At 43.4% G+C, this 288,358-nt stretch overlaps 2 protein-coding genes across 5 annotated transcripts; one reads left to right on the top strand and one right to left on the bottom strand.

Annotated features, from left to right (window-relative positions):
- Positions 1 to 152,137: 152,137 nt before the first annotated feature.
- Positions 152,138 to 231,291, bottom strand: LOC141131278 (protein FAM169B-like). 3 transcript variants are annotated; one of them, XM_073618394.1, is made up of 9 exons: positions 231,210 to 231,291; positions 223,017 to 223,076; positions 199,117 to 199,253; positions 187,730 to 187,829; positions 181,860 to 181,945; positions 177,174 to 177,351; positions 168,859 to 169,038; positions 165,675 to 165,799; positions 152,138 to 157,259 (listed from the first exon to the last, which is right to left on the bottom strand). In XM_073618394.1, exons 2-9 carry the CDS (start codon positions 223,027 to 223,029, stop codon positions 156,981 to 156,983), a joined length of 1,098 nt encoding a protein of 365 aa, XP_073474495.1. In that variant the 5' UTR covers positions 223,030 to 223,076; positions 231,210 to 231,291; the 3' UTR covers positions 152,138 to 156,980. The 3 variants fall into 3 exon arrangements, with proteins under 3 accessions (XP_073474495.1, XP_073474493.1, XP_073474494.1); XM_073618392.1 differs by having other exon boundaries at positions 152,139 to 157,262; XM_073618393.1 differs by having other exon boundaries at positions 152,139 to 157,262; positions 231,220 to 231,285.
- On the top strand, positions 215,795 to 271,151 carry PGPEP1L (pyroglutamyl-peptidase I like). 2 transcript variants are annotated; one of them, XM_073618396.1, is made up of 6 exons: positions 215,795 to 215,966; positions 235,664 to 235,722; positions 238,860 to 238,912; positions 247,933 to 248,049; positions 265,004 to 265,230; positions 270,916 to 271,151. In XM_073618396.1, exons 2-6 carry the CDS (start codon positions 235,689 to 235,691, stop codon positions 271,082 to 271,084), a joined length of 600 nt encoding a protein of 199 aa, XP_073474497.1. In that variant the 5' UTR covers positions 215,795 to 215,966; positions 235,664 to 235,688; the 3' UTR covers positions 271,085 to 271,151. The 2 variants fall into 2 exon arrangements, with proteins under 2 accessions (XP_073474497.1, XP_073474496.1); XM_073618395.1 differs by lacking the exon at positions 215,795 to 215,966 and adding an exon at positions 231,395 to 231,497.
- Positions 271,152 to 288,358: the final 17,207 nt, after the last annotated feature.

Here is a 288,358-nt window from a genome sequence, read left to right as displayed (position 1 = left end):
ATTTTTTTTTTAGTTCCTCATGGTTCAGTTTTAATGGGTTAGTCCACAATGTAGTGATATTTGAGTTAGTGGATGAGCTTGGTGGGCTGAGTTAGTCCCTGACTTCTTATGTGTCTGAGATACTACAGCTGCAAGATCTCCCTGGTGTAGTTTTTTACTCTGTTCTTGTCCACCTGAGAGTTTTATGATCCTGCTCACCACAAGCGTCGTTAGGGGGTGGCTATTGGGGCTACATCCCCGAGTCTGGGGCCAATAGCCCCGGGTCTCTTGTCCCGGTCCAGAATGCCGGGGACAGGGGGGGGACTGAGCTGTGGTAATGCTGGCTCCAGCTCCGCCCCCGCCTGACTCTACTCTTGGTCACTTGTTGCTATAGCCGCCTAGCGGCTAGCAACCAGTGACATCACTGCCCACTGTGCCCACACTGCCCAACATTCAAAGTGGAGGAGGATTGCACTTCCTCCTCCTCTGCGCTAGTGCTCGTGGGGCCTGGCCTGCGACTTCTTGACTGGAGCATCCTGCCGCTGGTCTGGTGGCACCATGGAGTGCAGAGCTGCAGGTAGGGGGATACCTGGGCAGCCGGGAAGAGCCCAGGAGGGAGAGAGAGAAAAGACACCGCCACCCTGAGCAGCACCCCCAGCGTCTCCCAGAGCCTGCACTCCTCCAATCTCAGTCCTCTCCTAGCTCGCTGTGACTGGAACAGGAAGAAGGCTCCAGAAGGCGGGAATTACAATGTGGCTGCCATGCCACATCGATCTCCGCTCGGCGCTCGGGCGGCTCTCCTCCTCTCCTCTGGCTGCCTCGCACACCAACACCACGGCTGAGCTTCTGCTGCAGGACCTGGACACATGAAGTCTGTCTCCTCCTGGTCAGGTAGGTCAGTCAGTGTGTGTAGGTCAGGTACCTGGTCAGTGTATGTATGTCAGGTAGGTCAGTGTAGGTCAGTGTATATCAGGTAGGTCAGTCTATGTAGGTCAGGTAGGTCAGTGTGTGTCAGGTGGGTCAGTGTGTGTGGGTCAGGTAGGTCAGTGTATGTCAGGTAGGTCAGTGTATGTAGGTCAGTGTGGGTCAGGTAGGCAGTGAGTGTCAGGTAGGTCAGTGTAGGTCAGGTAGGTCAGTGTGTGTCGGGTAGGTCAGTGTGTGTCAGGTAGGTCAGTGTAGGTCAGTGTGTGTCAGGTAGGTCAGTGTGTGTCATGTAGGTTAGTGTAGGTCAGTGTGTGTCAGGAAGGTCAGTGTATGTCAGGTAGGTCAGTGTAGGTCAGTGTGGGTCAGATAGGTCAGTGTATGTATGTCAGGTAGGTCAGTGTGTGTCAGGAAGGTCGGTGTGTGTCAGGTAGGTCAGTGTATGTAGGTCAGTGTAGGTCAGTGTGTGTCAGGTAGGTCAGTGTGTGTCAGGTAGGTCAGTGTATGTAGGTCAGTGTGGGTCAGGTAGGTCAGTGTGGGTCAGGTTGGTCAGTGTGTGTCAGGTAGGTCAGTGTATGTCAGGTAGGTCAGTGTATGTATGTCAGGTAGGTCAGTGTATGTCAGGTAGGTCAGTGTGTGTCAGGTAGGTCAGTGTATGTATGTCAGGTAGGTCAGTGTGTGTCAGGTAGGCCAGCGTATGTATGTCAGGTAGGTCCGTGTATGTCAGGTAGGTCAGTGTGTGTAGGTCAGTGTGTGTCAGGTAGGTCAGTGTGTGTCAGTGTATGTAGGTCAGGTAGGTCAGTATATGTAGGTCAGGTAAGTCAGTGTGTGTCAGGTAGGTCAGTGTATGTAGGTCAGTGTAGGTCGGTGTGTGTTAGGTAAGTCAGTGTGTGTCGGGTAGGCCAGTGTATGTATGTCAGGTATGTCAGGTAGGTCAGTGTATGTATGTCAGGTATGTCAGGTAGGTCAGTGTATGTATGTCAGGTAGGTCAGTGTGTGTCAGGTAGCTCAGTGTATGTCAGGAAGGTCAGTGTATGTTAGGTAGGTAGGTCAGTGTGTGTATGTCAGGTAAGTAGGTCAGTTTAGTGGTCAGCATTGATGGGCACTAGTAAGCCAGTCAGCAACCAGCAAGTGAGCGTACCCTCCGCCACACAACCCCACCGCCCAGCCAAAAATCCCAGCACCACTAGAGCCCCCCGTACCGACCTTGGACTTCGGGCTGAAGCCCCTGGTCTTTTTGCCACCTAGCAACGCCCCTGCTGCTCACCGTTGTGTGTTCAAGCATCTCTTATATTCTGCTTAATAAAAATGCTTAACCACTTCAGCCCCGGAAGGATTTACCCCCTTCCTGACCAGAGCACTTTTTACAATTTGGCACTGCGTCGCTTTAACTGCTAATTGCGCGGTCATGCAATGCTGTACCCAAACAAAATTTGCGTCCTTTTCTTCCCACAAATAGAGCTTTCTTTTGATGGTATTTGATCACCTCTGCCGTTTTTATTTTTTGCGCTATACACGAAAAAATTTTGAAAAAAATTATATTTTCTACTTTTTGTTCTAAAAAAAATCCAATAAACTCAATTTTAGTCATACATTTAGGCCAAAATGCATTCGGCCACATGTCTTTGGTAAAAAAAATGTCAATAAGTGTATATTTATTGGTTTGCGCAAAAGTTATAGCGCCTACAAACTAGGGTACATTTTCTGGAATTTACACAGCCTTTAATTTATGACTGCCTATGTCATTTCTTGAGGTGCTAAAATGGCAGGGCAGTACAAAACCCCCCCAAATGACCCCATTTTGGAAAGTAGACACCCCAAGGAAATTGCTGAGAGGCATGTTGAGCCCATTGAATATTCATTTTTTTTGTCCCAAGTGATTGAATAATAACAAAAAAAAAAAAAAAAATTACAAAAAGTTAAAAAAAAGGTGTCACTAAATGATATATTGCTCACACAGGCCATGGGAATATGTGGAATTGCACCCCAAAATACATTCAGCTACTTCTCCTGAGTATGGGGATACCACATGTGTGGGACTTTTTGGGAGCCTAGCCACGTACGGGACCCCGAAAACCAATCACTGCCTTCTGGATTTCTAAGGGCGTACATTTTTGATTTTACTCCTCACTACCTATCACAGTTTTGAAGGCCATAAAATGCCCAGATGGCATAAAAACCCCCCAAATGACCCCATTTTGGAAAGTAGACACCCCAAGCTATTTGCTTTGAGGCATGTTGAGTCCATGGAATGTTTTATATTTTGACACAAGTTGCGGGAAAGTGACAAATTTTTTTTTTTTTTTGCACAAAGTTGTCACTAAATGATATATTGCTCACACAGGCCATGGGCATATGTGGAATTGCACCCCAAAATACATATAGCTACTTCTCCTGAGTACGGGGATACCACATGTGTGGGACTTTTTGGGAGCCTAGCCGCGTACGGGGCCCCGAAAACCAATCACCGCCTTCAGGATTTCTAAGGGTGTAAATTTTTGATTTCACTCTTCACTGCCTATCACAGTTTCGGAGGCCATGGAATGCCCAGGGGGCAACAAACCCCCCCAAATGACCCCATTTTGGAAAGTAGACACCCCAAGCTATTTGCTGAGAGGTATAGTGAGGAGAAGCAACAGAATGTATTTTGGGGTGTAATTTCACATATTCCCATGGCATGTGTGAGCAATATATCATTTAGTGACAACTTTGTGCAAAAAAAAAAAAAAAATTGTCTCTTTCCCGCAACTTGTGTCACAATATAAAATATTCCATGGACTCGACATGCCTCTCAGCAAATAGCTTGGGGTGTCTACTTTCCAAAATGGGGTCATTTGGGGGGGTTTTGAACTGTCCTGGCATTTTATGCACAACATGTAGAAGCTTATGTCACACATCACCCACTCTTCTAACCACTTGAAGACAAAGCCCTTTCTGCCACTTTTTGATTACATGAAAAAATTATTATTATTATTATTATTATTACAGTATTTGCGCAGCGATTTTTCAAACGCATTTTTTGGGGAAAAAACACACTTTTTTAAATTTTAATGCACTAAAACACACTATATTGCCCAAATGTTTGATGGAATAAAAAAGATGATCTTAGGCCGAGTACATGGATACCAAACATGACATGCTTTAAAATTGCGCACAAATGCGCAGTGGCGACAAACTAAATACATTTTTAAAAGCCTTTAAAAGCCTTTACAGGTTACCACTTTAGATTTACAGAGGAGGTCTACTGCTAAAATTACTGCCCTCGATCTGACCTTCGCGGTGATACCTCACATGCATGGTGCAATTGCTGTTTACATTTGACGCCAGACCGACGCTTGCGTTCACCTTAGCGCGAGAGGAGGGGGGACAGGGGTGCTTTTTTTTTTTTTTTTTTTTTTTTTCTTTATTATTTTTTTGCTTTTTTATCTTATTTTTAAACTGTTCCTTTCATTTTTTTTTTAAATCATTTTTATTGTTATCTCAGGGAATGTAAATATCCCCTATCATAGCAATAGGTAGTGACAGGTACTCTTTTTTGAAAAATTTGGGGTCTATTAGACCCTAGATTTCTCCTCTGCCCTCAAAGCATCTGACCACACCAAGATCGGTGTGATAAAATGCTTTCCCAATTTCCCAATGGCTCTGTTTACATCCGGCAAAAGCTAAGTCATAAAATGCTCGTAGCTTCCGGTTTCTTAGGCCATAGAGATGATTGGAGCCACTCTGGTCTCTGATCAGCTCTATGGTCAGCTGGCTGAATCACCGGCTGCATTCTCAGGTTCCCTGTCGAGACAGGAGAGCCAGAGAAAAACACGTAAGACGATGGGGGGGGGTCATTCCCTCCCACTGCTTGTAAAAGCAGTCTAGAGGCTAATTAGCCGCTAGGATTGCTTTTACATGAAAGCCGACCGCTGGCTGAAAAGAATGATACCAAGATGATACCTAAACCTGCAGGCATCATTCTGGTATAACCACTCAAAGTCGTGAATGCTGTACCTGAAGACAAAAAAATGGTTAACAATAAAGCACAGTAAACGGTAGAGTATAAAAAATTGCATACCTGAAAAGCAAACATGATAAAACATAATAACAATAAAACATTGCAGAATAGAATACAGTAAAAAAGAGCAGAACAATAGAGAGAGAATAGAGAGAGAGAGAGAACAATAAAACGACAACTATTTTTTTTTATTTTATATTTTTGTATGTGTTTTTTTTTTTTTTTTTTACACTTTTTTTTGTAACTGTAACTTTTATAACTGTAACCGGTTCCAGGTTCGGGTCTCTCAAAATGCGATGGCATCTTGGGAGACCCTGTGAAAGTGTGCCTAGTCTGTGCAATGCTGTACCCTACGCTAATACTCAACTAGTGAATGGTAGCGTTCAAAACATTCACCAATGCAAAGACCAGGTTTGTCAGGACAGGAGGGACAATAATAGCGGGTGTCACGCCTATATCCGCACTTGCTGCAGACACGACATCTTTTTTGGGGGGGTTCGTTGGGTAGGGGTACTCGGGAGGACATAAAGAAAATGCCTCTCATGCAGCCGACTGCATTTAGTTGGGGATGTGAATGGGGGAAGTACGGGCGCTGCAGAAGCGGTGGGTTCCCAATTAGGATTGGCAGATGCAGCAGGAAGGGCATTATGGGCACGACGGGCCTGTGTTTGTCTTTTTGGTGGCAGCCGGACACTACTTGTGCTTGCCACCTCACCAGCTTGAACTGCACTTATGGGACTCGCCACGTCACCAAGTGTTACTGCAGTGCTGGTTTGACTACGACCGGGGTGTACTAGGCCGCTGGTGCTTGCCAGTTCACCAAAACGCTACCAAAAAACTGTTAGCGATCGCAGGGATCAGGCCTGACTCTGCGAACGCTGCAGTTATGCGTTTAGTGTTTTGTAAGTGACAGTGATCGATCGATACTGCACTTGGGTGGGCTGGGCCGGGCCGGTCGGAGGGGCAAAACGCAGGTGATAGCAAGTATCTGGGCTGATCCCGCTAACACTGCGTTTTTGGGAACCCTAAACTGCTGGGGACGCTAGTATAGATCTGATCGGATCAGATATTGATCCGATCAGATACTATACCACTAAGGGAGGTGTACGGTGCGTGCGTGGGTGTTAGCGGTACTGGCGCTAACCTGACGCTGCCTGGGGCTGGTGCTTGCCAGTTCACCAAAACGCTACCAAAAAAACTGTTAGCGATCGCAGGGATCAGGCCTGACTCTGCGAACGCTGCAGTTATGCGTTTAGTGTTTTGTAAGTGACAGTGATCGATCGATACTGCACTTGGGTGGGCTGGGCCGGGCCGGGCGGAGAGGCAAAACGCAGGTGCTAGCAGGTATCTGGGCTGATCCCGCTAACACTGCGTTTTTGGGAACCCTAAACTGCTGGGGACGCCAGTATAGATCTGATCGGATCAGATATTGATCCGTTCAGATACTATACCACTAAGGGAGGCGTATGCTGCGTGCGTGGGTGTTAGCGGTACTGGCGCTAATCTGACGCTGCCTGGGGCGACGCATATCACTGCCAGGCGATCAGGGGGCTAAACCTTTATTCGGTAATAAACGGCGGGTGCCCTGACTCTATAAAAAATAAACGAACTAACCAGCATCAACCGTAACAGTTATACGGTGATCAGTGGTGAAAGGGTTAACTAGGGGGCAATCAAGGGGTTAAAACATTTATTAGGTAGTATATGGGGGTCCCTGACGCTATAAAACGCTGACGGCGATCCTAAATATTTACGTCCCTAACTAGCGTCACCAGCGACACTAGTACAGCGATCAGAAAAATGATCGCTTAGTGACACTGGCGACAGGGGGCGATTAAGGGGTTAAAACTTTATTAGGGGGGGTTAGGGGGGTATCCTAGACCTACAGGGGGCTAACACTCACCGCCCTACCACTTCTAACTGTCACAAACTGACACCATGCAGTAATCAGAAAAAAAAAAAAAAAACTGCTTGGTGTCAGTGTGACAGGGAGGGGGGAGGGGTGATTGGGGGGGGATCGGGGGGCGATCGGGGGGGATCAGGGGTGTAATGTATGCCTGGCATGTTCTACTGAAGGTGTATGTGTTGTGTAACTCACAGTGAAGTCTTCTCTCCTCGGCGCCGGAACGGAAACTGCCGAGCCGAGGAGAGATGACATCACATCCTCTGCCTGTGTGTACTACACACAGGCAGGGGAGGATTCCCATTGGCTGGGAGCAATCGCGAGGGGGGGGCCACGATCGGATGGCTTCCCCCTCGCCTCTCAACGCTCCCAGACAAATGCCGACCGCCGCTGGCACCGGGGGGGGTCCGATCGGACCCCCCGCCCGCGGGAGGCAGATCACGTATGGGTACGTGATTCTGCCTGCCCGTGCCATTCTGCCGACGTATATCGTCGTTAGGCGGTCGGCAAGTGGTTAAAAATCCATCAGAAATTATAAAAAGTTTGCTCCCCTATTGACCCCTAGCCTCACCAAGATGTTCAACCACATCTTATCAGGCGGTCATTTTCCAGAAGACATGCTGCTGGCTAATTTATCCTTAATACCCAAACCCCAAAAGGACCACACCCTACCACAAAACTTCCGTCCCATCTCGGTCCTTAGCAATGACCTCACATTGTTTGGCAGACTGTTGGCAAATAGACTGGCCACAGTTATCACTTCCCTGATCCACACAGACCAAACGGGTTTTATCCCAGGCAGACAAATAGTCGATAATATTAGATCACAAACATTGTCCAAGATGCTAACCTTCACTCTCGTCCCCTATACTTACTTAGCCTTGACATTCAAAAGGCCTTTGATAGTGTCAATTGGTCCTACCTGAATCACTTATTACCCAAATTTGGCATCTCAGAAAAATGTATACACAGCTTTAATGCTCTATACCACCTCCCCCAAACCAGAATTAGAATCCCAGGTAGTAACTCAGATTTCTTCCCCTTGAGTAGAGGCACCAGACAAGGCTGCCCACTCTCCCCCCTCCTCTTTGCTTTAGCCATACAACCCCTAGCAATTGCCATTAGAAAAAATTCTAACATCAAAGGATACCACAAGGACCCATATCACTTTAAACTTAGCCTATTTGCCGACGATGCTCTATTATTTTTAACAGACCCACTGATTTCAATCCCTAATCTCCTCTCAGAACTCCATTCATTCCACAAATTATTCGGTGTATACATCAATACAAACAAATGTTCTATCTTGCCAATTAACTGCCCTTCAAGCTTATTATCCCTCTTGGAAAAAAACTTTAACTTCTTATGGTCCCCACACTCATTCAAATATCTAGATGTATACATTACAGCCTCCCATCACATGCTATACAAAACCAATTATCCACCCCTTTTCTCCCACATAAGCTCATTGATAAAAACTTCTTATCACATTTCCTTTCTCGGAAGGATATGTGCCTTTAAGATGACCATCCTCCCTAAATTACTTTATTATTTTAGGACTCTTCCTATTAATGTTCCCAAATCAAGATTGGAATCCCTTCAGCGTGAAATCAATAGATTCATATGGAACAATAAAAAACCCAGATGCAGTTATTCTCTTATGCACAGAACTCAACATAGTGGTGAACTGGGACTTCCTACTTCCTAACCTCTGGCTCTGTTTTTTAGCGGCCAGACTAGTACAGCTGGCCCAATGGTTCTCTTCTGACACAAATATTTCCTGGTTGGTGTTTGAGTCCACCTCTATTCTTCCTCTAAACCTTAAAGGCATCCTATGGTCTAATTTGAAATCACATCATACCCTAAATAAACGTAACACAATAATTGCCCACTTTATTCAATTATGGAATAGAATCAAAGATAACTTCAAACTTTCATCAGAAACCCCTCCATTAGCCTCATATCCATTAGCCTCATATCTAGGTGATCCTAGATTCCCCTCAGCGTTTTTAGATCATTCTCTTTTTAATAACCGGACTGAAAAAATCTCACCACATTAAAATCACTCACACTCAATATGAAATTCTCTTCTTTCACTTCTATACAATCTAGGTTTAAGTTCCCCCCTTCAGAACTCTACCAATATACGGTAATTTAATCCGAGACTTTTTCTCAACATACTACTCTCTATCCATCAATCCCCCAAGTACATTATTTGAACACATTTGCATTTCCACCTCTAGAGATAAAAGATTGATCTCTCAATTATATAACTACCTCAATAAACTTTACCAACCCGAGAAATCTAGCCCTATGATTCGATGGGAAACAGAAATAGGTAGTTCATTCCCCATAGAATCATGGACTAAAATGATAAAAAAAACCTTTGCAAAAGCAACTGTGCTGCTGCATTCAGAGAATCCCCATTGAATCTTTTTATTAGATGATATATGACCCCGGCTAAAATTCATTCTTTCTATCCCATGGCTTCCCCTGACTGTTTCAGGGGTTGCCCTGAGGAAGGCAGTTACATCCACATTTTCTGGAGCTGTAAACACCTGGAACCAATATGGAACGCAGTAATCAGTAGACTAGAAAAACCTCTTAAGAAGAAAATCTCTCTCTCACCACAAATATGCCTCCTATATGCCTTGGTTCCAGATGTTCCCCTTCCCTGTAATAGATTAATCCACTCTCTAATCAGCTCCATCCAATGGATGATAGCATTTAACTGGAAAACACATAACTTACCACGGCCCCAGGTTGAATCCAGAATGGAAACTCTCAGACTCTCAGAAAGGATCCACCATACTTTATCGGATAGCATGCATATCTTTAATGATAAATGGATATTTTGGGATATTTACCCGAAACTGCTCTTTAAATACCTCTTACTATGTCTTGGAAATTAGTCTCTTATTTTGCATATCTATCCCTCAGATACCTCCCCCCTATACCACAATAACGTACTGTATAACGCAATACTATAACCCAACTTTTTGTATCCCTTGTAACACTTCCCTCACCTGTACGAACCCTTTGATATACATGTAACTGTTTTATTTCTTGTCTTCCAAATAAACTTTTGTAAACAAAAAAAAATCCATCAGAAAGACTAGAATTCCTTTGAAATTGCTCCAGCTCATGGGCAGACTCTGGAATGCAGGCACAGAAATCCCACCAACAATGGCCTTGAGAGATGAAAGGAACAGTTAGGGCCCTGGAATGGAGGCATAAAGATCCCACCAAACCTACAAATTCAAAACTTCTACATGCCAATCCTTAGAACGGGATCATTGCTGACCCAGATGACCCAATTTGAACGTATATGCAAGAGTGACCCACATATTAGAGAACTCATATTGATTCTCTACCAACAGTTAAATATCAATTCAGACAGTTCACTACCGTCGTATGTCAATAAATGGGCACAGGATTTGGAGCGCACATTTGAGATCGCAGATTGGTCTAGTATTTGAACGGTCACTAAATCCTCCTCAATTGTTGTCTTAGCAATAGAAACTACCGTATTTATCGGCGTATAACACGCACAGGGGTATAACACGCACTTTCATTTTAAGAGGGAAGTTTCAGGAAAAAATCTTACATTTTAAATAAGGAACTTTGAAGCAAAATAAGGGTTAGTGCCCATCTGCAGCCTCACCAGTGCCATCAATGCAGCCTGATCAATGCCCATGGGCAGCCTCACCATTGCCATCAATGCAGCCTCATCAATGCCCATCTGCAGCCTCACTATTGCCTTCAATGCAGTAGCCTCACCATTGCCATCAATGCAGCAGCCTCACCAATGCCTTCAATGCAGCAGCCTCACCATTGCCATCAGTGGTGCCTGATCGATGCCCATCTACAGCCTAGAGGGGACAGGGAGGGGGGTGGGACAAGCGCTGACAGATTACATACAGTGAGAATCTCCTATGATAGACAGAACAGTGGTCCAATGACGGCCCAGGAGACGGGACTTCCTATTACAGAGGTCGCCAAGTAAACAGGAGATTCTCACTGTATGTAATCTGACGGTGCTCATCCTGCCCCCCTCCATGTCCCCTCCAAGGCAGCTAAAATTGAAGTATTGGCGTATAACACGCACACGCCATTTGCACCCAATTTTTTATGGTGAAAAAGTGATTGTTATACGCCAATAAATACAGTAACTATAAGGTCCTCGCACATTGGTACCTTGTTTCAGCTAGGGTAGCAAAATATTTCCCATCATACTCGGGGAAGTGTTTTCGAGGCTGCTCAGCTCAAGGCACACACCTACACATATGGTGGTGGCACTGTCCTGTCGCCCAAGAATTCTGGAAGAAAATCTTTGCAAAGGCCTCTAAGGCGCTAGAAACCAATGCCCACCCCGATTCTGCAACGGCTCTTTTAAACCTAAAGCTAGCGAAGCCGACTCATAACCAGTTCCAATTACTCCTACAACTTACGACAGTGGCCAAGCAAACTATTGCCAAGGCATGGAAATCTCAGACTTTTGTTGTGGCTGAAGCTAGACATAGAATAAATAGGACCCTTATCTATGCTAAACAGCCATTGAAAACGACAAGATACGAAAATTTAGAAAATATAGTAACCCTGGGTTAAGCATTGCTTACCCCCTGATTTGGACAAGACCTTAATATTGCCTTGGTAATTGTACCTCTCTTTTATTCAACACCATCATCTCCTGAACTAGAGCCGCGCTACCACCCCGGGAAACTTTTCCCCTCTTGAACCTTTTCTTACTCTTTCCTCTAATGGACCATCTGGGAGTGAACGCTCTATAGAGATCCTTTTCTGATCACTCAACCTCACTTTATCACAATACTCCCTCACACCCTTACTCCCTCTTTTCACCCTCCATTCTTTCTACATCTCCTCCCTACCCATGACATAAATATGGGGCACCTTCTTTTTCCTAGACATAGTCTGGTAACATGTTTAATCACTATCAACCATATCAGCAATTGTAGAATGTTTCTATAGTGTAATTAAACGTATGTGTTAATAGGCAATCTTATTTATGGCTTCCCCTTGTAAACTCATGGTTATACCCATTTGTAGTACTGATAAGATTGTTAATACGCTTATTATCATATTTGATGGTTTCCTCTATACTCATGTACCTTCCAACTTTTGTTACATTAATAAAAATAATTGATCAGAAAGATCCAACCAATGTCCTTGAGGAATATAAGGAACTGCCAGGTGGTATAATTCTCCAGCAAACATATATATAAAACAGAGTCGCGCTAGTAATAAAAGTACATTTGAATTTTAAATATAAATATGCAAATAAAGTCTGACATATAAGGAGAATTCCCAATAAGTGATACAAAAAAGTTGTCAGTTGAGCTCGCAGAAACGAAATCACACCTGTATCCCAATCAGAGTGACACACAGTCAAGGTATAGTCCCATGTGCAGCTGACCACCAAAGATACCGCCATATTCATTGATAAAAATGCCTGCTTACCAGCAGTACTGGACCTCTTTTTTACAAAAGGCCAGTGAAGCTTTTGGCTGATTACCCTGCCAGGGCCTTTAAACGGTGTTCCTGCAGACTCTCAGAGGGCCATAGAAGGAGTCATCCCGCTGGGGTGTTCGTGATGTTAGGCTCAGAGACAAAGAATGCTCCACCTAGTGTAAAATCCAATGCAATTTATTAAAAATAATAAAGAGTTACACTCACATTATCGTAGATAAAAACACACATAGAATTCGCCGGCCGGCATATACACAAAACACCCGCACTTCCAGGACTCATGGGATGCGATGATGTCAGCACGTCCGTGGCAATCTTTCTTGGGACACCCCCCCTCCACCCTGGTTATTTTTATCGGCAATTGGTTCATCTTCGTAAGTATAATCTCCTGAGCTTTTACGTTGATACTCAGCACGATCAGAGGTGTATGGACTATTAAGCATTCTCTTGTCTTGTTGAAATTATCATTGATCTAATTACCGTATTTATCGGCGTATAACACGCACTTTTTTCCCCTTAAAATCAGGGGAAAATCGTGGGTGCGTGTTATACGCCGATCCCCGCTATTTTTCTCTCGATTGCAAACACCCCCACAGCATGATGCTGCCACCACCATGCTTCACTGTTGGGACTGTATTGGACAGATGATGAGCAGTGCCTGGTTTTCTCTGCACATACCGCTTAGAATTAAGGCCAAAAAGTTCTATCTTGGTCTCACCAGACCAGAGAATCTTATTTCCCACCATCTTGGAGTCCTTCAGGTGCTTTTTAGCAAACTCCATGCGGGCTTTCATGTGTCTTGCACTGAGGAGAGGCTTCCGTCGGGCCACTCTGCCATAGAGCCCCGACTGGTGGAGGGCTGCAGTGATGGTTGACTTTCTACAACTTTCTCCCATCTCCCGACTGCATCTCTGGAGCTCAGCCACAGTGATCTTTGGGTTCTTCTTTACCTCTCTCACCAAGGCTCTTCTCCCCCGATAGCTCAGTTTGGCCGGACGGCCAGCTCTAGGAAGGGTTCTGGTCATCCCAAACGTCTTCCATTTAAGGATTATGGAGGCCACTGTGCTCTTGGGAAACTTAAGTGCAGCAGAAATGTTTTTGTAACCTTGGCCAGATCTGTGCCTTTTCCACAATTCTGTCTCTGTGCTCTTCATGCAGTTACTTTGACCTCATGATTCTCATTTGCTCTGACATGCACTGTGAGCTGTAAGGTCTTATATAGATAGGTGTGTGGCTTTCCTAATCGAGCCCAATTAGTATAATCAAACCCAGCTGGACTCAAATGAAGGTGTAGAACCATCTCAAGGATGATCAGAAGAAATGGACAGCACCTGAGTTAAATATATGAGTGTCACAGCAAAGGGTCTGAATACTTAGGACCATGTGATATTTCAGTTTTTCTTTTTTAATAAATCTGCAAAAATGTCAACAATTCTGTGTTTTTCTGTCAATATGGGGTGCTGTGTGTACATTAATGAGAAAAAAAATGAACTTAAATGATTTTAGCAAATGGCTGCAATATAACAAAAAGTGAAAAATTTAAGGGGGGTCTGAATACTTTCAGTCCCCACTGTATATCTTTTTATTTGTTCTCATTTTTACATATAATTCATACTGGCTACAGGTTTTAGTATGGATGATAATTCAGATCATTATATATCATATACTGTAGATATGTATGTATATATTCTTCCCATACAGCACAAATGGGTTTAGCCTATGGGTTTTGAGTATTATACAAATTTTTCATATACTGTACAATTATTTTTTTGGATGCTACTTTTCCATTTCTACATATTTATATATATTGCTTACATATCTGTCTCATTGTACCCTTTTACTTTTTGAACAGCCCTGAGGAAGGGTTAGTTCTTGTCCTCCCCCAAAACGGGTTGGCTTTATTTTATTGTTGTTGCGCTAAATAAAACGTCTTTCCAAACTCGCCAAAACTCACATCTATTGCACATCAGGCACTACTTTACATCCCCTTTTCTTGAACACATGCAAAATCGACCAGTAGACCAAACCCTGAGGGAGCACCCCAGGCCCCAAAGGTGGGCCCTAATGTCTGGAAGAAAATTCTTCCTACCCACCCACACGTATATCTATGTAAAAGCAGTGACTGATCGAGTCAGTCTAGCACAATCTCAACCGCCAAAGAGCAACTTTGCAGGGCCTGGCATACAGCGAGAGTCGGCAAAGAAGTAGATGAGGTGAGGGCGAAGCGGGAGCTGCCAAAGTTAATTTTTTCTATTAACAAGCTGGTGATTGGTTGCTCCGACCGCCTAGCAACCAATCACCAGCTTGTTGACAGGTAAAGTTAACTTTTGGCAGCTTCCGCTCCCCTGTCCAGTGCTGTGCTCTGTTGTAAGTCTCTGTCACGTACCTGGTTGGTGAGCCTAACGTGTAGAGGAAGGCCTCTCGTACAGCTCCAGCTCGAGAGGCCTTCCTCTACACGTCAGGCTAGACTGGAGCATGGCGGGGTGAGAGTGCCTAGGATCAGTCCAGAAGTCTGTGAAAGGTAGTAGCCAGGAACTCACAGGCAGGAAGCCGGACCTGGCTGGTAGCAGGCAGATGAGGCAGCAGACAGGCTGGCGGACTTGGCTGATGACAGACTGCGGATGCACAACAGGAAGCAGGAACCTGGAGGTGCTGAGCCGGACTGAAGGAGCTGTAGCAGGCTGGAGGAGCTGGCAGCAAGGTCAAGCGGGCCGGGTCGGTTACAGACAGGCAGATCAGACATAAACGGCAGGCAGAAGCGTAGTCAGGTCACAGGCAGGGTTGGCAACAGATGCAGGGTAAACAGGAGCAGCAGGCAGAGAAAGAGTCCATAGTTAAGCCAGGGGTCGGAGCAGGAAGCAGACAGGGGTAGTCGGGAGCAAGCCGGATCAGTATCAGAAGTCAAACACAGGAATTGGGATTTACATAAACGCTGTAGACCAAGCAGCAATTAGAAAGTGCTGAAGCTCCGTTTAAAAAGGCTATTTGGCGCCAGTCCTGGTGATAGGCGTGCGCACACGAATGTGCGGCTGCGTTCGCGCATGCGCATTCGCATACGTGCCCATGGTTGTTCTGCTCGTTCCTTGTTGGTGCCTGCGCACATGTATGTGTCTGGGAATGGCAGCTGTACAGTGCAGACGTCTTTCCTGACAGTCTCTCTGCATCCTAAATCAGTGAAAGTGTCATTCATTGGTTTTCATTTTTTTAATGCCATATTTAATATAGCATTACAATATTTACTTAACAGGGCAGTAATGATGTGTACAGTGCCTAGTCCTGAGATTTACACAGGTCTGTCACACATTTTTGTAACTTAAACCTGCATAAAACATTTAATGTCCCGTACACACGGTCGGATTTTCCGACGGAAAATGTGTGATAGGACCTTGTTGTCGGAAATTCCGACCGTGTGTAGGCTCCATCACACATTTTCCATCGGATTTTCCGACACACAAAGTTTGAGATCAGGCTAAAAAAATTTCTGACAACAAAATCCGTTGTCGGAATTTCCGATCGTGTGTACACAAATCCGAAGCACAAAGTGCCACGCATACCAAGACATTTTGGACAATAAGGCTTCTTCCATCTATGTATACACTATATTACCAAAAGTATTGGTACGCCTGCCTTTACACGCACATAAACCTTAATGATATCCCAGTCTTATGCCCTGTACACACGGTCGGATTTTCCGATGGAAAATGTCCGATCGGAGCGTGTTGTCGGAAATTCCGACCGTGTGTGGGCTCCATCGGACATTTTCCATCGGATTTTCCGACACACAAAGTTGGAGAGCAGGAGATAAAATTTTCCGACAACAAAATCCATTGTCGGAAATTCCGATCGTGTGTACACAAATCCGACGGACAAAGTGCCACGCATGCTCAGAATAAATAAAGAGATGAAAGCTATTGGCCACTGCCCCGTTTATAGTCCCGACGTACGTGTTTTACGTCACCGCGTTCAGAACGATCGGATTTTCCGACAACTTTGCGTGACCGTGTGTATGCAAGACAAGTTTGAGCCAACGTCCGTTGGAAAAAAATCCTAGAATTTTGTTGTCAGAATGTCCGATCAATGTCCGACCGTGTGTACGGGGCATAACAGTGTCATTTCATGAGATAATTTACGAGGGTGTGTTTAGGGGCATAATTAGGGGCAGGGCAGGGTATTAGGGTGTTCGGGCGGGGCAACTGGTGGCCAGTAACTCTTAAGGCCTGGCTAGTAGCTCAGGACTTGAAATTTTGAGCCCTGCCAAAAGCATTAGTCAGATAAAGTTGACTCCCAGAAACTTTTTACATTTTATGACAGCTGTAATGTTTTTTTGGACAATAACAATGCCTTTTTACTTTTTTCTTAGTGTTAACCTTTTATTTCCACCAAGTAACATACTCTTGTTACAAAATTTCCACCAAGTAGCATATAGCCAAGTAGCAAATAATACGATAACCAATTTTATTTGTCTAATGATTTTTTGGTTATTGTCAAAACCATGAATTCTACGTATTATGTACAAAGTATTTTTTCCAATTTAATTAGATAGGGAATAGACAATTAGAAGTAACATGAATTAAACTAAATAACTGAGCAAACCAAATTGCAGGCCAGCCAATCTGGAATGGAGGAGGTTACTCAGCTCAGATTAAATTGGAGTCAGATAACCTTTTCAAAATTTGGGAAAAATAAATAAGGTTAATTGGAGCTAAAAATGTCAAAGCAGCGCTGTCATAGCCTGTGGCAAACACCCTAATGTGTGTGAGACGGAGAGAAAATGAAACAGACAAGTGAGTGAAAAACAAAAATGGAAACCACTCCAACCAATTTATAACATACAGTATATATCCAATATATTCATGGAAGGGCTTTTCATAGCACAGTTACACTACAAAAATGTATCAGCACACTTACCAACTAGCCAGCAAATATATACAGTATATGTGTGTGTGTGTGTGTGTGTATATATATATATATATATATATATATATATATATATATATATATATACGTATACTGTATATATATATATATAAAATCTGCATTAAAATAGAGGTTTTAGCTGCACAACATTTGTGTATTTATGGAAGACACACTGCTTTCTCGAGGCCGGTCTGTGTATTGTGATTCCTGACTTTAATCTATTAAGCCTGCATGTTGAAGCATATAAAATAAGTGAGGGCAGGTTTGCCTGGAGGTAGCCCATTCCTCCTTAAAGGCGAAAGGACACACCAGAAGTCCAGCACAGCATAGTGGCAGCTGAAGACCAATAGTTAAATATGGGGGTGTTCCACGCAGATGGTTGTATAAATGATGATAGCTGCTGCCTCCACTGAGACACCTATATATAGGGTCCAATTTAAAAAAACAGACCAAACGGGAAGTGACACAATGACGCTGAAGCTCCGACCTACACGTTTCGTCAGAATGACATCATCAGGATCGGCCGCTTCACTTCTGATTTTGAATGTTGGTTTACATCATTTCAACATACGAAAGGACTGATTATTATTATTAGGACTTGTTTATTCATACACTGATTCGAATCACTGGGATTTCACCGGTTACCAATTGACTGATTGATTTTAGTTCATCCATTTATTTATTATTGATTGTTTATGTGTCATTTTTCACATTAACCAGCACTTCTCACTTTGTTTGAAGAATTTACTTGAATGTCATATATTTGCAGCACTTGTTACATTTACACTATATGCTTATTTTTGGTATATGATGTTAGCCACAGCATATTAATAAGGTACACCAGTGTTAGCACATTACAGGCATGTACTGGCCATCGGGACTACAGGGAGTTTCCCGGTGGGCCGATGGCTCAGTGGGCCGGTTTCAGTGACAGCCTGTCAAAGTAATGGCTGCGCGGCTCGCCCTCAATTCCACGCAGTGATGTGAGAAGGATGAGAAAAATACAAAGGAGAATACATGAAATAATAAAAGAGGTTAGTGAGGACTCCCTATGTTGTGCTACTTTTTTTTTTTTTTTTGCACAATTGCGTATAGTTTATATACTGTTTTTGTGCTTGTTTGCAAAATTAAAGTGGGCCGGTCTGGATGAAGTCCAGGGCCAAATTTTTGACCCGGTCCAGCCCTGGCACATTATAAACACACAAATCTATAGAGCAGCGCCAAACCCACTGTATTCTTTCCTGAAGACCCCTAGCATCCCTATGTCAAATCCAGCAAGCTTGTCAGTGGGTGCAGCGTGGTGCGGCGGCAGTATCCACACAGAGTCCAGATGCGATAATCAGAACTCGTATTAAAGTTCAACCATTCCCAACAAGCTCAGCGGGGAGCCAACCCAGCTGGGAACACTCACAGGTTGAACAGCAGCGTGTAGCAGAGCAAGTATCAGATGAATTGACAGCATTTGTCTTGAGGGCCGGAATGTGGCCTGGCCAGTCCATGCCCAAGTTGGGAAGTATCCAGGATAAATGATGTGTCCCTATTCTTTGCCTACTCGTCTGGAACCTCTCCCTGCCACTATTACTGTCCCTGACAGACGGGTGACCTGTCTCTACACTTCCCATACGTCAAGCCCAGGAGCCGGGGTCCTAAATACACTCTGCCTGACCCAAGATAGCTGCCAGAGTCCCTTGGGTTACCAGCATTCAACTGGATCACTGCCCCAGTAAACCATAAAGGAAGATGCTGTTCTCAGCATGAAACACTTAAAAGTACCAACATGAGAATTACAACAAACAAAATTTAGGCAGAACAGGTCAAACATCGTAATCAGATTACTGTGCAGGGAGCTGCCTGCGGTTAGACTGCATAGGGTGGCGGGTTACAGTGTCCTCTGTGTAGTCATGTTGCATGTAATCAGCTACTGGTCGGGGCTGCAGGATGGTGAGTATCATCTGCATCCTCCATACCCTCTTCACCCTGTCCCAGAACTGACTCCTCGGACAGATCTGGACAGTCTACAGTGCTTTCCAGGGTGGTTGCACTGTCTGCAGCCCCTGTACTGAGGCTTCTTGCTACTTGGATGTCAGGAGCCGGACAAGCAAGACAAGGGGCCGGTACCATTCATCAAGCACCTCCACACAGGTGGAACATCCACAAGACCAAGTGCTTCTCTGTCTCCAGCTGGTCTGATAAAGCAGTCGCCACTCAGCACGCAGGGTCTCAGCAGGTTATGTTGGAGATGTCTCTTTATGGGATTAGGCCCTTCTGGGACTACATCATACACTGGAGTTAGAGGGAAGGGTTGCTTTGACCCCCTGAGAGGGGGTATGCTCCCATTTAGGTTCCAGTTTGCTGCCCCTTTGGTCCTTGGTATTTTTCACCAACACCTGGTCTAAGTGTTGGACATGTAGCTCTGGTAGATTTGCAATCTACCATCTGATAGGTAAATTTAGTAAATTGCTCATTAAGGGAAGTTAGATTTGCCTCTGTTCCAGCTTGGCTGACGTTGCATGTGTTTCCATACTGTGCCGGTGGGTGTCGTTGTTGCTATTGGCTAGTGTTGGAAAGGCAACGTGTCAAAGCGTATGGATGCTCTTCTGTCCAGGAGACAACTCGGTGGTCCTCCGAGTGGGATTCTGGGAGAGGGTATTTATGGGACAGACGCCATGTTTTAGGGTCGTTTTACAGCCACCTGCTGGCCCTCCTGGGCGACAGGTATGCGTTAGAGTGCTACCTCGTGGTCCTCCCTTCCAGAGGCCCGCGTCGCTGCTGCGCATGGTTGGACGAAATTTTCATTATTCGGAAATTCGTATGCATCTGATTTACAAAAGTAACGAATTTTAACGAATTCGAAAAAATGATCGAATTCGAAAACAAATTAGAATCGAATTAAAAAAAAATAGAAAACTGTTTTCTAAAAAATACAATAAAATAGAATATAAAATAATAAAGCAATACAAAATATATATATATAGATCTATATAGATCTATATATATATAGATCTATATAGATCTATATATATAGGATATATATATCTATTTAGATATATATCTATCTATATATATAGATATATATATAGATAGATATATATATCTCTATATATATAGATATATATATAGAGATATATATGTAGATATCTATCTACTATCTATATAGATAGATATATATCTATCTATATAGATATAGATAGATATAGATAGACAGATAGACAGATATACAGATATATATATATATATATATATATATATATATATATATATATATAATATTTTTGTATTATTCTGTTCTATTGTTTTTCTATGCTTTTCTTTCCTATTATTTTCTATTCTATAAGTCTTTTCTATTCAAATTCAAATTCATTCTATACAAAATTCGAATTTCGGGACATGGCTTCTGAAGTTCGAATTTCGTATAGAATGAATTTGAATTTGAATAGAAAAGATTAGAATAGAAAATAATAGAAAAGAATACACTAGAAAAACAATAGAACAGGACAGAATATAATATAATATATAATATATATATTTTATTATATTCTGTACTATTGTTTTTCTAGTCTATTCTTTTCTATACTGTTCTAATGTTTTCTATTCAAATTCAAATTCATTTTATACGAAATTCGAATTTCGGAAGATGTATATATATATGTATATATATATATATATATATATATATATATATATATATATATATATATAATTATATTTTTCTGTTCTATTGTTTTTCTAGTCTATTCTAATCTTTTCTATTTGAATTAAAATTCATTCTGTACCCAATTCCAATTTTGGAAGATGATATAATGTAATGTAATATATATGTTTTCTATGCTGGTCTATTGTTTTTCTATGCTATTATTCTCTATTATTTTCTATTTTATTCTAATCTTTTCTATTTGAATGCAAATTCATTCTATACGAAATTCGAATTTCGGAAAAAGGTTATATAGAAATAGAATGAAATTGAATTCTAATAGAAAAGACTAGAATAGAAAAAACAATAGAACAGAAAAAATATAATATATATATATATATATATATATATATATATATATATATATATATATATATATATATATATTGGAATATACAGTATATATATATATAAAACCATCTTCAGAAATTGAAATTTGGTACAGAATGAATTTGAATAGAAAAGATTAGAATAGAATAGAAAATAATAGACAAGAATAGCATAGAAAAACAATAGAACAGAATAGAAAAAAATATAATTTATTCTATTCTAATCTTTTCTATTCGAATTCGAATTCATTCTGTACCCAATTCCAATTTCGGAAGATGGTTTTATATATATATATATATATATATATATATATATATATATATATATATATATATATAACATTTTCTATTCTGTTCTATGCTATTCTTTTCTATTCTATTCTAAACTTTTCTATTCGAATTTGAATTAATTCTATACAAAATTCGAGTTTCGGAAGTTGGTTACATAAATATATATTATTTTTTTCTGTTCTATTGTTCTATTGTTTTTCTATCCTATTCAAATCTTTTCTATTTGAATTCAAATTCATTCTATATGAAATTCAAATTTTGGAAGATGTTTTATATATATATAGAGTTCTATTTCATTCTATGCCATATATAACCATATTCCGAAATTCGAATTTCGTATAAAATGAATTCCAATTTGAATAGAATAGAAAAGATTAGAATAGAGTAGAAAAGAATAGACTAGAAAAACAATAGAACAGAATAGAATAAAATATAATATATATATTATATTTTATTCTGTTCTATTATTTTTCTAGTCTATGCTATTCTATTATTTTCTATTGTAATCTTTTCTATTCAAATTTGAATTCATTCTATACAAAATTTGAATTTCAGAAGCCGTATTCCGAAATTCGAATTTCGTAAAGAATGAATTCAAATTTGAGTAGAAAAGTTTAGAATAGGATAGAAAAGAAATGAAAAGAATAGCATAGAAAAACAATAGAACAGAATAGAATAAAAAATAATATATATATTATATTTTATTCAATTTTTCTATTTTTATTTTATTCTATTCTTTTCTATTGTTTTTCCAGTCTATTCTTTTCTATTGTTTTCTAATCTTTTCTATTCAAATTCAAATTCATTCTATACGAAATTCGAATTTCAGAAGCCATCTTCTGAAATTCGAATTTCATATAGAATGAATTCAAATTTGAGGAGAAATGTTTAGAATAGAATAGAAAAGAATAGCATAGAAAAACAATGGAACAGAATAGAAAAAAATATAATATATATATACTATATTTTATTATATTCTGTTCTATTGTCTTTCTAGTCTATTCTTTTCTATTATTTTCTATTCTAATCTTTTCTATTCAAAACAGAAAAAAATATTATATTATATTATATTATAATATATATATATATATATATATATATATATATATATATATATATATATATAATGTTTTTTTCTATTCTGTTTTGAATAGAAAAGATTAGAATAGAAAATAATAGAAAAGAATAGACTAGAAAAACAATAGAACAGAATAGAATAAAATATAATATATATATATTATATTTTATTCTATTCTATTGTTTTTCCTTGCTATTCTGTCCTATTATTTTCTATTATATATATTATTATTATATTATTATATATTATATTATTGTAATATTATTATATATTATATATTATTTTCTATTATATTCCAATCTTTTCTATTCAAATTTGATTTCAGTCTACAAATTATGTAAATTCGAATTTCGGAAGATGTCTTATATATATATATATATATATATTATAATTTGTCTATTCTTGTCAGGGGCATATCAGTGGCCGTCGGGCAAATATGCGTGCACGCAGGTGCACAAGAAGCTCTTCCAGGACAATTCCGCTTAATTCCCCACCAGGGGGCGCCGGAGCGCTCCCACGTGTGCCCGTACGCCCGTTCGCGCTAGCGCTGTTTTGGCGCCAAGGGCCCTTTAAAAGAATGACAGGTGCTTCTGTCAGGTGCTGTTTGTCTGCAGCTCTGTACCTGAGTTCCTGTTTTCCGCCTGTTGTTGTATTTGCTAGTGACCCGGCTACGTCTGACCATTCTCCAGTCTCCAATCCGACCCGGCTTGTCTGACCTCGTTTATCTTGATTACCTGTTGCCGAACCCCTGCCTGCCTGACTATTCCTGGATCATCCCTTTGTTCATATCTGCCTGATCTCCTGCTGAACGGACTGTCTGACTTTGCTTTGCCTGTGTCCTGTGACGCTGCTTCCAGCCTGCTTGTCAAGCATCCTGCTGCTGCCTTCTCAGCTACCTGCCTGCCTACCGGCCTGCATCTGCCTACCTACATCCGCAGCTCAGCCATCCCTGAGGGGCATCCTTCCAGACCATCATCTGCTTCTGCCGGAACCGCATCAGGCCCTCCTACCCACTGTGCTCAAGAGACCACTGTTCCCACTTCCAGTGGCTCCTGAACCAGCGCTTAAGAGAGGTCTCCTTCCACCAGTCAGGCTCAACTACCAGGTACCTTACAGTACAAACAGCCATGACTGAGCCTGCAGGAGAGACCTCTCCCATCAAGGAGATCTGCACGCACCTAGCAGCACTTACCCAGGCAGTGCAGACCTTACAAGACAGTTACAACAGACTGGAGGGTCAAGTATTAAACCTCAGTGGACCCGGTAGTGTGGTCCCTACTTCTGCAGCCGCTCCAGTACAGGCTGCTGCACCGCCCTCTGTGGTTATGCTTCCACCTGAGCCAAGAGTGCCTACCCCCGAAAAGTTTTCTGGTGACCGAACAAAATTTTTGGCCTTCCGCAGCGCTTGCCAACTCTACTTTGCTCTACAACCACGGACTTTTTCCTTGGAGGCTACCAAGGTGGGATTTGTTATATCCCTTCTTCAGGGGGAACCTCAGACCTGGGCCCACCGCCTGCTTGAAACCAACGCTACACAGGTCCAGTCCTTGCCCGCCTTCTTTGAAGCCATGGCCCAGCTTTATGAGGACCCTCAACGGACTGCCACCGCTGAGGCAGCTTTGTTCGCGCTCCAGCAAGGCCGTAGGCCGGCCGAGGACTATGTAATGGACTTTCGACGCTGGAGTGCGGAAACTCAATGGAACAACGCAGCCTTACGTCACCAGTTCCGCATGGGGCTATCCGAAGGTCTTAAGGATGAGCTTGCTCGGGTAGGGATGCCTGATACTCTTGAGGAACTCATCGCCATTACCATCCAGATTGACCGACGCCTTCGTGAGCGCAGGTCTGAACGCTCTTCACAACAAACACGCCCTATGTGGATGACTGCAAGAGCTCCGGTTCCTGCCTCCCGATACCTACCTTCTGCTTACCCGAGTCCAGTCACCAAACAACCGATGCCCCCGAACCTATGCAACTGGGACTTATGCGTGCCACCCTGACCCCAGAGGAACGGGCGCGCAGACGCCAGTTAAACCTCTGTCTCTACTGTGGTGGGACGGGCCACTATGTGAGCAACTGTCCAGTAAAGACTCGTAAGTGCTTTTCTTCTACTCCGACTAGTTTATCCGCTTTAACCGCCAATACAACTCAACTTGTCCTCCCTCTCTCATTACAGCTCCAGGGAAGAACAATCCAGGTCAACGCCATTGTTGATTCTGGGGCATGTAGCTGCTTTGTGGACTCTGCTTTTGCCACCCAACAGAATCTGCCTTTAAAGAACAAGACACACAGACTCTCAGTTTTCTTGGCCGATGGGTCCCACATAAGATCTGGACAGGTCTCTCAAGAAACCCTTCCTCTGTCTGCCACCTGCTCATCTCAGCACCAAGAGATCCTAACCCTGGATGTTATTTCATCTCCACTATTTCCAATCATTTTGGGCATGCCCTGGCTCCAGGCCCACAACCCTCTTGTTAACTGGGTCACGGGCGAGATCAAGTTCCAGTCACCCTATTGCCAAAGACATTGCCTCCCAGAATCCTCTAAACCTGCTGCTACTTTACTTTGTATGGACATTGATCCAGACCTGCTCCAAGATGTACCAGAAGTCTATCGGGAATTTGCGGATGTGTTCAGCAAGAAGGGGGCAGACACCCTGCCTCCCCATCGTCCCTATGATTGCCCAATTGAGCTGCTTCCTGGGGCTGAGATTCCTTTTGGACGCATTTTTCCGCTGTCCGAAAAGGAACAAGAGGCACTTAAGGTTTACATAAATGAAAACCTTGAAAAAGGCTTCATCCGACCTTCTACTTCAGCAGCTGGTGCCGGAATATTTTTTGTTTCTAAGAAGGATCAGTCTCTTCGCCCCTGTGTGGACTATCGGGAGTTAGACAACATTACAGTCAAAAACCGTTACCCGCTGCCACTGATACCTGAACTGTTCCAGAAGCTGAGGTCGGCTACTATCTTTACCAAGCTGGATCTGAGAGGGGCTTACAATCTAGTCCGCATTCGGGCCGGGGATGAGTGGAAGACGGCTTTCCGGACCCGTTTCGGACACTATGAATATCTTGTCATGCCCTTTGGTCTATGCAATGCTCCCGCCACGTTTCAGCATCTGGTCAATGATGTGTTTAGGGATTTCCTGGACATCTTTTTAATTGTCTATCTGGATGACATTCTAATCTTCTCCAGTTCACTTGAGCAACATAGGGAACATGTCCGAAAAGTCTTGACCCGACTCCGTTTGCACAGACTGTATGCTAAGGCGGAGAAGTGCGAATTTGAACAGAAGGAGATTCAGTTCCTGGGGTTAGTGATCTCCCCAACCGGCATCAAAATGGACCCTCAGAAGGTATCTGCTGTGTTAGAGTGGCCAGCTCCCATGGACAAAAAGGGGCGTACAACGCTTCATTGGGTTTGCAAACTTTTATAGGAAGTTCATTAGGGGGTTTTCTGCTATCATCTCCCCATCACGCAGCTAACCAAGCAGAACTCTCGCTTCCATTGGAACCCGGAAGCCCAGGGGGCCTTTGAAGAATTAAAAATACGTTTTACATCAGCCCCGATCCTTAGCCATCCGGATCCTTCCTTACCTTTTATCCTGGAGGTTGATGCGTCCGAAGTAGCCGTGGGTGCTGTTATTTCCCAACGACAAGGCAACAAGGACTTGATGCATCCCGTAGGTTTCTTTTCTCGGAAACTTTCACCGGCTGAGCGGAACTATGATGTGGGGGATCGAGAGCTACTCGCTATCAAGACAGCTTTGGAGGAATGGAGGTACTTGCTAGAAGGCACAGTCCATCCAGTACTGATTTATACAGACCACAAGAATCTCGAATATTTAAGATCTGCCAAGAGGTTAAAACCCAGACAAGCCCGTTGGGCTCTATTTTTCACACGGTTCTGTTTCCACATTACCTACCGGCCTGGATCCAAAAACGTAAAACCAGACGCGCTGTCGCGCATGTTTGATAACCCTAAAGACTTTTCTGTACCTGACACTATTTTGCCGGCAAATAGCTTCCTTCTTCTTCAAACAGATCTTCTGTCCATGATCAGAGAAGCATCTCCAGAACCTTCAAGTCTTCAGGGATCCTCTTTAACACCTCGTGATGGACTATTGTGGAGAGGAAGTAAAATTTTTGTACCAGAGAGCGCCCGAGTCAAGGTACTGGCACTTCTGCATGACCACCCACTTGCAGGACATTTTGGGGTCCGTAAGACCCTTGAGCTGGTGCAGCGCACCTTTTGGTGGCCTAACCTAAAGGAATTCTGCAAGAAATATGTCAACTCATGTTCTGTCTGCATCCAGAATAAGACTCCCAGGAACAGAGCTTGGGGACTACTGAGACCATTGCCTATACCAGATAGGCCCTGGAAGATGATAGCAATGGACTTTATAGTTGAACTGCCTTGCTCTGAAGGATGTTCGGCGATCTTTGTGGTTGTCGACCGGCTGTCCAAAATGGCCCACTTTGTGCCCCTAAAAGGAACACCCTCTGCTGTGGAGACGGCCCGTGTGTTCATTAAGGAGATTGTCAGGCTACATGGAATCCCTGCAAATATAGTGTCCGATAGGGGGGTGCAGTTTACTTCACGTTTTTGGAGAGCCCTTTGTGAAATTCTGAAAATTTAATTAGCCCTGTCCTCAGCATACCATCCCCAAACAAATGGGCAAACTGAAAGGACAAATCAGACACTGGAGCAGTACATAAGGTGTTTTACATCTTTTGTGCAGGATGATTGGGTATCTCTGCTGCCCCTTGCGGAATTCGCCTATAACAATGCCAGCCACTCTGCTACCGGTCAATCCCCTTTCTTTTCCAACTATGGTTTTCATGCATCTTTTTTACCAGATTTTCTTTCAGAGACCTCAGTTCCAGCGGTCCAGGACACAGTGCAGTTCCTCAGTCATAATAACCGAATCTTACGGGAAGCGTTATCCAAGGCACAAGCGGACAATTCGTTATGATCGCGATTCGTAAATTCAGTCATTCGTAAAATTCGTAAATGCGTTCATTTGTACATTCGTAAATTCGAACATTCGTTCATTCGTACATTCGTACATTTTTACATTTGTAAATTCGTACATTCGTAAATTCGTAAGATCGTACATTTGTAAATTAGAAAATTCAGAAATTTGTAAATTTGAAGTTTGAAAATCCAAAAACCCGAAAATTCAAAAATCTGAAATAGTAACTAACTATTAAATTATAAGTATTGTAATTTCCTTTCAAATTTGACTGTCAGTGAACGTAACAAATACGAATTTATCCGAAGTTACGAATTATCCAAAACAAATGCCGCATCTACACAAATGGAACGGAACAAATTAATAATAAATAATAATAATAAAAACGTTGTTATTATTATTATTGTTATTTATTATTATTAATTCATTACGTTCCATTCCGTTTTATTCGGATCATTCATAACTTTGGATAAATTTATATGTGTTACGTTCACTAACAGCCCATTTGGAAAGGAAATTACAATACCTATAATTTAAAAGTTACTAGTAATAATTACTAATAGTTAAGTTATTATTAGTTAACTATTATTTCAGATTTCCGAATTTTCGAATTTACAAATTTACAAATTCACTAATTTACTAATGTACGAATTTATGAATGTACGAATGTACATTCGTAAATTGCGAATGTACGAATGTATGAATGCCCGAATTTACGAATGTCCAATCTTATCGAATTTACGAATATTCTGAAAAAATTCGTTAAACGGGTTTTCGTTAATTCGGATATTCCCGAATTAACGAATTCGTCGAAATTCGTTAAAAAACGAATTCGGAACAAAACGAATTGCACATGCCTACTGATCCCCCTTTTCTGGTAATGACCTGAAAGAGATGTATAAAACATTACTTCCAGGTCCTGTTGTCACTTTGTCAAGCCAGTATGGCAGGGGAAGAAGCTAATGGAGCGCAATCTGTGCTCCATTAGTTGCACTTGAGGACAGGTGAGACATCAGGTTTTTTTTAGAAAGACAATGCCAGTTGTGCTACACATGTTGCATACACCAACGTGAGATCAATAATTCTAGGCTCATTATTCATAGTTAACTCTAAACTGATGACCTGTAGGGTCTTTTAATGCGTCGCCTATGAAAAATATTATTATTACTGAAGTGTCACCATTTTATGGGTGTATGCAATTTTTAAGTCTTGACATGTTGGGTATCTATTTACTTGGTGCATCTTTTATCATTTTAAAATAAAAGAAAATAGTAATTAATTGTGTTTGTGCGCCCTTAAAATGAATATTAGTGTATTTTGAACAAAAATTTTGCTTTTCATAAATCATTATGCTAATAACCTGTGACATAAAAAATAGGAACTACCACTCTTTCATTCTAGGGTGTCTGCTTTGAAAAAATGTAGAACGTAGTCTTCAGGTCTATAATTATGTTTTAAACATGTGCGCAAAAAAGCCAAAAATGGCTCTGGCAGTAAAAGTGACAAACGAGACATCCTCCCAGGTTTACTAAATAGTCACCACCACAGGCCAAGTAGTTGCAATAATTAAAATGTATGTCATTTTTTTTTCCTGCCATATTACAGTCATTTTTTCAGCTTTCCATCTATTGAAACTTCTGACCTTGTTGTTTTAAAGCAGAGTTCCACCCAAAAGTGGAAAGTGGAACCTCCTCTTTAAGTCTTTAAGTACTGGTGACCCCCTGACATGCCACATTTGGCATGTCATTTTTTTTTGGGGGGGGGGTGGGTACCTAGTTTTCACAGGTACCCAGCTCCCACTTCCTCTCCTGGTGCCGCGGCGCAGAGCGAAAGTTCACCTCTCCCCCCCTCCCTCCCTGCAATCTTCTGGGACACATCACAGGTCCCAGAAGATTGCCCGGCCATTCACAACGCGCAGAGTGGCACGTGCATGCACAGTGCGTGCACGGCTGTGAAGCCACAGCCGGGCGCCCACACTTGCAATGCCGGCGCCACAGAGAGAAGGGGGAGAGAAGCGAGGGTTCGAGCGGCCGCATCGCTGGACCGTGGGACAGGTGAGTGTCTGTTTATTAAAAGTCAGCAGCTACTCTTTTTGTAGCTGCTGACTTTTAAATTGCTGGAGCTCAGCTTTAACTTTGGATAGTAAAACATTTTTTTTTCTGCCAGTAATTACCTTATACAGCCCACTTCCTGTTTCTTGTCTGGTCATTAGCCTAGGCTTATGACATCATGCACAGCTCTCCCTCTCACTCTTGTGAGAGTTTGCCAGGATGGGAGGGGGGATGAGTCATAAGAGGGCCAATGAGGGCTGCCGGGACTGCAGAGCTGGAGGTGTGCCTCTGTGTGTCTGTGTCAATTCAGGAAATGAACAGGCAGCAGCTTCAGCTGCCCACAGTTAAAATGGATGCAGACAGACTCAGTGGAGGGAGATTTTAGCAGCATATTTGGCAAGCACAGAATCACAGTATTTATAAAATATTATGCAAAGTGGTTGGAGGAAAGCTTCAGAATGTCAAAGATGTTTTCATTACAAATTACTTGAGCAGACTGCAGTTCCTCTCTTAAGTCTAAAGTAAGTCTACAGGCCGCCATAGCGCCTCTCCCCTGCCCGCTTGTCTCACAGGTCAGGAGCCAGCGGACCTCAGCGGTGCCTGAAGTGCAGCCACGTTAACATATGTGGCTGGTGGCTCCAGTGATGAGAGGGGTCCTCCAGCAGTGAGGGACAAGGACCAGAGAGGCGGCAGACGATCGGGAAAGGCTGGCCAGGGCCCAACTCAAGTGAGCACGCGCATCGGTGGGCGGATCCAGTGCTAGTGGGCGGGGCCAACAAAGGCAAGGATCCACGGAATCCAGGCCCTCCTTGCCTGGGATGCTGCAGATGCAGATCAACAGGCTCTTGAAGTACAGTCGGAAGGCGAGCTGTCATGCTCGGAGGAGGAGGAGTCGCAGAGTCGCAGCTGTTGGGGGCATTCCTAGTCCAGCCTGGTAAGTCCTCTGCTTTACCTAACACTTCATTGAATGCTGCACTGTGTAGGTTGTTGGGTTTAGTTGTGCTGCAGTGGCTGCTAGAGCCACGCCACAGTCATCTGTGACCACGGCGGCTGGCCCACAGGTGGCGGGCACTCCGCCTGCCAATTCTGGGACAGAGGCGCAGCTGCAAGACTTGCTGGGGGGTCTGCGGGATTTGGTGCAGGAATTTGCAGGTGGAAAATGTGGCCAGCTCCCCGCAGGTGTCACCGTGGGTCCAATCAGTTGGTGTGGCTAGTGCAGACGCCGGGGGACTGGGTCGAACGCTTACTGTAACGCCTCTGACCGCGGTGTCAGTGAGTACGAAGGCTGGGGAAAGAGCAGGAGCGTTGCAGGAGGTCATGGGCAGGACAGATGTGGTTAGGATTGCTGATGCAGCAAAATGTGAGTTGTTTGTGTGCTTTGAAGGGCCGTTGGGGGCACATTTGAAATAGGAAGTGCGGGAAAAAATTTGCAAGGGTGAGTATGTGGAGATCTTCTCCTTACTGCCCTAGAAAATTTTACTTGGATAGGTCCAAGCCCGACGACTCCAAGAAGGAGGATGAGGAGAAGCGGAGGTACGGATTGATTCCACGGACGTTCGCTAACTGGTTGCAGGCGTTTGCCATCATAGTGAACATTATAGGGGGGAAGAGCCCGGAATTTTGTTCAGCTCTGTTTTGTTACATGGACGCCATCAGAAAGGCTCACCGGGTCTATGGGGGATTGGCCTGGTTAAGGTACGACGAGCAGTTCCGTCAGTGCAGGGCCATCCCTCTGTCCGTCTCTTCGCTGGGATCACAAAGACATTAGCCTCTGGATGCACCTGATGTCCTTGGTTCGGGCCCTGAGTCAGTTTTTTTCAGGAGGGGGGCGGGGATGCACCTTCCCCAGGACAACCGGCCGGAAAGAAATGGGGTCTATGCTGTCAGTACAACGAGCGATCATGTAAGTTTGGGGGGTCCTGCCATTTTAAGCACCAGTGCTCCGGATGTGGAGGTTCACATCCCCTGTCTCGCTGTTTCGAAAAAGGTAAGGGGGGCCATGCCGCAGAGTTTGCTAACTAGAAGGATGACACCAGTGAAGGGGGAAAGGATGCAACCTTTTCTAAATAGATACCCAGAACGGGAGGTGGCGAAGCTCTTGGCCGTGGGATTCTTGGAGGGTTTTAGGATCCCATGTTCTCTAACTGCTGTCCCGCCTGTGGCACAGAATTTGCGGTCTGCACTGCAGCATCCTGGGGTAGTTTCGGAGAAGTTGGCAAAGGAAGTGGTACTGGGCGCATGGGTGGGCCGTTTTCGGTTAAGCCTTTGCAGGATTTAGTTGTTTCGCCTCTGGGGGTGGTGCCTAAGAAGGAACCGCACAAGTTTCGCCTTATTCACCATCCGTCTTTCCCCAAGGGAGGTTCGGTCAACAATTCTATAGATCCCGAAGCTTGTACGGTGTCATATACTTCCTTTGACGCAGCTGTTGGGTGGGTTCGTCGATATGGACAGGGGGCGCTGATGGCAAAATCCGACATTGAATCCGCTTTCCGCTTGCTTCCAGTACATCCGGACAGTTTTCGGCTGCTGGGGTGCTGCTGGCAAGAGGAATCTTATGTGGATCGATGCCTACCCATGGGCTGCTCCATTTCCTGCGCCATGTTTGAGACGTTTGGCTCTTTTGTTGAATGGGTGGTTAGAGACGTGTTAGGTCTGCATTCCATCATCCATTACTTGGATGATTTCCTCTGCGTGGGGCCGCCTTCCTCTAATGTGTGTGCGAATTTTTCTGTCCACGTTGCAGCACATTGCGGGTAGATTAGGTATTCCTTTGGCTGTGGATAAGACGGAAGGCCCGACTACCGTGATCAGTTTCTTGGGCATAGTTTTAGACTCTGGTGCCATGGAGTGCCGCTTACCGGAGGATAAATTGGTGGCACTCAAGATGGAGATTCTGGGGACTTTGGGACAATGCAAGGTTCAGCTTCGAAAGCTACAATCATTGCTGGGTAAATTTAATTTTGCATGTCGTATTATTCCTATGGGTAGGGTTTTTTGCCGACGGCTGTCGGCAGTTACAGCAGGGGTTAAGGCCCGACCCATTTTATCCGTCTCAATAAGGAACAACAAGAGCACTTGAAATCTTTTAAGACGGTCGATTGGTCTGGATGTCCGGCCTAGTGAGTAACTTAGCGTCATCTTAGCGTCATCACAACCAGTAATACGGCTGCTGCACCACATGGTGCTACGTTGCTTGCAGTTAAACATTTTTCTATATGCCGTCCACCGTCCGGGCGTCGACAATACTTTGGCTGACTCCTTATCTCGGTTTCAGTGGGACAGGTTAAGAGAACTCCGGCGGCAGAGAAGGAAGGGGTTCCTTGTCCCGGATGGCTATGGGAGATTGCCTTGAAGTCACCGCTGGATGGATCCGACGGTCGGTGAGCGAGTCCACGTGGGCGGCCTATGCCAAGGTATGGCAGGAATGGTTGGTTCTTGGCAGTTCGCCCAGTCAGGGAGGGGCCGTTCTTGTTACATGTGGATGGGTCTCCTTTACCTAAATTTCAGTTTGTGTCAGTTTCCCCAAAAAAGTCTTAGGGCAGCAGGTTTGGATCACACACAATACGCCTCGCACTCCTTCCACATCGGTGCGGCCGCGGAAGCCGCCGGAGCGGGTTGGATGAGGCGGCTGTAAAACAGATAGGTAGATGGGAATCCAAGAGATTCCGTACCTAAATTCGCCCGCAGGTGTTGGTGGATTAGCTCTTGAAGGAGAGGGAGGGATAGTAACGGGGTGTATGTCATTATGTGTTTTTCTTTTCATTTGTGGTGAGTGTTCAGTGTTTTGTATTGGTGCTATCCCGTGCTGTTTGTTTGTTCTTTTCTTTCAGATGGAGTGCACATACGCTTCTTCTGGATTATGGGCCATTCATATGTTTTTTGGGGGGCCAGGATATATTTATGGCATTTTTATTATTATTTTTTTTTTTTTACTAGCAATGGCAGTGATCTGCGATTTTTTTTTTTTTTGCAGGACGGCAACATTGTGATGGACAAATCGGATACTTTTGACACTTTTTTGGGACCATTGACATTTATACAGCGATCAGAGCTAAAAATAGCCACTGATTACTGTATAAATGTCACTGGCAGGGAAGGGGTTAACACTAGGGGGTGATCAAGGGGTTAAGTGTGTTCCCTGGGAGGTGTTGCTAACTGTATGGGGGCTGGGCTGACTGGAGGAGGAGAGAGATCGCTGTTCCTAATCACTAGGAACAGATGATTTCTCTCTCCTCCCCTGGCAGAACGGGGATCTGTTTGTTTACACTGACAGATCCCCGTTCTGCCTGTCTCTGGAGCGATCGCGGGTGGCCGGCGGACATTGGGTCTGCCGGACCCGCTGGTTGGCTACCCCCGCTTGTGAATGGGCTCGCGCGTGTAAATCGCCATCTGCGCGCCCGATGTACAATGGCAGGGGAGCCAACTTGCTGCAGTACAACTGCAGAGGGCAGTCCATAACTAGTTAAAGAGAAGGGTTTTCAGGGATCGTCTAAAGATGGATAGATTAGGAGATAGTTGGACAGATTGGGGTAGGGGGGTCCAAAGGATGGGAGAGGCTCAGGAGAAATCCTGGAGGCTAGCATGGGAGGAGTTGACAAGGGAGCTAGAGAGCAGGAGGTCTTGGGAGGACCAAAGAGAGCGGCTTGGTTGATATTTCGAGACTAGGTTAGTGATGTAGCTAGGGGCAGAGTTGTGGATGGCTTTGGAAATTATTGTTAGTACTTTGAATTTTATTTGTTGGGTGAGCAGAAGCCAGGGGAGGGATTGGCAGAGATAGGTGGAGGACACTAAACGGTTGACAAGGTGGATGAGTCTTGCAGCAGCATTCATGATGGACTGAAGGGGGGATAGTCTATGTAAAGGTAAGCCAGTGAGGAGGGGGTTGCTGTAGTCAAGGCGAGAGATAACCAGCGAGTGAATTGGAAGTTTAGCGGTGTCAGCGGTTTAAAATGGGGCGTATTCTGGAGAGGTTGCAGAGGCTAAGGCGACATGATTTGGACATGGATTGGATGTGGGTCTGAAAGGACAGTTCAGGGTCCAGGGTTACCCCTAGCAGATAAAGTCAGATCAAAGTCGCACTGAAAATTCTCAGGGCAAGTACCACGGCTTTTCGTCTCACAAGTTTAAAAGGAATAAGAAATGAATCTTTGGATTGGTAATGCAGAGGAAATATGTATATACCTTCTGTTTTGAGAAATGCAATATAACCAATATTCATAAAGAATTAACATAATACAAGAAGTAGGGCGTCTTTGCAAACAACCCGATAAGGTGCCTACAGAAGACAGCGGTGTACTCTGCCGCCTTACAGCTCCAACAATAATTGGTATTTTCTATAATGTGTTGTCAGAGTAATGAGACGCAAAACGATTCTTGAACCCTGGGTGACTTTTAGCTACAATAAACACAATTTGTCAGTGATGTCTGTGGGATTTAAACTGTTTGATGCAGATAAAAATAGCTGCAGAAATATAACACGGAAAAGGCTTTTGGCAAAGGGCTGTCCGGTTTAATTCATACATTAAGTATTTGCTAGTTAGGGTCAAAAGCGGAGTGCTTAAGATACTGTGCCCTCTGAATGAACCTGGTTGGAGCAGACAGACTTCTGCTGAAACTAGCAGCTTACTGAGATCAAGCCCAACATCAAAGGCTCCTTTCGTTCCAATCATTGAATTGGTTTAGCTCACACAGAAGGACAGATGCATCATCGTAGATAATTAGTGCCCGGATTAATTTACCTACTCTCCCATCTTGAGTCATGGTGGAAACATTAAGGGGATTGGGAGGGAGGAAGATGACTCGGAGTCGGAATGGAAAGGGAGATAATAATAGGAAACCTTTGGGGCTCGTTCGCACCAGCCCACCGTATAATGTGTGATGTGAAGAGCGATGCAACGCGTTGTTACAATGCATTGCATTGTTTACTTTTTTCTTCTTTTTTATCTTTATTGATATGTCACAAAATATATTTTTTAACCACTTTCCGTCTGTAGCAAAATGACGGCGGTGGTTTAATTGTTCTGACTCAGTGCAATGACTATCAGTGCAGCTCCATCAGTGATGCCTGCCAGTGCTGCCAATCATTGCCCATCAGTGATGCCTGTCAGTGCCTCCCCATCAGTGCCCATCAGTGCCGCCTATCAGTGCCCATTAGTGCCATCTATCAGTGCCACTTATCAGTGCCGTTCATCAGTGGCCATCAGTGCTGCCTATCAGTGCCCATCATTGCTGCCTATCAGTGCCCATCAGTGCGGCCTATCAGCGTCCAGCAGTGCTGCATATCAGTGCCGCCTATTAGCATCCAGCAGTGCTGCATATCAGTGCCGCCTATCAGCATCCATCAGTGCGGCCTATCAGTGCCCATCATTGCTGCCTATCAGTGCCCATCAGTGCGGCCTATCAGCATCCAGCAGTGATGCATATCAGTGGCACCTATCAGCATCCAGTAGTGCTGCATATCAGTGCCACCTATCAGTGCCCATCATTGCTGCAAATCAGTGCCCAGCAGTGCTATATATCAGTGCCGCCTATCAGTGCCCAGCAGTGCTGAATGTTAGTGCCTCCTCATCAGTGCAGCCTATCAGTGCCTGTCAGTTGTGATTGTGAATGTAAGGGTTATTATTTTTTTTTTTTAAATAACAAACATGTCATACTTACCTCCACTGTGCACTTCGTTTTGCACAGAGTGGCCCCGAACCTGCTCTTCTGGGGTCCCCCGGCAGCTCTTCCCCACATCAGATAACCCCCTAGGGGAAGCGCTCTCCTGGGGGGGTTACCTTGCGGGCGCACTCCAGAGACACACTCCTAAACCTTGTGGACAGCCTTCCCAGAAGAGTTGAAGCTGTTATAGCTGGAAAGGGTGGGCCAACTCAATATTGAACCCTACGGACTAAGACTGGGATGCCATTAAAGTTCATGTGTGTGTAAAGGCAGGTGTCCCAATACTTTTGGTAATATAATGTATGTCTTTTTGCTGATGACATAAAGGTGTGTAATAGGGTTGATATCCCTGGAGGTGTCTGTAACATGGAACATGATTTAGCATTGCTGGAAGATTGGTCAAAGCAGTGGAGACTGCAGTTCAATGTTTCTAAATGTAAAATAATGCACCTAGGGAAAAAGAATCCCCTGAAAGAGTACAACATTGGGGGTACAGTGTTGGTCAGCACTACAGAGGAAATGGGGGTGCTTATTTCAGATGATTGCTAAATGAGCAAATAGTGTGAACAGGCAGTGGGAAAAGTGAATTTAAAGCGGAGTTCCACCCAAAGTGGAACATTTGTTTCATCTCCCCCTCCAGTGCCACAAATGGCACCTTTCAGGGGGTATCCTGTTCCCACTTCTGGGAGTCCGCACTGCGGCCCATGACATCACTGCGGGGCTCCCTCCCTCCTCCTCCCCCTGCTGCCGGGCCAGTAGGAGAGAGAAGCGGGGCCTCGCGCATGCGCAGCAGGGTTTCCGACATGAAGCCGTAAGGCTACACTGCCGGGTACCCTTCCCCGTAATGGCGGCGGCAGCACCCGACATCTGATGGAAACATCAGCTGCGGTGCCGACATCGCTGGACTCCAGGACAGGTAAGTGTCCTATTGTTAAAAACCAGCAGCTGCAGTACGTGTAGCTGCTGGCTTTTCTTTTTTTTTTTTTTTTTTGGGCGGACCTTCTGCTTTAATTCTAGGATGCATCACTAGAGGGATCAGCAGCGGGAGGAAGGAGGCCCTGATTCCCCTATATATAAATTTTTAGTGAGACCTCATTTAGAATACTGTGTCCAGTTCTGGAGACCTCACTTACAAAAAGAACAAAATATTTGATCGATCAATTATCTACTTGTTGTGCCACATCCTAAATTCGAGTTTAGAGCAAAAGAAGTTCCCCTAGCGGACTTTAAAGGCACATTTTTTAAGAAAATATTTTAAAAAAGGTATGTAAAGTAGATAACAGTTTATTAGTTACAAAAAATAATCAAGTGAATCACATAGTTACAAAGTTAAAAACAAGGAATGCATTTCCATAAATATAGAAGTTGATACCAATACATGTGCACCCGACGCGTTTCGGAGTTACTTATGCCTCCTTCTTCAGGGGTGATTGTAGGGTTTGCAACAAGAATTTTCTATATGGGAAATAATATGTATAACATAGACATGATGAGTGCACAATAAAGGAACGTAAATACAAAATCTATAGTTGTATGAGTCTGTATACATACACATTCATTTCTCTGTTTACACTTACATTGGTATCTACGGATATAGGTTGTGCATTCCAGGACGAATTAAAAGAAACATAGATATGTTGACGTACTGCCCATCGGACACGCTCCCTGGTCGTGGTGTGTATAACTTTAGTGAAGTATAGCAGGAGTATTCACATAGCCACTGTCAAGGTGGAAGTAGAGACGTATAAATATATAGGGTGGTTTTATTCTTCCTTCCAGTAGGAAGAAAGGCCCAAGGTTAGCGGGCATATGACAGTTTAGATCTGAGGTCACACTGGGGCCAAATGTGTATCCTGTAAATCATGAAAATATATATATATGTAAGGATGTGCATACATATGGATAATTAAAGTAGTACATGGAGAATCCAAAAGCTGTATCCTACCTGGTCCGCCTACAATAATGGGGGGCAGTAACTGGTGGTAAATATGGAGGGAGGGGGGGAGGGGGGGGGGGGAAGAGAAAAGGGGGGGGGGGGGCAGGGGAGGGGGGGAGGGGAAGGGGGGGGGGGGAAGAGAAAAGGGGGGGGGGGGCTGGGGAGGGGGGGGGAGGGGAAGGGAGGGGGGGAGGGGAAGGGGGGGGGGAAAGAGAAAAAGGGGGGGGGGAAGGAAAAGAGGGGGAGGAAAAAAAAAAAAAAAAAGGGGGGGGGGGAAGAGGAGGGGGAGGGGGAGGAAGAGAAAGGAAAGGAAAAGGAAGGAAGGCAAGGAACAGAAAGTAGAAGAGGGGGAGGGGGGGGGGGGGCAGTTCGGAAAGGAGGGGGAGGGGAAAGAAGAAAGAGGGGGGAGGAAAGCAAGAGGAGGGAGGGGAAAGGGAAAAAGAGAGAGAGAAAATATAGTGGGTGAGAAAGCAGAAAAGAAAGATGTATGACATCTAGATAGCATAAATGACTAGTGATTTCAATGAGGAAGGATGGATCACCAAGCATATCATAAGAGAAGGGAAAGCCCCAGAACATAGTAGATAGCGGGTGAAGCAAATATAGTATGATAGGCAACAGGCAGGGTTTACAACCAGTGACTTCAACATAGGGATCCATGTCAATAGGTAGGGGATAAGTTACTAACCAAGTGTCACAGCACCTCGCATCAAGAGCGTCCTGTCTGCAGCAGATGACGCCTGGTGTGGGCTGGAGCCGAATATATAAAGCCCTCCCCACCTATCAGCTGTTGATGGAGGAGATACAACAGCTGATTGTGGTGAGGGAGGGACGGATACACTAGGACTGGCCCCCCGGGTGGAGCGCGCGCCGCCAGGCATCCACAGCGCATGCGGACGCAGACGTCGTGAGGCGTGGCCACGCCCACTGCACCCGCCGGCACGTCTGGCTTCCCCAACGGACTGCGCATGTCCGTTGGGGTCGCAAGATGGAGGACAGATGATTCTGTACCTCACACAGCGCCACCATGAGTCCAAACTTCGCTCAGGCGGCTCTTTTCGTGCCGGGCGGATCACAGATCATAATGTGAAGCTAATAAGTAATAAGTCAAAGCATAAATTAATGCAACTGAACAGGGGAAAAATAGTATCACATCTTTTGCTATCACAGGGAAGCAGGGCCGATAGGCAGTGCGATACGGGTTAGGAGTGAAACCCGATGGAGGAAAACATTTCAAACATGACAAAGTAGTAATTATGTACAGATATTAAAAGTACAATTCGAGGGCAAGTTATACAGATAGAGTGATATCAGGTTATATGCATATAGTCCAAAAATCAATAACCTAGAGTATCATACAATATACATAATAGAAAACAACATTACAATACATGACCTAGAGTGGCATACTGTATAATATAGAGACTGTATGTCCCATAGTATAATTAGGATTGCCCCTATATGCGGGTCAAGGGGGGGGCCCCAATATGTAATAGTCGGGCTCGATTACTGTAACGAATGTTGGGTATGGGGTCTTTTTTCTTTTTTTCTTTTTTTCTATTAGTGGGTATGGAAAGCAGATATATGGGGGGGTATCTCAAAACATATGGGGGGGCCCCATAGCCAATAATAGAGTCCCCTATGTTTGAGGGCAGTGATAGATGGAATAGATGTAGTCGGCTGGTCTCTAAAGTCACCCCAAGCATATAGTTGTCTGTGGGGTGGTCCTCCCTATTGTTCTCTGCCGCCGGAGGAAAAGCCTTCGAGGAAGGGTTTAAACCAAATGGTTTCGTTTAGGCCTGGGGGTTCAGTAGCCCTTAGGTTATATATCCATCGAGACTCTAATTGCAGCAATGTCTTGTTCCAGTCCCCTCCCCTTGACTCTGGATGTACCCGATCCAAGATGAGAAATTTGATTTTTGGGCCTATGCCATTATGTACTGTTAGGGTGTGTCTCCCCAGTGGGAGGTCCGGATCCCCAGTTTCCATGCTTACTAGATGTCTATATGCCCTCTTCCAAAATTCTGTCTTGGTTTTTCCTACATAAAAGCAGGTACATTCACACAGGAGTAAGTAGACAACCCCAAAAGTCCTGCAATTGGCAAAATGTTTGGGGTGGAAAGATTGACCATTTGGAAGGGTCGGGTTTCTAGTTGTAAGCATGTATTTACAGTATCTACATTTGCCACACATAAATGTCCCCTTATATTTACAGTGTATCTTATTATTCTCTGCCTTGAATTCACTGGCTGTGATTTTGTCTCCCAGGGAGGTGGTTCTTTTAAATGTAAAGAGGGGTCTCTGTGGGACCAGTGGTCCTAAGGTTGGATCGCATTGTAGCATGTGCCAATACTTTGTCACAATGTTCCTCACCTGTCTGTGTTGATTATTGAATTTGGTAATGATTCTAAGAGTACCAATATCATTCTTGTCAGACTTGTTGGCTTTTTGAGAATATAGTAATTCCTCTCTTGGCTGCAGGAGGGCTTTTTTGAAAGAGCGTTTCAAAGACGCATGGGAATACCCCCTTAGTAATAGCCTATCGCGTAGCCTATTCGCCTCCAGTTTGAAGGTGTCACTATCTGAGCAGTTTCGTTTTGCTCTCAGGTACTGGCTGTATGGAATAGAGTTAAGGAGGGGTTTAGGGTGGAAACTGCTTGCATGTAATATGGCATTGCTTGCGGTTGATTTCCTATACAGTTTGCTAATGACACTACCTTCCTCACCTCTGCAGACCTCTACATCAAGAAACGTGATACACTGTTTATCAAATGACATAGTGAAGTTTAGGTTGAAATCATTGCGGTTCATCCTCAATAGACACTCCCTGAGGAGGTCGATCGACCCGTCCCAGACGATGAAGAGGTCGTCGATGTACCGGTACCAACATAATATGTGGTCCGTGTACATCGACAAGCCCTCATCACCTAGGAACATGGCCTCCCACTCCCCCAGGTACAGGTTGGCATACGATGGGGCACAACATGTCCCCATCGCAACCCCCTGCACCTGGAGGTAGTGGGAGCCGTTGAAGGTGAATACATTATGGCTGAGGATATGTTCCAAAAGTGAAGTAATAAATTCACTATATGTAGGGTCCAGATCTTGTGTTGTGCGTAGAACATGTTTTATGGCTGCTACGCCCTTCTCATGGGGGATAGAGCTATAGAGAGATTCAACGTCAATTGTGACAAACATGGCATGTTCGGGGATTTTTAGTTGGTCAATAATTTGTAGAAAGTGTACTGTGTCCTTTACAAAAGAGGGGAGAGCATGAACAAATGGTTTAAGTACTTCATCTATCAGCCTGCTCGCATTTTCACTAATGGCCCCTATGCCGGAGATGATCGGTCTGCCGGGGGGATTTTTAATGTCTTTATGGACTTTGGGCAGTGCATAGAATACTGGTGTACGTGGGAAGTCATTTCTGATAAACTGCCATAAGGATTTGTTGATAGTAGAATTAGAGTATGCCATATCTATCAGTGTGTAGAAATCTTTATTATATTTCTTAACCAGACTCGCTGGTATGGGACGGTACCACTCTCGATTATCCAGTATTCTATTGCACATTTTGATGTAATCCTTATTGTCAAATACTACAATGTTCCCACCCTTATCTGCATTTTTAATCGTAATAATAATCGTAATATTGTCATTTTTTGACAATGATTTGAGCGCTGCCTTCTCCTCAGGGAGTGTCTATTGAGGATGAACCGCAATGATTTCAACCTAAACTTCACTATGTCATTTGATAAACAGTGTATCACGTTTCTTGATGTAGAGGTCTGCAGAGGTGAGGAAGGTAGTGTCATTAGCAAACTGTATAGGAAATCAACCGCAAGCAATGCCATATTACATGCAAGCAGTTTCCACCCTAAACCCCTCCTTAACTCTATTCCATACAGCCAGTACCTGAGAGCAAAACGAAACTGCTCAGATAGTGACACCTTCAAACTGGAGGCGAATAGGCTACGCGATAGGCTATTACTAAGGGGGTATTCCCATGCGTCTTTGAAACGCTCTTTCAAAAAAGCCCTCCTGCAGCCAAGAGAGGAATTACTATATTCTCAAAAAGCCAACAAGTCTGACAAGAATGATATTGGTACTCTTAGAATCATTACCAAATTCAATAATCAACACAGACAGGTGAGGAACATTGTGACAAAGTATTGGCACATGCTACAATGCGATCCAACCTTAGGACCACTGGTCCCACAGAGACCCCTCTTTACATTTAAAAGAACCACCTCCCTGGGAGACAAAATCACAGCCAGTGAATTCAAGGCAGAGAATAATAAGATACACTGTAAATATAAGGGGACATTTATGTGTGGCAAATGTAGATACTGTAAATACATGCTTACAACTAGAAACCCGACCCTTCCAAATGGTCAATCTTTCCACCCCAAACATTTTGCCAATTGCAGGACTTTTGGGGTTGTCTACTTACTCCTGTGTGAATGTACCTGCTTTTATGTAGGAAAAACCAAGACAGAATTTTGGAAGAGGGCATATAGACATCTAGTAAGCATGGAAACTGGGGATCCGGACCTCCCACTGGGGAGACACACCCTAACAGTACATAATGGCATATGCCCAAAAATCAAATTTCTCATCTTGGATCGGGTACATCCAGAGTCAAGGGGAGGGGACTGGAACAAGACATTGCTGCAATTAGAGTCTCGATGGATATATAACCTAAGGGCTACTGAACCCCCAGGCCTAAACGAAACCATTTGGTTTAAACCCTTCCTCGAAGGCTTTTCCTCCGGCGGCAGAGAACAATAGGGAGGACCACCCCACAGACAACTATATGCTTGGGGTGACTTTAGAGACCAGCCGACTACATCTATTCCATCTATCACTGCCCTCAAACATAGGGGACTCTATTATTGGCTATGGGGCCCCCCCATATGTTTTGAGATACCCCCCCATATATCTGCTTTCCATACCCACTAATAGAAAAAAAGAAAAAAGAAAAAAGACCCCATACCCAACATTCGTTACAGTAATCGAGCCCGACTATTACATATTGGGGCCCCCCCCTTGACCCGCATATAGGGGCAATCCTAATTATACTATGGGACATACAGTCTCTATATTATACAGTATGCCACTCTAGGTCATGTATTGTAATGTTGTTTTCTATTATGTATATTGTATGATACTCTAGGTTATTGATTTTTGGACTATATGCATATAACCTGATATCACTCTATCTGTATAACTTGCCCTCGAATTGTACTTTTAATATCTGTACATAATTACTACTTTGTCATGTTTGAAATGTTTTCCTCCATCGGGTTTCACTCCTAACCCGTATCGCACTGCCTATCGGCCCTGCTTCCCTGTGATAGCAAAAGATGTGATACTATTTTTCCCCTGTTCAGTTGCATTAATTTATGCTTTGACTTATTACTTATTAGCTTCACATTATGATCTGTGATCCGCCCGGCACGAAAAGAGCCGCCTGAGCGAAGTTTGGACTCATGGTGGCGCTGTGTGAGGTACAGAATCATCTGTCCTCCATCTTGCGACCCCAACGGACATGCGCAGTCCGTTGGGGAAGCCAGACGTGCCGGCGGGTGCAGTGGGCGTGGCCACGCCTCACGACGTCTGCGTCCGCATGCGCTGTGGATGCCTGGCGGCGCGCGCTCCACCCGGGGGGCCAGTCCTAGTGTATCCGTCCCTCCCTCACCACAATCAGCTGTTGTATCTCCTCCATCAACAGCTGATAGGTGGGGAGGGCTTTATATATTCGGCTCCAGCCCACACCAGGCGTCATCTGCTGCAGACAGGACGCTCTTGATGCGAGGTGCTGTGACACTTGGTTAGTAACTTATCCCCTACCTATTGACATGGATCCCTATGTTGAAGTCACTGGTTGTAAACCCTGCCTGTTGCCTATCATACTATATTTGCTTCACCCGCTATCTACTATGTTCTGGGGCTTTCCCTTCTCTTATGATATGCTTGGTGATCCATCCTTCCTCATTGAAATCACTAGTCATTTATGCTATCTAGATGTCATACATCTTTCTTTTCTGCTTTCTCACCCACTATATTTTCTCTCTCTCTTTTTCCCTTTCCCCTCCCTCCTCTTGCTTTCCTCCCCCCTCTTTCTTCTTTCCCCTCCCCCTCCTTTCCGAACTGCCCCCCCCCCCCCCTCCCCCTCTTCTACTTTCTGTTCCTTGCCTTCCTTCCTTTTCCTTTCCTTTCTCTTCCTCCCCCTCCCCCTCCTCTTCCCCCCCCCCTTTTTTTTTTTTTTTTTTTTTTTTTTTTTTTTTCCTCCCCCTCTTTTCCTTCCCCCCCCCCCCCTTTTTCTCTTTCCCCCCCCCTTCCCCCCTCCCTTCCCCTCCCCCCCCCCTCCCCAGCCCCCCCCCCCTTTTCTCTTTCCCCCCCCCCCTTCCCCTCCCCCCCTCCCCTGCCCCCCCCCCCTTTTCTCTCCCCCCCCCCCCCCTCCCCCCCTCCCTCTCACCAACCAGGGTTTTAATATACTTCCCATTTCTATGTTGATTCTCCAGCTTTCTGAACCACATCTGATCCATATTTACCACCAGTTACTGCCCCCCATTATTGTAGGCGGACCAGGTAGGATACAGCTTTTGGATTCTCCATGTACTACTTTAATTATCCATATGTATGCACATCCTTACATATATATATATTTTCATGATTTACAGGATACACATTTGGCCCCAGTGTGACCTCAGATCTAAACTGTCATATGCCCGCTAACCTTGGGCCTTTCTTCCTACTGGAAGGAAGAATAAAACCACCCTATATATTTATACGTCTCTACTTCCACCTTGACAGTGGCTATGTGAATACTCCTGCTATACTTCACTAAAGTTATACACACCACGACCAGGGAGCGTGTCCGATGGGCAGTACGTCAACATATCTATGTTTCTTTTAATTCGTCCTGGAATGCACAACCTATATCCGTAGATACCAATGTAAGTGTAAACAGAGAAATGAATGTGTATGTATACAGACTCATACAACTATAGATTTTGTATTTACGTTCCTTTATTGTGCACTCATCATGTCTATGTTATACATATTATTTCCCATATAGAAAATTCTTGTTGCAAACCCTACAATCACCCCTGAAGAAGGAGGCATAAGTAACTCCGAAACGCGTCGGGTGCACATGTATTGGTATCAACTTCTATATTTATGGAAATGCATTCCTTGTTTTTAACTTTGTAACTATGTGATTCACTTGATTATTTTTTGTAACTAATAAACTGTTATCTACTTTACATACCTTTTTTAAAATATTTTCTTAAAAAATGTGCCTTTAAAGTCCGCTAGGGGAACTTCTTTTGCTCTAAACTCGAATTTAGGATGTGGCACAACAAGTAGATAATTGATCGATCAAATATTTTGTTCCTAGTTTACTGGTAGTAGATACCGCTCCCCGCATCAGATCGACAATTATCTTCATATGGCCGTCCAGAACTCTGGCTGAGTATTCTGGACCGCCAATAATCTACTCTTTTTGCTCCCACTCTTTATCTTTTTTAACTTAGTAATAAAAATAATATCAAACACTTTTTCTTAAATATTGGGTTATTTACGAAGAGACAAAAATGACTAGCTTTACGGGTGACGGATGGGAAACATTGATGGAGGGCTACTTAAAAGATTTTGGAGATAAGGAATCTGTTGACTCCGAAATATCTTCCCTCTTCTCCAGACTATCCAAAACTCTGGAGAAAAAATCTCTTTTCTACTGGCATGTCAAATCATTTCAGGACTACATTAAAGAGGACATCAACCCTGCAGGACTGCGAGTCCAGATCTTCCCGACATTAGAAGGTCTGGACTCGGAGTTCAAAAGCAAATGGGAACATGCACTGCGGGCATGCTCGCAAAGGCTAATGGAAATTCTTATCGAGGAATATAAAAAGAGATCTAATATCCTAGACTCAGACATTGTAATCCTCTGCAACAAGTTACAGCAATTAAAAACGCAGAGACCACTTACTAACAAAGAAGATAGACTGAAAACGCACCTAGAAACATTCAATAAAGATGTACTCATTAAAAAAAGACAGAAACTCATCCGTGATAGGAATGCGTTTAAAGATGGAAGGGCCTATAGATGGACTCAAAATAGGACTAATCAGAATAGAAACTATCAATACCAGGGATACCAAACCAATCCTTCACAAACCACCCCTAATCCACCCCAAACTCACACCCAAACACTCCAGAAACCCAACACGGGACACAGCACCAAACGCACATTTCGGGGCGACCCCAATGAGGGGCAACAAGCGAAGAAACCAACTCTTGATATCCCTAAAAAAACGCATCCCCCCACAGCAACACAGGAACCAACCTCTAAAACATACGCACAGAGCAATACACACACTCCAATAAGGGATATGAATTCCCAATCAAACCCCTCGACAGTCACAACATTGGACACAATCTCAAATGATCCATCTTTTTTAGAGAAAATCCTGATGGGCGTACAACCCACGCAATCCAACCCCAATACGTACACTCAAATAGCACTTTAACTATCCCTGATATTGATCAAGAATCGAGACTCAACAGTCTCAATGTTATTAATCTCTCATCGCACATACTTTCCCATGATGAAACTAATGTCCTGCAAAAAGGCCTAAATTTTTGTCCTAACCAAAATCTGGACAAGTTCGAGATCTATAAGGACCTCCAACTGTTTATACGCAAACTTATATTAAAAAAACTTTATCACAAACAGGAAGGACCCACCAACTTGACGCCACAGGAACACCAAGCACTAGAGCACTTAGTATCCCTTCTGGATGATAATAACCCAACTGATCTTATAGATGAAATTAATTTATCTCAAATTCTAGAGTCCATCGAAAAATCAAATGAACCCCCGAGGGGAAATATCCCCACACTCAAAAAGAAGTCTGACTTCTGCCCCGCGCCAAGCACTCATCCAAACGCAGCAGCCTTTTTAAGGCTAGTTGGCAAAGAACTAGACAAAATGAGAATTTACAACAAATTCCCTGAAAATCTTACTAAAAATGAGAAGGCAGCGCTCAAATCATTGTCAAAAAATGACAATATTACGATTAAAAATGCAGATAAGGGTGGGAACATTGTAGTATTTGACAATAAGGATTACATCAAAATGTGCAATAGAATACTGGATAATCGAGAGTGGTACCGTCCCATACCAGCGAGTCTGGTTAAGAAATATAATAAAGATTTCTACACACTGATAGATATGGCATACTCTAATTCTACTATCAACAAATCCTTATGGCAGTTTATCAGAAATGACTTCCCACGTACACCAGTATTCTATGCACTGCCCAAAGTCCATAAAGACATTAAAAATCCCCCCGGCAGACCGATCATCTCCGGCATAGGGGCCATTAGTGAAAATGCGAGCAGGCTGATAGATGAAGTACTTAAACCATTTGTTCATGCTCTCCCCTCTTTTGTAAAGGACACAGTACACTTTCTACAAATTATTGACCAACTAAAAATCCCCGAACATGCCATGTTTGTCACAATTGACGTTGAATCTCTCTATAGCTCTATCCCCCATGAGAAGGGCGTAGCAGCCATAAAACATGTTCTACGCACAACACAAGATCTGGACCCTACATATAGTGAATTTATTACTTCACTTTTGGAACATATCCTCAGCCATAATGTATTCACCTTCAACGGCTCCCACTACCTCCAGGTGCAGGGGGTTGCGATGGGGACATGTTGTGCCCCATCGTATGCCAACCTGTACCTGGGGGAGTGGGAGGCCATGTTCCTAGGTGATGAGGGCTTGTCGATGTACATGGACCACATATTATGTTGGTACCGGTACATCGACGACCTCTTCATCGTCTGGGACGGGTCGATCGACCTCCTCAGGGAGTGTCTATTGAGGATGAACCGCAATGATTTCAACCTAAACTTCACTATGTCATTTGATAAACAGTGTATTACGTTTCTTGATGTAGAGGTCTGCAGAGGTGAGGAAGGTAGTGTCATTAGCAAACTGTATAGGAAATCAACCGCAAGCAATGCCATATTACATGCAAGCAGTTTCCACCCTAAACCCCTCCTTAACTCTATTCCATACAGCCAGTACCTGAGAGCAAAACGAAACTGCTCAGATAGTGACACCTTCAAACTGGAGGCGAATAGGCTACGCGATAGGCTATTACTAAGGGGGTATTCCCATGCGTCTTTGAAACGCTCTTTCAAAAAAGCCCTCCTGCAGCCAAGAGAGGAATTACTATATTCTCAAAAAGCCAACAAGTCTGACAAGAATGATATTGGTACTCTTAGAATCATTACCAAATTCAATAATCAACACAGACAGGTGAGGAACATTGTGACAAAGTATTGGCACATGCTACAATGCGATCCAACCTTAGGACCACTGGTCCCACAGAGACCCCTCTTTACATTTAAAAGAACCACCTCCCTGGGAGACAAAATCACAGCCAGTGAATTCAAGGCAGAGAATAATAAGATACACTGTAAATATAAGGGGACATTTATGTGTGGCAAATGTAGATACTGTAAATACATGCTTACAACTAGAAACCCGACCCTTCCAAATGGTCAATCTTTCCACCCCAAACATTTTGCCAATTGCAGGACTTTTGGGGTTGTCTACTTACTCCTGTGTGAATGTACCTGCTTTTATGTAGGAAAAACCAAGACAGAATTTTGGAAGAGGGCATATAGACATCTAGTAAGCATGGAAACTGGGGATCCGGACCTCCCACTGGGGAGACACACCCTAACAGTACATAATGGCATATGCCCAAAAATCAAATTTCTCATCTTGGATCGGGTACATCCAGAGTCAAGGGGAGGGGACTGGAACAAGACATTGCTGCAATTAGAGTCTCGATGGATATATAACCTAAGGGCTACTGAACCCCCAGGCCTAAACGAAACCATTTGGTTTAAACCCTTCCTCGAAGGCTTTTCCTCCGGCGGCAGAGAACAATAGGGAGGACCACCCCACAGACAACTATATGCTTGGGGTGACTTTAGAGACCAGCCGACTACATCTATTCCATCTATCACTGCCCTCAAACATAGGGGACTCTATTATTGGCTATGGGGCCCCCCCATATGTTTTGAGATACCCCCCCATATATTTGCTTTCCATACCCACTAATAGAAAAAAAGAAAAAAAGAAAAAAGACCCCATACCCAACATTCGTTACAGTAATCGAGCCCGACTATTACATATTGGGGCCCCCCCCTTGACCCGCATATAGGGGCAATCCTAATTATACTATGGGACATACAGTCTCTATATTATACAGTATGCCACTCTAGGTCATGTATTGTAATGTTGTTTTCTATTATGTATATTGTATGATACTCTAGGTTATTGATTTTTGGACTATATGCATATAACCTGATATCACTCTATCTGTATAACTTGCCCTCGAATTGTACTTTTAATATCTGTACATAATTACTACTTTGTCATGTTTGAAATGTTTTCCTCCATCGGGTTTCACTCCTAACCCGTATCGCACTGCCTATCGGCCCTGCTTCCCTGTGATAGCAAAAGATGTGATACTATTTTTCCCCTGTTCAGTTGCATTAATTTATGCTTTGACTTATTACTTATTAGCTTCACATTATGATCTGTGATCCGCCCGGCACGAAAAGAGCCGCCTGAGCGAAGTTTGGACTCATGGTGGCGCTGTGTGAGGTACAGAATCATCTGTCCTCCATCTTGCGACCCCAACGGACATGCGCAGTCCGTTGGGGAAGCCAGACGTGCCGGCGGGTGCAGTGGGCGTGGCCACGCCTCACGACGTCTGCGTCCGCATGCGCTGTGGATGCCTGGCGGCGCGCGCTCCACCCGGGGGGCCAGTCCTAGTGTATCCGTCCCTCCCTCACCACAATCAGCTGTTGTATCTCCTCCATCAACAGCTGATAGGTGGGGAGGGCTTTATATATTCGGCTCCAGCCCACACCAGGCGTCATCTGCTGCAGACAGGACGCTCTTGATGCGAGGTGCTGTGACACTTGGTTAGTAACTTATCCCCTACCTATTGACATGGATCCCTATGTTGAAGTCACTGGTTGTAAACCCTGCCTGTTGCCTATCATACTATATTTGCTTCACCCGCTATCTACTATGTTCTGGGGCTTTCCCTTCTCTTATGATATGCTTGGTGATCCATCCTTCCTCATTGAAATCACTAGTCATTTATGCTATCTAGATGTCATACATCTTTCTTTTCTGCTTTCTCACCCACTATATTTTCTCTCTCTCTTTTTCCCTTTCCCCTCCCTCCTCTTGCTTTCCTCCCCCCTCTTTCTTCTTTCCCCTCCCCCTCCTTTCCGAACTGCCCCCCCCCCCCCTCCCCCTCTTCTACTTTCTGTTCCTTGCCTTCCTTCCTTTTCCTTTCCTTTCTCTTCCTCCCCCTCCCCCTCCTCTTCCCCCCCCCCCTTTTTTTTTTTTTTCCTCCCCCTCTTTTCCTTCCCCCCCCCCCTTTTTCTCTTTCCCCCCCCCCCTTCCCCTCCCCCCCCCCCTTTTCTCTTCCCCCCCCCCCCTTCCCCTCCCCCCCTCCCCTGCCCCCCCCCCTTTTCTCTTCCCCCCCCCCCCCCCCCTCTCACCAACCAGGGTTTTAATATACTTCCCATTTCTATGTTGATTCTCCAGCTTTCTGAACCACATCTGATCCATATTTACCACCAGTTACTGCCCCCCATTATTGTAGGCGGACCAGGTAGGATACAGCTTTTGGATTCTCCATGTACTACTTTAATTATCCATATGTATGCACATCCTTACATATATATATATTTTCATGATTTACAGGATACACATTTGGCCCCAGTGTGACCTCAGATCTAAACTGTCATATGCCCGCTAACCTTGGGCCTTTCTTCCTACTGGAAGGAAGAATAAAACCACCCTATATATTTATACGTCTCTACTTCCACCTTGACAGTGGCTATGTGAATACTCCTGCTATACTTCACTAAAGTTATACACACCACGACCAGGGAGCGTGTCCGATGGGCAGTACGTCAACATATCTATGTTTCTTTTAATTCGTCCTGGAATGCACAACCTATATCCGTAGATACCAATGTAAGTGTAAACAGAGAAATGAATGTGTATGTATACAGACTCATACAACTATAGATTTTGTATTTACGTTCCTTTATTGTGCACTCATCATGTCTATGTTATACATATTATTTCCCATATAGAAAATTCTTGTTGCAAACCCTACAATCACCCCTGAAGAAGGAGGCATAAGTAACTCCGAAACGCGTCGGGTGCACATGTATTGGTATCAACTTCTATATTTATGGAAATGCATTCCTTGTTTTTAACTTTGTAACTATGTGATTCACTTGATTATTTTTTGTAACTAATAAACTGTTATCTACTTTACATACCTTTTTTAAAATATTTTCTTAAAAAATCTGCCTTTAAAGTCCGCTAGGGGAACTTCTTTTGCTCACTTACAAAAAGATATCGACAAAATAGAAGTCCAGAGAAGGGTAACAAAAATGGAGAAAGGTTTGGGGGATAAAACATATTGACTTCAGGAACTTAATATTTACAGTCTGGAGAAAAGAAGAGAAAGGGGAGACATGATCGAAACCTTTAAATACATCAAGGGGGTGAATAAGGTTCAGGAGGGCAGTTTTTTTTTTAAATGAAACCAAAATCAAGAACATGGGACATGATCTCTAAACAACTGGAGGAAAGTTCAAAACTAATCTTAGAAAGTATTATTTTACTGAAAGGGTAGTTGCATAGCTCCCAACTGTCCCTGATTTCGAGGGACTGTCCCTGATTTGGAACAATTTCCCTCTGTCCCTCATTCCTTCTCATTTGTCCCTCATTTTGGTCTGATCTGAATAGATGTATATAAAATGCACTTTTTATCTATCAAAAAGTGTTTTCCAGCACTAAACCTTTCATCTGATTTCTAAATTGCTGCATTTGTAAATTTGAAAGGCCAATATAAAGGAAGAGCAGTGGTAAATAAAGCACTTGTGGGTTCAACCAATCTTTTATTTTTTTGTACAATTCTCCTTTAAGGGGGCGTGGCAAGGGGTGTGTCCTATGCCTGCATACTTTTGCTGATAGGTGTCCCTCATTCCCATCTCAAATAGTTGGGAGGTTTGGTAGTTGATGCTTGGAATAAACTTCCAGCAGAGGTAGTGAGACAGTCAACAGTAAATGGCTTTAAACATGCCTGGGACAAACATAGATCTACACTCAGACAAAAAAGGTAACAAAAATAAAGATGAGCAGACTCGGTGGACTACTCTGTCTTTTTCTTTCTTCACTTTTTTATGTTTTTAAGAACACCATAAATGGAGCACATCATCTAAATGGCCACATCCGAACAATCACCTGTCACTGTAAATGATCCATAGTGCTACCCAGTATCATCTGAAGAGAACCTTATATGCTGTTTCCATAATAGTCTTTTTAAATGAGAATTTACAGTAGCTGTTAAAGATCAGATTTCCCTTGGCTCGGGAGATATTGGTTTTGTCAAGTCATGTTCCCAGTTCCTAACATATGTGTGGGGGGAAAACTGACATTAAAGTCCATGCACCAAGGTGCGGTGATATGCGGTGCTGGACGTTGTGCTGAAAAAACTGGCAGCGCACCGCAACGAGCCTCAATACATCATTGTGATGTGAACAGGGCACATAGAAAAGAATTGTCTTCTATGTTCTCCCTGCATTGAACCTGCATTTCTCTATGCAGATCAACGCATCTTATTTTTAAAGGACATAAACAAGCCAATACAAGGTAGGACTGAGTAGTGCAATACTAAACATACGAGGTATGTCTAAAAAGTTTGGTCAATGGTATCAGAAAACAAACAAAACGGGAGATACAAACAAATTACTTTTATTGCCCTTCAAAATAATCACCATCCTTCACAACACACTTTTGGCAACGTTCATAAAGCTTCTGGAAACTGTCAGCAAAGGCCTCTTTAGGAATCAATCACAGAACCGTGTCATACATTCTTGGATTGCCGCCACGTCCGCAAAACGTGCGACTTTCATGACTAGGGTGAACGCCATTCCATTGACTAGCATTTGATTACCAGGTGAAACTGGTAGCACAAGGTCTCATCCCCTGTGACAATGGTTGGCAGGAAAGGTGGATCCTGGTCACACATGGTAATGAAATCTTTCTTTCCACTGACTCTAACGGTGGGGCACTATTTCTTCCACTGGCACCAACAATGGAGCATCATTTCTCCCACTAATATAAGCGATGGAACACTATTCCTCCTACTGACAGCAAGGATGGGGCACTATTCCTCCCACTGACACCAAGGATGGGGCACTATTCCTCCTACTGACACCAAGGATGGGGCAATATTTCTCCCACAGACACCAATGATGGGGCAATATTCCGCCTACCTATACCAAGGATGGGGCACTATTTCTTCCACAGACACCAACAAAAATTCCTCCCACTAATACCAATTATGGAGTACTATTCCCCCTACTGCCCACAGGCTCCATGCAATTTTTTTACTCCCACTGACCACCAAGCGAGGCTTGGGTTGCCACCTCATTCCTTTAAAACCAAACACTTATTAATTGCACAGGTTCGGTGGCTGATTAGGGCAGTAATTAAACTCACTTAATTCCTTACGTGCTTTAAATTAACCTCAGAACCTGTGTAAATAATATGTGTTCAGGTTTAAAGGGATGAGGTGGCATTGCTTACTCCCACTGACACTGGGGTGTTTTTTACTCTTACTGAGCAAAATTGGCCCCCCTAAAGTCTTTAAGGACAGTAAACTGGCACTTTGTTTAGAAAGTATAATAAGTGGACATATAAGTGCTCGGTTTTACAATCCATTAAGGGCCTTGGCCTCCAGAACAATTCCAGCCCTGTTTTCTCTGTTACTGTTCTGGTTCTCCATCACCTGATCATTGTCTTAAGTCAACTTCCACCTCTTCAATATACCTGCATGCCAGGCCTGCTCCTCTCCTCCTGGTTGAGACTTGTGGTGGACTCATTTAAGTACTGGGACACTGTTATATACTTGGGAAAAACTTTGCCTTCTGATCTTTTGCTATGGGTAGCACAAGATGCAATACCTAATTTGGGCTTATTTTTTTATTTCAGATACTAAATCTGGATTGTTTCACAGATCTCTGAGCTCTCTGTGTTCTTCAAAGTCTCCAGTATCATCACTCATACGGGGCCAAAAGTTCTCCTGAGCATCTTCAACTTCTGCTTTCTTAGAAGTTGCTCATCTGATGGTGTCATTGTGTAGGCCACAGGTCACCATTCTATAGTATATTATCAGTGTTATGTTCCTGCTGAGATTGCAAGTTTAAAAACTTTGTTCAAAGCCAAGTAGCTTCCTTTACCTGGCCCTCTTCTATTGTTATTCAGTTCTTTAACGTTATCATCCTCTGTCATCGCTTATCCAAGGTTTCAAAAGTCCTGACATTGTTCATAATTGGCTGTATTTGACTAAACATTTCAGTTTTTTTCCAATTATGTCTTTCTCTAGATGAAAACATATATTCCATTTTGGAATTCACCTCCAGGCACCTTTTTGTTGAACCTCATTTTAATCTTTTAACACCTTTTTTCAGAGTCTTGAAGCCTTCGAGATAGCATGTTGATGTGATCAGCAAAAACAAGGTTCTACATAAAGTTATTGTTGTCTATCACTCTCATTAACCTCCCTCACCCAATATGGTGGCATCTAACAGCTAAACTCAACATAACAGCATATTGCCCTTTCTTAATCCATGTGTAGACAGGTGCAGTCTGCTGTATCCACTGCAGGGGGCACTCAACCACAGCAGCTATGCAGAGGGAGAGGAAGTCATGAGTAAAAGGGTTCCTCTATGATTTCCTGAGTCACTGGGGCAGCAATCCACTTGGATGCTAACAGCCCATGTGATTCTGGTAGCTATCTTAGGTTTGGCTATATAAGACCCTGGCCCCTACCACCCACTTCTTGCTCCATGTCCCCACTATCCCACTGGTACGCTATAAAAGAAGCATTCTCCCTCATTTGTTTAATGCACCTAAACGGCTTTCTTCGATCCATTGGAAGAGTGCTTCTGTTCCTAGCCATGGGGACTGGATCAAGAAGGTCACAGAAATTATGGAGGCTGAGGAGTGGATCGCTATATGTGAAGGAAAAAGAGGTCGCTTCGACTGGGCACCCTGGAGGCGATATACACCTGGGTCTGGTCTGATCTCCTCTAGTCTAGATGTAGCTTTACTGGCCTTAACTGACCCCTCATTTCAGCAACTTGTCCAAGCGAACCAACAAACCTAATCTTATGAACCTCTCCTTGTCTCCTCTTTTCCTCTTTTGGAGGGACCTTCGGCTCCACAATTTTAGACCTGGACGTGGCAGGAATACATTGCTCATTCAATTATAATAGCGTAGCGTTCCCCCACCCCTTTTATTTCTTACCTGTCCCCCACCTTTTTTTGGGGGGAGGGGTTAATTATCTACCCTCCCTCTTTTTTCTGCAATTTGTCTATGTCTATTAACATGTTTTAGTTTTCATCAGTTGGGACTTAGTTGGTACATTTTCATGGCCAGTCATTGTGGGGGGGGGTACCTCAAGCTACACTGCCCAACCTACAGATAGGACGGTAGTGTAGAGGTTGAACATATAATGCATAGTTTGTAATACTCATTTTGGTCTACCTCAAGGTTATTTTTCCTGCTGTGGAACTTATGAGATATACATATGGACATCCAGCGGACATACATACTGAATGTGTTACTCTTTGGAGTTGCTTTTTTGTTTTTTTTTTGGTCTTTTTACGCATATTTCTGGCACGTAAAATGCTGCATATTATGTTTACATGTGCTGTGACCATGAACAATGGGCAATGGGCATTTTTCATGACTGCATAGAAATTATGTTGTTCTCTATGTGCCTTTTCTCTTTTATCAAAATAAAGGTTATACAAAAAGACCCTGGCCCCTGGGTTTGGTGTGCTTTATGCGAGTGGTTAGCGTAGGGAAAGGTGCCCTGTCTATTAGTGACAGTACTAGGGAAAGGTTCTTGACAAGGAGGGAAAGGGTTAACAACCTCTCTGGATCTCTACTTGTTTCGGCTCAATACGGCTAGGCCACATTCTGACCCTCTCAATACAGCTAGGCCACATTCTGACCCTCTCAATATGGCTAGGCCACATTCTGACCCTCTCAATACGGCAAGGCCAAATTCTGACCCTCTCAATATGGCTAGGCCAAATTCTGACCCTCTCAATACGGCAAGGCCAAATTCTGACGGTCTCAATACGGCTAGGCCACATTCTGACCCTCTCAATATGGCTAGGCCACATTCTGACCCTCTCAATACGCCAAGGCCAAATTCTGACCCTCTCAATGCGACTAGGCCACATTCTGACCCTCTCAATACGGCAAGGCCAAATTCTGACACTCTCAATACATCTAGGCCAAATTCTGACCCTCTCAATATGGCTAGGCCACATTCTGACCCTCTCAATAGGGCTAGGCCACATTCTGACCCTCTCAATACGGCTAGGCCACATTCTGATCCTCTATACAGACGCTGTCAGTTCGGAATTGAAACTTGCTTCCTACATGCTGTCGGAATTGTGAGTGTTCCCGAATGGGCTGCCTTTCCACCGGGTGTTTGAACTATTTCCGAAAAATGTGTCCGAATTTCAATTTGGAACCAAAGAAACCGCACATGTCTAATCCAAAACTAGAAACACTTTGCTGTAGCTCTACTTTAACCACTTTAGCTCCGGGGGATTTTACCCCCTTCATGACCAGGCCATTTCTTGCAATTCGGCACTGCGTTAATTTAACTGACAATTGCGCGGTCGTGCGACGTTGCACCCAAACAAAATTGATGTCCTTTTTTTCTCACAAAAAGAGCTTTCTTTTGGTGGTATTTGATCACCTCTACGGTTTTTATTTGTTGCGCTATGAGCAAAAAAAGAGCGACAATTTAGAAAAGAAAAACAATATTTTTTACTTTCTCCTATTAACCACTTAAGGACCGCCTCACGCCGATATACGTCGGCAAGGCGGCACGGGCAGGCAAAATCATGTGAATATACGTGATCTGCCTCCCGCGGGTGGGGGGTCCGTTCGGACCCCCCCCCCGGTGCCCGAAGCGGTCCTCTTTTGTCCCCCGGCGATCAGAGGTGAGGGGGAGGCCATCCGTTCGTGGCCCCCCCCCCTCACGATCGCCGCCGGCCAATCAGAACATTCCTTTGCTGCTGTATGCTAAACAGCAGCAAAGGAAATTATGTCATCTCTCCTCGGCTCGGTATTTTCCGTTCCGGCGCCAAGGAGAGAAGACATCACTGTGAGTGTAAAACACAAACACACACAGTAGAACATGCCAGGCACACAAAACACCCCCGAACCCCCCCCCGATCACCCCCCAATCACCCCCCGTCACACTGACACCAAGCAGTTTTTTTGTTTTTTTTTCTGATTACTGCATGGTGTCAGTTTGTGACAGTTACAGTGTTAGGGCAGTGAGTGTTAGCCCCCTTTAGGTCTAGGGTACCCCCCTAACCCCCCCTAATAAAGTTTTAACCCCTTGATCACCCCCTGTCGCCAGTGTCGCTAAGCGATCATTTTTCTGATCGCTGTATTAGTGTCACTGGTGACGCTAGTTAGGGAGGTAAATATATAGGTTCGCCGTCAGCGTTTTATAGCAACAGGGACCCCCATATACTACCTAATAAATGTTTTAACCCCTTGATTGCCCCCTAGTTAACCCTTTCTCCACTGATCACCGTATAACCGTTACGGGTGACGCTGGTTAGTTCGCTTATTTTTTATAGTGTCAGGGCACCCGCCGTTTATTACCGAATAAAGGTTTAGCCCCCTGATCGCCCGGCGGTGATATGCGTCGCCCCAGGCAGCGTCAGGTTAGCGCCAGTACCGCTAACACCCACGCACGCAGCATACGCCTCCCTTAGTGGTATAGTATCTGAACGCATCAATATCTGATCCGATCAGATCTATACTAGCGTCCCCAGCAGTTTAGGGTTCCCAAAAACGCAGTGTTAGCGGGATCAGCCCAGATACCTGCTAGCACCTGCGTTTTGCCCCTCCGCCCGGCCCAGCCCGGCCCACCCAAATGCAGTATCGATCGAACACTGACTCTTACAAAACACTAAACGCATAACTGCAGCGTTCGCAGAGTCAGGCCTGATCCCTGCGATCGCTAACAGTTTTTTTGGTAGCATTTTGGTGAACTGGCAAGCACCAGCCCCAGACAGCGTCAGGTTAGCGCCAGTACCGCTAACACCCACGCACGCACCGTACACCTCCCTTAGTGGTATAGTATCTGAACTGATCAATATCTGATCCAATCAGATCTATACTAGCGTCCCCAGCAGTTTAGGGTTCCCAAAAACGCAGTGTTAGCGGGATCAGCCCAGATACCTGCTAGCACCTGCGTTTTGCCCCTCCGCCCGGCCCAGCCCAGCCCACCCAAGTGCAGTATCGATCGATCACTGTCACTTACAAAACACTAAACGTATAACTGCAGCGTTCGCAGAGTCAGGCCTGATCCCTGCGATCGCTAACAGTTATTTTGGTAGCATTTTGGTGAACTGGCAAGCACCAGCGGCCTAGTACACCCCGGCCGTAGTCAAACCAGCACTGCAGTAACACTTGGTGATGTGGCGAGTCCCATAAGTGCAGTTCAAGCTGGTGAGGTGGCAAGCACAAGTAGTGTCCCGCTGCCACCAAGAAGAAAACAAACAGGCCCGTCGTGCCCATAATGCCCTTCCTGCTGCATTCGCCAATCCTAATTGGGAACCCACCACTTCTGCAGCGCCCGTACTTCCCCCATTCACATCCCCAACCAAATGCAGTCGGCTGCATGAGAGGCATTTTCTTTATGTCCTCCCGAGTACCCCTACCCAGCGAACCCCCCCAAAAAAGATGTTGTGTCTGCAGCAAGCGCGGATATAGGCGTGACACCCGCTATTATTGTCCCTCCTGTCCTGACAATCCTGGTCTTTGCATTGGTGAATGTTTTGAACGCTACCATACACTAGTTGAGTATTAGCGTAGGGTACAGCATTCCACAGACTAGGCACACTTTCACAGGGTCTCCCAAGATGCCATCGCATTTTGAGAGACCCGAACCTGGAACCGGTTACAGTTATAAAAGTTAGTTACAAAAAAGTGTAAAAAAATATATATATATATATATAAAATTTAAAAAAATAGTTGTCGTTTTATTGTTCTCTCTCTCTCTATTCTCTCTCTCTATTGTTCTGCTCTTTTTTACTGTACTCTATTCTGCAATGTTTTATTGTTATTATGTTTTATCACGTTTGCTTTTCAGGTATGCAATTTTTTATACTTTACCGTTTAATGTGTTTTATTGTTAACCATTTTTTTGTCTTCAGGTACGACATTCACGACTTTGAGTGGTTATACCAGAATGATGCCTGCAGGTTTAGGTATCATCTTGGTATCATTCTTTTCAGCCAGCGGTCGGCTTTCGTGTAAAAGCAATCCTAGCAGCTAATTAGCCTCTAGACTGCTTTTACAAGCAGTGGGAGGGAATGCCCCCCCCCCCCACCATCTTCCGTGTTTTTCTCTGGCTCTCCTGTCTCAAGAGGGAACCTGAGAATGCAGCCGGTGATTCAGCCAGCTGACCATAGAGCTGATCAGAGACCAGAATGGCTCTAAACATCTCTATGGCCTAAGAAACCCAGAAGCTACGAGCATTTTTATGACTTAGATTTCGCTGGATGTAAACAGCACCATTGGGAAATTGGGAAAGCATTTTATCACACCGATCTTGGTGTGGTCAGATGCTTTGAGGGCAGAGGAGAAATCTAGGGTCTAATAGACCCCAATTTTTTCAAAAAAGAGTACCTGTCACTACCTATTGCTATCATAGGGGATATTTACATTCCCTGAGATAACAATAAAAATGATTTAAAAAAAATGAAAGGAACAGTTTAAAAATAGAATAAAAAAAAGCAAAAAAATAATAAAGAAAAAAAAAAAAAAGCACCCCTGTCACCCCCTGCTCTCACGCTAAGGCGAACGCAAGCGGCGGTCTGTCCTCAAATGTAAACAGCAATTGCACCATGCATGTGAGGTATCACCGCGAAGGTCAGATCGAGGGCAATAATTTTAGCAGTAGACCTCCTCTGTAAATCTAAAGTGGTAACCTGTAAAGGCTTTTAAAGGCTTTTAAAAATGTATTTATTTTGTTGCCACTGCACGTTTGTGCACAATTGTAAAGCATGTCATGTTTGGTATCCATGTACTCGGCCTAAGATCATCTTTTTTATTCCATCAAACATTTGGGCAATATAGTGTGTTTTAGTGCATTAAAATTTTAAAAAGTGTGTTTATTCCCCAAAAAATGTGTTTGAAAAATCGCTGCGCAAATACTGTGTGAAAAAAAAAATGAAACACCCACCATTTTAATCTGTAGGGCATTTGCTTTAAAAAAAATATATAATGTTTGGGGGTTCAAAGTAATTTTCTTGCAAAAAAAAATAAATTTTTCATGTAAACAAAAAGTGTCAGAAAGGGCTTTGTCTTCAAGTGGTTAGAAGAGTAGGTGATGTGTGACATAAGCTTCTAAATGTTGTGCATAAAATGCCAGGACAGTTCAAACCCCCCCCCCCAAATGACCCCATTTTGGAAAGTAGACACCCCAAGCTATTTGCTGAGAGTCATGTCGAGTCCATGGAATATTTTATATTGTGACACAAGTTGCGGGAAAGAGACAAATTTTTTTTTTTTTTTTTTTGCACAAAGTTGTCACTAAATGATATATTGCTCAAACATGCCATGGGAATATGTGAAATTACACCCAAAAATACATTCTGCTGCTTCTCCTGAGTATGGGGATACCACATGTGTGAGACTTTTTGGGAGCCTAGCCGCGCACGGGCCCCCGAAAACCAAGCACCGCCTTCAGGCTTTCTAAGGGCGTAAATTTTTGATTTCACTCTTCACTGCCTATCACAGTTTCGGAGGCCATGGAATGCCCAGGTGGCACAAAACCCCCACCCAAATGACACCATTTTGGAAAGTAGACACCCCAAGCTATTTGCTGAGAGGTATAGTGAGTATTTTTCAGACCTCACTTTTTGTCACAAAGTTTTGAAATTTGAAAAAAGAAAAAAAAATGTTTTTTCATGTCTCTCTTCATTTTCAAAAACAAATGAGAGCTGGAAAATACTCACCATGCCTCTCAGCAAATAGCTTGGGGTGTCTACTTTCCAAAATGGGGTCATTTGGGGGGGTTTTGTGCCACCTGGGCATTCCATGGCCTCCGAAACTGTGATAGGCAGTGAAGAGTGAAATCAAAAATTTACACCCTTAGAAATCCTGAAGGCGGTGATTGGTTTTCGGGGCCCCGTACGCGGCTAGGCTCCCAAAAAGTCCCACACATGTGGTATCCCCATACTCAGGAGAAGCAGCTAAATGTATTTTGGGGTGCAATTCCACATATGCCCATGGCCTGTGTGAGCAATATATAATTTAGTGACAATTTTGTGCCAAAAAAAAAAAAATGTGTCACTTTCCCGCAACTTGTGTCAAAATATAAAATATTCCATGGACTCAACATGCCTCTCAGCAAATAGCTTGGGGTGTCTACTTTCCAAAATGGGGTCATTTGGGGGGGGGGGGGTTGTGCCATCTGGGCATTTTATGGCCTTCAAAACTGTGATAGGTAGTGAGGAGTGAAATCAAAAATTTACGCCCTTAGAAATCCTGAAGGCAGTGATTGGTTTTCGGGGCCCCGTACGCGGCTAGGCTCCCAAAAAAGTCCCACACATGTGGTATCCCCGTACTCAGGAGAAGCAGCTGAATGTATTTTGGGGTGCAATTCCACATAGGCCCATGGCCTGTGTGAGCAATATATCATTTAGTGACAACTTTTTGTAAATATTTTTTTTTTTTGTCATTATTCAATCACTTGGGACAAAAAAATAAATATTCAATGGGCTCAACATGCCTCTCAGCAATTTCCTTGGGGTGTCTACTTTCCAAAATGGGGTCATTTGGGGGGGTTTGTACTGCCCTGCCATTTTAGCACCTCAAGAAATGACATAGGCAGTCATAAACTAAAAGCTGTGTAAATTCCAGAAAATGTACCCTAGTTTGTAGACGCTATAACTTTTGCGCAAACCAATAAATATACGCTTATTGACATTTTTTTTTACCAAAGACATGTGGCTGAATACATTTTGGCCTAAATGTATGACTAAAATTGAGTTTATTGGATTTTTTTAATAACAAAAAGTAGAAAATATCATTTTTTTTCAAAATTTTCGGTCTTTTTCCATTTATAGCGCAAAAAATAAAAACCGCAGAGGTGATCAAATAATAGAAAGCTCTATTTGTGGGAAGAAAATGACGCAAATTTCGTTTGGGTACAGCATTGCATGACCGCGCAATTAGCAGTTAAAGCGACGCAGTGCCAAATTGGAAAAAGACCTCTGGTCCTTAGGCAGCATAATGGTCCGGGGCTAAAGTGGTTAAACATATCCACTAAAAAAAAATTGAAAATCTAATTTCCACATCAGTTTAGGCCAATATGCTATCAGCTACATATTTTTGGTTAAAAAAATCCCAATAAGCGTATATTGCTTGGTTTGCGCAAAAGTTATAGCGTCTATAAACGATGTCATATTTTTATGGAATTTTTTTTTTTACTAGTAATGGTGGCGATCAGCGATTTTTAGCGGGACTGCGACATTGTGGCTGACACTAAGTGACACTTTTTTTTGGGGACCAGTGACACTAATACAGTGATCAGTGCTAAAAATATGCACTGACATTGTACTAATGACACTGGCAGGGAAGGAGTTAACATCAGGGGTGATCAAAGAGTTAAATGTGTCCCTGGGGAGTGCTTACTATGGCCTCATGTACACTGCTGATGATAAACGGATGTTTAGGAGCAGTTGGGTGTTTTTTTCAGCTGCCCCTGAACTCTCCTCTATGTTACCTTATCAGTACATGTACACAGGGTCATTTATAGGCAAAAAAATACATTCAGGACAGATGTTCTGAGGCATTTGAAACGCTAATTGCCTGTAAATGTACTAACGCGCGTTTAGCCGCATTTTATTTACAGGCTTTTTTATTTTTGGCTATTTGGAAAAAAAAAAAAAAAAAACGCTTCTAAACGCAAACGTGGCAAAACGCGGCATGTAAACGCGGCAAAACGAACGTTTTAAACGTTGGTTACTATCTGTCAAAAGTTAAATCGCTCAGGAGAGGTTGTAAAAACGTCCCGTTTACATGAAGCCTAACTGTGTGGGGGTTGCTCTGACTGGGTGAAGACAGAGATCCTTGTTCCTGCTTAGCAGCGAGATCTCCATCTCCTCCCCCTGTCAGAACGACGATCTGCCTTGTTTACATAGGCAGATTGCCGTTCTGACTCTCCTGTGAATGATCGCGGGTGGCCGTCTGACATCAGGTCCGCCAGACCCACTGAGTCAAATCAGCACATCCCCTGTGTCAAATCAGCGCGCGGTCGCATCTCCAGCGCGCACGCGCCTCCCAGTGGCTACTGCACGAAATGAAGTACAGGTATGTCATTTCGCGCAATAGAGCCGACCTGCCGCAGTACATTTGCAGTAGGCGGCCGGCAAGTGGTTAATATTAGCTATATGATGTAGAGCATGTCCATCAATGTGATCCATACATAGAGTACAGTGACTGTTCTTCTGTTATAGAAATAGAAGACTTATCCTTCAAAGCGGATAAAAGAAAAGGGCACGCTGAGTGACATGTATACTATTATATTACCGTCTATGATAGTTGACCTGAAATCTTCGGCTGGCAGCAATGGATTGGTCTGCGCTGAGCAATACACCTCCAGCGGTAGAGAGGATAGTACAATTAGCTAGTAACTTCTATCTGAACATATAAAAAAAAAGAAAAAATCCAGGAGAGATGTGTCTGAATCTTCCAGGCCACTGCTGCTGGAAAGTGAACCAGTCACACGACGATGACAGAGCGGAGACAAATGACTGGACTCTCTGCTCTCTGCTCTGTCTGCTGTTTAACCCTAGAGGAATACAAGTTAAAATAACTAATCTTCACAATGTTTCCAGCTCAGCGGAGACAGGTTGGGCTGGATTACGCTACAACAAATAACGTTTTTCCACTGTTCCATCTCGGCAACGTAATACTGTATGTTCATTTGTAAGAAAAAAAAAATAATAATTTATAGGTTGTCCACTTAAAAAAACAAAGTTTACGAAAATTTGGAACCCAGTTCTGACTCATCGTTGCATCAACCCAGTGCCCTTCTTTGTAATAAAAGGGAAACATGGTGCATGGGCAATATTAAAAATAGAAACATTCAGATTTGAGATGGTGGAGACCAGGCAGGGGAGATCTGCCAGTAAGTGGTGAACCGACCACTAAGTCAAGATTATGTTCAGCCATAATCCCGGTAAACCACTTGCAACGCGCAAAGTAAATATGTGTATTGCGGTCGGCAGGGCTTTTTTTCTCAGAGGATAGGTGCAGGAACTCAACCATGCCCGCCACACACACACATACCTGCCAAATAGCATCAAATAGTAGCTCTTCCCTCTGCGTACAAACCCCTCCCTCCACTGCCCTCATCTTCTCCCCCCTCCTTAAAAGCTCCACCATCTGTCATATGTCTTACCTTTGTTGTAATATTAATCTGAAACACCTATCCGGCTGTAGTACCTCCCAGCATACTGTACTATATTATAGTCACTTGCAAGGGAGATTATGCAGTAGGAGCATCAACAACTGGTCACCAGGGAAAAAATGGAGACCACAGAGGGTGCGGCCTACCACACACCCTCTCCTGCCCATGACTGCACTGAACCCTGGGCACCTGTTCTGTATCTCCCTTGTCCCTGTCCGGAACTCAGTGGGATCTTCGCTACGCTAAGCTATCACTTGTAAATGCAGAAGCTGGACTTCAGTGTTACCAAGTGATAGTGCTGAGCAGGGAGCAGAAGACCTGAGCCAGAGGTGGTGGAACTGAGTTCCCCCTAGTTCCTCCTGAAAAAAAGCCCTGCCGGTCGGCAAGTGTTTAATGGTATTTAGCTTGCAACTTTTGATTTATTTATATATTTTTCTGATTTGGATATGGTGACAAACTGAAGCATAGTAAACAGTTTCATCTATGGTCACCTTAAAGTGGAACTACACTCACCCACCACTTTATTAGGTACACCTTGCTAGTAGCGGGTTGGACCCCCTTTTGCCTTCATCCTTCGTGGCATAGATTCAACAAGGTGATAGAAACATTCCTCAGAGATTTTGGTCCATAGTGACATGATAACGTATCACAGTTGCTGCAAATTTGTCAGCTGCACATCCATGATGCGAATCTCTCGTTCCATCACATCCCAAAGGTGCTCTATTGGATGAGATGTGGTGACTGTGGAGGCCATTGGAGTACAGGGTCCTCATTGTCCAGTGGTGAGATGATTTGAGGTTTGTGACATATTGCATTATCCTGCTGGAAGGAGCCATGTTGTTTACACCAAATTCTGACCCTACCATCTGAATGTTGCAACTGAAATCGAGACTCATCAGACCAGGCAACGTTTTTCTAATCTTCTATTGTTCAATTTTGGTGATCCTGTGCGAATTGTAGCCTCAGTTTCCTGTTCTTAGCTGACAGGAGTGGCACCCGGTGTGGTCTTCTGCTGCTGTAGACCATCTGCTTCAAGGTTCAATTTTGGGCATTCAGAGATAGTATTCTGCATACCATGGGTGTAACCAATGGTTATTTGAGTTACTGTTGCCTTTCGATCATCTGAAACCAGTCTGCCCATTTTCCTCTGACCTCTGACATCAACAAGGCATTTTCCTCCACACAACTGCCACTCACTGGATATTTTCTCTTTTTTGGACCATTCTCTGTAAACCCGAGAGAATGTGTGAAAATCCAGTTTTTTAACCACTTCAATACCAGGCACTTAGACACCTTCCCGCCCAGACCAATTTTCAGCTTTCAGCGCTGTCACAATTTGAATGACAATTGCGCGGTCATGCTACACTGTACCCAAACAAATTTTTTATCATTTTGTTCCCACAAATAGAGCTTTTGGTGGTATTTGATCACCTTTGCGGTTTTTATTTTTTGCGCAACAAATAAAAAAAGACCGAAAATTTTGAAAAAAAACAAGTTTTTCTTTGTTTCTGTTAAAACTTTTTGTAAATAAGTATGTTTTCTTCTTCAATGACGGGCACTGATATGGCTGCACTGACGGGCACTGATACGGCGGCACTGATGGGCACCGATGAGGTGGCACCGATGAGGTGGCACTGATGAGGTGGCACTGACGGGCACTGATGATGGGCACTGATAGGCGGCACTGATGGGCACTGATAGGTGGCACTGATGGGCACTGATAGGTGGCACTGGTATACGGCACTGATGGGCACTCATAGGTGGCACGGATGGGCACTTATAGGCGGCACTGATGGGCACTCATAGGTGGCATTGATGGGCACTCATAGGTGGCATTGATGGTTACTTATGGGTGGCACTGATAGTTGGCACAGATGGGCACGGATGGGCACTGATAGATGGGCACTGATGGGCACGGATGGGCACTGACAGGTGGCATGAATGGACACTGATGGGTGGCACTGATGGCATTACTTGTTTGCAGTGATGCCCCTAAGGGTGGCATTGCTGGGCATCACTGCAACATAATTGTGCCAATCAGTGCCCATTTGTGGGCACTGATTGGCACAGATTTGGCACACTGGGCACATGTGGATGGCCATGGGGTACATACCTGGCCATCCACATGTTGCCCCTTCCCTGGTGGTCCTAGTGGCAATCCCTGGTGGTCCAGTGTGGTGATCTGAGGGGGGGCTGCGCTGATAAACAATCAGTGCAGACCCCCCCTGCCGATCGGCTCTCCTCTACTTGCGTCTGTCAGATGCGAGTGAGGAAGAGCCGATCAACGGCTCTTCCTATTGACAGCGTGATCAGCCATGATTGGACACGGCTGATCACGTGGTAAAGAGCCTCCGCCGGAGGCTTTTTACCAAGATCAGTGTAGCGGTGTGTCAGACTGACACACCGCTCCACCGATCGCCGCGATGCATACTAGCTCATTATGCCTTTGTCTTGCAGGTTGTTGTGTTTTTTTCTTTGTAGGGCTTACAACCACTTTAAATCCCCTTTCTTCCTCATTCTGATGCTTAGTTTGAACTTCAGCAAGTCTTCTTTACCACGTCTAGATGCCTAAATGCATTGCGTTGTTGCCATGTGATTGGCTGATCAGCAATTTGTGTTGCCAAGCAATTAAACAGGTGTACATAATAAAGTGGCGGGTGAGTGTATATCAAATGATGGAGCACAACTTTTACATAAATATATAATATCCTTCATGCGACATATAAAAGTCCAAATTATTGTAGAAATCCACCCAAGTAGACCCAGAGGTTGCCAACATCCTGATATAAGGAATCATGTATAAAGAGTATCCCCCAATGAAAATACTATGAGACTTTAAGGGCAACTAACAAATAAATGAATGTGAGAAAATAGAAATGTATTATTTCTATAAAAAGTGTGGTGCATACATCACCATAAATTGGACACATAAAAACAAAGAGCAGAATAGGATCATGTAAATACAGTTCCTTTAATTAAGCCAGACACGTTTCTTGACCCTTTTCTTCAGGGGCATTCCATGTGAGGTGTTACTGCCATACAACATTCTACATTGAAACATAATTACAAATAAAGATCAAGATCAGGGACAAAGGAAAAGGAGCATCATTGAAGCAAAGTCTGGAAAAACGTACCAAACCAAAGTGGGGTCTGCACTATAAATACCACCTGATAACGAGCCAGAGGTAGAATAAGGCTCCGATGTTACAGGGGGAACTTGAAGGGTATAGGACCTGGAACAGTCATCATCTCAGTTGGAATGTTTACGGACATCAGGTGAGTTTGGATAGGTGGAAGGCTATTTTTCCAAATCGCTGACTTACAGTATCTCACAAAAGTGAGTACACCCCTCACATTTTTGTAAATATTTTATTCTACACACCGGTAGTTGTCATGATTAGACAGCACCAGCAATTGGGCAGAGAACCCCCCATAGCATTCCCAGTTTGTAGAAGACTTATAGAAAACAGGCTTTAGACAACTGAGGTATGTCCCAGAATCGAATATATGAACATAACCTTAACAAAGGGCCGTCATATAAAAGAGAATGTCTTTTTCACAAATAGACCAATAATGTAAAATATATACAGTTTCTCACAAAAGTGAGTACACCCCTCACATTTTTGTAAATATTTTATTATATCTTTTTATGTGACAACACTGAAGAAATGACACTTTGCTACAATGTAAAGTAGTGAGTGTACAGCTTGTATAACAGTGTAAATTTGCTGTCCCCTCAAAATAACTCAACACACAGCCATTAATGTCTAAACTGCTGGCAACAAAAATGAGTACACCCCTAAGTGAAAATGTCCAAATTGGGCCCAATTAGGCATTTTCCCTCTCCAGTGTCATGTGACTCGTTAGTGTTACAAGGTCTCAGGTGTGAATGGGGAGCAGATGTGTTAAATTTGGTGTTATCGCTCTCACTCTCTCATACTGGTCACTGGAAGCTCAACATGGCACCTCATTGCAAAGAACTCTCTGAGGATCTGAAAAAAAGAATTTTTGCTCTACGTAATTGCGTCAACGTTTTGCTCTCCCACAGGGCGTCATCAAGGACCTTGATGACGCCCTGTGTGGGAGGGTGAAACGTTGACGCAATTTCCGGTATCACTGATGTCACTTCCAGTCCCGTGGAACGCACGCCAGGAACGGCGTTTTTACACTCACAGCTCCATGTTTGAGGCCTGTTTGATCTTACTTTTTGTAAGTACCCACTCCCTTGTACAGTAAAACCTTTTTTAATGGTACTTCACTATTAGTTCCATTCTTTACTTCTGGGTACCTGTTTGTCCTTCTGAGAGACTTCATAAAGGAATCCTGGACCGGATGACTTGACACCATATCCACCATCCCAGGATATCATTACCAAGCTTTAAGTGACCCACCAGACTAAAAAGCTGGGGGTCGTTTTGATCTGGTGAGTGGGGATACATGAGGGGGTGTTGTACACCTGAATATTTCTGAAGCACCTTATATTTCCTTCACTTTGGATTGGAGCACCTATAGTCACTTTCTTTGAAATTTGTTTATTATTTAGTGTTTTTTTTTCACCCATTGTGTTTGCGAGCGCTATATTTATTTTTATATGTTTTTCAAGTGATCGGCACTTTGTGTATAGCAGCTGCGTTTTTATTTATTTTTTGTACACACCATTAGCGCGAGCATATATATTTAGTACATATATTTTCACAAATAGTGCTCTCCGTCTAAAACGTTTTATAACCCAGTGGGATTCTGTGGTTCTGGTCCTACTGAGGAAGTACACAGGACGTAACGCGTATGGGGGGGGCACAGCCATACTGTGTGAATGGAGTGGTGAGACTGAACCTGTACTGCCTTTAAATACATGTAATTTTCTTAGCACTTTGAGTGCTTTTAATAAGTGAGTGTTTTTAATTCTTTTATGGTAATAAAATATTTTAGACAAAGAGCACTATTTGTCCTATTTTATGTCCCTACATGTTATATGTACTTATATGGTGCATGCAGTGAGGACATTCAGTACGTTGGTCATCTGATTCTAATGATTGCCCAAAGGGTGGCAGAAAGTGCATATTGACCTCATTATACTCTGGAGGTCAAAAATGGAGGTAAGCGTTTAATTTGCAGTTTGTTTTTGTTATATTACTATATACCTTTATGAAGGATATTATATATTGATGTAAAAGTTGCACTGCATCATTTGATAGATATGTTTATTGGGAAAGTGCAGTGGAATCACACTTCCCGACCAGGCTTTTTCTGGCACCTTTTGTTCACAAGTTTAAATCAGTATTTTTTGCTAGAAAATTATTTATAACCCCCAAACATTATATATTTTTTTTTTAGCAGAGACCCCAGGGAATAAAATGGTAATCATTGCAATTTTTTTATGTCATGCGGTATTTGCGCAGTGGTTTTGCAAATGCAATTTTTTTGTGCAAAAAATACGCTTTAATGAATAAAAAAAAAAAAAAAAAACACAATATTTACCCCAGTTGTTTTGTAAAATGTGAAAGATGATGTTACGACGAGTAAATAGATACCTAACAAGTCATGTTATAAAACTGGCGCACACTCATGGAATGGCGAAAAACTACGGTGCTTTAAAAATCTCAAAAAGCAACGCTCTAAATGCCTTTACAGGTTAGAGTTGCAGAGGAGGTCTAGCGCTAGAACGTTTGCGCCGATACCTCACATGTGTGGTGCGAATACCATTTACATATGCGTGCGTGACTTACGTATGCGTTTGTTTTTACGTGTAAGCACGGAGGATCGGGGGCGCTTTAAAATCTAAAAGTTTTTCTTATTTATTTTACTTTTTATTTTTACACTGTTCTTTTTTTTTTTTGTAAACATCTCTTGTAATAGAAATAAGGATTGCAGGTCCTCTTTATGGAGAGATCTGGGGTCAAAAAGACCCCGAATCTCTCCTTTACCTTTAAGGGCAAAAGATCAGAAAAAAAAATAGATTTTTTGCTTTAAAAAAAAAAAACTTGTTTACTTTCAGCCTGGACCAAAAGTGACGTCATGACGTCACTCTGGTCCTCCAAGGCCATAGAGGCTATCAAAGCGGAACTACTCTTTAATCGCCTGTATGACCAGCCAGCGGCACCGTTGGATCATTTCTCGGGCGAATCGGTGAAAACGGGGGGGGGAGTTTTAAATGTATTAGTGGATTTAGATACGCTACCAAATTGAAGCAAAACTCCAACTCACTTTTTATAATCAGTTACAGAAGTTTTTTCCTTTTGGGATAAAGGTTTTACATGAATACATAAATTCTTATCTTTTAAATCATCCCTGCCAGTGTTAAGTGGTTTGTCTCATCTTATTTTACTCACTGAACTGCAACTCATTTTATAACATTTGTATCGTGTGTTTTTTCTGGATTTTTGGTTGATGTTCTGTCTCTATCATTTAAAATACACAGATGATAAAAATTATAGACCCTTCATTTCTTTGTAAGTGGGCAAACTTACACAATCTGTAGGGGATCAAATCATTATTTCCTCAAATGTACACATAAACACTGGTTAGGCACACATTTAACCCTTTGATTGCCCTAGAGCAGTGGTCTCCAAACTGGGGCCCTTTGCTTGCCTTTATCCAGCCCTTGGGACTCTATTCCATCCACTGACACTAACGATGGGGCATAATTCCTGTCACTGACACCGACAATGGGGCACCATTCCTCCCACTGACACCATCATAGGGTACCACCATCAATTCCTTCCATCCATACCAACTGCCACTGATTCATCCCACTGGGCACAATTCCTTCCTTTGACGCCAACTATAGGGCACTATTCCTACAACTGACCGCAACAATGGGGCACTATTCCTTCCACTGACACCAACTATGGGGCACTATTCCTCCTACTGGGCATAATTCCTTCCATTGATGCCAGCTATAGGGCACTATTCCTACAACTGACCCCAATGATGGGGCACTATTCCTACAACTGACCCCAATGATGGGGCACTATTCCTACAACTGAATTCAATGATGGGGCACTATTCCTTCCATTGACACCAACAATGGGGCACTGTTCCTTTCACTGACACCAACGATGGGGCGCTATTCCTTCCTTTGACACCAATGATGGGGCACTATTCCTCTCACTGATACCAACTATGGGGCACTTTTCCTCCCACTGGGGAGAATTCCTTCCATTGACGCCAATTATAGGGCACTATTCCTACAACTGACCCCAATGATGGGGCACTATTCCTTCCACTGAGACCAACGATGGGGCACTATTCCTTCCACTGACACCAATGATGGGGCACTATTCCTCCCACTGACACCAAAGATTGTTTACAACTGGACGCCTGGACTTTTTTTACTCCCACTGGTCCTAGTCCCGGCCCCTATAAAGTTTGAATGATGGTAAAATGGCCCTTTGTTTAGAAAGTTTGGAGACCCCTGCCCTAGATGTTTAATCCCTTCCCAGCCAGTGTCATTAGTACAGTGACAGTGCATCTTCAAATGTGCCTAGATACACAAATGTCTCATACCACCATGGATCACTTCAACATCTGATCCAGTCCACGGCACATCTTGGAGCCTTTCTTTTGATGTTGGGACCTCTCCTTCAATACCGGATGGGGCTTATCCTCTAAACATTGAGGTACTGTACTGTTGAGGTACTCTCTCATGATTACCTGTTTGACTCACATGCTGTATAGTATATGAGTTCACTATTTCTGGTAAGCGTGCCAACCTTATCACTTGTGGACTGCACCTAAAAAGATCAAGTTTTTATTTCACCTTGAACAGCGCGAGAGACCTTTTTTATCTGCATGATTCATTTCTTAAGATGGACTATCCCATAATGTTCATCCACAAACTTTGATTAACCTTGAACATTGTTCTTTTTCATCCTTTTATTCACTTTCACATTTTTTTTATTCATTATTATTAATATTAGTTTCACGTCATTGGTTGTTCATTCACACTATATATTCATTTACCTTTGACTTTCCAGGTTCATATTTGTGTATGATTTTCATTTGTTCACCATTAAAGCGCCATATTATTGTTTTTTATGTCCTTTTTGCACTGTATTTCTAGTGGAGTGTTGGCAGCCTATCAGTTTCTATGCGCAATTTTTCCATTTTTCTATTCCTTCCACTGACACCAACTACGGGACACTAGTCCACCCAATGACACTAAAGATTTTTTACAACTGGACGCCTGGACATGTTCTACTCCCACTGGCCCTAGTCCGGCCCCCCCTAAAATTTGAATGATGGTAAAATGGCCCTTTGTTTAGAAAGTATGGAGACCCTGCCCTAGATATTTTTAGCACTGATCACTGTATTAGTGTCACTGGTTCCCTCAAAGTGTCAAAAGTGTCAGTTAGTGTCAGATTGTTCGCCGCAATATCGCAGTCCCGCTATGATATCCGCCATTACTAATATAAAATATATATATATATATATATATATATATATATATATATATACATATATATACAGTGGGGACGGAAAGTATTCAGACCCCCTTAAATTTTTCACTCTGTTATATTGCAGCCATTTGCTAAAATCATTTAAGTTCATTTTTTCCTCATTAATGTACACACAGCACCCCATAGTGACAGAAAAACACATAATTGTTGACATTTTTGCAGATTTATTAAAAAAGAAAAACTGAAATATCACATGGTCCTAAGTATTCAGACCCTTTGCTGTGACACTCATATATTTAACTCAGGTGCTGTCCATTTCTTCTGATCATCCTTGAGATGGTTCTACACCTTCATTTGAGTCCAGCTGTGTTTGATTATACTGATTGGACTTGATTAGGAAAGACACACACCTGTCTATATAAGACCTTACAGCTCACAGTGCATGTCAGAGCAAATGAGAATCATGAGGTCAAAGGAACTGCCTGAAGAGCTCAGAGACAGAATTGTGGCAAGGCACAGATCTGGCCAAGGTTACAAAAACATTTCTGCTGCACGTAAGGTTCCTAAGAGCACAGTGGCCTCCATAATCCTTAAATGGAAGACATTTGGGACGACCAGAACCCTTCCTAGAGCTGGCCGTCCGGCCAAACTGAGCTATCGGGGGAGAAGAGCCTTGGTGAGAGAGGTAAAGAAGAACCCAAAGATCACTGTGGCTGAGCTCCAGAGATGCAGTCGGGAGATGGGAGAAAGTTGTAGAAAGTCAACCATCACTGCAGCCCTCCACCAGTCGGGGCTTTATGGCAGAGTGGCCCGACGGAAGCCTCTCCTCGGTGCAACACACCTGAAAGCCCGCATGAAATTTGCTAAAAAAACACCTGAAGGACTCCAAGATGGTGAGAAATAAGATTCTCTGGTCTGATGAGACCAAGATAGAATTTTTTGGCCTTAATTCTAAGCGGTATGTGTGGAGAAAACCAGGCACTGCTCATCACCTGTCTAATACAGTCCCAACAGTGAAGCATGGTGGTGGCAGCATCATGCTGTGAGGGTGTTTTTCAGCTACAGGGACAGGATGACTGGTTGCAATCAAGGGAAAGATGAATGCGGCCAAGTACAGGGATATCCTGGACGAAAACCTTCTCCAGAGTGCTCAGGACCTCAGACTCGGCAGAAGGTTTACCTTCCAACAAGACAATGACCCTAAGCACACAGCTAAAATAACGAAGGAGTGGCTTCACAACAACTCTGTGACTGTTCTTGAATGGCCCAGCCAGAGCCCTGACTTAAACCCAATTGAGCATCTCTGGAGAGACCTAAAAATGGCTGTCCACCAACATTTACCATCCAACCTGACGGAACTAGAGAGGATATGCAAGGAGGAATGGCAGAGGATCCAAATCCAGGTGTGAAAAACTTGTTGCATCTTAACCAAAAAGACTCATGGCTGTATTAGATCAAAAGGGGCTTCTACTAAATACTGAACAAAGGGTCTGAATACTTAGGACCATGTGATTTTGCAGTTTTTCTTTTTTAATAAATCTGCAAAAATGTCAACAATTCTGTGTTTTTCTGTCAATATGGGGTGCTGTGTGTACATTAATGAGGAAAAAAAAATGAACCTAAATGTTTTTAGCAAATGGCTGCAATATAACAAAGAGTGAAAAATTTAAGGGGGTCTGAATACTTTCCATCCCCACTGTATATATATAAGAATTCCAGTATATATCCTATAATTTGTACACATTATAACTTTTGTGCAAACCAATCGATATACGCTTATTGGGATTTTTTTTTTACCAAAAATATGTAGTCTAAATTAAAGAAGAAATTTGATTTTTAAAATTTTTTTTTATTGGATATGTTTTATAGCAGAAAGTAAAAAATATTGTTTTTTCTTTTTTTTTCAATACTTTTGGTCTTTTTTTGTCTTTAGTGCAAAAAATTGAAAACCCGGTGGTGATCAAATACTATCAATAGAAACCTCTATTTGTGGGGAAAAACATGACATAAATTTAATTGATGTACAGTGTTGTATGACCACGTAATTGTCAGTTAAAATAATGCAGTGCAGTATAAAAAAAAAAAAAAAAATCAATTATATATCCCATAGTTTGTAGACGCTATAACTTTTGTGCAAACCAATCAATATATGTTTATTGGGATTTTTTTTTTATTTATGAAATTTTTGTTTTTTTATTGGATATGCTTTATAGCAGAAAGTAAAATATATTGTTTTTTTATTTCCCAATATTTTTGGTCTTTTTTTTATATTCAATCTTTTTTATTGAGAATCAAAAAGTTTACAAATAGGTTTAACATTATACACATTCCATTTGTCCTCGTTTAAGCATCAAACATGTTATAACATTTTGTAGTTGTTTAGGCTGTCATCCTATATAGTATAAGGAATATACATTTGTATGTAGTAGCCAAGTCTTTCAACTAGTACGGTCTTATGCAATCTCTCTTTATGGTCGCCTCAACCGTACCCGCTATATATTATCATACATATATCCCTTTTGATCATGTGTTCATTCAATTGTGTTAAGGACTACTATGGTTTTGTGTGTAATTTAAACTAAATTGTTAGTAACCTAATAACTTTTGTAATTAAAACAAATAAACTAACGTGAAAATTAAAACGAAAATGAAAAACAGTCAGAATATTCTACATATCGTTTGTATTATCCCAAGGATATCAGAATGTTATACCACTTTTCTTTTGTAATACCATTGATGCCATGGTATCCATAGTTTGGACACCATATCATATTTTCCCGTTGTAGAAGAATGTAAGACTTCATATGTGCCATGTGTGTGGATGGTTTCTATTACTTCCTATACTTACTATATTGATGGTATCTCTGTATCTTTCCAATGTGAGATATTACAGTTCTGTGGGGAAGTGGTATGGAATCTAGTTCTAGCGATAGTATGGCCATTCCTGGTGTAAGTGAATGGTTCACCTGTGTAATATTACCCATGATGTTTTCGATCTGGGACCACAGTTTTTTAAGCTTGGGGCAGCTCCATAGTATATGTAGCAAAGTACCAGATCCACCACATAGCCTCCAGCAGTTCGGTGAGGTGTTGCGGTAAATCTTTGATAAGCGACTCCGAGTCAAGTACCATCTATGGAAACATTTTTTTTGCATTTCCCACAAATTTGTGCTTTTGGTAGATGAGTATATAAGTTGAAATATATTCCCTCACTGTTCTGGTGGGTAATCTATTCCCAGTTCTCTTTCCCATGCTATCATAGAATGTGACTTTACACAGATGTTCTTCTCTTGGAGACCTGAGTATAAAATTGATATTCATTTGTATAATCTTGGGGTTTGTATGTAGTATGTGGTTATCTTTTTTGGGTAATATAGTGAGAACATGAGGTTACTGTTCTTTTGTTGGGAGTTGAAACTCAGAGATTAATGTATGAAATTATTTAATTGAGGTAGCATCTCATATATTTTCCAGATGTTGGATTCCCTTATCCTGCCATGTACTTAAGTTGATGTCTGGAATTATTTGGCTAAGTGCTGAGATAGGAAGGTTTAATGGTAGTGTTGTGCCAGACCAGTTTGAGAAATTTCTGAGTTGGACCCATACTCTTATGGAGGCTAGTATAGGGGGAGCTAGTTTACTGTCTAAAGAGGTGTTAAGATGGGCTGTCATTAGGAAATTTTTCAAAGAGCCCTTTGGTATTTGTGTTTGCTCTATTTCTGTCCATAGTGTCTTAGAATCTGGGATTAGCCAGTGTATCCAGTGCCAGTACCGTTGCAAAGTAGTAGTCCTGGTGATGTACGTGGCCCATACCTCCTGCTTTTCTGTGCTTGATTAATTTACTGAAAGCACCTCTGGCTTTCTTCCCTTGCCATAAATATCTGTTCATTATTGGTTGTAGGGTATTAAAGTATGAATTCGGCAGTGGGATTGGAAGGGTTCTAAAGAGGTATATTAGTTGTGGTAGTACTTGCATCTTGAAAGCTGCCAGTCTACCTAGCCAAGATAATTCCTTAATTGCCAGTACCTTTAGTTTGTCTTCTAGGGATTTCAAAAATGGGGTATAATTTGCCGATAATAGGTCTTCTGTTTTAGGGGTTAGTGTGATACCTAGGTATTTGATCCCTTCTGCCTTCCATATGTAAGAAAATTGTTATTGTAAGTTGAGTTTAGTTTTTTCTGGGATTCCTAAATTTAGGATATATGACTTGGTCTCGTTTACTTTGTAGTACAACACTCTATTGAATGTTTGTAATGCTTTGTCAACCATGTTCAATGAGGTGTCAACTTTCGTGAGCATCAGTATTATGTCGTCTGCAAATAGACTAATTGTATGTTGTCTTGGGCCTATATGTATACCAGTGATATGTTGGTTCGATCATAAATGGGAGGCTAATGGTTCTATTAATAGATTGAATATCAAAGGGGATAAGGGGCACTCCTGCCTAGTCCCATTGCTAATTGTAAATGGAGTAGAGAGTGCTCCTGAAATTTATACTTGAACTGAGGGTTGGGAAAAAAGGGCCATCATGGCCGAGTATATGAGGCCCTCAAAACCAAATTTCTTCAGAACTTGTGCCAGAAACTGCCAATGTATTCTGTCAAACGCCTTCTCTGCATCTAGCGCAAGGAGCAGAGGAGGAGTTTTGAGTTTATTTGCCTTCTTTACAATCAGCCGATTCTTGGTTGATTGTAAAGAACTCCTTGATCTGCTGTTGAACATAGAGCTTGGTCAGACAATGTTGGAAGAGGCGAGTGGTAGCTCTCCACATGTAGGTGTTTTTATGATTGGACATTCCCTCCACCGACAACTCCACTGGGGCATGATCCGACCAAGTAATACTATGAATTTTGGCAGATTTACATTTGAACAACAGCTGTTTGTCGACCAAGAAGAAGTCTATCCTGCTATATGTTTTATGACAATGCGAAAAAAAGGAATTGTCTCTCTCATTTGCATTCAGGCACCTCCAAGCATCAGATAGTTCATATTTCCAGAGTAAGGGTAGCAAGGATGGCAGAGAGCGTTTTGGGTTGGAGGTTGCATCTAGAGTTGGGTCAGGGGTGATGTTAAAGTCCCCACAAATTACCAATGAGCCTTGTTGGTTTAGGCATATTTTCTTCATAAGTTTATGGTTTGCCTGACATTGGGTGCATACATGTTTACTATCGTGAAAGTAGCAGAGTTGATGTCGCACACCAGAATTATAAAGCGACCCTGTGGGTCTATGATGCTTTTATGCATTTGAAAGGCAATTGTATCTCTGATTGCTATCATCACTCCCTTTGTCTTTGTTTCCGCGTTGGCGTAGTAAATAAATGGAAATTTTAGGTGGGTGCATTTTGGCGGTGCAGTGGATTGAAAGTGTGTCTCTTGGGTGCATAAAATATCGCAGTTCCGTTGTATTGCTTCTTTCCATAGAGACCTGCGTTTAGCTGGGTGATTGAGACCCTTCAAATGAATGGTCAAGAAATTCACTGCCATGTGCAAAAGGTTGTAGGTGTTATGTAGTTTCATGTATTGTTTATAACACTTAAGGCTCCATCACACATTTTCCATCGGATTTTCCAACACACAAAGTTTGAGAGCAGGATATAAAATTTTCCGACAACAAAATCCGTTGTCGGAAATTCCGATCGTGTGTACACAAATCCGACGCACAAAGTGCCATGCATGCTCAGAATAAATAAAGAGATGAAAGCTATTGGCCACTGCCCCGTTTATAGTCCCGACGTACGTGTTTTACGTCACCGCATTTAGAACGATAGGGATTTTCCAACAACTTTGTGTGACCGTGTGTATGCAAGACAAGTTTGAGACAACAGCCGTCGGAAAAAATCCTAGGATTTTGTTGTCGGAATGTCCGAACAAAGTCCGATCGTGTGTACGGGGCATAACAGTTGGTGAGGTCCCGCCAAAAGAACAAGGAGAAGCCGTATCCTCAAGAGGTCTCGGAGGTTCTGGGATTAGATTGTATGTTGTTCCTGATTTCCTTGGAATTGAAGTGGAATTTCTGACTGAGAAGGTAAAAAAACAAATTATGCAAGAACATAGAGTCAACATAACTGTGGCTAAACGCCAACTGGCAAAAAAAAAACGGTTGGGTGTGACTGAAAGTCACTCAAACTGTAACGTGGGGGTAGGAAGTCCAAAGACTATTCGGATCAGAGGTTTTACCCTTCCCAGCAGGTGAAGTGTTAATCATCTTGTCCACTGTAGGGTCAATTGTGAGTGCGGGCATTTCTGCGATCAACAGTGCGCCATTAAGGCTCAGATCTTGTAGAGGGATTGCCCTGATGCGGATGTGTTTGGGGTTCTGGTATAATTCCCCATGTGTTTAGTAGCGCTAGGCCTTTGGCGACAGAGTCTATCACATATTCTTTGTCCTCCCTTGTGACGATCAATTTGGTTGGGAAACCCCATTTGTAACCGAGCTTATGGTTTCTGAGGGTTTTCGTGATTGTGTTCATGTTTCTGCGCTTATGTAGGGTATACTGGGATAAGTCCGCATAGAATTGCAGGTTAGAGTATGGTGATGGGATCTGGTCTTTTTGCCTTGCGACAGACATAAGTCTCTCTTTCGTGTGGTAGAAATGTAATCTCAGGATGACATCACGTGGCACATTATCCGACAGGAAGGAGGGTTTAGGGAGTCTGTGAATCCTGTCCACTGTGAAATCTAGTGCTGACATATCAGGCAAGATTGTGGAGAAGAGCTGGGCCACATAGTTCCTCATGTTGTTTGACAGATTCTGGGACACCTCTGATCTTTACATTATTTCTCCTGGACCTGTCCTTAATATCTGCCATTTTGTTTTTTTTCCTTCTATGTCCTCCTCTCTGTCTATATTAGCATCAACCAGGTCGTTAATTGTGGTGGCAAACTCCCCCATCTTGTGTTCCACATGAGATACTTTGTCTGATACAGACACGAGTTCAGTGCTAAACTTATGGATGCATGCAATCATATCCAACTGAAGTGAGCCCCTCAGTGAAACCAGCATCTCTTTCAGTACTGTATCTAAAACAGGTTGGTCATTAGTGGGGAAAGCGTCTATGGAGTGTGGTAGCTCCCTAGTGTCATCCCCTGAGTCTGGGAGAGAGCTCACCTCATTGATGGCATCCGCCTTCAATCATGCCTTTTCTGGGCTCCCCGATGATGGTGTGGATGGTGGGGACTGTGATCCCTTAGGAGGGCTGCTTCTTTTTTGTGTTCTCCCCTGTTTAGAGCTACGAGGCTGGGCTGCATCTGCTGGTGTGGATGAGGAGCCGGCGCCATTTTTCCGGAGCTCAAGGGGATAGAACTCCGTCAGGCGTTTAGGCCGGTTTTCTTCCTTCTTGCTGTGCTATTCTCCCCGGGTGTTCAGGAGCTGGATCGCCTTAGTTAGGTCAGTTTAGATGGCCCAGGTGGGTAGTTATTAGCTGCTATTATCCCACTGGTGCCGGAGCTCTGCTACTGCCCGTCCATCTTGGTCTCTGACCTATTTTTGGTCTTTTTTTTTGTTTTTAGTACAAAAAATGTAAAACCCAGTGGTGATCAAATACCACTAATAGAAATCTCAATTTGTGGGGCAAAAATGACATAAATTTCATTGATGTACAGTGTTGTATGACCACGCAATTGTCAGTTAAAATAATGCAGTGCAGTATAAAAAAAAATTAATTATATATCCCACAGTTTGAAGACGCTATAACTTTTGTGCAAACCAATCAATATACGCTTATTGGGATTTTTTTTTTTTTATGTATGAAATTTTTCTTTTTCTATTGGATATGCTTTATAGCAGAAAGTTAAAAATATTGGGGGGTTTTTTTCCAATATTTTTGGTCTTTTTTTTTTGTTTTTAGTGCAAAAAATCTAAAACCCAGTGGTGATCAAATACCATCAATAGAAAGCTCTATTTGTGGGGGAAAAAATCACATTAATTTCATTGATGTACAGTGCTGTATGACCACACAACTGTCAGTTAAAATAATGCAGTGCAGTATAAAAAAAAATTCAGTTATACATCCCATAGTTTGTAGGCGCTGTAACTTTTGCACAAACCAATCAATATATGGTTATGGTTATTGGGATTTTTGTTTTTTTATTTATGAAATTTTTTTTTTTATAATGGATATGCTTTATAGCAGAAAGTAAAAAATATTGTTTTTTTTTTTTCCCCCATATTTTTGGTCTTTTTTTGTTTTTAGTGCAAAAAATCTAAAACCCAGTGGTGATCAAATACCATCAATAGAAAGCTCTATTTTTGGTGGAAAAAATCACATAAATTTCATTGATGTACAGTGTTGAATGACCACGCAATTGTCAGTTAAAATAGTGCAGTGCAGTATAAAAAAATATTAATTATATATCATATAGTTTGAAGACGCTATAACTTTTGCGCAAACCAATCAATATACGCTTATTGGGATTTTTTTTTTTATGTATGAAATTTTTCTTTTTTTATTGGATATGCTTTATAGCAGAAAGTTAAAAATATTGGGGTTTTTTTTCCAATATTTTTGGTCTTTTTTTTTGTTTTTAGTGCAAAAAATCTAAAACCCAGTGGTGATCAAATACCATCAATAGAAAGTTCTATTTGTGGGGAAAAAATCACATACATTTCATTGATGTACAGTGTTGTATGACCACGCAATTGTCAGTTAAAATAATGCAGTGCAGTATAAAAAAAAAAAATCAATTACATATCCCATAGTTTGTAGACGCTATAACTTTTGTGAAATTTTTGAAATTTTTTTTTTTGAAATTTATGAAATTTTTCTTTTTTTTCTTTTATATGCTTTATAGCAGAAAGTAAAAAATATTGTTTTTTTTTTTTTTTCAAAATTTTCAGTCTTTTTTTTGCTTATAGCACAAAAAAATAAAAAATGCAGTGTTGATCAAATACCACCAAAAGAAATATTTGTGGGGGGGGGGGGGGATGACATATATTCATTTATGTACAGCGTTGCATGACTGCACAATTGTCAGTTAAAGTAACGCAGTGCTGTACAGCAAAAAATGGCCTGGTCATGAAGGAGGGTAAGTCTTGATAAGCTCATTTGGATAATAATAATAATAATAATAATAATGCATTAAAATGCGTTATTTTTTCACGCCCAGTAGAATATCTCGTATTCTTTCTTATTTCACAAACCCACAGATATTGTTATTACATCTGTAATTAATCCATAGTAACATATCCAGTCTGGTAAAGTATATTTTTCCCGCTGATAGGAAGTGGATTTATCAAGATGCTAATAACATTTTACTTCTTTAGAGAGATCATTAATAAGCGCTATTTATACTTTATTATAAATGTCTCCTATCGCCTACAATCTGCCGCCATTAACATCACACGAATCCTATACTTAAATCCTACAGAGCGGGTAATAAATACTAAAGAGAAGCTGGTTTGTTGCTGAGGACGGCACTGCGATTACAAAGACCTCTCTTTGTAATAGATTATCAAAGCTGACTCTTCTATTCCTTTGAGTATGTTTTGCAACTCTATAAAAATGCTGACTTAAAATTTTTGTTCTTGCGAGAGCGGCTGGATGTTTTTTTTTTTTTTTTTTTCTTCTCCCTGCGAGTTAGTACTATTGATTCGGCACACCTAAGGGTCAGACATATAATCGATGCACCTAGTGACCTCTGCCTGTGTCCTGGCCTGCAGGGGTCTGAGAAACAAGCGGCGAACGCAACAATTCCTGTCTCACCTTTTCCTCACAACAATTCTTCACGGAGAGGGGAAAAAAAAAAAAAAAGCTGCATGCCTCAGAACTCCTTCATCTGACAGCGGCGGGAATAACAAAGTGAGCTGATCAATGCCATAATCTGTGGTGCAGTACAAAGGACTGATTGCTTTAGCGCTTCTAAGGAAAGGCGGGTTGGGGATACCTTTATTTGCAGGGTACAATAGAGATTCATGGATGGCGCCTTGAGATTTTCATTATTTACAAAGTCTTTGCAATTAGCATTAGTGTTTTATCAATAAACGCCTATTATCGGCTTGGGCTCCATTCACCTTATGTCATCTAAAACTGTGCGCTCCTTTCTTATTCCCGCAATTGTACAGGAAAGACCAATTTACAAAAACATGTCTGCGGGATCGCCATATTTTTGACTGTTATTTGTACTGCCATTTGTACTTTTATTTGTACCGTCATTAGTACTGTCATTTGGAGGGTGATATGTACTGCCATGTATACTGCCATTTGTACTGCCATTTGTCCTGTTATTTTTTTCTGTCATTTGAATTGCCATTTGTAATCTCATTAGTACTGCCATTTGTACTGCCATTTGTACTGTTTTTTTTTTTACTGCTATTTGTACTCTTATTTTGTGCTTTCATTTGTATTACTTGTACTGTTATTTGTACTGTCATTTGTACTGTTATTTTTTTATTTTTACAGTCATTTGCACTGTTATTTATACTGTCATGTGTACAGTAATTTGTACTGTTATTTTTAATGTCATTTGTACAGTTATTTGTACTGTTATTTTTAATGTCATTTGTACAGTTATTTGTACTGTTGTTTTTAATGTCATTTGTACAGCTATTTGTACTGCCATTTGTATAGTCATTTGTCTGTAAAGCAATATAAATATTAAAAACCAACAACTAAACCATGATACCGTTAATTAAAAAAGAAAGAAAAGCAATAAAAAAAGTAATAAAATACCTTTAATCATACTAAAACAATTTACCAAATTGATTAAAAATATTTATAAGGTTGTGTTTTTTTAAAGTGTTTTAATTTTTTTTTAAAGGATTTTGTTAAAAAGATTAAATAAGGTGCTGCAGCGTTGGGGTTTCAAGGACTCGATCCTTTCCTGGTTGACGGCCCTCTATTCAAACCCTTCTTCTACTGTTCACTATGCTGGCTGCTTCTCACCTCCTTTCCCATCTCCAGAGGAATGAGGCAAAGGTTCCCCTTGTCCTTGGTCCTCTTTATACTTCAGCCGCTGGCCATTGCTCTTATGGCAGACCCTAACATTAATGGCATACCTTCAGGCCCTTCTGACCCGCTTTGCCACTCATCTCCAGACCCCAAATTAATCCGCACAAAACAACTGCCCTAAACATCACTCTCCCGGAATCCCTGGCCTCACATCTCCAATCCTCCTTCCTGTATCGCTGGGCTAGCTCCTCCTTGGACTATTTAGGTATCAAGTTGACTCCATCTTACGCTTCCCTTTTCTCCGCCAACTTCTATCCCCTTTTGCGCACTATCACTGCTCTTATGGCATCATAATGATTTCCCACCTTATCCTGGATTGGCCACATTCACGCAGTCAAGTTGACCATCCTTCCAAAGATTTTATATTTCTTTTGGACCCTGCCTGTCCGAGTTCCTGCGTTCTACTTATGACTCCTCCAGAACAGACTCCTCTCCTTCATTTGGCCATACAAGCGTCCCAGGGTTTCCCGCACCACTTTGTATGCTCATAGACTTCGAGGCGGCCTGGGTGTCCCAAATATTACAAAATATTACCATGCAGCCCAAATTTTCCAACTTACCATGCCCCATGCCACGTCTGACGCTCGGCGCTCACCTGACACGCTGCCTCTCTCTTTTCCTTGTCTGACAATTGCAGCGGGGGGGGCGAGAATGACATCAGTCAGGAGGGGAGGAGGAGAGAGGCCAGCGAGGCACCTGAGCGCCGAGCGGCGCTCTTAATTAGGTATATGGCTGCAATTTTATTGTAAAACACAGACACTTTTGCAGATGACATTATTAAGCAGACAACCACTTGTTCGCGGCCCGGGTGCACATGAATTAATCACGGGCATTGACAGGCCGGAGGGCCAGGTGCGGCCTGCGGGTTGCCGACCCCTGGTCTATACATTACAAAGGTCCATACATTATAAAGTCTATACGTTACAGAGGTCTATACATTACAGAGTTCTATACATTATAGAGGTCTATACATTGCAGAGTTCTATACATTATAGAGGTTCATGCATTACAGAGTTCTATACATTTTAGAGGTCCATACATTACAGAGTTCTATACATTATAGAGGTCCATACATTACAGTGGTCCATATATTACAGAATTCTATACATTATAGAGGTCCATATATTACAGAGTTCTATACATTATAGAGTTCTATACATTATAAAGATCTATACATTACAGAGTTCTATACATTACAGAGTTCTATACATTATAGAGGTCCATATATTACAGAGTTCTATACATTACAGAGTTCTATACATTATAGAGTTCTATACATTATAAAGATCTATACATTACAGAGTTCTATACATTACAGAGTTCTATACATTATAGAGGTCCATATATTACAGAGTTCTATACATTACAGAGTTCTATACATTACAGAGTTCTATACATTATAGAGTTCTATACATTATAAAGATCTATACATTACAGAGTTCTATACATTACAGAGTTCTATACATTATAGAGGTCCATATATTACAGAGTTCTATACATTACAGAGTTCTATACATTACAGAGTTCCATACATTACAGAGTTGTGTACATTATAGAGGTTTATACAGTACATTATAGAGGTCTACACAGTGGTGGCTGGTGCTCAATACTTTAAGGGGGGCGGCAAACAAACCTGCCCCCCTCACTCACAACACCCCAACCCCTCCGCGCGTGTGGGAGACGGACAGCGGCAATCAGTGGACTCCCCACAGGGAAGATGGGCAGCGGCGATCAGATCTATACAGTGGACAAAAAGTGACAAGACAAATTAGGAACAGGGTTCTATACAGGACTCTGTATTGAAAATTGAACTTTTTGGCCTAAAAGCAAAACGCTATGTGTGGCTGAAAACTAACACTGTACATCCCCTTGAACACACCATCCTCACTGTGAAACATGGTGGTGGCAGCATCATGTTGTGGGGATGCTTTTCTTCAGCAGGGACAGGGAAGCTGGTCAGAATTGATGCAAAGATGTATGGAGCCAAATACAGGGCACTCTTAGAAGAAAACCTGTAGGGCCTCATGTACACTGCTGCTGGTAAACAGACGTTCAGAGGGAGTTGGCTGCTTTTTTCAGCTGCCCCTGAACTCATCCAATGTTATCTTATGTGTACATGTACACGGGTTTGTTTAATGTCATTTTTAGGCAGTTGCCTTTAGAGGCTTTTCTTTGAAGGCAAAAAAATTAGTTCAGACGCCGAAGTTTCCGACACTAAACACGATACCGGCGTTTAGCCACGTTTCGTTTACAGGCGTTTTTCATTTTTGGCTATTTAAAAAAAATATATATATTTTTTTTTTTCCAAACGCTTCTAAACGCAAACGTGGCAAAATCTGGCATGTAAACGCGACATTAGAGTTTGCAAAAGACTTGAGATTGGGGCGGAGGTTCCCCTTCCAGCAGGACAACGACCCTAAATATACAGCCAGAGCTACAATGGAATGGTTTAGATCAAATCATATTCATGTGTTAGAATGGCCCAGTCAAAGTCCAGACCTAAATCCAATTGAGAATCTGTGGTAAGACTTGAAAATTGCTGTTCACAGATGCTCTCCATCCAATCTGACAGAGCTTGAGCTATTTTGCAATGAAGAATGGGCAAAAATTGTCACTCTCTAGATGAACAACCCTTTTGAGACAGTGGGGACCAATTCCAATCCCCCACTAGAAATGCCTCCAGCCACGACTCCACAGAATTAAAGGGGTAAATGTTTGTGTTTTTTCACCTTAATGCATCCTATGGAGGGAGGGCGAGGACGTCATATGACGTCCGCCCAGAACAACAGAAGCCTCGTCCCGCCGTCATATGACGGTGGGCGGTGGCTTAGTGGTTAAGCATATAGAGGGCCGCAATATACCTCCAGGAGCCCTGCTAGTAACACTGCATGTGGAAGCTCTATATTCTAGTGTTCCACATGAGAAGGGAGCTAAGATGGCTCTTTCATTTTTGATGGAGCAGCCGCATACCCAATGGAAATTCAACAAGTTCCTTTTGCGGTTGCTGCACCATTTACTGACTCACCTTCATGGGGTCCCACTACCTCCAGGTACATGGTGTGGCCATGGGCACTTACTGCGCCCCAGCCTACGCCAATCTGTACCTGTGGGGGGTGGGAACGTGATCTATGGCATACAGATACCTTGAAGGAGCATATGAATCATGTCCTATGTTGGTATAGGTTTATTGATGATATTTTTGTTATATGGACTGGCACCACAGAGGAACTCCATACTTTTGTTGAGCTTCTTAACAATAATGCCCCGTACACACGATCGGACATTCCGACAACAAATCCATTGATTTTTTCCAATGGATGTTGGTTCAACCTTGTCTTGCATACATACAGTCACACAAATCTTGTCGGAAATTCCGAACGTCAAGAACGCGGTGACGTACAACATGTACGATGAGCCGAGAAAAATGAATTTCAATAGCCAGTGTGGCTCTTCAGCTTGATTCCGAGCATGCGTGGAACTTTGTGCTTCGGAATTGTGTACACACGATCGGAATTTACGACAACGGATTTTGTTGTCGGAAAATTTGAGATCCAGATCTCAAATTTTGTGTGACGGAAGTTCAGATGGAAAATGTCCGATTGAGCCTACACACGGTCGGAATTTCCGACAACAAGCTCACATCGAACAAAATCCGATCGTGTGTACGGGGCATAACACTTTCAACTTGAAGTTTACCCTATCATATGACCTCCATATGATCACTTTTTTGGACCTTGAGATATTTGTGGACTTAAGTTTGGCCACTGACCTCCATCGTAAACAGACAGCAAGTAATACACTGCTGCATGCAGGTAGTGCCCATCCATCTGCTCTAAAACGTAGCATTCAGTATGCACAGTATTTGCGTTTGAAACAAAACTGTACACTACTAAAAAATTTAAAGCTCAATCGGCTAAACTGCGGTCTCGACTACTACTTAGAGCTGGGGTTGGCAACCCGTCGATCGCTGACAGGTGACAGGTAGACCGCGTCCCTGCCTTGCCAACCCCTGATCTGCACTTCTCCACCTCCTGTGAAATTCTTCACCCTCTGCACATGCGCCGGCGCCCAACCTCTTCTCTGTCTTCTCGGGAGCCAGCGCATGCGCAGAGGCTGATGAATTTCACAGGAGGTAGAGGAGCAGAAAGTAACTATGCCAGGCAAGAACAGAGACACGGTGTACACAGTGTCATGGGCGGGATTGAGAACCACGTCCAGTGTAACAGGCGAGCAGAGACACAGACATGTGAGTACTTATACCAGAGGCAATCTCCTGGGTATACACAGAACTTCAAGGGCAGTCTGTATGAGGAAAGCTGAGCTGAGTGACCGCACAGATTTAACCCAAGTGGGTGGCTCACAATTAACCCTTGAATTGCCAGGCATCTCAGTCGTACTGTCACCATCCACTGCCACTGTCACCATCCACTGCCCACTGTCACCATCCACTGTCATCATCCACTGTCACCACCCATTGTCACCATCCACTGCCCACTGTCACCATCCACTGTCACCATCCACTGTCACCATCCACTGCCCACTGTCACCATCCACTGCCCACTGTCACCACCCACTGTCACCATCCACTGCCCACTGTCACCATCCACTGCCCACTGTCGCCACCCACTGTCACCACCCACTATCACCATCCACTGCCCACGGTCTCCATCCACTGCCACCATCCACTGCCACATCCACTGTCACCACCCACTGTCACCATCCACTCTCACCATCCACTGCCATCATCCACTGCCCACTGTCACCATCCACTGTCACCACCCACTGCCACCATCCACTGTCACCACCCACTGCCCACTATCACCATCCACTGCCTACTGTCACCATCCACCGTCACCATCCACTTCCCACTGTCACCATCCCCCCACTGTCACCATCCACTGCCCACTGTCACCATCCACTGACCACAGTCACCATCCACTGCCCACTGTCACAATCCACTGCCCACTTTCGCCACCCACTGTAACCATCCACTGCCCATTGTCACCATCCACTGCCCCACTGTCACCGTCCTCTGCCCCACTGTCACCGTCCTCTGCCCTACTGACCATGAGGAAAAAACGCAGGTAACTTTAAAAAAAAGGTGCCAAATCCCAGTGATCTCCGATCTCTTCCATGTTGTTCAGGTAGATCTCCACCTCTTAAAGGTTGCCTACCCCTGACTTAGAGGATATAGTAAGTCACTACTTCGCAAAGCGTATAATCGAGCTCTACAGCAGGATAGGAATGCCTTGCTATACAAACCTATTAGCCGTAAAAACATCTCAACGGTGAGATTCATAACCCAATTCTCAACACAGCACCAAGAATTAGCCAATATTCTTGGTAGGCACTGGCATATCCTTCTACAGGATCCTGAGGTCGTTTTCCGCAGAGATAAATTGACATCTAGTCACTACACACCCAATAGGGACCAGGTTCCATCATCCCAGGGCACTTTTAGATGTAGTAGGTGTCATCTGTGCCCATGTGTTCACAAGGGCACAGAGTACATACTGCCTAATGGCCAAATTTTTAAACCTCCTTTTTACGTGGACTGTGACACACAGGGTGTTATTTATTTGATGTCTTGATGTGGAGCTTTCTACATCGGGAAGACAATCAGACCATTCAAGAAAAAAATTCATGATCACATATATTACGCATCTAGTGGGAAAATGATCACTCCAGTCAGTCGCCACCTTGACCTTTACCACGGCTTTGATACCTCAGTGGTGACCTTCATAGCCCTGGAAAAGGTCTCTAAAGACCAGAGGGGAGGTAAATGGGACCAAAAAATCCTCCAGAGGGAAACCCTCTGGATTGAGAGACTCAATGCCATTCACCCCCCAGGCCTGAATGAAGTCTGTTCTTATAAACCTTTTCTATAAGTGCTTACCTTGTGCTATTTGGGGCTTACCTACCTACCTAATGTTTGGGGAACACTGATACTGGGTGTCCCTAATAGATCCCGCCCTCCCAATACCATCTATGATTAGTGTTTTTATCCGGGATGTCTGGCGACTGGATAGTAGGTTCAAGTCCTGGCAGAACGATGAGGTTATCTCACTCATCACCCATTAGCAGATACAGTGGAACCTTGGTTAACGAGTTAACTTGGTTAACGCGGTTAAGGAGTGTTTTGAAGGACAAGCAACTTTTTTTTTTTAATTCTGACTCGGTTTGCGAGTGTTGTCTCGCAAAATGAGCAGCTAATGTGGTGTGCAGTACCGCATTTGGCCAGAGGTGCCACTCGGAGCCATTTGGAAATACTCGGAAATACTTGGAAACACTCAGAAATACTCAGTTCCCGAGCGTTTCCGAGCCTTTCCGAGGGTTTCCGAGCCGAGCTGTCCCCGAGTATTTCCGAGGCTCTCCGGGGCCCCCCCACCTCTGGCTACATGCGGTATTGCATGCAATAGAAGTCAATGCGGAACAAATTATCTTAGTTTCCATTGACTTCTATGGGGAAACTCGCTTTGATATGCGAGTGCTTCGGATTACAAGCATTCTCCCCAAAACGGATTATGCTTGTAATCCAAGGTTCCACTGTATTCAGTCAGAATCAGTGCAAAAAAGTCTGGGCTCAATAATGATTTGATATATTAATCTTATCTATGTATTGTTTATCTTTTTTTAGGACACAGACGTGGACCTTGGAGAGGCGATGGAGTCCTATTTAGGAGCATTATTGGTGCTATTTTGTCCCCCTGTGGCATCCCCCCTCTTCTTGGGGGGGGGTGGTAGATATGCGGCTGAAGGCCATTACGTTCACTAACAGCCAAATTTGAAAGAAAATTCCAATACCTATAATTTAATAGCTAGTAATAGTTAAGTTATTATTAGTTATTATTTCAGATTTTCGAATTGTATCCGAAATAACGAATAGCGCATCTAAACAAATGGAATGGAACAAATTAATAATAAATAATAATAATATATTGTTACGTTCACAAATTTTCGCATATTCAATTTTAACGAATATTCGGAAAAGTTTGTTAAACGAAATTTGTTAAAAAGCGAATTTGGAACTAAACAAATTGCACATGTCTACTTTGTAATATATAGCACTGGGAGCCTGTGGTGCTCCATAGAAATGTTATGGTAACTGTTTGTAGTATTTTGGTAGCTCCCTACCTATACATTGAGGGGTGGTGACACTACCAGCAAACAACTGTTCGGGGGTTATGTTAAATCCTGTTTTTATGTACAGAATGGTTTTAATGGAATTTCAATAAATGATTATATGTGTTTCAAATATGTTTGATTATTAGTACGGTGTCGTAAAAGTCCCATATTTTTGGCTCTCCTTACTTTCTCATTTTGCAGAGAAGAATGGGCAACAATGTCACTCTCTAGATGTGTAAAGCTGGTAGAGACATCCCCAAAAAGACTTGCAGCTGTAATTGCAGTGAAAGGGTGTTCTACAAAGTATTGACTCCGGGGGGGGGCTGAATACAAATGTACCAGGGGCGGACTGACCATTCGGGCACTCGGGCATTGCCTGAGGGCCCCATGCCACTAAGGGTCCCCGTCAGGGTTGCCAGCCTCAATAAAACCAGGGACAGTATGTAAAAATCTGTTTTTTTAAAAATCCCAAGATTATAGCTGCCCCGCCTCTCCAGTACCTTTTCAGTGTGTGTATGTGTATTCTCTGTGTGTATACTGTGTGTGTATATTGTGTGTCTGTGTGTGTATACTGTATGTGTGTGTGTGTGTGTGTGTGTGCAGGGCCGGATTTGCCACAAGGCCACCGAGGCCAGGCCTCGGGGCGGCAGTGGTGCAGGGGCGGCGCCGCTCCTGCGGTGACTTTGCGGCCACCCCCCCTTCAGGCTGCTCGTTAAAGTCGATTAAGGGCACCGGTGCCCTTAGAAATGATGGCCGCGAGCCGCCCACTACTGCGCATGCGCCGTTCCCGAAGCCGGCCAGGCTCGGGAAAGCTTGTATGCGCTCGGCTGGGCGGCGCATGCGCAGTAGCGTGATTGCGCTGCCCGGCGCCATTTTTGAAAAGATCGACGAGTAATGTCAGCGGTGCGGCGGCGGGGGGAGAGAGATGACATCTCTCATTGCCCGCACCGCTGTTCCACCCTCCTCCATCTGGTGGCAGCCAGGCAGCATGGCAAGTGAAATCAACATGTGGTGGCAGTGTGGCAAGTGACATCTCCATCTGGTGGCAGCGTGGCAAGTGACATCTCCATCTGGTGGCAGTGTGGCAAGTGACATCTCCATCTGGTGGCAGCGTGGCAAGTGACATCTCAATCTGGTGGCAGGCAGGCAGTGTGGCAAGTGACATCTCCATCTGGTGGCAGCGTGGCAAGTGACATCTCCATCTGGTGGCAGCGTGGCAAGTGACATCCCCATCTGGTGGCAGCGTGGCAAGTGACATCCCCATCTGGTGGCAGTGTGGCAAGTGACATCTCCATCTGGTGGCAGCGTGGCAAGTGACATCCCCATCTGGTGGCAGCGTGGCAAGTGACATCCCCATCTGGTGGCAGCGTGGCAAGTGACATCTCCATCTGGTGGCAGTGTGGCAAGTGACATCTCCATCTGGTGGCAGGCAGGCAGTGTGGCAAGTGACATCTCCATCTGGTGGCAGTGTGGCAAGTGACATCTCCATCTGGTGGCAGTGTGGCAAGTGACATCTCCATCTGGTGGCAGCGTGGCAAGTGACATCTCCATCTGGTGGCAGGCAGGCAATGTGGCAAGTGACATCTCCATCTGGTGGCAGCGTGGCAAGTGACATCTCCATCTGGTGGCAGTGTGGCAAGTGACATCTCCATCTGGTGGCAGCGTGGCAAGTGACATCCCCATCTGGTGGCAGTGTGGCAAGTGACATCCCCATCTGGTGGCAGCGTGGCAAGTGACATCTCCATCTGGTGGCAGGCAGGCAGTGTGGCAAGTGACATCTCCATCTGGTGGCAGTGTGGCAAGTGACATCTCCATCTGGTGGCAGCGTGGCAAGTGACATCTCCATCTGGTGGCAGGCATAGTGGCAAGTGACACGCTCAGGGCTCCCGATGATTCTGCATTATGGTGAGTTGAACTATTTCATTTTACATTACAATGTAAAGATAGAAGTAATGTGTTTCAATCATCCTGACACCATAACAACCATGGTGCTGGGGATGATTGAAGCACTAACACCAGCCATTGCCCTGAAAAATTGCCCTGAAAAATTGCCCGCAAAAAATCCTCGCGCGCTTACCCTGAAGTATTTTTAGTCTGTACAATTAAAGTCAGTTATTTTCAGTGTTCTTGTGTATGGAGATATGTTTTTAACTGATCTATTGTAGAAGTCATCGATAAAGGACAAGACTGGTGGTGTGTGTGTGTGTGTGTGTGGGGGGGGGGCGGCATTGAAGGACCCGGCCTTGGGGCGGCAAAGGGAGTAAATCCGGGCCTGTGTGTGTGTATACTGTGTGGCCCCATAATCTATTGCCTGGGGGCCCCATAATCTCCTATTGCCTGGGGGCCCCATAATCTCCTATTGCCTGGGGGCCCCATAATCTTCTCCTATTGGCCCCATGAGTTGTCAGTCCGCCCCTGAAATGTACCCCCCACACTTTTCACATATTTATTTGTAAAAAAAAAAAATGAAAATAATTTATCATTTTCCTTGCACTTCACAATTATGGGCCACTTTGTGTTGGACTATCACATAAAATCCCAATAAAATACATTTATGTTTTTGGTTGTAACATGACAAAAGTGGAAAATTTCAAGGGGTATGAATACTTTTTCAAGGCACTGTATTTTGTGATGATGGTGATATACAGTGTTTCATTTAATTCAATTAAGATATAATGTGAATTTCATCTTTCCTTGCTACAAAAACACAGGGGCATCCTAGGAAAGACACCCAGCGCTGTGTGCTATTATTTTTATTATTATTATATTTAGCATTGCGCCTGCAGAGAGCCGGAGACTGAGGATGACCGGAGATATTACAAATTAAACATCCAGCCCTCAGGACAGCCATTTGACCCAGAAGATTGGGGGGATGAAATTGCAGGATATTTCCCGGGAAGCTTGGATCAAAGCCATCAGAGAATTATCACCTTCTTCATTTAGCACTCCGTGTGGTTTTATTGGTAGAAATCGTTCCTGCTGGCAGCAATGGATATGAGGTGGAGGATATCAGAACATCAGAGGCATGCAAGAATAATTCATTTAGGAGAATGCCCGACCTGAATCTATGGGCAGGAAAAGCTAAAGAGGAACCCCAGACGGAAAATAAGCACCTCTGTTCAAACTCTTTCACTATCCTATGCCTACCCGAAACATCATTCCTTCCATTTAACCACTTAAGGACCGGAAGATTTTCCCCCTTAATGACTGGGCCATTTTTTTGCGATACGGCACTGCACCGCTTTAACTGACCATTGCGCGGTCGTGCGACGCTGTACCCAAGCGAAATTGACGTCCTTTTTTTCTCACAAATAGAGCTTTTTTACGCTATAAACAAAAAGAAAAAAGAGCAACAATTTTGAAAAAGAAAGCAATATTTTTTACTTTTTGCTATAATAAATCCACCCCCCCCCCCCCCCCCCCCCCAAAATATAAAAAAAAACGAATTTCTTCCTCAGTCTAGGCCGATATGTATTCTTCTACATATTTTTGGTAAAAAAAAAAATCGCAATAAGCGTATATCAGCTTTACTTGTTAGCCAAGTCCAACCCAAACACAAAAAGTAGGAATCATCTTATTTCACTTTTATATTTTGATGTATTTATTGCAATATGAATCGAAGAAAAGACTGGACGGCCGCACTCTGTTGACATCTTTTTGAAGACGGGTTAAAAATTCTTCTGTTACAAAGGCCATATTTCAGCTTTCAGCGTTGTCACACTTTGAATGATAATTGGGCGGTCATGCTACACCCATATGACATATGACATTTTTATAATTTTTTTGAGACAGATTTCTTTTGGTGGTATTTAATCACTGCTGGGTTTTTTTATTTTAACAAACAAAAAAAATACCAATTTTCTTTTTTTTAAACTTTTTCTTAGTTTCTGTTATAAAATTTTGAAAATAAGTAATTTTTCTTCTTCACTGATCACTGTTATGCCCCGTACACACGGTCGGATTTTCCGACAGAAAATGTGTGATAGGACCTTATTGTCGGAAATTCCGACCGTGTGTAGGCTCCATCACACATTTTCCATCGGATTTTCCGACACACAAAGTTTGAGAGCAGGATATAAAATTTTCCGACAACAAAATCCGTTGTCGGAATTTCCGATCGTGTGTACACAAATCCGACGGACAAAGTGCCACGCATGCTCAGAATAAATAAAGAGATGAAAGCTATTGGCCACTGCCCCGTTTATAGTCCCGACGTACGTGTTTTACGTCACCGCGTTTAGAACGATCGGATTTTCCGACAACTTTGTGTGACCGTGTGTATGCAAGACAAGTTTGAGCCAACATCCGTCTGAAAAAATCCTAGGATTTTGTTGTCGGAATGTCCGAACAAAGTCCGACCGTGTGTACGGGGCATTAGAAATCACGGGGGCCCCTTGATTTCTAACAGCAGCCCTTCCTCTCAGTAAAGCCTCATCACCGCATATCAGTGAAGAAGAAAAATTAATTTTTTTTTTTAATTTTATAACAGAAACTAAGAAAAAGTTGGGTTTTTTTTAAATAAATATTTGGTCCTTTTTTTTGTCATAAATGGCTTTCATTCATGACTGCTTACTTTTGTGATGCTGTGATTGGCCCACAGCTATGACATGGTACCTGGAACAATAGTAAGAAAGTTGTTATGAATGAAAGCCCCCCCCCCCCGAACTATTCTGATGAGAGTATGTAAAAAAAAAAAGTCTTAAATCTTAAAAAAATGGTTACAATTTTGAATAACAAATTCCCTGATCACCCCCAGAATAGTACAGTGCCACTACTGTATGTTGACACTGAACTACTCTGATGAAAGAATTTAGAGAAAATAGTAAAAAAAAAAAAAAAAAGAAAAAAGAAAAGAAAAGAGAAAAATTAAAAAATTTTATAAAACTTAATATTAATATTTTTTAACATACTGTCACAAGTCAATGTCCCTGATCACCACCACTGGTGACAATATGTAAAAAAATTGTGACAAAAAATAACAACGCCAAAACACTCACCATCCCTTTTACTAAATACTGTGTCTTGAAAAGGTCGTCCTTTAAATTTTCCACATTTTGTCATGTTACAACCAAAAATGTAAATGTATTTTATTGGGATTTTATGTAATAGACCAATACAAAGTGGCACATAATTGTGAAATGGAAGGAAAATGATAAATGGTTTTCAAATTTTTCACAAATAAAAATGTGAAAAGTGTGGCGTGCATTTGTATTCAGCCCCCTTTACTCTGATACCCCCAACTAAAATCTATTGGAAACGATTGCCTTCAGAAGTCACCTAATTAGAAATAGAGTCCACCTGTGCGTAATTTAATCTCAGTAGAAATACAGCTGTTCTGTGAAGCCCTCAGAGGTTTGTTAGAGATCCTTACAGCATCATGAATGCCAAGGAACACACCAGACAGGTCAGGGATAAAGTTATGGAGAAGTATAAAGCAGGGTTAGGTTATAAAAAAAATATCCCATGCTTTGAACATCTCATAGAGCTCTGTTCAATCCATCATCCGGAAATGAAAAGAGTATGGCACAACTGCAAACCTACCAAGACATGGCCATCCACCTAAACTGACAGGCAAGGAGAACATTCATCAGAGAAGAGTCAAGAGGTCCATGGTAACTCTGGAGGAGCTGCAGAGATCCACAGCTCAGGTGGGAGAATCTGTCCACAGGACAACTATTAGTCGTGTTCTCCACAAATCTGCCCTTTATGGAAGAGTGACAAGAAATAAGTCATTGTTGAAAGAAAACCATAAGAAGTCCTATTTGCAGTTTGTGAGAAGCCACGTGGGGGACACAGAAAACATGTGGAAGAAGGTGCTCTGGTCAGATGAGACCAAAATTGAACTTTTTAGCCTAAAAGCAAAACAATATGTGTGGCGAAAAACTAACACTGCACATCACCCTGAAAAAAATTATAAAAATTTTATTTGGGTGCAGTGTGGCATGACCGAGCAATTGCCAGTTAACCCCTTGCCTACTGGGCACATTCACCCCCTTCCAGGGCTGTGTTTTGGCCTAGGCCGACAAGGCCTAGGCCTAGGGCGGCACTTTGCGGGGGGCGGCAAAATAGGCCGCCCCCCCGCATGAGAGAAAGCCCCCCCCACCCGTCTGACCGATTCCCGGCTCCCGCTGCCGCCTCCCGCACACTTGCAGCCCACGGCGGCCGGCTTTCTGTAGCGGCGCCGCTGTGTATGGGCGTGCTTGGCAGAGGGTGGGGGCGTGTATCTCACGCCCCCTACTCTCTGACAAGCACGCCCATACACCGCGGCGCCGCTACAGAAAGCCGGCCGCCGTGGGCTGCAAGTGTGTGGGAGGCGGCAGCGGGAGCCGGGAATCAGTCAGACGGGTGGGGGGGCTTTCTCTCATGCGGGGGGGCGGGGGGGGGCGGCGTGTGTCACTCGCGCCCCCTATATGCAACAGGTGACAGGTGGAGCCTTAAGCTCCACCTACCCTCCCCTGCACTGCTTTCCTGCAGTGAATCTTCTCCTCGGCCCTGGGGCTGTGACGTCAGGAGGAGAGAGAGGAGCACGAGGGAAACCCCCAGGACAGCAGGTACAGTGATTTATTAAAGTATATCAGTATTATGGGCACTGGCAGAATTTGATGGGCACAGTGGCAGCGTTCGATGGGCACAGTGGCTGCGTTTGAGGGCACAGTGGCTGCGTTCGATGGGCACAGTGGCTACGTTTGATGGCACAGTGGCTGCGTTTGATGGCACAGTGGCTGCGTTTGATGGGGCACAGTGGCTGCAATTGATGGGCACAGTGGCTGCAATTGATGGGCACAGTGGCTGCGTTTGAGGGCACAGTGGCTGCGTTTGAGGGCACAATGGCTATGTTTGATGGCACAATGGCTACGTTTGATGGGGCACAGTGACTGCGTTTGATGGGGCACAGTGGCTGCGTTTGATGGGGCACAGTGGCTGTGTTTGATGGGGCACAGTGGCTGCGTTTGATGGGGCACAGTGGCTGCGTTTGATGGGCACAGTGACTGCATTTGATGGGCACAGTGACTGCATTTGATGGGCACAGTGGCTGCATTTGATGGGCACAGTGGCTGCATTTGATGGGGTACAGTGGCTGCATTTGATGGCACAGTGGCTGCGTTTGAGGGCACAGTGGCTGCATTTGATGGGCACAGTGGCTGCATTTGATGGGCACAGTGGCTGCGTTTGATGGGCACAGTGACTGCGTTTGATGGGCACAGTGACTGCGTTTGATGGGGCACAGTGAGACCCCCCCCCCCGTGATAGCATTAAAACTCAGCAGCTAAAAATACTGTAGCTGCTGACTTTTAATATTAGGACACTTACCTGTCCAGGGATCCAGCGATGTCGACACCTCAGCCGATTTTCAGATTGGCTCTCGGGTTTTGCCACTATCATTCATGGTAAGGGAAACCGACCGGTTCCCTACTGCACATGTGCGAAGCGCGTTGCACTTTCTGAATGGCCCCGTGGAGGAAGGAGGAGGGGGGCAAACTTCAGAGGGGACAGCGCAGTCTCCCGGAAGTGGGGAAGGGTACCTGTCAGAAACAGGTACCCGTTCCCCCCTGAAAGGTGCCAAATGAGCCTAAAGAGGAAGGGGTGTTGTTTACAGATGATAGGGTGGGTCTTAAACAGGAAGGGGTGTGGCCTCGGCAGGATGGGGTGGGTCGTATTTAAATTAGGGGGGTGCATGCGTTTAGTCAGGCCTAGGGCAGCACAAAACCTAAATACACCACTGCCCCCTTCATGCCCAGACCAGTTTTCAGCTTTCAGCGCTGTCATACTTTGAATGACAATTGCGCAGTCATGCAACACTGTACCCAAATTAATTTTTTATAATTTTTTTTAACTCAAATAGAGCTTTTGGTGGTATTTAAAGCGGAGTTCCACCCAAAAGTGAAACTTCTGCTCGTTGTACTCCCCCCCCTCCCCGATGCCACATTTGCCAGCTTTTGGGGGGGGGGGGGACAGGATACCTGTCTTTCACAGGTATCCTGTTCCCACTTCCAGGAGCCTTAGCCGCAGGTATTGATGTCCCCCCCCCCCCCCCCCCCCCGGGTTCCCTCCCCCTCCCTTTGCTGCCAGGCCAGTAGGAGAGAGGAGCGGAGCAGTAGGGTTCCCGGCGTGAAGCCGTAAGGCTACACTGCTGGGTACCCTTACCCGCAATGGCGGTGGCATGCACCCGACAGCTGATGGAAACATCAGCTGTGGTGCCGACATCGTTGGACTCCAGGACAGGTAAGTGTCGATTATTAAAAGTCAGCAGCTGCTGGCTTTTAATTTTTGCAGCGGTGGGTGGACCACCGCTTTAATCACCACTGGGATCTTATTTTTTGCTAAACAAACAAAAAAGGACCAAAAAATGTGAAAAAAAAAAGTTTTTCTTAGTTTCTGTTATAAAATTTTGCAAACAGGTAATTTTTGCCTTCACTGATGGGCACTGATGGGCAGCACTGATTAGGCTGCACTGATGGACACTGATGAGGAGGCACTAATGAGGCTACACTAATATGCGGCACTTATAGGCAGCACTGAAGGGCACTGATAGACGGCACTAATGGGCACTGACAGGGGGCACTAATGGGCACTGATAGGGGGCACTAATGGGCACTGATAGGGGGCACTAACAGGCGGCACTGATGAGAAGGCACTGATGGCCACTGTTGGGGCTGCACTGATTATCAGGACACTGGTGATCAGTGCCCTATCAGTGTGAATGTCCCCTTTCACACTTGCTGGTTACCGGCTCTCTTCTCCTCATGCTGTCACAGCGTGAGGAAAAGAATGCCGATAACTGGCAAGTGTGTTTACATGGCGATCAGCTGTAGGGTTGTCACCTGTCCGGGATTCACCCGGACAGTTCGGATTTTGAATCATGTGTCCAGGTTTCAGTCCGTCTGAAACCTGGACACAATATTCAGACATAATATGGCTCAGAACAGGGCCTGATAGGAGGGTGAGGGGGCACTATGCATGCCACATTAGTATTCTCTTTGGAGCATCCAATGGTGTCCCAGGTCTGTTATAATCCTATAGTATATGCAAAAAAAAAATGTTTGCTAAGCGCTACTAAAGTGTTCGGGTTTGGCTTCTAGAAAAAGTGGCAACCATAGATTGGACACAGCTGATCACATGGTAAAGGGCCGCTGTGCACAGCTCATCACAGACCGTGCCAGGGGCGCGCCGCAGTTCTGGGAGGTCATTACTAATATAAACAGAAAAGTCCGTGCTACTACCCATACACCACATACATAGCAGAGCTCCAAGGTGCTCGATCCACAGTCGCTGGCTGAGAACAGTAATGTAGAAAAAATGATCCACACTCCGGTTGTTGCTCTTAAAATTTCTTTATTTTATTGAATAGCCACAGTGAGCAAACGCAGATTAAGTCAGTTGACGCTTTTCAGCCTATAAGGCCTTAGTCATAACCACTTTTTAAGTGCAACAACCGGAGTGCGGATCATTTTTTCTACAGGACATTACTAGATGCCCTCCCAGAATTGGACGACCATGCTGTAGTCGTCATTCCGCTATAGCGCAGTCGGCAAGTGGGTAAAGTAGCGCAGTGCTGAATAGCATAAAAATGGCCTGGTCATGAAGGGGGTCAAGTGGTTAATATCAAAGTATTATCGACAACAAAAGACTACTAAAGAATATCTGTGGTCACGGCATGCACTTTCATTTTATAACATCAGCACTGTAATACCAATACAAACAATAGATATTTTTGAAAATCCAATATAATCTTGCTTGAAAAATCTCCTTTCATGTGAGTACTGCCTGCCTGCTGGCCATGTCTTTCCACAACTTCCTGGATTCCCCTGCATGCTTTGCAGCTTCTCCTCCATTTCTAAGGACTACATATCCCATGGTTCCTTGCTGACTGCAAGCAGTGATTTCTGTACTGACTCCGCCTCCTGAAACTCCTCCTCTCAGCACCTCTGTAGGTCAGAAGACAGGCTCTGTGAAATGTGTGACACAGCAGTGCCTGCTCACAGGGCATAGTGACTACGGGTCACAGAATTCAACAAAAACCAAAGGTGCCCAAAGTCTTACTGCAGGGTGTGATCCTTTCTCCCTGTGTGGAAGCAGTGATCTCTTTGCAGAGGTCTGACACACCTCCACCCGAATCAGAGCCAGAGCTCGCCAAACAGCAGGGAGTATTAGCTGTGCTGATTGCACAGCTATAGGTCTGAATCAGAAGGGGGGCGTGTCAGACCTCTACAGAGAGACCACTGCTTCTTCACAATAAAATAAGGGTCACACTATAGAGGCTTTTCTACTCAAGCTGTGGCTACTTAAGAAAGGAAGAGCACTGTAATGCCCCGTCCGATGGAGCCCACACACGGTCGGAATTTCCGACAACACGCTCCGATCGGACATTTTCCATCGGAAAATCCGACCGTGTGTACGGGGCAAAAGACTATGCACACCCTTGGTTTGATGCACCTAGAATGTATTTAACTGATGTGAACTGAAAGCTCAGTTGGGGTTAAATGCATCTGAAAGCATGCTGCATTTTACCATCTACATGAGCCCTTTCTGTAGCCAAGCTCAAGCCAGAAAGTGCCACTCATATCTCACATAGAGGCAGTGAGAAAGAGAGGTCACCTTCCACAGAACAGTGTATCCAACCAGCCACCCACCAGGACCACCACACCACCATCACAGCAGCCAGTATAAGCAAGTGGGTAAAGCACAGTTAGTCACTGAGCATCTCACAGTCACACTAATGCCGCGTACACACGAGTGGACTTTGCGGCAGAAAAGGTCAGAAGGAGCGAATCCGTCGGACATTCCGATTATGTGTGGGCTGAACCGGACCTTTTCCGTCAAAAAATCTGACGGACCTTAGAAATAGAACATGTTTCAAATCTTTCCGGCGGACTCGATTCCTATAGAAAAAAAAACGTTTGTCTGTATGCTAGTCCGACGGACCGAAAACGACGCAAGGGCAGCTATTGGCTACTGGTTATTGAACTTCTTTTTTCTAGTCCGGTCGTACGTCATCACGTTCGAAATGATCGGACTTTGGAGGGATTGTGTGCAGGCAAGTCCGTTTCGCCAGGAACTCCGTTGAAAAGTCCTTCGGAGTTCAGTCCGACGACAAGTCCGCTCGCGTGTACGCGGCATTAGGGTTCTATTTATAAAAAATTTGTTGGACGAATGTCACAAGTATTCACCCAGAAATCAGGAATTGTGACCATTTAAAGAGACTCTTTACCTAGATCGGTGTAGGACTGACACACCGCAACACCGATCGGCTTGATATCCTGGCGACGTCATATGACGTCCGGTCAGGATATCGTAACCACTTTGCCAATGTCATATTGCTATATGGCGGGCGGCAAGTGGTTAATAACATTCAATTACAATATGACTTGTGTTCCAATTGTATACGCTATATATTTTTTTATTTGCTTTTTTTTTTTTTCCCCCCGAAAGTGGAGTTACCCTTTAATGAACTGACGGGCTGAACCGTCTGACGTCTTCATCAGGGTCGGAAAATGTCTCCCTTGTCCTGAGTGACAGATATATTTTCGGAAGGAACGATGATTGACTTGAACCCAGATCCAAATATACTTAACTCATATCCAACGTACATTAAATCTTAGCAAAACAATCAAGGTAAAAGATCGCCGATCACTTAACAGATGACCCGCTAATTATAAACTGGTATTTTAAGATAATAATGAGAGCAGCTCATGCGTAATGCTCTTCTTTGGAAAAGTCCCAAAGCCGCAGAGCAAGGCGCTTTGAATGCTAAAGCTGTAGTCATAAAAGGTGCGACACGGATGAGTGCTTTGCTTTGATTGCCGCTCTGGTACATGTCGATTACTTGGACCCATTTAAAAAAAAAAAAAAAAAGAAGCCCATTTGAGAATCATAGAGATTGCTGCAACTCCATCCAGGTCCGCACCTTTGGGTGAACAGAGTGCTCTCTATAGCAGCTTCCTGGAGGGTGAAATCAGTGAACTAACCTCAAATTATGATGTCATCTCTGGAATTTTTTAATACTGAGAAGATCAAAACCCATGAAGTAGGATCCTGAGAAAGAATGCATTGAGACAGTTTTGGCAGCAGCATGTAAGTACCATAGAGCAACACTGCCATCTACTGTTCACTTTAGAATATTCTCTTCTGGCTGCACAGGTGATACAGAGCCAAGTAAATGGACGAGTGAAATATTAGTAATACTTACAACATGTTTATGAATATATAAAAGAAAACAGATACACAAGACAAGGTGTGATTTTGGAGGAAATTATTTTTCTTGATCTTTTTTTTATTTTATATTTTTATTTAGTAAGCGAGGATGCATGAGACAGCAAAACATTTGGCCACAAGAAATGATATAATTGTACAATTTCAGGGCATTTGACACAGAAAAGGACATGATATTTTGCTATATTTTCTGTTGCATTAACCACTTCAGCCCCGGACCATTTGGCTGGCCAAAGACCAGAGCACTTTTTGCGATTCGGCACTGCGTCGCTTTAACTGACAATTGCGCGGTCGTGCGACGTGGCTCCCAAACAAAATTGACGTCCTTTTTTTCCCACAAATAGAGCTTTCTTTTGGTGGTATTTGATCACCTCTGCGGTTTTTATTTTTTGCGCTATAAACAAAAAAAGAGCGACAATTTTGAAGAAAAAAAGCAATATTTTTTACTTTTTGCTCTAATAAATATCCCCAAAAAATATAGAAAAAAACATTTTTTTTCCTCAGTTTAGGCCAATATGTATTCTTCTACATATTTTTGGTAAAAAAAAATTGCAATAATTGTTTATTGATTGGTTTGCGCAAAAGTTATAGCGTCTACATAATAGGTGATAGTTTTATGGCATTTTTATTAATAATTTTTTTTTGTACTAGTAATGGCGGCGATCAGCGATTTTTATCGTGACATTATGGCGGACAGATCGGACACTTTTGGCTCTATTGTGGGACCATTCACATTTATACAGCGATCAGTGCGATTAAAAATGCATTGATTACTGTGTAAATGTGACTGGCAGTGAAGGGGTTAAACACTAAGTGGCGCTGTAGGGGTGAAGTGTGTCTTAGGGAGTGATTCTAACTGTGGGGGGGAGGGGCTATGTGTGACACGACACTGATCACTGCTCCCGATTACAGGGAGCGGTGATCAGTGTCCTGTCACTAGGCAGAACGGGGAAATGCTTGTTTACATCAGCATCTCCCTGTTCTTCCTCTCCGTGAGACGATCGCGGGTGTCCCCACGGACATTGAGTCCTCGAGATCCGCGATTACGCTCACGGAGATGATTGATAAGAGGGAGGGGGGAAGAGGCGATCCCCATTCCTGCGCCGAGGGAAGTGACGTCAGGAGCCCAGGTCGCTGAAGGAGGCAGACTACAAGGGACCCCCTAGCAACAGGCATTTAGAGGTGAGTAAAAAAAAAAAAAATTCTCCAAATGCTTCTTTTTTTTTTTTTTTTTTAAGCACATTAATATTTTTTTTTTTTTTTTTTTTTGGGGGGGGGGGGGGGGGGTGGAACTCCACTTATCTTGAAACCAACAAATGTCAGACAGAAAAAGGCTAATGCCGCGTACACACGGTCGGACTTTTCGTCTACAAAAGTCCGACAGCCTGTCCGACAGACTTCCGGCGGACTTTCAGCGGACTTGCAGCAGACTTTCTAACGAACGGACTTGCCTACACACGACCACACAAAAGTCCGACGGATTCGTACGTGATGACGTACACCGGACTAAAATAAGGAAGTTCATAGCCGGTAGCCAATAGCTGCCCTAGCATGGGTTTTTGTCCGTCGGACTAGCATACAGACGAGCGGACTTCGGGGTCCGTCGTACTTACGACGTAAAGATTTGAAGCATGCTTCAAATCTAAAGTCCGTCGGATTTTAGGCTAAAAAAGTCCGTTGAAAGTCCGGAGAAGCCCACACACGATCGGATTACCAGCCAGCTTTAGTCCGTCAGCGTCCGTTGGACTTTTGTAGACGAAAAGTCCGACCGTGTGTACGCGGCATTAGTGTTTAAGTGGTTAAACTTCCCTCATTTACACAGGAAGTCTATTCCATTGACAAATTGTTACAATCTGAATGTTGTGATTCTTGGCAGACTGCGCTGTTTTTTTCTTCCTTTCTTTCCTTTGACGGCTGTCGGCTTCAGCAGATCAGAGAGAATTCTTTGCATATTAGAAATCGTGAAACACTTTTGTCAAGATCGCAACGGGGGAAAAAATTGCGATAACGATTCTTGACGATTAATCGTGCAGCTCTACGTACGCCCCTGCAATAGTGACAAACAATGTAAATTTTACTTTCCATAGGCAATGCTTTAATTGTGGTAAACCTCTTAACTGGGGCTTTTACCCGAAGTTCGCACTAGTGCGATTCCAGCGCCGGTTCCCAGATCGCTCCTCTCCTGCAGGCAGTTCACACTGCCTTGTGCGAACCGCTGCGGGGGTCATTAACAAAGTTAAAGACACCCCAAGTTTAGTTCACAGATCGCAGTGCAAACTGTGCACTCGCACAGGAATCGGATCGCATAGGTGAGAACACCCATGCGATCTGATTCTAGTGCGGGGACAAACAAGTCCCTGCACTATTTTCTGTGCGAATCCAATGCTCAGAGATCGCATGTGATCGGCACCGGCAGTGCGGGGGGGCGAATCACATGCGATCTCTGAGATCGTGCTAGTGTGAACCCAGGCTCAAGGCAATTTAAAGAGAGGAAATTTTAGTTATTGTTTAAAATAGTATTTATTTTCCATATCAAATAAAATTGAGTTAATTATGATTAAAAAAAAAAACTGTCAACGATGTAAACGTAGTATTCCAAAATTGTGTCCATCACATTTCATGAAATTGTACAAAGATTAATAGTACTGAAGTGGTATTCCCCAACTACTTGCTGTTTCACCATCGATGTGCAAATGCCGATGGTTGTTAGTAATGCTGTATCTTGGCCTAGGCTGACAAGGCCCAGGCCTAAGGCGGCACTTTGCAGGAGGGGCAGCATGAAAAGAGTCCCCAAGGCCTGCGCTACACTTTTAGTGTAGCTCCAGTCTGGACTGGGCCGGTAGGCAAATCGGTCCAGCGCCCCCATAAATCAGCCGCACTGCTGCCGATATAATAATACTGGCAGGGCTGCCATCGGGGGAGGGGCAACCCATACACATGTAGGAGGTTCAGGTAGCGGACCCCAACCAATGAGTTATTGTGTGGGCGGGCGGCGTTCCACAACTGGGTGGGGGGGGCTCTGCTTCTAGTTTTGACTGTCCTATCATAACAGCGAACCTCTCACCTGATTTCTCAGCTACAGCGAGACAGATACCATGTCGGGAGGCTAAAAACTGCCAGAAAGTCAGCTGATGGGCTCCATAGCCAAACAGGAAGTGGGAGGAAATACCTGCAAATTAAGGGACTTCACTGCCCCCCCACCTCCCAAGGCCCTCAAAACTAGTGTCCCCACTGGAAAATGTCAGAACGGCTCTTAAACGGGGGTGTGGCCTTGACAGGAAAGGGTGAGAAGGGGTGGGACAAATTTAAATTAGTGGGTGTGCGAGTTTAGTCAGGCCTAGGGGAGCACAAAAGTTAAATACACCCCTGGTTAGTAGATAGGGACATCCAAATAAAGATGAAAAAGATTAAAGTACGTCGAGTAAATAGATGGCAAACATGTCACGCTTTAAAATTACGTACGCTCCTGCAATAGTGACAAACAATGTAAATTTTACTATCCATAGGCGATGCTTTAAAAGCCTCTACAGCATAGGGGTTCAACCTGTGGCCCTCCAGCTATTGCCAAACTACAATTCCCATCATGCCTCTGCCTTGGGGAGTCATGCATGTAACTATCAGCTTTGCAAGGCCTCATGGGACTTGTAGTTCCGCAACAGCTGGAGGCCTGCAGGTTGAGCACCCCTTTGCTTTACAGGTTACCACTTTAGATTTACAGAGGAGGTCTGGTATGGGAATTACTGCCCATGATCTGGCGTTCGCAGTGATACCTCACATGTCTGGGACGCATTTGCATGCAAGCATGGGAGCACTTTACGTTTTTTTTTTATGCTTTTATTTATTTTTACACTGTTGCTTTCATGTTTTTAATCACTTTTATTGCTGTCACAAGGAATGTAAACATCCTTGTGACAGCAATAGGCATGTGACAGGTACTCTTTATGGAGAGATCCCAAATCCCCCCTCTGCACTTAAAAGCATTCAAAACACCAAGATCAGTATTTCTGAATGCTTTTGATTTTGTTGCCGATGCTTTTCGAGTAAACCGGAATTGAATAGCCCCGTCTGACTGTAGCTGAAACCACATCTCAGCCACCCATTTTTACCACCCTTCTGAAAGAGACCTATTTCATGAGCAGTTGTGCCCATTGTTCCTAAAGCCAGGTGTTTGTTTTCTATATGCTTACGCCATTTATTTTCTATATGTCCCAGTTTCTCATGTGGCCCCTTGGGAAAATGAATTGCCCACCCCTGACTCCAAGCTGTAACAACTCCCGGACAGCCGTATATCTTGATCGGACCACGTGAGACTATCTGGATCCTCTTTATACTTGAGGTGATTAGACACCTGGATGGGTGACCCCTTGAAGGGCAAGCTTCAACGGCTTCAACGACCCCCTGAAGGGCAAGCTTCAACGGCCAAAGTATATCCTCCAAATACCTCTTCAAGCCATTTAGGGCCAAAACTTCACACCTTCTCTCGTGGCCTTTTTCCTCCTTCGGCCTCTGACTCTCTCCCGGGCCTCTAATTTTGTCAGGTTCCATCACTGGAAAGTTCAGATTGGTCCAGTGGACTTTTCCTGTCATTACTGGGTCTTTGTGGGTGCAGTGACGCGGGTCCCGGCATCCTCACTGGCTGGATTTTTGGTAGCATGCAGCAGCAAATGAACCTTGTTGTTTTTAACAAATGTGGTTTCTATGAATGTGGTTTATATTTACCGGAAAAGTCTTATATTATAACCAGCCACCCATGAAGAAGAAATAATAACAATTTTGAAACGCGTTGATGAAGAAGAAATAATAACAATTTTGAAACGTGTTGGAATTTCTTACACATATTATGCACATATGTGTCATTTCTTGCACATATTATGTACCTACGACAGTTGAATATGGTTATTCCTGTTTACGTACCCACATTATTGTGTATAACCGCAGATGTTTTATAGTACATACGTCTTCTTTTTTTTCTATATACTTATGTGTCAATAAAATACTGTTGAAACGTTTAAACCTTATCTGTGTTTTATGCCCTGAAAAATCCCACCAGAGGGTCTTCTGTCCATATTTTGTATGAATTATGGATGTGGGCACTACACAGCACCCCCATCTAACGGCAAATTAATCTACCTGACTTGTAGGAACCATGGCCTGAGTTTTCTTTATACTGGGTGTGAGACATTTTTGAGTGGGCCATTATGGTGGCCATACACGGTTAGATAAAACTGGACGATCGACACCTGATTTGTTAAAACAAATGAATCAGGCGAGCAGGACAAAAATGGCATGGCTGAGCAATGAGCGACAGATAGTGACAATTATTTGGACAGAGCCATTTGATGATCCTATGGGACTTTTTTTTTTATATGTACTGTATGTAGCGCTACCCCAGTATGAGCCGTAGATTAGGATGGGTCCCCTGTTCTCTGCCTCGGCCTTCTCAAGAACCTCAGTCCCTCTGACACACCAGGTTGATTGTACAAACATACAATATCACAGTAAATCCCCAAAAGTGATACTTAGTACCCAATATTAGCACTATATCAAAGAAAACAGGCACCAAACCGGGTAGTAAATGCAAGCCTAATATAGCGTCACCCAATAGGGTTGGTAACTAGTTAAGCACAAAATTGATTGACAATGGTAATAGCACTAATTAGTGTATACAAAGCGATTAACAGTAAGGACAAGGCATAGGATGACATTTGGCATCCAGGACAGCATAAACAGTAGCAAGGCCACTTGAAGTGCAGCAGTGAGCAGTATTAAAGTTTAATCTACCGAGTGCTGGAACTATACCGCCAGAGCATATTATGGCGGTGATGCTAGTCCTAGACCGACTGGGTACGCACTGTCCAAAAGAAAAGGAGGGTGGTAGCGGAGGAGGCAGGGGAACAAAAGGGACTTGCTGAATAATTATTATGGGAGGGGCAGTCCTTTGAGATGTTCCTCTGCCAGCTAATGTTGGGGCCCTTTAATAGTATTGGTGCCCTTAACAACAGTTCCAGTAACCTGTATGCAGTATAAGTACAGTATAGGCACAGCTGCAAGGTAGATATGGTTCAGATGCATTAAAGGTTCGGTATAATGTGGTATAGGTGCAGTCTAGGTTTGAAATCAGTGTAGTATGGGTGCGGTATGGATTGGGTACACTTGATGTCGTTGCTCTTAGCGGCTCAGTCCCTGCTAGCTGTATCAGCAATGGGCGAATAGCCATCTCACCAGTCCCGGGAAGCTGCGGAGACGTCTCCCGGCAGAAGGAGGGACCCCGTCATTCTTTCCCATGAAAGCCTCTGGTGATCAGCAGTGGGAAGCACATGCTGTGATGCACTGCCCCTGCGTATCCTTACTCCCAGAGTTAGGCTTGGATCTCTGCTGGTATGGTCTCCCGCTGGCAGGTCAATTTCCAGGCAGAGGTGCTCTCTCTCTAACTCCCTCAGCACCAAGAGGAAGAGCTTTCCCGGGGCAGTTTAATAAATATCATCTCTCCACTCCTCCTGCACAGTGCCTATTGGGATTTGTAATGTAAGGAGTCCATTGGCCCCATTATATGGCTGCCGTCTCAAACTACAATTCCCAGGATTCTCAGCGCTCTGCACAGAAGTCTATGGGCTTGCTTGGCTTTAGCTCTCCCCCAGATGGCCAAAGGCAAAGGAGATGACCAGTGGAGTCAACATCTGCCTGGGGCCCCTCATTGTAACAACATGGATGTAGGTGGCCTCTCTACTGCAAGCAACGCTTATCAAATACATCCCAACATTATATAATTTACCACCAAAGTCGAACCTCTTTAAATAAACATTAAATGGTCGAAGTCAAAATAGTCCAGAGGAAATACACAGAGATTTTTAACTACTTCAGCCCCGGAAGGATTTACCCCATTCCTGACCAGAGCACTTTTTGTGATTCGGCACTGCGTCGCTTTAACTGACAATTGCACGGTCGTGTGACGTTGCACCCAAACAAAATTGATGTCCTTTTTTTCCCCACAAATAGAGCTTTGTTTTGGTGATATTTGATCACCTCTGCAGTTTTTATTTTTTGCGCTATAAACATAAAAATAGCGACAATTTTGAAAAAAAAAAAAAGCAATATTTTTTACTTTTTGCTATAATAAATATCTCCCAAAAATATATAAAAAAACGATTTTTTCCCTCAGTTTAGGCCGATATGTATTCTTCTACATATTTTTAGTAAATAAAATCACAATAAGTGTATATCGATTGGTTTGCGCAAAAGTTATAGCGTCTACAAAACAGGGGATAGTTTTATGGCATTTTTATTATTATTTTTTTTTATTAGTGATGGCGGCGATCTGCGATTTTTATTATGACTGCGCCATTATGGCAGACACATTGGACACTTTTGACACTATTTTGGGACCATTGTCATTTATACAGTGTGAATGACACTGGCAGGGAAGAGGCTAAACACTAGGGGGTGATCAAGGGGTTAAGTGTGTCCTAGGGAGTGATTCTAACTGTGGGGGGGATGGGCTACCACTGACATGACAGAGATCACTGCTCCCGATGACAGATCACTAGGCAGAAGGGGGAAATGCCTTGTTGAAGTAATTAGTACAATAAATATTATTGTAACTATGTATTAATTTGTCTATCCCTATAGTTAGCTATTCTATTAAAACTCTGACCACATGTTACTATTGATATCACAATAATACAAGGTTAGCTATGAAACTAAGCACACGGCTTAATAACAAAGTCTTATTTCCCAAGAAGATAGGAATATGCTAACATGATATTACAATATTACAAATGATATAATCAGAACATATAATACAAGAATATCAAAGATACTTATCACAAGACTCTCCGCGAGACTTGTTTCTTCCAGCTGTGCTCAGATGACCAAGAGAGGGTCATCGCCATAAGGCTTTGGCCCAAGCCAGGATCCAAAGGAAAAAGGGACTATTTCTCTTTTTGTGTGCCCTTTTTACTCAAACATTCACACCCACTCGTAACCACCCCCACTTGCCTCCTGTCCAATGAGGTATTCCCAAGAGGTAGTCCTTCTAATATCTGTCCATTCTCCAGGAAGCATGCTGTATTGTCCACTAGGGGGCAGCGTTTGTCCATGAATCGCCACTGTCTGACCTGGGTCAAATCTTCATAGACATTTTGGTCTTTGATCTTCTGTAGCTCAACCCATCAGTCATCTTGGCAGCAGTGGCTTTCTTTGAAGCTTTGTTTTCAGACATGTTGATCAAGCACTTTAGTCTTTAGCCAAGCTCTACTCCCCTGCCAGGGGGCATAAATCAACACCCTGCTGGGTCAACTTGCAACTTCCAACTTAGGCCACCTGGCTGTATCAACCAGGAAGTAAAACTACATAAATATGACATTAGACCATGTTGCTATCCAACACTTGTTTACAAAGGCATCTCTCCGGTCTTCAGCTCCGTGACACGATCGCGGGCATGCGGCGATCATCGAGTCAACGGGACCCGCAGTCACGGTCACAGAGCACATGGCGGGCACGCGCGCAGCCGCATCTTAAAGGGGACGTACCCGTACGCCCATTTGCCCAGCCGTGCCATTGTGCTGAAGTATATCGTTGTGCTCTGGTCGGCAAGGGGTTAAAGTGACACCAAACTCTGGTTAAAATTCTATTTAAGTATTTATACTTAATTTTAAAAAAGCCCCTTCTATTGCTCTCAGCCTCCTCCAAATCTACATATTCCTTTTTTTTTTTTTTTGCTGCTGATTTCCTGTTAGAGGGTGGCTATGTTCCTTCTCCTTGGTCCCACTGTACGTAGCCACCCTCTCTTGCTCCCTCCTGAGATGGACTATGGGAATTATAGTGTGCATTAGAGCAGTGCACATGACTGCTCGTCCCAAACAGAAGTAAGCGGGAAAGGCTCCCAGCTCACAGAGGATGTTACAAAGAGGCCGAAAAACTCAGGAGCGAGCAAGCAGAGGTGCCGCCATGGCAAGCGGCTTTCTCTGGGGGCACTGCTCGAGGGAGAGGAGCCAGGAGCGCCGGCAGGGAGACCCGAAACAAAGAGGATTAGGCCTGCTCTGTGCAAAACCACTGCACAGAGCAGATAAGTATAATGCCACATACACACGGTCGGATTTTCCAACGGGAAATGTTGGATGTGAGCTTTTTGTCGGAAAGTCCGACCGTGTGTATGCTCCATCAAACATTTGCTGTATAACAAACGTTTGCAAGCAGGTTCTCGAATTTTCCACCAACAAAACTTTGTTGTCGGAAAGTCCGATCGTGTGTACACAAGTCCGTCGCACAAAAGTTCCACGCATGCTCGGAATCAAGCAGAAGGAGCCGCACTGGCTATTGAACTTCCTTTTTCTCGGCTCGACGTACGTGTTGTACGTCACTGCATTCTCGTTCGTAATTGTTGGCCAACATTTGTGTGACCGTGTGTATGCAAGACAAGTTTGAGCCAACAACCTTTGAACAAAAATCTACGGTTTTGTTGGTGGAAAGTTCGATCGTGTGTACGGGGCATTAGGGTCAGTTCACACCACATGCAGTCCAGTGCGTTTTTTTTTCTGCACCAAAAACGCATGGATAGTGGGTTATATGGTTTTCAAAGGCATAGTTCACACCAGTGCGGTCAGTTCCAGTGCGTTCCATTTCTGGAAAGAAGAATTAGAACATGTTGCATTTTTTCTGCACTGGACTGTACTGGAACGAGGTAAAAACGCATCAAAAACACACCAAAAACACACTGGAACACCCATGTCCTTATTTAAGTTTAAGAATAGGGATGGGCCCAACGAACCCTGTTCGGTTCGCACCAGAACTTTCAAACAAGAGTGAAAGTTCGGAACAGAATAACAAACCCCATTGAAGTCTATGGGACCCGAACTGTAAAAATCTAAAGTGTCCATTTTGGCAGGAATAGCTGTGGACAAGGAGGCAGGTTTAGCCACTGTGGCAGCTGTGGTGGACTGCGCACTTGTCTCTGATTGGGTGACGGAGAAGGAAGAGGAAAGTTTAGTAAGCCAGTCCACCACCTCCTCTGCATGCTATGACACCAATCGTGCATCCACATTCACCCACACAGCTGAATATCTAAGGAGGTAATAATAATGGGGGGAGAGAAAGACACCGTGCACCGTACATTTATGACTGCATGCAGGGCCGTCTTTAAGGCAGGGCAAAAGGGGCAGCTGCCCTGGGCCCTGCCATTGTTGTGGGGCCCAAAGCAGCTGCCTCATACTTGCCAACTATCCCAGTTTAAATTCCCTTGTCCCTTGTAGTTTTAGTCCTGTGCTGTGCCCTGATATCTCAGTGTGAAGTGCTGCTACTAATGCTGCCCAGCTCTGCCCTATTGTTGTGTACAGATGACTTACCTGCAGACCCGGCATTGGTATGTAAATAAAGGCGGCATTCATATGTATATCATGCCCCCCTGCAGTGAAATGATGTGCTGTAACCTCTAGCAACCACTCAGTGAGCAGCATTACTGTACAGTAATCTATAGCAACCAATTAACAAGCAGAAATCATTTGCTCTAACCTCTAGCAACTAATCAGTGAGCCGTAATGTGTGCTGTAACCTCTAGCAACCAATCACAATTGCTGCCTGATCTGATACAGTAAACTGATTTTAAGTCTAGTTGCTATTTATTGTATGTCTCAGAGCAGATGGAGAGCGAAGTTGCATGGGGGGGGGGCCCAAGAAAATTTTTAAAATATTAAAGACGGCCCTGACTGCATGGTCTTGCAGTGGGGGGTACCCTTAGATGGCAAATTAGCAATAGACTGTCCAGGGGAATGCAGACAAGTTCAATAATGAAGATGCAGGGATAAATGCCGTTTCTGAAGAGTAACCTCGCTTGGACCTGAGTGGGCCACCATTGCAGCAGTAGTAAGATAGGACAAATGAGTGATAAGCATGTAACAGCAGACCTAGCCTATCTGATGAATATCGGTTGACCCATATCACACCTCCCAACTTTTTGAGATGGGAATGCGGGACACCTATCAGCAAAATTATGCAGGCATAGGACACACCCCTTGCCACGCCCCCTTAATGGAGAATTTTACAAAAAAAAAAACAAGATTGGTTAAACCAACAAGAGCTTTTTTAACCACTACTATTCATTTATATTGGCTTTTGGAATTTACAAATGTTGCAAATTAGAAATCGGATGAAATGTTTAGCGCTGGAAAACACTTTTTAATAGATAAAAAGTGCTTTTTATATACAATTATATAGATCAGACCAAAATGAGGGACAAATGAGGAAGAAAGAGGGACATTGCTCCAAATCAGGGACAGTCCCTCGAAATCTGGGACAGTTGGGAGCTATGTGATATTGTGGATAAGTGCTGACTCCGTCATGGGGCAGCAGACCAGGTCCATCCAAAAGAGACCAGCTAAACGGCACCTTGCATATACAGGGAATCACCAAACTTTTCCTGTCCGAACCAATCTTCGCTATGCAGGAAAGTACAAATACATACAGTATAGGTATGGAATATTTACGTGTCAGTGTCGCTGCTGGTAATACCGGTGATTGAGAGGGGCTGCTGCCGATATGTTAACTCCAAATTCTCATCAGCTTAACTGCTTGCCGACCAGACGCCGTTTTAAATATGGTGGCAGGTTGGCGCTCCTGTGCAAAACGTCGTGGCTGTAAGGCGGCTCGTGCAGTCTCGATAGCCTGAGCGTGCCCACGTGTCGGGCGGACTCGATGTCCGCCGGCGAGACGCGATCGCCTATTACAGAGGCAGAACGGGGAACTACCTTTGTAAACAAGGCGATTCCCCGATCTGACGGGGGACATGACAGATATCTTCTGTTCCCAGTGATTGGGAACAGTGATCTCTGTCATGTCCCTGGCAGCCCATCCCCCCTACAGTTAGAACACATATGAGGGAACACATTTAACCCCTTGATTGCCCCCTAGTGTTATCCCCTTCCCTGCCAGTGTCATTTAAACAGTAACCAGTAGCTATTTATAGTCAATGGTCCCAAAAAAGTGTCAAAAGTGCCTGATGTGTACGCCGCATTGTCGCAGTCCCGCTAAAAATTGCAGATCGCCGCAATTACTAGTAAAAAAAAATAAAAATAATAAAAATGCCATAATATTATCCCCTATTTTGTGGATGCTATAACTTTTGCGCAAACCAATCAATATACTCCTATTGTGATTTTTTTACCAAAAATATGTAGAAGAATACATATCTGCCTAAACTTATGAAGAAATTTTGTTTTAAATATTTTTTTTTTATATGTATTATAGCAAAAAGTAAAAATAAAATTTTTCTTTTTTTCAAAATTGTTGCTCTTTGTTTATAGCGCAAAAAATAAAAACCAAAGAGGTGATCAAATACCACCAAAAGAAAGCTCTATTTGTGGGAAAAAAAGGATATCAATTTTGTTTGGGTACAACATCAGACGCCTGCGCAATTGTCAGTTAAAGCGACGCAGTGCCGAATCACAAAAAATGGCCTGGTCATTAAGGGGGCAAATTCTTCCGGGGCGGAAATGGTTAAGTCAGTTTCCCATCTGATAGCTCAACGGCTCACCACGTTTGAAGTTATTAATCCACCTCGGGTATGTGTCAGGGCGGCTGCAGGGAGCTTGCAATCAGGTGCTGGGAGCGCTCACAGACTCGTTAGTATAGCCCTGTCCTGTAATCAAGGCTGCAGTGGAGACAGAGTGCTGCAGAAACAGCTACAAATGAGCTGCAGTATGCTGCTGGCCAGATGCTGGGAGTAGTCACAGTCTCTCTGGTGTTGCCATGCCGTTAGGTCCAGCTGCAATGGAGACAGGAGGTTGCACATAACATAGTCAGATTCACGGAGGATGACGTCAACGCGTTTCGCTGGGGCAAGAGAAATAATTCCAGCACAAGGCTTAACTGTAACTCTAAACAGGTAACCTGTAAACATTTTTAAAGCGTCGCCTATGGAGATCTTTAAGTACCGTAGCTTGTTGCCATGCCACTAGGGTGCGCAATTTTAAAGTATGACGTATTTGCTATTTACTCGGCGTAACATAACCTTTTATATTATAGAAAAAATTGGGGTGACTATTGTGTTTTGTTTTGTTTTTTTAAAATTAATTAAAGTGTATTTTTTCCCAAACAAATTGCGTTTGAAATTGAGCTCACGTTTGAAAGACCGCTGCGCAAATACAGTGTGACATAAAATATTGCAACGATCGCCATTTTATTCTCTAGAGTCTCTGCAATGGAGACAGGGGGTGCACAGAACAGCATCAGACGCACAGGAGTATGACGTCAATGCGTTTCGCTCAGAGTCCCCAGCTTCATCAGGACATAGCGCCCCCTTGCTAAGGCGTGTATTAATACACCTTCTAGCCCAGCCTCTTTTTTCCATTTAAATTTTAGCGGAGGGGGGGCCAAAGCACCATGTGCAGATAGAAAAGCTTAAGTGTGTGAAGGGAAATGTGTATCTAGTCTAGGTAAGTTATTTAATCACCAAACCTTCAATACGTTTTAAAAGTGAAGCATACACAGCCCCCCACCTAAACAACAAATTCAAAGGAAACTTATAAATTTCATTAAAGAGAATAGATCAAAACTCAGCAGTGATAAAGGAGTAATAAAAAAAGTAATAAAAAACAAGATAATAAAGAACAGATAATCTAATAAACTTGATCACCAGAATATCATGTCTGCTTTATGTTCATAAGCCAAGTGAGCCACTTTGTTACATATCAACCACAGGCCATACATAAGAACAGGGGGATTGTATTCCTCTTTAATCTAGGAATACTTGTAAATTTAACTCTATTATTTAAACCTTTCGGCATCAACGCATTTAATTTATATATACAGAATTTCTCCTTTTTGAGGAGCACCTTATCAAAGTCACCCCTCCTCTTACTCAAATTCAAGGCATATATCTCCTTCACCCTCAGTCCATCCGTCTTGGACTGATGGTGAAGCAGGAAATGTTGGGTTGGAGGGTTCTTAGGTTCCTTATGTTTGATATCTCCCAAATGCTCACCAATGCGAATGCACAATTGCCGTTTCGTTTTTCCTACATAAATTTTATTGAAGAGACATTGTAAACTAAAGATAACTTTAGTGGTTGCACAGTTGATCAAACTTTTAATCCTGTATACGTTCAAGTTATCTGCGTCTGTAAATGTCTCTGTACGTTCGATGAATTTACAAATCTGTCAGTGCCCACAGGGCACCATGCCTTTTGTTCTAGGGTAACCAGAGAGCCAGGATTCCCCCGATGTCCGTATGTACTCAGACCGAGTGAGCATATTAGATAAATTCAGGGCTCATAGGGCGACCGTGTGGGGATATTCCCACTATTTTTGACAGTACGGGACACCGACACAGGGTACACCAATGCCTTTCCATAATCTCTCTTACCTCTGACCATTGTGTTCCATACTCAGTGAGGAATTGTACAGGTTCTCTTTGCCTGTCCTGTTCAACAAGGGGGATGCGCTCTGGCAGCAAAGAGGAATGATCTTTCATGGCTCCTTTCTTAAAGGTCACTTCACTGGTACAGTTCCTCCTGATACAGAGGAACTGGCCCATAGGGATACCCTGTACCAAGGTTTTTGGATAAAAGCTATCTGCTCTCAATAGTGTATTAGCTGCTATTGGCTTCTGATAAGCAGAGGTTTCCAAACCTCCATTGCTTTTTGAGATCCTGAGGTCAAGGAAGGGGATCGAACTGGAATCTAAGTTGGTGGTAAGTTTAATATTACGATCGTTATTGTTCAATTCATGAATAAAATCATGAAGTTCCATTTTGGTTCCCCTCTAGACCACCAGGATATCGTCAATGTATCCAAGTGCTCACCAGTCAGTTAAATGATCGAAGCTTGTAGACAACTACCTCCTCCCACATGCCCAGATGCAGGCACGCATGTGACGGCGCCCAAGGGGCACCCATAGAAGTATCTGACACCTGCTGGTAATTCAGCTCATCAAATTGAAAATAGTTGTTGTATAGGGCGAAGTTCAAAAGATCCAAAATGAACTCATTTTAATGGGCCATTTCAGGATATGGTCTGTCAAGAAAGAATTCAACTGCTTTCAGTCCCCAATGGTGGGGTATCAATGTATATAAAGACTCTACATCGATACTCACTAGGTATCAGTTCTCTTCTACCTTGATGTTGCTAAGTTTATTCAGGACGTCTTTTGTGTCCCTCACATAAGAGTCTAGAGCAGGGACCATAGTTTTAAGTAGCACATCTACGTATTTGCCTACCCTTTCCAGGGGTCCATTTATGGCAGAAATTATGGGTCTCTCTGGGGGGGTTTGCACATCTTTGTGGAGTTTAGGAATAATATAGAGAACTGGAAAAATATATTACGTGAATTTTAGGTAGGTAAGCTCTTTTTTGGAGATTAAACCCTCTTCCTGTGTCAGGAAAATGTAATTCTTCCACTAAGTTAGAGAAGGGGGGATCACAGAGCCTTAGATATACAGCTGAGTTGCTTAGATGTTTTGATATAGTTCTCCTCACTCATAAGGACGACATTACCTCCTTTATCGCTCTTTTTAATGACTATGCCCATAGCATTTTTTAGTTCATTGAGGGCATTCCTTTCTTTTCTTGACAAGTTATCTGTACCGTGGGCCTCCCAGTTCACTTTACACAGATCATTGCTGACTAGGTCTCAAAATTGACGATTAACTTATTTTTGGGTCAAGAAGGGGGTTCCTAGGATTCCGTTTCACCTTGTTGGTTCTCCAATCACAGGTATCTCCACCATATCTTTGGTCTCCTCCTTCACTCCTCCACTAATTCTATCAGTACTCTCCTTCACTCTCTTGCTTTTCTATCACTGTTCGGTTGTTATTCTCACCACTCATCCTTCTCCCTTTCACGGATCTTTCCATTCACTTATGCACATCACCCTTTTTATTGTGAACACCTGGTTCACCTGCCCATTCATCTCACACCCAGGTTGCCTCCTGGCCCTATGCCTACCTTGGTCGATGCCTGTTGGGCGCTGCTGCTGGGATACCCACCCCAGCTCCCGGTTGGGAATACTTTTGGATGGCTTGCGTTACCCGGCACCGCATCATCCCCACATGAACCCGAGTAAGTCAAATAGTATGGGGGTTCCTAACTTTACCCCCGTCCATGTTTACATATATATTCTTTCATACCTCCTAATCTTATATTATTTTTCTTACCTGTAGTTACATAAAGTGCCTGCTCCAGAGGAGTGGCCTTCTAGCCACGAAATGCGTAGAGCTGCCATATAATATATTATGTTTCTGGTTATACATATTATTCATATTACTATACAAGCTAACATTTCATACCATATTCCTGGATCACTGAGACCAGAGATTTTTGCAGGCAGTATCATTCAATATATGTTTAACGGTAATGCATTGTTGGTGCACTCTGGAGATTGTTGTTTGCCATATCATGTGATATTCCAACATTAATTAAGATGTATTGTATTATCCTTTGTATCATTCTGTGATGTTTTCATATTTTTTACATAATGTATTCTAATTGTACTTTTTGGCAATTAATAAATTCCAATCTTGTTCACCAATTCATTCTTTTGCAACCACGTGCCTCAATTAAAGTCCTGCTCCCTTGCCCTCCCCCTTCTTGACTCAAACAGGGATGGAAATGTGTGATCTTACCAGGTCACAATTTCACTTAAAGTCCCGAGGGATGGAATAACTGACCTTACCAGGTCATGCGTTCATTTAAAGTCCCCAATAAATAGATCCAATTCAAATAACTTATTTTTGGAAAGAGGCAACATTTTTGCGATTTGATTTTTAGGTCAACTTGTCTTAATATTACTTTGTCATCTCCTATCAATTCCGAGTCAGAGGTTCCCTCATAGATCAAGGCCAGGAGATCTTCAAGGGCTTTTGTCTCTTCCTCCTGCAGGGTTTCCTTCACTGACTGACTATTATCTCTGTGCTCATACAAAAGATGCAAAAGGGCTTTACGCAGAAATAGATTCACATCTTTGAATACTGTAAATTCTTCTATATTCTGTTTAGGAGGGAATGGTAAACCTCTATTAAGTACTTGTAGATGTGATTCTTTTAAAGGAAAAGACGAGAGATTAACCACTTTATTGTCCGATTGAATCAGTACAGAGTCACCCTTTAGGTTCTCCTTCTCTGGCTCCTTGTCCTTTTTTTGTGATCTAAGTTTTCTTTTTCTATTTCCCTTTGTGTCTTTTTCCTTGCATTCAAGATGCCTATCCTTTCGGAAGGGCCTCTTGTCGGGGACAGCGAACTGTCCTGCTCCGGATCTAAAAAACAGACTGAACGGGTGGTATCTTCACTATCTGTATCACTACAGGCGATGTCCATATCTGATTGGGAGAAAGGGGATCAAAATCTTCTACGTCTTGATCTATTTCTGCTCTTTTGGGAGGATAGATCAAAAATCTCCCCCTTCTCCCAGTCAAGATCTATTTTAAATTTGGCCTGTTTGGTTATCTTTAGATTTTTTTGTACTCTGTCGATCTCCTTTTTTACTATATCATTTTGTCTAGTGAATTCTTATTCTTCACTAAATGGGTTTAAATCCTGACTGCTCTGATCAATCTCAACTTTTAGGTTCTCTAATTGGGCCCTTTCCTCTTCTACAATCAGTTTCATTAACTCTATTCCATGGGAAATACACATTTCTTTGTATTTGGGAATAAATCTATCGTTTTGCAAGTGTTCTGCAGGGATTATCCTATCTCTCAGTCCTCTGGGGATGATTCTCTGTGTAATATAACTCTCTAGGAAAGATACGTCCCATCTCCGATTTAAATGTTTAATCAGTAATTTCTTATGGATTTGAAAGCGTTTTTTTTATCTCTTTCCCTTTAGTTTCTATCTCTACTTGGTCATCCTTTAGGGCCGCCTTAATTTCCACATCTACCTCATCTCCTAGGACATACGCCATATCAAACTAGAGGTCTTAAAAAAGTCCCTAAATAAATATACAGAGGGAATTTTTAAAAAAAGATAAAGTAAGCAGAAAACCAATACAAAGAAAGAAAACATGGAATGCTGTGTATACAAACGCAGACAAAGATGCTGGTCATAAAATCCTTAATTCACAAATGAACCCACCCAACAAGACACCACACACTCAAATTTAAATGATAACATCAAGATGATGAAAGGATAGGAGGAAACAATGACGTCTTAAAGTAGGGAGGGTTCCCAAAGAAAGGGTCACTAGTACCCTATAGGGGCATATCTCAAAGCAAAAACAAAAAGTGGCTTGGGAACCTTGTTGTAAGGGCACACCCAAATGCCCAGGGGTACTCATCCACTCACTCCATCAATAGAAAGTGGGGCTCAGTGGTAAAGACCAGCATATAAAACAACAGAACTAGACTAGGAGAAGGAATAGTTCAAAGTACCCCTGTGATGAGCCTCAGGGATATAATACCAAATTAATGCACAGATAAACAAATCTAAAATGAATGCAAAAAGTTTATTATAGCAAAAACAGAATAAATATGATCCTCCACCTTCCAGGATCTAAAACACACAATCTAACCAAAAAAAACGTCAATCATGCATCCACATTCACCCACATAGCTGCAAATCTAAGGAGGTAATAATAATGGGGCGAGAGCAATAATTCTAGCACAAGATCTCCTCTGCAACTCTAAACTGGTAACCTGTAAACATTTTTAAAGCGTCGCCTTTGGAGATCTTTAAGTACCGTAGTCTGCCGCCATGCCACAAGGGTGCGCCATTTTAAAACATGACTTGTTAGGTATCTATGTACTCGGCGTAAACATCATCTTTCACATTATACAAAAAAATTGGGGTAACTATTGTGTTTTGTTTTTCTTTTAATCCATTAACCACTTGCTGCCCGCCCGCCGTCATACGACGGCGGAACGGTGCAGCTGTTGTTCTGGGACCGCCGTCATATGACGGCGCAGCCTTCCAGGCAGCCCAGGGGGCGCGCGCGCGCCCGCCGCATCGCTCGGGTCCCGGTGCACGTGCCCGGCGGCTGCGATGTCCGCCGGGCACCCGCGATTGCCTGGTAACCGAGCAGGACTGTGGATCTGTGTGTGTAAACACACAGATCCACCTTCTGTCAGATGGGAGGAGACCGATGGTGTGTTCCTTGTACAGAGGAACACCGATCGGTCTCCTCCCCTTTTGAATCCCCTCCCCCCACAGTTAGAATCACTCCCTAGCAACACATTAACCCCTACAGCGCCCCCTCCTGGTTAACCCCTTCATTGCCAGTCACATTTACACAGTAATCAATGCATTTTTATAGCACGGATCGCTGTATAAATGTGAATGGTCCCAAAAATGTGTCAAAATTGTCCGATGTGTCCGCCGCAATATCGCAGTCACGATAAGAATCGCAGATCGCCGCCATTACTAGTAAAAAAAAATAATAATAATAAAAATGCTATAAATCTATCCCCTTATTTTGTAGACGCTATAACTTTTACACAAACCAATAAATATACGCTTATTGCAATATTTTTTACCAAAAATATGTCGAAGAATACATATCGGCCTAAAATGAGGAAAAAATTTGTATAAAAAAAAAATTTGGATACTTATTATAGCAAAAAGTTAAAAATATTGTGTTTTTTCAATATTGTCACTCTTGTTTTGTTTAAAGCACAAGAAATAAAAAACGCAGGGGTGATCAAATACCACCAAAAGAAAGCTCTATTAGTGGGGATAAAATGATAAAAATTTCATTTGGGTACAGTGTAGTATGACCACGCAATTGTTATTCAAAATGCGACAGCGCTGAAAGCTGAAAATTGGCTTGGGCAGGAAGGGGGTGAAAATGCCCTGTATGGAAGTAGTTAAAGTGTATTTTTCCCCAAAAATTGCGTTTGAAAGACAGTTGTGCAAATACAGTGTGACATAAAATATTGCAAACAATTGCCATTTTATTCTCTAGGCTCTTTGATAAAAATATATATGTTTGGGGGTTCTAAGTAAGTTTCTAGCCAAAAATACTAATTCAAACTTGTAAACAAAAAGTTCAAGATAGGGCCTGGTCAGCAAGTGGTTAAAGTGGTGCACTGCTGTCTGAGTGTACATATTTTAGGCTTTTTAATAAAGGGATTTTGTATTCTATTCCTTCTTTTTTGAGTGGAGGAGTAAGTGGAGAGACCCCAGGACAGTGAGCATGGTGAAGCCCTGAGAATGGACACCTTAAAGGGGAAGTTGCATTTGACCAATTGCTTACACTATTAGGTCCACAAGTTCAGGTGAGAGCACATGATGAATGCTGGTGGGACTCACTTGTGCTGTTGATGTGAAGGATACAAGAAGAAGTATTTTTCATCGCAAAGTAGAATTAAAGAAGAATTAAAGAGACTAAAGAGACTTATGCGATGGACATTTTTATGCGATTTGTATTATTTAAGTGACTTTAAGGACAATAAGTGTTATTGTCACTCATCAATGTAAATGGGTGCACGTATCATTATCTGATGAATTGCAACAGTGAGATTGTTTTTTTTTTGAGCATTTTTGTTGATTTATAGTAGTATTACTTACTTATTTAACCACTTTAGCTCCCGGAGGTTTCATGACCAGGCTGCTTTGTGCTATTTAGCAATGCGCGGTCATGCAAGTCTGTACCCAAACAAAATTTAGAGCACTTTTTTAAACACAAATAGAGCTTTCTTTTGGTGGTATTTGATCACCACTGGTATTTTTATTTTTTATTATATAAACAAAAAAAGACTGACATTTTGGGGAAAAAAAAAAACAAATATTGCTTACTTTCTGCTTTAAATTATATTGAATTAAAAAAAAAACATTTCTTCATAAATTTTTAATTTATTTTTTCTGCTATATGTCTTTGGTAAAAAAAGAAAAAAATCCCAATAAGTGTATATTGGTTTGAGTGAAAGTTATTATAGTATCTACAAAAGATGGTATATATATTGGATTTTTTTTTTAATACTACTAATGGCGGTGATCGGTAACTTATAATTGGACTGTAATAGTGTGGTTGGCAATCTGACACTGGGGGGGAACTGACTAACTACCACTGACATCACCAGTGACCTTAGTACAATGATCAGTGCTAATACTATACACTGTCACTGTACTAATGACCAGTGGTGTATTTTGGTTTTGTGCTTCCCTAGGCAAGGCTAAAATTGGGCGTCCCCGCCCCCCCCCCCCCCCCCCCCATCTAAAAACAAAAAAAGACAACTGTGAAAAAAAAACAATATTTTTTACTTTCTGCTAGAAAACATACCCAAAGAAAAAATGTAAAAAATCTAATTTCTTCATCAATTTAGGCCAACATGTATTCTGCTGCATATTTTTGGTAAAAAAATAATCCAAATAGGTGTATATTGATTGGTTTGCACCTCTACAAATTATGGGGTATGGGGTATTTTTATGGCATTTTATTCTTACTAGTAATGGGGGCGATAAGCGATTTTTAGCAGAACTGCAACATTACGGCGGACAAATCTGACACTAAGTGACACTTTTTGAGGACCAGTGACACTAATACAGTGATCAGTGCTAAAAAAAATGCACTGTCACTGTACTAATGACACGGGCAGGGAAGGGGTTAACATCTGGGGCTACATCAAAGGGTTAAATGTGCTCCTAGGGAGTGCTTGTTAACTGTGTGGAGTTATGGTCAGATGATACTAAAATTGAATTATTTGGCCTCAACACCAAACGATATGTCTGGCGGAAATCCAATACAGCTCACTATCCAAATAACACCATTCCTACAGTAAAGCATGTAGGTGGTAATATCCTGTTATGGGGGGGGGGGGGGGGTAATATCCTGCTATGGGGGTGGGGGGTAATATCATGTATTGGGGGTGTTTTTCTGCAGCAGGGACTGGAGCACTTGTCAGGATAGAAGAAAAAATACCATTAAATTCTAGAGGAAAATCTGCTGCCCTCTGCCAGAAAGTTGTCAATGGGAAGAAGACAACTTCCAACATGACAATGACCCAAAGCACACAGCAAAAATGAGCACACAGGGGTTGAAGGAGAAAAAGGTGAATGTCCTTGCATGGCCTAGTCAGAGCTCAGACTTAAACCCCATTGAAAATCAGTGGAATGACTTGAAGACTGCAGTCCACAAACGATCACCATCAAATTTAACTGAACTTGAGCAGTTCTGCAAAGAAGAGTGGGCAAATATTACAAAGTCTAGATGTGCAAAAGTTAGTAGAGACAAATCCCAACAGACTAAAGGCTGGAATTAAAGCAAAAGGTGGTTCAACAAAATATTGACACAAAGGGTTGATATTTTTTCTAACTCACTAATTCTGTTTTTGAATTTTGGTAATTTTTTTTCTTACATGTTGGTGTTAGATCTTTTACTTATATGTTATAAGTAGTGTAACGAAACGACCCACTCTCCACTTGAGTGCTTTCACCATATACCACTTCCTCCCAGTCTGAATATAGATATCAGATATTCCAACCGCTAACAACCACAAAACAAGAGAATACTCGTTTGGTTGCTGAACATGGACTGTTTATTGAAAAACACAGGTAATACTCTGGACAATCCCCCCCCCCCTTTTGCATTCCGGGCGGGGTAGACTGTCCAATCAGCAGTGAGAGCTGTTGGAGAAATTCGCCCCCACCAATCTCACAGCTAATCTGCATACACATCCCATAATATCCAAGGCAGGCAGACACAATAGAACATTGGAATACAGCCACACCCCAAATGACCCATCAAAGTGTACACAACAAAATGAGGCAATATACAATATATATATATATATATATATATATATATATATATATATACAACATTCCAGTGAGGCTGTACAGTGAGTCCGATTAGTACAGATCAGACTGGATTTCTTGGTCACCCTGTGCCCCTATTAGAGACACAGGGTGACTTAGACATATGAGGTGCATGGGGAACTGAAACAAGGTTTTCCCAACCACCCCAAGGGATTCTGGGTTCCACGGGCTCCCCCGCCCAAAGTGACTCCGTCACAAGTAGCCCCGAGTAAATACAACTGGATAAAACAAAAACTGTGCCTGTCTTCACTTCAGGCTGCAAAGTAACAAAATGTTACTGGCGACTCGGATGCTCTTGAATAAAAGTACTTTATTTGTTACATGGATACATGGGTACATGGGTACAGGCAATACATGACGCGTTTCGGCTATGAAGCCTCCATCAAATTGCTTTGATGAAGGCTTCATACCCAAAACGCGTCAGCATATAGCCTGTACCCATGTATCCATGTAACAAATAAAGTACTTTTATTCAAGAGCATCTGAGTCGCTAGCCTTCCTGATTCAAGAATTGCACCAGTGGGGCCTGAACGCTCTGGCTAGAGCACCGGATCACAGTTCTTGGACTCTTATATTGGCAGTGGAGCTGGGGTAACATTTTGTTTCTTTGATTCTTTTCTATACTCACTGTATGTGGATGACTCATCCCAGAAAGACTTATGTGGATGGGCATTGTTGTTCTGTGTTTGTCATGCATTTGGAATGCAACCCATATGCAGTAGTCCCTATTCTGTTATAAAATTTTGCAAAGAAAAAATCTTTCTTCATAAATTTAGGCCAAAATTGAATCTGCTACATTTTTTGGGTAAAAATAACCCAAAAAATAAAAAAATTCCAATAAGTGGATATTATTTACTCTGTGTGAAAGTTATAGAGTCTACAAACTATGGCATATACAGTATATATGAAAATTAATCAATCCTGATGTGCTGACGTCTCATTTCCTGAGGCCCTAAAATGTGAGTACAGTACAAATATCCCCCAAATGACCCTTTTTTGGAAAGTAGACATCCAGAAGGATTTAGTAAGAGGCATGGGGAATTTTTTGAAGTTGTAATTTTTTCCCACAATTCTTTGGAAAATTAAACAGTTTAATACAATTTGATTTTTTTCCCCACAAAATTGTCCATTAAACAACTTATTTCTCACACTCGGCATATGCATACTTGCAATTACATCCCAAAACACATTCTGCCACTCCTCCCAAGTATGGCAATACCACATGTGAGACTTTTTCAGAGCCTGGCCACATAGTGAGGCCAGACATCCGAGGAGTACCTTCAGGCGTTATAGGAACATAAATTACACATCTAATTTCCCGACTACCTATCACATTTTTGGAGGCCCTGGAGCACCTAGATAGTGCAAACATTAACAAAATTACACATTTTGGAAAGCAAGCACCCCAATGTATTTTCTAAATAGTCTTTTCAACATGTCATTTTTTGCCACAAGCTTTTGAGAAATGATCTTTATTACACAAAGTTGTAAATTTCTAAGATACTTCTAACACACAGCACAGGCATACTTAGAATGACACCTCAGAACACCTCAGAACACATTCTGCTACTCCTCCCGAGTATGGTGATACCACATTTGGTATGGGCCCTAATTCTTTGTAGCGGACATGACACCCCACTACTAGTACCTGGTTTGGGACACTGTAACAGATTTTGATGGTCCACTGGGGACACTGACATATGTTGATGGTCATCTAAGCACACCAACAGATTATGATAGTCCACTGGGATACTGACAAATGCTGAAGGTCCACTAGGGATACCGACATTTGTTGATGGTCCACTAGGGGCACCGACAGATTTTGATGGTCCACTAGGGGCACCGAAAGATGTTGATGGTCCACTGGGGACACTGACAGATGTTGATGGTCCCTTAGGGACACTGAAAGATGTTAATGGTCCACTAGGGTCCTCCACTTGTGTGAGCCTGAAGTACGATTGATTCAGCACATTTTTCTTCATGAGCATCTGGGTAGGTCTGCCTTATTAACATAATGTATATGTCTAAGATCTGGTGGTTGACCTAATGAGATAGTTATAATAGAAATGTGATATATAATGTACACTTGTATGTCACTGCCATTTATTTGAGACCTGTCTGTTCTTCTATCTACAGTATAAGCAATATGCAGCATTCATAAGACTCCTGAGGAAGCCTATACGGTGAAATATGTAGAGCTGAAGCTGCTGCTTAGAACTGCAGAAACTTTATGATGGTTTTTACAAATATATTTTAATATGTTATGAAATAAAAATTTTATTTTATTTAATTTTATATACTATGTAAAGTAATTGTTTTTGCACCTTTTAAAGTCAATTTTTTGTCTTTCTTTGATTTAGGGACACTGACAGATGTTGATGTTGCAATGGGACACTTGTACACTGTGACAGATGTTTTGGGCACTGGTATACTGGTACAGATGTTGATGGGACACTGGTATACTGGTACAGATGTTTTGGGCACTGGTACACTGGTACAGATGTTGATGGGACACTGGTATACTGGTACAGATGTTGATGGGACACTGGTACAGATGTTGATGGACACTGTGAAAGATGGAAAGACTTGGACACTGTGAAAGATGGTGCTTGGTGCACTGTTTACAGATGGCTGCACTGTGTGGTATCAATGTGCACAGTAAAATCAGCAGCTACACACAGATCCCTGACAGGCTACGCTCTCCCTCTCCTCACCAAGCTCTCTGTGTGAGAAGAGGGACAGCCGTTACAGAGGCACTCTGTTTGCACTGTGTGATGGCTGTGATTGGACACAGCCATCACATGATCACGAGGGCCATTTAGAGAGCCCATGTCATTATTTGTGATGTGCTGTGTCTGAGGGACACAGCAGTCATAGAGATCTCCCGATGCCTACCCCAGGGGGCATGCTGGTGGCGCAGTTCTGGGAGGATGTCCATGGATGCCCTTCCAGAACTGAAGAGCCGATCTGTAGCCATCTTTTGGCTATAGCGTGGTCGGGAAGCAGTTAAAGTGACTTTGTGCTATTTGATGAATTTTATTGGAGGCACTGAGCTTAGGGTTAGGATTATGCTTTCTCATATTGCTGACTATTAGGGCTCCTTTACACTTGTGATTGTGGGGGAGAGCTGCAAAGGCAGTGAACAGGGATCTACACATTTGGCAGCGCTTTGTTTCATGGCTGCAGCTGGAATTATACCCTCTGGTAGTGCCCACCAAACGCAACCCATTCAAGTGACTGGGGCTGTGCTGAGGCTGCTTGTGCAACCATAGATTCTGCACTCTGCTCCCTCCAATAGCAGCCTGCTGAGGGCAGGAGAGAGTGAGCACCAGCTGACAGCACTCATTGGTCCCAGGCACTGCTGATATATCACATGACCTGAGATGGAAAGAAGGAGAAGCTGCCTTCATTCCTGGCAGGTGCCATGCTGAGACTAATGCCGCGTACACACGGTCGGACTTTTCGTCTACAAAAGTCCGACAGCCTGTCCGACAGACTTCCGGCGGACTTCCGGCGGACTTTCGGCGGACTTGCAGCAGACTTTCTAACGAACGGACTTGCCTACACACGACCACACAAAAGTCCGACGGATTCGTACGTGATGACGTACACCGGACTAAAATAAGGAAGTTCATAGCCAGTAGCCAATAGCTGCCCTAGCATGGGTTTTTGTCCGTCGGACTAGCACACAGACGAGCGGATTTCGGGGTCCGTCGTAGTTACGACGTAAAGATTTGAAGCATGTTTCAAATCTAAAGTCCGTCGGATTTGAGGCTGAAAAAGTCTGCTGAAAGTCCGGAGAAGCCCACACACGATCGGATTACCAGCCAGCTTTAGTCCGTCAGCGTCCGTTGGACTTTTGTAGATGAAAAGTCCGACCGTGTGTACGCGGCATAAGATGTGAACTGTGATCACACATTTGCGCAGTTTGCCATCTTCACGCTTGGACACTGGATGACCGTGTCCTGGCACTTTTTGAAATGTACTTCATAGCTGGTCAGCAAAACCCTATTGACTTTTTTTATGTTAATTTCAATCCTTTTCATTAAAATAACAATTTTTCTTAATTTACATCATTCTATAAAAAATCAGTATAACAACATAATATTATAGTGCCTTACAAAAGTATTCACCCCCCTTGGCATTTTTCGTGTTTTGTTGCCTCACAACCTGGAAATAACGTGGATTGTTTTAGGAATTGCATCATTTAATTTACAGAACACGCCCAAAACTTTGAAGATGTTTTTTTTTTTTTTTATTGTGAAGCAAACAACAAATAGGACAAAATAACAGAAAAAGTCAATGTGCATAACTATTCACCCCCCCAAAGTCAATACTTTGTAGAGCCACCTTTTGCAGCTATCACAGCTCCAAGTCGCTTTGGATAAGTCTCTATGAACTTCTTACCACTGGGATTTTTGCCCATTCCTCCTTGCAAAACTGCTCCAGCTCCTTCAAGTTGGATGGTTTGCGGTTGTGAACAGCACTCTTTAACCACTTACCAACCGGCCCATAGCCGAATGATGGCTGCAGGGCGGTTGGATAACTCTGGGAGGGCGTACTATGACGTCCTCCCAGAATTCCCCTCTCGCGCGCCCCCTGGGGCGCGCACCCGAACACATCCGTGACCTGGACCCGGCGCATCACGGATCCCGGTAAATGGCCGCTGATCGCGGCCGTTTACCATGTGATCGCGCCGTCAAATGACGGCGCGATCACATGTAAACAGACCGGCGTCATCTGATGACGCTGGTTCCTCTCCTCCCCTCCTGTGTACCGATCGGTACACTGTGAGCGGAGAGGGGGATGGATGGATGGATGGCTGCAGCGCTGTGGGCTGGATGTGTAGTGCCCACAGCGCTGCACAGAGACATCCAGCCATCCATCCATCCATGCTCAGCCATCCCCACTACTCTGCAAAGTCCCACATTACTCTGCAAAGCCCCACATTACTCTGCAAAGCCCCGCCATACCCGCCATACCCCAACATACCCCGACATACCCCGCCATACTCCGCCATATCCCGCCATACCCCGCCATACCCCGACATACAGCGCCATACTCCACCATACCCCGCCATACCCCGCCATACTCCGCCATACCCCGACATACCCCGACATACCCCGACATACTCCGCCATACCCCGCCATACCCCGCCATACTCCGCTATACCCCGCCATACTCCGCCATACCCCGCCATACTCCGCAATACCCCGCCATACCCAGCCATACCCTGCCATGCTGAGCCATGCTCGGCTGTACTCGCCCTCTGTATGTGGCCAGGCTGTGGAAGTCTCACACATGGGGTATCGCCGTACTCAGGAGGAGTAGGAGAATCTATTTTGGGGTGTCATTTTTGGAATGTACATGTTATGTGGTAGAAATATTGTATAAATGGACAACTTTGTGTTAAAAAAAAAAAAGCGTTTTAACCACTTCCCGCCCGCCGGCCGTCATACAACGTCCTTGACTTTGTGCGGGGATATCTGAATGATGGTTGCAGCTACAGGCATCATTCAGATATCAGCTTTTTCAGCCGGCGATTCCCTACACCGTAAGAATGATCATAGCGTCTGTTCCACTGCTTGATCGTTCTTACGGGAGGCGAGAGGGGATGTCCCCCCCTCCCGCACTTCTACCGACTCACCGCTACGATCGAAGCCAGGATCGTTTTTTTTTTGTTTTTTTTAATTTCAGTCTTCCCAGCCTAGAGGTGAGATGTGAGGTCTTATTGACCCCATATCTCACTGTAAAGAGGACCTGTCATGCCATATTCCTATTACAAGGATGTTTACATTCCTTGTAATAGGAATAAAAGTGGTCAAAAATTTTTTTTTTGGAAAAAAGCATCAAACTAAAATAAATAAAGTAAAATGAACAATAAAAAAAAAAAAAAATTTTAAAGCGCCCCTGTCCCTGTGTGCTCGCATGCAGAAGCGAACGCATACGTAAGTCCCGCCCACATATGAAAACGGTGTTCAAACCACACATGTGAGGTATCGGTGCGAACGTTAGAGCGAGAGAAATAATTTTGGCCCTAGACCTCCTCTGTAACTCAAAACATGTAACCAGTAAAAAATTTTAAAGCGTCGCCTATGGGGATTTTTGAGTAGCAAAGTTTGGCGCCATTCCACAAGCGCGTGCAATTTTGAAAGGTGACATGTTGGGTATCTATTTACTCGGCGTAACTTCATCTTTCATATTATGCAAAAACATTGGGCTAACTTTGCTGTTTTGGTTTTTGTAAAGCACAAAACTGTTTTTTTTTTTTTAAAAAACGCGTTAAAAAAATTGCTGCGCAAATACCGTGCGAGATAAAAAGTTGCAACGACCGCCATTGTATTCTCTAGGGTCTTTGCTAAAAAAACATATATAATGTTTTGGGGTTCTATGTAATTTTCTAGCTAATAAATGATGATTTTTACATGTAGGAGAGAAATGTCAGAATTTGCCTGGGTGCTCCTAGAATGCCTGAAGGTGCTCCCCTGCATGTTGGGCCTCTGTATGTGGCCACGCTGTGTAAAAGTCTCACACATGTGGTATCGCCATACTCGGGAGTAATAGCAGAATGTGTTTTGGGGTGTAATTTGTGGTATGCATATGCTGTGTGTGAGAAATAACCTGCTAATATGACAATTTTTTTGAAAAAAAAAAAAAAAAAAAAAAAACCTTGATTTTGCAAAGAATTGTGGGAAAAAATGACAACTTCAAAAAACTCACCATGCATCTTTCTAAATACCTTGGAATGTCTTCTTTCCAAAAAGGGGTCATTTGGGGGGTATTTGTACTTTTCTGGCATGTTAGGGTCTCAAGAAATTTTATAGGCCGTCAGTACTTCAGGTGTGATCAATTTTCAGATATTCGCACCATAGCTTTTGGACTCTATAACTTTCAAAAAGACCAAATAATATCCACCGATTTGGGTTATTTTTACCAAAGATATGTAGCGGTATAAATTTTGGCCAAAATATATGAAGAAAAATTACTAATTTGCAAAATATTATAACAGAAATGAAGAAAAATGTATTTTTTTACAGATTTTTCGGTCTTTTTTCTTTTACGGCGCAAAAAATAAAGAACCCAGCAGTGATTAAATACCACCAAAAGAAAGCTCCATTTGTGTGAAAAAAGGACAAAAATTTCATATGGATACAGTGTTGCATGACTGAGTAATTGTCATTCAAAATGTGAGAGCACCAAAAGCTGAAAATTGGTCTGGTTAGGAAGGGGGTTTAAGTGCCCAGTTGTCAAGTGGTTAAATCTGACCACAGATTTTCTATTGGATTGGGGTCTGGGCTTTGACTAGGCCATTCCAACACATTTACATGTTTCCCCTTAAACCACTCAAGTGTTGCTTTAGCAGTGTGTTTGGGGTCATCGTCCTGCTGGAAGGTGAACCTCCGTCCTAGCCTCAAATCACACACAGAGTGGTACAGGTTTTTCCCAAGAATATCCCTGTATTTAGCACCATCCACCTTTCCCTCAACTCTGACCAGTTTCCCAGTCCCAACTGCTGAAAAACATCCCCACAGCATGATGCTGCCACCACCATGTTTCACTGTGGGGATGGTGTTGTTTGGGTGATGTGTTGGGTTTGTGCCAGACATAGAGTTTTCTTTGATGGCCAAAAAGTTCAATTCTAGTCTCGTCAGACCAGAGCACCTTCCTCCATACATTTTGGGAGTCTCCCACATGCCTTTTCGCAAACTCAAATCGTGCCATTTTGTTTTTTGCTGAAAGTAATGTCTTTCTTCTGGCCACTCTGCCATAAAGCCCAACTCTATGGAGCGTCCGGCTTATTGTCGTCCTATGTACAGATACTCCAGTCTCTGCTGTGGAACTCTGCAGCTCCTCCAGGGTTATCTTAGGTCTCTGTGCTGCCTCTCTGATTAATGCCCTCCTTGCCCGGTCCTTGAAATTTGGTGTGCGTCCGTCTCTTGGCAGGTTTGCTGTTGTGCCATGTTCTTTCCATTTGGTTATGATAGATTTCATGGTGCTCCTAGGGATCATCAAAGATTTGGATATTTTTTTATAACCTAACCCTGACTTGTACTTCTCAACAACATTGTCCCTTACTTGGTTGGAGTTCCTTGGTCTTCATGGCAGTGTTTGGTTAGTGGTACCTCTTGCTTAGGTGTTGCAGCCTCTGGGTCCTTTCAGAAAGGTGTGTATATGTAATGACAGATCATGTGACACTTGGATTGCACACAGGTGGACATCATTTCACTAATTATGTGACTTCTGAAGGTAATTGGTTGCACCAGAGCTTTATATGGGCTTCATAACAAAGGGGGTGAATACATACGCACATGTAAATTATCAGTTTTTTTATTTCTGAAAAATAGTTTTATGTATGTATTTTTCTAATTTTACTTCATCAACTTAGACTATGGTGTTCTGATCCATCACATATAATTCAGATTAAAAAATCATTGAACTAAAGGCTGTAATGTAAAAAAGTAGGTAAAAAGCCAAGGGGGGTGAATACTTTTGCAAGGCGCTGTACACCATCCTGCATCATTATTTTCCCATCCATCCCTCCCCCCCCACAAGCAAAAAAGAGGTAGGGGGTGAAGGTGACAACCACCCCTTGGCAATTAATTTTCTATCCTGATAGAGGCATCTCTTTGATGTCCCATATATCCCAATATGCATAACTTAGGTTCCAAATGGAATTCTACTTTAAATATTGGTTTTAGTATATCCACAACTTTTCCCCAATACCTATGAAGCTTGGGACACCTCCACAACATATGAAACATGAGCATTTTGAAACAAAAAAAAGCTTTCTTGGTGTATAATATGTCCTATGAATGATAAAAATGTGTGTTAAGTTCTTGTGCCGGGGCTAAAGATATTAATTCTACTAATTTTAACCACTTGCCAACTGGCTCACGCTGATATACGTTGGCAAAGTGGCACGAGTGCGCAAAAAGGCGTACCCGTACGTCACTCAGTCAACGGTGGCGGCCGCGCGCCGTGTGAGCGTGCCCGCGGGTCCCGCGAACTCAATGTCCGCCGGCGGCCCGCGATTGTAGCACGGAGCGGCAGAACGGGGAGATGCCTATGTAAACAAGGCATTTTCCTCTTCTGCCTAGCAACATGACAGGGATCTACTGCTCCCAGTGATCGGGAGCAGTGATCTCTGTCATGTTCCAGTGAGCCCATCCCCCCCACAGTTAGAACACACTGAGGGAACATACTAAACCCCTTGATCGCCCCCTAGTGTTTAACCCAATCCCTGCCAGTGACATTTACACAGTAATCAGTGCATTTTTATAGGACTGATCACTGTATAAATGTCAATGGTCCCAAAATAGTGTCAAAAGTGTCTGATCTGTCCGCCGCAATGTCGCAGTCACGATAAAATTTGCAGATCGCCGCCATTACTAATAAAAAAAAATTATAATAAAAATGCCATAAATCTATCCCCTATTTTGTAGACGCGATAACTTTTGTGCAAACCAATCAATATACGCTTATTGCGATTTTTTTTTACCAAAAAATATGTAGCAGAATACATATCGGCCTAAACTGACGAAGAAATTATTTTTTTTATATATTTTTTTGAGGATGTTTATTATAGCAAATAGTAAAAAATATTGCTTTTTTTTTTTCAAAATTGTCGCTCTTTTTTTGTTTATAACGCAAAAAATAAAAACCGCAGAGGTGATCAAATACCAACAAAAGAAAGCTCTATTTGTGGGGGAAAAAAAAGGACGTCAATTTTGTTTGGGTACAAGGTCGCATGGCCGCGCAATTGTCGGTAAAAGCGACGCAGTGCCGGTTCACAAAAAAGCTCTTGGTCAGGAAGGGAGGTAAATCTTTCCGAGGCTGAAGTGGTTAAAATACTATCCCATTGATCATCTGTCGGTTTCCCTGCATCATTTTCCCATTTCGCCCTACAAGAAAGAACCAGATCTTTTTCTACTGCTACTAAGTGTATATTAGTATACAAGTTTGATGTTATCCCTTTGGAAGAGGTGGCATTCACTACCATTTTTAAGAAGGGGGCCTTACTCCATTCTAACTTTGTTGTCTTAAATTGGGCCGTTATCGCATGTCTTATCTGCAGATATTGGTAAAAACACTTATTTGAGAGTCCAAACTCGTCTCTTAACTCCTGGAATGGTTTCAACGTTCTATCATCATATATTTGTGACAGCTTTACCACTCCCCTTTGTTTCCAGGTATTGGAGTTCTCCATTCTCTTCAATTCCTGTAGGTTTTCATTATCCCATATTGGCGTATACTCAGTGGGGCCTACATATTGAAATAGGGATCTTACTGTCTTCCATACTTCCAATAATGGGTTTAATTGAGCTGTACACATGACAGTTCAGTTCAGAGGATGCATTTGACCTGCTTTGAATTGTGCTGCACTTCCTTGGACATAGCATGTCCCATTGACGTGAGTTTAATCACTTGAGCTCCGTAATGGTTTTACCCCCTTCACGAGTAGAGCATTTTTTGCTATTCAGCACTGCGCTACTTAAACTGGCAATTGCGCGTTCATGCAATGCTGTACGCAAATTACAATTTTTAATTTTTTTTCACACAAATAGAGCTTTATTTTGGTGGCATTTGATCACCACAGTTTTTTATTTTTTTTTTTTTTGTGATATAAACAAAAAAAGACCAATATTAGAAAAAAAAAAGCTAACAATATTTTTTTACTTTCTGTTATAAAACATATCCAATAAAAAAAAATATAATTTCTTCATAAATTTAGGCCAAAATGTATTTCTGCTACATGTCTTTGGTTAAAAAAAAAATACGGGTCTATTAATTGGTTTGTGCAAAAATTATAGCGTCTACAAACTATGGGGTATGAATACTGGAATTTACGCAGCTATAGCACTATACTGGTAGTGATTAGCGAATAATAGTGTGACTGCGATAGTGTGGCGGACAATCTGGTGCTAGCTGACACTGGCTGGGAGGTACACTAACTGACACCGACATCCATAGTGACACTAACACAGTGGTCAAATATAATACTGTACGCTGTATTAATGACACTGGCTGTGAAGGAGTTAAAGTGTTACTAAACCCAGGAGCCTGCATTCACTATATCTGGTCTTCCGCAGTACACAGAAAATGGAAATGCAATTATTTTAGTAAATATAAACCGCTAATTACCTTTTCTCATCAGCAGTATATAGCAGTCTTATGACTTCTATCAGTGTTTGGTTAAAGCTCGTAGGAGGAGTTTTCATTCTGCTCTGACTGTCCTATGAGGCTGCAAGACCCATGACCTGCTGTCCGGACAGTGCTGATTGGCCCTGTGCTGATCACATGCACCCTCCCACCCTCTCTAGCAACACACACTAAACTGAGCATGTGCAGAGTTCCCCCAAGGCTCTGTTCTATCATCAGATGGATTGGAGACTGCAGAAGAAGGAAAGGATCAAAGAAGACAGGATCAAACAGTCTTTTTACACAATGTAGAGGATTAACCCCTTAGGTTCCACAGTGAGTATAACAAACATGCTTTACTGAATATACAGACTGATTTTACTGTTGTGGGTTTAGTAACACTTTAACATCTAGGGCATGGGTGTCCAACCAGTAGCCAGTGGGCCACATGTGGCCCATGAAGCCCTCGGATGTGGCCTGTGACCTCGTGCTCTGGGATGGGGGGTTGGCAAGCCCAGATTGAGGGTCGTCGACCTGTCATCCCAGAGCATCAGTGATACGGCTGAAGATGGCGGTAGAGGAAACAAGCGGCTGCGGAGGAGAACCTGTATAAGCTGATGCTTCCTGTATAGCGCCAATTCCTGTCACAGGAAGAGTGATACCAAACGCACTCTGCCTGGGAGAGCAACAGCCGGCGATACCTGAATGGAAGAATGTGATGGCGGAGGCTCTTTATTTTTATTTTGTGATAATCAAATAACATGTGACCAGTAGCAGAGGACTAGAAGCTCCTACTTGTGTTTCCCTGCAGACAGGCTGAGAAAGATCTGGGTCATGTGGCAGCTGTTAAATCGATTAGGAAAAAGTTTTCACAACCACTTTTATTGAGGACATCACCCTTGAGGCCTACATCGTTCCATACACCATTCCTGGATCGTCTTCCTCCATCTACGGAAGTTCATCAGCTGTTGATGACCATAAGCCTGTTTGACCCAATTGAACGTAGGTTTATTGGGTCCAAAGATTCCAGGTAAGCCTTCTGATTGTTGGTGGTGATGCACCTTTGAACCATCTTTTCTCCACTTATGGATATGTGCAATATGAAGATATATATATATATTGAAGATCACTATCACCTTTACAAGATATATTCTTTGAGGACTTTTAGGACTCTTCCAATGTAAAATAAATATCTTTATGTCCTTTTTATATCAATTATTGCTGCATTTGAGGAATTGATTGCCTTTCACAGTACGCAATATATGGTTGTTTCACATTAGCGCTATACAATCCCTTTCTTAAGAATGTGATTTTGAGTAATAAACTTACCTTTAATAACAGTGTATATATGGGCATATCTGTCCTGCAGTGGTTACTGGGCTGCTTTCACCTGCGGGTTACCTGCACTGAGCCATAGACTTCTGTTATTACCTGCGGGTTTGGGGAGCTTTCAGAAAGTGCTCCACACCTGCAGGATATAATAGAAGTCTATGGCAAAGTGCAGATAACCCACAGGAAAGCCACAGGCGTACTGCGCTGCACCCGCGGTGTGGATAAAACACAGCACATCCGTGTGGAAGCAACCTTAGGCCCCTTTTACAAGATTGGTCCAACCCGATCTGACCCTCCATTTATCACTATGGAGTGGCAGATGTAAACTGACTTGTGTCCGTTTACACCCACTTCCAATCCGATCCGCTAAAAAAAAAAAAAAAAAAAAAGTGGATCTGCCCCTTCCATCTGGGCGGATCGGATCGGGCTTATAGAGTAAAGTGGGCTGTGTCCGTGTCCACTCGGCATATACAGAGCAGACATGGACCTAGAGTTGCCACCTCATACCTTTAAACCCGAACACATATTAATTACAGAGGTTCTGTGGCTGATTAAGGTAGAAATTAAACTCACTTGTTGCCTTGTCTGCATTTAATTAGCCTCAGAACCTGTGTAATTCATATGTGTTCGGGTTTAAAGGGATGAGGTGGCAGCCCTACATGGACATCACCTGGCTGCTCCGCTCATTGTGACCCGCGAACGTTTACCAAATCGCTTAAGTGGCCCTCGCTCTTCAAAAGCTTGGGCACCCCTGATCTAGGGGCACTTTAACATCTAGGGTTAACTGTGTGCCTAACAACGTGTAATGTGTGCTGCTTTTACTTTACTATCGGTTTGTTTGTTTTTTTTGTCCCTGCTTTTCAGGGAGAAGATATACAGAGTTCTGTGTTTTTTGTTTCTGTGGTTTTGCGTGATTGACCACAGCCGATCAGCTGACTTCCAAAATTATTGGCTGAAATCAGCGGGTCAGCAGGGGGCTCAAACCCGGAAGAGGGGCCGAGACATACAGCCTGGAGCTACCCCCCCACTCACAGTACACCTACTGTGGGCGGGCGGCAAGCGGATAAACCTCAGATGAGACAGGTCAAACACCAAGCCTTTCCTTGTCAAATACTGTTTTCCCATTCGAACACGTGCATTTATGTTTGAAAGGAACGCCCATCAACAGGAGCTCCAACTTATCCCAGCAATGCATCCCTTAGCTAATCGCTCATTGCAAACTTTCTTTTAGACAGAGACTCAAGATATAAAGTTCAAAGTTAAGGATGTGTGGCACTCACAACAGGCTGGCAGACGTCGGCTCCTGCAATTCAGAGAGGTTCCTCAAGAGATTTTAGCTTTATGTCCATAATTAGTAGATCCTGGTGCCACCCAGCTTAGCAGTAAATCCAACTTGTAAGCAGAAGCGTGATCCTGGACAATCACATCTTATTCACTCTCCTTTATTGCTGTAGTAACAAAATGCTAAAAGCACTTAAAAACTTGGCCAATGACCATTTTGTGTGGTTACACATCTTCTCAAGGTTGTTAGACTCAAGATAGGCAGCCACTGTGGCAACTTATTTTTTAGCGAAAAACATATAGAAAATACTAATTTTGAACAAAAGATAAACATACTAAAATAAAATTGATCTAAAACCATGATAATTTCTCTTTTCATCAGCTTTTGCTCTGGAGTTTTTAGTCTGTTTTTACTATATGTATACTATCTTTGTTTTACAAACAAACATTTAATATGTGATAAAGGATTCACAGAGCACAACAGGTCAGCTAAAGAGAGAGCACAGCAGTAGCAGCGTCTGTTGTTACTGGTTTTGTCTGATTCGCAACTTTTTCCTGAGCCATCTGTGTACACTCTGGACTGTAGAGGAGCAAGGGCTGCGGATAAACAGGTACAACTTATGTAGGAGGATTTGTTTTAACTCTGCGTATCACCTGAGGACAGTCACTTTATGTAAGGGCTGTAGAGATGTGACCCCGTGTCATTCTGTGTTTTGGCAATCTACGCCTGATTTGGTCACAGGCAGCTATGCTGATTACACACCTGTAGGCTGGGTTAATATTCATCAAAGGCTTAGAGCTCAGGGCCCACACTTGGAGACAGCTCCGCCCGGCAGACAGGAGGTCTGGCCTAGGAGGTCGGGAGGGTCCCAGTAGGAGACAGCTCCATGAGAGAGAGACAGGAGGTCTGGTCTAGGAGGTCGGGAGGGTCCCAGTGGGAGACACCTCCATGAGAGAGAGACAGGAGGTCTGGTCTAGGAGGTCGGCAGGGTCCCAGTAGGAGACACCTCCATGAGAGAGAGACAGGAGGTCTGGTCTAGGAGGTCGGGAGGGTCCCAGTAGAAGACACCTCCATGAGAGAGAGACAGGAGGTCTGGTCTAGGAGGTCGGGAGGGTCCAAGTAGGAGACACCTCCATGAGAGAGAGACAGGAGGTCTGGTCTAGGAGGTCGGGAGGGTCCCAGTAGAAGACACCTCCATGAGAGAGAGACAGGAGGTCTGGTCTAGGAGGTCGGGAGGGTCCCAGTGGGAGACACCTCCATGAGAGAGAGATAACTTTCTGTTTTTTCATCTAGAGATCAAAGGGATGAACTTCCATCTGCAGATGAAGACAACCTGACAAGGAAAACAAAAAAAAAGTTTTTTTGTTTGTTTTTTTAATTCCTCTGTTGAACTACTTATTAACCCTCAGTTTACTCTAGTCAGCTCTGATTAACTCTTCATTCTCCTTCTCCAATCAATTATAATTTTCCTGGTGATTGTTTTTCTATTTTATTTTATTTATTTTCTATTTATTAACTAATAATTTAACTTTTTTTTTCAGTTTTTGTTTGCTTTGTTTATTAATATTTTTATTACACCTTTCACATATATTTTACACGTATCACACTGGAAAAAGCACAACATTGAAAAACCCTACTTTATTTTATTTGTAAATAACTTTGCAATGGTTTGTAGCAAAATCATAATTTTGGTGTTGTTTTAAACAGGACAAATTACAGAACAAAATGCACACTTGTTAAGTGCAGTAACACTGTTTATTTTGAAACTAACACTGCTAAAAAAAAAATAAAAAAGTACCTTTTTGTTAAGTTATATTACGTTTAATTGTCTAAAGATTGTGAAAAAAAAAATCATTGTTGCAGGCCAATATTCACAAAAAGAAAAAGAGCCTTGTTTGTCCTTAAAAAAAAACAATGTATGTATTACGTTATCTTGTATGTATTACGTTATCTTAAGCAATGTCAAAATTATCGCCGAATAAACAGGCTCATAGCAGAAATTTGAAAATTGCTCTGGTCCATAAGGGGTGAACAGGTGTGAGAGCCGAAGTGGGTCTACAGTATGTGTAGATTGATTTGTTTTTTTTTTTTTGCGATACCTGAAATCCCACAACCCTGGAATCATCACATTATTTAACAGAATGTTTTCTACCACCAAACCACTAGAGGTCAGTATGTAACCACATTTCATATGGGAGCAATAACATTTCTGTTGTTTTCATTTTAGGTATTCTCTTGCTTAATCTGCCAAAACATCTTTTTATAAACTTGCATGTTCAGCTGACCAAGTGCCAGCTCCTTACAATAAAAAGTGATCGTATATTTTAGATTGTAAGCTCTAATGAGCAGGGCCCTCTGTTTCCTCTTGTATTGAATTGTATTGTAAGTGTACTGTCTGCCCTCGTGTTGTAAAGTGCTGCGCAAACAATTGGCGCTATATAAATTCTATATAATAATAATAATATGAAATTATCCAAATAATGATCACTCAATATCCAACATAGCTAATTGCTATTTTCCTTGCAGCGGGTATTTGTTTTCGGTAGAATGGTATCTATATAAAAAAGAAATGTTGATCAATTGTCTATGGAGTACCTTTAACTTTCCCCGTTAATGACCAGGCCATTTTTTGCAATTCGGCACTGCGTCACTTTAACTGACAATTGCGCAGTCGTGCGGCGTTGTACCCAAACAAAATTGACGTCCTTTTTTTCCCACAAATAGAGCTTTCTTTTGGTGGTATTTGATCACCTCTGTGTTTTTTTTTTTTTTTTTTTTTGCGCTATAAACAAAAAAAGAGCGACAATTTAAAAAAAAAAAGCAATATTTTTGACTTTTTGCTATAATAAATATCCCCCAAAAAATACATATAAAAAAAGAATTTCTTCTTCAGTTTAGGCCGATATATATTCTACATATTTTGGTTAAAAAAAAAAATCCCAATAAGCGTTTATTGATTGGTTTGCGCAAAAGTTGTAGCGTCTACAAAATAGGGGATAGATTTATGGCATTTGTATTATTTTTTTTTTTTTTTACTAGTAATGGCACCGATCTGCGATTTTTTTTTAGCGGGACTGCATCATTGCGGTGGACAGATTGGACACCTAACTGACGTTTTTGACACTTTTTTTGGGAACCAGTGACATTATTACAGTGATCAGTGCTACAAATATGGGTTAACATCAGGGGCGATCAAGGGGTTAAATGTGTTCCCTGCCCATTGAAATCAATGGGCAGTGCTGCTTTGCGGGCGCTTTTAACCCTTTTCCAGCCATTAGCGGGGGTTAAAAGCGCCCCGCTATTGGCCGAAAAGCTCTGCAAAATTGACGGTAAAGCGCTGCTAAAAATAGCAGCGCTTTAACGCCGACGCCCAGTGCTGCTCAGTGGGAAAGTGCCCTTAATGAAAGCAGCACACAGTTTACACATAAACACTGGCTAGGCACACATTTAACCCTTTGATCGCCCTGTTTAACCCCTTCCCAGCCAGTGTTATTAGTACAGTGACAGTGGCATATTTTTAGCACTGAACACGGTATTTTGTGTCACTGGTTCCCACAAAGTGTCCAAAAAGTGTCAGTGTCAGATTGTCCGCCTTAATATCAAAGTCCCTGATCACCGCCATTACTAGCCGGGAAAAAAAATGAAAAATAAAAATTTCAGTATAAACTGTATACGATAGCTTGTAGACGCTATAACTTTTGAGCAAACCAATCAATATACGATTAGTGGGATTTTTTAACAAAAATATGTAGCAGAATACATATTGGCCTAAATTGAAGAAGAAATTAGATTTTTTTTTTTTACAATTTATTGGAAATGTTTTATAGTAAAAATTATAGTTTTTTTCAAAATTGTTGTTTATAGCGCAAAAAATAAAAAAAACAGTGGTGATCAAATACCACCAAAAGAAAGCTCTATTTGTAGGAACAAAATTACCGTATTTATCGGCGTATAACACGCACAACAAGTTTAGGAGAGAATTTTAAGGAAAAAAAACTTACATTAAAATGTCCATCAATGCAGCCTCATCAGTGTTCATCTGCAGCCTTGTTAGTGTCATTGCAGCCTTGTCAGTGCAGCTTTGCCCCAGTGCAGCCTTGTCAGTGCAGCCTTGTCAGTGCAGCCTTTTCAGTGCAGCCTTGTCAGTGCAGCCTTGTCAGTGCAGCTTTGCCCCAGTGGTCAGTGCAGCCTTGCCCCCAGTGTCCATGCTTGGACAGATTGCCGCCGACATACACATAGCTGCATGTAGTTTTAAATATGGCGCCGCGGAGTTCGGAGGGACTCGGTGGAGCTGAACGAGCGCTGCCGAAATCACAGAGCCGAGATACACATAGTCGAGTGTTCTCGGCTCTTTCCGGCGCCGCTCACAGTCCCACCCAGTCCCGCCCTATGATGGACATAACACAGGTCCAATGGCGGGACTGGGCATGACTGTGAGCGGCCCTGGAAAGAGCCGAATACACTCGACTATGTGTATCTCGGCTCACTGTGATTTCGGCGGCGCTCGTTCAGCTCCGCCGAGTCCCTCCGAACTCCACGGCGCCATATTTAAAACGACACGCTATGTGATTGTCGGCGGCGATCGCCGCCGATAGATCACAATTAGCGAAGATCGGCGTATAACAAGCATCCACGATTTGCCCCTGATTTTAAGGGGAAAAAAGTGCGTGTTATACGCCGATAAATACGGTACATAAATTTCATTCATGTACAGTGTCGCATGACCGCACAATTGTCAGTTAAAGTAACGCAGTGCCGTCTAGCAAAAAATGGTCTGGTTATGAAGGGGGGTAAATCTTCTGAAGGTCAAGTAAATAAAAAAAAGAAGCAAACTTTTTTTATTTTATTTTTTGAATTAGATCCTAGACACAAATTTTCTGTACCACCAAATTACTTAGTAGTCGGATAATCTGAACAGTGAGTCAAGAAAATGACACCAGTAAATAATAAAATATATCACAGCATTTAATTTAAATAATTTATTACAATTAAAATATATTACTTTTGTATTAAATTAGATGTAAAGAGTTAAATTACGCCACCAAGTTATTATTTAAGCAGCAATCCCTGAGTCATATGCAGAACACTTCTAAGTGGTTAGCAGGGCCGTCTTAATAGCATCATGGGCCCCTGGGCAAAGTAATGCTCCGGGGCCCCTACAATGGAGACAGCGCAGGTAAACAGATATCAAGTAGGTAGGATGCAGACAAGCAGAGCTTCCCCTTTTGGGTGGAGCTCCGCATTAACTACATGAACAATCATTCTATACAGCAAAGAAACAATGGGAAAATACTCCATACATACATACATCTGCACCCCAGATATCCCCCAGCACTCTGACCCCTCTACACCCCAGATATACCCCCAGCACTCTGACCCCTCTGCACCGCAGATATCCCCCCAGCACTCTGACCCCTCTACACCCCAGATATCCCCCCAGCACTCTGACCCCTCTACACCCCAGATATACCCCCAGTACTCTGACCCCTCTACACCCCAGATATCCCCCCCAGCACTCTGACCCCTCTACACCCCAGATATACCCCCAGAACTCTGATCCCTCTACACCCCAGATATTCCGCCAGCACTCTGACCCCTCTACACCCCAGATATCCCCCCCAGCACTCTGACCTCTCTACACCCCAGATATACCCCCAGCACTCTGACCCCTCTACACCCCAGATATACCCCCAGCACTCTGACCCCTCTACACCCCAGATATTCCCCCAGCACTCTGACCCCTCTACATCCCAGATATCCCCCCAGTACTCTGACCCCTCTACATCCCAGATATCCCCCCAGCACGCTGACCCCTCTACACCCCAGCACTTTGATTCCTCTCTGCACCCCACATATCCCCCCAGCGCTCTGATCCCTCTACACCCCAGATATCCCCCCAGTACTCTGATCCCTCTCTGCACCCTAAATATTCCCCCAACACTGTTACAATATACCATAAAATACCCCTTGTATTACCACTACATCCCTGATACCCCCTACACTGTGGCCTCTCTACACCCCTAATACCTCTAGCACTATAGCCACCCAAGATACCCCAAGCATTGCTACCCACTATACACCCCAGATCCCCCCTCAGCATTATATTCCCCCATACACCCTTGATATCCCCCAGCACCATTATTCCATCCATGTAGTACCCCCTTTTCCAGTGGAGCTACAGTGCATATAAAATTTTGGCTATGTGCCCACCCCCAGCACTGTGACAAGGACTCACCTATACCAATCAAGTCATGCAGGCAGAAGGAGGGGCGGAGGAGGGAGCATCCCTCTGGGCATTCCAAGCACTTCGGTGCAAACAGTGCTGGACAGCTGGGCTCACCATGACACCATCTATAATGCCACTTCCGCAGGTGGGCTCTCAGTGCTGCCGACTCAGCAGCTCCTACTCCAGCTCCTACCCCACAGGCTCCTAGTCCCGAGCATTCAAGCTGCATGGGGCGGGGTCAGAGCATCACTGGCACTCTGGCCCTGCCCCTCCCTGCTGGCTGTGAAATAATAGGTATCGTTCTGCACAGCACGGCGCACCGCTGCCAGCCTGTTCCCCCCTGTGTATCCATCACTCTCAGTGCCATCATGGGGCCCCCAATTTCTGGGCAGCGTGAGCTCAAGGAGCAGCTTCTTTGTGGAAAGTGCAGGGGCCCCCCCTGCAGCTGGGGCCCCTGGGCAGTGCCCAGGTGTGCCCTCTCATTAAGATGGCCCTGGTGGTTAGCACCTATTTCAGTTCCCCTTTCGTTATATTTTAGATAATTAGTAGTCACTAAGATCGCCATCAGCGGTCACCAGACCCAATAGGCTGAAATCATGATGAAAAAAAAAAAAATGCCTTTGGGAGGGGGGCTAATTTATAGTAGAATATTCTGTCTCAGTGTAGCCCCAATGCACTCCTTGAGCCCCTTAGACTGGTAATACATGGTACATATTTCAGGCGAAGATGCTCTCAGTGGGTGGCGGCCACCTCCCACCCAACTTCTCGAGATTTAAAAAAAAAAAAAGGGGTAGAAATGTGTCCGCAGAACAGCGACCACATCCAATCAGATGAAGGCACTGTTCAGGTATTTTAAAACCGATGGGGGTCAGCTGTCAAAATACAATAGCCGCGGAAGGAGATTCCTCCATCTGGGCTATGGAGGAACCTGTGGATGGAGGAACCTGTTAGATTTTTGTGTATGACCACAGCTTTACTCCCAAGAGTCACTATTTTTGATTATATTTCATCCATGCTGAGAGAATAGTACCCACCCTATGAGGTACACTATATTACCAAAAGTATTGGGACGCCCGCCTTTACACGCACATGAACTTTAATGGTCTTAGTCCGTAGGGTTCAATATTGAGTTGGCCCACCCTTTGCAGCTATAACAGCTTCAACTCTTCTGGGAAGGCTGTCCACAAGGTTTAGGAGTGTGTCTATGGGAATGTTTGACCATTCTTCCAGAAGAGCATTTGTGAGGTCAGGCACTGATGTTGTACGAGAAGGCCTGGCTCACAGTTTCCGCTCTAATTCATCCCAAAGGTTTTCTATCAGGTTGAGGTCAGGACTCTGTGCAGGCCAGTCAAGTTCCTCCACCCCAAACTCGCTCATCCATGTCTTTATGGACCTTGCTTTGTGCACTGGTGTGCAGTCATGTTGGAACAGGAAGGGGCCATCCCCAAACTGTTCCCACAAAGTTGGGAGCATGAAATTGTCCAAAATGTCTTGGTATGGTAATTAGACATGTGCATTCGTTTTCGTCCGAATGCATTTTCGTCTGAATTTCGGGTATTTTCGTTATCGTTTTAACAAACGATAACGAAAGTGCAGAATCCAAAAAACGAAAGATCCGACATTAACAAATGCTTTATTTTCGTTTTCGTTGCTACAACAGTTCGATATAGATAGGAGATTCGACATGATGATGACAATAACAATCTGTGTCCATCAAACCTGTGGGTCGAATGTGCCTAACCTTAACTCTATTAGTCCAAGATTATTCTACATAGAGAGAAAAGATTCTACATAGAGAGAAAAGATTCTACATAGAGAGAAAAGATTCTACATAGAGAGAAAAGATTCTACATAGAGAGAAAAGATTCGACGTAGGGGAGAAAAGATAAATAAAAATAATGATGATGATGAATGTTATTGGCTGATTGTAACCAAAGAGGAGGAGCAGTAAAATAGCTAGAACTAAGTACACACGTACTTTGGCTTATGGTGTCTGTTGAAAGTTCTAAGAAGATTCGACGGAGCAGGTAAACTATGCGGCGTCGTACAGTTTAGCTGCTCCGTCGAATCTTCTTTGAACATTCGACAGATACCATAAGCCTTCAATGACAGATTCGACCTCAATTTGGATTTTCGGACGAATGCAATTTTTAACGAAAAACTAAATAATTAAAAACGAATTTCGGGAGTAACTAAATAAATTTATTTTTTGGACGAAAACGAAATTCCGAAACAAAATATTTCAGTGTGCACATGTCTAATGGTAATGTCTTAAGAGTTCCCTTCACTGGAACTAAGGGGCCAAGCCCAACCCCTGAAAAACAACCCCACACCATAATCCCCCCTCCACCAAATGATTTGGACCAGTGCACAAAGCAAAGTCCATAAAGACATGGATGAGCGAGTTTGGGGTGGAGGAAATTGACTGGCCTGCACAGAGTCCTGACCTCAACCCAATAGAACACCTTTGGGATGAATTAAGAGTGGAGACTGCAAGCCAGGCCTTCTCGTCCAACATCAGTGCCTGACCTCACAAATGCACTTCTGGAAGAATGGTCAAACATTCCCATAGACACACTCCTAAACCTTGTGGTCAGCCTTCCTAGAGGAGTTGAAGCTGTTATAGCTGCAAAGGGTGGGCCAGCTCAATATTGAACCCTACGGACTAAGACTGGGATGCCATTGAAGTTCATGTGCGTGTAAAGGCAGGCGTCCCAATACTTTTGCTAATATAGTGTATTACCATCTAGGGTTGCACCAATACCGTTTCTTTTTACCTAAGAGTACGATACATTTGGTCAAGTACTCATCGATATGAAGTATGGATACCTTTGCATGTGTAATAGCACCGCCCCAGGACTACTTCAACAGCCCTGCTGCTCCGCTGCCTCTAAACGTGAGTGGGTGCAGACCCTGCTGCAAACAGGAACATGAGAAGAGAAAAAAAAGTGGCTGGATGGTTGCACTCTAATGCAATCTCTTTTATTGATGAATAACCATGATCCTTACAGCAAGCAAACAGAGGTGAACTACAAAGATAAACTGACGCGTTTCACACCTACATATGGTGCTTAATCATAGCTTAAAATATTGAACACATATGTAGGTGTGTAATATATATATATATATATATATATATATACACACAAACCCAAACAAGTAGATCTGTAGGGCGTTGACAGCGGCCAATCAGTCACTTAATTGGTAAAAGACCAACACGTGTGTCCGTTCAGATGTTGTCAATACAACAATCAATTTAGAGCCAATCGGCTCCTTGACCATGAATAAAATAAAACAATCAATCATCACACATAATACAGACAAGTTCATGAGAAACGTGGATAAAATTGTTCAAAAATTAATCTATAAACATTGTTACATAATCATCAAAAAACTATACATATATATCGCATAATTATCAGGGACTGCCATTAATATAGAAAAATTCAATCAATCAATAGGTACTCAAATGAACCCAACTAACAATGTGGAAAGGGCAACACAAAAGGGTACATAACCACATAATGATCAATATTGCCCTGTACACACGGGCGGACTTTTCGGCAACAAAAGTCCGACAGTCTTTACGACGGACTTTTAACGAATGGACTTGCCTTCACACGACCACACCAAAGTCCAACAGATTCGTACGTGATGACGTACACCTGACTAAGATAAGGAAGTTGATAGCCAGTAGCCAATAGCTGCCCTAGCGTCGGTTTTTGTCCGTCGGACTAGCATACAGACGAGCGGATTTTTCGTTAAGAACTGAGTCCGGCAGAGTTCCGACGTAAAGATTTGAAACATGTTCCAAATCTAAAGTCCGTCTGATTTTCGACAGAAACAGTCCGCTGAAGCCCACACACGGTCGGATTGTCCGCCGGATTCGGTCCGTCGGACCAGTCCGGTCGAAAAGTCCACTCGTGTGTACGCGGCATTAGAAGGAATTGTATATACAGTAAAAACTTGGATCGTGAGCGTAATTCGTTCCGGAAATATGCTTGTAATCCAAAGCACTTGTATATCAAAGCGAATCTCCCCATAAGAAATAATGGAAACTCAGATGATTTGTTCCACAACCATTTATTCATAAGTCCTTCAGTTTATAGTCCATATAAAAAAAAGATTATAGCAATGTGATAGGTTGTGTAACCATAAAATGTCCATCCACAAATGGAAGCCTCCACAGGGGTATTAGAAGAAAAATAAAGCAGGAGCTCCAGAGTATAAAAGAGAGGCGCCTCTAAGTGTAGCAATATGGTTACATTTAATGAAGGTACAACATTTAGCAACTCACATGGTTGATGATTTAAAACAGGCACATCTAAGTATGCAGGCATCCGGGGTAAAGCTGTCCACATAGACTGTCCTCCGTACCGCCAATGACTTCATCCTTTTGTACACTGTGCTCCATGAGCGATTCAAGCCTCACTTTTAGATTGCTCTACTGCAGGGTAGTCTGACAGACTGACAGCGGTGAGAACCGGAGGGGCGGAGGACGATCTATGTGGACAACTTTACCCCGGATGCGGATGTTCCTGTATTAATCATCAACCATGTGAGTTGCTAAATGTTGTACCTTCAATAAATGTAACCATATTGCTACACTTAGAGGTGCCTCTCTTCTCTTTTATACTCAGTTATGACACAACGCTACTTGTATATCAAGTCAAAATGTATTTAAAAATGTTGCTTGTCTTGCAAAATGCTCTCAAACCAAGTTATTCTCAAACCAAGGTTTTACTGTATGATAATATATGTGTGACCTGCCAACAAGAATATATACATGACTTTTATCAGCTATGAAAACCATAATGAATCTTCTAATCCAAAAATTAATAAATATTAGCTTTTGAGGCTATAGATGGATACATTGATGGATAGATTGTCAACCAAAAAACAGCAATCTCTCTCTCTCTCTATATATATATATATAAATCCATAACATAAGACCTCTACATATAGCTCAAATAGCTACATATACATATAGCTCAAAGAGTAATAGCCACCCATGGGTAGCTGTCAAAGGTAGATTATCCCAATACATAGAAGCCAAAAAAGGTATATGGACATAGATACAAAAGTGTGACTACAAACTAGCCGAGATATATATAAGTGCCGGCTTAAAAATTGCAGTGGAACAGGAGATATCATCAAGAAGTGACCAACATAATGGCAATGTCCATCCACCCATGTCAAACCGATATAGATATATATCACATTGAATAAAACCTCCCTCCAAAAGATGAACGAATCAAAATGGCCAGGAACTATGGACCATTAAACTTTAATTTAAACTTTAATTACCGTATATACTCGAGTATAAGTCGTTCCGAGTATAAGTCGAGGCCCTAATTTACCACAAAAAAATGGGAAAAACTTAGTGACCCGAGTATAAGACGAGGGTGAGAAATGCACAGCTACTGTAAGTGGAAAAGAGGGTCAACAATGCCCATTTGCAGCCTCACTGTGCCCATTTGCAGCCATAGGTCCCCCGAACTTCAAACTCGGTAGTTAAGGGTTCCTAGATGCCCCCTAGCTGCAGCCAAAATTTGGGGTCTCTGAACCCAAAGGGTCCCGGTATGACATTACTGCAGATGGATACAGTTGACCGACTTTGGGGCCCCGTATTCCTAGCATCAAGTGGCCCTGAGATACGGGGCCCCAAAGTCGGTTCAGAAAATGTCATGCACTTTTCTGCAGCAGAGAATGAAATTTTCCGAACCGATTTTGGGGCCCCGTATCTCGGGGCCACTTAGGGCTAGAAACCCCAGCTTTGGATATGTTGCGTTACCAGTTCCACTGGGTTTGCATACCAAATTTGGGGTTCCTAGCACAGAGTGGCCCTGAGATACGGGGCCCCAAAGTCGGTTCGGAAAATGAAATTTTTTGCTGCTGAAAAGTGCTTGACTCGAGTATAAGTCGAGGGGGGCACTTTCAGCACAAAAAAATGTGCTGAAAAACTCGACTTATACTCGAGTATATACGGTAATGAAGTATCTACATTTAATTACTAGCCTCCATTACTCATAGAAGTATGTAACATCCCATTCAAAATTCAAGCCAAATGGCTTTCTAGTATTAAGAATAAAAATCCAGAAAACTTCTTTCTTGCATAATATTCTGAACTCCTCGCCACCTCTATTAGGCATAACAATTTTCTCTACCCCTTGTATACATAAATTAGTCACATCTTTGTTGTGGCACTCGTTCCAATGTTTGGCCACATTGGTCGAGTGATTTTTCTGTATGTCGTAGAGATGGTCATGTAAAACGATCTCTTAATCTATGGATTGTGCGGCCCACATACTGGATGGAACACAATTCAAGCGTAATAATGTAGACCAAATACTTGCTGTTACAATTTATAAATGACAACATTTTGTGATCTTTGTTAGTGACCATAGAGTGAATCGTGTTCCCTCTTAATGTGCAGGACACCGCGGCCATCCTCCACCTCCACAGCGAAAAGAGCCCTTAAACTGTAACCAGTGCTGATGTTGTGTTTTATTACTATATAAACTTGGGGACAGAACTACCCAAAGTAGGGGCCCTACGGGAAACCGTTTTATTGCCCCTAGATAAAATTTGTGCATACACTGGGCCATTAAATAGAATGGGAAGATACTTCCTAATGGTAAATTCATCCTTGCTAAACTCAGCACTAAAAGGAGTGGAAAATACTGGAACTGATTTCCTTTTATAATTGTTCTTATTTTTACTTTTATTGTCTCCAAGTAAAACATCCCTTGTAGTGTCATTGGCAATATTTATGGCCCTATTTAAAACAGGTTCAGAATATCCTCTATTTTTAAAACGCTGTTTCATATTTAAAGATTCTGATTGGAAGAGTCCTTGCTACATATACGCTTAAGTCGTATGCCGCGTACACACGGTCTGACTTTTCGGCTACAAAAGTCCGACAGACTTTCGACAAACTTTTGGCAGACTTGCGGTGGACTTTCTAACGAACGGACTTAACTACATACCATCACACAAAAGTCAGACGGATTCGTACGTGATGATGTACACTGGACTAAAATGAGGAAGTTGATAGCCAGTAGCCAATAGCTGCCCTAGCGTTGGTTTTTGTCCGTCGGACCAGCATACAGACGAGGGGATTTCTGGGTCTGGCGGAGTTACGACATAAGATTTGAAGCATGTTCCAAATCTAAAGTCCGTCAGATTTGCGACTGGAAAAGTCAGCTGAAGGTCCGGTGAAGCCCATACACGATCGGATTGTCTGCTGGATTTGGTCCGTCGGCGTCCGTCGGACCAGTCCGGTCGAAAAGTCAGACCGTGCGTACGCTGCATTAGAAATTGCCCTACTGGTATACCTTTGATGGCATGTTTAGGATGACCAGAATCTGCTCTTGATAAAACTTTATATTTGGACGATAGGGACAACTAGCCCCAAAAATGCGGGGACCTCTCCCACCAACCCATATAGAGATTGGCCAGGGAGGGTGAGAACTTAGCACCCATGGAGGCTTCGGACTTTTGGAGGTAGAAGTTCCCATCAAACATAAAGTTGTTGTGGGTTAGCAAAAATTCTAAGCTTTGTAAAATAAACTCCTGATGAACCAAAGAATGCCTACTGGAATGTCTGAGGAAAAAATGATACAGCTTGAAGTCCTAAGGAAGTCCTAAGGAATGAGGGATAGAGGAATATAGGCTTGCAACATCGCAAGTGATCCATACTAGATTTTGATTCCATGTATGACTCTGAATGTCGGATCAACAGCTGCTTCGTGTCTCTGAGGAACCCAGGTAACTCAGAGACAAGAGGATGCAACTGGTGATCCACCCACTGACCCAATCGTTCATTCAAGGACCCAATTCCTGCTACAATGGGTCTACCTGCCACTGGGTTTAACCCTTTATGAACTTTTGGCAAAACGATGGAATATAGGGATGATAGGTGCATCGGGAATTAACATATCTCTCTCCTCAGGGGAGAGAGTACCAGCATTCACCTCTCTACTTATCTTTTTTGAACGTGGGCGTAGGATCACCTCTAAGTCTCAAACATGTGTTGACATCTGTGAGCTGGCGACTAGCTTTGATTTTATCATTTCCAGAATCCTGTACTACAACGGTCCCCCCCCCCCTTATCTGCACGTTTAATAACAATAATTTTATCTGTACTTAAAGTTTTGAGTGCTTCTCTTTCAGGGGTCATAAGATTGTTAGACATAGGAACACTTGAGCGTTCACGAGCTGGGTGAGTAAGATCCCTCTCCACCATTTTCTGGAAATCATCCATATCCTTACCCCGAGAGTTCACAGGATAAAAATCAGAGCGCAACTTGAATGGAATAGCTGTATGGCCACCCGGGAACTCTGGGGGAACAGGGTTAGATTCTAGTGCTAGATCCTCAAGATCACATAAAGCACAAAGATCTATGAATTTAAGTGTGGAGGATTGTAACCCACCTGTTCTCAATATGTCATCCCTACTACCTTCATCTGGAAACCACCTCATTGTTGAAATAGTGCTTTTTAAGGGTTAAAGACCTCACAGATTTATTGACATCAAGGATCGTGCTGAAAAGATCAAAGTGTGGACTAGGACAAAAATTCAAATCCTTTGATAGTAAAAGATAAATTTATGACATTTACTCTGTTTTCTGGGGGGCGACTTCATAGCCGGTATTGGCCATCGCTTCCCTCGTTTGTGCCGTCTTCCTCCTCTCCTCGTTATCTTGTGCCTTCTTTTTGTTGGCACCCCGAAAATTCTTGTTTAAAGGGTAAGTTCGCCTTTACAGAAAACTCGGTAAGGTGAACTTACATAGGTCATTCCGCCCCGGTCCCGCTGACCTGTACCGCAGCAATCGCCCCGGTATATCCACGCCAGGAGACCGGGGCTTAGAAATTCTCTGAGCTGAATGTCCCCCCGACAGGAGACGTTTTCGAGCATTTCAATTGGTCAACGCCAACCAAACAGCAGCCGCATAGCCTGTCCTGTCGGCTATGAAGAAGACGCAAGGATGGAGAGAGGATTTCTAAGCCCCGGGATTCTGACGCAGATATACCGGGCCTTAGAACGGGAGATCGTAGTGGTCCAGGTCAGCGGGACCAGGGGCGGCGAGGAGGGGGGACCTGTGTAAGTTCACCTTACAGATTTTTCTGTAAAGGTGAACTTACACTTTAAAGTTTGTGCATTGGTTGTGCCACCCCCTCCAATAGGTCGACTCATGGTTTCAGGAGAAGAATCTGAAGCTGTAATCACTATTGTATTATCAAGTTGGTCGTTTTCAGTATCCGAAAAACTCACTCACTTTTCAGTATGCCTTTTACGTGGGCGAGTGATAAATTAGGGTTTTTTTCTAAATATAAACATTTGGGCTTTCATAGTCCACACGGTCCCGAGCCATCTTATCTTTTTTTTTCCGGAAATAATCTAAGCTAATATTTATTCATTTTTGTATTGGAAGATACATTATGATTTTCATACAATTTCTTTATATAAAACACTTTCTTCTTTTTTTCTAAACAGCCGATAAGAGTCGTGCATATATTCTTGTTTTAAGGCCACACATATATTATGTATATATACAATTCCCTCTAATCGATCGCTATGTGGTTATGTACCCTTTTGTGTTGCCCTTTCCACATTGTTGGTTGGGTTCATTTGAGTACCTATTGATCGAATTTTTCTATATTAATGGTAGTCCCTGATAATTATGAGATATATATGTATAGTTTTTTTGATGTTCATGTAACAATGTTTATAGATTAATTTTTGAACAATTTTATCCACATATTTCTCATGACCTTTTCTGTATTTTGAGTGACGATTGATTGTTTTATTTTATTCATGGTCAAGGAGCCAATTGGCTCTAAATTGATTGTTGTATTGACAACATCTGAACGGACACACCTGTTGGTCTTTTATCAGTTAAGTGACTGATTGGCCGCTGTCAACGCCCTACAGATCTACTTGTATGTATACTGTATATATACCCGCATATGTGTTCAATATTTGAAGCTTTAATGTAGGTGTGAAACACGTCAGCTTATCTTTGTAGTTCACCTCTGCTTGCGGTAAGTATCATGGTTATTCATCAATAAAAGAGATTGCATTGGAGTGCAGCCATCCAGCTTCTTTTTTCTCTTCTACTGATACCTTTGCGGTGGGATTTTAGCCAATACAAAAGGAATGGGCTCAAATCTCACTGCAAAGAATCACATGTGATCTGAACAGTAATGCGTTGCGAAGAATCGCAAAGAATCGCATGTCGTTTGAACAGTAATGCGTTGTGATTCCTGTCCGAATCGCATGAGGTTTCTCCCCACCCCTCCTGTATGAACCCAGGCTGAAGTCACTGTGACAAGCCTGGGTTCACACAGGAGCGGCGGGGGGAAACCACATGAGATTCGGACAAGAATTGCACCGTATTCCTGTTCAAACCACATTCGATTCTTTGCAGTGCGATTTGAGCTAATTTCAATTTGCATGGGCTCAAATCGCACCGCAAAGGTATCGGTTTCAGGTATCAGAGCATTTGCACAAGCACAAGTACTTGTGCAAATGCTTAGCATTGACACCGATATTGGTGCAACTCTGATTACATCTCTTAGGACAGAGTTCTGGTGTTACTTACACAGGGGGAGGGGGGGCGAGGGAGGCATTTCATGTTGCTACACAAAGATATGGAGCCGGTGCACGCCATTAGTGTATGTTTTAGTATAAACCCTCTCGTATCTCAGCGTATTTTTCTGCGCTCGGTTTCTTCCTGCACGCCGTCTTTCCCCAAGGTTTTCTCTTCCTCATCTTCCCTCCCTTCTTCAACCATTTCCCTTTATTCTGGCGTTTCCTCTTGTGGTAGAGTGGTTGGATCAAGCGGTCAATGTTGTCATCAACAGAGAAGGCCAAACTTTCTTTGCTTGTAAGATGCACGGTCTGCTCCTCCAGCATTTCCTTTTCTGCGGCTTCTAGCATTTCCTCCGCAGGATGATCCATCTTCTACGACAAACATAGACCATCAAGAACAATATCTGTGATCTTTTTAACATGCACAGTATGACAGCTCAGTGATGTCCCTCCTGCAATGATTCTACTACAAGAGGTCTCACGTGTAGTAGAACATTTAAAGGGCAAGTCCACCTTTACAGAAAAATCTGTAGGGTGAACTTACACAGGACGCCCTCCTCATCTCCCCCCCCCCCCATCTGGAGCGCGGCGATCTCCCGTTCTGAGCCCTGCTATAGCCGCGTTACGGGTCCGGGGCTTAGAAATCCCCTCAGCTTTCACTCTTCTACTTCCCCGCTGACAGGACGGAGCTATGCGGGTTCTGATTGGTCAGCGCTGCCAATTAGAATGCTCCTAAACGTACCTCCTGACAGGGTACATTTTTGGAGGTTAAGCTGCGGGGATTTCTAAGCCCCGGACCCGTGACGCGGCCATAACAGGGCCCAGAACAGGAGATTGCCGCACTCCTGATCAGTGGGACTGGTGGTGGTGGGGGGGGGGGGGGTCCTGTGTAGGTTCGGTTGACAAATTTTTCTGTAAAGGTGAACTTACCTTTTAAAGTTTGTTAAACCACCATTTCCCATGTGCAAAGGTTAAACACATGTTGATGGAACCATTCTTGCTTTAGTCAAGAGAGCAGCTTATGTAGAATGGGTATAGAAAATAATTCACCCCCCTTTAAAATGATCACATTTTGTTGCTTTGCAGCCTGAAATGAAGACAGACACAGTTTTTGTTTTATCCAGTTGTATTTACTCTGTTCAACTTATACCATCCAAGTGAAAGATCAATAGTATGCAAGCTCTTGGAGGGGATGATAAGGGACTATATACAAGATTTTAGTAATGTTCTCCTTCAACCACTGTGTGGTCATTTTTGTTGTGTGCTTTGGGTCAATGTCATGTTGGAAGGTAAACCTTCTTCCCATTGACAACTTTCTGGCAGAGGGCAGCAGATTTTCCTCAAGAATTTGACTGTATTTTGCCCCATCCATTTTTCCTTCTATCCTGACAAGTGCTACAGTCTCTGCTGCAGAGAAACACCCCCCCCCCCTATACCAGGATATTACCCCCCCCCCACCCCCATAACAGGATATTACCCCCCCCCCCCACCCCCCATAACAGGATATTACTACCTCCATGCTTTACTGAAGGAATGATGTTATTTGGCTGGTGAGCTGTACTGGATTTCTGGTGTTGAGACCAAATAATTAAATTTTAGTCTCATCTGACTGGAACACCTTTTTCCATGTGGCCTCAGAATCCTCAAGGTGTGTTTTGGCAAAGCTCAGTCATGACTCCATGTGGCCTTTCCTGAAGAGTGTCTTTCTTCTTGCCCCCTTCCCATACAAGCCACATTGGTGGAGAATTTGTGATATTGTTCTCACATGCACACAATGACCGCTCTTCGTTATAAATTCCTGCAACTGCTTTAGAGTTTCTGTAGGCCTCTTGGTGGCCTCTCTGACCAGTGTCCTCCCGGCTCCTTCATCCAGTTTGGAGCGACGTCCTGATCCAGGGAGGGTCTGTGTTGTACCAAATACCTTCTTAATAATAGACCTCACTCTGCTTCTAGGAATTGATAAAGCCTTTGACATTTTTTCTGTATCCATCTCCTGACTTGTGCCTGTCCACAACTTTATCCTGGAGATCCTGGTGACAGCGCCTTGCCACCCATAGTTGAACGATTGCTTCAGTTGCACTACCAGGGACTGAAATGCTCCAGGAAAGCTCTTTTCATGCTGAGCTAATCAAAATGACAACAGCTGATCACAGTTATAAGGCAAATGTATTTGTGTGCCATTAGGAAGGTGATTAGCTACATTCCTTGATTGAGTCTACAAGTAATTTTTAGGAGGGGGGGGTGATCCTTTTTCCAACTCAGTGACTCTGTTTTTGAATTTTTTTTTACGTTTTTCTGACGTTGGTGTTATATCTTTCACTTGGATATTATAATTTGCAATGAATGATACAGTTTTCATGACTAAAATCTTGTATATAGTCCCTTATCATCCCCTCCAAGAGCTTGCATACTATTGATCTTTCACTTGGATGTTATAAGTTGCACTGAGTAAATACAGCTGGATAAAACAAAAACTGTGTCTGTCTTCATTTCAGGCTGCAAAGCAACACAATGTGATTATTTTAAAGGGGGGGAGGGGGGATTATTTGCTATACCCACTGTAGATATACAGATGATCTTCAGGCTAGCAGTTTAACAAGAACAAGGTAGAGGTGCAATTCTAAAGCCTTGTATACACAATGAGAATATTGGATGAATGATCGTCCCTTTTTTTTTTGCTAGTCTCATATTGAAAACGAATAGGTTACTAAAGTCATGAAAAATGTTGTAAGACAGAACACAACTTTGGAAGTGATGTACAGTGGCTTGCGAAAGTATTCGGCCCCCTTGAACTTTTCAACCTTTTGCCACATTTCAGGCTTCAAACATAAAGATATAAAATTTTAATTTTTTGTGAAGAATCACCAACAAGTGGGACACAATTGTGAAGTGGAACGAAATCTATTGGATATTTTAAACTTTTTTAGCAATTAAAAAATTGAAAAGTGGTGCGTGCAAAATTATTCGGCCCCTTTACCTTCAGTGCAGCAAACTCACTCCAGAAGTTCAGCGAGGATCTCTGAATGATCCAATGTTGTCCTAAATGACTGATGGTGATAAATAGAATCCACCTGTGTGTAATCAAGTCTCTGTATAAATGCACCTGCTCTGTGATAGTCTCAGACCCCATTCACACAGGGGCAACACGACTTGCAGGTCGCCTCAGCGAGGCGACCTGCAAACGACTGCCCGGGCGACTTGCAAAACGACTTCTGTATAGAAGTCTATGCAAGTCGCCCCAAGTCGCCCCCGAAGTCGTACAGGAACCTTTTTCTAAGTCGGAGCGACTTGCGTCGCTCCCTTTAGAACGGTTCCATAGCACAGAATGGGAGGCGACTTGTCAGGCGACTAGGTCGCCTGACAAGTCGTCCCTGTGTGAATGGGCTCTCAGGGTTCTGTTGAAAGCGCAGAGAGCATCATGAAGACCAAGGAACACACCAGGCAGGTCCGTAATACTGTTGTGGAGAAGTTTAAGGCTGGGTTCACACTGCTGCGGTGCGGGAACGCAGCGAATTTACTGCGGGTTCCCGCATCGCACCAACTCGCACGGCAGTTCACACTGCCATATGCGAACTGCTGGGGAGTGTCATACAATGTTAATGACACCCCCAGTTCAGCCCGCATATCGCAATGCGATCTGACAATTCGGACATTTTCGGATCGCATAGGTGTGAACACCCATGCGATCCGATTTTGGTCCGAACAAAAAAAAGGGTCCTGTGCGAGTTTGGACCGAATGCGGTGCGATATCAGCCATACTATCTGTATGGCTGATATCGCACAGCACAGACATCGCATGTGATGTGAACAGCAGTGCGCTGCGAATCACATGCGATGTCTGCCACCGCAGCAGTGTGAACCCAGCCTAAAGCCAGATTTGGATACAAAAAGATTTCCCAAGCTTTAAACCTCCCAAGGAGCACTGTGCAAGCGATCATTTTGAAATGGAAGGAGTATCAGACCACTGCAAATCTACCAAGACCTGGCTGTCCCTCTAAACTTTCAGCTCAGACAAGGAGAAGACTGATCAGAGATGCAGCCAAGAGGCCCATGATCACTCTGGATGAACTGCAGAGAACTACAGCTGAGGTGGGAGAGTCTGTCCATAGGACAACAATCAGTCGTAAACTGCACAAATCTGGCCTTTATGGAAGAGTGGCAAGAAGAAAGCCATTTCTCAAAGATATCCATAAAAAGTCTTGTCTAAAGTTTGCCACAAGCCACCTGGGAGACACACCAAACATCTGGAAGAAGGTGCTCTGGTCCGATGAAACCAAAATCGAACTTTTTGGTCACAATACAAAACGATATGTTTGGCGTAAAAGCAACACAGCTCATCACACTCAACACACCATCCCCACTGTCAAACATGGTGGTGGCAGCATCATGGTTTGGGCCTGCTTTTCTTCAGCAGGGGCAGGGAAGATGGTTAAAATTGAGGGGAAGTTGGATGCAGCCAAATACAGGACCATTCTGGATGAAAACCTGTTGGAGTCTGCAAAAGACCTGAAACTGGGACGGAGATTTATCTTCCAACAAGACAATGATCCCAAAGATACAGCAAAATCTACAAAGGAATGGTTCACAAATAAACATATCCAGGTGTTAGAATGGCCAAGTCAAAGTCCAGACCTGAATCCAATCGAGAATCTGTGGAAAGAGCTGAAAACTGCTGTTCACAAACGCTCTCCATCCAACCTCACTGAGCTCGAGCTGTTTTGCAAGGAAGAATGGGCAAGAATTTCAGTCTCTCGATGTGCAAAACTGATAGAGACATACCCCAAGCGACTTGCAGCTGTAATCGCAGCAAAAGGTGGCTCTACAAAGTATTAACGCAAGGGGGCCGAATAATTTTGCACGCCCCACTTTTCATTTTTTTATTAGTTAAAAAAGTTTCAAAAATCCAAAAGATTTCGTTCCACTTCACAATTGTGTCCCACTTGTTGGTGATTCTTCACAAAAAATAAAAATTTTATATCTTTATGTTTGAAACCTGAAATGTGGCAAAAGGTTGAAAAGTTCAAGGGGGCCGAATACTTTCGCAAGACACTGTAATATATTGTATTGTATTGCAATGTATTCTTTCGTTTCTGAGCATGCGTGGTCTTGGTCACACAATATTTTTTGTACAAATCCTATACTAATTACACTAAAATCGTTTGTTCTGTTATTGTATGGGAAACATTTTCATGCCCGTCTCTTTGGATATTTTTGCATGAACTGTCATGACTGGGTCTGGAAAGCTGTGTACTAATGAAGAGATTATTAGACGATCGCTCCGAATGTGGCGTTTTTCTTCAGATTTTCTCATCGTGTGTACTAGACATAGGTCTTAATCATAATGCCTTTGTTTTGGCAACTGGACATATAAATTCCTCTGCAATCCATCTCAAATATCTGTTGCCATTTTTCTGGCCAGGGAGGTCACTGTGCTTAAATCTGCCCGATTCTATCACCGGAGGAACTTTTAGCCTCCGGTACAGACACTCTAGAGCACTTCCAGGCACAATTGTATACACTCTTCTATGGACACCTTGAAGACATACCTTTAATATACACTATATTGTCAAAAGTATTGGGACGCCTGCCTTTACACACACATGAACTTAAATGGCATCCCAGTCTTAGTCCGTAGGGTTCAATATTGAGTTGACCCACTTTTTGCAGCTATAACAGCTTCAACTCTTCTGGGACGGCCGTCCACAAGGTTTAGGAGTGTGTCTATGGCAGGGATATGCGATTAGCGGACCTCCAGCTGTTGCAGAACTACAAGTCCCATGAGGCATAGCAGGGCTCTGACAGCCACAAGCATGACACCCAGGTGCAGAGGCATGATGGGACTTGTAGTTCTGCAACAGCTGGAGGTCCGCTAATTGCATATCCCTGGTCTATGGGAATGTTTGACCATTTGTGAGGTCGGGCACTGACGTGGACGGGAAGGTCTGGCTCCCAGTCTCTGCTCTAATTCATCCCAAAGATGTTCTATCGGGTTGAGGTCAGGACTCTGTGCAGGCCAGTTATGTTCCTCCACCCCAGACTCGCTCAGCCATGTCTTTATGAAGCTTGCTTTGTGTACTGGTGTGCAGTCATGTTGGAACAGGAAGGGGCCATCTCCAAACTGTTCCCACAAAGTTGGGAGCATTAAATTGTCCAAAATGTCTTGGTGTGCTGATGCCATAAGAGTTTCCTTCACTGGAACTAAGGGACCAAGCCCAACCCCTGAAAAACAAGCCCCCCACACCATAATCCCCCCTCCACCAAATGATTTGGACCAGTGCACAAGGTCCATAAAGACCACAAAAACACAGATGAGCAAGTTTGGGGTGGAAGAACTTGACTAGCCTGCACAGAGTCCTGACCTCAACCCGACAGAACACCTTTGGGATGAATTAGAGCGGAGGCTGCAAGCCAGGCCTTCTCATCCAACATCAGTGCCTGACCTCACAAATGTGCTTCTGGAAAAATTGCAGGTTCTAGAATGTTGCAGCTTCTTCAGTGACCACTTACTATTTAATTAATTGCATTCATTGTTTGGTTCACTTAAACTGAGGGGTGGAGGGAGAAGTGCAGGAATCTTCATATATACATAGCTTCTGGAAGAATGGTCAAACATTCCCATAGACACACTCCTAAACCTTGTGGACGGCCTTCCCAGAATAGTTGAAGCTGTTATAGCTGCAAAGGGTGGACCAACTCAATATTGAATCCTACGGACTAAGACTGGGATGTCATTAAAGTTCATGTGTGTGTAAAGCAGGGGGTCTCAAACTGGCGGCCCTCCAGCTGTTGCGAAACTATAAGTCCCATCATGTCTCAGCCTGTGGGAGTCATGCTTGTAACGCCTCATGGGACTTGTAGTTTCGCAACAGCTGAAGGGCCGCCAGTTTGAGACCCCCTAGTGTAAAGTCAGGTGTCTCAATACTTTTGACAATATAGTATACAGTGTATATATATATATATATATAAACAAAATGACTTCTTGGACTTATCCCAGGTCAGGTCCTTATTCCATATTTCCTTTCCTGGGTGCCTCTTCACCACTCTTTCTGATAGTATTATGCATGATATATATATATATATATATATATATACATACACACATGGTTAAAGCTCCACTGAACACCAGTATATCATACTAGAGTTTATATCTGGTATCTGTGTTACATGCATGAGCTATACACATATTCTTGACTGTTTATGTAGCGGTGCTATTGTCTATTTTGATATCTCCTACAACAGGCAAGAGGAATGCAGAGGAACAGGATGACATGTCAGCCTCTGCATTTCTCTTGCCATTGCTATAAATAAACCAGCTGTCTCCTTCATAGATGTTGTTGGATTGCCCATGGCGGGAGTGAGGGGCAACCTAATAACAAAGGGTTAGAAACCACCTAGAAACATGGGGCAAAGTACTACATGTGCGTTGTCCCATAGGGGACAGAACTGAAAAATAAAAATTATAATAATTGATTTTCTCCAAACCAATAAAATCAGATTCAACCATCATCATCAAAAAAGGTCATCAACAGGACCTTTTAGGTGAACAGAGGGTGTGACTATGAGCAGAGAGGTGAAACTTTCCAATAGGGCATGAGTTTAAAGCGGAGCTCCACCCTAAAGTGGAAATTCCGCTCATCGGATTCCTCCCCCCCTCCAGGGCCACAATTGGCACCTTTAAGGGGGGAGGGGGGTGCCGATACCTGTCTAATACAGGTATCTGCACCCACTTCCGGGCATAGATAGCAGCAGAATAGCCGCAGATACCCCCCCCCCCCCCCCCCCCGTGTTCTGGGAAACACAGAACACAACTGGGACCAGTGAAGACGCGCAGCGCGACTCGCGCATGCGCAGTAGGGAACTGGGCAGTGAAGCCGCAACGCTTCACTTCCTGATTCCCTGACCGAGGATGGCGGCGGGGGGCAGCCGAGAGACGAGCGATCGATCGGCTTCCGACATCACTGGACCCTGGGACAGGTAAGTGTCTATTTATTAAAAGTCAGCAGCTGCAGTATTTGTAGCTGCTGGCTTTTAATAATTTTTTAAGGTGGAGCTCCTCTTTAAAGATCATAATTAGTTTAAAAAACTGTTATAATTTAAACAGTTGGTGATCTGCATAGAATTATCTTTGGTATAATTTATCCATCATAGAGCTACCCTTCAACCCTGAGGGACATTGGTGGGGTGATGCTACCATGTTATAACTAGATCAGACAGTAAAGGTCTCCTGTCACCCCATATAGGTGGATGCAGAACTTTGGTAGACTGGTTCAGCCATAGGGGTTGATTTACTAAAACTGAGTGCAAAATCTGGTGCCGCCCTGCATAGAAACCAATCAGCTTCCAGGTTTTATTGTCAAAGCTTCATTGAACAAGCTGAAGTTAGAAACTGATTGGCTACCATGCACAGCTGCACCAGATTCTGCACCCCCCCCCCCTTTTTTTCGAAAATCTACCCCATAGTGTGATTGTGTCTCAGTGTTTTCACTAGTAGACTTTGGGGTTGATTTACTAAAGATAAATCCACCGTGCACTATAAGTGTACTTTGAAGTGCAGTCGCTGTATATCTGAGGGGAAGCTCTGCTGATTTCTATCATCCAAGCAAAAATGCTGTTTTCTACTGTCCTTGCATGCCCCCCCCCCAGATCTACAGCAACTGCATTTCCAAGTGCACTTACAGTGAACTTCTAAGTTCACTTGTAGTGCACAGTGGATTTGCCTTTAGTAAATAACCCCCTAAGTCTACGTCTGTACATTCGTTTAAAAAAAAAGTAAAATGCACTTACCACAGGCGTCTCTCCAAGCTGGATTTGTAACCATATATTCAATCTTTGGCTCCAGTCACCAGGAGGATCAACTTCCCACAGGCGTTCCTGCTCCTTAGGATTATCCATAAGAAATCTTCCACACACTTAGAGCAAAAATGTAAAAGAACCATCTGATCAGCTTTACTATGCCAACAAATTCCGTCTCTAATAACACATGGCAAGAGCAATGATGTACATTAGTGTATATCCCGCCATGAAACTATTTTGGTCTGATATTGCACATTTATATTATAACACTGACCACCATCCAAGTCCCTTTAAATACATTTACGTGTCTTTTTGGGCCTGGTGGAAACACCGAGCCCCCATTCATGTTGTCAGGGCATCTTGAGGCCTCCGTTTAATCTACTCTAGGAAAGCTATTGTACTGGAAGTCAGGCTGCAGCTCCAACACTGGATTTTGGGAAATCGCTAGTTAATACAGCACTCAGGGGCGGCCCGTCCATTAGGGGCGCCGCCCCCTCTCTCCAGGCCACACCCTATATGCATAAGGGGGGGGGGGTTCGGATGTTCCCCCCCCCCCAAACAAAAAACAACCAGCTGCCTCCGACAGCACTTCTGCTTTATAAAGCTACATATGAGTCTAGAAGTTGCCCAAAAATTCTCCAAGGTATGGGATGGTTTGGGTTCCATCCAAGGATACCAAAGTGATATAAATATATTACTGGATGAGTCCATCCTTACTCCATCACAAAGTGATATCATGCTATTGGAGGGAGGGAGGGAGGGGGTGCACTACCTTTCTACATAGAATTTGTAGGTGGAAAGGTGGGGCATTAAACGTCATCGGGGTTGATTTATTAAAACTGGAGAGGGCAAAATCTGGTGCAGCTGTGCATAGAAACCAATCAGCTTCCAGTTTTTTTTTTTTTTTTTTTGTTAAAGCTTAATAGAACAAGCTGAAGTTAGAAGCCGATTGGCTCCCATGCACAGCTGCACCAGATTTTTCACTTTCCAGTTTTAGCAAATCAACCCCATTGTGTCACTTTCTCTACAAGCTATCAATCTTTATGATGATTTTATATGTGCAGGTCGGATTGCTGCAGAACTGAGTGTGGCCGACTTCAATGTTTTTCTTTACTGTTTCTTATAGCAATGGTAATGTTTCTCATTTTTGTGTGCATTGACTGTATTGAACTTCTAAGCCAGGGTGGCTTTGTTTTTGTATCTTAAAGCTGAGCTCCACCCAAAAGTGGAAGTTCCGCTTTAAAGTGCTTGTAAAGCAGTGGTTCTCAACTCCGGTCCTCAGGGCCCACTAACAGGCCAGGTTTGCAAGATAACTGAAATACATCACAGGTGATATCATTTGCTGCTCAGTGTTTGCAGTAGTCTAGTCTGCATCTCCCCCAAGGTAATACTTATAATCTGGCCTGTTGGTGGGTCCTGAGGACTGGAGTTGAGAACCACTGTTGTAAAGGCAGAGGGTTTTTTATCTTAATGCATTCTACAGACCGAGAACGGGGATATGTGTGTGTGTAAACACATACATCCCGGTTCTCTCAGGGGAGAGGAGACAGACTGTGTGTTCCTACTAAGTAGGAACACCAATTGGTCTCCTCCCCTACTCAATCCCCTCCCCCTACAGTTAGAACACACCTAGGGAACACAGTTAACCCCTTGATTGCCCCCTAGTGTAAATAAATGTCAATGGTCCCAAAATAGTGTCAAAAGTGTCCGATCTGTCTGCCGCAATCCCGCAGTACCAATAAAATCCGGCATTACTAGTAAAAAAAAATGATGAAAATGCTATAAATATATTCCCTATGTTGTAGACGCTATAACTCGCGCAAACCAATCAATATACGCTTATTGCGATTTTTACCAAAAACGTAAATGTATTTTATTGGGATTTTATGTGACAGACCAACACAAAGTGGTACATAATTGTGAAGTGGAAGGAAAATGATAAATGGCTTTCAAAATTCTTTACAAATAAATATGTGAAAAGTGTGGGGGGTACATTTGTATTCAGCCCCCTTTACTCTGATACCCTTAACTAAAATCTGTGGAACCAACTGCCTTCAGAAGTCACCTAATTAGTAAATAGAGTCCTCCTGTGTGTAATTTAATCTCAGTATACATACAGCTGTTCTGTGAAGCCTTCAGAGGCTTGTTAGAGAGCTTAAAGGGGTTGTAAACCCCCGTGTTTTTTTTTTTTAACAAACATGTCATACTTACCTCCACTGTGCAGTTCGTTTTGCACAGAGTAGCCCCGATCCACCTCTTCTGGGGTCCCCCGGCGGCGCTGGTAGCTCCTCCTAGCATTGGATGTCCACGTTGGAGAAGCGCTCTCCTTTGTGGACACCCATGCGGTGTCCACCCATTCTGTTCTATTTTTTATTCCATTCTATTCTTTTGTTTTCATTATGTTCTATTCTATTCGTTTTTATTATTTAATGTTCTATTTTATCCTCTTCTATTCTATAAATGTTGTGTCTATACTTTTAGATTTTGTATTATTAAACTTATTTTTTAATTATATTTTTCTGCATTCGCATTTTTTGGAGTCATTGCCCTTTAAAGTCCCGCCAGAGAGGGTCTTCTGTTGTTTTCTGTGATCCATATTAGGGATGTGGGCAATCTCTCCTATTCCCCACTAGAATTGAACTATTCCACATATTCTATAAAGTAGCCCAAGTAGGAATCATCATCTTATTTCACTTTTACACCTTACTGTATTTATTGCGATATGTTTTGATTTAAAATTCATATAATTAGTTTCATTTAAATTTATTTTGGATTAGTTTAAATTCATTACTATTGCGATTCGGAAATTTGGATACATCCAAATCTCTGAAGAAACAAAAAATTTGTCCGAATTTCGATTCGTAACAAAAGAGATCGCACGTGTCTAGTATAGGGCACAATCTGCAACCCTTTGGCTACTATGCAGTTGCAAAGTTTTGCTCTGACTCGGCCACAAGATATGCTGAAAGCTTTTTTTTTTTATGCACCAGACCCTCATGCCAAGGCCACCAATCTATGTCATTAATGTACCAAGGCACACAGGATAGAAGGATCTTTCCTACCTCTAAGCATTAATAGACAATAATACACTGGTGTTATTTTTTACAATGAAATAGCATGTTTTGAAGCATTAAAAAAGGAACATATGTTAGGTTTTGGTTTTAGGTTTTCTTACCATGATACATGTCGGAAGAAATGGGAAAGCTGATACCCAAAGCAACTTCCTTGGCAAACATCTGGCAGAAGTCTTGTAACATAGTCATTCCAAAACCGTGTTTCCGCCATTTTTTCTGCACATAGATTGTGTCCAGCACAGGTAACATGTAACACTGACTGCCCCGATCACAAAGACTTCCTGGGAAAAGAAAATATCAATTCTAAGAGGACAGGCCACATCTGCGTTGTAAAGCTCTTCCTCAACACAAAATAGCTTCATAGGCCACTAATGTCATCCTTCAGATTGCCAAATCAACAACAGGGTACGCGCCCTGTACCCAGAAGATGCCAGCGACTCACAGGTATACGTCGCTGTGCCTGCATGGGTCGCCCTCCGAAGTACATTGCGGTGGGTGGTCCTTAAATGTTTAACGGGAAAAGGATGCATGTAAGCAGGTGGATGTCACATGTTTTATATTTGTTGAAAACGTGCTACTGTCTTCTAGTTGATGTATGTGGTTAGAATTTAGAGTAACCATGTAGCACTGCTTAGTTTTCCCTGCATAGGTGGTACTCCCTGGGAGGTAAAGGTTAAAGCTAGGTTCCACACAAAAATGGAACTTCCGCTTTTCGGAACCCTCCCCCCCTCCGGTGTCACATTTGGCACCTTTCAGGGGGGAGGGGGTGCAGATACCTGTCTAAGACAGGTATTTGCACCCACTTCCGGCATAGACTCCCATGGGAGACCGCGCTGTCTGCTGGGAACACACAGCTCCCAGGAGAGAGCGGGGACCACTAGGGACGCGCAGCGCAACTCGCGCATGCGCAGTACGGAACCGGGAAGTGAAGCCGCAACGCTTCACTTCCTGATTCCCTCACCTAGGATGGCGGCGGCAGCTGCCGAGAACCGAGCGGGTTCTCGGCGTCCCCTGTCGACATCGCTGGACCCTGGGACAGGTGAGTGGGCATGTATTAAAAGTCAGCAGCTGCAGTATTTGTAGCTGCTGGCTTTTAATATTTTTTTTTTTTGGCGGTGTGGGTGAACCCCCGCTTTAACTCTGCTGTCTAGGTCTTCCCGGGCTTTTTGGGGAAGTACTGCCCTCTGCTGGGGCAAACACATAAAAACGGGAGGGAACCACCTCTTGGAGGTGCCACAGTTAGTAGGACAGCCGGAGGTTCAGTTCCATCTCTCCCCATCCAAGGTACAAGAAGGCTGTTAGGATGTGATTTGCCATTTTGCACTTAACCACCTCCTGGGGAAGCCAAGTCGGAGTTCCAGGGGTAGGTATCTGCGCTACTGACAATGGACTAAAATGATTTTCACACATATTCAAGGTATGACTATCTCAAAAGGGAGAAAGGGGCACCAGAAGGATAACTAAGGTCTTCTTAGATGACTATGTACAGTACAGGAATGATGATGAAGACATCTTTGTTGAACTGTTCATATGTTACTTTAACATAGTTAAACATAACATATTATATTATTATGTTACTTTAACATAATTAAGACTATGTACACACGATTGGACATTGAACGGACATTCCGACAACAAAAGCCATCAGATTTTTTCCGACGGATGTTGGCTCAAACTTGTCTTGCATACACATGGTCGCACAAAGTTGTCGGAAAATCCGATCGTTCTGTACACGGTGACGTACAACACGTACGTCGGGACTATAAATGGGGCAGTAGCCAATAGCTTTCGTCTCTTAATTTATTCTGAGCATGCGTGGCACTTTGTGCGTCGGATTTGTCTACACACGATCGGAATTTGTCGGAAAATTTTATAGCCTGCTCTCAAACTTTGTGTGTCAGAAATTCCACACAAGACACAATCCGATCGCACTTTCTCCATGGGTAAATCCGACCATGTGTACAGGGCATAACACTTCTTCTAATACTAACACTTCTGCTACTTCCAAACCTCTCAGACTAACCTCCTCCTTTGACCTGAAGCAATGGATAAACGCTTCTACACACTCTGACGGAAACAACCTTCACCTTGTTTTCTCCCACCTATGCACTCTGTGCAACCTCTCCAACTATCCTTTCCCTACTCTGACCACCACCTTATTAATTTCTCTCTCTACAACCTGCTCTCCGTCCAACCGCTTAACAGTTACCCGTAGAAACCTTCGCTCCTCAACCCTTCTCTTCTCTACTCTGCTACTGAACACCTCTATGACAAAATCTCAGCTCTGTCCTGCCCCCAACTTAGCCACTTCTGTCTACAACACTTCACTGTCATCCTCCCTAGATAAGCTCGCCCCCTCGCTACACACAGAATCAGGCCACGTCCCCTACAACCTTGGCAAACAAATGCCACTAGAAGTCTGAAAAAACATAGTCTTACGCCACCGGCGCTCAAGTGCGCGGATAAGTCTCAGAAAGATTTCAACCATTATAAATCTGCTCTCCAAAAATACAATTCCTGCCTACTCACTGCCAAGCAGACCTATTTTACCACTCTCATTAACAACTTATTCCGTCCCCGTCAACTCTTCTCTACCTTCAACTCTCTACTTCATCCTCCACTCCTTCCACCCACTAACTCACTCACTGCCCAGGAGATCGCCAATCACTTCAAACATAAAATTGATGCAATTCGTGAGGAGATCTCCACTGTAATAAGGACAGGCCGGCAAAACTGTAATCCTTGAAGTGTCGTTTATTGGTACATCAGAGTGACAATAAAGCTGACAGGTTTCGGCAATAGCCTTAGTCTCCAGTGTACAGATGCCTTCTCCACCTAATATCCCATGTCCACAGGTACAATCATTACTTTCTTCATTAAAACCCGCCACTATAGACGAGGTTGATGAACTTTTCTCTAAAATCCACCTTACCACCTGCCCCCTGGACCCTGTTCCCTCACAATTGCTGTGTTCACCCTCTGGCTCTATTCTAACTCACATCTTTAATCTCTCCCTCTCCTCAGGCAGCTTCCATAACTCTCCAAAACATGCATTAGTCACCCCCATTCTTCAAAAGCCCTCACTAGACCCCACCAATCTTAACAACCTACGCCCCTTCTCCTTGCTCCCCTTTTTATCCAAACTCCTTGAATGTCTGGTCTACAACCGAATGAGTGACCACCTTGCCAAGAATAACCTCCTTGATCCACTTCAGTCTGGATTTTCCCCTCAACACTCCACGGAAACTGCTCTCCTAAAACTCACAAACGATCTGCTAACAGCTAAATCCAATGGACTCTATTCTGTACTCCAACTCTTAGACCTCTCTGCTGCCTTTGACACAGTGGACCACCCCCTCCTGCTCAAAAAACTCCACGCCTTTGGTCTCCATGACTGTACTCTTCGCTGGTTCTTATCCTACTAATCCAACCGCACCTTTAGTGTCACTTACATCTCTGCTGCCTCCTCTCCCTTTCTCTGTCGGGGTCTTTGGAGCTACATTTCCCATGATGCTATTGCACTCAGCAGTGAAGTTGAGCATCATGGGAAATGTAGTTCCAAAACATCTGGGGAGCCAAGGTTCGCCATCACTGCTTTAGGACAACCTTAAAGGGGTGCATGCATACATGGCGTATCCTAAGAACAGGGCTTATTAGGGGACAAGACAAGTTAGAGAAGATGCAGTACTTATGTCTAATGTGCAGTGAAGCTTTTTGGAGGAGGCTGTATTGCCGTTGCCAATGACTACAGTACTAGTGGCGAGTGCAAAAGCAACCAGCTGGTTGGGAATCGGTGTGACTTGGCTCAGGAAACAGAAGGCGCTTGTGTGCTTAGGTTCCTCCCCTAGCAACCAAAACTGCAATACTGGTCCCGACTCACAGCACAGGCAATCCTAGGGACCCAGCCTGGAAGTCACAGAAGATAGAGTGAGCCCTTGGAAGAATAATAAACATTGGTTAAGTACAAGAGTGCAGCTTCCTAGTATTTAAGCCTACTATACAAATTAGTGTCACTGGGAGTGGGGTGATGGGTTATTGGTTATTTTGAAGTGTATCGAGGAACTGTTATCCATAGTGTACGGAGCAAAATGAGTTAAAAAAACTGTGTCATGGTTTACAAGGAGTTAAAGTGATACTAAAAACACACTATTTAATTGACATTGTCCCTTCTATTTCTGTATATGGATGATGGCGCTGTAATTATTTTAAATTAAAAAAAAAATCTAAGTGCCCTTTTCCTAATTGATATACAGCTGTCACAATACCCATCTCTCTCCCAGCCTGTTTGCAGGGAAACAGTGGGAGGAGGAGCTTCTAGTCCTCTGCTGCTGGTCACATGACCCAGCTCTTTCCCAGCCTGTCTGCAGGGAAACCTAAGTAGGAGGAGCTTCTAGTCCTCTGCTGCTGGTCACATGACCCAGCTCTCCCAGCCTGTCTGCAGGGAAACCTAAGTAGGAGGAGCTTCTAGTCCTCTGCTGCTGGTCACATGACCTAGCTCTTTCCCAGCCTATCTGCAGGGAAACATAATTATTAGGAGCCTGTCTGTAAGGATACAGTGGCAGGAGGAGCTTTTAGTCCTCTGCTGCTGGTCACATGTTCAAAATTAAAGCCTTTGGGACACAGAGTAAAAAATAAATAAACTAGAAAATATTGTAAAATGTATTCAATAGCATTTAAACTGTCTCATAGGAAGCCAACAGATGAACTGAGATAAGGTTTATGACATGGCCATGTAGGGGTGAAAAAGTGGAGCATTTATTCTATTAACTCTTTAGCATCTGTAGCACCCTGGAGTTTAGGCAGGGATGCTCCTCACACATTTACTTGCCAGGAGTAGTCAACCTGGTTGATTGTTAGAGATCCATTGATTTCTCCCTAAGTTTGGCCTTATTGCACTTTTCTCTTCTACCACTAGGTGGCCAGGTACTTGGTGGTACTAGATATCAGAAGGGCAACTCAGGGTCAGGTTATGGGTATATGGGGTATCTCAGCCAATGGGCAGGGGTTTTCTTGGATTCCTTGGCCTGCTGGGAGAACCTATATATTCGGGTGGAGTCGGGTGATCTGTGTTCTGTGCCTCCTGGACGGCTGTCTGGGTGGACGTGTGTCATGTTGCCCCGGGCTGCTAGGAAGGTGATTGGGCCTATCCCAGGGGCGTCTGGCTGCTAGGCTGTCTGGGGGCCTATCCAGAAGTAAGAGAGCAGCGCAGGGTTGGGATTGCGGCTTGCAGTTCAACCAGAAGTGATGGTTCTGCCGGCAGAGAACCTGTGGTGGTTGGAGGTAGAGGGGAAGCTGTCGCCACTAAGGGACCAACCACTTTATTACCAGGGACCACAGTGAGTAACTGAAGCAAGGAGCAGTATTCTCAACGAACGTGCACGGTGGAGAATCGGGAGACTTCAGGGGGTGATCAAGTCAGGGACCCAGCCAGCGGAGGTGGCTCTTGCAGAGCAGCCTTGTGTGTCAAGCCAGGGACTGAGCAGGCCAGTGGGGTGAAGCTTGAAAAGTATCAGGAGTGCCAAGCTAGGGACCCAGCAGAGAAGCGGGGGTGACGCTTGAGAAAGATACCACCGTAAAGATTGGAGAAGTTCAAGGGATTTAATGGCAGTGAATCAGTGGGTCTAGTGAGAGACCGGGAGCTCAGTAGGTTGAAGAACTACAAGTAGACGTTGTAGTGAAGGTGAAAGAACTGTTACACTTTGTGTTAGGAACTGTTAAAGACTGGTGCCATAGGAGACAGCATTCCTACACGTGCAGATGTGGCTTCTTGCTGCAGGCCTTTTCCTGTCCTCTTATTGAAATCTCGGAGTCTGCCAACTGAACTTGCAACTACTCAAGGGTGGTCTGGCCCTAACCCTCTTTCCCCCATAAAAGTTTGTAAGAGAAATAAACATCTCTTTTGCATTCAAGAAGTGTCTGCCACCCAATGACTTCCACCTTGCACCCACTATGCCTCACAACCCACCACATACTGAAGGATGTCAGCGTTCTCTGGCCTTGGAGGTTCTCATTAGACTGAAGAAGGAGGCCGGAGACCTTGCTACAGATCTAAAATTTCCCCAACCACGTAAAGGGTTAAGACTTGTGGGCTGGCTAGCAGATCGCATTCAGTATGATGGAGCAAGTCAGCAGACTCAGTTTATTGTCAAAACACACAGTGGATGTTGTCGCCTCCGCCTGATGAGACAGTCAACAGGAGGTAATTATTTCTGCTGCTTTAATGCCGGCCTTGGCACCGGAGCGGCCAGAAGAGATCTCGCTGCCAAAAAATGACCTTGTTTGTTAAAAACACTGACACAACCAAGCAAGAATGTAGCCCCAGCCGCTCACAAACAATGTTTTGCAAGCTAAAATCTCGCTGCAGACTTCGGGGTAAACATGTTATTAGACAACAGGGGTCACTTAAACTTCATTAAGTACTGGCACAGTTCAACAGGAAAAGGCTTCCACCGGCCAGAAAGGGAAGCTGGCTCCTTTACATAACACCAGAACCTGAAATATTTAAAGCTTGGCAATTACCGAGAACTTACAGGTTTTTGTGTCATTTTTTTGGGTTCCCCTATAATCTTGTTTGCAATGTTTGCATTACACCGCACCAATATCCAAAAATATGTTATTCAACTAGAATTCCATTCGCTTAAAGCGGAACTGGGCTATTTAATTCATTTTCATTATTCAAAGCAAACTTTCCCCATCCATCCGTGTCTCTATGCTTTATTTTGATGAGAAATCACTTTGAAAAACACCCCCCTATGAGCCAGAAAAACACCCCCCATGAGAGTGTTGGTATTTGAAGTATGTAACATACAGAGCGCAAGTATCAGGTGTATATAAAGTACAAAATGCACAGTAATGTACAGAGTTCAGGGGTCAGGAGTGGGTAATGTACACAGTGCAGGTTTCAGGAGTATGTATCCTACAGTGTGCAGGTGTCAGGGGTGGGTAATGTACATAATTCAGGGGTCAGAAGCGGGTAATGTACAGAATGCAGGGGTTAGAAGTATGTAATGTACACAGTGCAGGTTTCAGGAGTATGTACCCTACAGTGTGCAGGAGTCAGGGGTGGGTAATGTACATAGTTCGGGGTTCAGCAGTGTGTAATGTACAGAGTGCAGGGGTCAGGAGTGGATAATGTACAGAGTGCAGGGGTCAGGAGTGGATAATGTACAGAGTGCAGGGGTCAGGAGTGGATAATGTACAGAGTGCAGGGGTCAGGAGTGGATAATGTACAGAGTGCAGGGGTCAGGAATGCATAATGTACAGAGTGCAGGGGTTAGAAGTGGGTAATCTACAGAATTCAGGAGTGGGTAATGTACAGTGTGCAGGGGTCAGGAGTGAGTAACATACATAGTTCAGGGGTCAAGAGTAGGGTGATGTACATAATTCAGGGGTTAGGAGTATGTAATGTATAGAGTGAAGGGGTCAGGAGTGGGTAACATAAATAGTTCAGGGGTCAGGAGTATGTACGGTATTATATGCAGAGATCAAGAATGGGTAATGTACACAGTTCAGAGGTCAGGCGTATGTAATGTACAGAGTACAGGGGTCAGAAGTGGGTAATATGTACATGGTTCAGGGAACAGGAGGAGGTAACCAATACCGTGTGCAGGGGTCAAGAGTGGGTAATGTATACAGTTCAGAGGTCATGAGTATGTAATGCACATAGTGCAGTGGGTCACAAGTGGGTAATGTAAATAGTTCAGGGGTCATAAGTGGGTAATGTACAGAGTGTAGGGGTCATGAGTGGGTACTGTACATAGTTCAAGGGTCATCAGTGGGTAATGCATTAAGTGCAGGAGTCAGGAATGCGTAATGCACATAGTGCAGAGGATCAGAAGTGGGTAATATACATAGTTTAGGGGTCAGGAATGCGTAATGCATAGAGTGCAGGGGTCAGGAGTGAGTAATGTACATACTTCAGGGGTCAGGAATGAGTAACATACAGAATGCAGGGGTGAAGAGTATGTAACGCGCAGAGTGCAAGGGTTAGGAGGGGGGTGACGCACAGGCAAAAAATGGGACAAAAGCTGCAAAGGAAGCGGATGGGGGTGTACACATGCTGCAGCCGTGATGCTTTCCATCACAGCATGACAAAAATGATCCCCCATGTTGTGCTTGCCCGTCAAACACAACCCATTCCACTGAATGAGGCTGTCCGACAACCGCCACTGCAGTGGTGAAGGTATTTAGGGGTTAAATCAGACGGTGAGGGGGCAATATACCTCTTCCTCACTGCCTGTCAAATGCTCTCTGAAAAGCGATCCACCGCAGGTGTACACTAAACCATATCAATACTGCCCAATCTAAGCACAAGCCTTTCTCTGATGTTTTTTTTTTTTACATACTGTAATAAAGTGATGACTGGCATCAGAGTGCCCCATTACCTTTAAGAGACACTTAACTTTTTGGTCTTTACCTTTGTTTTTGTACGTGTAAAATGCCACGGCCTCACCACGGTGCCAAAGGATCTTGGCCAGCTCCCCTGCAGGGTGCGGAAGGAAGCAGACTCCATTCTCCGAGCCACCACCCTCCATGAAGCCACACACCAGGCAGTTCAGCACAAAGAGGACAATCCTTTCTCCACACGTCTGGACCTGGCGAATGACAAAGTTTATTGTCAAAGGAAGTACCAATTGTCAAGTTATCACAAACTGCTGACAAGAACGGTTCTCAGCGCCCTTCTCTAATAGAAAGATCGATCTGTGCCTGGGGGTAGTCTAGAAAATTGTGAGATAATGCAACGGAAATAACATTAGAACAGTCTAATCGGCTACAGCGAGTCAGGCAGCAACTAAATAGACATAAAAAGTTATCACACTTTTGAAGATCTAATGTGCTTCTAAAGTTGCTGCTATCAACGTTTATAAAGTGTTCATTATGGCGAACAACACCAAGAGGGATGCGAAGCCTATCAAGTTATATTATCCAGGGACACTAGACCTGACTGCAGAGACTAACATCCAATTGTTGTTGTGGCACCTGGAAGCAGGGGCATGGTTCCTTTTATTTTCTTGGGGAGGGAGGCTGAAGGGGGTCAGTCCTGGGCTTGTGTACAATTAATAGGGGTACACCATGGAAAAATTGTACAGTAACCTGAGCCCACTCACTGTGTACCTATGCCACAGTACTTGTGCTCAAAAAAGTCTAAAATAAACATGCAAACCTCAGCACAATCATTTGTAAAGAATGAAACTCCCCCTTTACATATGCCCTTCTGCACACAGACAACCATAAAAAGGTTCTCCCCCCAGTACAGAGCTCCTACCCAGTACAAATCCCCCTCTAGTATGGATCTCTCCCTAGGAAAGATCTCTCCTAGTATGGCTTTCCACCAGTACAGCTCCCCCCCCCTCCAGTACAGAACTCCCCTGTCAGGGCTGGGCTCAGCCCTTCCTTCTCTGAGCTGGCTGCTCAGCTGTCAGCTAATTACCAGCTCCTATCTCTCCACAGTTACTCAGCTGTTGATGATATCCTGCTTGTCAGTCCTGCCTACCTAAGCCGTCCAGTCCAGAGGTTCTCTACCTTTGCCTTGGTCAACATCACAGAAACTATCTCCTGTGATCCTGTTCAAGACTTGCTTTGCTGACATCCCTTCTGGCTCCAGATCCTGCTTGCTGTTCCACTACATTGATCCCTGACTTCTGACTTGGCTGACTATCCGTTCCAGTTACTGAACCCTGGCTATGTTTTGACAACGTTTGTTCCTTTTTCTTTTATTATTAAACAAGTGTGATTTAACTGTACTTCTGTCTCGGCCTGATTTCATGGTTTCTGACATCCCCCAGTGCAGATCATCTTCAGTACAGATACCCCTAGTACAAATCTCGCATCTACTAGAGATCTCACCCCCAGTACAGATCTGTCCAAGCACAGATCTCCCCTAGTACAGATTGCCCCTCTAGTACAGATCCCCCCCCCCCCCCCAGGACAGAACTGCCTGGTATGTGGCTTCATGGAGGGTGGTGGCTCAGAAAATGGAGCCAAGTCACTAGTAGAAATCTCCCCCCAGTACACTTTTGCCCCAGTACAGATCTCCCCCAGTACAGGTTTCACCATAATACAGATCTCCTCCAGCACAGATTTCACCACTAGTAAAGATCTACCCAAGTACAGATCTCCTCCATAGCATTGATCTTACCCAGCACACTGCTGTCGCAGTACAGATCTCCCCCTAATACAGATCACCTCCAGCACAGATCTCTCTCCTTGTACAGATCGACCCATAGTACAGATCCTCCCAGCACAGATCTCCCCCCCAGTACAGATTGCCCACCTAATACATTTCCCCCCTGGTAGAAATTTCACCCAGTACAAATCTGCCACAGTACAGATCTCCCCCCTCATACAGATCCTCCTCCTAGTCCATATATTCCCCTAGTACAGAACACCCCCAGTACAGAACACCTCCAGGAAAGATTTCTCCCTTAGTACGGATCTATCCCCTAGTACAGCACTTTCACAGTACATCTCTGCTCCAGTACAGATCCCCCTTTTAAAGATAACCCCCCAGTACAGATCTCTCAAGTACAAATCCCCCCTCTCAGTACAGACCTCCGCAGCACAGATCTGTCTCTAGTACAGATCTTCTCCAGTACAGATCTCCTCTAGTACAGATCTTCTCCAGTACAGATCTCCTCTAGTACAGATCTTCTCTAGTACAGATCTTCTCCAGTACAGATCTCCTCTAGTACAGATCTCCTCTAGTACAGATCTCCTCTAGTACAGATCTTCTCCACTACAGATCTCCTCTAGTACAGATCTTCTCCAGTACAGATCTGTCTCTAGTACAGATCTTCTCCACTACAGATCTCCTCTAGTACAGATCTTCTCCAGTACAGATCTTCTCCAGTACAGATCTTCTCCACTACAGATCTCCTCTAGTACAGATCTTCTCCAGTACAGATCCGTCTCTAGTACAGATCTTCTCCACTACAGATCTGTCTCTAGTACAGATCTTCTCCACTACAGATCTCCTCTAGTACAGATCTTCTCCAGTACAGATCTCCTCTAGTACAGATCTTCTCCAGTACAGATTTGCCAAAGTACAGATCTAACCCAGTTGAGATCACCCCCCTTCTAGATTTACCCCCCTCAGTTATCAATTCACTATGGATAACTGGCCTCCCTTGGCTGGGTCAAGTGACTGATGCCAAGAAGAGTGCCTCCCTCGCTCTGAACTGCCTAAGCTCACTCTTTCTAAACTGCCTGTCTATGAGGTCTGACAGGCGGCAAGAAAAACTGCACTGCCTCGGGCACGTAGCAACTACCAGCACTAGCTGGTGCGCCACGGACGTTCGGGGGGGGGGGGGGGGGGGGTTGCACACCCCTTTTATCCCCCTCATCTATGCCCTTGCCCAGAAGCCACAACTGCAGCATAATTGTGCCCATTGACACGTAATACAGAATACGATGTGTGCAGCTGTATGCATGAAACTGCCGGCAAAGGCTTTTGTACATGGACTGTAGCTGCTTTAGACAATGTTTCAATGCACCGGTATGTACTGTATTTAGCTAATTTAAACTCAGGGATTTATATAGGGACAGCAGTTTGTGCAGCACTTTACAATATAAAGGGAGACAGTGCAGTTACAATAACATACAAGAGGGTTAAGAGGGCCAAACATGCCCATATGTGTGTGCAAGAGGGCGCCCGGCTGTGAAGCCACAGCCAGGCGCCCACAGTTACAATGCCAGCGCCAAAGAGAGGAGGCAGAGACGAGCAGGGCTTCATTCCCCCGCATCGCTGGACCCCGGGACAGGTAAGTGTCCAATTAATAAAAGTCAGCAGCTGCAGTATTTGTAGCTGCTGACTTTTATTTCTTTCTTTTTAAGCAGAACTCCGCTTTAAGGTATCTTAAATAGGGCCTGCCCAAGAGGCATGTTGCCTACCGGGTTTGTTTTTTTTATTTTATGTTTTATGTTTTGTGCAAAAAAACTCAATAAAAAAGAATTAAAAAAAAAAAAAAAAAAAAAAAAAAAGGTATCTTAAATAGAAAACTATCTTTAGATTTTATTAAAGTAAATTTGATAAAAAAAAAAAAAAAAAAATTTTAAATAAAAAAAATCAGATTTTTTAGATTTAAAAAAAAAAAAAAAAAAACATTGATTTATATCCACCCTGTTTTAAAATAAAAAAAGATGTTATACCTACCTGCTCTGTGCAATAACACTGCACAGATCAGTCCCTTACCTCCTTTTCTAGAGTCCCCTGCCGGTGCTTTCCGCCCCTCCTTCCTCCGGGTGCCCACTCAGCAAGCCAGGTGCTAAGGGGTGTACCCGTGCGGGCATGGTCCAGAGCCGGGTCGTGTGCGCCCATAGACACACACAGCGCCCCCACTCCCTGCCTCACAGTAGTCTGACTGAGCAGCAGCAGGGGCCTATACCTTCTGTGAGTTCAGGGAAGTGGAGAAGCAATGCTGCAGCTGAGAAAGCGCTGGAGCGGTGAGAGTAGCCAGGTAAGTGTTTAGGGGTGGGTGGGGGCGGGGGCTGGCTAGGACAGGTAGTGGAGTGTTTTTTTCCTTAATGCACAGAATGCATAAAAAAAAAAAAAAAAAAAAAAAAAAAACATTTTGCCTTTATAACCACTTTAATAAAAAAAGTTATGCCCACTTTTTGCATTACTTTCGGTAACACACTTTGTATATAACACTTGATGCTGATGACAATTTCTATGGCTCTGGAGCAGATCCTCCAACAGAATACTGTATATGTATATATTGTATATATATATATATATATATATATATATATATATATATATATATATATATATATATATATACATATATATACTGTATATAGGGAAGACCCTCCAGAGAAAGGAAATTGAGCTCATACCGGAGCCTTGAGTGTCACCAGTTAAGGAAGTGAAGGGACTTCTCCTTCTGGCTGGAATATCATTTTAATATTCACTGCCCAGAGCAAGGAAATTACAGCCAATTTTTTAGTTTTTACTGTGGAGCAGATGAAAAAATATCTGCTTTCCCCTTCCTTCAGTTTTCATGATAGAAGACAGAAGTTGGTGAAGTAAAAAAATGTGGTTCTTTACTTCTGCTCTCTCTCTCTCTCTCTCTCTCGAGCAAAATGACTTCACAGAACTCACCTGCTGAAGACCCTCCTGGATGGGAACACAAGACTGCAAGATGTCGTCTACACCCCACCACCTGCCATTCAAAGACACGGCCACAACTGGAAAAACAAGCACAACACCTCACACAGTAAGACTAACAATTATTTGAAGAGAAAGGTAGAGCTAGTACACTAAAAAGACACTATATTGTCACAAGTATTGGGACGCCTGCCTTTACACACACATGAACTTTAATGACATCCCAGTCTTAGTCCGGAGGGTTCAATATTGAGTTGGCCCACCCTTTGCAGCTATAACAGCTTCAACTCTTCTAGGAAGGCCGTCCACAAGGTTTAGGAGTGTGTCTATGGGAATGTTTGACCATTCTTCCAGAAGTGCCTTTTTGGAGGTCAGGCACTGATGTTGAATGAGAAGGCCTGGCTCACAGTCTCCACTTGACGTCAGGACTCTGTGCAGGCCAGTCAAGTTCCTCCACCCCAAACTCGCTCATCCTTGTCTTTATGGACCTTGCTTTGTGCACTGGTGTGCAGTCATGTTGGAACAGGAAGGGGTCATCCCCAAACTGTTCCCACAAAGTTGGGAGCATGAAATTGTCCAAAATGTCTTGGTATGCTGACGACTTCACTGGAACTAAGGGGCCAAGTCCAACCCCTGAAAAACAATCCCGAACCATAATCCCCCCTCCACCAAATGATTTGGAACAGTGCACAAAGCAAGGTCCATAAAGACATGGATGAGTGAGTTTGGGGTGGAAGAACTTGACTGGCCTGCACAGAGTCCTGACCTCAACCCGATAGAACACCTTTGGGATGAATAAGGCTGGATTCACAAGTGCTTTTTGCATTTTGCAGATTTGCACTACAGTCCATTCAACATGGTTTCTTATGGAAAACGTTCTGTAGTGCAAATCTGCAAAATGCAAAAAGCACTAAAAATGTCACAGGTGTGAATCCAGCCTTCGAGCGGAGACTGCGAGCCAGGCCTTCTCATCCAACATCAGTGCCTGACCTCACAAATGCACTTCTAGAAGAATGGTCAAACATTCCCATAGACACACTCCTAAACCTTGTGGACGGCCTTCCCAGAAGAGTTGAAGCTGTTATAGCTGCAAAGGGTGGGCCAACTCAATATTGAACCCTACGGACTAAGACTGGGATGCCATTAACGTTCATGTGCGTGTAAAGGCAGGTGTCCCAATACTTTTGACAATATAGTGTATATTACAACATACTCCAGGGTTCGCAAAGGACATTACCCAAGGCAAAGTTATGTTGGAATGATTTTATTTAGAAGTAAGAATTCATGGATGTCATAAAATACTCTTTGGGTATAATAATGTAATCAGTGAAAAATCAATTAAAGTGCCATGAACACAGGGTGTGTAGCCCAGGGGCACGAGGCTTAGGCTCGGTTCACACTGGGGCGACTTGGGATCCGACTTGTACGTCCTCAAGTCGCCCCAAGTCGCTCCAGAAATAGTTTCAATGGGAGTTAACGCTAGCGTCTTAATATACACTACTGAAGTCGCTCCGACTTCAGAGCGTACTCCCTGTACTACTTTGATCCGACTTTGATCCGACTTCAGCCTATTGACTATCATTGAAGTCGGATCGCCGTCTCGCATGATCCGACTTCGGCATGCGACTTGTGCTCAGATGATCTTGAGGGCAACTCCGCGCCAAATTTTAAATAAAAATCTGGCATGGGTTCCCCCTCCAGGGGCATACCAGGCCCTTGGGTCTGGTATGGACCTTGAGGAGAACAACCTACGCCGAAAAAACGGCGTGGGGGGTCCCCCCCAATCCATACCAGACCCTTATCCGAGCACGCAGCCCGGCCGGACAGGAATGGGGGTGGGGACGAGCGAGCGCCCCCCCCCCCTCCTGAACCGTACCAGGCCGCATGCCCTCAACATGGGGGGTTTGGTGCCTTGGGGGAGGGGGGCGCGCTGCGGCCCCCCCCACCCCAAAGCACCTTGTCCCCATGTTGATGAGGACAAGGGCCTCTTCCCGACAACCCTGGCCGTTGGTTGTCGGGGTCTGCGGGCGGGGGGCTTATCGGAATCTGGGAGCTCCCTTTAATAAGGGGGCCCCCAGATCCCGGCCCCCCACCCTATGTGAATAGGTATGGGGTACATGGTACCCCTACCCATTCACCTAGGGAAAAAAGCGTCAATAAAAAACACAGTACACAGGTATTTAAAATAATTTATTAGGCAGCTCCGGGATCTTCTTCCGACTCCGGGGGTCTCTCCGGCGTCTTCTCCCGGTGTCCGCATCTTCTGCCGGCTCCACCGCTATCTTCTGGCGCTCTTTTGCCAGCGGTGGTCCGGACCTCTGGATCATCTTCTTCCCTCTTCTCTTCCAGAGATGTTGACACGACGCTCTCCCCAGCCAGAATGGTTTCTGTGCGCTCTGCAAGGGACTTATATAGGCGGTGACCCCGCCCCCTTATGCCGTCACAGTCCCTGGGCATGCTGGGTCTGTGACGTTTTAGGAGGCGTGGTCACCGGGTGATGACCACGCCCCCTTATGACGGCACAGCCCCAGCATGCCCTGGGACAGTGACCTCATAAGGGGGCGGGGTCACCGCCTATATAAGTCCGTTGCGGAGCGTTCAGAGACCATTCCAGCTGGAGAGAGCGTCGTGTCAACATCTCTGGAAGAAAAGAAGAAGGCAGAAGTCCGGACCACCGCTAGCAATTGAGCTGCAGAAGATAGCGGAGGAGCCGGCAGAAGATGCGGACACCGGGAGGAGACGGCGGAGAGACCCCCGAAGTCGGAAGAGGACCCCCGAAGTCGGAAGAAGATCCCGGAGCTGCCTAATAAATTATTTTAAAAAACCTGTGTACTGTTTGTTTTATTGACGCTTTTTTCCCCTAGGTGAATGGGTAGGGGTACCATGTACCCCATACTCATTCACATAGGGTGGGGGGCCGGGATCTGGGGGCCCCCTTATTAAAGGGGGCTCCCAGATTCCGATAAGCCCCCCGCCCGCAGACCCCGACAACCAACGGCCAGGGTTGTCGGGAAGAGGCCCTTGTCCTCATCAACATGGGGACAAGGTGCTTTGGGGTGGGGGGGCCGCAGCGCGCCCCCCTCCCCCAAGGCACCAACCCCCCCATGTTGAGGGCATGCGGCCTGGTACGGTTCAGGAGGGGGGGGGGCGCTCGCTCGTCCCCACCCCCATTCCTGTCCGGCCGGGCTGCGTGCTCGGATAAGGGTCTGGTATGGATTGGGGGGACCCCCCACGCCGTCCTTTCGGCGTAGGGGGGTTCCCCTCAAGATCCATACCGGACCCAAGGGCCTGGTATGCCCCTGGGGGGGGGAACCCATGCCGGATTTTTATTTAAAATTTGGCGCGGAGTTCCCCCTAAAGATTCATACCAAACACAGTGGCGGGGATCCAAGTCGGATCCCCGTTCATTGAAAGTCGGATCCACAAGTCGTGTTGAAGTCGGGTTGAAGTCACGTTGCAAAGTCGCGTTGAAGTCGTGTTGCCCTGTGTGAATCGAGCCTTAGGTGCAGGCAGAAGACACAGGGGCGCCATCCAGACCTGCTGCCAGCATCCTGCTAAACTCTATGGGAGGCTGAGAGCTGGATGGGGCTGGATGGTGTACCAAGTTGTAGCAATGTTTAGGGCTGAATGTGCTCAGTGATGGATCCCTGCAATGCAGACTTGAAGTGGAAATCCGGGATAAACCTCTCTAATCTTAAACCTGCTCCCACCCCCATTCTAAGTCCCATACAGACAAACCTGTAGACCAGGGGTCTCCAAACTGCGGCCCTTTGCCTGTCTATATCTGGCCCCTTGGAGCACTACTACTTCCAGTGACATCAACAAGGGGGCACAATTCCTCCTACTGACACCAATGGTGGTGCATTATTACTTCCCCTAATACCAAGAATGGGGCACTATTCCTCCCACTCACACCAATGATGGGGCACTATTCCTCCCACTCACACCAATGATGGGGTACTATTCCTCCCACCAACACCAATGATGGGGCATTATTCCTCCCACCAACAACAATGATGGGGCACTATTCCTCCCACCAACACCAATGATGGGGCACAATTCCTCCTACTGACACCAATGATGGGGCACTATTCCTCCCACTGACACCAATGATGGGGCACTATTCCTCCCACTGACACCAATGATGGGGCACTATTCCTCCCACCAACATCAATGATGGGGCACAATTCCTCCTACTGACTCCAATAGTGGTGCATTATTACTTCCCCTGATACCAAGGATGGGGCACTATTCTTCCTGCTGACACCAACAATGGGGCACTATTCCTCCCACCGACAATAATGATGGGGCACCATTCCTCCCACTGACACCAATGATAGGGCACTATTCCTTCCCCTGAGACCAATAATGGGGCACTATTTCTCCCATTGATACCAATGATGGGGCACTATTCCTCCCACTGACACCAATGATGGGGCACTATTCCTCCCACTGACACCAATGATGGGGCACAATTCCTCCCATTGACACCAATGATGGGGCACTATTTCTCCCACTGACACCAATGATGGGGTACTATTCCTCCCACTGACACCAATGATGGGGCATTATTCCTCCCACTGACACCAATGATGGGGCATTATTCCTCCCACTGACACCAACATTTTAACATATTTCTTCCCACTAATACCAATAATGGGTCAATGTTTACTCCGATTGATGCCACTCACACTGACAGACCAAATCCCCCCCCCCCCCACCACCACAAGTCTGAAAAACAGTAAACTTTGTTCAGAAAGTCTGGAGACCTCTTCTGTAGAGGAAGGATGTCTATACTATACCTATTCTCAGGGCACTCCGGTCTGGTCTCCCAGCTGCTGGTTTCAGGGCAGAGGAGGGACAGCCGACAACAGATGCCCCATAGTAAGTCTATGGGTGACGTCACCACTCGGGCATTGCAGCTGCTCTCCCCTGAAGCCGGCGCTGGGAGCAATGACTGGACTGGAACCTGATAAGAAACAGGTAAGTAAAGACATCTTCCCTTTACAGGCTACTTAGTATAGGACATACAATTTGGATGGGAGCTGCTTTAAGAACACATAAGTTTAGCCCAGACGTTTACTTTAAGTTCCGGCATTTGTCCGTGACCAATCACGTGTCTCTCATAGAATTGAATGGGCTGGACGGAGCGCCTGTGCCTTTCCGCCTGCACCTAAATGCCAGAGCCTCATGCACCGGGGCTAAATGCCCAGTGTGTATGGGGCCTTAACTGAAGGAAAAACTTTTGTTTTTTTGTTTTTTTACTTTTGGACAGAGTGAAGAGGGGTTAGAACATCTGTCAGGTTTTTATTGCTGCCTATGTCCCCATTAAGGAAATTCACCCTCTCTATTTGTCCTGGTGACCATTATCACCGAAAGTAAAAGAAAAAAAAAAAAAAAAAAAAAGAGAGGAATAAAAGGGGAAATCTTCCAATGGAGACACTAGTTCTGATGACCCCGGTGGGCTTCCGGGGATGTCATGGTGTAAGCTGTGATGTCATGGTGCAAGCTGTGATGTCATGGTGTAAACTGTGATGTCATGGTGTAAACTGTGATGTCATGGTGTAAACTGTGATGTCATGGTGTAAACTGTGATGTCATGGTGTAAGCTGTGATGTCATGGTGTAAGCTGTGATGTCATGGTGCAAGCTGTGATGTCATGGTGTAAGCTGTGATGTCATGGTGTAAGCTGTGATGTCATGGTGTAAACTGTGATGTCATGGTGTAAGCTGTGATGTCATGGTGCAAGCTGTGATGTCATGGTGTAAACTGTGATGTCATGGTGTAAGCTGTGATGTCATGGTGTAAACTGTGATGTCATGATGATTGTTTGCACACACATAGCCATCTTATGTGGAAGTTACCTGAGTTTCTTTTCTTGGGGTTCACCAAGAGCAGCATTTTCTGGGAATCTTCATCTCTGTAGAGCGGCATGTGAAGAACACAGTTCTCATCGACTTTTATCTGCAAATGGCACAAAATATTAATGGGTCACCTCGGACAGTAAATGGGTTACTGGCAATAATTCTCGCCCTAGACCTCGTCTGTAACGCAAAACATGCAACCTGTAGAATTTTTTAAACGTCGCCTTTGGAGATTTTTGAGGGTAAAAGTTTGACGCCATTCCACGAGCGGGCGCAATTTTGAAGCGCGACATGTTGGGTATCAATTTACTCGGCGTAACATTATCTTTCACAATATAAAAAAAAATCGGGCTAACTTTACTGTTGTCTTATTTTTTTATTCAAAAAAGTGATTTTTTTCCAAAAAAAGCGCGCTTGTGAGACCGCTGCGCAAATACGGTGTGAAAAAAAGTATTGCAATGACCGCCATTTTATTCTCTAGGGTGTTAGAAAAAAAAAACAACATATAACGTTTGGGGGTTCTAAGTAATTTTCTAGCAAAAAAAAAAAACTGTTTTTAACATGTAAACACCTAAAACCCAAAATGAGGCTGGTCCTTAAGTGGTTAACCACTTGACCTCCGGAAGATTTACCCCGCTTCATGACCAGGCCATTTTATGCGATACAGCACTGCGTTACTTTAACGGAGCCCCGGGAGAAAATGGGAGCTGGGACCCTCTAAAAAGAGGATTTCTGCCCCCCCCCCAAAAAAAGGACATGCCAAATGTGGCGTGGCAGGAGTCACCTTCCCTTAAAGCGGAAGTTCCATTTTTGGGTGGAACTCTCCGCTTTAACAGTATTTGAGCTCCAAAACCTGAAAACACTATTTAATTCATTTTTAATATTTACAGCAAGCCCACCCCCCCGGCCCCCCCCCCATCCATCCATGTCTCCATGCTTTATTTTGTTGACAAATCACTTTGAAACATCCCCCACCCCCCCAGCATTTCTAGCCGTGGCCATCTTGAGTAAGGGCAGCAGATCCATGTAGCATTTATTTCCTGGAAACCATCTGCCCTTAGCTCAGGCATGCAGGAGTTCCGTCAGATCAGGCGACCTGTCAGATTTTATAACGGAGGTGACGTTCCGTCGCGGCCAACTTGGTACACCCCGCACTCTGCCGCAGTAAGCCTACAGTCAGAAGTCGGCAGGCGGACATCTTTTTACACCCACCGGAGTCTTGCATTTCACACTTTTTTTTTTTACCAGTAAACTGAGCTTATATCCTGAAATACAGGATTTTGAAATTCGTCTCACCGTTTTCATGTTGAATTATAAAAGCAGAGGTGTTCTGTCAGATTAGCAAACCTGTGAGATCAGCAGGCCTGCCGCTGCTTTTAAAATTCAACATCTAAACAGTCAGACGGATTAAAAAATCCTGTATTTCATGATATACGCTCCGTTTACTGGTAAAAATAAGTGTGAAATGCAAGACTCCGGTGGGTGTAAAAAGATGTCCATTTGCCGACTTCTGACTGTAGGCTTACTGCGGACAGGTGCGGGGTGTACCAAGATGGCGGTAAAGGAACGTCATTTCGGTTATAAAATCTAACGTGTCGCCTAATCTGATGGAACACAGGCAGCAGGAAGGTGTAAATGTAAATTTATTTTATTGGGGTTTTATGTGATAGACCAACACAAAGTGGCACATAATTGTGAATCGGAGGGATAAAGATAAATGGTTTTCAAACTCAATACTTTGTAGAATCACCTTTCACTGCAAGTCTTTTTGGGGATGTCTCTACCAGATTTGCACATCTAGAAAGTGACATTTTTACCCATTCTTCTTTGCAAAATATCTCAAGCTCTGTGAGATTGGATGGAGAACGTCTGTGAACAGCAATTTTCAAGTCTTGCCACAGATTCTCAATTGGATTTAGGTCTGGACTTTGACTGGGCCATTCTAACACATGAATATGCTTTGATCTAAACCATTCCATTGTAGCTCTGGCTGTATGTTTTGGGTCGTTGTCCTGCTGGAAGGTGAACCTCCATTTTTTGCAGACTCTAACAGGTTTTCTTCTAAGATTGCCCTGTATTTAGCTCCATCTACAGTGTCTTGAAAAAGTATTCACACCCCTTGAAATTTTGCACATTTTGTCATGTTACAACCAAAACCGTAAATGTATTTTATTGGGATTTTATGTGATAGACCAACACATTTAAGTGGCACATAATTGTGAAGTGGAAGGAAAATGATAAATGGTTTTCAAAATGTTTTACAAATAAATATGTGAAAAGTGTGGTGTGAATTTGTATTCAGCCCCCTTTACTCTGATACCCCTAACTAAAATCTAGTGGAACCAATTGCCTTCAGAAGTCACCTAATTAGCAAATAGAGTCCACCTGTGTGTAATTTAATCTCAGTACAAGTACAGCTGTTCTGTGAATCCCTCAGAGGTTTTTTAGAGAACCTTAGTGAACAAACAGCATCATGAAGGCCAAAGAACACACCAAACAGGTTAAGGGATTAAGTTGTGGAGAAGTATAAAGCTGGGTTAGTTTATAAAAAAAATCCCCACAACATGTTGCTGCCACCACCATGTTTCACAGTGGGGGATGTTGTCTTCAGGGTGATGTGCAGTGTTAGTTTTCCGCCACACATAGCGTTTTGCTTTTAGGCCAAAAAGTTCAATTTTGGTCTCATCTGACCAGAGCACCTTCTTCCACATCTTTGCTTTGTCCTCCACATGGATTCTCACAAACAGAACTTCTTATGGCTTTCTTTCAACAATGTCTTTCTTCCTGTAATCTCTTCCATAAAGGGCAGATTTGTGGAGAACACGACTAATAGTTGTCCTGTGGACAGATTCTCCCACCTGAGTTGTGGATCTCTGCAGCTCCTCCAGAGTTACCATGGACTTCTTGGCTCTTCTCTGATGAATGCTCTCCTTGCCCGGCCGGTCAGTTTAGGTGGACGGCCATGTCTTGGTAGGTTTGCAGTTGTGCCATACTCTTTCCATTTTCGGATGATGGATTGAACAGAGCTCTGTGAGATGTTCAAAACTTTTCCACAACTTTATCCCTGACCTGTCTGGTGTGTCCCTTGGCCTTCATAATGCTGTTATAGTTCACTAAGGTCCTCTAACAAACCTCTGAGGGCTTCACAGAACAGCTATATTTATACTGAGATTAAATTATACACAGGTGGACTCTAGTTACTAATTAGGTGACTTCCGAAGGCAATTGGTTCCACTAGATTTTAGTTAGGGGTATCAGAGTAAAGGGGGCTGAATACAAATGCACGCCACACTTTTCACATATTTTTTTGGGAAACATTTTGAAAACCATTTATCATTTTCAATCAACTTCACAATCATGTGCCAATTTGTGTTGGTCTATCACATAAAATACATTTATGTTTTTGGTTGTAACATGACTAAATATGGAAATTTTCAAGGGGTACGAATACTTTTTCAAAGCACTGTATTTTTTTTTTTTTTTTTTTTTAAGTATAGATCTGTGTTTGTTCCCAAGCATGTTTGAATTCACTCACTGTTGACAGACTCCAGACCTCTGCTGGGAGTCTATTCCAAGCACCAACTACTCTTCTCTTCAAATAAGATTAGTGTTGAACTTTCCTCCAGCTAGTTTGAGGTCAGATCTCCATGTTCTTGATATTAGCTTCATATTGAAAACACTGCCCTCCTTATTTTACTTTTTTTTTTTATACACAATACTTGCTGTTTTTTTTTTTTTTTTTACATCTACTGCTAGAAAAGTGCTAAACAACCTTCTAAGAATTCCTGCTCAGGCCCCACAGCAAAGGGAGGTGGCACTGAAAATATGTGAGGGGCGTGGGGGGCGTGGTGTCGAGGGGGGGGGGGATTCAAAAAACGTGCATTACAAACATCCAGCCAAGGTTCAAGCGGGGTCTCTCTGTACACATGGGGCGGGCCCTATTACTGGCAAACACATTCATTTAAGGGTTGCATAACTGAATATTAGGTACAGGAGATCAGCAGCTGAGAAATGGCATTAAACACGGAGTCACAAAAATTCAGTCTGTGTAAACAGAGCCGCTACATTTAAATGGAGATCGTAAAATGACTCTCTCCATATGGGAAGCAGAACACCTGAACACACTAAGCAGTGAGTTACATGGGAATTGCGGATTGCCTAATGATAAGAGATGTGTGTTATCACGTGAATTTTTTTTTTTTCCACAAGTGTTAAAATCTGCATTTTTTTTATCTTTGGTACAAATACATTTTTATATGACGTGTAGACGGGTGACGGGGGTGCCTTTAAAATATTTTTATATTTATTTTATATGATTAAGTTTTTTTTTTTTTTATTACCATATATACTCGAGTATAAGTTGAGTTTTTCAGCACATTTTTTTGTGCTGAAAGTGCCCCCCCTCGACTTTTACTCAAGTCGAGCACTTTTCTGCAGCAAAAAATTTCATTTTCCGAACCGATTTTGGGGCCCCGTATCTCAGGGCCACTTGGTGCTAGGAACCCCAAATTTGGTGTGCAAACCCAGTGGAACTGGTACCACAACATATCCAAAGCAGAAGCTCCTAGCCCTAAGTGGCCCCTCTGAACCCAAAGGGTCCCGAAATGACATTGCTGCAGATGGACACAGTTGACCGAATTTGGGGCCCTGTATCTCGGGGCCACTTAGAGCTAAAAACCCCAAATTTAGTGTGCAAACCCAGTGGAATTCGCACCATTAAATTTCCAAAGCTGGGGTTTCTAGCACCAACTGGCCCCGAGATACAGGGCCCCGAAATCGGTTCAGAAAATGTCATTCTCTGCTGCAGAAAAGTGCTTGACATTTTCTGAACCGACTTTGGGGCCCCATATCTCTTGGTGCTAGGAACCCTAAATTTGGTGTGCAAACCCAGTGGATATGGTACCATAACATATCCAAAGCTGGGGTTCCTAGCACCAAGTGGCCCTGAGATACGGGGCCCCAAAGCCGGTTTGGAAAATGTCATTCTCTGCTGCAGAAAAGTGCTTGACATTTTCGGAACTGATTTTGGGGCCCTGTATCTCGGGGCCAGTTGGTGCTAGAAACCCCAGCTTTGGAAATTTTATGGTGCTAGTTCCACTGGGTTTGCACACCAAATTTGGGGTTTTTAGCTCTAAGTGGCCCCGAGATACGGGGCCCCAAATTCGGTCAACTGTGTCCATCTGCAGCAATGTCATTTCGGGACCCTTTGGGTTCAGAGACCCCAAATTTTGGCTGCAGCTAGGGGGCATCTAGGAACCCTTAACTACCGAGTTTGAAGTTCAGGGGACCTATGGCTGCAAATGGGCACAGTGAGGCTGCAAATGGGCATTGTTGACCCTCTTTTCCACTTACAGTAGCTGTGCATTTCTCACCCTCGTCTTATACTCGGGTCAATACGTTTTTCCCATTTTTTTGTGGTAAATTAGGGCCTCGACTTATACTCGGAACGACTTATACTCAAGTATATATGGTAATCCGATCATTTTTATTGAAAAAGAAGAGAACATTTCTTTTTACTACAAACATAACATAATGTTGGGAAGACACAAGCCTATACATTGGTATAACCAGTTCCTTTTTTTTTACTTTTAACTTTATTGCTTTCAGAACACGACTAACAAGCCCCCTATGTGATAGCAATGGGCAGGTAATAGGTCCTCCTAATGGAGATATGGGGGGGTCTATATGGGCCCGTTTCACATGGGCTTTAGCTTGTAAAGGAGCAGTGTGATCTTTTAAAGTACAATTCAGCTCCAATTTGTAAATGAAGGATCATTTGGGAGGATGGGCCCCACCCCAGACTCACCGAGGACAAAGAGGGCAAGTGGACTATTGCGGTACATATAAAGGAGATATAACTATAAAGTACGAATCATTAGTAAAATTTCACAATATTTATTCATACAAAAATAGCAAAAAAGACAGCAAAAAACATATACATTAAAAAGGTTCAGATGACATGATATTTCAACATGTTTCGCGGATTTACCGCTTCATCAGGACAATACATCTGTAAATATAAATAAGAATACACAGATAAGTGCCATGTAGGGGATTATGTATAAATATGGACCGGGGAGAATGAAATGTATATGTTTTTTGCTGTCTTTTTTGCTATTTTTGTATAAATAAATATTGTGAAATTTTACTAATGATTTGTACTTTATAGTTATATCTCCTTTATATGTACCGCAATAGTCCACTTGCCCTCTTTGTCCTCGGTGAGTCTGGGGTGGGGCCCATCCTCCCAAATGATCCTTCTCAACCTATTTGGATGACGGTACAGTTTTATTGATATATACCCTATTTTTGCATTGTGAGGCCACACACTTTCCAGTTTGTAAATGTTGAACATAGATTCTAATGGGAGTGCTGACTGCCACTTTAAACAAGCTGCTAGCAGGCTTCAGCAAACTGAAAAAAAAAAGCCTGCTAGCAGCTTGTTTAAAGTGGCAATCAGCACTCTCATTACAATTTATGTTATACAACATTTACAAACTGTAGCTGAATGGTCCTTTAAAAACGTCAACAAAGCTTGCTTAACGAGTTCCTGACCGGCTCACGCAGATATACTGAAGCACAATGGCTCTCCTGGGCAAAATCTCATATATATACGGCTTTGCCCAGGAAAGCCACCAGAGGGTGCGCGAGCGCCGCCGGATGACCGCCGGGCACCCGCGATCGCTCGTGACAGAATGATAACCGGGATCTGTGTGTGTAAACACACAAATCCTGGTTCTATCAGGAGAGAAGAGACAGATTGTGTGCTCCTACTAAGTAGGAACACCGATTGGTCTCCACCCCTAGTCAGCCCCCCCCCCCACACACAGTTAGAACACACCGAGGGAACACAGTTAACCTCTTGATCGCCCCCCTAGTGTTAAACCCTTCCCTGCCAGTGATATTTATGCAGTAATCAGTGGCTATTTTTAGCTCTGATCGCTGTATAAATGTCAATGGTCCAAAAAACGTATCAAAAGTGTCCGATCTGTCCCCTGCAATGTCACACCGCCATTAATAGTAAAAAAAAAAATAAATAAATAAAAAAGCCATGAATCTATCCCCTATTTTGTAGACGCTATAACTTTTGCACAAACCAATCAATATACGCATATTGCGATTTTTTTTTACCAAAAATTTGTAGAATAATACAAATCGGCCTAAACTGAGGAAAAAATTATTATTTTTTTTTTTTTAAATTTGGATATTTATTATAGCAAAAAGTACAAAATATTGTGTTTATCGCTCTTTTTTTGTTTATAGCGCAAAAAATAAAAACCGCAGAGGTGATCAAATACCACCAAAAGAAAGCTCTATTTGTGGGGATAAAAGGACATGCATTTTGTTTGGGTACAGCATCGCACGACCGCGCAATTGTCAGTTAAAGCGACACAGTGCCGAATCGCAAAAAAAATGGCCTGGTCAGGAAGGGGGCAAATCCTTCCGGGGCTGAAGTGGTTAAGCACCAACCAACCAATGACCAGGTTGTACTAGTGAGTTCTACAGCAGGATAACAGGACATCTGTAATCAAAAACTCAAATAAGTCGGGTCATGCAACACGTTTGTAATACAAAACATGGAGATAAATTAAACAGAGCAGCTGAGGCAGATAAGATTCCTAATTATAGACATGACCTGAGCCCTGCAACAATGCTGTGGTGTGATCTAAGCCTGACGTACAAACATTACAAATTATCTACATTCAGTGTAATAGCAGACAGTAGCACGAGTTCTAAGGCCGGGTTCACACTGGTACGCCACGACAGTCGAACGACTGTGGACCCGACTTTGCCCTGCGACTTGAAGTCCGACATCCATCCAACATCTGTCCGACTTTAATGAACGGGGATCCGACTTTGACAATGCAGGCACTTTGTGTCTGGTATGAATGTTTAGGGGGAAGTCCACGCCAAATTAAAAAAATCCATACAAGACCCTTATCCAAGCACGCAGCCTGGAAGGTCAGGAAAGGGGGTGGGGACGAGCGAGCGCCCCCCCCCCCCCCTCCCCTCCTGAACCGTACCAGGGTTGAGGACAACGGCCTCTTCCCAACAACCCTGGCCGTTGGTCGTCGGGGGCTGCGGGCGGGGGGCTTATCGGAATCTGGAAGCCCCCTTTAACAAGGGTGCCCCCAGATCCCGGCCCCCCACCCTATGTGAATGAGTATGGGGTACATTGTACCCCTACCCATTCACCTAAAAAAAAAAAGTGTCAAAAATAAAAGCAGTACAAAAGGTTTTTAAAGTAATTTATAAAGGCAGCTCTGGCGTCTCTTCCGATTTCTTCTCCCCTCTCCGGCTCTTCTGTCTCCTCCGCTGGTGTCTTCTGCCTCTGCCGGTTCTTCTTCCCTCTCCGGGTCTTCTCTGCTGATGTCTTCTAGCCCTCTCCGGTTCTTCTCCCTCTGTCCGCTGTCTTCCCCCTCTGTTCTTCTTCCAACGTTGACTCGACGTTCTCTCCTGCTCTAATGTTAGGTGCGTGGTGTGCCACTACTTATATTGGCATGGGGCGGGGTCACCGGGTGATGTCATCCTGAGGCCCCACCCCTTATGGCGCCACCACCTCATCATGCCCCGGGTGGTGACGTCATAAGGGGTGGGGCCTCTGGGTAACGTCACCTGGTGGCCCCGCCCCGCGCCAAAATAAGTAGTGGCACACCGCGCAACTAGCATTAGAGCGGGAGAGAATGTCGAGTCAACATCAGAAGAAGACACCAGCGGAGGAGGCAGAAGAGCCGGAGAGGAGGGAAGAAATCGGAAGAGACGCCAGAGCTGCTACTTTAAAAACCTGTGTACAGCGTTTTATTTTTGACACTTTTTTTTAGGTGAATGGGTAGGGGTACAATGCACCCCATACTCATTCACATAGAGTGGGGGCCAGGATGTGGAGGCCCCCTTGTTAAAGGGGGCTTCCAGATTCCGATAAGCCCCCCGCCCGCAGACCCCGACTACCAACGGCTGGGGTTGTTGGGAAGAGGCCCTTGGTCTCATCAACATGGGGACAAGGTGCATTGGGGTGGGGGGTGCAAGTCCCCCCTTCCCCAGAGCACCCACCCCTAATGTTGAGGGCATGTGGCCTGGTATAGTTCAGGAGGGGGGCGCTCGCTTGTCCCCACCCCCTTTCCTGACCTGCCGGGCTGCCTGCTCAGGGATAAGAGTCTGGTATGGATTTTGGGGGGGACCCCACGTAGTTTTTTCAGCGTGGGAGGTCTCCCTTAAAATCCATACCAGACAGAAGGGCCTGGTCTGGTCTTGGAGGGGGAACCCATGTCGTTTTTTTTTTTTTTTTTATTTGGCATGGAGTTCCCCTTCAAGATCATCAGAGCACAAGTCGCATGCCAAAGTCGGATCAATTAAGACGGCGATCCGACTTTGATCCGACTTCAGTGATATTCAATGGGCTAAAGTAGGATCAAAGTCGGACCAAAGTAGTGCAGGGAGAATTTTCAAAGTCAGACCGACTTGTGTCGGACCAGTTAAGATAGTTCTCATAGGGAACCATTGATTTTCACACGTCATGCGACATGAGCTCCCCTGGCCTTATTCTTAAAGCAGATCTAAACCCAAGAACAAAAAAATGACAGTATTGCAGCTTACCGGTCCACAGATATAGTGGCTGCAGTAGTTTTCCGTATTCACACCCTTTTCCCTTATTCTAACCTGGTAATCCCATCATTAACTCATTTCCTGTCCTAGGGTGACAACCATACTGAGCAGTGTTGTCACTGTGCTAGGACTACACAACACCTACCTCTCTTCTTCAAACCAGGGAGAGGTGTTTTGTAGTACACAGAGATAGCAGGAAACAATGCTAACTGATAACAGTCCAGAGGCAGAGAGCACAGGAAGTTATCAGCCTGCAATTTCTGGCTAGATGAACAGCTATTTTTTTTTCTTTCTTTCGCATTTTGCGGAAAAGGTATAAAAAACGCTTTCAATTGTACATTTAAAGAGAACCTTAAGCCTATACACCCCCCATTTTTTTTTCTATACCCCCACTTACCAGGTGGTGTTATAAGCACAGTTACCAAGCCACCTGATCCAGCATTGTCCCGCTTACATCCTTTTGTCAACAGTCACCGTTCGGCCCCGCACCGCCACTTTACTTGTGACATCATCAAGAGGCCCGCCGGCTCTTCTGGGTTTAGTCAGCAGGGCCTCACAATGACGTGCGGCTAGGCCCGCCCCCTTCTTACTTACTGAATGAAAGACTAAAGGCCTCATGGGATATGTGACGTGCATATCCCAGGAGGCCCAGTGAGCACTGTGCAGATCATGCAGACCCATGATGTGCACAAAGGGGCAGGGCTGCCCTACTCGTGTAGAGGTGGGGAGGGGAGGTCGGGAGGGGGGAACTTTACATGGAATGTGAAGATCCGTTAAAAGTGTTTACAGAAAAAATGAAAAGGTGAACCAACACCGTACAGTCTACCCCCACCCAGTCCCCGCTGTACTTAGTGAGCTGTCAGTGCCCATGCATCCAGTCCAGCGGTCCAAGGATTTGAAATCTCATACTCTTCTCTGTGCAGCACTTCTGCGACGGATCAGAGTGATTCTGATTGGTCAGCGCCTGCATAGTGAATGCCTTTGGTCTGTCCTCAAAGCAATGCACAGAGCAGAGGGAGGAGAGAGGGAATTTTGAATCCCCGGGGCTGCTTGACCAGCTGTGTGGGCACTGACAGTTCACTATGCCTGTAGGTAAGTACAGAGGGGACCAGGGTGAGGTCGGAGGCTGTACCTCCGACCTCACCCAGGCATAGTGAACTGTCAGTGCCCACACAGCTGGTCAAGCAGCCCCGGGGAGGCTTTAGTTCATTTTTTCTGTAAAGGAAAACTCACTTTAACAAACCAAAAGGAAGTAAATAAGAGAAATTCATTCAGAATCAGCTTAAACACACAGCTTGCCGCTGCTCCAGGTTAGACTGAGACCCGGTTGTACTCCACTCCCCAGTCTGAAGGGGTGCTCAGCCCAGCTCGCCACTGTATAGATTGAGAAAGAAATCCTGATGGCGGCAATCCTAGGATCATCTAAAAATCATCTTTATTGGCAACAAAGTAATCTACATAACACACAAGACACCACATGTAGATGGGGAGAACAGGTGGTGGTAACGCGTTTCACACTAGTTTAGTGCTTCCTGAAGAGGCACTGAGAAACGCGTTACCATCTCCTGCTCTCCTCCTCTACGTGTGGTGTCTTGTGTGTTGTATGGATTACTTTGTTGCCAATAAAGATGATTTTTAGAAGATCCTAGGATTGCTGCCATCCAGATTTCTTTCTCAAAGAGAAATATATTGTTAGAGTTTATATACACTTTGATAAACGACAGTGCTGATGCATTTTGAGAAATATTATAAGATCATCTGATATTTAAGGTTTTCCCACCCACCTTCTCTCCATCTGGACAGAAGAAAAACTCAACAAAATCGCTTTGCCCTTGGGTGATCTGTAAGAAGTGCTGGTTTGATTGCTCCAGAAGACTCTGCAAATCTGATGACATCAGACAGTCTATGGGGCGGCGTTGTTCTGCAAAATAAGACAGACAGTATTAGATGCATTGGGCTTTGTAGAGAAACTGGAACAGAGTATTTCTGTTGCCTATCAAAGTTATACAAGCGGCTCACACCAGTGATGTTCAGCAATACAACTATGGCTGGGGAAAAAAATCTATTTAAATCTTGAATCGAGTTGAGAGGTCAAATCGATTCAAAATTTAAGCAAATCGATTTTTTTAGATTTTTTTTTTTCACCGCGCTGGTCCTGAGGAGCTGCGGGCAGGGGTTTTTAGGCGAGGCCGCGGCTTCGGCCTAGTCTGCGAGGCCGGACGCTGCGGACTAGGCCGAAGCCGCGGCCTTGCCTAAAAACTCCTGCCCGCAGCTCCTCAGGACTGGCGTGGTGTCCAAAAAAAAAGAAAAATTCGATTTGAATCTTAAATCGAGTTTTTTTTAAGAAAATCGCAGATTTTTTTTTTTTTTAGAAAATTTCCCAGCCCTAAATACAACCCCATTCATACGGGCAGCTGGGGGATGAATAGTTTGCTGCACTCGGGGCATTGGCCACAGGTGTCGCAGAAACGCCATCCCTGGATGCACACTGTCTGTGTCCAGGGTTGGTCTTTACTCACATGTAACAATTCGGATAAGCAGTTTACATGTGAACAACGGCGGCACTGACCATTGATTCACACTGTGTGCATGCAGCATGTAGCTCCACCGCCCCTGGCTGCCCATGTGAATGTATCCTAATGTGTAAAATCTACATGAAAAAACTCATTTTTATCCTTAAAGCAGAACTTCACCCGTTTTTTAAAGTTATGCTCCTTATAGAGCCCACCCCTAATGTATTAAAGCAGTAGTAAACCGCTGCAGAGTTTAAAAAAAATTAAATAAATACCTGTAAAACAATGGCATCGTATACTAGCACATTATGAAATATTTACAGTATCTCACAAAAGTGAGTACACCCCTCACATGTTTGTAAATATTTTATTATATCTTTTAATGTGATAACACCGAAGAAATGACACTTTGCTACAATGTAAAGTAGTGAGTGTACAGCTTGTATAACAGTGTAAATTTGCTGTCCTCTCAAAATAACTCAACACACAGCCATTAATGTCTAAACCAAGAAAAGTGAGTACACCCCTAAGTTAAAATGTCCAAATCGGGCCCAATTAGCCATTTTCCCTCCCCGGTGTCATGTAGGTGTGATCAATTTGGGGTTATCGCTCTCACTCTCTCATACTGGTCACTGGAAGTTCACAGAGAGCCAGGATTCCCCCGATGTCCATATGTACTCAGACCGAGTGAGCATATCAGATAAATTCAGGGCTCTTAGACAGGATAGACCAATGCCAATTCCATATTCTCTCTTACCTCTGACCATTGTGTTCCATACTCAGTGAGGAACTGTACAGGTTGTCTTTGCCTGTCCTGTTCAACAAGGGGGATGCGCTCTGGCAGCAAAGAGGAATGATCTTTCATAGCCCCTTTCTTAAAGGTCACTTCACTGGTACAGTTCCTCCTGATACAGAGGAACTGGCCCATAGGGATACCCTGTACCAAGGTTTTTTATATGCTCTCAATAGTGTATTAGCTGCTGTGGGCTTCCAGTAAGTGGAGGTTTCCAAACCTCTATTGGCTTTTGAGATCCTGAGGTCAAGGAAGGGAATCAAACTGGAATCTAAGTTGTAGGTAAGTTTAATATTACAATCGTTATTGTTCAATTCATGAATAAATTCATGAAGTTCCACTTCGGTTCCCCTCCAGACCACCAGGATATCGTCAATGTAGCGTATCCAAGTGCTCCCCAGTCTATTAAATGATCGTAGCTTGTAGACAACTACCTCCTCCCACATGCCCAGATGCAGGCACGCATATGACGGCGCTCAAGGGGCACCCATAGAAGTACCTGACACCTGCTGGTAATTCAGCTCATCAAATTGAAAATAGTTGTTGTATAGGGAGAAGTTCAAAAGATCCAAAATTAACTCATCTTGATGGGCCATTTCAGGATATGGTCTGTCAAGAAAGAATTCAACTGCTTTCAGTCCCCAATGGTGGGGTATCAATGTATATAAAGACTCTACATCGATACTCACTAGGTATCAGTTCTCTTCTACCTTGATGTTGCTAAGTTTACTGAGAACATCTTTTGTGTCCCTCACATAAGAGTCTAGAGCAGGGACCATAGTTTTAAGTAGCTCATCTACGTATTTGCCTACCCTTTCCAGGGGTCCATTTACGGCATAAATTATGGGTCTCTCTGGGGGGGGGGGGGGGGGGGTTTGCACGTCTTTGTGGAGTTTAGGACTCAGTGCTCACGTATATCTTTAAGGTTGGCAAGATACGGCTACTCAAAGATCCATTCTTGTGTCTATTTGAATGTGATCCACCAGTCTCCTCCTCCCCATCGACAGGATCACCCACTCTCACACAATGGTCTCATATATCTCGACTAGCGTCTCGCAGAACGATCATGTCCCACTGGATCAAACCATCTCCACCTTCCCTACAAGCTTTGAAGTGAGCAACACTGTCGCTTTTCCATATTGAGAAGCTGGACACCATAGTCTTAAATTTCTACTCTACTACTCGTTTTTTTGCCAGGTGGCAAAAATATATGGAACATACGTTCACTACCGAAGAATTATCATCTATCATACATCCATTCTGATATACTGACTGGTACTTGAAACGATATCTCACTAACACCTTGGGCAAACGCAAACTCAAAATATCTGATCTGCCCAAACCTTCCAACCCCCTGTCGCTTTGAGCTCCCCTCATTGTGCTACTGTTCTAATATTGTACAATCCCCTAGTCCCAGACGGGCAACCCTGTCTATCAATATTGTTTTTATTTTTTTTTACCACTTATGACAGTCCTCACTCTAATATGGATAATGATGCTTCCACTCCTGAGGGTTTGACAGTTTGTTATGCTGCTATTGTTACTTCCATGATATGTAATAATTCAATATAGCATTGTTTACAGGTAAATTCACCCCTTTCTTCCCCTTCCATCCCTCCCCTCCCCCTTACATCCCTCCCCTCCCCCTTACATCCCTCCCCTCCCCCTTACATCCCTCCCCTCCTACCCTTTATTCCCCCCTGCTTATCTTATACACTGAACTGCTACCGTGTTTTAGAGTTTCTCAGCTCTATACTTTCCATTGTAGGCTGGTTTATAGTTTGTATTGTAATAATCCAATAAATATTTTACAAAAAAAAAGATGGCCTAGGCCAGGGATCAACATTTCATGTACAGTGGAACCTTGGATTACAAGCATAATCTGTTCCAGGAGAATGCTTGTAATCCAAAGCATATCAAGGCGAGTTTCCCCATAAAAGTCAATGGAAACTAAGATATTTTGTTCCACAATGACTTCTATTGCATGCAATACCACATGTGGCCAGAGGTGGGGGGGGGGGGTGCCGGAGACTCGGATATCCTCGGAGACCACTCAGATACACTCGGAAACCCTCGAAAAAGCTCGGGAACAGAGTATTTCTGAGTGTTTCTGAGTATTTCCGAACAGCTCCTAGTGTCACCTGCGCCCCCACACCTCTGGCCAAATGCGGTACTGCACACCGCAGAGGCTTGAATCCTGCTTGTTTTGCGAGACAACACTCGCAAACCGAGTCAGGATTTTTAAAAAAGAATTGCTTGTATTGCGAAACGCTCATTAACTGCGTTACTCGCTATCCGAGATTCCACTGTACTGATCTACTAGCCAGGCCTTAAGAGTTACCCGCCACAAGTTGCCTCACCCAACTCCTACCCTGCCCCTCCCCTAATTCTGCTCCTAAACACGCCTTGGTAAATTATCTCATGAAATAACACTGTTAAATTTTTTATGCAGAATTAAGTTATAAAAATAAATATTAACAACAAGAACTTTAACAATATTAACATAAAGCATATCAGTACCCATCAGTGCGGCCTCATCAGTGCAGCATATCAGTGCTGCCTTATCGGTACTGCCTCATCAGTGCCCATCAGTGCACCCTATCAGTGCCCATCATTGCCACCTCATCAGTGCCCAACAGTGCCGCCTCATCTATGCCCATCTGTGCCGCCTCATCCGTGCCCATCTGTGCCGCCTCATCCGTGCCCATCTCTGCCGCCTCATCCGTGCCCATCAGTGCCGCCTCATCCGTGCCCATCAGTGCCACCTCATCAGTGCAGCTTATCAGTGCCCATCAGTGCCGCCTCATCAGTGCCCATCAGTGCCGCCTCATCAGTGCCCATCAGTGCAGCCCATCATTACAGTATATTAGTGCTGTCGCATCAGTGCAGCTTATCAGTGGCCATTAGTGCTTATCAGCGCCCATCAATGCAGCCTAATAGTGCCCATAACTGCAGCCTCATCAGTGCCCATCAACGTAGTAGGGATCACAGGGAGGAATTGTGAGGATTGCTGGCCGGAGCACACAGAGCGGGGATCTCCCACTGTAACACAGCTTGAAGACAAAACGCTGGCCACTGTCAGACAAAGTCACGCCTCCTGGACAGACATTGGACAATTGTGCTGTATGTCTTACAAGGCGGTCCAGGAGCTGTGTCATAGCGTGAGATCCCCGCTCTGTGCGATCTGGCCAGCTCTCCTCCTGACAGTTTCCTGGCTGACCATTTCTGGCAGAAGCGGTGCTGCCTTTTTTAAAGGGCATCAGAGCGGCCCGGGGGGCAGGGAGGCAATTGCCCACTGTGCTGCTCTGATGCTCTGTAAAAAGGCCGCACCACCTCTGTCAGAAGCGATAAGCCAGGAAATTGACGTCCCAGTCCGCCCCTGCTCCACAGTCACCCTCAGCTAATTTCCACTCGCCAAATGCAAGTGGAAATTTTGAGGGCTGGCCTAGGCTATAAGAAGATTGCCAAGACCCTGAAACTGAGCTGCAACACGGTGGCCAAGACCATACAGCGGTTTAACCGGACAGGTTCCACTCAGAACAGGCCTCGCCATGGTCGACCAAACAAGTCAAGTGCACGTGCTCAGCGTCATATCCAGAGGTTGTCTTTGGGAGATAGACGTATGAGTGCTGCCAGCATTGCTGCAGCGGTTGAAGGGGTGGGGGTGTCAGCCTGTCAGTGTTCAGACCATACGCCGCACACTGCATCAAATTGGTCTGCATGGCTGTCATCCCAGAAGGAAGCCTCTTCTAAAGATGATGCACAAGAAAGCCCACAAACAGTTTGCTGAAGACAAGTAGAAAAAGGACATGGATTACTGGAACCATGTCCTGTGGTCTGATGAGACCAAGATAAACTACAGTCAAGCATGGTGGTGGGAGTGTCATGGTCTGGGGCTGCATGAGTGCTGCCGGTACTGGGGAGCTACAGTTCATTGAGGGAACCATGAATGCCAACATGTACTGTGACATACTGAAGCAGAGCATGATCCCCTTCCCTTCGGAAAAGAAAAGAAAACAACCACAAAATCGGTACCCAGGTTTCACATTGTAGGATGGTGGCAGGAGATCTCTTTTCCTGCGGGACTACTTCTCTCCCTCTCTTCTGTCTGAGCTGGACGTTACGAGAACAGTTAGGATTAAGTGTGATCATATTACCTCTGGACTAACACCACCACTCTGGGGCATGCACCTCAGCACTCAACAGGGCCAGGTAAGTATGGATGGTATCTAAACGGGGCAATCCCCAATGGGCTGATCATCCATCGTAGACTCAGAGTCCGTCCACAGGTGCCAAACTTTTTCATATTTTTGGGGGCATCCTCGGGACAAATATGTTGCTTTGTAGAGGTCTATCATTGTACTGATTAACTTTTTCCATGAGGACAGGGTAGGGGGGACAGCTGACTTCCATTTTAGCACTATAGCTTTACTCGTGTAAAATAATAGGATACCTATTAGAGTGCGGATTGCTTTAGCTAACGCCAGTTGTTCCACAAGGCCGAGGACACAGACGCTAATTGTCAGAGGAATAGGTATGGCAGTTAACCCATGGATAAAGTTGGTCACCTCCTTCCAATACTCTTGAACCTGTGGGCAATCCCAGAATATATGTAGGAAGTCCGCAGGGGTACCAGAGCATCTCCAGCAAACGGCCGACGAGGTTGGGTATATGCAGTGAAGGCGCTGGGGTGTATAGTATATTCTATGCAGGATTTTGAATTGGATTCAACTTGTCCCTAGTTGCAACTAATGACTGAAGCGGGTAATCCCACATGTCCTCCCAGTCTTCACTGTCCAGTTCCTGCACCTCCTCCCGCCACAGGGCTCTCTAATACTTGACCACTATTATCACACTGCTGTGATCCGATTTTGACTTGATTTTCAGTGTGATTACCGTATTTATCGGCATATAACACGCACCTTCAATTTAAGAGGGAAGTTTCAGGAAAAAAACTTTCTTTTCAAAATAAACCACTTTGAAGCAAAATAATGGTCAGTGCCCATCAATGCAGCCTGATTAGTGCCCATCTGCAGCCTCAATGCAGCCTCATCTGTGCCCATCTACAGCCTCAATGCAGCCTGATCTGTGCCCATCTACAGCCTCAATGCAGCCTGATTAGTGCCCATCTGCAGCCTCAATGCAGCCTGATCTGTGCCCATTTGCAGCCTCAATGCAGCCTGATCTGTGCCCATCTGCAACTTCAATGCAGCCTGATCTGTGCCCATCTGCCGCCTCAATGCAGCCTGATCTGTGCCCATCTGCAGCCTTAATGCAGCCTGATCTGTGCCCATCTGCAACCTCAATGCAGCCTGATCTGTGCCCATCTGCCGCCTCAATGCAGCCTGATCTGTGCCCATCTGCAGCCTCAATGCAGCCTGATATGCGCCCATCTCCCATCAATGCAGTCTGATGCCCATCTGCAGCCTCACCATCTCTCATGCAGGAAATCACAGAGCAGTCATCTCCTGTTTACTCGGCTCTCAGTCGCCAGTCACATACACAGTCCCGCCTCTGCCATCGGCATTGGCCCAGCTCCCGTGATTGACAGAACACTGGTTCAATGCCGGTGGCGGAGGCGGGACTGTGTGTGTTACGTCAGAGCCGAGGTGAACACTATCGGCGTATAACACGCACCCGTGAATCGCCCCCTATTTTCAGGGGGAAAAGGTGCTATACGCCGATAAATATGGTATGTGATGCAACTTGGATGTGGTTTGCATATTCCATGGGGCCAGAATCGCACCAAAGTAGTACAGGACCCTTTTTCCAAAATTGTGCTGTGCTGAGTTGCACTGATGTGAACCGGCACCATTGAAAACAATGGGATTTCCATTGTCTTGCGGTTCTGTGCATCTGAAATCGCACGAGTGTGAACAGAGCCTAACTGAGTACGTCCCTGTACTCTCTCTTCTCTTAAATGTAGGGGAAAAAAAAAAGACATTGGGGTTGATTTACTAAAACTGGAGAGTGCAAAATCTGGTGCAGCTCTGCATGGTAGCCAATCAGCATCCAGTTTCTTTTAGTGAAAGCTGCATCAGATTTTACACTGTCCAGTTTTATTAACCACTTAAAGACCGAGCCTCTTTCTGAGATTTGTTGTTTACAAGTTAAAAACTGTTTTTTTTTGCTAGAAAATTATTTAGAACCCCCAAACATTATACATTTTTTTTCTAACACCCTAGAGAATAAAATGGTGGCCGTTACAATACTTTCTGTCACACCGTATTTGCGCAGCGGTCTTACAAGCGCACTTTATTTGGAAAAAATACACTTTTTTGAATTAAAAAAATAAGACAACAGTAAAGTTAGCCCAATTTTTTTTTATATTGTGAAAGATAATGTTACGACGAGTAAATTGATACCCAACATGTCACGCTTCAAAATTGCGCCTGCCAGTGGAATGGCGACAAACTTTTACCCTTAAAAATCTCCATAGGCGACGTTTAAAAAATTCTGCAGGTTGCATGTTTTAAGTTACAGAGGAGGTCTAGATCTAGAATTATTGCTCTCGCTCTACCGATCGCGGCGATACCTCACATGTGTGGTTTGAACACCGTTTTCATATGCGGGCGCTACTCACGTATGCGTTCGCTTCTGCACGCAAGCTCGTCGGGACGGGGTGCAAATAAATTGTTTTGGTTTTTTTCTTCTTTATTTATTTTGCCTTTTTTTTTACATTTCTACACTGTTAAAAAAAAAAAAAAAAAAAAAAGTTTCACTTTTATTCCTACTACAAGGAATGTAAACATCCGTTAAAATAGAAAAAAAGCATGACAGGTCCTCTTAAATATGAGATCTGGGGTCAAAAAGACGACACATCTCATATTTTCATTATAATGCAAAAAAAAAAAAAAAAAAAATACATTTTTCATTTAAAAAAATGAAAAAAAAAATGGCCCTTTAAGAGCTATGGGCGGAAGTGACGTTTTGACATCACTTCCGCCCTGCAGTGATATGGAGACGGGTGGGGGTGTAACAACATATTCGGCGACCCATCGCAGTTTGCTACGAAAGTGACGTTCCGCCGGCGCCATCTTGCTACACCCCACACATGTCCACAGTAAGGATGCACTAAGAAGGGGGAAAGCGGACATGTTGTTACACCCACCGGAGTTTTGCGTTTTACACGTATTTATAACAGTAAAGTCAGTTTATATAGTGAAATACAGGACTTACAACTCCGTCTTACATCTTAGATGTTCAATTTTAAAAGCAGCGAACTTCTGTCCGATTAGCAAACCTGTGAGATGAGCAGGGCTGCTGCTGCTTTTAAAATTCAAGATCTAAGTAGTCAGAGGGAGTTGTAAGTCCTGTGTTTCACTATATAAACTGACTTTACTGTTATAAATACGTGTAAAATGCAAAACTCCGGTGGGTGTAACAACATGTCCGCTTCCCCCTTCTTAGTGTATCCTTACTGTGGACGAGTGTGGGGTGTAGCAAGATGGCAGCGACGGAACGTCACCGTAGCAAACTGCGATGGGTCGCCGAATATGTCGTTACAGGGGCCATCTTCCCCTCACTCGTCTCCATACCCAGGCAGGGGACAGACGCGATCGCCTTCCGCCGCTGCCGACGGCTCCGGTAAGCGGCGGAGGGCACCGGATTGCGGCGGGAGAGGGGGGGCCCCTCTCCCACCGCCGATAAAAGTGATCTCGCTGGCGAATCCGCCACAGGGACCACTTTTATCTTGTAGCGGACCACCCGCTGAAGAAGGGGATACCAGGGTTATGGCAGCTAAAAAAAATTCATTCATTAACCACCTCCCGCCCGGACTTTAGCAGATTGACGGCCGGGCGGTGGTTCCGTTATCCTGACTGGGCGTCATATGACTTCCAGCAGGATAACATGCGGCCGCGCGCATGGCGGCGATCGGTGGAGGGGTGTGTCAGTCTGACACAACGCTACACCGATCTTGGTATAGAGCCTCCGGCGGAGGCTTTTTACCACATGATCAGCCGTGTCCAATCACGGCTGATCACGATGTCAATAGGAAGAGCCGCTGATCGGCTTTTCCTCACTCGCGTCTGACAGACGCGAGTAGAGGAGAGCCGATCGGCGGCTCTCCTGACAGGGGGGTTCTGTGCTGATTTTTTATCAGCACAGCCCCCCCCCCGGATGACCACACTGGACCACCAGGGATCGCCACTAGGACCACCAGGGAAGGGGGCAACATGTGGATGGCCAGGTATGTACCCCATGGCCATCCACATGTGCCCAGTCTGTGCCCACAAATGGGCACTGATTGGCACCATTATATTTCAGTGATGCCCAGCAGTGCCACCAATCAGTGTCATCAGTGCCACCCATCAGTGTCCATCGGTGCCAGCTGTCAGTGCCCATCCATGCCCATCAGTGCCCATCTATCAGTGCCCATCCATGCCACCTATCAGTGCCACCCATAAGTACCCATCAGTGCCACCCATAAGTACCCATCAATGCCACCTACGATTGCCCATCAGTGCTGCCTATGAGTGCCCATCGGTGCCACCTATGAGTGCCCATCAGTACCACCTATCAGTGCGCATCAGTGCCGCCTATCAGTGCCCATCATCAGTGCCACCTCATTGGTGCCACCTCATCGGTGCCCATCAGTGCCGCCATATCAGTGCCCGTCAGTGCAGCCATATCAGTGCCCGTCAGTGCAGCCATATCAGTGCCCATCATTGAAGAAGAAAACGTACTTATTTACAAACATTTTTAACAGAAACAAAGAAAAACTTGTTTTTTTTCAAAATTTTCGGTCTTTTTTTATTTGTTGCGCAAAAAATAAAAACCGCAGAGGTGATCAAATACCACCAAAAGAAAGCTCTATTTGTGGGAACAAAATGATAAAAAATTTTGTTTGCGTACAGTGATGCATGGCCGCGCAATTGTCATTCAAACTGCGACAGCGCTGAAAGCTGAAAATTGGCCTGGGCGGGAGGGTGTCTAAGTGCCCGGTATTGAAGTGGTAATCTAACCCCCTCCAGCCCAGCCCCGATGGGTCTTTGCATCCGGGGGGGGGGGGGGGGGGGGCGAGAAAGATCGCCCGATCACTTGACTGTTGTGATGGGCTGTCACAGTGGTCACATGATCGGGAGCCAGTCCTGCCAGCTACCAATCATTAACAGAGACTGAGAGCTGTCTTTCTCATTATGTCATTGCGCTGTCAGCGCCCAAACTTCTGACGCCCATGGACGCACATGTGTGGCATGTGGGCATTAAAGTGGTTGTGAAGGTTGTTTACCTTAACGCATTTTTCTGCATCAAGGTACAAAACCTTTTTGGTGATCAGTGGGTGCCAGCCAATGGATGACCGCCAGCATTGCTGATCAGCGAAGAGAAAGACCCGGACGGAGCTCTGTAGGGCTGGGTTCACACCTCCGACGGATGCGGCTCGCAGCAGAGGGTCCGGTGCGCCCCTGTTCTCCTTTTCATGGACGAATCAGGGCTAAATTTTTGCCTGAATTCGGCCCTGAAACGGAGCCAAAGTCGCACAGTGTTCCTGTGCAAGCCGCTCTGCAGCCGCCCCGGAGATATGTGAACCGGCTCCATAGAGGGTCGCTCACAATCTCCTGTCATGCGACTTGGATGCGGGGAAAAATCCACATCCAATTCGCATAGGTGTGAACCCGGCCTCAATGTAAACAATACAGACCTCTGTCCTGTCTCCGGGGATGTGCCGGTTTTTGTTTCCTTTGACAAAATAACCTGGAAGCTGATTGGCTACCTTGCACAGCTGCACCTGATTTTGCACTCTCCAGTTTGAGTAAATCAACCTCCTTGTCTCTTCTATTCCTTTCACTACATACACTCACCGGCCACTTTATTAGGTACACCCGTTCAATTGCTTGGTAATACAAATTGCTAATCAGCCAATCACGTGGCAGCAAATCAATGCATTTAGGCATCTAGACGTGGTGAAGACGACTTGCTGAAGTTCAAACTGAGCATCAGAATGGGGAAGAAAGGGGATTTAAGTGACTTTGAAAGTGACATGGATGTTGGTGCCAGACGGGCTGGTCTGATCTGCTGATCTACTGGGATATTCACACACAACCATCTCTGGGGTTTACAGAGAATGATCCGAAAAAGAGAAAATATCCAGTGAGCGGCAGTTGTGTGGAGGAAAATGCCTGGTTGATGTCAGAGGAGAATGGGAAGACTGGTTCCAGATGATAGAAAGGCAACAGTAACTCAAATAACCTCTCGTTAGAACCAAGGTATGCAGAATACTATCTCTGAACACACAACACATCCAACCTTGAAGCAGATGGGCTACAGAAGCAAAAGACCACACCGGGTGCCACTCCTGTCAGCTAAGAACAGGAAACTGGGGCTACAATTGGCACAGGATCACCAAAATTGGACAATAGAAGATTGGAAAACTGTTGCCTGGTCTGATGAGTCTCAGGTTTCATTGGCGACATTCAGATGGTCGGGTCAGAATTTGGCGTAAACAACATGAAAGCATGGATCCATCCTGCCTTGTATCACCGGTTCAGGCTGGTGGTGGTGTAATGGTGGGGGGGGGATATTTTCTTGGCACACTTTGGGCCCCTTAGTACCAATTGATCATCATTTAAACCCCATGTCCTACCTGAGTATTGTTGCTGACCATGTCCATCCCCTTATGACTACAGTGTCCCCATCTTCTGATGGCTCCTTCCAGCAGGATAATGTACCATGTCACAAACCTCCAATCATCTCACCACTGGACAATGAGGTCCCTGTACTCCAATGGTCTCCACACTCACCACATCTCATCCAATAGAGCACCTTTGGGATGTGGTGGAAGGGGAGATTCGGCATCATGGATGTGCAGCTGACAAATCTGCAGCAACTGCGTGATGCTATCATGTCACTATGGAGCAAAATCTCTGAGGAACGTTTCAAACACCTTACTGAAAAAAGTATTCATACCCCTTTAAAATTTCCACATTTTTGCCATTTTGATACAAAAAAACGTAAATGTATTTTATTGGGATTTTATGTGATAGACCAACACATAATTGTGGAGTGGAAGGAAAATGATAAATGGTTTTCAAATAAATATGTCAAAAGTGTGGCGTGCAAAATCTAGTGGAACCAATTGAAGAATTAAGACAAAGGGGGGCCCAACGTGGTACTAGCAAGGGGCGCCTAATAAACTGGTTGTATGCAGGGTGGATTTGATTTAAATCCTAATTTTTAAAGAGCAACGGTCATCTCTGTCCCGCAGCGGCTCCTCCTCTGTCCCGCAGCGGCTCCTCCTCTGACCCGCAGCGGCTCCTCCTCTGACCCGCAGCGGCTCCTCCTCTGACCCGCAGCGGCTCCTCCTCTGACCCGCAGCGGCTCCTCCTCTGACCCGCTGTTGACTCACCGACAGTCCCATTCACTTTAATAGGACAAAGTATTTAAAATGGAAATACAGCGCTGTCTGAATGGCCCTTCTATTATAATATAAAAACAACAATTTAGGTCATGTTGCAGTTTAAATGTGAGATACACACAATAGGTAAAATGTCAAAGGAAAAAAAAACGCGCATTGTGAGACCATATAAATGATGATATTTATCCACCAATATTAAGTATCTCTATCAAATAAGGGACATATTTACTCCCAATCTATAGAAAGCTCTTACACCTAGAGTGAAATGATAAACAACTTGCACCACAATGTTGAAACCTGGATGCATTAAAAATCATCCAGGTCAAAAATTGTCACTTGAAAAATACCTTGTCAACACAGATTCTCTAAACGAATATAGCTGCTGATCGCGAAGTGTTCATATTTTATGAAATGTCTTTCCTTCGCTGATTGATTTGTGACTTAAAACAAGGAAACACCGTAGAAAAAGTGATTTGGGATAGAAAGGTTGGGATAGAAAGGCACGTGCCCCTGGGCGACGTCACCTTTGACGAAACGGCGTAGGGAGGAGCGGCGTGCTGACGTCACCATTACATCGTGTAGTCCCGGAAGCAACGGGCCGAACATCCGAAGAGCCGGCCGGCTCGAATGTTTTACTGACGCTATTTTTCGATTATCCTGTAAAGTGCAATCTTTCCAAATGATTGATAAAACGCATACAGTTCTACACTATGGTAGTTTTTCTTTTCAGTTTGGCCAACTGCTGATCGTGAGGCATTCAGGGACGATCTAAGAGGAGGAAAGGTGCCATCTGGTGGACAAACACAGAGACCTTGGCTGGGTTATAAGCCTAAAGTGGATGCGATCTCCTTAAAAAGAGATCTGTGCAGCTGGTAAGTGGCAGTTATTTTCCGGGGGGAGGAACCTTTCTATCCCAAATCACTTTTTCTACGGTGTTTCCTGGTTTTAAGTCACAAATCAATCAGTGAAGGAAAGACATTTCATAAAATATGAACACTTCGCGATCAGCAGCTATATTCGTATAGAGAATCTGTGTTGACAAGAATTTTTTTCAAGTGACAATTTTTGACCTGGATGATTTTTAATGCATCCAGGTTTCAACATTGTGATGCAAGTTGTTTATCATTTCACTCTAGGTGTAAGAGCTTTCTATAGATTGGGAGTAAATATGTCCCTTATTTGATAGAGATACTTAATATTGGTGGATAAATATCATCATTTATATGGTCTCACAATGCGCGTTTTTTTTTTGTTTGACGCTTTAATGGGACGGCTGGTGATGCGGCGGTGACACAACAAGGGGAGGGGCGTGGCGGCAGCAGGTGAGTGGATGTCCGCTAACAGGGCGCTGCCATGATCTGAAATGACAGGTGCTCTTTAAATGTAAGGACTTGTTCTTGCTGCAAGTTCGAGTCTTTAGTCCTCATGCACACGGACGTTTTTACAGCCGCTTTTTTGAGATTTTTTTGCAGCTTAAAAAGGCCTGTCTATGTTAGTCTATGGCTTCATGCCCACCTAGGCGTTTTTGAGCTGCAAGTGGCATAGGCGTTTTTAAGCTGTAAAAAAAAAAAAACCCAGGACCAGTGGGTTCTGAGAGACGTTTTTCAGCTGTAAAAACGCTCTAACGCTGAAAAACGCTCAAAAACGTCATTCACCAACGTTTTTTAGCGTTTTTGATCCATTGAAAAAAAAAAAAAAATTTGAAAAAAAAAACCGCTCAAAAACGCTAACGCGGAAAAACGCTCAAAAACGCTCATGCAAAAACGCTGAAAAAAGCTGAAAAATTTAAAAAAATCACTGCAAAGATACTGGCGTTTTCATAATGTTTTTTTAACAGCCTGTGCGCACGAGGGCTTAATATTCGAAAACAAAATGAAGGTTTCCTATTTTAGAATAATAAGCTGTCAGGTTAGTAAAACAGCGATATCAGAAATGATTCAATCATACAGTTTGTAGTGTACATAGATTTGCAAAACAATGGGATACAGGAATATTCCTGAGCTTTGTTTTATCTCATGGTTACTGTGAAATTGTGTGAATGCATCGATGCAGTGCATGTTATCTCAGCTTGCAGAGCTTCTATTCACTGAATGTAAATATTGCAGAATATACAGCCTCGCGCTACATAACTAAAGCTCCATTTCATGCTGAATAAACTAAATTATTAATGTATCTTAAATAGAAAACTATCTTTAGATAGATTTTTACTCCAAAAGCATTTTATTAAAATAAATTTGATTTAAAAAATAAAAAAAAATAAAAAAATCAGATTTTTTTGTTTTTTTTTAATAATCATTGATTTTTATCCACCCTGGTTGTATGGCATGTCTTTGTCAGCATTAATGTTGTTACTTTATGTTTATTTCACGGATAAAAACTTTTGGGATTAAAAAAAAAAAATGATGCTTTAACCACTTGCCGCCCGCCGCACACCAATATACGTCGGCACAATGGCAGCGGTGGGGAAATGGGCGTACCTGTACATCCCCTATAACTGGCGGGGCTAGCGGGCGCACGAGCGCACGCTGCGTACAGCGTGACTGTGCCCACGGGCCCGATGTCCACCGGTCTCCCGGCGATCGTGTCACGGAGCCGCAGAATGGGGAAGTGAAATGTAAACAAGGCATTTCCCCGTTCTGCCTAGTGACATGACAGAGATCTACTGCTCCCTGTCATTGGGAGCAGTGATCTCTGTCATGTTAGTGGTAGCCCACCCCCCCACCCCCCCCACAGTTAGAATCACTCCCCAGGACACACTTAACCCCTTGATCGCCCCCTAGTGTTTAACCCCTTCCCTGCCAGTGTCATTTACACAGTAATCAGTGCATTTTTATAGCACTGATCGCTGTATAAATGACAATGGTCCCAAAAGAGTGTCAAAAGTGTCCGATGTGTCCGCCATAATGTCGCAGCCACGATAAAAATCGCAGATCACCGCCATTACTAATAAAAAAAAAAAATAATAATAATGTCATAAAACTATCCCCTATTTTGTAGACGCTATAACTTTTGCGCAAACCAATCAATATACGCTTATTGCGATTTTTTTTTTTACCAAAAATATGTAGAAGAATACATATCCGCCTAAACCAGAGATATGCAATTAGTGGACTTCCAGATGTTGCAGAACTACAAGTCCCATGAGGCATAGCAGGACACTGACAGCCACAAGCATGGCACCCAGAGGCAGAGGCATGATGGTCTGCTAATTGCATATCCCTGGCCTAAACTGAGAAAAAAATTGTTTTATATGTTTTTTGGCGATATTTATTATAGCAAAAAGTAAAAAATATTGAGTTTTGTTTTTAAATTGTCGCTTTTTTTTGTTTATAGCGCAAAAGATAAAAACCGCAGAGGTGATCAAATAGCACCAAAAGAAAGCTCTATTTGTGGGGAAAAAAAAAAGGACGGCAATTTTGTTTGGGTGCAACGTCGCACGACCGCGCAATTGTCAGTTAAAGCGACGCAGTGCCGAATCGCAAAAAGTGCTCTGGTCAGGAAGGGGGGTAAAATCTTCCGGGGGGCTGAAGCGGTTAAAAAATGAAATCTGCTGACCCTTGTCTCGCTTACTTTATATCCAGAGCAGGTATGCTGTAGCTAAATAGGACGTGTGTTCATATATAGGATATCAGTATGTAGGGCACGGTATAACTGCATGAAGGATAAATTTAGATGCAGCGTCTTGTGAGTCAGGGGATTCCAGACATTACCCAGTCCATCTTATACAGTGGAGAACTGGTAAACAACCCTAACCCCTCCCCCCCTCCCATGCGTCTCATAGAGCGTTCCCTTGGAAATTGGAGTGCCTCATCTGGGTATCGGCTTCCTTCTATCTCTTTCAGCTGACACTTCCCTAAGGAATGTATTTACACAGAGAAACTGGATAAAAAAGCAGCAAAGCCAGTGTGAGAATAAAGTGCCGATACGTCCTAAAAAAAATCAGACGCCGGGGCCACTTATTTTTTTACTACAGTAAGTTATTTCATCTCCGTTGTCGCTGTTAAAAAAAAAAAAGGAAACACCGCGAGGTATTATAGAGGTCCGGTGATTGGGGTTTACCAAACCACGGATATCTCTACCCCTAATTCTGGGATCCGCGGCACCAGTAAGACGCGATTTGTAACGGTTTGTGGCACTCAATCAAATAAACGCCTCTTTGCATATCGTATAATTTTAGCACAGTAGCAGTGCATGACTTTACCGTGCGCTGCGTATGCAAGGGTAGGACCTCTTCCCCAAGGGTAAAATGTGGTTACTAGATGGAATGGATTGGCTCCTGACTTCTATAAACATTTCTTAGGCTTCCTTTAGTCATCATAGACAAGGATAATTAAATAACTAGTTTACTTGAAAAAATGTTTAGTCTTTTTATGGCTTGTAAGTTGATAATGCTATACTGGAAGTCTGAACCCCCCCCAACAGTCAAAGAGTGGATCGCTGCACCAAGTAACACACTGAGAATGGAAAAAAGTTATCTTATAGACCACCTTCCCACTCTATCCTCAACTCCCTAACCCCCATCTTCAGCCTCTCCCTCTCCTCCGGCACCTTTCCTTCCCCGCTCAAACATGCACTGGTTACCCCCATACTCAAAAAACCCTCACTAGACCCCACCTGTTTGAATAACTTAAGACCTATCTCCCTTCTCCTGTTTGCCTCCAAGCTCATCGAACGCCTTGTCCATGACCGAATAAGTCACTACCTCACAGACAACAACCTTCTTGACCCCCTACAGTCTGGCTTCCGCCTACAACATTCTACTGAAACTGCCCTACTAAAACTCACCAATGACCTACTAACTGCTAAAACCAATGGGCACTACTCCATACTCATACTCTTATGCCGCGTACACACGGTCGGACTTTTCGTCTACAAAAGTCCAACGGACGCCGACGGACTAAAGCTGGCTGGTAATCCGATCGTGTGTGGGCTTCTCCGGACTTTCAGCAGACTTTTTCAGCCTCAAATCCGACGGACTTTAGATTTGAAACATGCTTCAAATCTTTACGTCGTAACTACGACGGACCCCGAAATCCGCTCGTCTGTGTGCTAGTCCGACGGACAAAAACCCATGCTAGGGCAGCTATTGGCTACTGGCTATGAACTTCCTTATTTTAGTCCGGTGTACGTCATCACGTACGAATCCGTCGGACTTTTGTGTGGTCGTGTGTAGGCAAGTCCGTTCGTTAGAAAGTCTGCTGCAAGTCCGCCGAAAGTCCGCCGGAAGTCTGTCGGACAGGCTGTCGGACTTTTGTAGACGAAAAGTCCGACCGTGTGTACGCGGCATTAGACCTCTCTGCTACCTTTGACACAGTTGACCACCTGCTCCTCCTCAGCAAACACCACTCCCTTGGCCTCCATGATTCTGCTTTATCCTAGTTCTCCTCCTACCTATCTCAGCGCACTTTCAGTGTCACTTACAACTCCATCTCCTCCGCTCCTCTTCCTCTTTCTGTTGGGGTACCCCAAGGCTCCGTCCTTGGGCCTCTCCTATTCTCACTCTATTCCTCTTCCCTGGGCCAGTTGATGACCTCCCATGGCTTCCAATACCACCTCTATGCCGATGACACCCAAATCTATCTCTCCACTCCTCAACTCACCCCCACTATCTCCTCACAGATCTCAAACTTATGTATATACTATTAGAAGATATATACTGTATATACTATTAGAAGAGATATACTGTATATACTATTAGAAGAGATATACCGTATATACTATTAGAGGAGAGATATACTGTATATACTATTAGAGGAGATATACTGTATATACTATTAAAGGAGAGATACTGTATATACTATTAGAAGAGATATACTGTATATTAGAGGTCGCCCGATATGGGTTTTTCTCTGGCTGATGCTGATGCCGATATTTAGAAATCTCGGTGGCCGATGGCCGATATGTGATGCCGATTTTTTTGGGCCGATATATTAGGCCAATTTTTTTTTTTTTCCTTCATCTCATCAAATTTAACAGTTAGACCCCTTTCACACTGGGGCATTTTTCAGGCGCTTTTGGGCTAAAAATAGCGCCTGTAAAGTGCCTGTAAAACGGCTCCCCTGCAGTCTCAGTGTGAAAGCCCGAGTACTTTCACACTGAGGCGATGCGCTGGCAGGATGTTAAAAAAAGTCCTGCAAGCAGCATCTTTGGAGCGGTGTATACCACCACTCCTGCCCATTGAAATGAATGCGCACCGCTGCCAAAGCGCCTGCAAAGCGTTTCGGCAGCAGCGCTTCAGGGGCGCATTTAACACCTTCCTCGGGTACTAGCTGGGTTATAAGCTCCCCGCTAGCAGCCGAATAGCGCCGCTAAAATGACGGTAAAGTGCCGCTAAAACTAGCAGCGTTTTACCGTCAATGCATGCCCGCTGCAGTGTGAAAGCAACCTAAAGTGATACAGAAAATTTTTTTACATTTAAACATTTATTAAACAAACCTCCAATCAGTTCACTTGTATGTATAATTTAGATAAAAAAAAATATATAAAAAAAAAAACTATCTTAAAAATAAATACACAAAAACAGGTAATCAAAACTTTTGGACGAAAAAAATGGGCTAACTTTACTGCTTAGTTTTTTTTTTAAATTTATTAGTGTATTTTTTTTTTAAAAATTGCGTTTGAAAGACCGCTGCGCAAATACCGTGTGACATAAAATATTGCAACAACCGCTATTTTATTCCCTAGGGTCTCTGCTAAAAAAATATATATATATAATGTTTGGGGGTTCCAAGTGATTTTCTAGCAGAAAATACAGGATTTTTACTTGTAAGCAACAAATGTCAGAAAAGATTTAGTCTTTAAATGGTTAAACTGAGAGCTTCTACACACAGAGTTCAGCTCATTCAGAAGTGTAAACATTGTATCACTTCAGGTTCTTTTTATCAGATTTGGCTGCCCAGAGAGGGGAGAGAAGTGCTTCACAGAAGACTACAGGCAACTTGTATTGACTTCAGAAGTCATTTGCAAGTCGAGCTGAGTTATATCGGCCTTTTTTATCAGCACAATCGGCCGATTAAGAAAAAAACACCAAATATCGGCCGATATATCGGTCGACCTCTACTGTATATACTATGAGAGGAGAGATATACTGTATATACTATGAGAGGAGAGATATACTGTATATACTATTAGAGGAGATATATACTGTATATACTATTAGAGGAGATATACTGTATATACTATTAGAAGAGATATACTATGAGAGGAGAGATATACTGTATATACTATGAGAGGAGAGATATAATGTATATACTATGAGAGGAGAGATATACTGTATATACTATGAGAGGAGAGATATAATGTATATACTATGAGAGGAGAGATATACTGTATATACTATGAGAGGAGAGATATACTGTATATACTATGAGAGGAGAGATATACTGTATATACTATGAGAGGAGAGATATACTGTATATACTATTAGAAGAGATATACTGTATATACTATTAGAGGAGATATATACTGTATATACTATTAGAAGAGATATACTGTATATACTATTAGAGGAGATATATACTGTATATACTATTAGAAGAGATATACTGTATATACTATTAGAGGAGATATACTGTATATACTATTAGAAGAGATATACTGTATATACTATTAGAGGAGATATACTGTATATACTATTAGAGGAGATATATACTGTATATACTATTAGAGGAGATATACTGTATATACTATTAGAGGAGATATACTGTATATACTATTAGAGGAGATATATTCTGTATATACTATTAGAGGAGAGATATACTGTATATACTATTAGAGGAGATATATACTGTATATACTATTAGAGGAGATATACTGTATATACTATTAGAGGTTGAATCTGGTAAATATCATCAGACTCAGAGATCTTTTTTTTAAAGAAAAAAAAGTTAAACACTGTTTTGCAGATTTTCAAACAGAACTGTAATATATTATTATTATATTATTTGCTGGCCATACAAAAACAATGTCTTCCTGCAAACAAAAATGTCATTTTAGGAACGTTCGTTCGATTTTCAAATCGTTATTGGGGTCAAATCGACGTTCATTTTCAACCACAGTGATGGGAACATTTAGAAATAATGGAAAACTTCTTGGTGAAAGGAATTTTCAGACAGTTTATGTGGTTTTCGTTCAGAAATTACATTCATTTTAAAACAGAATGTTAAAAGCAAGTGAAAATTTCAAACAACATTCTTTCATTCAGCGAATGTACAAAGCTGTTTCGTCTGAATATCTCATCTGAAAATTGATCGGTGTGACCAGCACAAGGCTCAGTACACACCTAAGCAGTTTGCTTTTGATCTGTTTCTACACTGCTTTTTGCTCTGCGTTAAGTACAGTATAGAGCGCCCCAATGGCAAGGTATAGAAAACTTCTGCCTTTAGAACCACTCACTTCCTGCCCAGGACTACATGTCCCATGAGGCATTGCTCCTCACACATTCACAAGTTCTCAGGCACTTACTGTCATGTATGGATGGTGTACTGAGCTGTATGTGTGCTGCACTGTATTTCCTGATATGTAAACAAATAATGCATTCTGTATGCAGGCCAACTAATCGACTGGCTGATTAATCGATTCTGAAAATAGTAATCGATTCATTTCATAATCGATTAGGAAACAAATAGTGTAGCGCTTATGAAAAACGTGACTTAAAACGTGTATCAAACAGAGGGTACTGAACCCAAACGAATCAACACTGAAGATTAAAGAGACATGTACAAAAAATATTAAACACTATAACTAGTGATGAATGTCCAAGTGAAAAATGTTCAGAGTGGTTCAAAGTTCCATGTGAAATAAAAATATATTCACAACTCCATGTGAATGTCCCAACAGTGAACAGGATATATAACTAAAGTGAGAAGTACCACCACCGATAACTGGGAGGCTTACCGGAGCGTTTGAACCCACAAGAACATATGTTCTGTGAGTCAAACGGGCTTGTGTTGTGTAAACAACCAATGGGAATGAACACTGGAGTCCTCAGATGGTTGGACCAGGAACGCCCGGCTATCCTCAAGGTGGTAGATAACTATGTAGGTGTAACTCATGAGGGACGGCGATCAGATATCCATAGATGCAGTAGATGGAATTAAAGGGGGGAAAACAAAAAAGGGCCACATAGCGTAATTCGGTTTGGGTACACAATAAATTTAATGAAGTTAGAAAACTTACATTTAGCGGGTTAAAATCAGCGCTTTTTTAAAAACAAATGGCGGCAGTGGAGTCCTTTCCGACGCGTTTCGTCTGCAAGGGCATCATCAGACGATGTACCCAAACGAATTTCTTATCATTTTCTTCACACAAATAGAGCTTTCTTTTGGTGGTATTCAATCACTGCTGAGTTTTTTTTATTTTTTACAAAAAAAAGACCAAAAAATTTGAAAAAAAAAAATGTTTTTTACTTTTTTTTCCTGTCAGTAAATTTTGTAACTAAGTAATTTTTCACCTTCACTGATGTGCGCTGATGAGGCGGCACTGATGGTCACCGATAGGATGAACTGGTGGGCATTGATGAGGAGTCACTTATGGGCACTGATGAGGTGGCACTGATGAGGAGGCAATAATATGCCGCACTTATGGGCACTGGTATGTGGCACTGATGAGCACTGATAGGCGGTACTGATGGGCACTGTTGGGTGGCACTGATGGGCACTAATAGGCGGCACTGGTGGGCACTGATAGGCTGCACTGGCGGGCACTGATAGGCAGCACTGGTGGGCACTGATAGGCGTCATGGATAGGGGGTACAGATGGGCACTGATGGGCGACACTGATGGGCATTGATCGACAGCAGTGATGGGCAGCACTGATAGGTAGCACTGATTGCCAGCACTGACTGGCATCGCTAATGGCCACTGATTGGTGGCACTTGTGGGCAGTGGTGGGCACTGATTGTTGCCACTGGTGGGCACTATATGCTGGCATTGGTGGGCACTGTTTTGTGACACTTTATTTATTGTAATCAGTGCCCTGATTACATCCCTAAATGTCCCCCTGTGAGGAGATGCCGCTGATCAGCTCTCCTCTCCTCACACTCTGTCAGTGTGAGGTGAGGAGAGCCGATTACCGGCATCTCCTTGTTTACATGTGACCAGCTGTGATTGGACACAGCCGATCACATGGTTAAAGAGCCGCGAATGCGGCTCTTTACAGAGATCGAGGTCGCGCCGTGTCCTAGCAACACGGCGCTGCCGCAATTGCCAAGCTGCACGCCCCCGCGGGGGCGCGAGAGCGGCCGTTCTGGGACACATTCATATGGCGTCATCCCAGAACGAGGGCTGCCCTGTCCTGCCATCATTTGACGGTGGGCAGGCATCAAGCAGTTAAAGAGAACCTGTCACCAAAAAAAAAGTTGAGTTAACAAAAAAAAAAAAAAAAATTTATCCCCTTGGAGCTGGTGGTTTAGAATGCTGGGAGGTCATATGACCGCCGTGATTGGCTGTCACAGCGGAAAGCTCCCGATCGCAAGCAGCGATCAGGAGCTTTCTGTTAGCTACCAGTATTTTGTGCCGGGAGCGAACTCTCGGCACAGGTCTATTTGCACTATTGCATGCAAAAATTGCATTTCTGAGTGAGGACAGGAGAGCGGTGATGTGGAGCGGGCGGAGGGACATGATGTCATCTCTGCTCGCCAGCCTGCTTCTCTCATCTGCCCGTCCGTTTCACTGATCCACCCGGGTCACTCATGCCATCCGCCCCCCTCCCCCACACCCACGGCCCGGCTGCAGAGAGGCCATGGCCCGGTGGTTGGGGACCCCTGCTCTAGGTTGTCTGATTTCAGAAAATACATAATGTTTTGTGGGGTTTTATGTAATCTTCAGGCCTAAAATTATTTTTTAAAGCATGTGTGCAAGAAAAAAAAATGCAAAAACGGCTCTGGCAGCGAAAGGGTTAAAGAGAACCTGTCGCCAGACAGCTCATCCTATTAGATATGTGCTTTAAATGTATTTAATGCATGTTATTTACCGGCTCATTCTGAAAGTGAAATGATTGATAAACAATGTCATCTGAACGTACCGGCAAGCTTCATTGTTACGGTGACTGTGGATTAAATGCTGCCAATGGTCTTCAGAACACCTGGTGAAATAAAAAAAAAAAAAAAAAAAAAAAAAAAGGTTTAGGTTTAAGGTTTAGATCTATACTGATCTACAAGAAGATTTACATATTATGCAGAGCGTAGGCTTCCATAATAATTGCATTGTAAGGCTTCTTACCTGTTAAACTTGAAGGCTAACTACTTGCAGACCGCAATACGTATATACACTAGATTGTCAAAAGTATTGGGACGCCTGCCTTTACACGCACATGAACTTTAATGGCCTCCCAGTCTTAGTCCGTAGGGTTCAATATTGAGTTGGCCCACCCTTTGCAGCTATAACAGCTTCAACTCTTCTGGGAAGGCCGTCCACAAGGTTTAGGAGTGTGTCTATGGGGATGTTTGACCATTCTTCCAGAAGAGCATTTGTGAGGTCAGGCACTGATGTTGGACGAGAAGTTGGACGCTCTAATTCATCCGAAAGGTGTTCTATCGGGTTGAGGTCAGGACTCTGTACAGGCCAGTCAAGTTCCTCCACCCCAAACTCGCTCATCCATGTGTTTATGGACCTTGCTTTGTGCACTGGTCCAAATCATTTGGTGGAGGGGGGATTATGGTGTGGGGTTGTTTTTCAGGGGTTGGGCTTGGCCCCCTTAGTTCCAGTGAAGGGAACTCTTAAGGTGTCAGCATACCAAGACATTTTGGAAAATTTCATTCTCCCAACTTTGTGGGAACAGTTTGGGGATGGCCCCTTCCTGCTCCAACATGACTGCGCACCAGTGTACAAAGCAAGGTCCATAAAGACATGGATGAGCGAGTTTGGGGTGGAGGAACTTGACTGGCCTGCACAGAGTCCTGACCTCATCCCGACCTTTGGGATGAATTATTAGATTGTAGACTGCGAGGCAGGCCTTCTTGTCCACATCAGTTCCTGACCTCACAAATGTGCTTCTGGAAGAATGGTGAAACATTCCCATAGACACACTCCTAAACCTTGTGGACAGCCTTCCTAGAAGAGTTGAAGCTGCTATAGCTGCAAAGGGTGGGCCAACTCAATATTGAACCTAACGGACTAAGACTGGGATGCCATTAAAGTTTATGTGCGTGTAAAGGCCGGTGTCACAATACTTTTGACAATATAGTGTATATACTACAGTATCTCACGAAAGTGAGTACACCCCTCACATTTTTGTAAATATTTTATTCTATCTTTTCATGTGACACCACTGAAGAAATGACACTTTGCTACAATGTAAAGTAGTGAGTGTACAGCTTGTATAACAGTGTAAATTTGTTGTCCCCTCAAAATAACTCAACACACAGCCCTTAATGTCTAAACAGCTGGCAATAAAAGTGAGTACACCCCTAAGTGAAAATGTCCAAATTGGATCCAATTAGCCTTTTTCCCTCCCCGATGTCATGTGACTCGTTAGTGTTACAAGGTCTCAGGTGTGAATGGGGAGCAGGTGTGTTAAATTTGGTGTTATCGCTCTCACTCTCTCATACTGGTCACTGGAAGTTCAACATGGCACCCCATGGCAAAGAACTCTCTGAGGATCTGAAAGAAAGAATTGTTGCTCTACATAAAAATGGCCTAGGCTATGAGAAGATTGCCAAGTCCCTGAAACTGAGCTGCAGCACGGTGGCCAAGACCATACAGCGGTTTAACAGGACAGGTTCCATTCAGAACAGGCCTCGCCATAGTCGACCAAAGAAGATGAGTGCACGTGCTCAGTGCCATATCCAGAGATTGTGTTTGGGAAATAGACGTATGAGTGTTGCCAGCATTGCTGCAGAGGTTGAAGGGGTGGGGGGTCAGCCTGTCAGTGCTCAGACCATACGCCGTACACTGCATCAAATTGGTCTGCATGGCTGTCCTCCCAGAAGGAAGCCTCTTCTAAAGATGATGCACAAGAAAGCCCGCAAACAGTTTGCTAAAGACAAGCAGACTAAGGACATGGATTACTGGAACCATGTCCTGTGGTCTGATGAGACCAAGATAAAGGTATTTGGTTCAAATGGTGACAAACGTGTGTGGGGGCAACCAGGTGAGGAGGACAAAGACAAGTGTGTCTTGTCTACAGTCAAGCATGGTGGTGGGAGTGTTATGGTCTGGGGCTGCATGAATGCTGCCAGCACTGGGGAGCTACAGTTCATTGAGGGAACCATGAATGCCAACATGTACTGTGACAGACTGAAGTAGAGCATGATCCCCTCCCTTCAGAGACTGGGCCACAGGGCAGTATTCCAACATAATGACCCCAAACACACCTCCAAGATGACCACTGCTTTGCTAAAGAAGCTGAGGGTAAAGGTGATGGACTGGCCAAGCATGTCTCCAGACCTAAACCCTATTGATCATCTGTGGGACATCCTCAAATGGGAGGTGGAGGAGCGCAAGGTCTCTAACACCCACCAGCTCCGTGATGTCATCATGGAGGAGGGGAAGAGGACTCCAGTGGCAACCTGTGAAGCTCTGGTGACCTCCATGCCCAAGAGGGTTAAGGCCGTGCTGGAAAATAACGGTGGCCACACAAAATATTGACACTTTGGGCCCAATTTGGACATTTTCACTTAGGGGTGTACTCACTTTTGTTGCCAGTGGTTTAGACATTAATGTCTGTGTGTTGAGTTATTTTGAGAGGACAGCAAATTTACACTGTTATACAAGCTGTACACTCACTACTTTACATTGTAGCAAAGTGTCATTTCTTCAGTGTTGTCACATGAAAAGATAGAATAAAATATTTACAAAAATGTGAGGGGTGTACTCACTTTTGTGAGATACTGTATACTGGAATTTTTTTATGTTTATTTTTTTTACTAGTAATGGCGGCGATTAGCAACTTATAGCGGGACTGCGACATTGCGGCAGACGATCGGACACTAACTGACACTTTTTGGGAACTAGCGACACCAATATTGTGATCAGTGCTAAAAATATGCACTGTCACTGTACTAATGGGAAGGGCTGGGAAGGGGTTCAACATCAGGGGAGATGAAAGGGTTAACTGTGTGCCCAGCCAGTGTTTTTGTGTACACAGTGCGGTGAAGGTATGGATTTTATGAAGGTGAAGGTATGGATTTTATTCCCTACTTTGCGGGGAAAGAAAATCCAAAACGTTCCCCGCTGACAGGACAGAGCTCTGCTTTGTTTACATAGGCAGAGCTCCGTCTTGTGTGTCTTCCCGACGATCGGTGGGTGCCGGCGGCCATCCATTGGCCGGCACCCACCGATTGAACACAGAATCCATCCCTTCCTCAATGTCAGAACGGCGATGTGCCTTGTTTACATAGGGCAGATCCCCGCTCTGTGGTGTTTACCGACGATCGGCGGGTGTAACGACAACCCGAGTATGAAAGGGGTTAAAGCCGTTTAGGACATTCCACAAAGGCAGCTACCGAACACTTCAATCAGCCGAACAAGGAACCCATACGAATAATTCTTCCCCCCCAAGTACGAGACGAGGCTCTGTATTGAGGGTCAAACAGGAATGAATCTTTATTTTGAGATCACACACAAATATATACAGCAGGATGAGAATACAACCTGTAACCAGAAACCTAATTAACATGAGCTCATTATCTAATCCTTTAGACAGCCTAGGTGACCTTTAGGACAGACTTCACGTCTCCTAGCTCACCGACGATACATTACACATTATCACACATCTAAACACAGAACTCATTCATACAATTGCAGAGTTAATTAGCACAATGGTACGTCCATTTGAATTTCCCGCCGTGCTGTTGCGTGCGCGCCGGCGGCCGGGAGCTCTGTGAGTCGGGTCCCGCGGACTCGAACGCCGCGGGGATACCCGCGATCGCCTCACGGAGAGATGCTGATGTAAACAGCATCTCCCTGTTCTGCCTAGTGACAGTGTCACTGATCTCTGCCCCCTGTCATCGGGAGTAGAGATCAGTGACGTGTCACAGCTAGCCCATCCCTCCTACAGTTATTAATCACTCCCTAGTACTGACTTAACCCCTCCCCGCCCCCTAGTGGTTAACCCCTTCACTGCCAGTGTCATTTACACAGGAATCAGTGCATTTTTATAGCACCGATCGCTGTATAAATGACAATGGTCCCAAAAAAGTGTCAAAAATGTCCGATGTGCCCGCCATAATGTCGCAGTCACAATAAAAATCGCAGATCGCCGCCATTACTAGTAAAAAAAAAAAAAAATTATTAATAAAAATGCCATAAAACTATCCCCTATTTTGTAAACGCTATAACTTTTGCGCAAACTAATCAATAAACGCTTATTGCGATTTTATTTACCAAAAATATGTAGAAGAATACGATCGGACTAAACTGAGGGAAAAAAGGTTTTTTTTTTATATATTTTTGGGGGATATTTATTATAGCAAAATGTAAAAAATAATGTATTTTTTTCAAAATTGTCGCTCTTATTTTGTTTATAGCGCAAAAAAAAATAAAAACCGCAGAGATGATCAAATACCAACCAAAAGAAAGCTCTATTTGTGGGGGAAAAAAAGGACCTCAATTTTGTTTGAGAGCCACGTCGCACGACCGCGCAGTTGTCAGTTAAAGCGACGCAGTGGCGAATCGCAAAAAGTGCTCTGGTCAGGGAGGGGCTGAAGCAGTTAAACCCTATGGGACTCTTCACACCGCAGGTGCTGCACGTTTTAGAAAAGTCCTGCGTGCGGAGCGGTTCACACCAATGCAAGCATTTGAATTGCATTTCTGTGCGATTCACATGCGGCTTTGCTGCAGTGCGATTTCAGCCCATTCATTGTGAACAGGCTGGAATTGTACCAAACGTAGTGCACGCCCTACTTTTTAAAAAAAAGACACACTTGTACCGTGCAATCCGGTGCCAGCAGACGCAGTGCGTTAGCAACCTGTATTTGGGGTGTGGTTAGCTTTTTTTTTTTTATTGACGCCTGCTGCACATCGCAAATTAGGGATGCGCCGCAATTTCGTCCCGAAAATGGCCTTTTCGGCAATTTGCCGCAACGAGAAATCGCGCCGATGACGGTGCCGAAAATGGGGCGGAGGACTCGCTCCTGGTGCTGCCCGGTAGGGGGGGGGTCGTTCTGGAGTGTCCCCGTCCAGCCCCAGTCCAGTCCTCTCCTCCCCTCTCGACGAGGCGTCTGAAAGCAAAACAGTGCTCTATGGAGGAGAGTTGTCAGCGCACCGCGTTAAGGAGCAGCTTGTCGGTATGATCAGCGGGAGGAGCATTATCAAGTACGAGACAAGGCTCTGTATTGAGGGTCAAACAGGAGTGAATCTTTATTTTGAGATCTCACACAAATATATACAGCAGGATGAGAATACAAGCTGTAACCAGAAACCTGATTAACATGAGCTCATTATCTAATCCTTTAGACAGCCTAGGTGACTTTTAGGACAGACTTCACGTCTCCTAGCTCACCGACTATACAATACACATTATCACACATCTCAATGATTCTTCACAGCAGAAGCTGATCTGCGGGTTCCCGGGCACTCGGCGTCCTCCGGCACCCCGCCGATCGTCGATAAACAACACAGAGCGGGGATCTGCCCTATGTAAACAAGGCAGATCGCCGTTCTGACATTGGGGAAGGGGTGGATCCTGTGTATAATAAAAATCCATCCCATCCCTTAGTGAAAGCACCTCACTGTGTAAACAAAAACACTGGCTAGGCACACAGTTAACCCCTCGATCGCCCTGGATGTTTAACCCCTTCCCAGCCAGTGTCATTAGTACAGTGACAAGGGGGGGGGGGGTGCCCCAGCTGTGCTGTGATTATACACAGCAGACGCCGATCACTGGGGAGACTCAGGACAGAGCCCTGCCTATGTAAACAAGGCAGAGCTCCGTCCTGTCAGCGGGGAAGTTATGGATTTTCTTTCCCTACAAAGCAGGGGGGGGGAATCCATCCCTTCCCTTAGTAAAAGCACCTCACTGTGTACACAAAAACACTGGCTAGGCACACACTTAAAGTGACTGTAAAGATTTTTTTTTTTTAAATAACAAACATATTATACTTTCCACCTCTGTCCAAGGGCTTTGCACAGAGCGGCCCCCGATCCTCCTCTTCTGGGGTCCCCCGGGGGGCGCTCCCGACTCCTCCTCTGCATCGAGTGCCCCCCCCCCATGGAGAGCCTCATTTCAAGGGGGCACTCGTGCGGGGGGCGCGCTCCCGAGTCCTGCTGCTACGTCCATTTACACAGGCAGCAGGACTCCCCCCCGTCACTGGATTTGATTGACAGCTAATGGCTCCCGCTGCTATTAATCTGTCCAATGAGGACCCGAGACAGCGGCTGGAGCTGCTGCTGGGCTCGCTGGAACGATCGGCTCAGGTAAGAAAAAGGGGGGCTCTGCGGGGGGGGGGGGGGGGGGCAGCTGCAGCACAGAAGGTTTTTCACCTTAAAGGGGTTGTTAACCCTCGAGGTTTGCATTCTATACATTAGGGTGAAAAACCTCCTGTGATGCATCTCAACCCCCCCCCCCCCCAGAGCCCCCCCCCCTTCTTTTACTTACCTGAACCCGATCTTTCCAGCGACGGGGACGATCACACCAGCTCCAGACGCTGTCTCGGGTCCTGATTGGACAGATTGATAGCAGCGCAGCCATTGGCTCCTGCTTCTGTCAATCAAATCCAGTGACGCGCGGGGGGGGGGGGGGGCCAAGTCCTGCTGTCTGTGTCAATGGACGCAGCGGCAGGACTCGGGTGCGCGCGCACACAACTACCGTCCATGGAATGCGGCTCTTCAACGGGGGGGGGGGGGCACTCGAGAAGAGGAGGAGCCAGGCGCGCTGCCGAGGGGAACCCCAGAAGAGGAGGATCGGGGCCACTCTGTGCAAAACCAACCGCACATAGGAAGTACAGACGTGTTTTTTTTTTAACTGAACCTTTACATATCCTTTAATGCATAGATTACATTAAGGTGAAAATATCCCCCCCCCCCCAGGGGTTTACAACTCCTTTAACCCTTTGATCACCTTAGATGTTTAACCCCTTCCCAGCCAGTTGTCATTAGTACAGTGACAGTGCCAATTTTTAGCACTGATCACTGTATTAGCGTCGCTGGTTCCCGCAAAGTGTCAGATTGGCCGCCGCAACATCGCAGTCCCGCTATAAGTCGCTGATCGCCGCCATTACTAGTAAAAAAATTACATCAAGCCCACAGTTTGTAGACGCTATAGATTTTGCGTAAACCAATCAATATACGCTTATTGAGATTTTTTTTTTTACCAATATGTAGCAGAATACATATGGGCCTAATTTTCTTTTTTTCAATTTTATTGCATATGTTTTATATCAGAAAGTAAAAAAAAAAAATATTTTTTTTTTTTCAAAATTGTTTTTTTTTTTTTTTGTTTATGGCACAAAAAACTAAAACTGCACAAGTGATCAAATACCACCAAAAAAGAAATCTCTATTTAGGGGGGTAAAAAAACAAATTGTATTTGGGCGCAGTGTCACATGACCGCGCAATTGTCAGTTATGGTGACGCGGTGCCGTATCGCAAAACATGGCCTGGTCATAAAGGGGGGGGGGGGTAAATCTTCCTGAGGTGGTTAAGCCTTGGCATGTTGGGTATCTATTTATTCGGCGTAGCCTCGTCTTTTATAATTTAACATAAAATTGTGTAATTTGTGCCCTAATAATACATTTAGTGTGTCTTTTACTGAAATTTTGCATTTCATGAACTGCAAAAATATTGCGACATTAAAAAAAAAAAAAAAATGGGAAGGATCGCCATGTTGTTCTCCAGGGATCTGCTTTCAGATTATAAATATATATCTATAGATACAGATCTATAGATATATATCTATAGATAGATAGATCTATTTATAGATATATATATAAAAATACTTGGAGGGGTTTTGCTAATCTTCAGGCCTAAAATGTGCATTGTGTATGTGATACCGGCTCCGGCAGGCTTACAGTGAAGTGAAATGGTGTGAAGGATCCTTGTAGGGGTCCCATGTCAGGGAAGGAGGGGGACACAGGACAGGGGGACCATAGGGACACAGCCTGAGCCGCGCATGCGCCGTGTACACCCGGGACCTACAGCCAGCTCAGGCGTCACTCATTCACCTGTTGTGGAACTACAAGTCCCGGGTCACACGGGGCCGCCTGACTCTGAGGCACACACACACAAACAGGAAGAAGTGCCACCCGGACACCAATATCAGAACTCCTCTGTCAGATACCTCGATGTACCTGGGGAACCTCGCCATAGGTATCGCCACTTCCGGGGGGGGCGGAGTCTACTGCGTGCTGTGACCTCGGACTGGCCCAACCTCGCACAGCCCCGCCCCGCAGCCTGGCTGAACGTAAGCCCCGAACTGCTATTGGCTGCCGCGAATCCCCAGAGAGGTTGTGTGTTCCCGCCCTCTTCTGAGGGGAGGGGCTGTGTCAGTTCTTGGGGCACCTGCTCAGAGGTCACTGCACACCTCCTAATATTTTGTGATGGGAATGAGGGACACCTACTACCAAATGTATGTAAGCATAGGACACACCCCTTGTCACGCCCCCTTAAATGAAAATTAACCGTAAAAAGAAAAGGTTAATTAAATCCACAGGGACTTTTTTTTACCACTACTATTCCTTTATATTGGCTTTTAAAATTTACAAATGCAGCAATTTATAATTTGTATGAAAGGTTTAGCACTGGAAACACTTTTTGATAGATAAAAAGTACATTTTATATACAACTATATAGATCAGACCAAAATGAGGGACAAATAAGGAGGAATGAGGGACAGAGGGACTTTGCTCCAAATCAGGGACAGTTGGGAGCTATGTCACTGACCCCTGAACTCTACATGACTTACTGCTGACCCCTGAACTCTGTGTCACTACTGACCTTTGACCTCTGCGTCATCTTCTACTGACCCCTGAACTCTAGGTCACTTACTACTGACTTCTGAACTTTATGTCACTGCTGACCCCGAGTCATTACTGACCCCTGAACTCTACGTCATTTATTCCTGACCCCTGAACTCTACGTCATTTATTCCTGACCCCTGAACTCTACGTCATTTATTCCTGACCCCTGAACTCTATCACTACTGACCCCTAAACTCTACGTCATCTACTACTGGACTCTGAAATCTACATCACTTACTAATGACCCTTGACCTCTGTGTCCCTACTGACCTATGAGTCTTTCCTGAACTCTGTGCCACTTACAACTGAACTTCATCGCTACTGACCTCTGCACTCTGTCACATATTACTGACCCCTGAACTCTACATTACTTACTACTGACTTCTGAGTCACTAATGACCCCTGAATCACTATGTCAGTGTCTGCTCCAGGTTATGCAAATACCCAACCACTGTCAGAAATCTGCGTCACTTACCCCTGAACTCTGTGTCACTTACTGCTGACCCCTGAACTCAATATCACTTACTAATGACCCCTGAACTCTATATCACTTACTAATGACCCCTGAACTCTATGTCACTTACTAATGACCCCTGAACTCTATATCACTTACTAATGACCCCTGAACTCTATATCACTTACTAATGACCCCTGAACTCTATATCACTTATTAATGACCCCTGAACTCTATATCACTTACTAATGACCCCTGAACTCTACATCACTTACTGCTGACCCCTGAACTCTACGTCACTTACTGCTGACCCCTGAACTCTACGTCACTTACTGCTGACCCCTGAACTCTACGTCACTTACTGCTGACCCCTGAACTCTACGTCACTTACTGCTGACCCCTGAACTCTACGTCACTTACTGCTGACCCCTGAACTCTACATCACTTCCTCCTGACCCCTGAACTCTATATCACTTACTAATGACCCCTGAACTCTATATCACTTACTAATGACCCCTGAACTCTATATCACTTACTAATGACCCCTGAACTCTATATCACTTACTAATGACCCCTGAACTCTATGTCACTTACTAATGACCCCTGAACTCTATGTCACTTACTAATGACCCCCTGAACTTTCCATCACTTACTACTAACCCCTGTGTCACTTACTACTCCGAGTCACTTACTAGTGAAGGCTTTATATTGTCACAGTGCTTTTTTAGTCTTGTAGCGGGAGGAAATATACCTACAAATCATACAATGGCCGATGTGTCGCCCCGCTCCTATTCAGCACTGCCTTCCTGTGTGACAGAATTGATAAATACGCCCTCTAGACTTTCCAACTTTTCAAAGTGAATAAGAAACCTGTTGCTGCACGCTTTCCACAACTTTATGTCAGAGGTGACTGTGAGGAACGCGGGTGTCAGATCCCCGCCCTCCTCGCTAACTCGGGACGAAGGACCGGCCAACCTCACACCACGCTGTCACTTATGTAACGATGCCACTCTCAGCGGCGCCCAGCACAAAGATTTTCCAGATTTACCACAATCTAGGTGCCAGCAGCCTGAGAGCGATTGTCACTGGGCTAATTACGCGATTAAAGCGGAGTCCCACACAAAAATGGAACTTCCACTTTTCCGGTTCCTCCCCCCCTCCAGTGTCACATTTGGCACCTTTCAGGGGGGAGCAAATAGCTGTCTAATACAGGTATTTTGCTCCTACTTCCAGGCATAAATACCCGAGCCACCCGTGGGTATCTATGCCACTTCCCGCCCCCACCCCGCTGTATTCTGGGCACAAGGCTTCACTGTGGGAGGGACAGATCGGCTTCGGGTGCCGACATTGCGGACGCCCTGGACAGATAAGCGTCCATATTTTAAAAGTCAGCAGCTGCAGTATTTGTAGCTGCTGACTTTACAAAAAAAAAAACGGCGGAACTCCGCTTTAACCCTTTAACTGCCACCACTGACGTTTGTTTAGGAAGGGTCAGGACTTCCATCAATTTAGCAATAGCAATTATGATTTCAGAATAAGCGTCTGCAGCACACACTGTCACCATAGACAGGTCTGCTCAGAGGCCTTACTCTAAAACAGTAGAGCTCTTCAAGAGGCAGGTATTACTTTGGAAGTTATGCTGAAATTTCATACTTATTCCACTCTTTATGCTTTATGTGCACTAAGATATTTACGACCGGTGTCTGCTGGTTCTCTGAATTGAGAGGGTGACAGATTTACGATAGGCCTGGACATCCTGCCAAGCCAACATGAGCTGCTTTTTCAGACCTAGCCTGGTCCTGCTTTCTCTATGTTGAGATAACAGCTCTTTTGAAGTATAAAGCCCAGGGCTTTTTTTTCTCAGAGATTAGGTGCAGGAACCCCCCCCTTTCTGAGCCACCCCTTTTCTCCACCCCTACCCACCTCCGAGTACCGTTCCTTGGTTCCATCCCCTACCCACCTCCGAGTACCGTCCCTTGGTTCCATCCCCTACCCACCTCCGAGTACCGTTTCTTGGTTCCATCCCCTACCCACCTCCGAGCACCGTTCCTTGGTTCCATCCCCTACCCACCTCCGAGCACCGTTCCTTGGTTCCATCCTCTACCCACCTCCGAGCACCGTTCCTTGGTTCCATCCCCTACCCACCTCCGAGCACCGTTCCTTGGTTCCATCCCCTACCCACCTCCGAGCACCGTCCCTTGGTTCCATCCCCTACCCACCTCCGAGTACCGTTCCTTGGTTCCATCCCCTACCCACCTCCGAGTACCGTCCCTTGGTTCCATCCCCTACCCACCTCCGAGTACCGTTCCTTGGTTCCATCCCCTACCCACCTCCGAGCACCGTTCCTTGGTTCCATCCCCTACCCACCTCCGAGCACCGTTCCTTGGTTCCATCCCCTACCCAGTACGCAGTACTGCCCTTTAGGACAATACGGAACTAAGTATCAATTTGTTGTGCTAAGTAATCCGTAAGGAATTAGGTAATTATAACAAGAAAAGCAGTAAAATAGAACCCCTGCAGCTGGTAACAATAGAGCCCCCGCCAGCAACAATAGACCACCCCACCACAACCTCCCCCAGCAACAATAGACTCCAAGCAGCAGCAGTAGATCTCCCCACAGCCAGCATCAATAGATTCTCCGGCAGCCAGCAACAATAGACTCCTCCCTCAACAGTAGATCTCTCCCAGCAACAACTGACCCCCCCAGCAATATAAGACCCACCCCCAGCAACGGTAGGTCTTCCACCAGCAACAATAGACTTCCTCAGAAACAATAGACCCCTATGCAAAAATAGATACCCTCCAGCTATAGAATAGATCCCCTAGCAGTGAGCATCAATAGGCCCTGCCGCACACCTCAGCACCACTTGCTGTCAGTGGTGAAGGTGCCGGAACTGCGTTCCTCCACGTTCCCGCTGAAAAAAGCTCTGATAAAGCCTATGAATTCCTGAACATAAGGGAGGAGGAGGGAGGGAGTTCTACTGCAATGTTAAACTGTTAGCCAAGCTGTCATGGCTGCCCTAAGGGCCACTAGCTATAGCGTTTCGTGTGTCCAGTACGTGATATCGTCACAGTGACATCTGACAGGGAATGTCCGCAGAAGCATCAAGGTTGTTTCTTTTTAGATTTTTAGATTTTTTGTGCCACATTGTTTGGCAAATCCACATTCACATAAGTTAGTTGTCCCCAATAGCCAATAGCAGAAGTTAACTTTTCTTATTCATCTAGTATGTTTAAGACAGATATCAACATTTACTAAATTATCTTGACTGTACTGAAAATAATCTTCAACTACTGATCAATTATTCTTCCACTGTACAGCCTCTCCCAGAAACGTGACTGATAAATGGCATCCGATTCAAATCTGATCGTTGTCACAGGTAAGATTCTTTATAGGCTTCTAACCACACTGTAGTTTTAAACACTTCAGCTCCGGAAAGTTTACCCCCCCCTTCATGACCGGGCCATGTTTTGCAATACGGCACTGCGTTACTATAACTGACAATTGCGCGGTCATGCTACACTGTACCCAAATAAAATGATGTCCTTTTTTTCCCCACAAATAATAGAGCTTTCTTTTGGTAGTATTTGAGCGCCTCTGCCGTTTTTATTTTTTGCGCTATAAATAAAAAAAGAGCGACAATTTTGAAAGAAAAAAAATTTTTTTTTTTACTTTTTGCTTTAATATATATCCCAAAAATAAATAAATAAAAAGTTTAGGCCGATATATAGTCTTCTACATATTTTTGGTAAAAAAAAAAAAAAAATCGCAATAGGCTATAAAACATATCCAATAAAAAAATGTAAAAAATACAAATTTCTTCATAAATTTAGACCAATATGTACTCTGCTACATATTTTTGGTAAAAAAAAAAAAAATTCCAGTAAACGTATATTGAATGGTTTGCGCAAAAATCGCGTCTACAAACTATAGGATATATTTATGAAATGTTTATATTTATTTTTTTACTTGTAATGGCGGTGATCAGCAACTTACAGCGGGACTACGACATTGCGTCAGACAAATCAGACACTAAGTGACACTTTTTTGGGGACCAGTGACACAAATACAGCGATCAGTGCTACAAAAATATGCACTGTCACTGTACTAATGACACTGACTGAGAAGGGGTTGACATCAGGAGCGATCAAAGTGTTAAATGTGTCCCTAGGGAGTGCTTGCTAACTTTGGGGGAGGTGCTTTTACTGTGAGAAGGCAGAGATCCGTATTCCTGCTTAGCAGAAACACAGAATCACTACCTTCCCTTCTCACAGAACGGCGGTCTGCCTTGTTTACATCGGCAGACCGCCGTTCTGCTTCTCTCTGGAAGGCTCGGCGGGTCCCGGCGGACATCGAGTCTGCGGGACTCGGCTGATTGGCTCCCGTTGTGTCCAATCACAGCGGGAGCGGGTCGCCGGCGGTCCCAGACCTGGAAGTGCAAAATCACGTACAGGTACGTGATTTTGCACAGGAGAGCCGCCTTGCTGCCGTATATGTACTGTATAGGGTCTGAAAGCAGTTAACCACTATACAAGGTGCTACAAGGTGGCCTGCGCAGAATCACGTGTGTGTGTGTACGTATGTGTGTGTATGTATATATATAGATATATATATATATATATATCTATATATATAGATAGATATATATGTATATATATCTATCTATATATATAGATATATATATATATATATATATATATATAGATATATATATACATATATATCTATATATATATAGATATATAGATATATATCTATATATCTATACATATATATCTATATATATCTATATATATATAGATATATATGTATATCTATATATATATACATATATATGTATATATATATATACATATATATGTATATATATATATATATATATATATATATATATATATATATATATATATATATATATATATATATCTATATCTATATTATATATAGATATAGATAGATAGATATATATATATTATATATAGATATAGATATATATATCTATATCTATATCTATATATATTATATATATATCTATATATATATCTATATATATGTGATTCTGCACTTCCACCTAGCAGCCGGCGGGCCTCTTCTGCTGTGATTCTTTACAGTAGAAGCCGATCTGTGGGTGCCGGGCACTGGATCTCTGCCTGCACCCGTCGATCGTCGGGCAGAGACACAGAAACGGGACTCAATGTAAACAAGGCAAAGTTCCATTCTGACGGGGGAGAGTGATGGATTTTGTGTTCCTGCAAGGCAGGGAATAAAATTCATCACTTCCCTTACTAATAGCATTGGATATATTTTATAGCAGAAAGTAAAGAATATTGTTTTGTTTTTTTTTGTTTTTTCAAAATTGTTTATTTTTTTTGTTTATAGCACACAAAGTAAAAAATGTATATGTATGTATGTAAATGTAAATGTATAAGTATATCGCAAAAAATAAAAACTGCAGAGGTGATCAAATACCACCAGAAGAAAGCTCTATTTGTGGGAAAAAATGACACAAATATTATTTGGGTACAGCGTTGCATGACCGCGCAATTGTCAGTTAAAGTAGCACAGTGCCATATCGCAAAAAATGGCCTGGTCATGAAGGGGGGGGGTTAAATCTTCTGGAGGTCAAGTGGTTAACCTCCCTGGCGGTATGATTATTTCGGATTTTAGGTGCTGAAAGCGGTACAATTATTTTGCATGGAAATTTGGCGTTTTATATTGTAGGTCTGTAAATCTTAACAATAACACACTTAAATCTGTCCAAACCAGAGTCTAGTAGATATCCGGGTATGATAAAGTTTGAAACACAAAAACATAAATTATAATATAATAAATAAAAATAAATAATTAAAAAAAAAAAAAAAAAAATAGTAATAAAATAAATTTCCCCACAATTCACTATCGCTCAATTCTGCAAGTGTTCTAATTTATTATCGCTGTTTTCTAGCTGGTCTAAAGCCACTTTTGACGTAAAGGGACACTTTTTGGTTGCTATGGACAATCTCCAGTTTCCAGGCAGAAAGAACAGTGTATATCATGTAAAATTGCATGCAGGGCATGGGACAAAGCACTGGGGACAAAAGGGATGTGAAATCATTTCATACAGTACTGTAATCTGTAAGATTACAGTACTGTATGTGTTATGCTTTTGACATTTTTTTGAATTTGCCGCCAGGCTCCGCCCCCGTGCGTCGCGCCGCTCGCAGGGAACGGAGCCTGGCACGGAGAGGCTTCGGAGGAGGACGGAGCCCTCGGACACTGCGGGGGACATCGCAGGATCCCGGGGACAAGGTAAGTAACGCCGCCCCAGGATCCTGCAATGCGATCCCGAGTGTGGCTCGGGGTTACCGCTAATGGTACTGAATTTTAACCCCCGAGCCACACTCGGGAAAACCTCCAGGGAGGCTACGCGAGCTGATCCAGTTGATAAAGAAAAAAAAAAGCAAGCTGATCCAGTATTCAGTTTGGCATATTGGTATTGCTAGAATTATAGTTATTTTAATCTCTTTTTTTTGGAAGGTTTTGGTCCTTACAGAAACTATCTTGTGAATTCCAGCTGGGAAGCAGTCAAGGTAAGTTTGGGAACCTCCTGACACAGTATAACAAGTTACAGCACGAAATTATTTTTTTTAAATTGAAATAAAATTATTTTGGGAACATTGGGATATACCCAATTGGAGAAACCTTAAAGTGGTTGTAAACTGTTCCATATACCCAGTGAAGTGACTGGCCTCAGGTGATGCATAAAGATGAAACAAATCCTCCTACATAAGTTGTACCGGTTTATCTGCAGTTTTCTCTTCTCTACATCCGTTCAAAGTGCTGAATTTACAGCTTGTCTGAGTGTTCAGAAAAAAGGGGGCGGGGAGCTGAAGTTACACTCTGCAGTTAGGAGAGCTCTGGGAGATAATTGGGGAAAAGGGACACCACCCCCCCCCCCCCTTCACACAGCACACAGGAACAGAGCTGAGGCTGTCAATCACAGGCTGTGTGCTGGAGCTCTCTCCCCTGTCACCATTTTTCTCATGGTGTCAGAAAAACTTGTCAGAAGTGACTCATGTTGATAGCAGAGTAACAACGCAGCAGCCAGAAATTAAACTTTGTGCTCTTAATTGGGACAAGTACATACTATAGAGGGGTATGCTTTGTTCATATTTCATGTCTGAGGTTTACCACACCTCCCAACTTTTTGAGTTGGGAATGAGGGACACCTATCAGCAAAAGTATGCAGGCATAGGATACACCCCTTGCCACGCCCCCATAAAGGAGAATTGTACAAAAAAACTAAATTGGTTAAACCAACAAGTGCTTTTTTTACCACTACTATTCCTTTATATTGGCTTTTGGAATTTACAAATGCAGCAATTTAGAAATCAGATGAAAGGTTTAGCACTGGGAAACCCTTTTTGATAGATAAAAAGTGCATTTTATATAAAATTATATAGATCAGACCAAAATGAGAGACAAATGAGGAGGAATGAGGGACAGAGGGACTTAGTTAGAAATCAGGGACAGTCCCTCGAAATCAGGGACAGTTGGAAGCTATGGGTTTTTAACCACTTTAACCACTTCAATACCCGCCCATTGTCATATGACGTTCGCACATGGGATCTCCCATCCTGGGCGGGCGTCATATGACGTCCTTGGCTTCCCGGCAGTGTAGGGGGCGCACACCACGTCACCGAGGAGCCGATGCGTGTGCCCAGCAGCCGCGATGTCAGCCGGGCACCCGCGATTGCTCGTGACAGAGCTGGAACGTGGATCTGTGTGTGTAAACACACAGATCCACATCCTGTCAGGGAAGAGGAGACAGATCGTGTGTTCTTACTATATAGGAACATCGATCGGTCTCCTCCTCTAGTCAGTCCCACCCCCCCCACAGTTAGAATCACTACCTAGGTAACACATTTTACCTCTTGATTGGCCCCTAGTGTTAACCCCTTCCCTGCCAGTGACATTTATACAGTAATCAGTGCATATTTATAGCAATGGTCCCAAAATATTGTCAAAAGTATCCGATCTGTCCACCTCAATGTCACAGTCACGATAAAAATTGCAGATCACCGCCATTACTAGTAAAAAAAAAAAAAAATAATAAAAAATGCCATAAATCTATCCCCTATTTTGTAGGGGCTATAACTTTTGCGCAAACCAATCAATATACGCTTATTGCGATTTTTTTTTTTTTTTTTACCAAAAATATGTAGAAGAATACATATCGGCCTAAACTGAGGAAAAAAATATATTTAAAAAAAAAATTTTTTATTATTATAGCAAAAAGTAAAAAATATTGTTTTTTTTTCAAACTTGTCGCTCTTTTTTTGTTTATATCGCAAAAAATAAAAACTGCAGAGGTGATCAAATACCACCAAAAGAAAGCTCTATTTGTGGGGATAAAAATGATACAAATTTAGTTTGGGTACAGTGTTGTATGACCGCGCAATTGTCATTCAAAATGTTACATCGCTGAAAGCTGACAATTGGCCTGGGCAGGATGGGGGTGAAAATGCCCGGTATTGAAGTGGTTAGGGGAAGGTTCACACCAGGAATCAAACAGGAACGCGCTCACAGTCATGTGTGATTGCTGTGTGAATTTGATAGCAGTGCGTTTTGTTAGCCCATTCATTTGAATGAGCTGAAATCGCACTGCATTGTTCCAAAAGTAGCGCATGCACTATTTTGTTTTTTTAATAACTAACAATTTTCTTTTATTAATTTTTTTTTTTTTCAAATTAAAAGTGAAAAACAGGTAACATACAGTGGACATCACACAAGGCTAACAACGTCCCTTACTTTTAAAAACACATTGCAACAGGATCCCATTGTACTTTGGTACCATGCGATTCACTGCAGACAAATTCACTGTGTTTGCTATCTGCGTTTGGGCTGTTGTTACCTATACACTGCAGATCGCAAACACAGCGCAATGTGAATGCAATACGGGGAACTCAGGTTTCCTGCACCGCATTCCAGCATGAATGGGTACTTAGTGTCTTTCTAGTGGCTCCTTTTAGATGGCGTGGACTCCGTATCAATCAGTAGGGGATCCCCTGCTGATCAGAGCAGAGCGGGTGGATGACAGCACCATATACGATCAGTTTCTGCAGAGCGGACTCAGGCAAATTATTGTCTGTGTGTCACCGGCGCAAAAACCACTACTTTATAAACTTATGTATCAGAGTTGCTGCATTCAAAAAAAACCCTCACTGAGATGGGTAAAAAATACTGATTAGTGTGTGTGAATGCGCTACTCCCCTAATAACCACCACCTGCAACGTTCCTTTTACTATTAATCCAAAAAAATCCCTTATGTAAAGCAGTAAAATAAAATCATGTGCATATCCTTATACCTCTAAAACATATAGAAATATAACCATATATTATACAGTACAACAAAGTCCTTCAAATGTGCTGCAAAAAGTCCTTTGATATTAATTGTGACTGGCGTGCTCCTATGTTCCTTCAGTGATCATAAGTGACTGAGTGAAACACCTCCACCATTCAGATTGGCCACTCACCAGATGCTTAATTAAAGATGTGCCTTTGGTTCATTCAAGGGATAACCACTCCACTTATGTACACTCCTCACCGGCTAAACTTTGACTGCTAAGAGGCTGCTGGGAATTTTTCACACCAGGTGACCGGACGTGAACGGGAACGAGGCTTGGAGCGCAAGCCGAGCGTGGAGGCCGCAATACAACACCAGGCGGACCATGCGAACAGCCCAGTACCCGTCCATAACTGCTGGATAAGCTTTGTGCCGGCTTGAGGGCACTTTTAAATGTGAGTTGACATCTTTTTGGTGAATTTTAAATAAATAGTTCAAGCATATTGCGCTATGATTGTTTTTGTCCCTTATGCTTTCCAATGAGGAGTATTAGAGTCAAAGTTTAGCCGGTGAGGAGTGTACATAAGTGGAGTGGTTATCCCTTGAATGAACCAAAGGCACATCTTTAATTAAGCATCTGGTGAGTGGCCAATCTGAATGGTGGAGGTGTTTCACTCAGTCACTTATGATCACTGAAGGAACATAGGAGCACGCCAGTCACAATTAATATCAAAGGACTTTTTGCAGCACATTTGAAGGACTTTGTTGTACTGTATAATATATGGTTATATTTCTATATGTTTTAGAGGTATAAGGATATGCACATGATTTTATTTTACTGCTTTACATAAGGGATTTTTTTGGATTAATAGTAAAAGGAACGTTGCAGGTGGTGGTTATTAGGGGAGTAGCGCATTCACACACACTAATCGGACTCAGGCAAAGCCTGCTCTGCTTTATGGGCAGCTGAGCGTACACGGACCTGTCATCCACCCGCTCTGCTCCGATCAGCAGGGGGTCACCTACCTCCAGGTCCGATCCGATCTGCTAAAAAAAAAAACAGAAGGGGGATCGAATCGAAGGGTAGTTGGGTAGATTGAATCTGAGGGTAGTTGGGTGTAAATGGACAGCGAACTACGTATACACCCAACTACCCTACGACTCGACCCACCCAACTACCCTTCGATTCGATTCCCCTTCTGTTCTGTTTTTTTTTTTATTTAACCACTTCCCGACCGCCTCCCTGTAATCGGGAGCGGTGATCACTGTTGTGTCACACACAGCTCCTCCCCCCCCCACAGTTAGAATCACTCCTCAGGACACACTTAACCCTTACAGCGCCACCTAGTGGTTAACCCCTTCACTGCCAGTCACATTTACACAGTAATCAATGCATTTTTAATTGCACTGATCGCTGTATAAATGAGAATGGTCCCAAAATTGCGCCAAAAGTGTCCGATCTGTCCGCCATAATGTCGCAGTCACGATAAAAAACGGTGATCGCCGCCATTACTAGTAAAAAAAAAAAATATTAATAAAAATGCCATAAAACTATCCCCTATTTTTTAAACACTATAACTTTTGCGCAAACCAATCAATAAACGCTTATTGCGATTTTTTTTTAACAAAAACATGTAGAAGAATACATATCGGCCTAAACTGAGGAAAAAAACTGTTTTTTTAATATATTTTTTTGGGGATATTTATTATAGCAAAAAGTAATGCGTTTTTTTCAAAATTGTCGCCATTTTTTTGTTTATAGCTCAAAAAATAAAAACCGCAGAGGCGATCAAATACCACCAAAGGAAAGCTCTATTTGTGGGGGGAAAAAAGGACGTCAATTTTGTTTGGGAGCCACGTCGCACGACCGCGCAATTGTCAGTTAAAGCGACGCAGTGCTGAATCCCAAAAAGTGCTCTGGTCTTTGGCCAGCTAAATGGTCCGGGGCTGAAGTGGTTAACAGACCAGGTCGGACCCGGAGGTAGGCGGGTGTAAACAGGCACAAGTCGATTTACACCCGCCTGTCCATAGAGGTGAATGGACCATCCAATCAGGTCTACCTGAAAAACTGACAGGAGGACCTGATCAGTGTGAAAGCGGCCTATGAATTCTCTATTCTTAAGAAAGAGCATCCATTTAGTAGGTGTTCTAGAAAAACAGTGCTTTACATATACATTGTACATTCACATCAGTCTCTACCCTCAAGGAGCTTACAATCTAAGGTCCCTAACTCACATTCATACATACTAGGGACAATTTAGACAGGATCCAATTAACCTACCAGCATGTCTTTGGAGTGTGGGAGGAAACCGGAGTACCCGGAGGAAACCCACGCAGGCACAGGGAGAACATGCAAACTCCAGACAGGTAGTGTCGTGGTTGGGATTTGAACCAGTGACCCTTCTTACTGCTATGCGAAAGTGCTACCCACTACACCACTGTGCCACCCAATTCTTAAATCTTTTACCACATATAGATATTAACCACTTCAAGACAGCAATATGTATATATATTGCACTGTTATTGTATTGTTTTGTGCATCAGGCGGCTGGCTTTCTCATGAAAGCACTCCGAGCGGGTCGTGAGTCGCTGGTTTGCAGAAACAGCCCCCTCCGGCCATCCACCAGTGTTTCTCGGGCTTACCGCTTGCACCAGTTCGCCCGAGAGTAACGATCCAATGGTGACTGCTCCCATCCTCTCAGATCGCCTCTTTTGCCTTGGAGGACTGGAGCAACGTCATGACGTAATTTCCGGTCCAGGCTGCAAGTAAATAATCTTTTTTTTTTTAAGTAAAAGATCACAATTTTTTTTTCTTGATCTTTTGCTTTTAAAGGTAAATGAGATATCTGGGGTCTTTTTGACCCCAAATCTCTGAGTAAAGAGGTCCTGTCATCCTTATTTCTTTTACAAGGGATGTTTACATTCCTTGTAATAGGAATAAAAGTAATTAAAAGAATTAAAGAGAGAGTGTAATAAAATAAAATAAAACATAAAATAAATTTAAATAAAAAAATGTAAAGCGCACCCATTCCACTGTGCTCACGCGCAGAAGAGAACACATACATAAGTCGCGCATGCATATGTAAAGGGTATTCGCACCACACATGTGAGGTATCACCGCAAACGTTAGAGCGAGAGCAGGGCTCGAGTCCTGCAGGAACTAATGGGAACAGCGTTCCTGTACTTTTTCCACATCAGTTACACCGCTCCCTTTGCGCTGTGGCTGCACCGGCACCCAGGGCTGATCCTGGGAGGCTCAGGTACAGAGTCCTCCCCTCCCTCCTCCTCCTCCTCTTGTGTACCTAACACACTGCAATGTTCGGTGGCTGGCCACTGTAACAAAGTCTTGCCTCCTAGACCGGCTCCTGTAATAGGTGGAACGCTGATTCAATTACCCAGCATTGGATCAGTGTTCTGCCTATCACAGGCGCCGGTCTAGAAGCCGCGACATTGTTACAGTGGCCGGCCACTGAACGTTGCAGACCCAAGCTCCATGTGTGATCCAGGCACAAGTAAATCTGCATTTCATGGGCACAGTGAGTCTGCATTTCATTGGCACTTGTGAGACTGCATTTCATGGGCACATTGAGTCTGCATTCCATGGGCACAAGTGAGTCTGCATTTCATGGGCATGCACAGCGAGTCTACATTTCATGGGCACTAGTGAGTCTGCATTTCATGGGCACATTGAGTCTGCATTTCCTGGGCACATGTAGTCTGCAATGATGGACACAGTGAATCTGCAATGATGGGCACAGTGAGGCTGAAATGATGGACACAGTGAGGCTGCAATGTTGGGCACAGTGAATCTGCATTTCATGGGCACAGTAAGCATGCAATGATGGGCACAGTGAGGCTGCAATGATGGGCACAATGAGGCTGCAATGATGGGCACAGTGAATCTGCATTTCATGGGCACAGTGAGTCTGCAATGATGGGCACAGTGAGAGTACAATGATGGCACAGTGAGTTTACAATGATGGGCATAGTGAGGCTGCATTGATATGCACAGGTGTGTCTGCATTGATGGGTACAAGTGAGTCTGCATTTCATGGGCACAGTGATTCTGTATTTCATGGGCACAAGTGAGTCTGCATTTCATGGGCACAGTGAGTCTGCATTTTATGGGCACAGTGAGGCTGCATTGATGGGCACAGTGAGGCTGCATTAATGGGCACAGTGAGGCTTCATTGATGGGCACAGGTGAGTCTGCATTTTATGGGCACAGTGAGTCTGCAATGATGGGCACAGTGAGGCTACAATGATGGCACAGTGAGTTTGCAATGATGGGCATAGTGAGGCTGCATTGATGTGCACAGGTGTGTCTGCATTGATGGGTACAAGTGAGTCTGCATTTCATGGGCACAGTGATTTTGTATTTCATGGGCAAAAGTGAGTCTGCATTTCATGGGCACAGTGAATCTGCAATGATGGGCACAGTGAGTCTGCATTTCATGGGCACAGTGAGGCTGCATTGATGGGCACAGTGAGGCTGCATTAATGGGCACAGTGAGGCTTCATTGATGGGCACAGGTGAGTCTGCATTTTATGGGCACAGGTGAGTCTGCATTGCATGGGCACGATGAGTCTGCAAAAATGGGCACAATCAGGCTGCAATGATGGGCACAGTGAGGCTGCATTGATGGGCACAGTGAGGCTGCATTTCATGGGAATATGTGTGTCTGAATTTCATGGGCACAGTGAGTCTGCATTTCATGGGCACAGTGAGTCTGTAATGATGGGTAGAGGGAGGCTGCATTTCATGGGCACAATGAGTCTGCAATGATGGGCACAGTGAGTCTGCAATGATAGGCACAGTGAGTCTGCATTGATGGACACAGTGAGGCAGCATTTCATGGGCACAGTGAGTCTGCATTGATGAACACAGTGAGGCTGCAATGATGGACACAGTGGGGCTGCATTTAATGGGCACAGTGAGGCTGCAATGATGGGCAAGGTGAGTCTGCATTGATGAGCACAGAGAGGCTGCAATGATGGGCACGGTGAGGCTGCATTGATGGGCACAGTGAGGCTGCATTCATGGGCACAGGTGAGCCTGCATTTCATGGACACAGTGAGGCTGCAATGATGGGCACACTGAGGCTGCATTGAATGGCACAAGTCTGCATTTCATGGACACAAGTGAGTCTGCATTTCATGGGCACAGTGAGTCTGCATTTTATGGGCACAGTGAATCTGCATTTCATGGGCACAAGTGAGTCTGCATTTCATGGGCACAAGTGAGCCTGCAATGATGGGCACAGTGAGGCTGCAATAATGGGCACAGTGAGTCTGCATTTCATGGGCACAGTGAGTCTGCATTTTATGGGCACAGTGAATCTGCATTTCATGGGCACAGTGAGGCTGCAATAATGGGCACAGTGAGTCTGCAATGTTGGGCACAGTGAGTCTGCAATGGTGGGCACAGTGAGGCTGCATTGATGGGCACAGTGAGTCTGCAATGATGGGCACAGTGAGGCTGCAATGATGGGCACAGGTGAGCCTGCGTTTCATGGGCACAGGTGATTCTGCTGTTCATGGGCACAGTGAGTCTGCATTGATGGGCAAAAGTGAGTCTGCATTTCATGGGCACAGTGAGTCTGCATTTCATAGGCACAAGTGAGTCTGCATTTCATGGGCACAGCGTGTCTGCATTTCATGGGCACAGTAAGTCTGCATTTCATGGGCACAGTGAATCTGCAATGATGGGCACAGTGAGTCTGCATTTCATGGGCACAGTGAGCCTGCAATGATGGGCACAAGTGAGTCTGCATTGTATGGGCACAGGTGAGTCTGCAATATTGGGCACAATAAGGTTGCAATGATGGGCACAGTGAGGCTGCATTGATGGGCACAGTGAGGCTGCATTTTATAGGCATATATGAGTCTGCATTTCATGGGCACAGTGAGTCTACAATGATGGGTACAGTGTGTCTGCAATGATGGGCACAGTGAGGCTGCATTTCATGGGCACAATGAGTTTGCAATGATGGGCACAGTGAGTCTGCAATGATGGGCACAGTGAGTCTGCATTGATGGGCACAGTAAGTCTGCAATGGTGGGCATAGTGAGGCTGCAATGATGGGCACAGGTGAGTCTGCGTTTCATGGGCACAGTGAGGCTGCAATGATGGGCACAGTGAGACTGCAATGATGGGCACAGTGAGGCTGTATTTGAGAACTAGAAAGAGGAGCTTGTTTGCACCCTCAGCTATCGAGAGGTTCAGTAGGTTTATTTTATAAACTTTTTTTTTTTTTTTTTCAGGAACTGAAAAAGCTTGGTCTAGGTGATGATGTCCATCTTGAGATCCTGGAACTTCCAGTGAAATATACTGAGGTGGAGAAGAGGATCAGGAAGATATGGGCAGAGCTACAACCTAAGGTTATTTTAACCACTTGACCTCCTGAAGATTTACCCCCCCCCCCCCCCCCCTTCATGACCACTCAACCAGACCTTTTTTGCAATACAGCACTGCATTACTTTAACTGACAATTGCGGGGTCAGGCAACGCTGTACACAAATAAAATGTACGCCCTTTTTTCCCCACAAATAGCGCTTTCTTTTGGTGGTATTTGATCACCACTGCGTTTTTATATTTTTTGCGCTATAAACAAAAACTGACCGAAAATGTAAAAAAAAAACAATATTCTTTATGTTTTACTATCCAATAAAAAAAAAAAAAGAAAAACAAAAACAAATTTCTTCTTAAATTAAGATTAGTGTGTATTCTGCTACATAAATCCCAATATGTGTATATTGATATTATATTAATATATATTTTATATATTAAATATATAATATATATTTGTTTGCGCAAAAGTTATAGCATCTACTAACTGTGGGAAATATTTATTTGTTTTAACTTTTTTACTAGTGATAGCGGCAATCAGCAACTTATAGCAGGGCTGCAATATTGCGGTGGACAGTTGCACAATAACTGACACTTTTGACACTTTGTGGGAACCAGTGACATTAATACAGTGATCAGTGCTAAAAAATATACACTGTCACTGAACTAATGACACTGTACATCACAATGTACATCACAGGACACAGAACAAGCTATAAATCATGACTACCTGGGTTATGCGCCACCTACAGGTGATTGGACACTAAAAAATCCTCCCCTATATAACTCCTCCCATGCAGGAAGTACCTCCATTTTTTGCCAGTGTCAGAAGGTGATGGTGATTGATCTGCAGCTCTGCACAAACGCTAACATGTGCTCAGATGATTCCAGACTGGGATCAAGAGTTTGGTATTATCCAAATCTGTTCCTTTGGCTATTGCACTTAAATTGATGGTACCTGGACCCTACTGTGATAGAAGTCTGGACACGGGGACAGCCTGTAATGTAACCATGCAGCGTTGGACCCTGCGCATTTGAAACCCTGTGCACTAATAAACGACCAAGGTTTTTCCGGGAGAGTGCTTTACAGATCCAGGGCAGCGGACCCCAAGAAGAAGGATCTAGTCCCTGAAGGTCCTCAGAGGCATTTCCCACTGTGATGGGTGAAGATTGGATCCTGATCTTCTTATGGACAGACCCTGCAGTGAGATTGGTGGGTGCCCAAGTAGCCTGCTGGTACCCATTTACATACCTCCCAACTTTTTGAGATGGGAACAAATGACACCTATTGGCAAAAGTGTGTAGGCATAGGGCACACCCCCTGTCACTCCCCCTTGATTAGTTATACCCACAAGTGCTTTTTTACCACTACTCTTCCTGTATATTGGATTTAGAAATTTACAAATGCAGTAATTTGAAAATTGAATGAAAAGTTTAGCACTGGTAAACACTTTTTGAAAGATTAAAAAGTGCATTTTATATACAGTAGGGATGGAAAGATTTCAGACCCCCTTAAATTTTTCACTCTTTGTTATATTGCAGCCATTTGCTAAAATCATTTAAGTTAATTTTTTTCCTCATTAATGTACACACAGCACCCCATATTGACAGAAAAACACAGAATTGTTGACATGTTTGCAGATTTATTAAAAAAGAAAAACTGAAATATCACATGGTCCTAAGTATTTAGACCCTTTGCTGTGACACTCATATATTTAACTCAGGTGCTGTCCATTTCTTCTGATCATCCTTGAGATGGTTCTACACCTTCATTTGAGTCCAGCTGTGTTTGGTTATACTGATTGGACTTGATTAGGAAAGCCACACGCCTGTCTATATAAGACCTTACAGCTCACAGTGCATGTCAGAGCAAATGAGAATCATGAGGTCAAGGGAACTGCCTGAAGAGCTCAGAGACAGAATTGTGGCAAGGCACAGATCTGGCCAAGGTTACAAAAAATTTCTGCTGCACTTAAGGTTCCTAAGAGCACAGTGAAGGACTCCAAGATGGTGAGAAATAAGAATCTCTGTTCTGATGAGACCAAGATAGAACTTTTTGGTCTTAATTCTAAGCGGTATGTGTGGAGAAAACCAGGCACTGCTCATCACCTGTCCAATACAGTCCCAACAGTGAAGCATGGTGGTGGCAGCATCATGCTGTGGGGGTGTTTTTCAGCTGCAGGGACAGGACGACTGATTGCAATTGAGGGAAAGATGAATGCGGCCAAGTACAGGGATATCCTGGACGAAAACCTTCTCCAGAGTGCTCAGGACCTCAGCCTGGGCCGAAGGTTTACCTTCCAACAAGACAATGACGCTAAAATAGCAAAGGAGATAGCAAATAGCTAAAATAACGAAGGAGTGGCTTTACAACAACTCCGTGACTGTTCTTGAATGGCCCAGCCAGAGCCCTGACTTAAACCCAATTGAGCATCTCTGGAGAGACCTAAAAATGGCCGTCCACCAACGTTTACCATCCAACCTGACAGAACTGGAGAGGATCTGCAAGGAGGAATGGCAGAGGATCCCCAAATCCAGGTGTGAAAAACTTGTTGCATCTTTCCCAAAAAGACTCATGGCTGTATTAGATCAAAAGGGGCTTCTACTAAATACTGAGCAAAGGGTCTGAATACTTAGGACCATGTGATATTTCAGTTTCTTTTTTAATAAATCTGCAAAAATGTCAACAATTCTGTGTTTTCCGTCAATATGGGGTGCTGTGTGTACATTAATGAGGAAAAAATGAACTGGCTGCAATATAACAAAGAGTGAAAAATTAAGGGGGGTCTGAATACTTTCCATCCCCACTGTACAACTATATAGATCAGACCAAAATGAGGGACAAATAAGGAGGAAAGAGGGACTTTGTGCCCGAATCAGGGACAGTCCCTCGAAATCAGAGACAGGTGGGAGCTATGCATTTATTAGGAGTGCACTATTTTTAATAAGGTTCGTGGCCACCTAAGTGTCCCCCCTTGGTCTCTTTTTAGGAGATGAGCTGTGTTGGAAGCCGCCTGTGATGCACAAGCGGCGCAAAGTAAATAAAAACATGTCCTTTTTCTTCCTTGAGCCAAATTGTCCTTTCGTGTTTCACACACTCCCCTCCCAAACACTGCAGCTCACAGTGGGAGGGTTTCAATAACAGAGGCAGTGCTGTCCATCCAGAAACCAATGAAAAGAACTAGGTGTAAACCAGGTGCTGGTTGATAAATCACAATGCTCATAGCCACGCCCCGAGCAAAATTTTTTTCATCTCCCTGCAGTGCAAGCAAGCTGCTAGGACCCTGAACATAGAACTCACACTCCCAATGGGACTAGAAGGTAAACCTGAACTAGCTAGTAAGTCCATCTGACCAATTTTCCATTTACTTATGACCTGCCATGCTCACAAACTCCACATAAGTAATGGAGGAAGGGGAATGCCTATGTGTCAATCACCTGAAGGCAGCAGAAATTGAGGTATCGCTATTCCAATCACCTGAGTGCTCTAGTGTAGAGGAGACAGGAGATGATGTTGGCAAAAAGGTGCAGTAGGTCGTTAAGAAACTAGATGACATGGCTCCTGGTTCCAGAAGCGCCAAGTCTTTGTTGGCACAATAAGGGCCGTCAGGCAACCTCACACAGACACTGAACGCTCAGGCTTACACTCACCGGCCACTTTATTAGGTACAGCTGTTCAATTGCTTGGTAACACAAATTGCTAATCAGCCAATCACATGGCAGCAACTCAATGCATTTAGGCATTTAGACATGGTGAAGATGACTTGCTGAAGTTCAAACCGAGCATCAGAATGGGGGAAGAAAGAGGATTTAAGTGACTTTGAACACACCATGGTTGTTGGTTCCAGATGGGCTGGTCTGAGTATTTCAAAAACTGCTAATCTACTGGGATTTTCACACACACAACCATCTCTCGGGTTTACAGAGAATGGTGGTAAAAAGAGAAAATATCCAGTGAGTGGCGGTTGTGTGGTTTAAAATGCCTTGTTGATGTCAGAGGTCAGAGGAGAATAGGCAGACTGGTTCGAGATGATAGAACAGCAGTAACTCAAATAACCTCTTGTTACATCCAAGGTATGCAGAATACCATCTCTGAGCACAAAAAACATCAAACCTTGCAGCAGATGGGCTACAGAAGCAGAAGACCACACCGGGTGCCACTCCTGTCAGCTAAGAACAGGAAACGGAGTCTACAATTCGCACAGGATCACCAAAATTGGTAGGGTCAGAATGTGGCGTAAACATGAAAGCATGGATCCATCCTGTCTTGTATCAACAGTTCAGGCTGGTGGTGGTGGGGGTATACTGGTGTGGGGGATATTTTCTTGGCATACTTTAGGCTCCTTACCACCAATTGAGCATCATTTAAACCCCATGGCCCACCTGAGTATTGTTGCTGACCATGTCCATCCCTTTATGACTACAGTGTCCTCATCTTCTGATGGCTCCTTCCAGCAGGATAATGTACCATGTCACAAAGCTCCAATCATCTCACCACTGGACAATGAGGTCCCTGTCCTCCAATGGTCTCCACACTCACCAGATCTCATCCAATAGAGCACCTTTGAGATGTGGTGGAACGGGAGATTGGCATCATGGATGTGAAGCCGACAAATCTGCAGCAACTGCGTGATGCTATCATGTCACTATGGAGAAAAATCTCTGAGGAATGTTTCCAACACCTTGTTGTATCTATGCCATGAAGAAGACAGTTCTGAAGGCAAAAGGGGGTCCAACCCAGCAAGGTGTACCTAATAAAATGGCCGGTGAATGTATATATAAATATTCTACATATGTATGTTTTATGTACAAATACAGGTCAAACTTTTTACCAAATTGGTATTTGTACATGTACATCTACAGTTATCTGGTCCCTGCCGTAGGTACTGGTAATCGGCCCGCAGCTTCCCTACACCCCTTAAGGGATTATTAACACAAGGGCATCCTGGGTTCTGAATGTTTAGAGAGTTTCTACCTTTACCATCTATGCTACTGGAATTAACAGGGGTTAACTCCTTGCTGGCTGCACCTTCCATGATGGGCTGGGGTCTTCAGAGACAGGCAAACCACAGCCCTGGACATGTAAAGCACCCCGTGGCTTCTTCAGGTGTTGAAATAAGTGGCAAGGTGGGCACCCACACAGCAGAATCCAGTGCATGTCAGCAACACTGCAGGCTGGCACCAAGTCTTCCCTTTGGTGGGGTGTGGATATGGTCCATCAAGGTTTTTGCCAAGGAGTCAACCAATCAGAAAACTGCATAAAAAGCCACAGTGGCTATGGTGCAGCTGAGGTTTTATCAGAAGAGTCAGCTTGGAATAATCATCCATAGAGAGAAAGGTAAGTTTCTCTGAGCAGAGAGAAGAGGTCCATCACCTAAGGACACTAGTAAAAAAAAAAAACTGAGGTTACCTGGGAGTGGGAGGGGTTATATGGGGGTTGTCACAGGACCTTCTTTGCCAGCGTCCAATCCCCACACAGGCAGAGAGGTGTATTCTCTGTTGTCACTCACAGAGCACTGGAGGCTTCACAGGCAGCCGCCGGACACCATGGTGGACAAAACCAAGGAGAGAGCATAGAGGATTGTTCATAGGCGTCCAAGGTTCAATACTACATTACATATCACATTACAGTAAAACCTTGGTTTGGGAGCGTTTTGCAAGACAAGCTAAATTTTAAAATACATTTTGACTTGATATACAAGCGATGTCTTGATATAAGAGTAGCGTCACGTCACAACAGAGTATAAAAGAGAAGAGAGGCGCCTCCAAGTGTAGCAATATGGTTACCTTTAATAAAGGTACAACATTTAGCAACTCACATGGTTGAAGATTAAAAGAGGCACATCTAAATCAGGGCTGGCCTAAGAATGAAATTCTGCCCCCCCCAAAAAAAAGCCCCCCACATTCATTATTTTATATCATCATAACTACAATTAAATTTAGCAGAAAATCAGATTAAAAATGCCATAAATCTATTCCCTATTTTGTAGACGCTATAACTTTTGCGCAAACCAATCAATATACGCTCATTGCAGTTTTTTTAACTAAAAATATGTAGCAGAATACATATAAGCCTAAACAGATAAAGAATTTTTTTTTTTGGGGGGGGATATTTATTATAGAAAAAAGTAAAAAATATTATTTTTTTTTCAAAATTGTCGCTCTTTTTTGTTTATAGCACAAAAAATAAAAACCGCAGAGGTGATCAAATACCACTAAAAGCTCTATTTGTGGGGAAAAAAGGATGTCAATTTTGTGTGGGTGCAACGTCGCACGACCGCACAATTGTCAGTTAAAAAAACGCAGTGCCGTATCGCAAAAAACGGCCTAGTCATTAACCCCACTTCAGCCCCCGGAAGGATTTGCCCATTTCCTGACCAGGCCATTTTTTGCAATTTTGCACTGCGTCGCTTTAACTGACAATTGCGCGGTCGTGCGACGTTATACCTAAACAAAATTTACGTCCTTTTTTTCCCCACAAATAGAGCTTTCTTTTGGTGGTATTTGATCACCTCTGCTGTTTTTATTTTTTGTGCTATAAACAAAAAAAAAAAGAGCGTCAATTTTGAAAAAAAAAAAAAAATATTTTGTAGTTTTGCTATAATAAATATCCCAAATTAAAAAAAAAAAAATGTCCTCAGTTTAGGCCGACATGTATTCTTCTACATATGTTTGGTAAAAAAATTTGCAATAAGCGTTTATCGGTTGGTTTGCGCAAAAGTTATAGCGTCTACAAAATAGGGGATAGATTTATGTCATTTTTATCATTAATTTTTTTTTTTTTTTACTAGTAATGGCGGCGATCTGCAATTTTCATCGGGACTGCGATATTGCGGCTGTCAGATCGGACACTTTTGACACTATTTTGGGACCATTCACATTTATACAATGATCAGAGCTAAAAATAGCTACTGATTACTGTGTAAATGTCATTGGCAGGGAAGGGGTTAACACTAGGGGGCGATCAAGGGGTTAACTGTGTTCCCTAGGTGTGTTCTAATTGTAGGGGGATGGGACTGACTAGGGGAGGAGAGAGATCGGTGTTCATACTTAATATGAACACACAATCTGTCTCCTCTCCCCTGAGAGAACAGGGATTTGTGTGTTTCCACACACAGATCCCGGTTCTCGCTCTGTTACGTGCGATCGCGGGTGCCCGGCGGTCATCGCGCGCCTGCTGTCACGTCTTAAAGGAGCGACGTACAGCTACGGTGATTTGCCCAGCCGAGCCAACCTGCCGCAGTATAACTGCGGCGGCTGGTTGGCTAGTGGTTAAGGGGGCAAATCTTCCGGGGCTGAAGTGGTTAATCAGGGCTGGGCAAGGCAAATCCCTCTCAGGCTCTCGTGTCTCATACAACTTGTGATGGGTGACACTGACAGTGTAGTTACAGTACTCGGATTCGGACTCCTGCAGACAATGCTGCTATGGGGAACTCACTGGTGGCAGAGTGCCCAGGGTGAGGGTCAATGCTGAGCCCCCAGAACATGGACACAGTGACAGGCAGGCTGTAACACCTCAGGCAGCGGCAGGTGCTGTGCAGGAGGACTGCGGACAGCTCACACTCCGGCACCTGCAGCTCTTTTCAGACTCTGATCCACGCTGAAGAAGATGAAAGAGGTGGGTGGATGGAGGCGGAGCTAATTTACTCGGCGCAGAGGCTGAGCACCGTGAATACTGGGGCGGCCACAGGCTCTGATATCACTGGTAGTTAGACGCCGGGCGGCAGGCGACTCTAGCAACCAGTGCAGCGCACAGCTGATTAGCTGCTCCTTCTGACTGATTCGACCTTCACCTGACAGGTAGGGTACGGCCGGGTGGCTACTAAGGTACGGGTACAACTTGTCACTGCCGGCTGCCGCCCCTCTTAAAATGCCGCCTGGGTCCATGGGCCCACTGGGTCCCGTGGTAGGGCCAGGTCTGATCTAAGTATGCAGGCATCCGGGATAAAGCTGTTCACATAGACCATCCTCCTCATCAACGTCGTCCCTTCCACGCTGCGCTCCACGAGCGGTTCAAGTCTCGCTTTCCGATCGCTCTTCTGTAGGGTCGCCTTCCCGGTCACGATTGCAGACTGACAGCGGTGAGAGCCGGCGGTGAGGAGGACGGTCTATGTGGACAGCTTCACCCCGGATGCCTGCATACTTAGATGTGCCTCATTTAATCATCAATTATGTGAGTTGCTAAATGTTGTACTTACATTAAATGTAACCATATTACTACACTTAGAGGCGCCTCTCTTCTCTTTTATACTCTGGAGCTCCTGCTGGATTTTGCTTCTAATCCCCTTGTGGAGGCTTCCATTTGTGGACGGACATTTTATGGTCACACAATCTATCACATTGCTATAATCTTTTTATATGGACTATAAACTAAAGGACTTATGAATAAATGGTTGTGGAACGCATCATTTGAGTTTCCATTATGGAGAAACTCGCTTTGATATACAAGTGCTTTGGAATTACAAGCATGTCTCCGGAACAAATTATGCTCGCAATCCAAGGTATTACTGTACATACATCCCCATACCTCCCAACTTTTTCAGACGGGAATGAGGGACACCTATCGGCAAAAGTATGCAGTCATAGGACACACCCCTTGTCACGCCCCCTTAAAGGGCAATTATACGAAAAAAATTATTCATATACCCATAAGTGCTTTTTTTATCACTACTATTCCTTTATATTGGCTTTTGGAATTTACAAATACAGCAATTTAGAAATCAGATGAAAGGTTTAGCACTGGGAAACACTTTGATAGATAAAAAGTGCATTTTATATACATCTATAAGGATCAGACCAAAATGAGGGACAAATGAGGAGTAATGAGGGACATTGCTCCAAATCAGGGACAGTCCCTCGAAATCAGGGACAGTTGGGAGCTATGCATTACTGACAAATGACATGAATTGCAATCCATGGACAGTATCTGTATATTCCTATACAAATACATACATACATAGTATAGTAGGCGAAGTTGAAAAAAGACACAAGTCCATCAAGTCCAACCTATGTGTGAAATGTATCTGAAGCTGCATGCTCCAGTCAAGCATTGTCTCTTGAATATCCTAACTGAGAACGTCCATTGTTGGGGGGGTCAAGCTTTATTTTCTTTGGGATAACAACCATTCTCCAGTTGTGTATGTTATATTGCCACTTCCCATTCTGCTGATAAGTTTGTGCATTTCATTTAACAGTTAAATATATGCAGTAATCGTCAGTATGTGTAATCCTTGTAAGTAATGTTTTAATCCCTTCATGACTGAGGGCATTTTATGCCACTGAAGTCATTCCAGTCTGAAGGCTTTTTTTGAGAAGTACTCAAGTGTAATGTGGCCGTCTGATTCCAGGGACAGGCAAGGGACCTCAGCCCAGGTTTGATAGAACACAACAGATCTGACTTGGAATTGTGATGTCATTGTGATAATAATTGCTTTCCTTTTTTAACCACTTGACCCCCAGAAGATTTACCCCCTTCCTAACCAGGCCATTCTTTGCGAGACGCCACTGTGTCACTGTAATATCGCGTACACGCGATCGGACATTCCAACAACAAAATCCTGGATTTATTTCCGACGGATATTGGCTCAAACTTGTCTTGCATACACACGGTCACACAAATCTTGTCGGAGATTCCGAACGTCAAGAACGCGGTGACGTACAACACGTACGACGAGCCGAGAAAAATTAAAGTGGAGTTCCACCCACTTTTACAACTCTTCAGCATCCCTCACTAAACTGTGCACTGTAAACGAATTGGATATTTTTTTATTTTTTTTCTCAGCACCTACTGTATATCTGCTGTATTCATTTTTCCACTTCCTCCTCCCTGGCCGTGGCCCATCGCATCATTTCCTGTTTGCAATGCCTTCTGGGAAGGGGCGGCAACTTCCTCTGACACTGCCGTTGCTATGGAAACCTGACCTGAAACCTATTACGCTGCTTGTGCTGCACTGAGCATGTGCGAGATCTGCATGAGATCCAGGAAGAAATACAGTCTGGCTTCAGATGCCCACACTTAAGATGGCCACGGCCTGCTGTAAGTTTATAAAATAACAAACTACTGCTATAAACTAACAAAACAGACCTTAGTTTACAGACTAACTTTACTAGAATACATTAAGCTTGTGTATTATAGGGGTATTTTTATTTAAAAAGTATAATTTCGGCCGGAACACCACTTTAAGTTCAATAACCAGTGCGGCTCTTCTGCTTGATTCCGAGCATGCGTGGAACTTTGTGTGTCGGAATTGTGTACGCACGATCGGAATTTACGACAACCGATTTTGTGGACAGAAAATTTGAGATCCAGATCTCAAATTTTGTGTGACGGAAATTCCGATGGAAAATGTCCAATGGAGCCTACACACGGTCGGAATTTCCGACAACACGTACGACGAGCCGAGAAAAATTAAGTGGGGTTTCTTCTGCTCGATTCCGAGCATGCGTGGAACTTTGTGTACACACGATCGGAATTTCCGACAATGGATTTTGTTGTCGGAAAATTTGAGAACCAGCTCCCAAATTTTTGTTGTCGGAAATTCCGACAAAAAATGTCCAATGGAGCCCACACACGGTCGGAATTTCCGACAACAAGCTCACATCGAACATTTGTTGTCGGAAATTCCGATCGTGTGTACGCGGCATTACTGACAATTGTGCGGTCATGCAACGCTGTACCCAAATAAAATTTGTGTCTTTTTTTTTCCCCACAAATAGAGCTCCTTTTGGTAATATTTAATCACCTCTGCATTTTTTTATGTTTTGCAATATAAACAAAAAAAGACTGAGAATTTTGAAAAAAAAAAACAATACTTTTTCATTTCTGCTATAAAACACATAGCCAATCAAAAACATTTAAAAAAATCGAATTTCTTCATCAATTTAGGCCAATATGTATTCTGCTGCATATTTTTGGTAAAAAGAGTATATTGATTGGTTTCCGAATGGAAATTTTGCTACCGAAACCAAAAATTCAGGATGCACTTTGCCAAAACCAAAAATGACAGTTTAAAAAAATATATATCATTTTTTTTTTTATACATAATTGTATTATATTCGACTTTTTAATTAATATCATGAATTTAAATTATTATGAATTTATTGTTGGCCATTATCAGCACCTCTAGCGCAAGAAAAGCTCAAGAAAAATGCATCCCTTTTAAATTTTATTTATGTCATCACACTGGTCCGTTGCTCTTCCGTTGAGGTGTTAAAAATCTTGCTTGCTGCATTTTTGGTCAGTTAAAAAAAAAAAGGCATTGAAAATGCAGCAAGAACGCATCAATAACGCACCCATGTTATGTTTTAATGTGGTTTTTGAGTCACATAAAAATGAAAAACACACCATAAGTACAGTAAAATCACAGCCGTTTTCAGCTCCACTATCGGCACCGTTTCATCTATCGGCAAAACCCCAAAAACACAATTTTCGTCCAATGTGTTTCGGCCGCCAAAATTTCGGGGCATCTTTAGTTTGCTCAAAAGTTATAGCGTCTACAAACTATGGTGTATATATACTGGAATTTTTATTTATTTTTATACTAGTAATGGCAGCGATCAGTGACTCCTAGCAGGACTGCGATATTGCAGCAGACAATCTCACACTAACTAACACTTTGTGGGAACAAATGACACTAATACAGTGATCAGTGATCAGTGCTAAAAAAAAACTGTCACTGTACTAATGACACTGGCTGGGAAGGGGTTAAACATCTAGGGCGATCAAAGGATTAAATGTGTTCCTAGCCAGTGTTTGTGTGTATTATGTGTGCTGCTTTCACTAAGGGATGTGCTGGATTTTATTCCCTGCTTTGCAGGGAAACAAAATCCATCACATCCCGCTGTTAGGATGGAGTTCTGCATTGTTGGACAGCAGATCTATGTCCAGCCTCTCGCCTCGCCGATCGGCGGGCATCCATTGGCCGGCACCCACTGATCGGCTTTTGCTGCGATACCCCCTATATATATATATATATATATATACACACGCGATTCTGCACAGAACGGTCGCCCTGTAGCAGTAAATCTGCGTTAAGTGGTTAATGAATCAAGTGATTTTGTTTAGATGTACCAAGTACCAGAGGGTAAAATTATTTAAACTGTATCTCTGGGCAAAATAAATGAAAAAATAAATGAAAATATTCAGTACCCCTCTGTACTACAAACCTTTCCCCATGTTTTTACTAATGTAACACTGTGCAATGTTACTGTTATGCAGAACTGTTTTTCTGCCACAAGATGGCAGTGTCCCACATCTTAGTTAATACACTACTACAGAAATGCTGGGGACTCTGGCACTTGTATGCTGTAATTTTGTCCAGAATAGCTGAAGCTGAACTTCACCACCCATGAGAACTGGCAAAAGGGAGGGAGCATTTAAAAAAGGAAAAGCCTGGGAACGAGAGGGGAAGATTGGAGTCCGGACGTGAGAGAAAGAGAGGAGAGTGGATCCACACAGGCCCAAGGCTGGACCAGGCCCAGTAGAGAAGTCGCAAAAGCTGCTAGAGAAGCTGATCATCCTGGAGGCAGGTAGTGGTGGAGGAAATGCTCACATACACCTAGTGGATAATTTATTATGTACACACAAAGCTTTTTCTCCTCAGAGAATAGGTACAGGTACTCCCCCATTCTGAGTCACCCCTAGTCTCTGTCCACTGCCCACCTCCAAGCACGATCCTCTGCAGCCAGAAACAATGGATCCCCCCCCCCCCCAGCAACAAAATACTCTCTAACAATAATAGATCCCTCAGCAACAATAGATCCATGACAGTAAAAAAATACTGTAGATCTTCCAGCAGACAGCATCAATAGACTCTTCTGCAGCCAGCAACAATAGATCCCTCTCAGCAACAGTTGACTCCTAGCAACACAGGATCCCCAACCAGCAACAATAGATCCCCCTGCAGCAAAATACCCCCCAACAACCGACCTGCCAAGCAACAAAAAACCTGCGCCAGAAACAATACTGTAGATCTCTCAGCAGCCAGCATCAATAGATCCTCCAGCAGCTGGCAACAATGGGCTCCTCTCTCAACAGTAGATCCCTGCCAACACCAACTGACCCCCTAGAAACATAAAATCCTCCCAGTAAAAATAGATTCCTCACCAGAAACAATAGATCTCCCCAATCCTATTCAAAGCTCTGGCTTTTATGTATACCCTAATGCTTTTCCAGGCATCCCTACTGTGGTGCCTCTTGGACTTTCGCAGTTTGAGCAATGCCAAGAGTCCGATAATCCCCAAACCTTGTCTAGATAGGATTTTCTAACTATCTAGTGCTAGTTGCGTTCAGGTAGAGTGGTTTGGCTCAAGCCCTCCTTAAAAAGTTACACTCTGTTTACCTTTTTTAGAGTTTGTGTGATTATTGAGAAATTCCTATTTAGCTTGTTTCCCTCTTTTCTTTTCATGAGGTCTGTCGGTCCTTTGTGGCCTCTCCCTCTGAGTTAAGTAGTCTGGAATCTGGGCAAGACTCCAACCTGGTCTTTTTGGACCAAGAAGTATCAGATATTATTCCAGGGAGCGAATGTTTCCTTCCCCCATCCTAGAAGGACTTCCCAAATGTATGTATCGTTTTGGTCGAGCCTTCTTCTGTTTGGTTGGTCATCTGACCTGTGTTTCATTGGACATAATCTGCTGCAGGACCTTTTTCTTCAGAAAAGTTTTGGAAACTTCCCCTGCAACAGATCAGGAGACCTACCCTTTACCCAGGACAGTGCTGAGTGTGTCATTCTGAAGGTCTTATTCTCCTGGGTCCCTCTGTCCGAGTACAGGGTCCCATTGGAGGTGGGTTTCCTCTGTCCATTTTGTTTGTGTGGAGGGGGGAATGTTTTTTTTTTTGTTTTGTTTTGATGTTTTTTAGCCTGCTGCCTGAATGAAGAGCCATCAATGTCCAGGTTAACTTTGCTGCAGATTCCCCCCAAGGGAGAATAGTGGGATAGTGGAAGTTCAGAGGCCTTCATGGGACCTGATCACCTAGACTAGGTTGAATGATCCCTAGAAGCATATATTTGGTAACTGGTTATGCAGGTTTGCAGTGGGGCTTTCACAACAAAGAAGTACCTGGATGTTGGGTGGAAGAAATCCTACTCATTCTTCTGATCTAGATGTTCTTATGCACCAATATAGGTTATGGTGTATCCTCATCCCTGCCTACCTTTTTATGCGGGTGTTGTTGTAGGGCAGTGATGGCGAACCTTGGCACCCCTGATGTTTTGGCACTACATTTCCCATGATGCTCATGCACTCTGCAGTGTAGTTGAGCATCATGGGAAATGTAGTTCCAAAACACCTGGAGTGCCAAGGTTCGCCATCACTGTTGTAGGGTGTTGATCACCCTACTCCCTCCTTTAGGAAGATTCAGGGCTATTACCCTTTATTTTTTTTTTTACCCTCTATCCATTTATATGGGTTTTCACATCAGTGGCTCTCTCTTACAAGATTGGTTTCCTAATCAGGTAACGTCCTTCCTTATTATGGACCTCTTTCCCTGAAATCAAGGACTAGGAGGCTTGCCACTTTTTCCTTTAAGTCAAACACTTTAGAGGCGCACAGTATTCTTTTTTTTTTTTTTTTTTTAGTATACACTATAGATTTGGAACAGACCTGGGACACCTTTGGGCACTCCAAAGAGAATAGTAATGTGGCACACATGGTGCCCCCTCACCCTCCTGTCAGGCCCTGTTCCGAGCCACATTCCTGTCTAATAAATGTGTCCGGGTTCTATGTGGCCTGAAACTAGAGCTGCACGATTCTGGACAAAATGAGAATCACGGTTTTTTTGCTTAGAATAAAAAGATCACGATTCCCGCGACGTAAAATCTTTCACATTATACAAAAAAAATGGGCTAACTTTACTGGTTAGTTTTTTAAATTTTTTTAATTCATTGCATTTGAAAAACCGCTGCGCAAATACAGTGTGACATAAAATATTGCAACAACCACCATTTTATTCTCTAGGGCAGCGATGGCAAACCTTGGCACCCCAGATGTTTGGGAACTACAATTCCTATGATGCTCATGCACGCTGCAGTGTAGTTGAGCATCATGGGAAATGTAGTTCCAAAACATCTGGAGTGCCAAGGTTCACCTTCACTGCTCTAGGGTGTCTACTAAAAATATATATATATATAATGTTTGGGGGTTCTAAGTAATTTTCTAGCAAAAAAAAAAAAAAATGATTTTAACTTGAAACCAACAAATGTCAGAAAAAGGTTTAGTGTTTAAGTGGTTAAACTTTTTTCACTTACACACACAGTCTGATCACATTGACAAATTGTTACAATGTTTATACTTAGTTCAACTGATAAAGAATGTTTTGATCCTTGGCAGACTGCCCAGTTTTTCTCTTCCTTTCTTTTGACGGCTGTGGCTTCAGAAGAGCAGAGAGAGTTCTTTGCATAGAAAGAATTGTGAAACACTTTAGTAAAGATCGCAATAACGATTCTTGACGACCGAACACATGATTCAAAAACTGGACTGTCCGGGTGAATCCCAGACAGTTGGCAACCCTAAGTGCAGCCCAGATCCTCCTCTTCTCGGGTCCTACTTCTGTGCTCCTGGCCCCTCCCTCCAGTGGAGTGCCCCCACAGCAAGCAGCTTGCTATGGGGGCACCCAAGCCCAGTCACAGCTCCCCTGTGTCCATTCAGATACGGAGCCCTGACCCGGCCCCCGCCGCCTCTCTCCCCTGACTGGCTAGCTGACTTTCATTGACAGCAGCGGCAGCCAATGGTGCCGCTGCTGTGTCTCAGCCAATCAGGAGGGAGAATCTCGGATGGCTGAGACACTCGTGGACATCGCTGGACAGAGATGGGGCTCAGGTAAGTGTTAGGGGAGCTGAGGGGGGCTGCTGCACACAGAAGGCTTTTTATCTTAATGCATAGAATGCATTAAGATAAAAAACATTCTGCCTTTACAACCACTTTAGAGCCTGGTTCATACTATTGCGGCTCTGCGAGCCGCATTTGCGCAGGAACGACAGCTCATTCATTTGAGTGGGCTGCTGTGCCTGCGTTTAACGCAGGAAAAAGTTTCCTGCACCATTTTTAAAAAGCGACTTTTGCACCATGCGATTTCCCAGCGGTTCCTTCACCCATATATATGCTGGGTTTTTATAATGCGTGAGGGTGCTATTAAGAATGAATGGCAGCCCCACGCGTTTTTAAAGAGTGACATGTTTTGGGTGCGGGAACAGGTGCGATTCCTGCACCAACAACCACCTGCAATAGTGTGAACCTAGGCTTAGAGCAACAGAGGGGAACAGTTTTTGAATCAAGCTTCAAAGTTAGAGTTAATCTATTCCACTGCTCTTGTTTAACATTTCCCATGCATTAAAGTGGAGTTCTACCCAAAAGTGGAACTTCCGTTCGTTTGTCTCCTCTCCCCCTCAGGTGCTACAATTGGCACCTTTCGGGGGGGAGGGGGACAGGATCTCTCTTTTTGACAGGTATCCTATTCCCACTTCCGGGAGTCCGGCCGCGGCCCATGACATCACTGTGAGGCTCCCTCCTCCTTCCCTGTCGTTGGGCCAGTAGGAGAGAGGAGCGGGGCCTCGCACATGCACAGTAGGGTTCCCGGCGTGAAGCCGTAAGGCTACACTGCCGGGTACCCTTACCCGTAATGGTGGCAGCAGCACCTGACAGCTGATGGAAACATCGGCTATGGTGTCGACATCGCTGGACTCCAGGACAGGTAAGTGTCCTATTGTTAAAAGGCAGCAGCTGAAGTATGTGTACAGTATGTGTAGCTGCTGGCTTTTCATTTTTTTTAATTTTTTTTTTTGGGCGGAACACCGCTTTAAGGTAAACAAAAAAAAAAAAACTTGCAATAGTTGTCACCTATTCATATATTTAAAGGATTGTTTGAATGTCTTAACCAAGTCCTAATCTAAGAAAACATTTCATGATTAAAGAGACTGAAAGGTAATCTGCTTCTAACTTTGCTGCATTTCCTGTTATTCTTTGCTGGCAAACTTGACAAAAACACCCTAGCTGTCTGTGCATGTTGGAATGATGGCCTCATCTAAAGCGATCGTCCTGGAGCAATGTGCAAGAAACAAAGGATACATGGATAGGGACCTCAGCGGTGCTTTCCCACAGGAAGGTTGCTGTTTGCTGGAAGGACCAGAAAGAATCGAGTCTTCCATTAACATGAAAAGTGTCTGCAAAAACATTTCATGGCCAGGGGTCGATGTCATCTATTCCAGAGATGCTGGGAGGTATTAAAATCTAAAATGTATGTTTGTGTGTGTGTGTGTGTGTATCCAACGGGTAAAATAAGTATTGAACAAGTCACTATTTTTCTAGATAAATATATTTCTAAAGGTGCTATTGACATTAAATCTTCACCACATGGCGGTAACAACCCATGCAATCCATACATACAAAGACACCAAAACAAATAAGTTCAGAAATGTAGTTTTGTGTAATAAATTGGAATGACACAGGGAAAAAAGTAGGTGAAAAAAGGCATATAAAGCCAAGACCCCAACTGAAATCTATCAGTAATTAGAAAGCAATTATGCCCCTTTGTCAGTGCAAATTAACATCAGCTGGTTCAGTCTCAACTGATGGCCTAAAAAAGGGTGTCTCATTACCAAGGTGTCACACAAGAAACATCTTGTGATGGATGGAAGCAAAGAGCTTCCTCAAGACCTTTGCAACTTTATTGTTGCAACACATACTGATGGCATTGGTTACAGAAAGATTTCTAAACTTATGAATGTTCCAGTGAGCACTGTTGGGGCCATAATCGGGAAGTTGAAAGATCATCATTTCACAATAAACCAGCCACAACCAGGTACTCTTTGCAAGATTTCTGACAGAGGAGTGAAAAGAATTATCAGAGGAGTTGTCTAAAAGGCAAGGACCACTTGTGGAGAGCTTCAGAAAGACCTGGATTTAGCAGGTACAATTGTTTCAAAGAAAACAATAAGTAATGCACTCAACCGCCATGGCCTGTATGCATGCTCAACATGCTCCAAGACTCCAATGCTGAAGAAAAAGTATGTTGAAGCTCGTTTAACCACTTCCCGCCCGTAGGCCGTCATATGACGTCCTGGACTTTGAGTGGAGATATCTGAATGATGCCTGCAGCTACAGGCATAATCCAGATATCATCTTTTTCAGCCTGCGATTCTGTGCACTGTAAGAACAATCATAGCTGCAGGTCAGCCACTGTCAGAAACCATGAATCAGACTGAGACAGAAGTACAGGTAAATCACATTTGTTTAATAATAATAGTAAAAAAGGGTAGACAGCGTAAACATTGTCAAAACATAGCCAGAGTTGAGGAACCGGAACAGATAGTCAGACAAGCCAAAACGTCAGGGAGCCGGAGATGAGCGTAGTAGAACAGCAATCAGGATCAAGAGCCAGAAGGAATGTCAGCCAAGCAAGTCTTTAACAGGAACACAGGAGAGCATCTGTAGAGATGTGACCAAGGCAAAGGCAGAAATCATCTGGACTGGACGGCTTAAGTAGGCAGGACTGACGAGCAGGATATCATCAACAGGTGAGTCACTGTGGAGAGATGGGAGCTGGCAATTAGCCGACAGCTGAGCGGCCAGCTCAGAGAAGGAAGGGCTGAGCCCAGTCCTGACAGCCGCTTGATCATTCTTACAGGCAGTACCCTGCGATCGGCGAGCCGGAGAACGAATCGGTCACCGCTGGAAGTTGAGCGTCGGAACAGCATACAGACCAGCGGTTTTCCCAATAGGAATTATTTCCGTCAGAATTTTTGACGTAAAAAGTCCGATGGGGCATACACACGATCGGAATATACGATGAAAAGCTCCCATCGGACTTTTTCTGTTGGACATTCGGCTCATGTGTACACGGCATTACAATGGCCTGTTTCACTTGCATGGACAGCTCCTTTGACCGCATGATGTAGGTTCACAGCAATAGATTCCAAACGCAAATACCACACTCAGAATCAACTCCAGACCTTTTACCTGCTTAACTGATGAAGAAATAACAAAGGTGTAGCCCACACCTGGCCATGGAACAGATTTTGTTTCAATTATCCAATTACTTTTGGTCCCCTGAAAAAAGGGGATGGCTATTCTTAAGAGCTGTAATCCCTAAACCCTTCGCCTGATTTGTATGTACATACCCTCAAATTAAATATGAGAGTGTGCACTTTCAGAACAATTCCACTGGAAGCATTGAGTAGGCATCTTTGAGCCAGAGCACAGTTGGCCACACCCCCCACGACACTGACACTCCCATTCCCCAGATCAAAACAACCAGGCCTGCCTGAAGTCTCAGGCCTGGCTAAAGTTGCCTGAAGCTGCATTTTTGTCACTAAAACACTTTTAGATCACCTACCTTTAGGTAGTGACCGCTACACCTGAAAAAAAAAAAAAAAAATTGTGCCTGTGTCCAAATATATATGGACCTAACATTTTATATATATATATATATATATATATATATATATATATACACATACATATATACACACACACAGTTTTGAAGCAATAATATGCCTTTCATAGCTCTCCCAAGATGGAAATTATCTTTAAAAACAACCCTCTGTAACATAAAATATTTAAGATTTTTTTTTTTTTTTTTACAAGATTAGCCCAGGAAATCCTAGGTCTTGTAGCACTCTCTTGGCACAGCTCTGTATACATTCTGCTCCGCATATATACAGCCTCTCCCCACGTTAAGGCCCATCCGCCGAGAGGCTGCATATATGTGTACCACCAGCGCAAAGAGGTTAATGTCGAGCTGTGATCATTTCCACTGTGTTAGAGTGATGCAAAATGGGTGCATTGAGTATCATACCATTATTCAGGCCTTTCCCTATAAGGATACTACTACAGGTGCATCTCATAAAATTAGAATATCGTCAAAAAGTTAATTTAGTTCAGTAATTCAATTAAAAAAGTCAAACTCATATATGTTATATAGATGTGTTACACACAGAGTGATAGATTTTAAGCATTTCTTTCTTGATTGAGGATTATGGCTTACAGCTAGTGAAAACCCAAAATTCAGTATCTCAGAAAATTTGAATATTATGTAACACCAATAAAAAAGGATGTTTAATACAGAAATGTTGGCTTACTGAAAAGTATGTCCATGTACAGTATAGTATGCACTCAGTACTTGGTCAGGGCTACTTTTGCATGAATTACTGTATCAATGCGGCGCGGCATGGAGGCGATCAGCCTGTGGCACTGCTGAGGTGTTATGGAAGCCCAGGATGCTTTGATAGCGGCCTTCAGCTCGTCTGCATTGTTGGGTCTGGTGTCTCTCATCGTCCTCTTGACAATACCCCACAGATTCTCTATGGGGTTTAGGTCAGGCGAGTTTGCTGGCCAATCAAGCACAAATTATACCATGATCATTAAACCAGGTATTGGTACTTTTGGCAGTGTGGGCAGGTGCCAAGTCCTGCCGGAAAATGAAATCAGCATCTCCATAAAGAGCACGATGTTATGACTTCACTGTAAGAACAATCTTAGTGGCTGTTCAGCCGTTTGATCGTTCTTACAGGCGGCGCCCTCCGGTGCTTCTCCCGGCTCGCCCGCGTGATCCGCAAGTCGCAGAAGGAATCGACCGGCCCGAAAGGTTACCATAGAAATATCCGGCGGGCCAAATGGTCCCCAAATTCTCTCTTTCAGAGGCAGGGCACGATGTTATGACGTCACGCCCAGCCTCTGCATTTGAAAAAATGCCGCCCCCTCTGGCTGGGAAGAGAGGATCATTTTTTTTTTTCTTAAATTTCAGGCTTTTCAGTCTAGGGGAGAGATGTGGGGACTTATTGTAAAGAGGACCTGTCATACCCTATTCCTATTACAAGGGATGTTTACATTCCTTGTAATAGGAATAAAAGTGATCAAATAAAAAAAAATGTAAAAAAAAAGAAAGTGTCAAAATATAAAGCGAAGCGAACGCATAAGTAGGTCGCGCTGGTATATATATATATATATATATATATATATATATATATACACATATACAGTGTTCAAACCATACATGTGAGGTATCACTGCGAACGTTAGAGCGAGAGGAATAATTCTAGACCTCCTCTGTAACTCTAAACAGGTAACCTGTACAAATGTTTAAAGCGTCACCTATGGTGATTTTTAAGTACCGTAGTTTTGTGCTATTCCACGAGTGTGCGTAATTGTAAAGCGTGATATGTTAGGTATCTATTTACTCGTCGTAACATCATCTTTCACATTATGCAAAAAAATTGGGCTAACGTTACTGTTTTTTTTTTTTTTTTTTTTTAAATGCTTGAAACTGTGTTTTTCTTTTTCCAAAAATTGAAAAATTGCTGCACAAGTACTGTGCGAGATAAAAAGTTGCAACGCCCACCATTTTATTCCCTAGGGTCTCTGCTAAAAAAAAAAAACATACATAATGTTTGGGGGTTCCGAGTAATTTTCTAGCAAAAAAACTGATGATTTCTGTAGGAGCGAAGTGTCAGAATTGGCCCGGTAGGCAAGTGGTTAAAAATCATTTTTTTATTGGTATTATGTAATATTCTAATTCTCTGAGATACTGAATTTTGGGTTTTCACTAGCTGTAAGCCATAAGCATAAAAAAAATGTAAGGGAAGAAATGCTGGAAATAGATAAATCGGTCTGTCCATGAGCTAATGCTCTGGTGATTTCTGTAGGTTCTGGCCCCACCCCCTCTGGGGTGCTTTGGTGGTGGGGGGGGCACCTTTTACATGTGACTCCTTGTAAGCCGCATTGAGTGGATCCTTATCCTCTTCTCTGTGTCTCGCTGTGGCGTGGAGGTGCGCAGAGTGATCTGACGGGTGTGGGTGTGGGTGTGTGTGTGTGGGTTCTGACTGAGAGGTATCTCCAAATGCAGTGGTAAAGTTTGTGCAACGTGCTACTAAACATTTTTGCATATATTATATCTTGTTTTTAAATAAATTTGATATGTTATTATAAATCTTCTTTTCCTTAGCAAACTCACCCTCTGAAGAGACCCCAAACATCATGGGTCGAAACGCGTCAGAGGCTGTTATGCAATAGTCATTATTATATGCTGTGTATAACCCCTATGTTTGCTATTTCCTCTATTTGGCATGGGCATATCCCCATTCAAGCTCATATTTTAACACTCATGCATTAACTAATTTTACCTTCCATTAAAGAATTTGTATTCTTTACCCAACGTCTACCTCTCTCATTACTTACATTTAGCTGCCTAAAACCCCCCCTGGGGGACTTTTCCCTTTTTTTTCTGTCCATATTGGACTTCTCCTTAGTGTGTCTTCCCTTTGCTAGAAATGCTTGAAATGGATTACTCCGTGTGTAACGCATCTATATAAATATGAGTTTCACTTTTTGAATTGAATACTAAAATAAATTAACTTTTTGAGGATATTAAAATTTTATGAGATGCAACTGTTTCTTTCCCTAGAAGTATACAGGATGGCCCTATAATCTGTGATTAATTAAAATAATTAAAACTAGTGCATTATATATCCTTATATTTCACGACATCTGCCTTATTAGAAATATACATTATTAGAAATGATATACTGTATAGTGGGGGGGGGGGGGGGGTAAAAATGCACATGATTAAAGCACAAAGCTAATATGCCTTATTTAAAAAAAAAAAAAAAAAAAGTGACAGTTATTTTCAGTTGACTCCAAAGAGATTAAAAAATTACAGTCAAGTGGCTAAAATAAAGATCCTTATCCTTGTGTTAAGCTTTGTGAACTAAGCCTCATGTTTGCTAAGGATGGCATATGTGACTCTCTGACCTGACTCCGCTTGGGATTACCTTATTCCAACTGAAAACAAAAAGGAGGGAAGAACAAATAAAAAAAAAACTAATTTATGTAATAAATGATTTGTGCGTTTACTGCATTTGTATCAAACCTATACATCATTGTATTAATTACTATATCTTTGTTTTTAGATACCTCTGTGAATATGCGTACTACGTCTCTCTGTACCATGGAGATGGCAGAGCCGTGTTTATTCACGTGCCCCAATTAAGCAAAACATTAACAACAGAAAAACTGGGACAAGCTTTGCAAAAGATTATCCAAGCGGCGTTGAGGCAACTTGAGCCCAAATCAGTCTAAAACAATCCACACACATAGTCTAAAACAATATTAAAAGATATGTCAACCCACGGCGCCCCCTTTGTCCTCTGTCTGATCTACATTATGACATATACAGTATTTTACCTATAATAGTCAGTATTCATTAACCACTTTACATCTTCTCCATGTTGTTCTTTTTATGGTAACTGTGGTGTATTTTTGACTTCTTAGTTTTTAACGATTACTTTCAAGTTCCATTTAACAAGTATTTTACTTGCTTGCTAGTCCATATTTTGATCGTTTTTTTTTTTTTTTTTTTTGTAGCTTTGCTAGTGGTCATCTGTAAACCATGATATATACAGCAGGTAAAATAAGTATTGAACACATCACCATTTTTCTAAGTAAATATATTTCTAAAGGTGATATTGACATATAATTTTCACCATGTCGGTAACAACCCATACATACAAAGACACCAAAACAAATAAGTTCAGAAATGAAGTTATGTGTAATAAAATGGAATGACACATGGGGAAAAAGGAGGTGCAAAAAAGGCATGAAAAGCCAAGACACCAGCTGAAATCTATCAGTAATTAGAATGCAATCCAGTCCCTTGTCAGTGCAAATTAATATCAGCTGGTTCAATCTCAACTGATGGCCTATAAAATGGTGTCTCATTACCAAGGTGTCACACAAGAAACCTCTCATGATGGGTAAAAGCAAAGAGCTCTCTCAAAGCCTTTGCAACCTTATTCTTGCAAAACATACTGATGGCATCGGTCACAGAAAGATTTCTAAACTTCTGAATGTTCCATTGAGCACTGATGGAGTCATAATCCGGAAGTGGAAAGAACACCATTTCACCATAAACCGGCCACGACCAGGTGCTCCTCACAAGATTTCTGACAGGAGTGAAAATAATTATCAGAAGAGTTGTCCAAGAGCCAAGGACCACTTGTGGAGAGCTTCAGAAAGACCTGGAATTAGCAGGTACAATTGTATCAAAGATAGTAAATTCTTGGACAACTGATCCCAACCTTTCACCTCAATAGGCATCTTATTACCTTATTAAATGACTTTTCATGTAGGGACTACATGGATGCTCAGAGTCTTTGTTTAAGCACCAGTTTGAACTTGCTGGAATGAGACTCCGTCGTTTTCTAGCATGACCCTAGTTGGGGGGAACCACTTCTGAATGGATCACATCCCTTTAGGAGAGATTCCTCTATCTCAGTACTTGATCTTAGAGTTTTTGAAGAACTTAACTTCAACTGTGTTGGCCCCTTAGAAGCTTCTAAAATGGTATCCCACATGGCAGTTATGTGAGAGGGCACTGTGACTACAGTGGGGACGGAAAGTATTCAGACCCCCTTAAATTTTTCACGCTTTGTTATATTGCAGCCATTTGCTAAAATCATTTAAGTTCATTTTTTTTTCCTCACTGTACACACAGCACCCCATATTGACAGAAAAACACAGAATTGTTGTAATTTTTGCAGATTTATTAAAAAATAAAAACTGAAATATCACATGGTCATAAGTATTCAGACCCTTTGCTCAGTATTTAGTAGAAGCGCCCTTTTGATCTAATACAGCCATGAGTCTTTTTGGGAAAGATGCAACAAGTTTTTTCACACCTGGATTTGGGGATCCTCTGCCATTCCTCCTTGCGGATCCTCTCCAGTTCTGTCAGGTTGGATGGTAAACGTTGGTGGACGGCCATTTTTAGGTCTCTCCAGAGATGCTCAATTGGGTTTAAGTCAGGGCTCTGGATTGGCCATTCAAGAACAGTCACTGAGTTGTTGTGAAGCCACTCCTTCGTTATTTTAGCTGTGTGCTTAGGGTCATTGTCTTGTTGGAAGGTAAACCTCCGGCCCAGTCTGAAGTCCTGAGCACTCCGGAGAAGGTTTTTGTCCAGGATATCCTTGTACCTGGCCGCAGCCATCTTTCCCTCGATTGCAACCAGTCGTCCTGTCCCTGCAGCTGAAAAACACCCCCACAGCATGATGCTGCCACCACCATGCTTCACTGTTGGGACTATATTGGACAGGTGATGAGCAGTACCTGGTTTTCTCCACACATACCGCTTAGAATTAAGGCCAAAAAGTTCTATCTTGGTCTCATCAGACCAGAGAATCTTATTTCTCACCATCTTGGAGTCCTTCAGGTGTTTTTTTTTAGCAAACTCCATGCGGGCTTTCATGTGTCTTGCACTGAGGAGAGGCTTCCGTTGCGCCACTCTGCCATAAAGCCCCGACTGGTGGGGGGCTGCAGTGATGGTTGACTTTCTACAACTTTTTCCCATCTCCCGACTGCATCTCTGGAGCTCAGGCACAGTGATCTTTGGCTTCTTCTTTACCTCTCTCACCAAGGCTCTTCTCCCCCGATAGCTCAGTTTGGCCGGACAGCCAGCTCTAGGAAGGGTTCTGGTCATCCCAAACGTCTTCCATTTAAGGATTATCTGTCTCTGTTCTGAGCTCTTCAGGCAGTTCCTTTGACCTCATGATTCTCATTTGCTCTGACATGCACTGTGAACTGTAAGGTCTTATATAGACAGGTGTGTGGCTTTCCTAATCAAGTCCAATTAGTCTAATCAAACACAGCTGGACTCAAATGAAGGTGTAGAACCATCTCACGGATGATCAGAAGAAATGGACAGCACCTGAGTTAAATATATGGGTGTCACAGCAAAGGGTCTGAATATTGAGGACCATGTGATATTTCAGTTTTTCTTTTTTAATAAATCTGCAAAAATGTAAACAATTCTGTGTTTTTCTGTCAATATGGGGTGCTGTGTGTACATTAATGAGGAAAAAAATGAACTTAAATGATTTTAGCAAATGGCTGCAATATAACAAAGAGTGAAAAATTTAAGGGGGTCTGAATACTTTCCGTCCCCACTGTATGTATGTATATATATATATATATTCTAGATATAGTATATTACAAATGGTCTCAAAGCCGAAGTATACATGCATGACAGATGTGCACAACATACAGTATGTAGAACAAAAAAATAAAAAAAAACAATAAGGCAAAATATGCATACAGAATTCTTTTATTTAACTTAAATCTTGTAGTACTGGAACTACTAGAAAAAAAAGCAGAGTAAGAGAAACTAAAACTGCCTTAGGTTCAGCCATTCAAAATAGACAAATTTCTTTTTTTTCAATAATGTAAAGAATTCAGAGTATATAGCAAGAACAGGAATAAATTCTTACAACAGAATATACAAAAAACATGTTGAAAATTTTTTCTTATCTACCGATTCATTTTTAATATAAACACAGGAATATTTTTTATGAATAATTTACACACAGCATGTAATTTTTATTGTAACAAATTGACCATGTTATTTTTTCTATTTTTTATTTTCTTAAACAAGAAAAAACTTGGAAAAGATTTTTTTTTAATCATTTATATTATTTTATTAGCAATGCATCAATTTCATAACTTTTTTTTTTGTTGTTTTTTTTTTTTTTGTTGTTTTTTTAGTTTTATGTTTTTTGTCCCAGAGGTAGTGAAAATCTCTGGCCAGTACTTTTCTTTCTGAAGCCTTACTGGATTGGAAAACAGAAAGATGAAAAGAAAAAAACAAAAAGAAAAAAAAAAAAACATATGATTTGAAACCACTGAGGAAAAGCAGCTGAAGGTGGATGTTTAAACCAGTTTGCCCCTAAAAGATCTGCAAACATTACACAGAGCCTTGATCCTGGTTGGTAGAGAATTGCTGATCCAACACGGCATCGGAATCCTTACCTAAATTGGACAAAAGGTCCGACATCACTCCATATTCTCTACCACTGGATGCTTTCTGATACCAATACGAACAATATGAAAGGTCTATGCAAACCACACTAGAGACTTAAAATGTATTTCCCTCACTATTCTGCTGCCATCCAGTGAAGGCTTAAATATCCATTGTGTTAACTGTCATGTACAGTAAAAGTGAAATGACCAGTATAGATCTACTCAATTCAACCAGAGGGTTATGTTAAGAGGAAACCAAAAAAAAAAAAAGAGAGATTAAGATACAGAACTGTTTTTATAGCACTGAAGAGAGACTCGGAGGGCCACCGTTTGCCCATGTTTAAGAAGGGGTTTTTTTTTTTTTTGCATTTCACGTAGCAACGACGTCACTGCTCATGTTATGTACACACATGGACGTAGACAAGACCCTGCCCTTCAAAATATAGATTTTTTTCTGTTGAACAATACTCATTCCATTCAAAAATACCACAAGTCTAATAAACTAAAAATTAGAAATTCTATCAACTGTAATTTAAAAAAAAAAAAAAATATGCAGTGAGGCGCAGAAACGTCTCTTGTAAACCAAAACATACTTAAATAAATATCTACTACCCGTAATCTACTGGACTTGACAGCCCTGCTGAAAGCTGCAGTTTGATAAATAAGCTAAGTACTGCCTTTGTTGGCAAATAGATTACTAAGATTTTTTATTATTTGCTAAAGCTTTATAAATTAATTTCAGAAAGACAAGTGCTGAGTTTGGACTAACTGGTTTGGCACTAGTGTAATCTCAAAGTGGAAAAAAAAAAAAAAAAGAAAGAAAAAAAAAAAAGGCATACTTATGGTAGGACTGTATGTCTGACCATTATCGATCTCACTACTTTAAGGGGGAAGGTTAACTAACTGACCTACTCTTCGCTTACATGTGCAGAGTGTACATTCTCCCTCCAATCTGTAGTGTTGCATGCTCTAAGGCAGGGTTTCTCAACTAGGGTTCCTCCAGAGGTTTCTATGGGATCCTTGAGTTAGAAGGAGAAATTTCTCATAAGTTCCCACTGACACCATTGATCATTTTAGCTTTCTGTAAAGGGAGAATTTTTCTCAATGGCCACAAGTGTAAGGAGAATTCTTCCTACTATCACATTGTATCATACGTTATAGATTTAGTCATTTGTAGCAGAGGTCCCTCAAGATTAAACAGTTGTTTCAAGGGTTCCTCTGTGTTGAAAAGGTTGAGAAAGGCTGCTCTAAGGATTTAAACCTGTACTGAGATCAAAAGACTGCCCACGCTCCTCAACATTCTAGTCGAGGAGTTCCATTCTAGTTCTATTACTGACCACTGCATTGTATCATAAGTTGTAGATATAGTCATTTTTTTAGCAGGGGTCCCTCAAGATTGGACAGTTATTTCAAGGGTTTCCTTTGTGTTGAAAAGGTTGCTCTGAGGAATTAAAGGAAACCTGTATTGAGATCAAACAGACTGTGGCTGCCCATGCTCCTCAACATTCTAGTTGAGGAGTTCCATTACTGACCATCATATTGTATCATAAGTTGTACATAGTCCTTTTTAGCAGGGGTCCCTCAAGATTGGATAGTTATATCAAGGGTTCCTGTGTGTTGAAAAGGTTGAGAAAGGCTGCTGCTCTAAGGTTTTAACGGAAACCTGTATTGAGATCAACAGACTACCCATGCTCCTCATTATTCTAGTTGCATGGCTGCCTGTGGCTTTTGGTGCTTTCTGTATCATTGACCTCAAACAGGTCATGCAGAAAAAGTCAGTGCGCCTAACGTGCATACTTTTTCAGGGTCCGTGGTTGAGAAAATAATGAAACCAATTGATAAACGAGACCGCCAGCCAACTGGTATTTTCTGCAGAAGAGGGCAGCCATGGCAACCTCCATATTTCCTTCAGCATCAGTCTCCTTGTGTTTGACATGTATTCCACAAGCGCACATGCTGTAAGAAAATTTCTAGGGCCTCTTTCTGTATATTAGATTTGAGAAATCCCTCCAACCTGACTCTTGGGTTTTCTTTAGACACACCTAGCTACGAACTTGCTGGTTAAACCCACTTACGAGGTGCAACCATAAAATACAATGGCTGAACAAAGTCTGTTGTCAAAGCTGACCTTTTTCAACCAGGGTGCCTCCTGGGTTCTTCAGGGGTGCCTTGACAGAATATCTAAAAATTGCCCCAAATTTGCCTACAAGCCAGTTTGTGGATCAAGACTTGCCTTTTTGTTACACAAAGCCATTTATTTTCATTGTGCAATATTATAACCTTGGGCACCATATGGGCCAGCTGCCAGCACCCTAACAACTGCTGACGCCATCAGTTGATAAGGAGGACGTCTGTCACCTGGGCAGCATCCTTGTTTGACCCAATTGTCCATGTCAGCACTGGGGTCACATTAGCAGCATGGTGGAGAGAAAATGAGTGAGCACAAATGCTGGAACATTAGTCAGTACGAGAGTGCTAGTGTATTTGCAAGAAAAAAATCTCTAATTTTGGGTGTACTACGTGTGAGGATGCTGCTGTGATATGTAAAACTATTAGGGGTGCCTCGAAATTGTGCAAAATTTTAAAGGGTTCCTTGACTGGAAAAAGGTTGAGAAACAGTGGTCTAAGCTACAGAAAATGTAGTGCTTGCTTAAAGGGTAAGGCGGAACCCCTCACCACTATATGAGCCCCATTTAAAAAAAAATTTCCATAGAAATCTCTTTAAATATACAAATTACAGTGGAAATGGCCTTCTTGATGTTAATAAAAAAAAAACCACAGACCATTATGGGGCCCAATTATAAAGTAGCCCTACTGCAGCCATACCACGTCCTTTTTAAGGCATATTCATAAAGCCAAGCCATGTGCCTTACAAATGTGCTTAGCGCGTTGCTTGCTTCCTGACTCCAAAGCAAGAAAGGCACCATTTATTTTCATATAATAGGGGGAAAAAGTGCTGGGAGGTGGAGAGCCTGGTGTCATGACCTGCCACGACACCATGGTAGTGGCCTTCCTCCTGACACCAAGTGTTCTTTGCAGTGTGAACATTCTGTAGGACACCAAATGATTCATACTGCGACTTGTATTTTATAAATTACTTGTTAAGGGAAAGGGCAGTATGGGGGTAAATGCTTCATGTGCAGCAAATTGCAATTTCCCCTTTTTCGTTTGAAATAGGCATCTGAGTAAACATTAAAAAAGAAAAAAAATGAGTGCTTGTTTCTCCGACACCTCACAGTGTGAAGCATTTCTACTCCTATTTTACAAGCAACGACTTTACGAGTTCCCCCCACCACATAGACATTGGTCAATTCAAAATGGAATTTTTTAAAAAGTGGTTATGATCAAAGCAGCCAAATTCAAATCATTGTCCATTTATTTTCCAAAGTGATTAACTGCGCTCCTAGTTTCATTAATCGTACAAACTGGCTATAGGTGAATTTTGGAATTAGTGTTTGTGATCATGTAGGTGGCCATCGATCCAAGTTGGCATGATTGGAGGTTGAATGTACATCAGTAGTGGTCAAGCTCTAGGCAGCTTGCTCAAAAATGAACCTAAACATTACAAAATATAATTAAATACGCGTATGGGTCACAGACAGCGCGATACCTATCCGGATATCGGTGTGTGACCAGCACAAATGGCAGTGCTTCTAATTCATGATCAAGGAAGTAAAAATCAACACCTTAAAACCTAGCGTGCTGCCTTCATGTTTGTATGTCCAGTCATGTTCTTAAATAGGAGAAAAATAAGTGCCTTTTTTTTTTTTTTTTAGAACATTGGACAGCAAAACAACAGCAAGCACAGAAATAAAACAGGACATAAACAGATAAAAATTGCAGAAACAGTTCTGTATCTTCATTCCCTTAGTTCATAAAGACATATTCGCCATCAGAACATGTGATGTAAACAACACACAAAAATTGTCACAGACTGTAAAATAAAACAAAACGGGATTTGGTTCAGGTTTTTTTTTCAGCCGATCAAGTCGAGACGTAGTTTTAGGGATTGAAAAAATGTTGCCCAGATCATTGGATACAAGACCCAACTACCTTGAACTCCTAAATAGGTTTTTCCAGGTAAAGCAGAATTTTCTCCTTGCATTTTTCTTTTTTAAATTCCAAAATAATTGTTAGTTTTTAAACACGGGCATAAAGTTCTACCTGCATTTTTTTTATTCCATGAGTTTTTATTAATGTTAAAAACGGGTATAAAGTCCTACTTGCACTTTTGTTTGATCAAAGACCTTTTTTTTAATGTTAAACAGGGGCATAAATTTCTACCTGCACTTTCTTTTTTAAATTCAAGAAATATTAATAGTAAACATAGGCATCCTACTTTTTAAATTCTTTTTATTAGTATTAAACATGAGCATAAAGTCCTACTTGCACTTTTTTTAATCCAAGAGTTTATTATTATAAAACACAGGCATAAAGTTCTACCTACATTTTTTTTCCCCCCAGGAGTTTATTAGTATTGAACTTTATTAGTACTGAACATGGGCATCCTACTTGCATTTTTTTTAATTCCAGAATTTCTTTTAATATTAAACATTGGCATAACGTTCTACCTGCATTTTTTTTAATCCAATAGTTTTAATACTAATAAAACGTTGGCATCTTACTTGCATTTTTTTTTATTCCAAGAGTTTTTATTAGTATTAAACATGGGAATGAAGTCCTACTTGCACATTTTTTAATCCAAGAGTTTTTATTATTATTAAACATGGGCATAAAGTCCTACCTGCACCCCCCCCCCCCTCCCAGGAGTTTATTAATATTGAACATGGGCAACCTACTTGCATTTTTTTAAATTCCAGAATTTGTATTAATATGAAACACTGGCAAAGTCCTAACTGCATTTTTTTAATCAAATAGTTTTTTTTTTTTATTAATATTAAACAAAGGCATAAAGTTCTACCTGAATTTTGTTTTACTCCAATAGTTTTAATACCCATACAAACTCTTTTACAAAAAAATGCAAGTATGATCCCCATGTTTAATACTAATTAAACATGGGCAGCTTACTTGCATTTATTTTATTCTAAGGGTTTTTATTACTATTAAACTGTGTTTTTTTTTTTATTCCAAGAGTTTTTATTAATATTAAGACTAATAAAAACTCTTGGATAAAAAAAATACAAATTCTGGAATTATAAAAAATAAAAGTAGGTTTAATACTAATAAACTCCTGGGAGGGGGGGGGGGGGGGGTGCAGGTAGGACTTTATGCCCATGTTTAATATTAATAAAAACTCTCAGATTAAAACAATGTGCAAGTACTTTATGATCGTTTGATAATAATAAAAACGACTGGAGCTAAACAAAAAAAAAAAATGCAAGTATTAAATTTGGGCATAAGGTCCTACTTTTATGCCCGTGTTTAATATTGATGCCCATCTTTAATAATAATAAAAACTCTTGGATTAAAAAATGTGCAAGTAGGAATTAATGCCCATGTTTAATACTAATAAAACATGGGCATCTTACTTGCATTTTTTTTTTAAGTTCCAATAGTTTTTATTACTATCAAACATGGGCATGAAGTCTTACTTGCACATTTTCTTAATCCAATAGTTTTTATTAGTATTAAGCACAGGCATAAAGTCCTACCTGCATTTTTTTTAATTGAAGAATTTTTATTTGTATTGAGCATGGGCATAAAGTCCTACCTGTATTGCACTGGCAAAATCCTGCAATTTTTTTTTTTTAAATAAAAAAATAATTTTATTAGTAATAAAATGGTCATATTTGCCCCACCTGCATTTTTCCACTGGCATGATCAGCTTATAAAATGAAGAAGGGCAGAACGTGGATGGTAATAACAAGAATCCACAATTAACATGCAGGATGCAGACATATATTGTTATTCTCACAGTGTATAATATTTGTGTGATTGCTCTTTAATATAATCATTGCTGAAGGAATAAATCTGATCTATAGTGATGGGGATTGCTTTTTTTTCCCCATGCACGTTAGAAACTTGATCTCACTATTGTACTCGAGTCCGTCTGCCGTTGGCTGCACAATATAATTGTGCACCACACATCTGTACCATACAGAATTTGTGGGACCAAAAAAATGTTACCATAGCAACTAGGGGCCCCAAAGAGAGCTTATCCTGAACTCCGAGGACAGATGTAAAATTCTATTGCAGTTTGCACACGGCCAGGAGATAAGCGGGGCACGCTCTATGCTCTATAGACAAGCCTGGGTAAAAAAAAAAGAAAATAAAATTTTTAAAAAAAGGGAGACTTCCCGCTACAAAGCTAATTAAATCGCCCACTCACAAACCGCTTATTGGCTGAGAAGGGCTTTTTCAGCTAACGGAAACTATGTCATTTAAGCACACATCTCTTGTGACCTACTGACCACCAGATTTGCATACTAATGGTACTAAAGGAAACGTAGTAAATAGGGCAATGCAGCTTGCCGATTCCAAAGTTATGTCAGTGCTGCTGTTTGCAAATTTATTTGTAATTTTGAAATTTACTTTACTTTAAAAAAAATAAAATAAAAATGTCCACCAATGTTAGACCAACATCACATTAAAAAAAAAAAAAAAAAAAAAAAAATCACATGAAATGAAAAAAATCACATTAAAAAAAAAAATATATATGTGTGTGTGTGTGTGTGTATTTATATATATATATATATATATATATATATATACATACATACATACATATACACACACACACACACACACATATATATATATTTTTTTAATGTTTGATGATTTTTTTCATTGCATGTGATTTTTTTTCATTTCATGTGATTTTTTTTTTTTTTTAAATGTGATGTTGGTCTAACATTGGTGGACATTTTTTTTTTTTTTTTTAACAGAAGCTGAAAGCAAAGTATAAGTACATCATCTCACATGCTATTGAGGAACACCGTAATATTTATACTTGAAAAGCACAGCATTCCTATCGCCCAAACAGTAATATAAACCAACATGGTGCCATTAACGTCATATCCGTGGATCACTGGTCTTAATGCGACTGAGGCTCCATTCAAACTTGTGCAACTTGTCACACAACTTTGGACATCAAAGCCACACGACAAGTCCTTCCCCATGTTTTCCAATGACAACCATTCATATATGTGCGACTTACAGTTGCAGCAACTTTAAAAGTAGTTCATGCACTACTTTGGTCTGACTTACGCAACCTGAGGGCCATAGACTTCAATGTTAACCCTCAAAAGTTGCATGAAAGTCATACCTGAACGTTATATACAATGCAACAGTTGTTCATTATCACTGGTCAAAGCCAAAGTCGTATCTAAATTGCACCCATCTAAAGTTGTGTCAAAGTTGTACTCCAAAGTCTGCGCAACTTTGGAGTCGTACAAGTGTGAATGGAGCCTGAATGATTAAACCAATGGTTAACGTGCACGTGTTTCCAAGTCTATTGGCATTAAATGATTTACATATTCGGTAAAAGAGCTTGAAACCAAGACTTTATTCACCTCCCTTCGCTTGCAATCAGCGTAACATGCCCCAAATACTTGTAAATGCCCCACTGTGACCAAATGCTTGCTTCTACTCCCTATCTCTGCCGCTCGCCCACAGAGCACTGGTTCCTCAAACTTCCCGGTAAGGTAGAGAGCACAATCTAGTGAAGACTAGAGGAGCATGCACACGGGAGGGGGGAGGAGTGGCTTACTGTTCTAGGCAATGTCAGGGAATGCATGCTTGCAAGGGTGACTTTGTGGGACACTGTATAAAAGATGACACAGAGGCAGCGGCTAGTGGCCCAAGTGCTGCTGGGATGGCATAAATCAAGTGGTAGGAGGCATCACATAAGGTAAATCTCACCAATTTTAGGGTAAAAAATGAGGCTTTAGTGTCACTTTGAAGATTCCCCCCCCCCCCCCAGTAGGTTTCTAACAGCTTAGACACCCGCTGGTTGTTTACCTAAGAGGGCTGGTATTCTACCAAGATTCTGCCCTCAGGGAAAAAAAAAAAAAGCTAAGATTTTAATGCCTTTGTTGTGAACTTTATTTTAATCCTGTGCCAATAAACATGATGATACCTAAAAGTACCTTTGTCCTGAGATCATTACGTAGAAAAAGCTGAATATAGAGGCTGCATGGACTTTAATGGTACTCATGTAGACAACAACACATACATAGTCTAAAAACATACAAAAAGTATGCTCTCAAACAAAGACACTTAAAATTGCTCTTTATTTAGTGGATATTAGCATCGCGATACCAAGAGTTGAATCTCATGGTCTATTACACAGTTCATCCATATCTTCTCAACATGTTTTGCGTCAATAGCCGCTTCCTCAGGAGTATTTTAAAGAGCAGAATTATCTATATATTTTGTTATAGAGAATTCTGCTCTCTAAAATACTCCTGAGGAATCGGCTATTGCCACGAAACATGTGGAGAAGATATGGATAAATACTTTGTGATAGACCACGAGATTCAACTCTTGGTATCGCTATCAGCGTAACATGCCCCAAATACTTGTAAATGCCCCACTGTGACCAAATGCTAAATAGAGAGCAATTTTAAGTGTCTTTGTTTGGGTGAATACTTTTTGTATAATTTAATTGATTGTTGTAATAAAAATTATTTTTAGACTGTGTATGTATTGTTGTCCACATGAGTTCATGCAGCCTCTAAATTCAGTTGGTTGTGAACTTAGTTTCTCCAAAATGCCTATAGCTGCAGAGATGAATAATAGTTGTTTGTTTCAACATACTTTTGCTGCTTGTTCAGAATATGTAAATATTTTAGTGTGCTTTTTCTGGGTACAGATTCATTTAAAAATGCCACACAAAGGACTTCATCTTAGTGGAGACCCATTCCATTATGATTCCCGAGGGCGTGATTTATAAAAAAAAAAATTAACCATAGTGGAGCTCTTGTCTCAAAGGGTTTGATTTACTAAAACTGGAGAGTTCAAAATCTGGTGTAGCTGTGCATGGTAGCCAATTGGCTTCTATGTTCATCTTGTTCAATGAAGCATTTACCAAAAAAAAAAAAAAAAAAAAAAAAAACGGGAAGCGGATTGGTTTCTATGCCGAGCTGCACCAGATTTTGTACTCTCCAGTTTTTGTAAACCAAACCCAAGTCGACCAACAAAATTGCTCGTCTCATTGAAAACGTAAAACCTGACTGATTCCATTGTTGCACAAGTTTTTCTACATCAGCTTCTGCTACTAATAGAACGTAAACAGATGCCTGAACTTTTCTATGTATTGACCCTTTAACTCCATTGTGGATTTGTTTGCTTCAAACCCAGGAGGAGGGAATAAGGTTGTTGAATAGTTTAAATAATGTTGTATCCAGATCTGGGCAACATATTAATATTACAGTGAAAAACGAATCAGCAAAAACCTCTCATATTCCATTGGGAAGTATATTTTTCAAGCCGAAATTGTTAAACCATTTAGACAACATTACAAGAAAAATACATACACACAATACGGTTTTCTTTGACAAAACCCTCATGGTTGATGAGATTTCAGAAACCTGTTTAGCAGTATGTGCGACAGAGAGAGGGGGGAGAGGACATCTCCATCTCAAGAGGTCATTTATGAAATCAGAAGAATGAGGTGCATTTTAATCTCATTTCTAGTCCTAAAACCCTTTACAAAGAATCACACTATGGAAAACAATTTCATTTATAGTTACTACACCAATGTATGGCAACATTAACACTTAAAGAGTGACAATGCCATCTATGGAGGAATTATGAAAATAACAATCCATTGAGTACAGTCAATGAGTATTGCTAAGAGTTTGGCCGGCCACAGACATACTAGGGTGGTGAGATGTGCACTTACAATCTGACCACACACCAGGTTGTCTCTGAGCCGATGGGTCCATAAACATGCACAGTTGGACAAGTCAACGATACATATCTATGCAATGGAGGGGGTGGGGTGGGGTTTAAGAGCCACTACAGACACCTCCAAAGCCATTTACCAAGGGAACAAAAGATGGCATGTAAGTCTCAACAGGAATGATCACTGTTTTCCCTGGATCTGTTGGCTGAGGGTCTCTGGCACCTCCAATAGACACGAGATCGTCAGTCAATCCAGTTGAAAAAAGGCAAGATTGAACGGCTCCATCACGTGTCCATCAACACCCTTTGGGATGCAGACTGTGGGTTTGGATTTAATTTTTAGGTCCCTACCAGCTGACTGGATGTGTAACTTGCATAGAAGGTTCCCAGCTGTAAGGCCTCTCTAGAAAAGCAGCATTTATTTTCTACCATAACGACAAGCAACAGCTGGAGAGCTGAAGGTTGACCTGGATTACGAGGGGCAATGGTTGATTGTAAGGTTTTCTGTTGATGTATAAATCGAAATAGATATACTACATAGCAGTAATGCATGTAATTTCCATAGTGTCCAGGAAATTAAATCCTTCAGCCCTTAAACCAAGAAGCAGGAGCATATTTAGTCCTTGAGGTTTTTTTTTTTTGCCATGTAACATAGTCCTTCACAATTCCCGCTGTTTACCCAACGGGGGTCATCAAAATATCTGCAAAGAATAGGCAGCCTTTGAGAACTCCCACAATGTGAGCATTGTGGGAAATGCAATACAGCAGCAGTCAAGAGTGCTGAAAAGTTCACTAGTTTGGTGTACAACAAAGCAACCATTAAAAAAAACCTTGACTTTGGCAGAGTTGATTAGGTCACACCCAAATCATGAACAACAAACATGCAGTATGCTATAAGAGAGCTTGCACCCCTAACATACCCCCAACAAATTGGAATGGCAGATTGCCTCTCCCTCCTCTCAGTAACAGCATTTGTGGTTTGAATAGTGTATGAGGTTACCGGTTCTATGGTTTATTGTCAACTGCTGAGAAATGCGAGATGTATCATTTTTTTTTATTTTTTATATATATTTATATATATATAGATATTTACACTTATAAAAAATAAAGAGTGAGGTAGATAAATGTTTGGGAAAAATATTGAAAACTGTCCCCTGTCATTTACAAAAAAAAAAAAAAAAAAAAGAAAAAACACATCGCAAAACATATTTATATGTGTTGGGGCATTTAACAGTGACCAAAATCAACAAGAACAATAAATAAGAAAGAAAAAAAAAAAAAAAAGAAAAATAAATCCTACACGGAATACCTTCTTACATGTAGGGGTTACAGGGTAAGAAAATGAATAAAAATAATAAGATTCTTCAACATATTAATTCAGGCATTCATTTTTGTTTTTGTAGTCGTAATGACCAATGATACAATGCCATTATATAAGCAAAAAAACCCTTCCACTCCAAAGCAAAGAATTTATATTACCTAATGGTGAGGAGCAGCAATAGCCTCAAACCAGATTCCAACCCTCATATTTCTATAAAGGGCGGTCACAGACATAAGGGGGGGGGGGGGGGGGGTGGATGAGCAGGCAAAATCTGACCACTCATAGACACATCTTGTTGGCCACCACAACCTCAAACATAAGCACACAGTTTGGCCATAGGTCCATGTTAATGCCTATGGGGCCGTGAGGTGATCTGCCTGACGCTGGTGACGCCAATTTATTTTGGTTGATCATACAAGGTTCCCCAACCTGCCAGGCCACTATATCCCTCTAACAGTGTCAGCCATTAGTGTCTGAGGGCACTTCAACAGGAGGTCAACACCTGACCTGGCCATAAATGGCTGCATCAGGAGAGAGGCATCTGCTATCTATGAGTAATTCAAGTACTAATAAACTGGAGAAGTCTGTTTGCGGTTGGCTGCTATCTGCTTTTACAGTGGAAGTAAACTCTCCCAAGTTGCCACCTTGGCCTCTGTTTAATTTTCAACTGCCATGATGCTACATGTGATCAGTTCTGACACCAGCCATTGGATGGTTTGACCGTTTGGTTGAGAGCACAACCAATGCGAGTTACATTCCCGACACGTGCCGGAAATGTAACTGTTTTTGAAACTGTTAAAACGATGGGTTTACTTCCACTTGTAGAATGAAGATCTTTCCCAAGTCATAGTTGGCAATTAGATCCTTCTATTCGCCAAGTGAAGCCTTGAAGAACGCAAGGAAGAATCTGTAATGGGCAAGAGGCAGAGACAAATCTTCCCTAACAAAAAATAAATTAAGCCCACCATGTTTATAAGCCTTGTTCAATTTCATTAAGGTTGAAAAAAAAGAAATAAGTTTTGGTCTAAATGTTGATTAAGGTCAGTCTTGATAACAGTAGTCAGCAATGAGAAGGAATGGGGATTTATAAGTGCTTGAAAAATATCGGCAACGCCTTTGAGTTACCATGTAGGCAAAAAAAAAAAACATGGTTATAGCTTCCTTCAATCCCCAATGATGTAAATACAATAATAACAACAAAAACTCCTCTGGCAGCCATATTATTAAAGGTCAACACGCCCATACCTGTTTAAGTTAAGAAGGAGCTAACCCCCCTTATACTTTTCAGGGAATGAAGCTGCCATCTTAAGCCTCATCATTTTTTTTTTTCGTTCAACCCAAAACTGACAGCTTAGGTCAGGGCCGCTGTACTAACTATCCGATGTTAGTACAGCGATATCCCCTGCTGAGCTGTTGTATTCTGACAGGGCCCCCCCCCCCCCCCCCCCGCCAGGACACTTTGGTCGGGAGCCGGTCGGATGCTAGTTTTCCAGCATGCTCGTCCATACGTTTGGCCAGCTTCTGTGGGACCGGCTGCCATACACACACAGGCCAGATGTCTGTTGCCAGACATTCGGCCCGTGTGAACCAGGCTTAAGGCGGAACTATACTTTTCAGGGGAGGAAGCTGCCATCTTAACGTCTCTCGGATCTGCAACTGCCATGGTGCTGCACCAGGTATGACACCAGCCATTTTATGGTTTGACTGGTTGAGAGCACAAGCCAATGGGAAAGTTAGCATTCCCGGCAATGTTAAATCAATGGGTTTAGTTCTGCTGTAACGTGTTCCTTCTTTAAATATAACATTTTTGCAGATAAATAAATCTTCACTCATTATGTATTAGTTAAAATAAGTGTCCATTGCACCAACTTGGCACTTTGGTACAATATGGGGTTGATTTACTAAAACTGGAGTGCACAAAATCTGGTGCAGGTGTACATGGTAGCCAATCAGCTTCTAACTTTAGCTTGTTCAATTAACCGTTGACAATAAAACCTGGAAGCTGATGCAGGAATTTCATAAACCGGGATTTTACAAAGATTTTAAAAAAATAAAGATTGCCGTTGAATTTTTTTCCATTATAATGCCTCTGCTTAAAGTTTGAACATTTTGTATGCAGTTGCAAAAAGGCACCACAAGATGGGTTTACTGGACTGCGATAAGAGTCACAGAATGCACTTCGTTTCAAAAGAAATTTGGTCTGTGCGACAATTTGTCCTTGGGATGGAAGGGTTTTTTTTGTTTTGTTTTTTTTTTTTTCTTCTTCAGGTAGACTAATGAAAAAAAAAAAAAAAAAAGCTTCCAAAATAGACATCGAGACTTAAAGCTTGGTGCTGTATCCAAGAATGAAAACCACACACGCGCACACAAAGTACACATACAGGAGAGATAGATGGAAAAACATGCAAGCTGTCCTGTAACCACAGCCAAGCGAC

The sequence above is a fragment of the Aquarana catesbeiana genome, linkage group LG03 (genome assembly GCF_042186555.1).
Source record: "Aquarana catesbeiana isolate 2022-GZ linkage group LG03, ASM4218655v1, whole genome shotgun sequence".
In the NCBI taxonomy this organism is placed as follows: domain Eukaryota; kingdom Metazoa; phylum Chordata; class Amphibia; order Anura; family Ranidae; genus Aquarana; species Aquarana catesbeiana.
Note: the sequence above shows the minus strand (reverse complement) of the source record. Positions and strands in the feature narration are given on the sequence as shown.

Bases quoted from the DNA above. Each gene is read 5' to 3' on its own strand.
- PGPEP1L (XM_073618396.1), top strand. From the start codon at position 235,689: ATGGCATCCGATTCAAATCTGATCGTTGTCACAG. The intron at 238,913-247,932 runs GTAAGTTTGGGA...TTTTTTTTTCAG, and splicing joins CCAGCTGGGAAGCAGTCAAG to GAACTGAAAAAGCTTGGTCT. The intron at 248,050-265,003 runs GTTATTTTAACC...AAAACACCCTAG, and splicing joins GGGCAGAGCTACAACCTAAG to CTGTCTGTGCATGTTGGAAT.
- LOC141131278 (XM_073618392.1), bottom strand. The intron at 181,946-187,729 runs GTAACTTCCACA...TTGTTTTTCCAG, and splicing joins CCCCAAGAAAAGAAACTCAG to TTGTGGCCGTGTCTTTGAAT. The intron at 169,039-177,173 runs GTAAAGACCAAA...TTCTTTTCCCAG, and splicing joins TTACACGTACAAAAACAAAG to GAAGTCTTTGTGATCGGGGC.